The sequence below is a fragment of the Geotrypetes seraphini genome, chromosome 11, assembly GCF_902459505.1.
Source record: "Geotrypetes seraphini chromosome 11, aGeoSer1.1, whole genome shotgun sequence".
Taxonomy (NCBI): domain Eukaryota; kingdom Metazoa; phylum Chordata; class Amphibia; order Gymnophiona; family Dermophiidae; genus Geotrypetes; species Geotrypetes seraphini.
In genome coordinates, this window is record NC_047094.1 from 134767189 (window position 1) to 135055546 (window position 288358).

General features: G+C 42.4%; 1 long non-coding RNA gene and 1 pseudogene across 2 annotated transcripts; both read right to left on the bottom strand.

Moving 5' to 3' along the window:
- Positions 1–80872: 80872 nt before the first annotated feature.
- On the bottom strand, positions 80873–204403 carry LOC117345626. Of its 2 annotated transcripts, XR_004536475.1 has the most exons (4): positions 204294–204403; positions 176138–176241; positions 112569–112673; positions 106832–106930 (listed from the first exon to the last, which is right to left on the bottom strand). It is a non-coding gene; the product is annotated as an uncharacterized LOC117345626 (long non-coding RNA). The 2 variants fall into 2 exon arrangements; XR_004536476.1 differs by lacking the exons at positions 106832–106930; positions 112569–112673 and adding an exon at positions 80873–81935.
- A 4980-nt stretch (positions 204404–209383) lies between these two features.
- LOC117368890 lies at positions 209384–210672 on the bottom strand (annotated as a pseudogene).
- Positions 210673–288358: the final 77686 nt, after the last annotated feature.

Consider the following 288358-nt stretch of genomic DNA (forward strand, 5'->3'; position numbering starts at 1 on the left):
ACAGGTTACGATTTGCCATAGTTCCTAACTTGACACACTTGGACAGTGTAGAGGTGAAGTTTTCCATAGTTACAATGCAGGATTTTTCAATCCAAGTTTTCCTAACGTGACACATACCAGGATCTCGTACCAGTCTACATTTCTTTGTAATCCATTGGTCATGGGCAGGGGAGTTAGGTGAAGAGGTGTGTTTTTATTGCTTTCCTAAAGTTCATGAGTCCTTCAAGTGATCTGATCTGTGGGGGGGGCAGTCAATTTCAGTGGCTACGTATGAAATGGGAGTAGGAACATCATTTGGCAGTTTGCAGTTGAAGGGCATGACTAGGGGGGGGGGGCGTTTTGAGGTGTATTTCATCTTGGGAGCGGAGGAACCTGTTTCAGCATGTACTGAGGAAAGTTATGTCATGTAGTTAAAGCGATCTAAAATAGCCATTTATGCTAGGATATTGATATAGACCAACCTTTGGCAGTCATATATCATATCTACTATTCTACAGTTACGCAATAATAAGCTTCAGGTACCCTAATTTGAAGAAACCATAACTGCAATGCATCTAAGAGGACACTAGGTGTCAGTATGTTACTGCTTTAGATGCGGCTGTTAAAATTATATTAGGCTGAAAGTTTCAGCTCATCTATTTGTTTTCCTTCTATGCAGCGGCCAGGGATCTAGGCAAACTAAGGAAAGAGACACCGGGACCACTCTTCTCATTTAATTTTATGGGTCTTTGCACAATTAAATTGAAATGCTAACAAATAGGGACTCCATATTTAAATGCCAGGCATAATAACATAACATAAGAACATAAGAAATGCCTGCACCAGATCAGGCCTGGAGTCCATCTAGTCCGGTGATCCGCACACGTGGAGGCTCAGCCAGGCATACCCTGGCGAATACCTTAGTCACTCGTATCCCTCAATGTGTCCTGCAAGAAGATGTGCGTCCAATTTTTCCTTAAATCCTAGAATGGTGGTTTCCTCCACCATCTCTTCCAGGAGAGAGTTCCAGGCGTTCACCACTCGCTGTGTGAAGCAGAACTTTCTGACATTTATCCTGGCCGTGTCGCTTCTCAGCTTCAGGCCATGACCTCTGGTCCGAGTCTGAGTCACATTTGCCAATGTGAATAACACTGTTTCTTGCTCACCATCCTTGCTCCATTTTGTCAATTCCTTTTAGTAATTTAAAAGTCTCTATCAGATCCCCTCTCAGTCTTCTTTTCTCAAGGGTGAATAATCCCAGTTTTCTGAGGCGATCTTTGTAGCTCAAGTTCTCCATAATTGTATAGCGCAATACACTATGAAGTTCGATGCAGTTAACAGGGGTTAGATAGAGGATCTTACATAAGAGGAGAGAGCACAACAACAAGTAACATAGGAGTGTAAATAACAAAGGACCATGGCAGGTCTGAGTCAAATACAATACAGCTGAGGCAATATAAGGAGAACTCAATAAATAAACAAAGTTTGGATCTTGGTATAAATGTAGATATGAATACCTGGAAAGGTGAGAGTGCTGAGGGGTGCTAGAGGTAAGGGAGGAGAATGAGGACACGCAAAGAGGATACAGGGTTTAGTGCTCTACCAGGAATTTGTTGGGTGTAGATGATGGTTCTCCTCACCCAATTTCCAAAGAACATGCCTATAGCAGCAGTATGGTTATAAAAGTTACTGGGGTGCAATATTGAATTAGTGGGTGCATAATTTCCTTATATTCACTTACTCCAAGAGGGCAAAATTCCTCAGTTTACTGTTTTGAAATTTTGTCTTGCAGAATGACTTACTGCAGCGTGACAATATAGCAAAAAGCCTAGGATGTGTTCTTCCTGTACCAGACATCAGAAATTCTCCTTTTGACTTCCCGACCATGAGACACACATCTTCTCAGTCTTCCTACTGTACAACAATCTTACGGTAATAAAGTGTATTTAAAAGCTGTGACTTAGGGGGTTTGAACTTACATCTCACAGCAGCAGTGTGGGATTTGTGGTGCCAAAGCCTGTTCCTGAAATCAGTGCTGCAAGCCCCATAAAGCACCAGGATCGTGGCCAGAAATCCAGGACTGTCCCATAATATCTAGCTTGGGGAACTGGGGAACTTAGTAACTTGACATCTCTGCATGCAATTCAAAGTTATAAAAGAGTTAGTGGGTGTAGTGAAGGAAGGAGGTGCTTGGGGCAGTGGTGCCCAGCAAGTCCCCCATACCTCATCAAATTTTTGTCGGCAGTGACCAGCATCTCCTAACCCAGACCAGGAAGTGACATCAGAAGGGAGCCAAGACCAGCTCGAGCAGCAGGAGGAAGACGTTACTTGTGCCAACAAATATTTCAAGAGGTGTGCGGGAGGAGGCAGAGAGGAGGCAAGGTGCTGGCACCCCTGCAAAGATAATGCCTGGGTGAAAATTGAATGAATCTAATATAATAAAGCTCTAGCCGCGCATGCGCACTCCCACCTGCGTGCGCCGGTTTTCCGTGAGCTGTAGGTCTCTTGCAGGTAGGAGTGCGCATGCTTGCCTAGCTGTGCCAGTGGCCTGCCTGCTCTCCACCTCACGCAATCCGGAGTTTATTTTTAAAAAACACGCCACGACGGCTCCTCCCACGAGCTGCTCCTGTGTCAGAGAAGGCTTCCGACACAGGCGCGATCGTGAGAGAAGACACCTGGCACCCTCAGACCCAAAAATGTGTCAACGGGACCGCGGGAAGGGAAAGGGAGGCGGGGCAGCAAGGGATGAAGGGAGCCACGGCGCTACCTGTCGGCTCCCACACACAATCTACTCCTCCCGCGGCCCAGACAATGAACTCCACAGATGCAGTGTGGCCAAACCAGCTCCCCACGGCCCAGCAGAGGCCCCGTGCCAGAGTGCGTCAGCAAATGATGCAGAAGCCAGCTCTCCCGGAGCCCAAATCCCAACAGCGCCAGACGGAAATAGATAAGGTAAAGGGGAAATGGGATCTTGAATATGGTTAGGTAAAAGCAAGGGAGAATGGCTACTGCTGGACAGGGGGAGCAGGGAAAGAGTACTACTGGACAGGGGAGGAGGTAAAAGCAAGGGAGAAGGGCTACTGCTGGACAGGGGGAGCAGGGAAAGGGTACTACTGGCAGGGGGGGAGGTAAAAGCAAGGGAGAAGGGCTACTGTTGGACAGGGGGAGCAGGGATGGGGTGCCGCTGGACAGGGGGGAGAGAAAGAAAAAAAAAAAGAAAAGAAAAGCCTAAGTCTGCACATATATTCTAGCACCCGTTAATCTAATGGGCTTAAACACTAGTGAATAAATAAATAAATATTAAATAGGCAGGAAAAATGCATACATAAAAGTAATCGCTTCACATGCATACAGAACTAAATACATACATGTATCCTTTTATACCTCAGTTATGAAATCAAGTAATCAAAGACAAGAAACTGCAGAATGGAATGTACAAGGTGTAGAAATCTTTATTTAAAAAGCATACAAAATTGTAATCCTTAAAAAATGGCTCTCATATACATAGAATATGGACTGAACATGGTCCGTGTTTCGGAGAAACACTCCTTCCTCAAGGGCCCGGGATGACTAATGTATGACATGTAGAGTGAATGTAGAAAGCAACGTTGTGTTAAAATCATCAAAATTTTGGTATCAGAAGCAAGAAATTCTCCTTCTGAGCAGACGCATAGGGTGAGTACAGCTGCCGAAAGTAATGAAGTATGTTTAAAAGCTGTGACTTAGGGATTTTGAACGTACATCTCACAGAAGTAGTGTGAGATTTGTGGTGCCAGAGCCTGTTCCTGAAATTAATAGCTGTATTCACCCTGTGCGTCTGCTCAGAAGGAGAATTTCTTGCTTCCGATACCAAAATTTTAATGATTTTAACACGTTGCTTTCTATATTCATTCTACATGTCATACATTAGTCATCCCGGACCCCTGAGGAAGGAGTGTTTCTCCGAAACACGGACCATGTTGGGTCCATATTCTATGTATATGACAGCCATTTTTTAAGGATTACAATTTTGTATGCTTTTTTAATAAAGATTTCTGCACCTTGTACATTCCATTCTGCAGTTTCTTTCTTGTTTTTGGTGTTTACCTTTCACTGCAGATTCGTTGGATTTTTTTTGTTTATGCATCAAGTAATCAAAGCCCATAATATGCCTGCGCAAACAAAAATGTCTTCAATTTGTTCTTACGGCTGTCAAAATATTGAAGCAAGCGTCATCTTACCTGCAGTTCATTCCACTTAGGAAGGACCAGGCATGTGACAATGCTGCCTTAGCGGTAAAATAATAACATAATTAGCCCTTCAAAGACTATTTGGTGTGCAGAGATGCAAGTTATCCAGTTCCAGGCTGGATATTTTGGGACAGTCCTGGATTTCTGCCCACCCCATCCTGGTGCTTTTGGGGATTTCCAGCATTGATTTCAAGGGGGCATGATCAGGCATTATGAATCCCACACTGCTCTGGGAGGTAATTTCAAAAGCAGGACTGTCCCAGAATCTCCATCTGGATGTTAATTTACAAAACAAGCTTTTGTAGGTCTTTTAAAAAAAGATCTTTTTTTTTCATAACCAAGGTTTCAAAAAAAATGACCTATGCAAAAGGTCCCTTGTTCACATGCTGACACTTGCGTGGTTGACTGCTTTTGGTGTCCCTGCGCTCATCTCTTCCTTCGAGGGTTAAAAACTTAGCCATCCAAGGTTTTAAATGAGAAACTGGAGGTGCCTTGATGGCATGGATGACAGCCAAGCTTGGAGACACCCAAGTAACAAATTGAGCGTCCAATATCCAGAGAAGAGTCTAGTTTATTGTCCAAATCAGGTCAGCCGAAAAAAATATTGGAAGGCTGAGCAAAGAGACAGGCTGCTTTAGCAGATAAATGGATTGATCATTTCATACTGAGGAACAACCTCTAAAACATAGTTTACTGCGCAGCTGAGGGCTGAGACATTTGCTGATGCCAGGTGCTCTGCCTCTGACCCTAGGCACAAGGGGAATTAAACGGCACACTGTTTTTTGATGGTTAAACTCCCCGAAGAAGACACTCCATTTGTTACCAGGGCTCTGATGAAGTAAAGGGTGGTTTATATGTACAAGGCCGGCCTTCAACTCATCTCGAAATGAATGGAGAGGTAAAATTGAATTTTACACTCTCGCTGCTATGATTAATGTCTGGGTTGTTAAATGCACCTGAGTTGCCACAAGATGGCAACAGAGATTCACATGGTGTTTACATTGAGCCCTGGGGATCTGTGCGGTTGAGGGATACCCTCCATAAATGACTATTTCTAACAGGATAGCATTGTTAGCAAAATAATCAATTCAGTGCCAATTGGATTTTTCTGAGGAATGAGGATGTTTCATAGCATAAACAACTGTTTGATATTTGGATTGATTCCATTTTGTGTCATCCCAATAACGCAGTACAACTACTATTAATTATTTCTATAGCGCTACCAGACGCACGCAGCGCTGCACAGAGTCACACAAAGTCACAGTAGGGCTTCGCAAGTGTCATGAACGGGCAATACGGCATTCAGAAGCCCAGTACCATGGGGGAGGGGGGACCATTGGTGATGAATGTCGCCCTCTTTTTAGCGGGCATACTCTTTCTCCATAGTTTGCGCATGCGTGATGCTTTGAGTGTATTCAAGAAAGAGCGCCTGGATGATATGTACTAAGTGTGAGTTCTATAAGAGCAGTTCCTCGTGGAATTGTCGTTACAGAGTGCTGGTGAAAGTCCGCAGTTTCATACATTACTTTAGGGATGAACACTTGGGCTGGTGCGAGTGCTTGCACCTAAAGGTTGTTAGGCATATAGGAAGTGGCTTACTAAGGGGGGAGCCGGGGGGGGCACCCATCCTTCTCTCAGCCCCCCCACTCGCCTTCACTTCCCCCCACCATATCTCTAGCTCTTCGCCGGCACGAGCAGAAACTCCAACCTGGCATTGGCTTTCCCTCTGATGTCACTTCCGGGTCCTGTGCTTAGGAACTGACATCGGAAGGAGAGCCGACAGCAAGTTGAGGATGATGCTCACACCAGGAAAAGTTAAAGAGGTCCAGGGAAAGCGGGGGAGGGGTCCCAGCACATCAGGCACCTCTTCCCCTCGCTACGCCACTGCACAGAGGCCCAGATTGATTTTATTTTCATACTTATTATACTGCTAAAAACCAAGGTGCTATAGCGGTTTTCAATTCTAAAAGCAGCTCATTGTACAACACCAATTATTCGTCTCACATCCATAGGACCCACCCCAAATATAATAGTCCTCTAATTGTAACTCACTCATTAACTAAATAAAAGACCTCAATAAATAGCATTCTGACCCTCCTTACGATCCACGTTACAAGGCTCATTCCACAACACAAAAGTTTTCAGTAAATTTGGGCACACAAGTTTATCAGATCTGGGAGTATGTGCACTTACCCCTGGATTTTATATGGTGACCCAATGGCGCACACAGTTTAATCGAGCAACGTGCCATTTATCACTGAACGCTCAGAATCAATTATTAAACTAAACTAAACTCGACAATAAACGAGGGAAGGACATAATAAGAAATTAGAGGTTATGAAGAGGATAGCTAGCGCTTTACATTTTAAATAGCTTTACGTTTTGGAGAAAAGCCAGGTTTTCAGATGCTTTTGGAATAATTGGAATGAGCCTAGATTCCGCAGCGGGGCAGGGAGGTTGTTCCAAAGCTCAGTGAATTTGAAGAAAAGGGATTTCCCTAATTTACCTGCATACATGGCGCCTTTTAACAAGGGGAAAGATAGTTTGAGTTTGTGGGCGGATCTGGTAGTATCAGGTCTCGAAGAATTCCAGGATAGTGGAATTAGGGGAGGAAGAATGCCATGTAGGGTCTTATTTTGGAGTTAATTGGCAACAATTTGGAATTTGTGACTACATCTTGCTAAGCATTATTCTACAAAGATCTGCATGTAACTTGAAAGTGTGTTTTGACATGGGAGGTCCAAGGGAATTCACTGAAGGTGCCTCAAATTTAGAAGATCTGCTCCTTATTTTCACATGGAGCACCATTGACTGAACCTAGTCCTTAGTGCACACTCTTTAAGCAGAGTGCACACTCTTGATCCCGAACAAAAATTAACTGGAAAAACAGCACAAACATAGTCTAGCTGCCCACCCAAAGAAACAGAGAAATGAAGGCAGGCAAAGACCATATGGGCCTGTCCAACCACACCATCTACTATTCCCTCCTCTCCCTTATAGAAAAATGAAGGCAGATAAAGACCATATGGCTTATCCAGTCTCCCCAACCATGCCATCTACTTTTCTTTTCATTCTCTTAGAGATCCTATGTGCATCTCCTAAGCTTGCTTGAATCCAGATACAATGTCCGCTGGGAAGCCATTTTGTTAATTCACCACTCTTTCTGTGAAAAAATATTTTTCTATAATATACCATTCTTCACATGCTATGAGCAGAAAATACATATTTATAGAAAGTATGTGCACATTCAGCAAATTATAATATAAGAAGCAATTTCAGGTTTAGGTAAAGCTTCACAGAAAAATCTAAATAAATAAATGCTATTTCACTCTGAATTCTAGTCAAGGATGGCCTCAACTGCCTATCTTGAGACAATGTCTGTGATGACCTTGGAGGTACAGGAGATTTTGCCTTACCCTGTGTTTTCCAAATGCTGAGCTGTGGAACAGGAAGGCAACTCAGCGAGAGATCCTGGCCCATCGGTGGGAGGGTGGGAGGAGAGCTGCAAAAGTGGGAGTCTCCTGCTGAATACGGGAGACTTGGCAGGTCTGGCTATCTATGCTACAAATTGGGCAAACAGTTCAAACGTTATGAGGAAGAGGGGTGGGAGAAACATAGGCACGATGATGAATTTACAAGGTCAGTTTTCTTGCTGGAATCCAGGCTGAAATACAAAATGTAGTTCTTGCAGCTTTAAGCTGATATTTCATTTCAAGTGAAACCTTCTTCACGTTAGTCCTGCTGGAACATCATCTTAAGACAGTAAAAGTTTAAATTCTTATTTTTGTACCGATTTATTAAATCGTTAGGTTTTGAAGGAGTATTGCACATTTTCTTTGCGAGATGGATTAGAAGAGTTCCACTGGTGTCACTTTTACAAATAGACATCCAGCGCTGAGTAACATTGTAAGATTTGGAAGGGGGAGCAGGGCTGGGTGTGGGATTTTAATCTAAGAACGTGTATGCTTACTTACTCAGGAAGGCAGAGAAGCAAAGTGGAAGAAAACACAAATCCCTTAGCTCTATAACCCAGTACGTTCTCATGTTCAGTTCAAAGTATTTCTTTTAATTCAGAAAGCCTTGAATAATGGGGCACTTTTAGCCTTAGCCACTGCATTCAGAATATATCATCCAAGTAGCAGTCTGAGATCTGCTGATAAATTATTACTGGATGATGTCCCCAGTTTCCAACATGTTAGATTAGATACATATTGCTCCAGAATAGTTCAGATTGAAGGGGCTCGTCTTTGGAACATCCTCCTCTATGAGATCAGAAGTATAGGCTCAGTCTTACAGTTCAGGAAGTAACTTTAAGGGTTTCTTGTTTACATAAGTTTAGATTAGAGAGGAATTCTGGAGTCTTTTCCCCAAATTCTGAATATGGCCCTTAAGGTTGTGCTTGCAAATGAGTCAGCACAGCTGATTTGCATGCACAACTTAATTAATCCATTGGTCTAATCCAGGGGTGGGCAACTCCGGTCTTCAAGAGCCGGAATTCAGTCAGGTTTTCAGAATTTTCCTAATGAATATGCATGAGATCTATTAGCATGCACTGTTTTCAATGCATATTCATTGGGGAAATCCTGAAAACCCGACTGGATTCCAGCCCTTGACCGGAATTGCCCACCCTTGGACTCTAATCAGCACTGATTACTAGCAATTAACACCTCATAATTATTGCTAATTGGCGCTAATTTAAAGTTACATGCGCAGTTTAGAAAGCGTGATTATATAAAAAGTATGCACCAGTTGCAGTGCGTAAATTTAAAAAGGGGGTGTGGCCAAGGGTAGATTGTGGGCAGATCATGGGCATTCCTAAAAGTTACGTGCATTGTTATAGAGCAGGGGTTGGGAACCTATGGCTCGCGAGCCAGATATGGCTCTTTTGATGGCCACATCTGGCTCGCGGCAGGTCCAGGTCATTCTGCCCTACTACCCACCCGGTCCTTCTGCCAGGTCCGGGTCCTCCTGCCCTTCCTTTCCCCCGGTCTGCGCCGCTGCTGCTGATTGGCTGGGCCGGAACGTCCTCTCCGACGTCAGAATTGACGTCCGAAAGAAGACATTGTCGGCGGCGATTAGCAGCAGTAACGGGAAGGTAAGATTGCAGCGGCGCGGACCGGGGGAAAGGAAGGAGAGAGGCGCTTTTATTTTTTTTCTGCAGCAGGGAGAGAAGGATGTAGGCAGGCAAGCTGGCTGGCTTTAGCGTGGCAGGGAGGGAGGGAGATAGGTAGGCAGGCAAGCAGGCTGGCTTTGGGGGTGAACAAAATCTGGAAGGTAGTGGGGGGACATAAGAAGGAAGCACTGGAGGCACTAAGGACACAGGATGGGGGCACTGGGGGCACTATGGACACAGGACGGAGGCACTGGGGCACTATGGACACGGGAAGGAGGCACTGGGGGCACTATGGACACAGGACGGAGGCACTGGGGGCACTATGGACACAGGACGGGGGCACTGGCACTATGGACACAGGATGGAGGCACTGGGGGCACTAAGGACATGAGAAGGAGGCACTGGGGGCACTAAGGACACAGGACAGAGGCACTGGGGGCACTATGGACACAGGACAGAGGCACTGGGAGCACTAAGGACATAGGATGGAGGCACTGGGGGCACTAAGGACATGAGAAGGAGGCACTGGGGCACTAAGGACACAGAAAGGAGGCACTGGGGGCACTAAGGACATGAGGAGGCACTAAGGACACAGGACGGGGGCACTGGGGGCACTAAGGCCATGAGAAGGAGGCACTAAGAACACAGGACGGAGGCACTGGGAGCACTAAGGACATGGGAAGGAGGCACTGGGGGCACTAAGGACATGGGAAGGAAGGAGGAAGGGAATAGAAAGGGACAATTGTTGGACCTGAGTGCAGAAAGAAAGAAATGAAAGAAAGGATACACAGTCAATTAATAGATGTCCCCTTTTGATGAAAAAAATAAATGGTCACGTTACCTCTGACTTACTTTCTCTGCAGCAAAATCAGCAGCCGCGCTAAGGTGCAGGAAGGTCCCACGATGACTCGTTTGCCAGCTCTGCTCCGGAAGAAGTTACGTCGGAGGGGGTGGACCCAGCAGACGCAGTCATTGTGCGGCTTTGCCGCAACTCCCTACATCTGCCGGGTCCACACCCTCCGACGTAACTTACGTCTTCCGGAGCAGAGCCAGCAGACGAGTCATCGCAGTACCTTACAGCATGCGGCTGCTGAGTCCGCTCCAGAGCAAGTACATCGGAGTGGGGTGGGGTGGACTGGCAGCCAGCAGCTACAGTCATTGTGGGACCTTGCTGCATGAAGGGAGAGAAAGGAGCAGGACTGCTGGAATGGAAGAGTGGTGGAGGGAAAGAAAGGGGGCAGGGTGGTATGGAAGGGTGGTGTTGATGGAATTGATGTACAGAGAAAGGGGAGAGACATAAGGGGGAAGGATATTGGAGGGAAAGAAAGGGGGCAGATGCTGATTGAAGAGGGGTGGATGGCACTAGAAAGGGCAGACATTGGATGGTAGTGGGGAGCCTATGCTGGATGGAAGTGCAGATGGGAGAGATAAGGGAGCAAATGCAGAAAGGAAATGGGAGGAGAGAAAGAGGGGAGCAGACGCTGGATGGAAGTGGACAGAGAGAGGAGAAGGTACTAGATGGAAGGGTTGGAGAAAGACGGTACATGATGGAATGAGGGGATAAATAAAAGGAGGGCACATGATGGGGAGAAAAGGATTAAGTTAGGGAAATACTGGAGGGGTGAGGGAAAGAGGTGGCAAGCTTTAGGTAGACAGTAAAAAAGGACATTGATGAGAGGGTAGTAAGAACATAATCTAGACAGATGCAGAAAATAAATTGAAAAGGAAAATGAGGGAAAAAAGGGAAAGGGATTGCAGAGGAGAGGTATGGGAGAGGGAAGGAGAGGAGAGAGATGCCAGACCAATGGGGGTGAAAAGAGAGATGGAAGGGGGAGGCATACAGTTTCTGGAAGGGGCATAGAAGGAGAGAAGATGCCATATAGGGGAAGAGAGACGGCAGACAGTGGATGGAAGGAAGAGAGTTACAAGAAGATGAGGAAAGCAGAAACCACAGAAGACAAAGGTAGAAAAAAAATTTCTATTTATTTATTGCTGTAGGAGCAATTTGTCACTGTTTCTGTGGTGCACTGTATGCAGAGTCCAACTTCTTACTGGTTCAATTTAACCTTTGTCTATGTATTTTTATTTTATTGCAGTATGCGGCTTCGGCATCGCAACATTCGCAGATGATCCATCGCTCTACCTTGCAGCATCTGTGGAAGAATGGGCCGCAGGCACAAATTGAGGCTTCGGTCTAGCTAAAGTTGGTAACCCCCGCAGCCAACATACAGCCACAAATTGAGGCCCCCGCTTTGGCCTAGCTACAGTTGCGGCCCCCGCAGCATCCGAGGCCGAAAGGGCCTGAAGCCGCATCCACAGGCAGCCACAAATCATGCCACTTTCCACCAGTGGCCGAACATCAAGCCCCTGACTTGGGCCTAACCTGCCTTGACAGTCTGTAAGGGTCCATCCCACCAGCTATACCTGTAATTGGCTACCCTGCCCTTTTATTGAAGAACCCTTTTATTGAAGAATATGGCTAAAAGAAAAAGAGATGAGGAGTATCGTACTTTTCAGCAGGAATGGACAGAGGAATTCGCCTTTGTGGAGAGAGCAGGTTCTGCAGTATGTCTAATACGCAATGATAAAATTGCATCGATGAAACGGTCAAATATAAAGCGGCACTTCGACACACGCCATACTACATTTGCATTGAAATATCCTGCGGGAGACAGCAGGAAGAAAGCATGTCAAGAGCTACTGTGCACAGTGCAAGCTAGTCAGCAGCAACTCCTTGTTTGGACCCAACAAGGTGATTGGAATTCGGCTAGCTTTGCTGGTGCTTTAGCAATTGTGAGAAATGGAAAGCCATTCACAGATGGAGAGTATGCCAAAACATTCATGCTTGATGTTGCCAATGAACTTTTTGATGACTTTTCAGATAAAGACAAGATAATCAAACGAATAAAAGACATGCCTCTGTTGGCAAGAACTGTTCACGATCGTACCATCATGATGGCAAATCAATTTGAGGCAACACAAGTGAAGGACATAAATGCAGCACCATTCTTTTCTCTTGCTTTGGATGAGTCAACAGATGTAAGCCATTTATCCCAGTTCAGTGTGATTGCAAGGTATGCTATCGTGACACACTACGTGAGGAAAGTCTTGCTGTTTTGCCTATGAAAGAGACAACAAGAGGGGAGGATTTATTCAAGTCTTTCATTGAGTTCGTTAAAGAACAAAATCTACCGATGGATAAACTTGTTTCGGTGTGTACTGATGGTGCTCCGTGCATGGTGGGGAAAAGCAGAGGATTCGTAGCGTTTCTTCGTGAACATATAAAGAGATCCATCCTAAGTTTTCACTGCATCCTACATCAAGAGGCGCTTTGTGCTCAGATGTGTGGTGAGCAGCTTGGTGAGGTGATGTCGCTGGTCATTCAGGTGGTCAACTTTATTGTTGCCCAAGCTTTAAATGATCGCCAGTTTAAAACACTGCTGGAAGAAGTGGGGAATAATTATCCTGGTCTGCTTTTGCACAGCAATGTGCGTTGGTTGTCAAGAGGGAAGGTGCTCAGCTGTTTCGCGGCTTGTCTGGCGAAATCCGGACTTTTCTTGAAATGAAAAACGTCGAGCATCCTGAGTTAGCTAACACTGAGGGGCTCTTGAAGTTCTACTATCTCATGGACATCACTGAACATCTGAACCAGCTCAATGTGAAAATGCAAGGCATTGGAAATATAGTCTTATCCCTTCAACAAGCAGTGTTTGCATTTGAAAACAAGCTAGAACTCTTCATCACCGACATTGAAACAGGTCATTTACTACACTTTGAAAAACTGGGGGAACTTAAAGATGCATGCATAGCAAGTGACCCTGCTCAACATCTTGATCTTCAGCAGCTAGCGGGCTTCACATCTAATCTCCTGCAGCCATTCAAAGCGCGCTTTGGAGAATTTCGTGAGCGCACTCGTCTTTTTAAGTTCATCACCCATCCACACGAGTGTGCAGTGGACAGTGCCGACCTGAGTTACATCCCCGGTGTCTCCGTCAGAGATTTTGAGCTACAAGCTGCTGACCTGAAGGCCTCAGACATGTGGGTGAATAAGTTCAAGTAACTGAATGAAGATTTGGAAAGACTTGCACGACAGCAAGCAGAGTCGGCAAGCAAACACAAGTGGGAAGAAATGAAAAAGCTTCAACCCGCAGACCAGCTGATTGTCAAAACTTGGAACGCGCTTCCCATCACATACCACACACTGTAGCGTGTGAGTATTGCTTTACTGACAATGTTTGGCTCTACATATGCATGTGAGCAGTCTTTCTCACATCTAAAGAACATTAAGACCAACCTACGATCATGTTTAACGGATGGAAGTCTCAACGCCTGCATGAAACTTAACCTCACTACGTATCAACTAGACTACAAAGCCATCAGCAAAACCATGCAGCACCAGAAGTTGCATTAATGGTAAGAAGTACTTTATTCATCATTGGTTAGGAACAGCATAACAACGTTATTAAAAATAATTCATAGACTTATTGTACTTTAAAAGTGTTGGTCTTACCTAAAATGCACACATTTAATTGTATTTAGGTTTAAAATGTAATGCCGTGAGAGCCATACAATAGGTTTAAACTTTAAACATATTGTATGGCTCTCAAGGAATTACATTTCAAAATATGTGGCGTTTATGGCTCTCTCAGCCAAAAAGGTTCCCTACCCCTGTTATAGAGTATACTTGATGTGTGCACAACTTAGGTGCAGGCATTTGGGCCTGGTTTTAGCTGGCCTAAGTTATGCAACACACAGAGGCACTAATTGCGATTCCATAAAAGTTGTGAACACATTGTAGAATCACACTAGGTGCCATTCTAGTCTGCACTGAGTTTTTGGGCGCCATATATAGAATACACTTCCAACTCCAAATTTGTGGGTTTAGGACTTGTGACTTTGGTTATTCTTGAGTTTCTAAACCCTGATCTACCCCCATCTTCCAGACCTCTCCATGCCGTACCTGGTGGTCTAGTGGCGAGGTGGGGCAGGAGCGATCTTCCTACCCTCCAGCCCTGTGCAGAATCATCAACAAAAATGGCTGCCATGAGTTCACGCTGTAGTCTCGTGAGACCACGGGAACTCATGGCAGCCATTTTTGTTGATGGTTCTGAATGGGGCAGGAGCTTAGGAAGATCGCTCCTGTCCAGCATCACTGCTAGGCCACCAGGTAAGGTATGGAGAGGTCAAGGAGGCAGGAGGGAGGCGGGGGTGGGTCAGAGTCAGCCTTAAAAGTTATTCACGATTTTTCCATATTCGTGAGCCAGCTCTGCTCCTAACTCCTGCAAATACAAAGGAAGAAGTATATAACGCTTAGGTAATAGAATACTATCATTTATGCATTAAAGTTCTGCATTTTGGGGCATACATTTGGTGACCCGTCAAATGTGCACATGACAATAGCACCCCGACAATTGCGCGCATTGAATGGGAGGTGACCTGTCAAATGCACCCCAACGGTGGATACTGTCTTTTTGAGGGGGGATCCGCACCCTACACTTAAAAGATTCACTTGGTATCTAGTGTTAGGGTAAGGTTTACATCATGATTATGGGAACCCTTTACATAAGTGGATATCTGGAAGGCCCTGATTTGCTCAGACTCCTCAGGCCCCGTCCCATGGGCGCCTCAAGCCCCTCCCAAGGGACGGGGCCTAAGGTGTCTGAGCAAATCAGGGCTTTCCAAATATCCACTTATGGTAGATTCAGTCATGGGGCTGCAATTGTCCATACGCACAATTGTTGGGGCACATTTTTCAGAGCGTAATTGTCCTGCGCGGATTTGTCCATATACCCATGCATTCACACCTGCCATAGACATGGCATCCGCTGGCTGCCTAAATGTTGGTACATAATTACCTTCTTATACTAGTGTACAATAATGGAATCTGGGAGCCAGAGGTTGTTCTAGAACAGTGGTTCCCAAACCTGTCCTGGCGGACCCCCCCAGGCCAGTCGGGTTTTCAAGATAGCCCTAATGAATATGCATGAGAGAGATTTGCATACCTGTTACTTCCATTATTTTTTTTTTAATTTATTTGAATTTAATACATTTACAATATCATAAAGATATCAAGAAAAAAAGGATTTCCATACAAATATTTCAATAACAAATCATACACCAAACAATCCTTTACAAGCCCACCAAACGGGGAAAACATGTTGCTCATTTATCAACTAAATTTAAGGAAAAAACGAAGAAATGAGTTGAGTTCCAAAAAACCCAAATCATTCCCTACTAAATTTAGGACATGGATTTACCTACCCTATTTTCTCAATAAAGAATGAATGAAAACGAGAAAAGAGAAAAAGAAAAAGAAGAAAGAGAAATCTCACTTCTGTTCACGAGCTAACAAAAATTGTTGAATGGGATCCCAAAAAACGAATTCAGTATCTTGTGTCTTAACCAAACATTTACAAGGAAATGTCACTTCCATTATATGCAAATCTCTCTCATGCATATTCATTAGGGATATCTTGAAAACCTGACTGGCTGGGGGTCTCCCAGGACAGGTTTGGGAACCACTGATCTATACTGTTCTCCCAGGAGAATTCAGAATGGTTTACATCAGTGGTTCCCAAACCTGTCCTGGAGGACCCCCAGGCCAGTCGGGATTTCAAGATAGCCCTAATGAATATGCATGGAGCAGATCTGCATTCCTGGCATCTCCATTATATGCAAATCTCTGTCATGCATATTCATTAGGGCTACCTTGAAAACCCGACTGGCCTGGGGGTTTGGGAACCACTGTTCTAGAATGTTCTTGGTGCTGCATTTTGACACCCTTATTAGAATTGCCCACAAACTGACTTAGATATGGAAGCAGTCAGGCTTCTGCAACTGGAAACTGGACTAGAGCATTGAGTGACCTAGGTGAACCTCAACAATAATTAACTTTCAGATCCCTCATCCCATCCTTGGGGCACATCCAGCCAGTCAGCTTTTCAGGATATCCACAACGAACATGCATGAGACAGATTTGCATACCGAGGAGACAATGCATGCAAATCCCTCTCATGCATATTCATTGAGGATATCCTGAAAACCTGACTGACTGGGTGTGCCGTGAACACTGGTTTGAGAAGCGCAGCTATAGCCCATAGGCTTCCCCACCCCCCGGAGACTTTGGATAATTAAACTCTACAATCATGATCACCCTGCAAAAATTCTACAAAAACTTAGAACTGGACATCGTACTTTTAAATGTGAAACTTTTATTTTATAGGGAAAAGTATGGGCAGATGGTTCTTTTGAGTTTGTGGGACTGTCATATTATTGCCTTGCTTTCATTGCAGCTGCTTTCTGCTGGCCCCCTTAGAAGCTGCCTCCCTAGGCACTTGCTTAGTTATGCCTAATGGTTGGTCTTCATGTGTTATTATGTATGAGAACACTGTATGAACAAATACGTTTATTTAAAATGTCAAACAAATTTCAATTAAAATCTCACAAATATAATAAAATGTGGCAGGCATATAAAGTCCTTTGTAATAAAACATATACAGGAGACTATCAGCGATTCCTCTTTATCGCAGCGTCATTTTGAGATTGTGTTTGCTTTAATAATGTGCCAGGTGACAAAAGCCTTGTAATAGTAACCACAAGTAACCTCGTTTTTGCTTGATTATATGTTATTTGGTGCCATCTCCTGGGCTACTTTTTACACCCCTGAAGAAGGCCGTTGTGGCCGAAACACAGACTGTGTTGGGGTCCAGTATATGTTTTATTACAAAGGACTTTATATGTCTGCCACGTTTTATTTATTTTATTTGGGTGATTTTAATTGAAATTTGTTTGACATTTTAAATAAACGTATTTGTCCACACAGAGTGGTTTGACCTGTGTCTCTTCCTCACTTCTTTTTCTGTTCCTATAGTTCGCCCGTGGGGTTGTGTTTTTTTTTTTCCTTTGTATTGTATGACATATTATGCATGAGAACTTCAGAAATCCAAGATTAGAGGGGATGGAAGAGCAATCCGTTTTGAGTTCATAGCTGGTTGACATCCTTTAGTGCTTATGGAAGGGGGCAGCGCAGAGGAAGACAATGTATGATTGAAGTCCAAAAATAAGTGCGATTAAAAAAATAGGAAAAAAAAGAAAGAAAAGGAAATTGTTTTTTGACAACCCGGTGTTGGAAAAATCCTTTAAGACCGAGTGCCTGAGATACAGGGGATAAGTTACTGCTAAAGAGATGCCTGGTGACAGCAGATGAAATGGCAGGGCAGCTGGTAACGCAGCTTAGGCACGGAGAAAATCAATAGGAGATAAGCGGTCCGGGGATCTCACTGTTCATTAGGTGACAGCCGTAAAGCCAGAGAGATACTAAAAGTGAGAGAGCAGCACTGACCCCTCTGTAATATTGATCAAGTCACGGCAAAAGCCGAAGGCCACACTTGGTAATAAGGAGTGAGAGAACGGACAATGAGCACAGAGCGATCGGGCGAAGGTCGTAGAGAAGGGAAAAATAGAAAAGCCGGGGGAGGATTTCAGTAGAGGAGCAAACACAGACGAGAACACCTCTGGGGCAACACACTAAAGAATAGAGATCAAGAAAACGCCTTGAACATAAGCAGCTTAGTTTCCTAATAGCATATCGCAGTTTGGAAAAAAAATTCAATATGCTCTTAGGAAACGGAGAATTTTGGAAAGACCGCATGTCCGGGGTCCTAACTGCCAACCTGTTTTTCTGAGTTTCAACATCATGGATCTCTCTGTGGATCTCTAAATTCCAAAGGGATTAGGAGTGATCAGCTTTCATACATCTCGTTAGGAACTTAATTTAGAAGGACATTGTCGGCGCTTAGCTTGTTCCGTTGTGTGATCACTGAGGGTAAAAGGAATGCGAGGGAGAGTAAACACTTTTGACAGCTCTGGTGTGAGGTTTTTTTTAAGAACATAAGAATAGCCTTACTGGGTCAGTCCATCAAGCACAGTAGCCCGTTCTCATGGTGGCTAATCCAAGTCACTAGTATCTGGACAAACCCCAAGGAGTAGCAACATTCCAGAATCTCAAAGAATAGCAAAAGATTCAAGAGCCCCAAAGAGTAGCAACATTCCATGCAGAATCCCAAAGAGTAAAAAGATTCTAGAATCCCAAAGAGTAGCAACATTCCAGGACCTCAAAGAGTAGCAAGATTCTAGAATCCCAAAGAGTAGCAAGATTCCATGCTGCCGATCCAGGGTAAGCAGTGGCTTCCCCATGTCTTTCTCAATAACAGACTATGCACTTTTCCTCCAGGAAATTGTCCAAACCTTTCTTAAAATCAGCTACGCTATCTGCTCTTACCACAACCTCTGGAAATCTGATCTTTTATGCCCCTGAGGCAGCCCTTGTTGGGTGAAACTTTGTCAAGTTGACCACCTCTCCAATACTGTTGCTAGTAAAAGTCAATTGGACTTTTCTACATGATACCTTGTCATTGTTCTGGTCTTCCCCTTACTCCGCTCCATTCTGGCCCACCTGCCTGTTTCTTGGAACTCTCCGCTCTATCTGTCCCCCACCCATCTGCATCCATAAACCATTCCCATATTTTTCTCTCCATCCACATGCCGTTCAGCAGCATCTCTCTCTCCCTTCCCCAAATGTCTGTTTCCAACCCCCCTCTTACCTCCCTCTCTCTCCTGGTCTCCAGCATGTGCTGTGAAAGCAGCAGTCCTTCTCCCTCTCTCGAAAGGACAGCAGCCTACAGGAAGACAAGGTTTGATGATAACATCACACCCTGTAGGAATCAAAGTAGGAATCCAATGATACAAACTGGCCTTCCCCCCCCCCACACCCACTTTCAGGTGTATGTAGGAAGAAGCTGCACTACTCAATGTTTGCATACCAGGGACCCAGGACATGGAATGTTCTTCCCCTTCACTTGCAACAACAATGCCAGTACAAAACCTTCAGAAAGAATCTTAAAGCCCATCTTTTCTCCTTGGACCTATAGCGAAATCCCAGGAACCAACCCCCTGCTCTTTCCTCATGTCCAGTCCCTAAATCTTGTTGTAACCCTTTGATTCCCCCAATTCTACTTTTAATCTTAAATGTTATAAACCACAATGAATCCTAGTTTGTGGTTTAAAGAGAAAATGTATGGTATGGTAGTGTTCCCTTTGTCCCATTCTCATTCTAGCCATCTAAACTTGCCTATCATACGGGAAGTGCAGAAATTTATCTACATTTGACAGTTGTCTATGTTACCTTTTTGGCCTGATAAGGTTAGCATATCTTGATGTCTTTCCTTTTCATCCTGTGTACAATAACGTTATTAATTAAGAGAAATCTTGTCAGAAAACTTCAGCAGGGCTTTCTGCCTTGTGTCAAGCCAATGTTATCTGCTGCTCCAATGACTTCTGTCACCAGAGGGCGACGTTAACTTCATTAGCTCCATCTCCACCTGTCTTAATTGGTTTGTGTTCCAGGTGGTACCTGGAAAGCCTGACAAATGTGTTCATTTTTCTCTTGTTTGCCTTGACAATGTCACAGGTTTGAAGGGCCAAGTCCTCAGATCAGCAGCAACTGCAGCTCATTGATCTGGAAAGTGCAGGGTTTCAGTTGTTCCAATCTTCCTATGTTGCATGTTTTTTTTTCCAGCAGGGCTTGTGATCTCAGATGTGTTGATTAGTGTTAAATGTACCTTTCATGCTTGTTCCTTGCCATGGGGTTGCTGACGCTCACTGAAAGACACGTCACTTTTCTTTTGCAGATTAAGTTATTTTACCTCTGACATGGTTTACCTGTAGATTGACTCAGAGGAGATGGTTTCATTGTAAGTTATGATTGCTTCCATTAGACCAACAAGAAATTTATGCAAAGACTGCGTCTGTGAGATCTCAGTCCATTCAAGCCACTTTGTCAGATTTCTTTTCAGTTGACTGAAATGCCAAGTCAAGTGTTTAATTATTTTTATTTATTTTAAAATTTATATACCCTCTACAACTAGGCGGTTTACAGAGTACAAACATAAAAGCTTAGGAATAAATATCACAAAGCAAAATCTTAAAAACATCCACTCTTAAAGCAACCCACTGTGCCACTGAAAACTGAATAGCCTTACTGGGTCAGACCAATGGTCCATCAAGCCCAGTAGCCTGTTCCCACGGTGGCCAATCCAGATCCCTAGTATCTGGCCAAAACCAAAGGAGTAGCAACATTCCAGAATCCCAAAGAGTAACAAAAGATTCTAGACCTTCAAAGAGTAGCAACATTCCATGCTGGAAGTGACGTCAGAGTACGTGCCGATGCTGGCAGCAACCTCATGCCGGGGAAGTAAAAAGGGTACGGAAGAAGGGGGGAAATTTAGTGGTGACACGAGGAAGTATTTCTTCATGGAAAGGGTGGTAGATCACTGGAACAAACTTCCGGTGCAGGTGATCAAGGCCACCAGCGTGCTCGATTTTAAGAATAAATGGGACATCCAGTGGGATCCCTACGAGGGTCAAGTTAAGGAACTAGGTCACTAGCACTCAATGGGGTGGGTAAATAGAGTGGGCAGACTTGATGGGCTGTGGCCCTTTTCTGCCGTCATCTTTCTATGTTTTCTATGTTTCTATGAGGTCATGATCAACGAGGTAGAAGGCACTGCTCAGGTCGAACTGCAGTAACAGTGCGCTTTTTTCCCGGGAAAACAAATGGAAAAGATGGTCATCATGGAGGCCAAAACTGTTTCAGTGCTGTGATTTGTTCAGAAGCCAGATTGAGAATCATGTAGAATGTTAAACGTCTCTAAATATTCCGTGAGTTCGATGTTAACCAGACCTTCCATTAGTTTAAGAAAGAATGGTATGTTGGCAATGGGTCTGTAGTTGGCCATCAAGGAAACGGACTCCTTTGGGTTTTTGATAAAAGGAGTCATGAGGATATGACCAAGTTCCTCCGGGAATTTACTGGTACGCATGCATGAAGAAACCCAGTTAAAAAGTTCAGCCTTGAAGGAGATAGGAGCTGTTTTCATAATAGTCGGTGGGCAGTTGTCTAATAGGCAATTGGATTTTACATATTTTGAATAAAGCTTGAGGAAGTGGCTCCAGTCTGGGTTTTCAAAGTGATTCCAGATCATATCAACAGCTCCACCTTCTTTGTCTAAGGCAAGAAACATGATAGGTAAATCTATGCTTGAACCTGCAAGAGACGATCTCAACTTGTGGATTTTTGTAGCGAAAAAATCAGCTAAGATCGCTGCGGGGGGTGGGTAGTCTGTATAGAAGAGCTTGTGGAATTCAATATCAAACAAAGAATTGACTCTTTTGAAGAGTTCGTGACTATTTAAAGTAGGAGAATTAATTTTTGGGGGGAGTAATGTTTGCTAGGCTTTTCTTTGATCATTATTTTGTATTCTTTAACCTTTAATCACCAAGTAAGTCTATCCTCATCTTTCCCTGATTTGCACCATATTCTTTCCAATTTGCATAATTCTCACTAAGTGCGATTCTAGAGGAACCTAGGTGCCAGAAATATAGGTCTTCAAAACCCTCGCCTACATTGCCAACACCTGAGTTTGCTGTTAGGAGCCGGTAGCTGCGATTCTCTAAGTGGTGCCCAAATATGATTGACACATGGCAGATGCCATTTTTCTAGGTGCTTGCCATTTCAGATACCGGTTATAGAGTCAGCCCCTTAGTGTGAGATAACTGGTTATCTCCGCGGAATATTCATGGTTCATGGCTGTATTGCATGACAGTCGGCAATTTTCAACGCTGAGTGGCTAAGTTTAGCAACCAAATCAGGCCTTGTAAACATCTATCTTTGGCCGCTACAAACTTAACGGGCCAGTACTGAATATTGGTTTAGCCCGTTAAGTTATTGCCAGCCCAAAAAATCCCCTGGATATTTAATGCCGTTCATTGGAAATGGCCCAGCATTCAATATCTGCAGTCCGCACCGACCGGGGGAGTTTGCCAGTCTGCCTTTCAGTTAGAGTCACCAGACGTCCGGATTTCCCCGGCACTTTGTCTGGGTTTTGAAAAGCTTTCCTTCAGCCAGGAGGGCATCCACACATGCGTGGATAACATGCAATGTTATTGCGTTGCATCCGCGCAGGCACAGATGTGCTGCCCAATGAGAACAGGGGGTGGGATTGGAGGCGGGGCTGGGGTGGGATCAGGGGCCTGATGGGGCGGAACCGGGGCATGACAGGTGGGCCTGGGGGGGGGGGTCTAGGGGTCTGGATTTTCCAGACGGAAAATCTGGTAATCCTACTCAGTCTAAATATTGGCCCCCTTGTGTTTAACAATTGGGTTGCTTTCCTTGAACTTAAATATTTGCATGTGAATTGCAAGTTAGGTGCCTTATCGATGTATACCGGGGATGTATACCGATGGATTAAACACTGGTTGGCGGGCAGAAAACAGAGGGTTGGAGTGAAGGGCAAATACTCAGACTGGCAACGGGTCACGAGCGGAGTTCCGCAGGGGTCGGTGTTGGGACCGCTCCTGTTCAATATATTTATAAACGATCTGGAGACAGGGACGAAATGTGAGGTTATCAAATTTGCAGATGACACCAAACTCTGCAGCAGGGTTAGAACCACGGAAGACTGTGAAAACCTGCAAAGGGACCTAACGAAGCTGGAAGAGTGGGCCAAAAAGTGGCAGATGCGTTTTAATATAAAGAAATGCAAGGTCATGCATGTTGGGAAAAAGAACCCGATGTTCAGTTATACAATGGGGGGAACATTGCTAGAGGTAAGTACCCTTGAAAGAGACCTGGGTGTGCTGGTGGATACAACAATGAAAGCATCAGCACAATGTGCGACAGCCTCAAAGAAAGCAAACAGAATGCTGGGTATCATCAAGAAGGGTATCACGACCAGGACAAAGGAAGTCATCATGCCACTGTACCGTGCAATGGTGCGCCCGCATCTGGAGTACTGTGTCCAGTATTGGTCGCCGTACCTCAAGAAGGACATAGCATTGCTTGAGGGGGTCCAGAGAAGAGCGACGAAAATGGTAAGAGGTATGGAAAACCTTTCGTATGCCGACAGGCTAGAACAGCTGGGGCTGTTCTCCCTGGAAAAGAGGAGACTTAGAGGAGACATGATACAAACTTTCAAGATCCTGAAAGGCATAGATAAGGTAGACAGGGACAGATTCTTCAGACTGTGGGGAACAACAAGTACAAGGGGGCACTCGGAGAAACTGAAGGGGGATAGGTTTAGAACCAATGCCAGGAAGTTCTTCTTCACCCAAAGAGTGGTGGACACATGGAACGCACTCCCGGAGGTTGTGGTGGGGCAGAAGACACTACAGGGATTCAAAGAAGGTTTGGATAAATTCCTGAAGGAAAAGGGGATTGAGGGATACGGATAGAAGTAAGGATAGGTTTTTTTAGGGCAGGGAACACTTGACAGGTCATGGACCTGATGGGCCGCCGCGGGTGAGGACCACTGGGCACGATGGACCTCTGGTCTGATCCCGGTGGAGGCAACTTCTTATGTTCTTATCAATAATTTCCTGTGATGAACTTCTGGTTTCAATGTGTATAAGAACATAAGAACATAAGAAGTTGCCTCCGCTGAGGCAGACCAGAGGTCCATCTCGCCCAGCGGTCCGCTCTCGCGGTGGCCCATCAGGCCCATTGCCTGAGCATTGGTCCCTGACTATCCCTATGACCTACCTCTACTCCTATCTGTACCCCTCAATCCCTTTGTCCTCTAGGAACCTATCCAAGCCTTCTTTGAAGCCCTGTAACGTGCTCTGGCCTATCACAGCCTCCGGAAGCGCGTTCCATGTGTCCACCACCCTCTGGGTGAAAAAGAACTTCCTAGCGTTTGTTCTAAACCTGTCCCCCTTTAACTTCTCCAAGTGCCCCCTTGTACTTGTGGTTCCCCATAATCTGAAAAATCTGTCCCTGTCTACCTTTTCTATGGGGAGATTTTTGGCAGTCGGAGTAAATGGCTAGTGGTGTTTTTCAAGTTCACTCTACCCTATTACATAAACTCCTTTGAACCCCAACACACAGATGCGTGACCGAAAACATTAGCTCCTTCATGACATCTCTATTAAACAAAATGATGCTTTCTAAAGCATTGAGAAGTAATTGTAATTTCATCGCATGACTGCATCGCTGTTGACTTTTTCCAAATGCACGATTTGCAGAGGAATAGCTTTTCAAAGCTGGATTACATCCAGGATGGAAAGATGATATTTGTGCTTGACATCCTGGGGAACTACAGCTACAGGATGCATGATTTTATTGCAAATGCCAGTGAAACCAATCTGTCAGTAAGTATAATTTTCTGCATCTAATGTAAGGTACCTCATTTCTCCACTTTTAACCCCCTCCCCCTTTTTAGAAAACCGCAAAAGTGTTTTTATGTGCAGGCCGGTGTGCCGAATGCTCTGTGCCCGTTCCTCCCAGGGGAGCTCAGAACGGTTTACATGAATTTATTCAGGTACTGAAGCATTTTTCCCTGTCTGTCCTGGTGGGCTCACAATCTATTTAATGTATCTGGGGCAACGGGGGGATTAAGTGACTTGTCCAGAGTCACAAGGAGCTGAGGCTGTAGCTTTAACTACTGTGCCATACTCTCCCATTCAGCGCACTGGCCTGCGTTAAAAACTGGTTTTGCGGTTTTGTAAAACGGGAGAGTTAATTCCTTCCCAGCTATTAAAAATGAATGCACATGTGTTTCCAAAATGTTGATCACAGGACTCAATATATCTAATGATGATGATTAGTGAAATCTGTTTCCACGTTTTCAATACAGTGAAGAAATCTACTTGTGTAAAATAGATTTTCCCAGAGGAGTTGTTTAGACTTTTATCATTTCTACCATAGGCTGAACTTGACAATATAAACAACTGGTTGCCGAACCGATTGCACAGTCAGATTCCCATAAGCTGGAGCAGAAGTCAGGGATTTATGCAAGTGTCGCACCGAGGTTTGCCACTAGCGCCTATTTGGCTCCCATTCATCATGTCAGCCTCAAAATGACCTCCTCCCCTCCAGATGACTAAAGCTTGCTTTAGCTCTTCTGACTACCTGTCTTTGGGCCCACAGATCGCTCATGAATTCTCTCTGTAGCAGCATCAAACTCCCGCCTAATTTGCTGCTACCAAGGCTCACAGCCCTCCATAATGAAAAACAATAGTTCCTCTTGACTTAAACTGATGGGGCACGTGGACAGGGGCAGTGTCTTTGCCTCTCCGAGAGCCTAGGCCAGGTTGTTGGATAACAGATGATGTGCCATTGCTTGAGCGCCTCCGAGCTCTCTTAGATCAGCACTCTGCCCACCCGTTGGCATGGCAACGGCCCTTTATTTAGAGGCACAGGCCATCCATATCACTGTCTGGCTATTTGTCCTTGTCTAATTAGCAATACTCTTTGCATTTTCTTCCAGTGGATGAGTAATGGAGAAGGGTTATAGGGAAGGGAATGTGCAGAGGGAAGGGAGCAGTGATTTGTGGGATAGGTATCTCATCTTTGAGAGGGGAACATTTATCTTTTAGCGGTTGGACCAGAAACAGAAAACAGGCCAGGAACACAAGTCTTTCCAGATGCAAAAAGTAGATGCTCTCCCCCACCCCCCCTAAACATGCATAGTACGTAATGTGTCAACATTTTTCAACGTTGCTGCAAAAACGACATTGCCTAAGTTCACGTTTTATTTAAAAAGGTTTCTCTAGGCCTCTTTTTTTTTTTTTTTTAAATTCATTTGTACAAGAACCTAAGAACAGCCCCTATTAAATGGTTAAGCACTATAAACTGAATAATGCGGAGGAATCATATTGGCTCGCGGCTAGGCCTTAACAGTGCCTAGAAAAGATCATTCGGCGCTTGAGGAGAATCGTAATAATAAAGGAAAATTAACGCTACTCCAATTTTTATAGCACTTTTCATCCAAACAGGATCCCTTACCATTACTAAGTCTCATTAACACCAAATCAGCTGCAGTCACCTAATTAAAACGGTTCTGGAGCTTTGCTGACTTTTTTTTTTTTTTTTATTGACAATTATCTCACATTATGTTAATGCAGCAATTTACCATAAAGGAAATGGGATTCTTTTTTTCCTGTAGCAAGCTTGAAAATAAAATTAGCAAAAAGAAAGTAAAAAACCAACCAAACGAACAAAAAAAAAATCCAAAACATTCTGCCCTTTTCTTAATAGGGAAGCCATCCAGTGGAGCTCTCATCCATAGCATTAGTAAGTAGGTGTGGCTTGCATTTGTTGGTTTTGTGACATAAATCATCTGTTGTCCCACAATGTCGATATTATTTTATTTATTATTTATTTATATGCCACCTATATTCTAAGTGGCTTTGATTCAAAACTAAAATCATTTCTATTTAAGGATGCCTTCGACTTATAACCGTCCTAGTAAGGATGCAAAGTCAACTTTTCCCTCTTAGACAGGTCCCCCTTGCCTTATGTACTTACTTTGATCGATCTTTTTTACTTTAACTACTGTTCCAGTATGTCTGTCTTGTCTGTTGCTAGTCTTTACATATGTGCATGAAATATATTGCTTGTATCACCCACTGTTTTTACATTATTGTCCTCCGCCTAAAAGCCTGAATAAGCAGAATAACAAATTTCACATAAACTTGGAATTGTGGTCAAGTGCTCTAAGCATTTCCCCTATTTGCTCTGGTGGGCTCCCAATCTAAGTTAAGTGACTTGCCCAGGGTCACAAGGATTGGTGCTGGGATTGAACCCATAGCCTCAGGGCTGAGACAGCAGCTCTAACCATTAGGCTACTCCTCCATTGATAATGGTTCACCGATGCTTTTTGCCCTCTCAAGTACAGTAGAAATGGTGAGTTATAGTACTTAATGCTCTTATCAGACATGGGGGAACCACTGCTTGCCTTGGGATGTTGCTTCTCTGGGATGCTGTCAGGTACTTGTGACCTGGGTTGGCCACTATTGGAAACAGGATACTGGGCTTGATGGACCTTTTGGTCTGTCTCAGTATGGCAGCTCTTATATTCTCATGTGAGCCACGTATAGGGCAATCAAGCCATTGTGACGTCACTAGTGAGGTTGGCTCTTAGGCATTGATGGAATGACTGAGTTCAAAGAAGCGTGAGTTGAACTAGCCTTTTTACCCACTGTTTACTGCATAGTCCATGGGAGAGTCTAAACATTTTGTACGTCAGAAACGAAGTAAGCTCGGGTCTTGCTAACTATTCCCCAAATTCCATACCTGGTGCCTTAAGTTGGACTCGCATTTGCACATAGTTATAGACAAGGGTCGGTTACATGCACAATTAGGTAATAAACACTCAATTGGAGATAAGCAGCATTAACGAGCACTAACTGACACCAATTAGCAGTTGTGCGTGAAACTGACTTAAACCCTATTCTGTAAGCTGAGCGCCTGACTCCTCTTGTGTGTAACTCCAATGGGGGCAAGGTCAAGTCAAGGACATGGGCATTCAAAGGATGTAGACGACTTCCATTTCCGCACCTGACAGTAGTTAGACGTGAGCATTTACACCTGCCTCTGCTAGGTGTATATTTAGTTGTGCCTAAAGTTTGGCGTGATAATGACTTAAGCTAGTATTCTGTAAAGAGAGAGTTCCATGTGGAAATGCCTTTAGAGCGTTCAAACGTATCATGCATCATCCCGATGCCTAACATTGGGCGCCATTTACTGAATCTAATCCCCTATGGTGGACATCTAGGAAGAATGGGTATCGTGTAGGTTACCAGACGTCCGAGGAAACCTGGATGGACTTTTCAAAACTCAGCAACTGGTCCAGGTTTTCGAAAGCCCCAAGTTCTGGCCATGTCTGGAGGACCTTCAACAAGCATGTGCGGATGACGTCACCTGCTTCCACCCATGATGGAGGTTGGGAAAAAAGAAACAAGGCTTTTTGGGGGTTGGGGCTGGAGGTCAGAATGGGGCAGGTCTGGAGGCAGAACAAGGTGGGGCTGGGAGTGGAATGGGGTGGGGTCATTCATCCGGGTTTGGTCGTCATTAAATATCCAATCCAATCCTTAGTCTTGTATACCGAGTCATCCCGACTATGGGGCTCGATTCAGTTTACAAAATAATTAACTAATAGAACAGGAGAACGAACTTATTAGGCAAGAAAGACATCACTTACAATCCCTTATTTGTCAGTTAAAAATTTCTGAAATAAGTCTTTAAAGTTTTCTGAAAAATGATCAGAGAAGGAAGGAATCTAATTTCTGTAAGAAGTTCATTCCAAATTTTTACAAAGGAAAAGACCAAAGATTGACAAATCCTACCTAACCCTACCTAACCCTAGTACCATGGCTCTGAAAGACAATAGTAAACCTTCCAAGATAATACCACAGGCACTGCGGTAGGGTTGTGATCATCTAACCATCCACAACCCAGAAAAAGGAATGCAAACAGCATAAACAGCCTGAAGAAAAGGGACAAAGACTAATTTAATACTCCTTTAATTATTATAAAATGAAGTTGTATCAAACAAAAAGAATCTCAGTTTTCCTTTCCACTCTTGGTGTCTCTGTTTTAAACTGTGTTTTGAAAAAAAAAAAAAAAAAAAGCACAATTCAAAATGGATACTTTTCCTATATCATCTAGGGACCACTGTTTATTTTAAATTGCAAGATAAACAGAACATTTGTTAACTCCATCTTCATTAACTTAAAAACAAGCAAATCTCAGCCATTGATTCGAGTTTCAAGTTTATTAAAAGATTTTTTAAACCGCTTAATCAGGTTTCTAAGCGGTGTACAATATAAAAATTACATAAAAACAAATTTAAAAGCTAGGGATACTAAACAATACCAAAAAGACGCATAATAAGATGTATGGACTAACTTCAGACAGTAGGGAAGAGAGGAGTGAACTACAATCATGAGAGAAAGAGCACAATGAAAGGGGAAAAAAACAATAGATTAGGGTAAAAAGCAATAATTTTGTCCTTAAAAGGACAGTTATTGTCTAAAAGCATCCCGGAATAAGAATGTTTTTGATTTTGATTTAAATTGATTTATTGCGGATTTACTGCGCAACTGATTGGGCAGCGAATTCCAAAGAGAAGGCGTGGTAACCGCAAAATTATTGGAACGCAACGTGTTGATTGATTTTAATGATGGTATGACAAGAAGATTCTGTAACATTGAACGAAGCGATTTTGAAGGACTGTAAGGAATTAAAAGTTTATCAATGAATTCTGGTTGATTATTTAAATGTGTTGTCTTTAATATCAATCAAAATACCTCCCTAGATTAGAACCACAGAACTGATCGTCTGGGCACAGGCTAAACTGGCCCCCCTCTTCCCACTGCTAGTAAGACTCCCTTATCCTTCGTCCCTCTCCCCCATTCTGGGTCAGGTTATTCCAGGTTATTATTGCACAGACATTCAGCTTCATAGAGCAGAAGTATAGGGTTATGAATCGTCACATCGAAAAACCTTCACGTATCTTGCACTCTTCAGATTCCCTAAGGGGAGGGTTTGGGGGTGCAGCAAGCCCATCTATGTATACCCTACAGGAAAGGAGGAACAGGGGAGATATGATTCAGACATTCAAATACTTGAAGGGTATTAACATAGAACAAAATCCTTTCCAGAGAAAGGAAAATGGTAAAACCAGAGGACATAATTTGAGGTTGAGGGGTGGTAGATTCAAGAGCAATGTTGGGAAATTCAACTTTACGGAGAGGGTGGTGGATGTCTGGAATGCGCTCCCGAGAGCGGTGGTGGAGAGGAAAACGGTGACTGAGTTCAAAGAAGTGTGGGATGAACACAGAGGATCTAGAATCAGAAAATAATATTAAATATTGAACTAAGACCAGTACTGGGCAGACTTGCATGGTCTGTATATGGCCGTTTGTGGGAGGATGGGCTGGGGAGGGCTTCAATGGCTGGGAGGGTTTAGATGGGATGGAGTAGGTTTTAACGGAGATTTCAGCAGTTGCAACCCAAGCACAGTACCGGGTACAACTTTGGATTCTTGTCCAGAAATAGCTAAGAAGAAAAAATTTTAAAAATTTAAATTGAATCAGGTTGGGCAGACTGGATGGACCATTCGGGTCTTATTTCAAAAACAACCTGGCTTTTCTCTAGCATATAATAATCTCTTCTCCTGATTACATTCCCTCTTTTTATGTTTTGTAAACTCTTTCTCTTCTCTCTTCCCTTATTTTTTAAACTCTGTAAACCGTGTCGAGCTCCACTTCAGTGGAGAAGATGCGGTATATAAACCTAAGGCTTAGTTTAGTTTAGTTTAGTTTATCTGCTGTCATCTACTATGTTACTCAATGCCTGACTGTGCTCAGGAGAGCCACCCTGTGGATCCAAGGGAGAACTGCAGACCCCCAGGTTCATGCTCCATTGTTTTTCTTCCCTGATGAACTGGTATCTAATCTGAACCTCTTTAACAAGTTTGGTTTTGATTACTTTAAGAACACAGTTTTCCAATCTTCTCCTGGAGTAATACCTAACCAATCTGGTTATTAGGAAATCCACTATGAATATGAATAGGATAGATTAGCATTTACTGGAAAACTGGCATATATGAAAGTTTCTGGATGAAGGGGCATCTTGGAATTTCAGAACTGATGTTCCTGTGGCATATTTTAGGATAAAAATCAATATATATATATATATATATATATTATTTTTTTTTTTTGCAACCCAGGAAAGAAGAAAATTAAGAGCCCAAAATAAACCCCTCAATCCACTGGAGGGGAAGGTGAAGCAGGGACCTGGGGGGGGGGGGGGGCAGGTGTAACTCCCAAAGCTTGCAACGCTCAGCCAGTCACTCCTTTCTACCTGGAGAGAAATAATCTCAACAGAAGAAATTAATATTCCTCAAAATTTCAGTAGGCACAGCCAGAATCCAGGAGCTAGATGGATAGCGACCAACCCCTGCTGGGAGATAGAGCATACAGGATATACAGAAGGAATGCCAACCTATAGGACCACCTGTTAATCAGTTCTCTATCTCCACCTGCTGGTCGATGTGTGCTATCCCACTTGTCTCTGGATTCATCTGCTGCTGTGCTAAGGAGTGAAATATTTCACAGTACCCATAACACTTTTTTTTTTCCAGGAAAGAGAAGGAATTTTATTCTGTAAGCAAAGAGCAAATTAAAAAAAAAAAAAATCTTCCCTTGCTTGTGCTAAAGTCCCATGCTGTCTTATTAACATGGCGTGGGTTTTAGCACCAGCACCGGCGGTAACTGCTCCAATGCTCATAGAATTCCTATGAGCATCAGAGCAGTTACCGCCGCTGAAGGCGTTAAAACCCACGCTACGCGTTAGTAAAGGAGGGGAATGGCTTGCCTTAATCCTACAGAGTGAGCTTAATACCACAGCTACATGTCTGTTAGGCAAGGCCTAGGGCCCATGAAAACATTTTAATTTTTTTAAGATGATATATAGGAAAAAATTAAAAAGAAAACATTATAAAAGGAATAAAGATGAAGTCTTTTTTTATTAGACTAACAGGGCATTGTTTAATTAGCTTTCAAAGGTAACCCTTCTTCAGATCAGAAAAATCAGAATGAATAAAATGAAGTAGAAATTATTTATTTTCATGCCTTGCCTTTTGGCCTTTAAAATATGTCCAATAAGAAGACAAATAAAATATACATACAACTCAAATTAATAACTCAGTCATATATGAATCAACCATATTAAATGCCATCAAGGGAGGGGCCAACTAAGGCATAAGTGCCCAGGGTCCACAAAGTCAAATTGCCACCCTGTATGCACCCTGTATGTCTGATTATTGTGAGAAATAGCCTTCAACTGTGTGTCCAACAGCTCCACACACATAAAATAATTCTACGCATTCAGAGAAACTTTCACAACAGAGATGACTGTGTTAAAATGCTGTTGTTAATGGACCATAGAACAAAACAAACTGAAAAGAGAGAGACATCTTGGGTTAAACATTCCTCAACAGGAAGGAGAGGGCATGGGATGAAGTTAAGAGATGATAGGCTCAGGAGTAATCTAAGAAAAGGGTGGTAGATGCATGGAACAGTTTCCTGGAGGAATTCAAGAAAACGTGGGACAGGCATGTGGGATCTATCAGAGATAGAGATAATGGTTAGTGCGGATGGTCAGACTAGATTTTTTCTGCCATCATGTTTCTCTGTTTCTATAAATCAGAAAGCTCTATGACCTCACAATGCAAGTGTTAAGAGCCTTAGCCAATAGGGAGAGGAGATGCAAATGTTAAGAGCCTTTGCCAATAGGGAGAGCAGGAGACAGTGAATGCTGCAGATGGGCAGACTGGATGGGCCATTTGGCCTTTATCCGCCATCATGTTTCTATAGCCATAAACCTCTATGACATCACAATGCAGGTGTAAAGAGCCTTAGCCAATAGGGAGAAGAGGAGATAGTGAATACTTTGAATGGGCCATTTGGCCTTTATCTGCCATCGTGTTTATATAACAAACAGAGGTCTATCACGGGATAAAGCGTGCTAGCAGTCAGCTGTTATGATATTCCAGAAATGATGGAATTACTCAGATGATATGGATTGACTCTCAGGCTGTTGGAAAAAAAAAAATGATAGAGCAGGGACGTACGTGTGTGTGAGCATTTGAGGAAAAGAGAGTGAAGACAAATCAATAGTTGTTGCATTTTTAAGACTATTTATCTCTTGGTGATTTCTCTGTTCTCCTTCCTGTTCGATTTGGCATAATTTACCTCCGTAAAGCGTCTCCCTGCCCGAGGTCCATTATTGGAGCAATCAGTTTTGATTAGCAGATAAAAGGCAGGCGAGATTGTTTAGCCTTTCGATTGAACTGTAAAGAGTGAGTAAGCTATGCTTGACAACACCTAATGCAGTTACCACGCAGACTTAATTTGATTCCGATTCCTTATGGCGTTCCTTGATTTCCAGCATCCATTGACTTGTTTGGGAAAATATATAATAGGAAATGGGCCATGGCAGGTGGGAGGGGGAAGGGATGATTTAACTTTACAGGATCCAATTTTCTTTAATACAAACATTCTAATGCAATTTGACACCCATTGTGTTTTAGTATGCTGGGACCGAGCTTTCTTATTCCTTTCAAATGGATGATCAGTACGTGAAAGGGAAGGAAAGGGTATATTTATCATTTCAGCATTTAAAGATGATGTATATAATAAACCTTTGTAGCAAAGAAGGTTACAAATGTTTTATTAAGCTTGTTTGGATCTCCTCTGCTTCCATTTCATCATTTTCTCCGTTCTGACAATGAACTGACGAGGGGAGAATTTAATTTCATCTTTGCATTAGGTAAGGAATCAATTACTTGAAGAGAGAGCGAGGGTGAAGGAAAGGGAGAAGCCCATCAGTGGTATTGTGTGTGACTGGCGTACAGGAGGCTTGGGCATCAGCAGAAAGCTTAGCAAAATCACCAGTAGCCATAAAATTTTATGTGGAGGAAAAATTGTCAATAAAACTAGGTTGACTTTCTTCTTGTTATTTAATGAAGGCTTTTAACCCCTATCAACACGTTGGATGCCGTCCTCAACCACAAAGGGCTGACATGAAAGAACAGGAAGTGAAACACTCAAAGCAAACCATGAAGTGGGAAAGATGTTCAGTCCACATCAGGGAGGGTGGGGGGGGGGAGGAATCCACAATTAGATGAGGATGTGCTGGTGCTACTGAGCGCATGAAATGTGGGATATGAGAGCAGTTGAAGACTTCAAGGTCCATCTAATCTTCCTGGGCAGTGGGTCTGCCCCAGGTGCGGTCTTCCTCAGGGTGCCTCTCCTTCCCCTGCTGCGTGTCCGCGTTCCTTCCCCATACCTTTTTATCTTCGGCACGAGCAGCAATGAGAGGGCATCAGTGACCCATTATCAATGGAGGAATGACCTATTGGTTAGAGCTGCTGTCTCAGTATCCTGAGGCTATGGGTTCAGTCCCAGCACCACTCCTTGTGACCCAGGTTGCACATTTTGAATGTGATTACGGTGCAGGCCATACGGAGGAGGAAGGTGATGGAGAGCTGCTGCACAGATCCCTGCCGTCCTGCCAGGTGACTGAATTATTTGTTTGGCAGGACAAGGAGATCCCCATCTGCTGTGGTGCTTTGTCACCCTGTCCCCTGCATTGATAGCTCTCTAGACAATTGGGTAGTTTGTATACTGGTAGGGAGGGTCCCTGATCTCACCAGCTCCTCAAAATGCCCTTCCTTTTTGAATAAGAACATAAGAATAGCCTTACTGGTCCATCAAGCCCAGTAGTCCGTTCTCATGGTGGCCAATCCAGGTCCCTAGTACCTGGCCAAAACCCAAAGAGTAGCAAAATTCCAGAATCTCAAAGAATAGCAAGATTCCGGAACCCCAATGAGAGCAACATTCCATACAGAATCCTAAAGAGTAAAAAGATTCTGGAATCCCAAATAGTAGCTGATCCAGGTCAAGCAGTGGCTTCCCCCATGTCTTTCTCAATAACAGACTATGGACTTTTCCTCCAGGAAATTGTCCAAACCCTTCTTAAAACCAGCTAAGCTATCTGCTCTTACCACAACCTCTGGCAATGCATTCCAGAGCTTAACTATTCTCTGAGTGAAAAAATATTAAAAGGATTTCCCTGTAACTTCATTGAGTGTCCCCTAGAGAGTTGCGCGGGGACAGAAATCCCACCCATCCCCGCCCATCCCCATCAGGATCCTCTCCGTCCCCGTCAGGATCCTCTCCGTCCCCACCCGTCCCCGTCAGGATCCTCTCTGTCCCCACCCATCCCCACAAGGAATTACCTCCATCCCCGCCCGTCCCCACAAAAAGCAGCAATTACTTCTGACAGGATCATCAATTCCACAGTTTCTTTTGTGTTTGCGCTGCTGTTTTCCTTGTGGAATCTCTTTGGTGGAACCCTTTTTTGGTTTTCTGTTCAGGTAATTAACTTATAAACCCCCTCTTTTACTAAGGCTGACGTGTCCATTATATTATATGGACGAACCCTGCTTCCAAAACCTTCCATCCCCGTGGGAGTCCCGTTGGCTAGAGGGGGGTCCCCGTGGGAGTCCCGTGGGCCAGAGGGGAGATTCCCACGGGACCCGTGGGATTCCCGCGATCCCCGTTCCCATGCAGACCTCTAGTGTCCCCTAGTCTTTGTAATTTTTGACGGAGTGAAAAATCGATCCACTCGGGATTTTGTAGACTTCAGTCCTATCTCCCCTCAGTCATCTCTTTTCCAAGCTGAAGAGCCCTAACCTTTTTAGTCTTTTCTCATACAAGAGAATGGGGGGGGGGGGGCAGAGAAAGGAAAATACACAAGTTTTCCAGTTCTTATCTTTTTTGTCATGTCCTGGACGATGTGCTGATTACAAAACTGTAGTATCCCTGCATTATTGGTCTGAAATCATCCAAATATCTTCTCATTTCACTTCTCATCATAAACCTTTGTGTTTAGCATTGGTAGATCATGGTCTCAACTCTGTCTTAATCCATATGTCACCCCAAAAGTGTCTTTCGGTCAACTTTGGCTAATGCAGACATTGCCCTACATTTTCAGATTCCATTTCACCATTGCAGCCTTTAATAGACAATACAAAAATATAATTTAGAAAAAGAAGTAGCCGTGAGAGTCCAAGTGGCTAATCAGCGCAAATTTGTCTCTGTGATAAGATGCCATTTATAAATTCACTTGTTTACCACAGTTCCATTTATCATATTTGATATATTATCTCCATCTTCCTGAAAGTGCTGTTTTGTTAGGGAGATGTGGAAAGTGAAACGCTAATTACTCATGTACGAGCAGCCAGGAGTTCATTCTTGATTGACCTATCAGGCTGCAAACAGCTCGAAATTTAATTTCAGCTGCGATACAAATTACAAATAAGAGTGAGAATTGGATCTGGCAGTTTGGCTTAAGGATGTCATTACATTGAACCTTTGCATTCCATCAATGAGCGGCCCCGAATTACTGCTGGTTTAACTGAGAAATGTTCTGGGTAAGTTAGTAGTCTCCATTTTCTGGATTCAGGAAAGATCCAGTACAAGGGGCCACTGAAAAATTCTCGACCCAACCAGGAAGAGAATGATGCGGAGCCCTGAAACTTACAAGATATTCCACACCTTTCATTTCATATCAATGAAACAAAAAATGTCAAGAAAGGTGTGGAATACCTTGTAAGTTTCAGGGCTCCAGATCATTCTTTTCTTGGTTGGGTCGAGAACTTTTCAGCAGTCCCTCGTATTGTGATGTCATAATGCCTCATTCCACCAATGCCTAAGAGCTAACCTCATTGGTGATGTCACAATGGCTTGGTTTCCCTATGCTTGTGCCCATTTACTAGATGCATTTGCCTCAATGAAATAAAGTGTCAAGAAAAGTATGAAATAACTTGTAAGCTTCATGGGTCCACATCAATCTCTTCATGGTTGGGCTGAGAACGTTTCAGTGGCCCCTAGTATATTTTTCAATGCCTCAGCATGGGTCCCCAAAGGCCAATGACCATGGCCCATGGTCGAAGCAGTTAATGGATCTCACTTAGCCTTGTGGAAATAGAGGGAGATTTTCCAAGCTTTTACGAGCAATTTTTATAAAGGGTTTTCCAAGAGTAAAACAGGTTTTGTCGGCAGAAAAGGTTTTATAAAAAGTATTAGTAAAAGGTCCAAGCGAGTCTCAACCCGCCAGTCTGACATTGCCACCATCTAAAGTTAAACGTGGCCAAGACTGAACTCCTAATCTTTCCTCCTAAACCTGTCTCTCCTCTCCTACGTTCCCTATTTCAGTGGAGAATGCTCTTATCCTCCTTGTCTTGTCGGCTTGCAATCTCTGGGTCATCTTTGTCCCCGTCCCTGACCCACCCATGGTCACACCCCCTTTTGAGTTGTATGCTAAAAGATGTAGAGAATCGTGGCAAGTGGTGCCCATGTAAAAACTTTAAAACCCTCGCCTACATTTCAGGTGCCTAAAGTTTTTGGAGAATCGTGCTTAGCGGTGCCTAACTCATGCTTTGCCCATAGAAACGCCTACTTAAGTGTTAGGCACCGCTAAGTGCATTGTGACAGGTGCCTATCTTTTATAGAATCGGATAGACCCTATCGCCCAATAAAACAGATTTATTGAACTATTAAGGGTATTTTGCCAATTAAGTTAGGCGCCTAAGAACCTTTTATAGAATCAGCCCCTAATTGTCTAGTTAGGCAACTTAGTTATATAACGTGCAATTTTCCATGTGGAAATTTGCACATCATTATAACATCTGGGGGGAAATGACAATGTGGTCGATATTCAGCCAGGGTCTGGCAGTGCGCTGTCCGCCTGATACCAGTGCTGAACCCAGATATTTAATGCTGGACCATTTCCAGCGACTGGCATTGAATATCCAGTTTAAATTGTATCCACGCAACTTAACCGGTTATGCAATATTCAGTGATAACCATTAATTGACCATTAATATTCAGTGATAACCATTAACCATTGATTCTACATTGTCCTTCAATGACCACCTCAACTTCCTGGTAAAAAAATGCTATTTCAGCCTACACATGCTGAGGAAAGTAAGATCCTGTTTCCATCAAAAACATTTTGCTGTTCTCGTCCAATCCATCATCCTCTCCAGACTGGACTATTGCAACTCTATCTTCATAAGCCTAACGAAGAAAAACCTTCACAGACTCCAACGGATTCAAAATGCCGCGGCCAAGCTTATCTTTTCAAAAAGTAAATTCGATCACGTCTCACCGCTCCTTCTCAAGCTTCACTGGCTTCCGATAATTTCCAGAGTCCACTTCAAGCCTAACTTTCAAGATCCTCCACGGCATCCTTACTCCATTAATTCCACTTTCTTGGAACTCCTCAAATCTTAACACCACCAGACCTACCCAAAAATCGAAATTATCCTTCCCCTCATTAAAAGGCATTTCCCTCCCAGGAAAACTGGGGACTTCCCTCCCCTTCAGATTCACCGAGCTCTGGAACAACCTTACCTCCCCTCTTCGGAACCTGAGTGCTCTCCAACCCTTCCGTAAACATCTGAAAACCTGGCTTTTCTCAAAAATCTAACACTTCCCCCTCATCTGACATCCTAGCCCTCTAACACCCTTTTTTCCTCCGATCTTCATCTAGCCCTCTCCTTGGAGTTCCTTTTTCATAACAATTCCTGTAAACCGTGCCGAGCTCCACGACTATGGAGATGGTGCAGTATACAAACCTAAGGTTTAGTTTAGTTTAGTTTAGATTAAGGGCCAGATTCTATAAATGGTAACTAGGTTACATGCCACCATGTGCTTTAATTGTAGACGCCTAGCGACACCTAACCTAAATGATGTCATAATTGACCATGACATAAAAAAATTAATTAAAATTTTTTATTTTAATTGGTAATTAGGGTAACACACGGATATCTGCACGGTACCTAGCGATGCCTAACTCAAGGCGCCTCTGATGCCTACCTGAAAAATAGGCCTGGCTAGAGGATGGAGAATAGGTGTGGTAAACTTAGGCGTCACTAGGCATGCAAGTTTGTTGCCGGTAAGTTAGGGGCCTAAAAGTTAGGCATGGTTAAGTTTATAGAATCAGCCCCTAAGTACATCATGGCAAAAGATAGGCTACTAAACATGGTTAGGCAGTGAGGTCCCTAAAATATAGGCTCCAAGGAATGAGGAGCATAGGACATATCAATTATGAGTTAGATGCCATTTATAGAACCACGCCTAGTAAATTGGATTTGGGTACCGGAAGGTGTGCAAAACCTTAGGCATCCCCTATTTATGCCAAAGTTTTTTGGCCTAAATACCGGCACCTGAGGTAGGTGCCAACCAGTGCCCAAGTCCAATTTAGTCACCTACATGTAAAAATATGCCCATGATCTGCCTTTAACCATGCCCACTTCCTGGTAGGTACCTGGACTAGCCGCCTAGCCGAGAGTGGTAGGCACCTACAGAGTTAGGCACCTAGAAAGCAATTAATTTTAATTTAAACCAATTATTAAACCAACTGAGCTTGTTATCAGGGCCCATTAAGCTTTTTTAAAATAGGTTAGGCATCCCGATCGAGTGACCTAACTGTAGACGTCTTTTGTAGAAACTGTGCCTGAATATCCACACCTAGCTAGCTATGTTGATAGATACTGTTGACCCTGATCCCTCCCCAAAAGGGACACAACCAGAAAACAAAAGACTTGTTTGGAGAGTTGATGTCCAAGATGGAGGATTTATTGAGACAAATAGATAATCCACATAAAAATGTCTAGGGAAACATATGGACCCAACACGGTCCTTGTTTCGTCACTATTATCTTCCTCAGGGGTCCCTATGGGTCCTATAAGCAGATTACTTCTCCGATGGTGAGGTACCAAGTTAGCGGCTAGCCTCTAATCGTGAATATCTGTAGTTAGATGCCTATATGCTATTTAACCAGCCAAGAGACGTTTCTGGCTGGTTAAATAGTTTTCAATATTGGGGGGGGGGGAGGGAGGGAGGAATATGTGCAAGTGGGTGGCTGCAGAGCACTAGGGAAGCAGGGTGGCAAAATTGCTTCCCCTCCATTGTATCTTCTTAGCTACAGCATGGTGGGTGGGGTGGGGATGCCAGGGTGCAATTCCAGCTCAGAATGGTCCTGATATTCAAAGATATTGTTGCACATGAGTGGTCATTCCTTCTGTTGGTAGAATAAAAGATAAGGGGGGGATGGAGGGAGGTAACCTGCAGTGTAGCTTGTTTTCTCCAGAGCCCTGTATTAAACACACATTGGAGTGAATAGCAGTCGTGAAAAACAGTTGTGACATTTTTGACAGCACTGCTCTCTGTGGGTCTTCACTTGTTTCGTAGGGTTATAAAACTCATTTTTAAAAGCTTCTTTTGTCTCATTTAAAAGCAAAACCAACGTCCCGTGAGACTATGTAAATAGCAGCTATATTCATTCCACTACTGGGGGGTGGGGCAATGGTTACGATTCAATAAAAATTCCTCTCTCAACAATCAGTGGATTGCATCAGGATATTGTCACTTTGTCTTCAGTCAGGGTGTCAGACTTTATCAGCAGCTGTAGGGATGCATTTCATGGTGCAGGATAGAGCGATCTTCAGATACGAGATCAGAGTTTAGTTGCTGGGAAAGTGTAAGTTATAATCAATGCATTTTTTTTTTCTAGCAAAACAGATGCCGGTACACAAATCTGAGTGTGTGTGGTGCAGTGGTTAGAGCTGAGGTTGTGATTTCAAACCCTTCACTGCTCCTTGTGACCCTGGGCAAGTCACTTAATCCCCTTGAATCCACCAAGATAGAAGGGAAATATGACAAAATAGCCGAAAATAAAATTGGGCTGCCTTCTGCATGCCATTTCGCTCCATGGTGTGACCTCATCTGGAGTAATGCGTTCAATTCTGGTCTCCTTCTCTCAAGAAAGATATAGTGGCACTAGAAAAGGTTCAAAGAAGAGCAATCAAGATGATAAAGGGGATGGAACTCCTCTCGTATGAGGAAAGACTAAAAAGGTTAGGGCTCTTCAGCTTGGAAAAGAGATGGCTGAGGGGAGATAGGATTGAAGTCTACAAAATCCTGAGTGGAGTAGAACGGGTACAAGTGGATCGATTTTTCACTCTGTGAAAAATGACAAAGACTAGGGGACACTCGATGAAGTTACAGGGAAAACTTTTAAAACCAACAGGAGGAAATTTTTTTTTTCACTTCGAGAATAGTTAAACTCTGGAACATATTGCCAGAGGTTGTGGTAAGAGCGGATAGCGTAGCTGGTTTTAAGAAGGGTTTGGACAAGTTCCTGGAGCAAAAGTCTGTTATTGAGACACACATGGGAGAAGCCACTGCTTGCCCTGCATCAGTGGCATAGAATGTTGCTATTAGCCTCCGATAAGACGGGCTAGATGTACCATTGGTCTATTCCAGTGGAGTTCCTGTACTGGGACCAGCGCTATTTAACATATTTATAAATGATCTGGAAATAGGAATGATGAGTGCAATGATGCATGTTAGTTAGACCTGTTAGTGGTAATATATGTAACATTAAAGGGGGGAAGTTATCAATGTGGGTTATTGTTTAGAAGTGTTATTTTATTTTAACCTGAGTTATTTTTAACTAGGTATCATGGCATAAAACGGGACCTTTGCTAAAACTACACATCTTAATGGTAGTCCACATTGATAACTTCCCCTCTGACTGTGAAGAATTTCAGTCTCTGGTATCCAGAGCTGAGCTTGTGATATCATAATGCCTCATTCCACCAATAAGAGCCAACCTCATCAGTGATGTCACTATGGCTTGATTGTCCTATACTTGGCTCACTTTTATTACATATAGCAGTGATTTCCTAATGGTAACTCTCCCCCGAAATGTATGCCATGGACCTGTCAGTTGATTATAAAAACAACCCTGGATCCATCTGCTAACTGTTTTATTAATGCCAAGGGGCATTCCTACAATGTTTTTTTTAATAACTGTAATAATGATTGTCTGAATGGATGGACCAGAAAGGAGTCCACGGCGATGTAAGTCCATGTGCACCCATGAGGCTTAGTCAGTTGTGCCTCTGCTCTCCCCGCACAGTCGAGCCCCCATGAAAAATCAGAATTCAAGCTCTGTACGATAAGCAAAAGGGACAAATTAGTTTACTGTCACCCAGACCAATAAATACGTTGTCATTTTTATACCTCTAGTGAATCACATTCTCCATTTCCCCTGTAACTATTATACATGCGGATGGCAGTACATCATTTTTTGGTAATTTTATTTCAGCAATTGTTTTATGAAATTTTTGAGTTTTATGGACACTAAAACAAATCTAGTCTGCAAGCGTTATGGCCCCTTAAATCACCGGCAGGAAGTCTCAAGGCCCCCGATGACTAGAGGAGAAAAGAGGCTTCGGGGATGAAAGATTGCCTTCAGCTTACAAACTGAACAAAATCAGGAGATAAGTTTGTAAAAGGGACATAGATCATTGTGGAAGGAACCTCTGGGCAAGAAACATCACTGACATTTCCCCTGAAGAATAAAAATGGATTTTTACTTATCAGAAAAGCACTAAAGCAGTTGAAGAAGAGAAACACGAGTTTTTTCCTGGCGTTTCAAGCATAACAGCTCTTGTTTCTAGCTGAGAGAAATGGTGGGTCATTGGGCTCCGTCTCTGTTGTAGGCAGAATAAACTTGTGAAGCAACTCTACTGCCAAAAAAATGCCCCCTTGCCCCAATCATTTATTTTTAGATCTTGTTGTTTGAAAACTTTGTATCCATGATTTTGTAGATTTTGTTAAAAGTAGTAGTCTTGTTTTTATGTAATATTCTGTTATGTTGCGATGACTTTATGGTGAATGTTTAAGAAAGTTTGTTTCATGCTACTTCTAATCTGACATCAACTTCTGTTTAGCTGATTAATAGGACAAAAATGCCAGAATTAAATTAAGGCCCCCTTTACAAAGGCGATTATCATGGCAAGACCAAAGTCAACAGTGGAAAAATGCCCATATATTTTTTCCTGAAAATCATCTAGACTGCCAGTATGTCTATCTTTACACCACATTTATGACCAAAAATTCATCTAAGTCCCAAATTCCCAGAACAAGACCATTTGGACATGGGAGGGGCCAGCATTGTGATGGACTGGCCACCCAAACATGGCAACAGAGCAGTGGGGCATCTTACAGGGCACTGCTGTGAACTTCACAAAAAGGGTGCCACAAACATCTCACCACTAACTCCCTTATAGGATATGGTGAGCCCCCCCAAACACACTATACCCACCTATGTATAACCTCAATAGCCCTTATGGTTGCAGGTGCCACCTATATGGCAGTACAGTAGGGTTTTGGGGAGGGCTCACATTTTCCAGCATGAATGTAGTGGTTAGAGTGCCTTTTGGGCTTGGGTCCTCCTCTCTATAGTTCACTAACCCACCCACCCCAGGCTACTTAAGACACCTGTATGCAGATCTACTAGGCTTTCCTTTAGCAGTTGCTGATGTTCCAGAGACAGATATGTACGTTTTTATTCTGATATTTGTGGCAGTGTGAGGGGCTCAGTGATCACTGAGGAAGTGTGTGGGGGTCTGTATGTTGTCTCTGCAGTGGTTATCTGGTCACTTTGGATATCTTTTTGCCACTTACATGCTACTGTTCCATGTCTCAATAGCAGACTATGGACTTTTCCTCCAGGAATTTGTCCAAACCTTTTTTAAAACCAGCTACATTAACTGCTCTTACCACATCCTCTTGCAGCATGTTCCAGAGGTTGACTATTCTTTGAGTGAAAAATTATTTCCTCCTATTGGTTTTAAAAGTCTTGTGAAGCATTCGATTATCGCTGCAAGATGGCTAAGTCTAGGTCTGGTGTAAATGGTCAGACCTAAAGGCAACAGTTGTACACTTAGTAGTAGAATTAAAACAAACTGGAGAAAATATTTCTTCACACAACGTGTAATTAAACTCTGGAATTCAGTGCCGGAGAATGTGGTGAAATCAGTTAGCTTAGCGGGGTCTAAAAAAGGCTAGGATAATTTCCTAAAAGAGAAGTCCATAGGCCATTACTGACATAGCTTGGGAAAATCCACCACTTATTCCTAGGACAGGGGTAGTCAATTCTGGTCCTCGAGAGCTAGAGCCAGGTCAGGTTTTCAGGATATCCACAATGAATATGTATGAGATGGATTTGCATGCACTGCCTCCTTGAGATGCAAATCTATCTCATGCATATTTATTGTGGATATTCTGAAAATCTGACCTGGCTTTCAAGGACCAGAATTGCCTACCCCTGTCTAGGATAAGCAGCATAAAATCTTTTTACTACTTGGGATCTAGCCAGGTACTTGGGACCTGGGTTGGCCACTGTTTGAAACAGGATACTGTTTGGTCTGTCCCAATATGGCAACATTTGTGGTCTTATGTGAGCCAAGTATAGGACAGTGAAGCCATTGTGACATCACTGATGAGGATGGCTCTTAGGAATGAGGAATTATGACATCATCATCTCTGCTCTGGAATGTTTCTACTCTTTGGGTTTCTACCAGGTACTTGGGACCTGTTGGAAACAGGATACTGGACTTAATGGACCTTTGGTGTGTCTCAGTATGGCAATTGTTATGTTATGTTCTTATGTTCTTTTAATTGAAAGGAAGCTCTGGAACGAGGGGACATAGAATGAAGGTGAAAGGAGACTGTCTCAGAAGTAATTTGGAAATGCTTCCTCACGGAAAGGGTGGTGAATTCATGGAATGAAAGGGAGGTGAAATGGTACGGAGGGGTAGATTGGATAGGTCACACACCCCCTGATATTCAGCCAGCAGCAGTCAGCACTTTTTTAAATGCTTACCATTGGTGTCTAGATTAGCCCCCAATTTTCAGTGCAGGGCCATATTCCAGGCGATGCAAGATTGCATCTCTATTATACTGTCAAGTGATGCTTCGAGTTTCTTTTCTCCCCATTTTATCGCTGACAAACTTTTGCCCAGAGCAGAGCGGCGTTACGACAGTTCTGTCATGTTGGCTGTCACTAAGCTGACAGCTGGCAGATGTGCCAGTGATAGATGTCTTTTCCTCTGTGCAAGGATGAAGGAATAAAAGTGCAGACATGCTGGGTAATAGATGGGAAATGTGGTGCTGTGTCTGGATGCATGCGATGTACGAGAAAAACTTTGCTTCTAGGAAGCGAGAGAGATCACAAACAATAGACAGTGTGGTACTTATTATAACAGTAATGAACTGTTTAGAGCAATCCAAATATATGCAGTGGGATCTATGTGCTTTTCCATTAATATACTGTCAGGGGGCAGGACCGGCAGAGCTTTTGTGAGCTGCAAACACCTGGGCTGGAAGGCTCTACTGCCCCTACTGGTAGTTTGGCTGCTACTGCATGTCTGCAGTAGTGTCTCTAGACAGAAATATTTGGGGTGGCAACAGGAGGCAAGCAAATGTGACATTTCCACATCTCAAGCCGACCACCATTACCCACCCCTTCCCCTCACTTTTAAATGAGAAAGATATGGGGGAAGCCACTGCTTGTCCCGGATCGGTAGCATGGAATGTTGCTACTATTTGGGGTTCTTGCTATTCTTGATTCTCTTTGGGGTTCTAGAATCTTTTGTTACTCTTTGGGATTCTGGAATGTTGCTATTCCTTGGGTTTTGGCCAGGTAATAGGGACCTGGATTGGCCACTGTGAGAATGGGCTACTGGGCTTGACGGACCATTGGTCTAACCCAGTGACATACCAGCTGTTGTTAGGGTCATCTACCCTCCACAGGCCTGCGGTACCACAGAGCCCAAAACCCAAACCGCTCGAGGCAGTGACGCACTCCTGCAAACCACAACCTTTCATTATCAAAATTGACTGACCCACAACCTCAAAACCCATTTCCGCCAAAGCTGTGACGGAAGTGCAAAAGCCCATCCCCCATCCCCATCTACCCGCTAAGTCAGGGAGGGCTGGGCGGGACCTTTTTTACCACAGCCTTTTCTCCAATACCCTTCTCCTACCACCTTCCCTCACAACCCAAGTCTGCCAAATTTCCACCCCAACACTTCTTCCCAGTTCCTCTCTCCTTCCTTACCATCCAATCAACCTTCCTTCCAACCCTTAACCCTTTTCTGCCCAGCCCCTTAGCCTTCCTAACATCCACTCAAGTGTGCTTGACCAAGTTAATGTGTCAATGGTCAAACTCATGAGCATTTTCAATGCTGAAGAAAGTTAGGCATGGCTTACAGAACAACCACACCTACTTTTTGATAATAGGAACTTTCATACTTTGATTCATGCATTTTTTTTTACTTCAAAGATTGATTACTGCAATGCTATCTATACTGGTATCCCTTCTGTTGATCTTCGACTTCAAATATATATGGGAATTCAATCGTGTAAATCAGACTGAATGTAAGAACGCATTGAGAATACTGTTATGATAGCCTAGGACCATTCATACCACATTAACACAGAACACTCATTAACATCACACCATCAATATAAGAAATTATAAAACAACGGAGAAAAATAAACCTCAAGTGTGAGAGGCCGGGACTACACAAGTACCCGAGTCTACTCACATCATCACTGGTTTATGAAAAAACTCCGTGTACATTTAAATCAATACTTCTTCATTCACACTCAATAACTTCTTAAGAGTTTTCAAAGAATTTTCTCAAAAGTGTTTCAGGGTGATATATAAAGACATATTCATGGCATGAACCAGATCCCAAACTAATCATAAACAGCACGAGGGCTACAGCTCAGCTAAACAGGTGTATGCAATTGTTGAGGCATGGAAATTTGGAGCACAAGAATGAGAACAAGCAACAACTCATCTGAAAAAATGGAGTGTCCCAAACGATTCTCAGTCCTTTATCCCGACAGAAAAGTCCTTCTGTTTCGCCTAAAAGGCTACTTCAGGGGAAAGATCCAATGTCCAAAAAATCTCCTGCTTCTTTCAACGCCACAAACATGCAGCTGGCTCCTCTCAAGATAGTGTTGGGACTGCGAGCAGTCTTGAGAGGAGCCAGCTGCATGTTTGTGGCGTTGAAAGAAGCAGGAGATTTTTTGGACATTGGATCTTTCCCCTGAAGTAGCCTTTTAGGCGAAACAGAAGGACTTTTCTGTCGGGATAAAGGACTGAGAATCGTTTGGGACACTCCATTTTTTCAGATGAGTTGTTGCTTGTTCTCATTCTTGTGCTCCAAATTTCCATGCCTCAACAATTGCATACACCTGTTTAGCTGAGCTGTAGCCCTCGTGCTGTTTATGATTAGTTTGGGATCTGGTTCATGCCATGAATATGTCTTTATATATCACCCTGAAACACTTTTGAGAAAATTCTTTGAAAACTCTTAAGAAGTTATTGAGTGTGAATGAAGAAGTATTGATTTAAATGTACACGGAGTTTTTTCATAAACCAGTGATGATGTGAGTAGACTCGGGTACTTGTGTAGTCCCGGCCTCTCACACTTGAGGTTTATTTTTCTCCGTTGTTTTATAATTTCTTATATTGATGGTGTGATGTTAATGAGTGTTCTGTGTTAATGTGGTATGAATGGTCCTAGGCTATCATAACATTATTCTCAATGCGTTCTTACATTCAGTCGATCTTCGACTTCAGACATTGCAAAATATTGCAATTAAGTTGTTAGGACATTAAAGTAAATTTGATCACGTCACACCACTCTTTTTGCATTATCAATGGTTACTGATTTCATACCATATTCAATTTAAAATTTTGATGTTTAACACAAAGCCTCTCATACGCTTGAACCCAGTCTCTGAGTCCTTAACTATTCCATATGTTCCATCACGAGTGCTTTAGGTCTTTACAAGACAATAGATTAGTTTTGCCATCACCTGAAATAACAAATTGGGAATGCTTTTTTTTAAAATTGGCACCAAGTTCTTGGAACCAACTTCCTAATAGTCATCTTGAACTGAATTTCAAAGCTTTTAAGACACTATTAAAGGCTTACTTTTTTCCAATCTGCCTTTGGGTCCGATATTCCTCAAAATGAGTGTATTTATTAAGAAGATATTAACATAATTCTTATGGACTGGTTTTGAATACATGTTTTTTAATTGTTAGCCGCAGAGAACTGTTGTATGCCCTTGTGAGAAGCGGCTGGCAAGCTTCTTCCAGCCACGGGCTGAACTAAAGCCAGATATTCTATGCCAGGGTATGCATGACTCCTGGCTTTGAATATCCGAGTATGTTAAGTGTTCCCTCTAAGCTGAGCAGGTGTCCTCCAGCTGCATTGCTACCACTAGGGGGTGGAATATTTTCAGTCGTTAAACCCCAAAATGAACTGGGTACTGGCCAATATTTAGACTGGTGCCCAGTTAAGTCACTGCATAACTTTAGGACAACTGTTTTGCTGTCCTATCTTTATGCAGTTAGAACATAAGAACAGTTATACTGGGTCAAACCAATGGTCCATCTAGTGGTCAACCAAGGTCACAAGTACCTGGCAGAAACTCAAAAAGTAGCAACATTCCATGCGGAATCCCCAAAGAGTGGCAAGATTCCATGCTACCAATCCCAGGGCAAGCAGTGGCCTCCCCCTTCCTTATCCTTGTCCAAACCTTTATTAAACCCGTCTACGTTAACCGCTGTTACCACATCCTCTGGCAACGAGTTTCAAGGGCTTAACTATTTTTTGAGTTAAAAAAAAATTATTTCCTCCACCGCTGACGTGGCTAAGTTTCCACTTGCCCGAGTTTCTATTTTGCCCTAACTCTGCTCACGGACCACCCACATACTAGCCAGTGGATAGAGGGTATATTCAGTGTCACTGTCTGATTAACTACCGTGGAGTATCCACAGACAGCAATATGCACTCGAGCAATTTAAGCCTCCAGGAGACCCTACTTTAATTTTCGGGCAAGTTACAAACTCGAGTGAGTACTTCAGTTTGGATGATGGCTCCATATGAACAACAGCAGTATGTTAACATTTCTATGCGAACACATGGTTACAGGCGCTCACAAAAAAAAGCCATTTACTGGCATGTAAATTTCTTAGACTCGATCTGCCTCTGTTTTGTCACTGTCAGGGTCTTATTTAGCTCTATAACGGTAACAATTTATTATACTGCACTTCCTGCTGGGAGTAAATAAGTTTGTCTCTTTAAATTCCCTGGGCAATTAAAAGAATGAGAGAGTGAAGGTTTTGAGCAGCATTTATTTCACCAAGTGCTTATACTGGGCCATTTTCCCTCTTGACAAATTGTTGGGGGGTGATTTTTATTTCCCTGGCGGAAAGGAGAGAGAGAGAGAGAGAGAAAAAAAAAAAAGTCTGTCAGGTGAAAAGGTTTCATGATTAAACGACTCGTGTAAAGATGGCCAACAGTAAATCCTCTCGTTCCATTAAGCTTTACAGCAACCGCCATTAAGGATTGAACAAAAATTAAATAAATAAGGGTTGCTGAAGTTTTGCACCTGCTTATGGATAATTAATATTCATTCTAGAAATGGAAAAAGAGACTTTTTAAAATCCTCATTTTAAAGACTCATGTCACGGAAACATGTTTTTAAAGCTCTGTGCGATGCATTTCTTTATTCAGATAAATGCAAGCCATTACTTAATTTAACATTGTATCCAATCATTACATACACAGATAAATATGGACTACAAGTCAATAGAAAGGTCTTACAGAAGTGATTTTATCTGCTATTGGTAGCTTCTGAAAGGCATTTATGTGTTTTCCTGACATTTCCTGATCTGCTTTATTCTATTTTAGTTCTATTCTAAATTGTGCTCCAGTAGACCTTAGGTAAAGAACATGCTATTCTCTTTGTGGGGGGGGGGAGGGGGAGGACACAGAGATGTTATCAATGTGCGCTACTGTTAAGATAAATAATTTTACTGTTATACCCAGATATTAGTAATTAACCCCCTCTTCTAAAAAACCGCACTAGCAGTTTTTAGTGCAGAGAACCGCACTGAATGGCCCGCGCTGCTCCCGACGCTCATAGGAACTCAAAGAGTGTCGGGAGCAGCACAGGCCATTCAGTGTGGCTCTCTGCGCTAAAAACCGCTAGCACGGTTTCGTAGAAGAGGGGGTAAGTCTCAATGCATAAAATGGAATCTGTGCTAAAATAACCCATCTTAACAGTATTGATAACTACCCTCCTCCCCTGACTGTGAAGAGTTTTAGTCTCTGGTAACCAGAGCTGAGATTGTGATGTCATAATGCCTCGTTCCACCAATAAGAGCCATCCTCATCAGTGATGCTACAATGCCTTCATTCTCCTATATTTGGCTCACTATTATTACATACTAGTCTTTAAGCCCGTTACATTAACGGGTACTAGAATAGATGCGTCTGTCTGTCTTTTTTTCTTTGTCTCTCTCTCTCTCTCTTTGGCCGCTGTCTGTCTCTCTGGCATTCTTTCTGTCTGTGTCTCTCTCTGGCCCCTTGTCTGTCTGTCTTTCTTTCTTTCTATCTCTCTCTCTTTCCTTGGCCGCTATCTGTCTTTTTTTCTTTGTCTCTCTCTCTCTCTCTTGGCTGCTGTCTGTCTTTCTGTCTGTGTGTCTTCCTGGCCCCTTGTCTGTCTGTCTTTCTTTCTGTCTGTCTCTCTCCCTGGCCCCCTGCCTGCCTATCCCTCTCTGTTGCACCATGCCTGCCTGTCTCTCCGTGGCCCCCTTCTGTCTCCCCCCACGAGCAAACCAAGATTGCTGCCTGCCCCTCAGCAAACCCCTGCCCTCAATGCAGCCCCCTTTCCCTTCCCCCTCCACTTCCCTGTGCAGCAGTAGCAGCCGGACTCCTCGCAGCACCCGCACCCTGTCCGCTTCGTCCAGGCCGAAGGACATCCTCCTGCAGTTGCTCTCAGTGCCGCTCAAACCGCCGCATGAGCCGCACACGCCGCAAGCCAATGCACGCCACATGCACACCGCACATGACGCAAATTGAACATGGCCACGGACGCATACAGCATGGTGGCAGGGATCACGGCCTCCTAAGTACGCATGCGCACTTAGGGTTTTATTATAGAAGGTAACAGTGATTTTGATTTTTAAAGACATTCTTTTTCCATGAATTAAGGGGTAAATTATCAATATGGCTTAGCTATAAGCCATGTTATTTTAATGTTAACCCCAGTTATTAGTAACATGCCTCATTGTATAAAATGAGATCAAGTTAGTGGTAATGGTAGATCATAGAGACACCCTCTTATGACCCCTCTCATGGTGAATCCTGTCACTAGCGGCAACCCAGAAGAATCTTTCAGAGTACGAGGGGCCGCTGAAAAGTTCTCCGCCCAACCAAGAAGAGAATGACACGGAGCCATGAAAACTTACAAGTTCTTCCACACTTTTCTTGTCACTTCATTTCGATGATATGAAATGAAATGAAAAGTGTCAAGAAAAGTGTGGAATAACTTGTAAAGTTTCATGGCTCCGCATCATTCTCTTCTTGGTTGGACTGAGAACCTTTCAGTGGCCCCTTGTATTGTGATGTCATCATGCCTTAGTCCACCAATCCCTAAGAGCCAACCTCAGTGGTGATGTCACAATGGCTTGTTTTCCCTATACTTGTGTCTGTTTACTGGATTAATATACCTCATTGAAACAAAAAGTGTGAAAGAACTTGTACGTTTCATGGCTCCGCAGAGAATTTTTTTAGCAGCCCCTCATATTGTGGTATGTCTCATCTCTGCAGGTCTTTGTTGCTGATTGCTAGGCTATGCTAAATTGGTGAGACATGACCCATTTGGACCACTGGTCTGACCCAGCAGTGGCAATTCTTATGCTCTTATGTACCTACTACAACTGACCATTGAGAAAAACAAAAGGCCAGGAACCCCCTAGATTGCTGGCTTTATACGTGTAAAACATTGTAAAATCGAATTTGTCGAGACACACTTTTGGGGATGTGCATTATAAAATAGGTACATATTTTACATATATGACGTTTCTAACATCATATGTACAAATCGGATGATAAAATCCAAGCCCCACAATTTGTGACAGAATTCAAGATATGGAGCAGCCACAGATGTGCCTGGAATTGTCCAGAGAGGGGCTGGGTGATGCTAATTGCTTTGCACAATATAAGAAACTGCAAGTGAGCATCTTAAAGAATTTGATGACAAGTGAAATTAAAAGCCTTCCTTTGTGCACTTTAGAAATATTATATTGTGGATACAGTTACAAGGTATGCATGACTTTCTTTTTAAAGATCTACATACTGGCGTCCATATTTCCAGATGGAACTGTGGATCTAAGTTTTTCCAGTGTGGGCACATTAAAGGAAGAAATAGGGATGTATGCAGCCCAAAAAGGTTCAGATCATGCCCAGTTAAAACAAAGATTTTTCAGGGATTTTTTTGGCATTTTTCATGTTCCCTTATTTATTTGGTTTTAGATCCCGTCCTCCGAGTGGATCTCAGAACGGGTTACACATTTACATACATATTAAAATTGTTTTTTTTATACAAGGTGTTGGCAGGCAAAACACAACATAACATATTATGGCAAACAGAATTATATATAAAACATGGCATGGGAAATATAGCATGGTAGATATAGTATACAAGTGTGGCTAACCTAGGGCTCCTTTTACTAAGCTGCGCTAGCGGTTTTAGCGTGCACGCTACACGCCAACGCCTCCATAGAGCTGGCGTTCGTATTTTTTGTGTAGCGTGGGGTTAGCGCCCGCTAAAAACACTAGAGCCGCTTAGTAAAAGGAGCCTCTAGTATGACAGTATGGTATGTTACAAGGTAGGACCTAGTGCAGTAGACATAGGTGTAGGGGGCATAGCCAGAAGACACAGTGTGGCAATCATAGCATAGCAGAGTGAGAGGAAAAGATCTGACAGAATGTGGCAAAGCGTGGTGTGCTTGGACTTTTCATCTATTCTAAAAATGCTTGCAATCAGTTCTCTTAAGTCACCAATGCATAATCCTAGCGCAGAACGTATTATGTCTTCCCTGCATAGCATTCTAGAAACGTGTAGGGTTCAGACAATATTTGGTTTTCAGAACTTCCATTCCATAGGAAAAAGATATTCTAGGAGACTTTGAAAATTACTGAAAACACGCTTATAGGTATCAGCATTCATATGTTTCTAGGAGAGGTTTTATACCTTGAATTTGGCTTGAAATTCATGTCTATGTGTACACGTATTTGCTTATTTTGTATGTTGCTTGTACACTGTACAATACACAATTGTATATTATTAAGAAGGTATTCTTAACAGAGTTATTGTGAACTAAATAGCATCATTAGACTGCAAACTAGAAAGTTCCATAGTGTTCAGTAAGGAAAGGCATATGACATGGTTGACATTTTACAATGGCGCAAAGTTCAGGGGTCAGATGCAAGAATGACCTCAGATAGATTCACGATTACTGCTGCCCTTCCAGAGTATGTTAATTGCACTTAAAGGTCTGAAAACTAGGGGCTTCTTTTACAAATCACGCGCTAACCCCCACGCTAGCCCAAAAACTACCACCTGCTCAAGAGGAGGCGGTAGCGGCTAGCACGGCCGGCGGTTTAGCGCATGCTATTACCCGCGTTAAACCGCTAATGCACCTTTGTAAAAGGAACCCTAGACTACTCATTTTTAAAATTGAATTTTATTATAGTCATTTCACACCTTTATTTTAGTCAGAAAAAGAGTCAAATAAGAATTTATGAGGGGGTGCTGAGAAGTTGTCAGCTCAACCAAGAAGAGAATGACGTGAATATGGTTCAAATGATGACCTGAAACAATGTCAATAAACATAGAACTTTGTTTCTGCAACTTGGCACTTAACTAAATAAGATAACGCTCATTTCAGCTACAGCGGCAAAATAACACTCAGAATTGAGGAAGATGATTGGTTGGGCTGAGAACTTTTCAGCACCCCCTCCCATGTAATAAAAGTGAGCCAAGTCTAGGACAATGAAGCCATTATGACATCACTGATGAGGTTAGCTCTTATTGGTGGAATGAGGCATTGTGACATCACAATCTCAGCTCTGGTTACCAGAGACTGAATCTGTTCACACTATGAGGGGCTGCTGAAAAGTTCTCAGACCAACCAAGAAGAGAATGACGTGGATACGGTTCAATCAATGATCTGAAACAAGGTTTTTGCAAATTGGCACTTAACGGAATACGATAACGCTCTTTTCAGCTACAGCGGCAAAATAACGCTCAGAATTGAGGAAGTTGGTTGGTTGAGCTGAGAACTTTTCATGCCCCCCTCAACTATATAATAAAAGTGAGCCAAGTCTAGGACAATCAAGCCATTGTGACATCACTGATGAGGTTGGCTCTTATTGGTGGAATGAGGCACTATGACATCACAATCTCAGCTCTGGTTACCAGAGACTGAATCTGTTCACACTATGAGGGGCTGCTGGAAAGTTCTCAGCAGAGAATGACTTGGATATGGTTCAACAATGATCTGAAACAATTTCAAAACATAGATTTTCATTTCTGCACATTGGCACTTAACGAAATAAGATCAGTTACAGTGGCAAAATAATGCTCAGAATTAAGGAAGTTGGTTGCCTGTGTTGAGAACCTGTCAGCACCCCCTCGTACACTTCTGATGCTACATTTAAATTGCTTTTTAAAAAAAATTATGTTGAGCTCTAATGAGATCCAAACACTTGTTTCCGCTGTTTTCTTGTGATCAGAATCAATCTCTGGATATTTCAATTTAATAGGTTTTTCAACAGCAACCTATGACTAGTTACAGCAACCTGTAACTGATCTTATTTCGTTAAGTGCCAATGTGCAGAAATGAAAATCTATGTTTTGAAATTGTTTCAGATCATTGTTGAACCATATCCAAGTCATTCTCTGCTGAGAACTTTCCAGCAGCCCCTCATAGTGTTGCTGTCAATGGACTATGTTTCCTTACTGTATTTATGTATTGCGATAAAGCAGGGTACATACAACAGCATAACCCTAGTAAAATGACCATACTTAAACGTGAGTGCGACCAACACTGTAAAACAATCTTATAATAGAAATATAACACATTTTAGCAGAATATGAACTCAGTGTAACATCATCAGAAATGTTCAAGAAACACCTCTAACATTGGTTTGAGTTCAGTGACCTAATTCTCTCCTGTCTCTTTGCTTTCTCCGCATATCCCCTGAACATGATGGCATCCCACAGGTATGAGATCCTTGCTTGGCTGAGCAGAGATCAAAAGAGCATTTTTCTTTTTGCAACAGCCAATTAGAAATCCATTTAGTTTCATATTACAGACATTTGACAAAAAATATCTTTGACGATTTAGCTCCATTTGTATGGTCTGCATAATGGGACACAGTGAGCCTGGTAAAGGGTGCTTCAGGCGAAAATTAAATGCAGAATCATGTATCTGAAATGAGATGTATTTACTATTGTTTTTGAAAATTAATGGTGCATTTTTAGTTTGTATAATGTAATGTAATGATGCAGTTCATCTAATAAAAAAGACATTTTCACTCAAGTCATACAGACCTACTCAGCCAATACAATATGCATCTCACAAATGGAGATTTTTGAATTTTGAATGCTTAGGGATTGGGGTTTTTTTTTTTTCCTTTCCCAAACAATAGCAGAAAAAGTGTGAATATGTGAGTGTGGGTATGTGTGGTTCACAGCTGGAATGTCAGCAGGAACCCAATAAAAATAACATTTTTCCTTTTAAATATTTGTGCCTTGTACCACAGGGGAAAAAAATGATGAGAAGTTGACTTGGTTTTGAAGTGTAACAATTTAGCTGACTGCCCCATACCATATGCTACTATAAGGACTGGTAGCTCCTTCGGATTAAGGGCTGGATTTAAGCTTTAGGCTAAAGCCAAAAGCAGAAAAACAACCAGTTTGCATGGCAGGTTTATTTATCCCACAATACTGGGAGAGATTTGCCCAGTTGTTAAATTTAGCCTGTGAATTAAAAGAACACATTTTGCTCTTTATTTTTTTTAATGCTTGCAAATTATTTCCTTATTAAAGAGGTAGAAATGTACGTACTTTTGGGGCTTAAGACACTCTGAAAATGTCAAAAGCAAATCTTGTTTTTTTGTATTTAAAAAAAATCTTTTACCCAAACCTTACATCTGGCCCTAAAAATCCTCTTTTTCCCCAGATGCTTTCCCATTCTATGTTGGTTTTAACATATTTGCATGTTTGTAAATTAGTCTAGCTATAATTGTCATTTTGAATTGTGCTGTTAACCTGCTCTGGGCTTAACATGTAAAAGTGAGATTTCAAGGTTAAAAAGCCCAGAGAACCCTGAACCTCTACTGCACCATTACTTAAAAAGAATACGGAATTTGGAAGTGTACAAACAACGCTATCCTTTCCTGAATTAATTTTCAGGACTCTGCCTACTTCACAAACTTGCAAAAAAAAATTCACTAAAGCCTTTCAAAGCAAAATTTCTGTTCACCATTTCTGCAGTTAGGGGAGGTTTCTGGGTTTTTATTTTTTATTTTTGGAAAAGCAGGTGTTCCTGAACTATACCGTTTTATCAATGAACTTTATCAAAATCAGTGACTTCCACTTGATTTTTCAGCTTTTTCATTAAAATCTCTCTCATTAAATTCTAGAGAGCAAAAAAAACCCAATTGGTCATTAGACTCGAGAAGGGATGATTTTATAACAGGGCGCCTGGTTTAAAAGGGTAAGTAAACACCTACTGTGGTACTGTTTTAGAAAGACAAATGCTACTGTAAGTGACAGGAATTGTGCAACCCTGCAGCCGAGGACACCGACATCTCCTCTTGAGCAGGTTTAAATGATCTCACCTAGATTATTCAAGCACATAGATCGATAGATTACAAAGAAATCCTTGGTATGTGTTGAGTTAGGATAAAAACTTGTACCAGACAAAAAAAAAAAGTACTGTAACTATAGCATATTGTAACCTGTTAACTGTATATTATGTATGCTAACCTATAACCTATCCTGAGCAATTTGGGGAGGACGGGATCGAAAATGAATTAAATAAATTTCATAACCTACACCAGTCATTCCCAAACTTTATACTGCAGAAGAGCCCCTTAAAATATTTTTTTTCACATACCGAGGAGCCGTGCCCCCTCCTGTTCAAAGTCGCGCTAGCATTTTTAGCGCCGGCTGTGGCGGTAACAGCTTGGACGCTCATAGGAATTCTATAAGCATCAGAGCTTTAACTGCGGCAGCCGGCGCTAAAAACGCTAGCGCGGCTTTGTAAAGGAGGGGCTTATATTGTAAACATACATATATATATGTTCATACAAACAGATCTAGTTTCTTGAAGAACCCCTGAAGAACGTTTGAGGAGCCCAGTTTCTGGAATCGCTGACCTACGCACACACTTGCAAAGTCCTCCGGTACAGTGCCCAAAACCTGTCCGAAACATGCACCACAATCTCATTGCGTCTACCTTTATGCCAGTTGGTATCTTAACGGGCTACTTATGTGCACGCAGGATCGTTTTACTGAACTGCGCTAGGCACTAATGTGGTCTGTATTGTTCCAAGCAAGTGCTATTTTTTCTATTTTGGAGGTTGCCTCAAGGGCAGAGAATGGGCCTGGATGTGTTAACTAGCTAGGGTGCTGAGTCACTAGCATACAAACTGGTCAGTGGCGTGGTAAAGGGGGAGGGGGCGCTGGCATCCCTCCTCCTCTCTGCCCCCCTTCCCTGCCCCATGCCTCAACGTGCTCCTTGCGACAGTGTCGTCTCTTCTGCTGTCATTTCCGGGTGCCGCAGATAGGAAGTGATGTCAGAGGGAGAGCAGACGGGGGTCGCGTGAAGCATGCTGAAGTTTTTGTTGCTCGCAGCAGTGAACTAGAGGCACGGGGGAAGGGAAGGGGGCACACGCGTGGCAGGGGGGATTGGGGGAGGGGGTGCCTCTGCCCCGGGCACCACTGAAACTGGTTAGCACATGAGCTCCGTGGGCCTTCTAAATAGGAAGTGGAAAGCGCTCACACTGCGCTGGAAGTGGGCTTGGCGGACGGAAAAGTCCCACATGAGGATGCCCTAAGCCAGGGGTGTCAAAATCCGGCTGCAATCCAGTCAGGTTTTCAGGATTTCCCCCATGAATATGCAAATAGATCTCATGCATATTCATGGGGGAAATCTTGAAAACCCGACTGGATTGCGGCCCTCGAGGAGGGACTTTGACACCCCTGCCCAAAGCCTATTTCTTAGCGCAGGTCAGTAAAAGGGCCCCTTTAAGAATTACCTTCTGTTTCTGAATGTTTAGGCAAGTATTTCTTGAACATCTCGTCCCTGTGCAGATGTCGCAGTGGGATTGCCTGCGTCATATTTCACATGAAGAACAAGCGTCAGCATCCCTCCCAATTATAACTACTACAGTCTAGAACTGGTTGTTCCAGAGGGCAAATAATGAAGGGACGCACAGCATTTTAGAAAGTCCAAAATGGTTCTCTTTCTCATTAAACCGATCAAGTAATTGCCACACGCTCCATGAGGTTAGGCTCCCTCTGGTGCTGCTTTACCTTCAAGTATTATGAAGCCTTTGCATGTTTTCTCCTGTTAATCGGTTACATTCTCATCGAGGTAGATCATTTGCTCTCTCTGCTGACCGCACAGCCCTAGTCAAAAATGAACTCTCTGCAAACTTTCCAAAAACTTTACTGTAAGTCATCTACGGTCTGAGGACGTTATGACAGACGCCACGTTGTAGTTACTTGAAAGCACTTTCTTTCTTTAACCCCTCACATTTTGATATTTGTAACTTGGTTACTGTATAACTCTGGCATGCTTTGGAATTACGAAACTAACTGGTTTGGAGCGATTCATTATTCTGCTTGGAGATTAGAATCTGCAGCTTAATTAAAGGAGCAGGCAGTGCAATATAAAAATCACTCTTTAGTCATTGGTTTGGGGTCAAAGCAAGATTGCTACCATTAGATCATTATTTTTTTGTTGTTTTTTTTTTGGGGGGGGCGATATATTAAGGTGTGTTAAGGAAATCATGCATTTTTTTTAACCCCTTAACATGCACTAAATGGCAATATCATATGTTATATTACTGTAAGGCTCATTAGATTAGGTTACAACAGAAAACATAATAATGAGATGCAAAACACTTCTTTATTATGTAAATCAAAATATACCAGCTCAGAGCTAGCATTATGTTTTTGGGCATTGGGCCAGTAGCCTCTTAAAGGGGCTGGAGCTGAATCTCCTCCCTTTCTCCGAACCACCACTCCATAGAGCTCTCGGAACTCCCCTTGCAGAGACCTCTTCCCTGTAGAGCCTTCCCCAAAGACACCCACCCTCCCATGGTGCCCCCCTGGGCCTACTTCTTCCAATCCCTGGTGGTCTAGAGTTGCGGGGCAAAATTGATCCCTTGTCCCTCCTGGTATTGGGTTTAAAATGGCACCAGTGACCCTTAGCAGTAATTTCACAGCACTGCCACTAGGGATCAAGTTGCCATATGAAGGGATCACTGTTAACATTTAGAACATGGCACCGGTGGGAGCAAGAGTAACTGTGAATCACTCCTGGCCTGGTCCTCGACCATCAGGGATTGCAACAGTCGGCCTTGGAGTATCCTAAGGAAGGGTGAGGTCTTTGGGAGGGGGTTAACTATGGGGGCTGTTCTGAGGAGCTCTATGAAGGAATATGTGTGGGGGGGTCTCTTTAGGGGTGCCCTTTAAAGAACGCTCCTAAGGAAACATAGAAACATGACAGCAGATAAAGGGCAAATGGCCCATCTAGTCTGCTCATCTGCAGTAACCATTATCTCTTTCTCTCTCCGAAAGACCTCAAGTGCATTTGCAAGATTGATTGCAAGTTCACTATTCATGTACTGCAGAGTACTGCCTCTCCCCCACCCTCTTCCCTGACCCCCACCCCATCCACTCCTTCACTGCCCCTTCCCTGTCCCCGTATCTCTAACATTCCCCAACCTGCTACTCACGCCAGCGTTGGTTCTTCCTATGATGTCACTTCCTAGGGGCGGATCTAGGGAAGGAGCAGGGGGGAGCAGAGAGGACAGGTGCCTGCGCTCCCACCAAGCGCCCAGGGCGGATCACTCCCCCCCCTTACTATTCCTCTCATTATGTAGTAATGATTAGTAGAAGGTGGCCCAGAATGCCACTGCACGGCTGATTTGTGGAGGTGGTAAGTTTGAGCCTGTTACCCCCCTTCGGCAGAAGCTGCATTGGTGTAGAATTGTATTTAAGGTTTTGGTGTTGACTTTTCAGGCTCTTCCGAATGGAGTGCCTTGGTATCTATCACAAGTTAAGACGTGGTATCGTCCACACCGCACATTAAGATCTAAGGTGGTGACGCATTTATCAATAGATGGATTGCCAAAGGTGAAATATGCTGATACCAGAGCTAAAGCCATTTCAGTGGCTGGGGTGAAATTGTGGAACGACTTAGTTGGACAGCTAAGGATGATGGATAACATACAGCACTTTAAAAAGCTTTGGAAGACATCTCTATTTGTAGAAGCTTTTTTAAAAATCGATGAAGAGTACTGTTTAATAGGAAACTGTAGATGCAGGATGAGTAAGTCTTATGGTTTGTTATTTTGTGCTAATGATTTAACTTTGTATTTTATGTATGTGTGTTGTAACCTGCTTAGGCTTTAGACGGGCTATACACTTCCCCCTCCGTATTTGCAAATTCCGTATCTATGGATTCGCGGTTTTAAACCAAAAAATGTATTTTTATTTTTCAGGCTATTTTAAGCCCTGTAAGCCTCCCCTTAAGCTTTACCTGGTGGTCTAGCGGGTTTTTGGGGCAGGAGCGATCTACCCACGCTCCTGCCCCATGCAGATCGCTGACAGGAAATGGCTCGAGAGACTATGGGAGCTCAAGGCAGCCATTTCCTGTGAGCGATCTGTACGGGGCAGGAGCATAGGAAGATCGCTCTTGCCTGAAAACCTGCTAGATCACTAGGTAAGGCTTGGTGGGGGGGATTTCAGGGCTTAAAATAGCCAGGGGAAGCGAAGATTAGGGGCAGAACCGGCCCAAATATTATTCACAGTTTTTTAATATTTGCAGGCCGGCTCTGCACCTAACCACCACGAATACGGAGGGGGAAGTGTACTTTTTAAAAAATAAATAGTAGTACATTCAGAATGTGGTTCAGGGACTGCCAATGAAAACACAAAATCAGAAAGTGAAACCCCCCCCCAAAAAAAAACCAACCTTGTGTGATTAGAAATAATTTTTTAATTTTTAAAATTTATTTTCTACATTTCTATTCTGCACTATCCAAAGTTCTAGGTGGAGAAATTGCAATGATGGAGGAATTGCAAAAGCAAGAATTATTTACTATGGGATCAGTTTTTAAAGGATTTAAGTACCTGACGTTAAGAGTTAGGTTCATAAGTTTGCCTCTTTGAAAATATGTTGCGTGCCTACAATTATGCTCAAGATGTCAGTAAGCTCCTAAATTTAGGAGACTAAAAGTGAATGCCAATGGGGGTAGATTTAGGATAGGGAAAAAAAGTAAGAGCTGGTTTTAAGAAAGGTTTGGACAATTTCCTGGAGGAAAAGTCTATAGTCTATTATTGAGAAAGACATGGGGAAAAGCCACTGCTTGCCCTGGATCGGTAGCATGGAATCTTGCTACTCCTTGGGTTTTGGCCAGGTACTAGTGAGAACACGCTACTGGGCTTGATGGACCATTGGTCTGACCCAGTATGGCTATTCTTATATGAACCAAGTATAGATAATTAAGCCATTGTAACTTCACTGCTGAGGTTGGCTCTGAGGCACTGTGGAATTAGGCATTATGACACCACAATCTCAGCTCTGGAATGTTGCTCTCATTGGGGTTCTGGAATCTTCTTATTCTTTGAGATGCTGGAATGTTGCTACTCCTTGGGTTTTGGCCAGGTACTAGTGAGAACACGCTACTGGGCTTGATGGACCATTGGTCTGACCCAGTATGGCTATTCTTCTATGAACCAAGTATAGATAATTAAGCCATTGTAACTTCACTGCTGAGGTTGGCTCTGAGGCACTGTGGAATTAGGCATTATGACATCACAATCTCATCCCTGGAATGTTGCTCTCATTGGGGTTCTGGAATCTTCTTATTCTTTGAGATGCTGGAATGTTGCTACTCTTTGGAGTTCTAGAATCTTGTCACTCTCTGAGATTCCGGAATCTTGCTATTCTTTGAGATTCTGTATGGAATGTTGCTGCTCCTTGGGTTTTGGCCAGGTACTAGGGACCTGGATTGGCCACCGTGAGAACGCGCTACTGGGCTTGATGGACCATAGGTCTGACCTAGTAAGGCTAAATTTGATAACTTATCTAATTCAACAGACCATTAAGATCTTGGTTGTGATTTTGGATCAGAATTCGACCATGAAGAACCAAGTAGATGCTCTTATACGAAAAGGTTTTTACACATTATGGAAATTGCATTCTATTTCGATGCCTCCTCATTTAGACTGTCGGTTCAATCCTTAGTCTTAAATCAGCTGGACTACTGTAACATTGTCTATGTGGCAGGCACTCAAAACAATCTGTATAGATCAGTGTTTTTCAACCTTTTTACACCTATGGACTGGCAGAAATAAAACCAGCGGTTGAAGAACACTGGGCTAAGTCATGGGCCAGACCCCGCCTATCTCTACCCAATCTCCATCCCAGATCCTGCCCCCATAATAGTACTAATTGAACCCTTGCCTCATCTGGAAGCCTTCCCTCTGACGTTGCAACATCAGAGAGAAGGCTTCCGGTTCAGGCGCAGGATGCCCTTAGGAGCCACTGCCCTTGGCTTTGTGCACTGAATGAGTTAGGAAGTGGGAGCTGGCTCCAAGATAATGCCGCATCGATTGCACCAGTGGTTGAAGAACACTGTTTTGGGCCTGATGCACGTGCTGACCCTGTGGACCGGCAAGAAATTTCTGTGGACCGGCACTGGTCCATGGACCGGGGGTTGAAGAACACTGGTACGTATCAGTCAGAATGTAGTGGTCCAACTTATTTTTAATTTTAAAAAGTTTAACCATTTTACTCCTTTTTTTCCATGAACTCCACTGGTTGCCGATAGAAGCTCAAGTCAAGTTTAAGTTTGGCTGCATTTGTGATAAGGTTTAAGCTAGCCTAATGCCTAATTATCTTGTAGATTTGTTTACATTCATTTACCAACAGTAAACGGTGTCAGGTCAAAAGTGCGCCGGGACAAAGGCGCGCCCAGACAATTGAGCGCAGCGCGGAGGCGCGCGCCGCTCTAAATTACTGTTTTTAGGGCTCCGACGGGGGGGGGGGGCGGGCGTGGGGGGAACCCCCCATTTTACTTAGTAGACATTGCGCCGCGTTGTGGGGGGTGTGGGGGGTTGTTTTTAGGGAAAAAGTTCAGTTTACAGTAAAATGTAGAGGGTTACAACCCCTCAAACTCCCCATAACGCCGGCGCGATGTCTATTAAGTAAACTGGGGGAATTCCCCAACAAAACCCCCCGTCGGAGCCCCTAAAAACTGTAATTTTGTGTGGCGCACGCCTCTGCGCTGCGCTCAATTCTCGGCGCGCGCTTTTGTCTTTCGCGCCTTTGTCTATGAACCACAGTAAACATTCCAGATGCTCACATGCACTATTTACTTTTCCATCTGTCAAAGGATGCAAATTTTTAAAAAATCATCATCTTTTGTCATATCAGACAACTTTCAAGGATAAGGATTTAAATTAGAGAATGACACGGTGACAAAATTCATCACCGTCCCCGTCCCCATGGATAACCGCGGGAAATAATCCCATGTCATTTTCTAGTGTCTATTTCAACCTCAGTCCTTCTACACCAGCATTCTTCAAAGCAAAGCTTGCGGGTCAGTGGTTGTGGCCATTCATACTCTGATTCTTCCCTCTCTCCTTAAAGAATGACATGAAGATGGTTTCCCGCGGTTATCCGCAGGGACGGGAACGGTGATGAATTTTGTCACTGTGTCATTCTCTAATTTAAATCTCTTAATCGCGACTTCTCGTACTTATCAACTACTTAGGGAACGTTTAAAAAAACATACCTGTTCACTAGATTACTTAGACAACTAAAACTTTTCCATTCCTTTTTAACAACTTTTCTTTTGTAAACCACATAGAACTTAACGGTTTTGCAGTATAAAAGTCAATTTTTAAGTTATATTATTCTATAAACTACACCCTACCGGCGCCTAACTTAATCGGTAAAAGCCATTTAAAAAGGTTTTAAAATCTTAAAAAATATGTAGGTGTCTACTGGTGGCTAGAAAAACAGTGCCTTCATCCTGTCTGTGGAGGTGCCTTAGAATGTCTAAGGTCAAAGTAAGCGCGGTTAATGCCAGAAACAACCGTAGGCGTTCTAAGGCACTTTTGTAGATACAATTCTCGTCAAAGGTAGGTGCTGAAAATGTAGGCTTTTAACAACCTGACCTACATTTCCAGTGCCTAAGGGCACCATTGCGTGATTGGCATGAGATCGGCGGCCATTTTTTAGGTGGCCACCAATAATGGCACCATTTACTGAATCTAGCCCTATTTTACTTTCATTTAAGTGAAATTTTAAGTGTGTTCTTCACTGCACTTAAATATTCAAATTTACATTTATTTTTAATTTTACTTAAGTACAGTCAAACCTTGGTTTGTGAGCAATGCGGTTTGCAAGTGTTTTGCAAGATGAGCAACACATTCCTGCAAACTTTGACTCGCAAACCAAGCGTTGACTCGATATGCGAGCCCCCACCCCACCCCTGAGAACTGGCTTCACCCCCCCTCCCCCGGCGGCCCACCCCAAAACCCTTACCTCGAGTGGACACCGGCAAGCAGCACCAACCCACAGGATGTGCCAGTGCCGAAAGAGCCTGCTGTGTCTGCCGCTGATCTCTGCTGGGCTGCAGCGGGGCCTTAAGCATCTACACATGCTCAAGGCCTTCTGGCTCCCACTCTCTCCGAGATTCTCGGAGAAACCGAGAATCTCATGAGAATCTTGGAGAGAGTGGGAGCCTGAAGGCCTTGAGCATGTGCAGATGCTCAAGGCCCCGTAGCAGCTCAGCAGAGACCAGCAGCAGGCTCTTTCGGCACTGGCACGTCCTGTGGATTGGTGCTGCGTGCCGGTGCATTGTTCCAGTGACACTGTTGTTATGTCCTTGGTCATCGCCAAATAACTTGTTCAATAAAACAGGTATAGTATCGAATCCGTCAAAGCCAAAACAGAAGAGACAATGTTCATTTATACACAAAGTTATTTTGTCATTATTTTGGCAACTATGAATGCTAGCTTCCCTTCTAACCTGTAGGTGGCACTCTATGACCACTTTGCTTTCTGTTATGCCTTGGTTGCAAAGCCGGCTTTCTGCTTTATCTGAAACAGTCGCAGCATGTCCTGGACCTAAATAATCAGCGCAGTTCTGTGAATATCAGTGTCTTATAACGCATTCTCTTGCTTGAGCCTGTTCTTTCTTTCCCACCCTCCCTTGATCTCTTCATCTCTGTGCAGCCTTTAAGGTAATTGTTCAGATCTAATGTTCTGTTGCTGCCAGATTGGTGAAATTATAGGCAATTTTCACCATGGGCATAGAAATCCCATGGGAGATTTTTATTGTAGTAAAGTTTACAGGATTAAAAAAAACAACAAAAAACATATCACATGATGTTGCTTATAATCTTTGAAAGCTCCTTTTAAGTTTTATCTTTGTATTAATTTATTAGGATTTATTTATTGCCTTTTTGTATGATTGTGTTATTCTATCATTAAACTGCATATTATAAATGTTTTAAATTACACTTGCCAGAAAGCTATTTACAGTAATTTGGTCTATCTTCATCCTATTCACAGAGATCATCACAATATTTGCTGACAGATAAACTATATCAGTGTTCTTCAACCTTTTTACACTTATGGACCGGCGGAAATAAAATAATTTTTTTGTGGACTGGCGGTTGAAGAACATTATTTTAAACCTATGTCCTCCTTTGATACATAAACCCCCCAAACCCTGCTCCTTCCCTCTTGGCCTTCAAGCACCAAGTCGGGAATGTGGTTCAGGGGTTTAAATTCTATCCCGCCAATCAGACAAACAAAATAAAAAGAATGACGATAGGTATGGGGCAACCCTCAGGGAGCAAAGTTTATTCACAACGGGTGAAAGTGAACCTGAGAGAAGGGCACCACAAAACGCAGAGCCTGCTTTACAGGAAATAGTAGGGAGAGAAAAAGAAACTGGCGTCCCTCTATATATCAATACGAAAGAGGAGGCGGGACGATGAGGCTGACATCACTTATACAGCCTGTGGGACCAAGTAAGCCCAAGTACAAGCGATGGGCGCAAAAGAACGTTACAAAAACCGCTAACTCTGTCCCTCCCTCAGCACCAACCATGCGTCAGGCCCAACTCAAGCAACTAGGCAGACACTAGCTCCGATATCTCAGTGGCTCATCGGGCCCCCCTGATCTCGGGCCCGAGGCACGTGCCAGCCCTACACAGACCGGCAGGAAATTTCTGCGGACCGTTGAAGAACACTGAACTATATTGTGCAATATAAAGTGTTCTCTCATTGCTTTAATTTATATGAGGTAGGAAATATAATTTTGTTTAAAAAAGTGGTCTTTCAAACTTAATAAAACCTACTAGGTTTGCAGGCTTGTTTCTGACATTTTAATGAATATAATAGTGTGGTTTTGTCATGCAAGTCTATTTTAAAGGAAATAGAAATTAAAACAAGATATATGGACACCTTTTTATTGAATTAATAATTCATTTTTGACAAGCTTTCTTCATTTTAATGTAAGATAATGGAAATGGCATAAAATACATGCTACTATTTGGGATTTTGCCAGGTACTTGTGACCTGGATTGGCCACTGTTGACCTTCGGTCTGTCCCAGTATGGCAATTCTTATGTTCTTATGTGAGTCAAGTATAGAACAATCAAGCCTTTGTGACATCACTGATGAGGTTGGCTCTTAGGCATTGGTGGAATGAGGCATTATGACATCACAATCTCAGCTCTGGAATGTTGCTACTCTTTGGGCTTCTGCCAGGCACTTGTGGCCACTGTTGGAAACAGGATGCTGGACTTAATGGTCTGTCCAAGTATGGCAGTTCTTAAGTTCTTATGTTGTATATTCAAATCGGTTTCACTAATGCTTAGAGCACTTTATATACATTCTTTCAATGGATTAGCAAATTTGTCTCATTAGTCTTAGGAAGAATAAATTTATTTAAGTCAAAGCTTTAATGAATGGCTCCATCCTGACCAAGAAGATGATCCAAAACTCACTCGCTAGGGCTCAACCCTGGAATAACTTTTTTCATTTTTGTTGAGGTTCACTAGGGCTGAAAGAAAAGTTTTGATTTTTCAACCAATCCAGCACAATGATGTAACCGGGGCTGATTTTTAAGGGAGGTGGGCAAGGTTAAAATGGGTGAGCATTCAGCAGTGCACAGGAGTAGGCAATTCCGGTCTTTGAGAGCCGGAGCCAGGTCAGGTTTTCAGGATATCCACCATGAATATGCATGAGATGGATTTGCATGCACTGCCTCCTTGAGATGCAAATCTATCTCATGCATATTTATTGTGGATAGCCTGAAAACCTGACCTGGCTCCGGCTCTCGAGGACTGGAATTGCCTAACTGAATTGATTCTGTCCTGGGTTTTCCCATAAGGCCAGATGTGGGCGACATACTGAGCCTGAAATAGATAACCAGATATTGAAGGAGGATCTTTCTAGAGCAGGGATCTCAAAGCCCCTCCTTGAGGGCCGCAATCCAGTCGGGTTTTCAGGATTTCCCCAATGAATATGCATTGAAAGCAGTGCATGCACATAGATCTCATGCATATTCATTGGGGAAATCCTGAAAACCCGACTGGATTGTGGCCCTCAAGGAGGGACTTTGAGACCCCTGTTCTAGAGGAATCTTTGTGATGAGAAATTCACTGGAAATGTTCATGGCAAAGAAAACCAAAAATCGTGTCACCAGAATGAGGATAGTAAAATACTTCATGAGTAGAATTTTATTAACATTTTTTTATTTCTAGTTGAACTTATCAGAGCAGTTTCTGATCAGTGCATCTGCTGAATGAGCATAATTTTCATTCTTTGATTTTTTAAATTTATTTTTAGTATTTTTATACCACTTATAAACTAAGTGGCGTACATTCAGGTACTCAAACATTTTCCCCTGTCTGTCCTGGTGGGTTCACAATCTATCTAATGTACCTGGAGCAATGGGGGGATTAAGTGACTTGCCCAGGGTCACAAGGAGCAGTGTAGGATTTGAACCCACAACCTCAGGGTGCTGAGGCTGTAGCTTTAACCACTGCACCACACACTCCCCACTACATATATTCAGTTCTGAGATATTGATGATTTTTACACTATTACATTTGAGCAAAAAGGGAAGCACGAGCAATCAGCCTTCTTTTCCACCCAACTGACTGTTCTCACAGTAAGAACAGGGAACTATTTGCTTTATTCAGCACTATTTTTCTTTTCTAGATAAAATGAACCGAAAGGAAAATTACAAAAGACCAAGGGCTCCCTTTTCAAAGGTGCACTAAAATGAAACGTGCGGTAGCCACTACTGCCTCCTTTTAAGCAGGTGGTAATTTTTCGGCTAGCGTGCGCTAATCTTGTACGTGCGCTAAAAACGCTAGCGCACCTTAGTAAAAGGAGCCCCAAGAGATGGTAAATGAGAACAGGAAAAAGAAAGGACAAGGAAAGGAAAAAGGAAATAAAAAAAATTTTTTAAGAGAAAAAAAAACCCTGAGAAAGTTGGAAAACAAGATAGAAGGGAAGAAAATGGAAAAAGAAAAGATGATGATAATGAAGACAGAATCTGGAAATGTTTAAGACCAAAATAAAAAAAAGGAAAGATATAGGAGAAAAGGAAGAGGGAGGAAGAAGAGGGGAAGAGAGAAATTGGTTCAGGCGCTGAGCCACAAATAACCACCATCAATCACACTAGTCAAAAAATTATCACATGTTGGTACCTGCTAGTTATTGGCAGGAGTCAGAGAAGTCTCCAAAGCACAATCTTTGGTTGCTTTTTTTCCCCCTGTTATGTTCCTCTGAAAAACTGCTTGTCAGCATGAGGATGGCAGGTGCATTAACTCCCTGAGAACCAGATTACGCTCTACATCATAAAAAAAAAAAAATAAAAATCTGCAAACACCAGGAGAAAAATCGCAAGCGTGCCTCCCTCCTCCTTCTATTCTTGCGATTTGCTTTTGAGAAAAGTATTACGAAAGGAAGTCAATAAGACGCAAATGTGTGGAAAATTGGAGGAGAAGGGGAAGGGTGAGAAGTTTGGCCTGCTTTTGTGGCTTTTCTGCTGATGGCTGGCCATTGCCGTAAAACTTTCTCGCTGCGTTTGTATTGTCTCTCTATCTTAAATGAATGCCTAAGCTTCTTTCCCTGCTTCCAGCTGTGCTTTAGGCTCCTCAAACAGAAGAAATATGGAAGCAAAGTAGAGATTTCACCCTTTGAAAAAAATTGCATTTTGGATTGGGTGATGTCTTAAAATAGAATATGAAAGCAAAAATACTGTTTGTGTTTCAATTATGCTATATTTAATCTAATCTGAATTTCTGGATCACAGTTTTCCGATATAGGTGTGTGGGGCAGTGGTTAGAGCTACAGCCGTGGAACCCTGAGGTTGTGGGTTCAAATCCTGCACTGCTCCTTGTGACCCTGGGCATGTCACTTAATCCCCATTGCCCCAGGTGCACTGGATAGAGTGGGAGCCTGCTGGGAGAGTTAGGGAAAAATGCTCAAGTACAGTAAAACCTTGGATTGCAAGACAAGCAAAACATTTTATTAACTTTTAACTTGATATACAAGCAAAGTCTTGCAATACGAGTGCATACAGTATACAAGCGTCACATCATCACAACTGAGCCGATGGTTCTTCTCTCTCTGACGCTGCAAGCGTGTAGTGACTGTTCGAAACGAGCGAGGTCTTGCAGTACAAGTACGTATAGTATTTTGTATTAAAGTTTTTGGGTTGTGGAACAAATCGTCTGAGTTTCCATTATTTCCCATGGGGAAATTTGCTTTGATATACAAGTGCTTTGGATTACAAGCATGCTTCTGGAACGAATTATGCTCGCAAACCAAGGTTTTACTGTACTTGAATAATTTGTAGTTCACATAAAATTGTAGAATACGTGGAATATAAATTTTTTTTTAAAAAAAAGCAATTTGCAATAAAGGGGAGAATGCAGCGTTATTGACAAATTAATTACATCAAAAGGTAGGAAGTGAGTACAGGGTAAGAAGAGTAAATTTATAGTTTTCTGGTTTATTGAAAGTGGATAAACACAAGCAAGATACAAACACGTAAACAATTGGCCTTCATGACATTATCATTTGTGGTTGAAGGTCAGATGGAAGAGTCTGAGGTTGGTGGGATCCATCGAATAGAAATGTTTTCAGCTGTTTTTTTTTTCAGGAAGTGAGATAGTTCGTTTCTGTCCAGATGGATGATGGAAGGGCCATTTCAAGTTCTGGAGGTTGTGTAAGTGAGTAGAGAGTTGAATATCCTCCTTTGGAGCATTTCATGGATTTTGATGGAATGCAGAACTATTTGGAAATAATAATAATGGTAATGTACTTTCTGCATAAAATCAACTCAATTCTGCATAAAAGCAGCACAATTTTGTATAGAGTATCTAAGCTAGGAAGAAAGACTCCTGGACCAGGACCTTGAAGATCTGCAACATTTCACAAGAGACATGTTAAATGTGGAGCCTTTCGTAAAATACTCATAAGAGGGGGTGCTGAAAAGTTCTCAGCCCAACCAACCAACTTCCTAAATTCTGAGTGTTATTTCGCCTCTGTAACTGAAAAGAGTGTTATCTTATTTCATTAAGGGCCAATTTGCAAAATCCTTGTTTCAGATCATTGATTGAACCGTATCCACGTCATTCTCTTCTTGGTTGGTCTGAGAACTTTCCAGCAGCCCCTCATAGTGTGAAGAGATTCAGTCTCTGGTAACCAGAGCTGAGATTCTGATGTCATAGTGCCTCATTCCACCAATAAGAGCCAACCTCATCAGTGATGTCACAATGGCTTGATTGTCCTAGATTTGGCTCACTTTTATTATATAGTTGAGGGGGGCATGAAAAGTTCTCAGCTCAACCAACCAACTTCCTCAATTCTGAGCGTTATTTTGCCGCTGTAGCTGAAAAGAGCGTTATCTTATTCCGTTAAGTGCCAATTTGCAAAAACCTTGTTTCAGATCATTGATTGAACCGTATCCACGTCATTCTGTTCTTGGTTGGTCTGAGAACTTTCCAGCAGCCCCTCATAGTGTGAAGAGATTCAGTCTCTGGTAACCAGAGCTGAGATTCTGATGTCATAGTGCCTCATTCCACCAATAAGAGCCAACCTCATCAGTGATGTCACAATGGCTTGATTGTCCTAGATTTGGCTCACTTTTATTATATAGTTGAGGGGGGCATGAAAAGTTCTCAGCTCAACCAACCAACTTCCTCAATTCTGAGCGTTATTTTGCCGCTGTAGCTGAAAAGAGCGTTATCTTATTCCGTTAAGTGCCAATTTGCAAAAACCTTGTTTCAGATCATTGATTGAACCGTATCCACGTCATTCTGTTCTTGGTTGGTCTGAGAACTTTCCAGCAGCCCCTCATAGTGTGAACAGATGCAGTCTGGTAACCAGAGTTGAGATTGTGATGTCATAATGTCTCATTCCACCAATAAGAGCCAACCTCATCAGTGATGTCACAATGGCTTGATTGTTCTATGCTTGGCTTACTTTTACTACCTACCAGGGGGTGCTGAAAAGTTCTCAGCCCAACCAAACAACTTCCTAAATTCTGAGCTTTATTTTGCCACCGTAGCTGAAAAGAGGGTTATCTTATTTCTTTAAGGGCCAATTAGCAGAAACAAAATTCTGTTTTTCACATCGTTTCAGATAATTTATTAAACCGTATCCAGGTTCTTCTCTTCTTGGTTGGGCTGAGAACTTTTCAGCAACCCCTTGAAGGTCACGGGAAAAAAAAAAAAAATCTATGGCACTGATATTCAGCAGTTGTTTTTATTAATGCTAGTTGAGTACCAAAAAAACGAGTGCTAAGCACCATTCTATCAATGGCACGCTGAATTAGAAACATAGAAACTGACGGCAGAAAAGGGCCACGGCCCATCCAGACTGCCCACACTAATGACCCACCCCTACCTTCCCCTATGCAGAGATCCCACGCACCATTTATACAGTAGTGCCTATCACCAGGATCTGTGCTCAGTTTTGGGTACAAGTATTTACACCAAATTAACCCCCTCTTTTATAAAACTGCGATAGCGGTTTTTAGCGCAGGCCAGTACGCTGAATGCTCTATGCTGTTCCCGCCGCTCATAGGAACTCTATGAATGTCAGGAGCAGTGCAGAGCATTCAGCATACCAGCCTGCGCTAAAAACCACTATCACAGTTTTGTAAAAAGGGGGGGGGAGGGGGGATTTAAACGTAGAACAAATCCTCATGTCTAAACTAGGTGCAGACCTACTATACTCTATAACAGTGTTCTTCAACCACCGGTCCATGGACCAGTGCCGGTCCACAGAAATTTCCCGCCGGTCCACAGGGCCAGCACGTACATCAGGCCCAACACAGTGTTCTTCAACCGACGGTCCACGGTGCGATCGATGCGGCGTTATCTTCGAGCCAGCTCCCTCCTCCTAACTGATTCAGTGCACAAAGCCACGGGCAGTGGCTCCTACGGGCTTCCTGCGCCTGAACCGGAAGCCTTCTCTCAGATGTGCTGAGAATTGAGTCAATTCAGCGGATGGTCTCGGGGATCAAGGATCTCCCATATGAAGTAAGGCTGAATAAATTGCAGCTGTACTCACTTGAGGAACGAAGAGAGAGAGGGGACATGATTGAGACATTTAAATATATCACGGGCCATATCGAGGTGGAAGAGGATATCTTCCGTCTTATAGGACCTTCGTCCACCAGAGGGCATCCGCTGAAAATCAGGGGAGGGAAATTTCATGGTGACTTCAGAAAGTATTTCTTCACCGAAAGGGTGGTCGATCATTGGAACGAACTCCCACTGCAGGTGATTGAGGCCAACAGCGTGGCAGATTTAAAAAATAAATGGGATATTCACGTGGGATCTCTAATGATGTAAAGGCAGGGGGTGGTGAGCAAAATCAAGGCGAAGGGTCACTAGAGTGGGCAGACTTGATGGGCTTTGGCCCTTTTCTGCCGTCATTTTTTTATGTTTCTATGTTTCTAACGTCAGAGGGAAGACTTCCAGATGAGGCACGGGACGTGCAAGATGCAATTAGTACTATTATGGGGGTGGAGATTGGGTAGAGATGGGCGGGGTCTGGCCCATGACTTAGCCCAGTGTTCTTCAACCGACAGTCCATGGACCAATGCTGGTCCACAGAATAATTCTTTTATTTCTGCTGGTCCATAGGTGTAAAAAGGTTGAAAAACACTACTCTATAACACTGTGTGCAAAAATTCTAGTAATGGCCAAGATCTGCCCATCCCACTGCGGTGATAATCCACGTCGGAACAAATGACGTGAGCCGGAGGAACTTCAGCATGGCCACGCTGACTGACCAGTTTAGGGTCCTGGGACGAAAACTGAAGCGGAGTACCCGGAGGATAGCATTCTCAGAGATCCTGCCTGTGCCGAGAGCAGATGCAAAAAGGCAGGCAGACCTCCAGGCTGTGAATGCATGGTTGAGAAGATGGTGCCAGGAGGAGGGCTTCCACTTTGTAAGGAACTGGACGTCCTTCTGGGGAAAGAGTAAGCTCTACCGGCGGGACGGCCTGCACCTGAGCACAGAGGGAACTAGACTACTGGCTGCCAATGTGAGGAAGGAGATCGAGAGGGCTTTAAACTGAGGAGAGGGGGAAAGCCGACAGCTGATCTGATGTTGACGCTTCGGACAACGGTATCCAGAACAGATGCTGAACGGGCTGACTGCACGGAGGAAGTAGAGAGACCAGTGGATCTCAGGATCAGACAGCGAGGGAAACAACAGGTAAAGGGAGCTTGCTGGGTGGAGACTAAGGGGCATGGAGACACAGAGGGACTGGGTGGCAAGAGGGCGAAAGCTGAGGGCATTATAGGGGCTGCACAAGGCGAGGGGGATCGAACAGAGGCTGGGGCGCAGGAGGGGGCAAGAAAACCCAGAGGAAAAGCGGGGAAATGGGGTGGCGGAAATGTGGGGAAGCTGAAAGCTACGAGGGTAAAGGCTAAGGGCAAAACAGAAGTACAGGGAACAGGAGAGGCGGCCCAGGTAAATGCAGAGGTGAATGCAGAGGTGGAGGAAAAACGACGGGACCTGCGGTGCTTATACGCAAATGCAAGAAGCCTCATGGCCAAGATGAGTGAACTAGAGGTCGTGGCCAAGGGGGAAGACCTGGATATAATTGGAATTACAGAAACATGGTGGACAGAGGAGAATCAATGGGATGTGGCGCTGCCGGGGTACAAGCTCTACAGGAGAGACAGGACCCACAAGAAGGGGGGAGGCATAGCACTATATATAAAGGACTCTATCTACTCGGTCGGGATGGATATAGCAACGAAGGCAGAGGGGCTGGAATCGCTATGGGTCAAATTGCCGGGAAACAAGGGTGCAGGCATAAAACTGGGGCTGTACTATCGCCCACCTGGCACGCCGGAAGGACTCGGACACGACCTGGAAGCTGAACTGAGACAGGAGTGCAGGACTGGAAGTGTAACAGTGATGGGGGACTTCAACTACCCAGGGATAGACTGGAGTACCGGTCACTCCAACTGCACTAGGGAAACAGGATTTGTAGAAGCTGTGAGGGACTGCTTCATGGAGCAACTGGTCAGGGAACCAACGCGGGGGAGTGCTACCCTTGACCTCATCCTGAACGGATTAGGGGGGCCTGCAAAAGGGGTAGAAGTGGGAGGACCACTAGGCAACAGTGACCACAATGCGATCAGATTCACATTAGAAAGGGGGACACCCATAGTAAGGAGAACCGCAACAACTGCGCTCAACTTCAAGAAAGGGAACTATGTTGCTATGAGGGAAATGGTGGGGAGGAAACTCAGAAACATCTTTAGGATGGAGACTGTGGAAAGCGCCTGGACCCTATTCAGGGACACCCTGCAGGAAGCACAAAAAACGTACGTCCCCAGTTTCAGGAAAGGCTGCAAGAACAAGCGATCAAAGGACCCGATTTGGATCTCAGCAGAAGTAAAGAAGGCAATAAATGACAAAAAAGCATCCTTCCGGAGATGGAAAAAGGATCCAACTGAGGAAAATCACCAGGCGCACAGGAAATGCCAAAAAGAATGCCACCGAGAGGTTAGAAAAGCAAAAGGGAAATACGAAGAGGGGCTGGCCAGGGAGGCAAAAAACTTCAAGGCATTCTTCAGTTACGTAAAGGGGAAACGACCAGCGAGAGAGGAGGTGGGGCCGCTGGACGATGGAGAAAGGAAGGGAGTGATTAAGGAGGAAAAAGAGGTAGCTGAGAGGTTGAACACGTTCTTCTCGTCGGTTTTCACGAGAGAAGACACATCTAATATACCGGACTCAGAGGAGCTCATGAGTGGGGAACAGGCTGAAAAATTGGAGCATATAGAGGTCAGTAAGGAGGATGTCCTCAAACAGATAGACAGGCTAAAATGCGGCAAATCACCGGGTCCGGACGGGATCCACCCAAGGGTTCTGAAGGAACTAAGACAAGAAATAGCGGGCACAATCCAGCATGTTTGTAACCTATCCTTGAAAACTGGAGAGGTACCAGAGGACTGGAAATTGGCGAATGTCACACCAATCTTCAAGAAGGGATCGAGGGGTGACCCCGGGAACTACAGGCCGGTGAGCCTGACTTCAATTATAGGGAAGATGGTGGAAGCTATGATAAAGGACGGCATTTGCGAGCACATTGAGAGAAATGGCCTACTGAGAACAAGCCAGCACGGATTCTGTAAGGGAAGGTCGTGCCTAACGAACCTTCTGTACTTCTTTGAGGGAATAAGCAGTCGGGTGGACAATGGGGAACCCATCGACATCATTTACCTCGATTTTCAAAAGGCTTTCGACAAGGTACCACATGAAAGGCTGCTTAGGAAACTGTGGAATCACGGGGTGGGAGGGGATGTGCACAGATGGATCGAGCACTGGTTGTCGGGTAGACTGCAGAGGGTCGGAGTAAAGGGCCAATATTCTGACTGGCGGGGAGTCACGAGCGGTGTGCCACAGGGATCGGTGCTGGGGCCGTTACTCTTCAACATATTTATCAATGACCTGGAAAAGGAGGCAAAGTGCGAGGTTATAAAATTTGCAGACGATACGAAACTGTGCGGCAGAGTTAACTCCAGGGAGGAGTGTGAGGACCTGCAAAGGGACCTAGACAAGCTGGAAGACTGGGCAAACAAATGGCAAATGCGCTTTAACGTAGGAAAATGCAAGGTCATGCATATAGGGAAAAAGAACCCGTTGTTCAACTACAAATTGGGGGGGGCATTGTTGGGAGAAAGCAATCTTGAGAGAGACTTGGGTGTGCTGGTGGATGCATCACTAAAGCCATCTGCACAGTGCGCAGCGGCCTCAAAAAAAGCCAACAGGATGCTGGGCATCATAAAGAGGGGCATAACTACCAGGACGCGGGAAGTCATCATGCCACTGTATCGAGCGATGGTGCGTCCGCATCTGGAATACTGCGTTCAATATTGGTCGCCGTACCTCAAGAAAGACATGGAGGTACTTGAGAGAGTCCAAAGGAGAGCAACGAAACTGGTAAGAGGGCTGGAACACTACCCATATGCTGAGAGGTTGGATAGGCTGGGGCTCTTCTCTCTGGAAAAAAGGAGGCTCAGGGGTGATATGATAGAGACCTTCAAGATCATGAGGGGCATAGAGAGGGTGGATAGGGACAGATTCTTCAGGCTGAAGGGGACAACAGGTACGAGGGGGCACTCGGAGAAACTGAAGGGAGATAGGTTCAAAACGAATGCAAGGAAGTTTTTTTTCACCCAAAGGGTCGTGGACACTTGGAATACGCTACCGGAGGAAGTGATCAGGCAGAATACGGTACAAGGATTCAAACAGGGATTGGATGGATTCCTGAGGGATAAAGGGATCGTGGGATACTGAGGGAGGAGCTGGGATGTAACACAAGTATAGGAAGTAAATCAGGTAATGAGTATAAACTAACCTGGTCGTGCATGTGCAAGACCGGAGGGCTAGGACTTCGATAGGAAGGCAGGACTTAAATGGGAAACCGAGGTGGCAAGGGAGCCCCTTCTGATGATTCAGACAGGTCTTGACCTGTTTTGGGCCGCCGCGGGAGCGGACTGCTGGGCGAGATGGACCTGTGGTCTGACCCGGCGGAGGCACTGCTTATGTTCTTATGTTCTTATGTTCTATCTAGGTACAAAAAATTTAAGTACGCATCCAGCAAAAATTTTAAAGCAGGATGTTCTCTTATGCGGTCTGCAGCTGGCATCATGATTGTTGCAGTTGGAGAGGTCTCGTCGCATCTGGGTAGATAAAACCAGTGTTTCAACCATCATATTATGGTTTTCTTCAGGGTTTGGACAATTTCCTGGAGGAAAAGTCCATAGTCTGTTATTGAGAAAGACATGGGGGAAGCCACTGCTTGCCCTGGATCGGTAGCATGGAATGTTGCTACTCTTTGGGATTCTAGAATCCTGTTACTCTCTGGCATTCCGGAATCTTGCTATTCTTTGAGATTCTGAACAGAACGTTGCTAGTCTTTGGGTTTTGGCCATGTACTAGGGATCTGAATTGGCTACCATGAAAACGGGCTACTGGGCTTGATGGACCATTGGTCTGACCCGGTATGACTATTCTTATGAGAAAGCTCTTTAGGGGTACAACAAAAGAAATAGGGGTGTACACAGAAAAAAAAAAGTCATAGAAATAGTAATTAATAAATAACCCCCCCCCCCCCTTTTACAAACCGTAGCGTGGATTTTAGCGCCAGCCACGGCGGTAACAGCTCCGATGCTCATAGGAATTCTATGAGCGTCAGAGCTGTTCCCGCCGTGGCTGGTGCTAAAAACCACATTATGGTTTTGTAAAAAAAAAAAAAAAAAAAGGGGGGGGTGGTGGTTAAATGAATCTAATAGCCATTAAAATTGAAAAGAGGATTAAGTGCTGGCAAATGACCCTCCCTCCCTCCCTCCCTCTGCTGGTATCTGGTAGCCCAAATCTATTCTCTTTCAACTTTTCCATGTGATACCGAGATAAAAGAATTCAACTTCAATAAGTTTAGAATAGATTGTCAGAAGAAGTAGCAAAATGGCCAGGAGATGGCAGTCTGGGGCTTTTAGTCTGCGTTTTCCCACTTTGAAATAATCCAAATTGGACATTTAACAAGCAATTTTGGAGAAGAGGAAGGAGCTGAGATGGCCCTATTTCACCTGCACACTGTGACTGACTTTAGAGAGAGGAACAGACATGAAACTGCCACCCAAGATTGCACTGCTGGTGAGCCAGAGCATTTGAGGAAGTGATGCCCCCAGCGTCCCCAGTATTAAACAAGATAATTGGTGTCATGCATGTGATTTATGGCAGATATACCAGCTGGATTCTTCACAACAGTAACTCTACCTGGAGAAGTAGCCTAAGGGTTAGCAGAATGGACTGAAAACTTGGGAAACAGGGCTTGGTTTCCACAGCAGCTCCTTGTGACCCAGGGCAAGCCACTTGATTCTCCATTGCCCCAGGTATAAAAACTTTGATTTTGAGCCCACTAGAGATAGAGAAAGTATCTGTATATAATCAAATGTGAACTGCTTTTATTGTACCACAGAAAGGTGGTGTATCATATCCATGACTCTTTATTCATTAGGCATCTTCCTGTTTTAATCCTAGTATACTATGTGTCATTGCTTACATCTTTATACCCTGTCCCTGTTGGAAGTTGTGTCCTGTGACATTTTAAGAACATAAGAACAGCCTTACTAGGTCAGACCAGTGGTCCATCTTCACGGAAGCCAATCCAAGTCACAAGCACCAGGCAAAAACTCAAAGAGTAGAAACATTCCATGCTACCGATCCAGGGCAAGCAGTGGCTTCTCCCATGTCTGTTTCAATAGAGTTTATGGACTTTTCCTCCAGGAACTTGTCCAAACCTTTTTTAAAACCAATTATATTAACCGCTCTGACCACATCCTCTGGCAATGCATTCCAGAGCTTAACTATTCTCCGAGTGAAATTTTTTTTCCTCCTATTGGTTTTAAAAGTTTTTTCCCTGTAACTTCATCGAGTATCCCCCTAGTCTTTGTAACTTTTGACGGAGTGAAAAATCGATCCACTTGTACCCATTCTACTCCACTCAGGATTTTGTAGACTTCAATCTATCTCCCCTCAGCCATCTCTTTTCCAAGCTTAAGAGCCCTAACCATTTTAGTCTTTCCTTATATGAGAGGAGTTCCATCCCCTTTATCATCTTGGTTGCTCTTCTTTGAACCTTTTCTAGTACCACTATATCTTTCTTGAGATAAGGAGACCAGAACTGAATGCAATACTCAAGATGAGGTCGCACCATTGAGAGATACAGAGGCATTATAACATCCACAGTTGTGTTCAATCTTACATGTATCACTGTGATCCTGGTATGATATTCTTATGGTAACTAGCAGCTGGATCTGACTTTGATTTATAAGTGTAGGTGTGCCTAACAGGAGGAAGGGTCTATTTATTATCAGAAATTTCTCCTCATAAATTCAATGAAATTCCAAAATGATTGCAACTCATCTTTTCCTAGCGCTGCTGCCTTAAGTAATAACCCCTGAAGGATATTTAATATCCTTTCTGGAGGAGTTTCCATGAACATGGCATGAAATTTCCAGTGAAAAACTTTTCGAGATGTTTTTATTCAGGATGTCATGCGTTGTTCCAATATGGTTGCTTTGGAGCGCCTACAAGATTTTTAAAAAATATTTTTTTGCCCATCAGAAACATTTGCCAGATACAGAGCTCTTGGAAGTTCTGTTAAAGACATTTTCAGGGTCTGAACGCTGTGTGTTTCAGCCAATCATGTAATTCAGATTGGACAATATTACAATTTTTGTAATACTTCGACTTTACAAGTCCTCAGTTTAAAGAGAATTGTATCTAAAAAAAATTGTATGCAATCTCTTTTCCTTATCAGGCCACTTCTGTGTGGTCTGTCATGCCAATTCAAATGCGATCTATAGTAATGCATACGAGCTTTAAAAAAGCGCTGAAAAAAACTTTCTTGTTCTGCAAATTCAATTTTAGTAGTTAATGATTGGGATAATATCTTGTCCTATAAGTACATCCTGGTTAATTAATCCTGTTCTTTGTATGTAATCCGCTATGAACTCATCTAATGTAATCTGAATTTCTATATCACACTTATCCAGCACAGGTTCAAGGCAATTTACAAGTTAACAGGCCCACACGGAAGAATGGGGAATAGTGGGCCTGTAAACTTGTAAATTGCCTTGAACCTGTGCTGGATAAGTGTGATATAGAAATTCAGATGAGTTCATAGCGGATTACATACAAAGAACAGGATTAATTATAGTGGAAAATAAATGGAACTGGAAAGGTTACTCCTGCCCCCTCATGGTACCTGCCAGCATGCCCTTCCATTTATTCATGCCTGTGAAGGTTGTTTTAAGGCTACCCCCCCCCCCAAAAAAAAGGGGGGGGTCCTAAAGAAAATGCAAAAAAAACAAAAAAACCACAATAAAGAATAGAAACTCTGTGATGGCATTTTACTTGTACATTGAGATGTTGAAAATACCATTGCACCCTGGCCTAATTATTGTAACAGCGATATTAAGATATTAGATATAAAGTCAAAACATGTGTAAACAGGAGAGTATTTAAAAGAAAAAAAATTGCAGGGGAGCATTACTCCCCCCCCATCCTGTACAATCAGCCATTTTATCCTGTTCTGTGGATGTGGAGAATATCCTTCGTGGACAGGGCGTAATAAATCTGTTTGAACTAGAGCCTTACTCTCAGTGCCGCGTAGAGGGCTTACAGAAATGAAAGTAGAGCCTAACTACGGTACTAATCCATTAACCGGGCACCGAATAATTTAAAAGCATTTGACACGTAGCAGTTGAAATGCTGCCTTTTGTCCCCCCCCCCCCCCCCCCCAATTTGCAAGCTGTGTTTATGGTACAACCAACCATGTTCAACTTGTCCTGTTAACGCAAAGTTTATTTTTCAACTTTTTCTAGAAATAATGGAGTTTAACTTGTGATCGATGTCAACCATACCTGAATGAAACAGCAAATTTATTCAGTGCATTTGGTCAAGAAGAACCCAATCTCTCAGTTTATAGAATATATATGGTTTTAATTAGCTTTGATTGACACGAGCATATGGGTCCTTCTGTTATAGTCGAATACAACTGGATGACATGTGACAACCTTTCTACCTGACAAATGCTTTTTTCATGACTTACAATCATCTAAATATTAATCATATATGCAGATGTCATTGAGCTCTCCAGCTAAAAGTTCATCCCTTTGTTTTCATTCTTCCATTCTTATCTTCTCTCATTCAGGTTCTTTGAACAAAGCTGTGTTTATTTTTTTCTTTGAGTGTTTTCATTTTGTAAAGTTATTTTGAATCCACTACTGATGCTAGTTCAGACTTAAACTAAAGATGACGGAGACTGAACGTATTTTTGGAACGATCATAAATTCTCTCTTCAGAGGCATTTTTACAAAGCTAAAACTGCGCCCAGGCTCTCTTCATTGAGATCAGAAGTATAGCTCTGCTCATCTGGTGAGCTGTAAAGAAACTTCAGAAATCCTGCAGAGTGGATACAAAAGAAAATGCCATATTTGCCGGCAAGTTCTGATTTCTACTATTCTTAGCAAAAAAACAACCTTTCATTACTGTTAATAAAATGCTATGTGTTAATATACACAGCTCTGTACGCAAAAGCACACAACTTGAATAAAATAGAGGTGATTTGTAGCGTGATGAAGAAAGTTCAATATTCTTAGTTCAGGATCTTGAGTGTCTGCTTCACAGCTTCAGAATTTCTACAGCTTAATTTGGGAAAGACCAAGAATCAATAGGAACACATTTTTCATAGCTACAGTAGGTTATAAATATGCCAAAGAAATTCACATAGGACTTATTTTCATAAAAGATGAAACACAGCAATATGGTTACATGTAAAGTTAGCAAATGGTCCTCAAAATGAGTCATTCTAATGTTGCTGAAAGCAAAGACTTCATTTGGATCACAGCTGGAGTTTCTCCTTCCTGATTTTGCCAATGAACTGTGATTAAGCAAAGGAATTTTTTCCCCCTAGCTCCTTCAAAGAAGAATGTAATTCATAGCCATCCTTTCCAGATCAACTTCTGTCTCTGTTCTTTCTTCAGCTGACGACCAGAGGATAACACAGCTCCAGTCACCTGCTTAAATAATAAATTGGTTAAATTCCCCTTTAATTTCTTTTATTTAACTAATTCTCTCATCTTTACTACATACATTTATTAGATTAGATTGACGTCTCTCCCTACTGGACCTGCTTTGTTTCTTCATATGGCTGTTGAAAGCCATTTAAGACATAGTTTAATTCATTATATATCTACTCAGAGATATATAATTTCCATTGACTTCTAATTAGGCTAGTAAGGTAAAAAAAAATGGCTACTGCATTTTTGTAATATTTTTCAGGAGTTACTGTTGTATACTGTATTTATAATTCTATGTTCAGATGTATAATAATTCTTATTCAATATGTTTCTCATCTCATCTCTCTCATTCTCTTTTTCCATTATGTCATATATAAAATATGTATGTATTACATTATATAGAAGCTTACCTGTAAATGTTGTCATGTTTACTTAATATTAAGTCAACTTATTAAAGCAGGATTTTTATAAATTATTACTGAAATTTGAGAAATCAATGACTATGGCAAAAATTAATACATTTTGCATTTCAGACTATATTATATTGTACTAAAGGGAGAATTTTTGCCATCAAATGTAGTGTTGTTGGAAAAATAATTAGCTTAAAAACCAAGCAATTAATGCATGCATTGAATGCATTATCTATCTATCTTTCTATCTAATTTGTATCAGCTACAGTGTTAAAGGTCTGTAGGAGGTTTAGAAAGATAGAAACTGGAGTTCTAAATATAATTTTTCACATCCTGGGCAAAGTTAAGACTCTTATCTCGTCTCCACTCTCTCTTCTTTTGAATAACATACAACAAATGAAATATTCAAAATGAATACATTGGGAGATATTTTTATTTTTTTTATAGCATGTGCTATACCACCACTTGTAATAAACATTATGACAATTTACAAAATGGGTGAAGAAAAGCCATCACGAGTAACCAAAACCAAGGTTAGGGGAAGACACTGGGACAAAGGGCTGAATAACACCAGCAAAAAAAAAAAAAAAAAAAAAAATCCTGTATTCGATAAAGCAATCAGAGCATAGTCATCTAAAAATTCCTTATAAAACACAGCCTGTTTTCACAGCCCCCACAGTTGTGAAATACATGGACACAGACAGCTTGCTTTTCAAAATTAGCACAAGGTGTGTGTGTGTGTGTTAAAAATAACTGCGTACATTGCACCTGCCAGTTTGTGTGGGAAGCAGGAGGAAGAAAATAGCATAGATTCACGGCGTACTCTTTTCTTGCCCGCTTCTAGAAACGACTGCCACATATGCCTTCTTAGCTGGACTAAGGGGTCTTTTTATCAAGCCGCGGTAGGGGTTTAACGTGCATAATACCGTGCCTGCCGCGCCAGCTGCTAACGCCTGCATTGAGCAGGCCACGGGGGTTAGCGCCTGATGACATGTCTGACGCGCTAACCCCCGCTAGCGCGGCTTGATAAAAGGACCCCTGAGGACAGTTTATAGGCAAGACAATTTACTCAGGTAAGTGGCCTTAAAATATGCCCTCTCCATATAAATACCAAAATAAGGGGGCCTTTTATTAAGGTGCGCTAAATCGGTCTAAAGGACCCCTAAGCAACGATTTCTGGATCACTAGTCAAAGCCCACGACAATTGTACTAGTCATTTGAGCATATAGGAACAGATCTGAAATAGAAAATAGAAATCTTAGCGTATAATTTGCCCATATTTCTGTTTTATGTTTAATAGTAAAAATGCATTTGACCACATTTTCATCCCCTGAAGTATTTTTGCATTTTATTTGCTAAAATAATAATGTGATGATCAATATAATTTCTTTCATGTATAAAAATCTGCTTTTTTCCCTTCATATACCTCTCCTTTAACAAAGCCATAGTCGTGACTGCCACATGGCAAACATCCCTATGGACATCAGAGCGATTACCACATCAGCAGCTGCTACCGTGGCTTCGTAAAAGGAGCCCATGGTTTAGAAATCGCAAAGAAAACGTAATATGAAGTTTTCTTAACCAAATGAATAACATATGGTAGAAGGCATATGAGATTTCATTGTACGACAGTAATAGGTTACCAAAAATTCAGCATCTGAAACTGTGGGAAGATTTCCATGTGGATTCTCAGCTACACTGAGCAGAGGCTACCAGAGTCATCTCCATTGTATTGTCCTCAATTAGACTTGACCTGCCATGCTAGGGAAGTTCGTGTAGACCACTGATGCATCCACTAAGGACCTGCTCTCGAAAGGTTTTCTTCTATGCTGCTATGTCTATTGCCAAGAAAACAATCTCCTGGCACATAAGATCGTTTCAAACTTGAAATTATTCTCCTCCAGTAACATAGTCTATAAAAGGCATCAGCTTGGAGCCTCGATACTGATATAGTTTAAAAAGAATCATATGCTATTTCAGTACTCAACAAGAATGCAGATGTTAGAAGGTTCATAGAAACATGATGGCAGATAAAGGCCAAATGGCCCATCCAGTCTGCCCAGCCACAGTAACCATCATCTCTTTCTCTCTCCAAGAGATCCCATGTGCCTATCCCAGGCCCTTTTGAATTCAGACACAGTCTCTGTCTCCACCACCTCTTCCGGGAGACTCTTCCACGCATCTACCACCCTTTCCGTAAAAAAGTATTTCCTCAGATTACTCCGGAGCCTATGACCTCTTAACTTCATCCTATGCCCTCTCATTCCAGAGCTTCCTTTCAAATGAAAGAGACTCGACTCATAAACATTTACATTACGTAGTGCAATTGATGTTTGGTAAAGGGCTTTATTGTTGGGGGCAACAGCCTGGACTGCATTGGGATTCTTCCATAATGCCCAGTCAATGTGCCTGGTTTCTGCTTGAAATGCTAATTTGCCAGTAACATAGTAACACAGTAACATAGTAGATGATGGCAGATAAAGACCCGAATGGTCCATCCAGTCTGCCCAACCTGATTCAATTTAATTTTTTTTTTTTTTTTTTTCTTCTTAGCTATTTCTGGGCGAGAATCCAAAGCTTTACCCGGTACTGTGCTTGGGTTCCAACTGCCGAAATCTCTGTTAAGACTTACTCCAGCCCATCTACACCCTCCCAGCCATTGAAGCCCTCCCCTGCCCATCCTCCACCAAACATCCATATACAGACACAGACCGTGAAAGTCTGCCCAGTACTGGCTTTAGTTCAATCTTTAATCTTATTTTCTGATTCTAAATCTTCTGTGTTCATCCCACGCTTCTTTGAACTCAGTCACAGTTTTACTCTCCACCACCTCTCTCGGGAGCGCATTCCAGGTTCTTTATTCAAACAGATTACAGAGTCTGTTGTGTGATGGTGTCTCTTTTGTTTTCTTATTTGTAGAGTATTCCCTGAAAAACAAACTGAAGTAGTCATATGAACATAAGACTAGCCATACTGGGACAGACCGAAGGTCCATCAAGCCCAGTATCCTGTTTCCAATAGTGGCCAACCCAGGTCCCAAGTACCTGGCAGAAACCCAAAGAGTAGCAACATTCCAGAGCTGAGATTGTGATGTCATAATTGCTCATTCCACCAATGGCTAAGAGCCAACCTCAGCAGTGATGTCACAATGGCTTCACTGTCCTATACTTGGCTCACATAAGAATTGCTCTAGTTTTCAACAGTTTCCAGTTTCCAACAGTATCACCTAATTTCTTGTTGTTAATTGAATAGGCATCCTATCATGATGCTTTTAGGAAGTACCATGTTTCCCCCATTATAGGACCTCCTCCTTTAGTAAGACACCCCCCTTTTTTTCCCCACCTGGGAAATATAAGGCCCCCCCCCCCCCGAAAATAAGGCACTATTTGGCAAGCATGTCTTGGCGATCCAGAGTACTGGTACAGTACCGTATGCATGGTCACACAACTTCCTGCTTCCGCTGTCCAGGAAAACAAGCCCAGGAACAGCCTCTGTACACCAAGAGCGGAGCTGAACTTACAGGTACCCACTCAATGTTAAAAGCAGCCGGCAAGCTCTTTCCTACCTCCTCCTCAAGTCATCTAATCCTGGCTTTAGGCAGCTGCGCCCTGTAGTTCATTTTCTGCATAGTTCGTTACCGTACCTTTCATTGCTACGTACTACTGGTATTTACTTGTAGTGATACCGTACATAGTGATGCTGCCATCTAGTGTTTTAAAAGCAAACTGCAAATCTGTATCTGATCTGTACGGTATGTGGAGGATGCTGTTTTCTAACAGATTTGAAAGCTGATTTCAAGTTCAAACTTTACAAGTGTACATTTACCATGTTACAGACACATTTCCAAAAACGTTAGCTTGCCATGTAAAAGGTAAATAAAAATTGGCATGCAAATCCTTTAAACCAGATTGTTAACTGTAAAATCAAAAATCTGGTTTAAAGGATTTGCATGCCAATTTTTATTTACCTTTTACATGGCAAGCTAACGTTTTTATCTCCATACTTTTAAGATGGTAACCGCCCATCCCCCTGATTCTCTTGTGCCATTTTGATTCCCCCCTCTGATGCCCTCTGTATCATTTTAAAAGATCACCCCCCCCCCCCACCCAGGATACCCTAGTGCCATTTTTTATTCTTTTACCCTTAGGCATGGCCACAAAAATAAAAAGCTACTCTGTGGAGTACAAGAGGAGAATCGTGGAAGATTCTTGGGGCCAAAATCTTGCTGCTTTCTGCAAAGAAAAAATGTTGAATATACGATTGCTCCGCAAGTGGCGAGCAGAGTATGGTAAACTAGTTGAACAAGTGGAAAAGGGAAATTCTAACAAACGCAAGTGTGGATCAGGTCGGAAACCAATATTTTCTGAGCTGGAAAATCTGATCTGTGAATGGGTTGTTGACAGGAGAACAAAGGCTTTGGTTGTGAATAGGGCTCATATTCAAGAATTCGCCCTTGCAATGGCGCCACAGTTTAACATAGCCTCTGAAAATTTCAAAGCATCACAACACTGGCTGGATAATTTCCTTCAGAGAAGTGAATTGTCTTTAAGAAGATCCACGACATTGTTTAGGCTGGAAGATGCTCAAGTGATTAAGCGAGCACTTGCATTCAAGTCCTTTATTGATGAGATTGACTTCTCTAAATACAAGCTTTCCAACATGATTGCTATGGATGAAACTGCAGTGTTTATGGGCCAATCATCTCAAACAACAATTGAACAGCGGGGTGCCTCCTCAGTGTACATTCCCTCCACTGCTTATGAAAGTGCACGTGTGACCTGTATTTTGGCAATTTGTCTGGATGGCACTAAAGTCCTACCTCTAATAATTTCTAAGGGCAAGAAGGAAAAGATTGAACGTGTTTCAGGAATTTTTGTCCTTGAAACTGAAAAAGCCTGGGCCACACAAGCTGTTATAAGAAAGTGGGTAGATTTAATTCTGCCACTTGTTATGCGAGGAGGTCAAAGAGGTCTGCTAGTCTGGGATGCAGCTCGCACTCACCGTGCTAAAGATATGAAGTCATTTCTTCATGAAAGAAAAATAGATCAAATAATGATTCCCGCAGGAATGACGGCCTATCTCCAGACTTTGGATATTGCAATCAACAAGCCATTCAAGGACAATCTGCGCATGGAAATTAATGACTACATTGAAAATAGAATGGAGAGAAATCAGCGTGGAAACTTTGTGAAACCTAAACTGCAAGAGGTTGTGACTTGGGTGAAGAATTCATGGGATAAAATCACTGACCGTTGCATTGAACATGCATTACGAGCAGGCTACCTTGATAAGAAGTACTCATTTGAGGACACTGCTATTGCTAAACATGAGAGATTTGGTCCACTGATTGTGAAAGAAATGGAGTCCCAAGTAATTGACCTGGAACCTCAGGGTGTGAGTTATTATGATGATGTTCCAAAAGATGATGACTTGATTGTCATTGATTAAATGTGTAAATGTATCATACTGTAAACTGTTATACAGTAAATGTTTTTCTGGTTTGTGATGACCTGTACCATATACAGGGAATAAATGTCTTTTTTTCAGCAATAAATGTGTACTGTATTCTTCTTCATGGAAAAATAAGACATCCCCCTGAAAATAAGACCTTGTGCATATTTTGGAGTTTTTAAAAATATAAGACAGTGTCATATATTCGGGGAAACAGGGTATTTATATTAGATTAAGGTACAAAAAATAAATTTTCTACTATCCAGGCCCCTGTATATAGAGCATCTTGTATCTGATACATTTCCAGGTTCATTAGCTTTGTTTGTTGCATTCAGATATGAATTAGCTCCTATTATAGTTAATATATAGCGTAACTTCACCTTTTTTAACTCACATAGACGTTTGATGTTGAAGAATATTCTCCATAGGCAGAAAATGAATGAGTTCATAACAGGACGTTTATGTGAAATGCCCCCCAAAGGCACCAATTTATTCCATGCCCAGTTCCAGAAGTACACAAATTCTCTCACACACTTTGAACCTGCTTTCAAGATGGAATAAATGTGTACATTCACTTTCTAAACGCACACTTGTAGTTTATAAAACACTCGTGCATCGCAACTCTGTCTCAGTTCTGTCCAAACTATGCCGATGGTTAGAATTCTGCGCGGATGGCGAAAATGTACCTGATGTACACTCTTGTACAGAGTGGGATTCAGTTTTATAAGAGCAATTTTCGACATGCAAAACATACTTTTCACAGAAAATGTTTTTTCTTTATAAAACCCTCCTAGAGGTGCAAGAAGCCTATAGGTATTGATGCAATAAACTGTCTAACATAGGGGTGTCCAATCTGTGGCCTGAGGGCTGCATGCGGCCCCGTGAAGTATTTTGTGCGGCCCCGGTTGAGGGCGATGCAGTGTTTTCCTCTGCTGCCCCCGGGTGTTTACCGTCTTGCCGGTTCCCTCCTCTTTCTTGCTGCAGCGTTTGCGCGACCCCAGAGCGGTTTACATGAGCAGCAATGATGGAAATATGAACATTAACTTCGGTAACCGCCCCCCAGTCCTGCCCTAGCCCCACCCTAGCCCTCCTGCCCGATGCGATTTCGAGGAAGCTTTTCAAAACCCGGACAAAGTGCCAAGTTTTAAAAAGCCTTCCAGACCCCTGGACCTGTTCTAGAAAAGGAGGCCATGTCCGGGGATATCCAGACGTCTGGTAACCCGAGATGGCATAGTACACGAGCTACAATATATGAACTAAACTAAACCTTAAGTTTGTCTACCGCATCATCTCCATAAAGATAGAGCTCGACACGGTTTACAGGTAATTCAATAAATGAGGGAAGGACATCATAAGAAATTAGAGGTTATGAAGAGGATAGCTAGCTTTACATTTTCAATAGATAGCTTTACGTTTTGGAGAAAAGCCAGGTTTTCAGATGCTTTCGGAATAATTGGAATGAGCCGAGGTTCCGCAGCGGGGCAGGGAGGTTGTTCCAAAGCTCAGTGAATTTGAAGACAAGGGATTTCCCTAATTTACCTGCATACATGATGCCTTTTAACGAGGGGAAAGATAGTTTGAGTGTCAGGCCTCGAAGAATTCCAGGATAGTGGGATTAGGGGAGGAAGAATGCCATGTAGGATCTTGAAAATTAGGCAGGTACATTTAAAGTGAATCCTAGAAATCACCTATGGACAAGGAGTAACAGAAATCTGCTGAAGTTATGATAAAATTGCCTAGTAATGGAGTTACGTACAGAATTAGATTCTATCTGAGATGCACAAATTATTTACCTAGTCTATCTTTTGACTGACTCAATACACAATACTATAACCCTATATCCCTTCATTATACTTATTTAAATAATTAGGGCTCCTTTTTACTAAGGTGCACTAGCGTTACGCTTCTAGAACTAAAGCCAGCTCAATGCTGGAGTTAAGGTCTAGCGTGCGCTATTCCACCCGTTAAAGCCCTAGCGCACCTTAGTAAAAGGAGCCCTTAGCCTCTATAAATATACAAGCTAAAACTTTTAGTTGTCATTTAAATGTATCATAATTTAAACATCCCTTGTATATCCTGCTTCATCCTATCATATATGAACTGTGAAGTATTGAGCTAATTCCACCGTATTAATTACCCCCCACCCCCACCCCCGACGATTCTTATATTAATTAAAATAGTCTGAGAAAAGGAAGGTCTTTCTTGAACTTTTTGGTCTTTTTCTTGTTTTAATGAGGAAGAGAATGGGACTTGTTTACTGCCTTTTTGTAGTCTTTCAAGCACGCTCAAAGTGGTTTACATACAGATACTTCAAGCATTTTCCCCTATCTGTCCCAGGGGCTCAGAATCTGTCTAATGGACCTGGGGCAGTGGAGGATTAAGTGACTTGCCCAGGGTCACAAGGAGCAGCACAGGGTTTGAACCCACAACCTCAGGGTGCTGAGACCGTAGCTCTAACCACTCTCCTCTCTAAAAGGCTACTTTCATTCTGGCTCTGCAAATGCATGAAAGCATCCTACATTTTCTGGGATTTCTGCCCAAATAGAACCTTTTAGGACTAGGGTCTTCAAACTGGTTTCAAAAGATGGAGCTCCTTTCATATTTCTTTCTTTATAAAGTGCTGAAAGCTGAAACTGCAGCCTATGTAAACTAGAGATCATTAGAGGTTATTTTTGTTAAAAAAAAAAAGAAAGGAAGGACAGAAGAAAAAAATAGATTCAGCAAAATGTACTTTCTTCACAGGTTCCAAATCTCTATTTAGGGGATATAAGCTTTGATTTATTTATTTATTTATCCTGTCGATAGACTCATAGTCAAGGGGAGGGGAATTGGAGGTTATTAATCTTTCCTGTCAGCCATTCACAGATGTGAAATTCACACCACAACAAATGTGAAGTCAGCAGTACGCAACCACAAGGTGGAAATTTCAAGAGAAAGAAGCTTCAAGGGATGAAAAAAGGCGAGAGAGAGGCAGACAGTGAGTCAGAACAGATATACTTGTTTTACTCCATATGCTTGGGCATCTACTAGTTCTAAAAGATAATATATTATTTATGTCGCTTGTCACTGGCCCAGTGCATATGCATTTTTAAACATTATTATCTGTTTATAAAGCTATGAATTCAGAGCTTATGGAAGATGCCAGATTGGTAGTACTGGAAAGTGGAAGTGCATCCGAGAGGGGACCTTCAAAGCCACTTTGGCTCACTTCTGAAATTTACGAATCCTTTAGAGTCAGGAAGATTTTTCCACATTTTTCATCTACTTTTCCAAATAGCAAAAAGCAATGTGCCTAATTAAGAACCTAATAATCAAATACAAACAGCAAACACAGCGGTCCTTGTACTAAGGTGCAGTAAGTTTGTGCAATCGCTGAATTGTAACTGGAAGAGGTAAGACACGGCAAATGCAAAGCCCACGTTTCGTTTGTTTTTATTATTTAGAACCCATTTTTCCTAAAGCGGCTCACGATATAAACAGACATAATAAAAATACAAACTCTGACTCCGACTCCACAGCCCTGGTTGCAGACCTAACTTATCCCATGTTCTAGCCTGCCTGCACTAGGTGTTGTAGCAGGGCGTTTTAGCTTCTTATGGTTATCTCAGTATACACAATATTGTATTCCGCCCTCCTGGACATGTAACAGAAAGATTGCAGAGCTTAGATAAGTGACCTGCTAGTGTGAGCTTAGGACCAATGATTGTTAAGAAAAGTAACATGTGAGACGTTCTTTCTAGAATTCAGTTGTATAGCCAGAAAAGTGTATAAATATCTCTGTAACTTCCTGGTTTTGGGACTTCTGAAGCCAGCTTGGAGCTCAGGGGTCCGCATATGCTGAATAAAATATACCTGTCGCTTTCTTCAAGTCTCTAAGTTTTGTAGCTGACCAAAGTGATCTTTCACAACTACACGATGGGAGGGCTGGTAATGAGTGAAAGTAGCTTAGAAAAGGACTTGGGATGTTGGTAGACAAAACAATGAAACCGTCGGCACAGTGCGTAGCGGCCTCTAAGAAGTTGAACAGAATACTAGGTATTATCAAGAAAGGTATTACAACCAGAATGAAAGAAGTTATCTTGCCGTTGTATCGGGCGATGGTGTGCCCGCATCTGGAGTTCTGTGTTCAATATTGGTCGCCGTACCTTAAGAAGGATATGGCGATACTCGAGAGGGTTCAGAAAAGAGCGACGAGATTGATAAAAGGTATGGAGAACCTTTCCTATGCTGAAAGATTGGAGAAACTGGGGCTCTTTTCCCTGGAAAAGCGGAAGCTTGGAGGGACATGATAGAGACTTACAAGATCATGAAAGGCATAGAGAAAGTGGAGAGGGACAGATTCTTCAAACCTTCGAAGACTACAAGAACGAGAGGGCATTCGGAAATGTTAAGAGGGGACAGATTGAGAACCTATGCTAGGAAGTTCTTCTTCACTCAGAGGGTGGTGGACACCTGGAATGTGCTTCCAGAGGGCGTAATAGGACAGAGTACGGTATTGGGTTTCAAGAAAGGATTAGATGTTTTCCTGGAGGAAAAGGGGATTGAAGGGTATAGATAGAGGATTAATATGCAGGTCCTGGACTTGATGGGCCGCTGCGTGTGCGGGCTGCCGGGCATGATGGACTTCTGGTCTGACCCAGCAGAGGCACTTCTTATGTTCTTAACACCTGCATTATTTTATCTAAGCAGGAAACTCAACAATTGGAAATTTATAGTACATACTATCCCCGAATGGGTTTTTAATCTGTCGACCCTTTCCCTTCATTGTTCTGCTTCCGATTTTAAATTTTTTTAATTTTTATATAACAATAATTGTAGCAGTGTTTTCCCTACATTCCTTTTGTATAATAATAATAATAACTTTATTTTTTTATACCGCAGTACCATAATAGTTCAGAGCGGTTAACAGAGTAAGAGACTGTACATAGACAGTGATGTTACAAATAAGTCAGTCAGCATAGCTTAGCGAGTAAGGAGTGGTCAGGGAATCCGGAGGTATCTAGTATTGTCTCTGTTTTTATTTAAATTTGTTTTTATTATTTTTTTAAGTTTCTGTAAACCGCTTAGATTGTGAAATAGGCGTCATATCAACTTGAAATAAAACCCAAAACTTGAAAGATGTAAATGACAATAGCCAATATAATATTCACAGGTGCGTATGCCTTCCCAGCAACCAGACAGCACTTTATATGGAGTGACAGCACTTTTGAGTCTCTACCCAGGCAGCTAACATCTCTTTAAACCATGAAACTATAACAATGATTAATGGGCCTGACCTTCCCTATGCAATATATATAATACTGATGGCAAAATTCATGTAATATGTATTATGCATTTTAATACACCTCCACCAACAGTCATTTTTATTACCACAGAAACCTCAGACTTCAGGTACAATATCAACATCATTGTATAGATCAATAGAGGATGTAGAAAATCAACTCTATTTGCCTAATGGTTAGAGCAGTGGAGTAAAAAACAGGGAAGTCAGGGTTCAAGTCTCACGGCTGTTCCCCGAGATCTTGTCACGTTGTCTAACTCTCTGTTCCTCAGGTACAAACTTAGGAGATTCAATTTTTCAGTAACTCTAGATTTTTCAAATATCAATCTTAATCAAAAATACACAAAAAAATTCTCACCTAAATATGAAAATTTTAAAAAATATAAAGTGTAATCAAAACATTATAGCACCACCTGTCTTCCTAACCAATATAGCGCTCTAAAGGTCTATAGAGTAGGAAAGATTTTTTTCCAAAGCGTACAGATTGTAAAAAAAACCCTTTTTCACTTATCTTACTGTTCAGCTCCTTTCAATCATTTCTGGAATTCAGGCTGGCGCTCAGCGGCTTCTTTGACTGGCTCCCGTGAATTCTCGCGAATCGCTAGAATTCGCGAGAGCCAGTCAAAGAAGCCGCTGAGCGCCAAAGCGCGTTCCCGCTCATAGCTGCTCAGCGGCTGAAGAAAAACCAGTAGGGGAGCAGGAGCGCGGAAAGCTCGCTTCTGCACGCTGCACTTCTGGACCACCAGGGATAAAAGTGGCAATTTTTATTTTATTTTATTTTTTTGGGGGGGACCCTGTTCCGAGGCCTATGGTTGGGGATGTTATCGGAGGAGTTTTGAAGCACCAGGCCAGAGGAGGTAGGTTGACGGGGCAGGATGCAGCGCGAGCGAGGGAAGGGGGCTGGGTGCAGAGTCTGACAGGGGGGAAGGAAGGGGGCTGGGTGCAGAGTCTGACGGGGGGAAGGAGGGGGCTGGGTGCAGAGTCTGATGGGGGAAGGAAGGGGGCTGAGTACAGAGTCTAACGGGGGGAAGGAAGGGGGCTGGGTGCAGAGTCTGACGGGGGAAGGAAGGGGGCTGAGTGCAGAGTCTAACGGGGGGGGGGGAAGGAAGGGGGCTGAGTGCAGAGTCTGACGGGGGAGGGGAGGGGGTGCATGCCCTGGCAGGGAGAAGCTGGGTGCAAGGAGTGGGAAGGCAGGGAGGACAGATGCTCAGGGGGTTGGGAAAGATAGATACTGCAGTACTGGGAAAGGGTTGTGAAGGACAAATGCACGTGTTGGGGGTTACGAAAGGAGGAAAAGAGAGATGCTGCACAAGTGGAGTAGTGGGAAGGGAAAGAAAGAAATACTTCCAGTGGGGTAGGGAAAAGGAACAGAAAATTGTTGGACATAGGTGTGTGGCATGAGAGGGAAAGAGAGATGATGTATATGGGGAAAGGAAGACACAATGTACATGATAGTGGTGGAGAGGAGGGAGTGAGAAGCGATGACCCAAAGAAGAGAGAGATGTTAGACCACTGGAATGGAAGTAGAGAGAGAGAGAGAGAGAGATGCCAGACCACAGAATGGAAGGGAAGGAGGGGAGAGAGAGATGCCAGATCGCAGAATGGAGTGGAGAGAAATGTTAGACCTTGGGAAGAGGGAGGGAAGGAGAGAGAGAGATTCCAGGATATGTGAGGGAGACGAGAAAGATGCCAGACCATATGAGGGGGGAAAGGAGGAAGACAGAGATGTCTGACCATAGGAGAGGGATGAGATGGTGCATAGGTTTGGAGGGGAAGGAAAGACAGAAGGAGGAGATGGTGGACAGCAATGGGTGCGACAGGGAAGAGATAAGAAGAAATGCTTCTTATGGATAGATGGGAATAGGGGAGAAGAATGATAGAGGAGATGGTACACATGGATAGATGAGAAGGGAAGGCATGGAAAAGTAGATTTTGAGAAGAAAGAAGAAAAATAGAAGAAAGTTGAATGTTAAAAGTTAATGCTAAAGATGTATGTATGATCCAAACAGACCGGGGTGTTTTGTTCCAAAGATGGATGTCTGGCAGCAAGTGAAGGAGAGAAAACCAGCAAATGGATAAGGCGGCCCTGGATACACAGTTAAGAGCACAGACAGAAGGAAGTGCAGCCAGAGACTGGGAAAGATGGTTTGAAAACCAAAATCACCAGACAACAAAGGTAGGGGAAATGATTTTAATTTCAATTTAGTGATTGACTTGTGTCAGTTTTGAGAAATGACATCTGCTCAGGAAGAAATGCATTTGTTTCTATTTCTCTGGGGGTTGTACTGCATGCAGAGTCTTGCTTCTTAGGGTTTTGTTTGTATATATTAGTACTTTAGTTTCTGGTCCTGTATTTGTATAGGGGTTATCTGTGTTCAGCATGTGTGACCAAGGCCAGGTGCTCTGGTAGGAATGAATGTTGAGAAGCATACAGTGTGCTTTGCGTAGTTTAATTTTGTGGTTAACCATTAGGTATTGTTAATAAGATTATATTGTGTGTATATATGAAAAATGAATGGAAAAAATGGTATTACAATTAGTACTATTATGGGGCGGGGTTTGGGGTGGAGTTTGTGGGCCCCCCCCCAAACAAAAAAGCGTTCCGCTGCATTGCAACAAAAATCAAACAAAATCCCAACATCCACAAGGATTAATTCAACATAAGTAAATCTTCAGTATTCATAACATCTCTTCCTCTGCACGATTTCGTGTTTCACATCTAGCTCCTTCAGGAGGAATAATCCACTCCTGAGAAAAAGCAAGAATGGTGTCAAATTAATTTTTATTTGGTTTTTTAAAGTTTATTTTCATTATTAAAGCTCCTAGCGGTTGCTACCCAGGCAGGAGAGGTGCCTTCTTGGTGGGGGTGCTGGCACCCATCCTCCTCTCTGTCCCTCTGCTCCTTCCTGACACCCCCCCCCCCCCCCCCCCCGCCAAGTGTGTATGCCCCTTCTCTCCAGGTTTTGAAAAGCTGTCCAGACCCCCGGACATGTTCTCAAAGGAGGACATGTCCGGGAAATCCGGACGTCTGGTAAGCTTAGATAGAACTGACTTTTAGGGGGTCCTATTTATGTGGCTGGTTAAGTGCTGAATCTCAGAATGTACGCCAACTGTCATGGGGCAGAAATGATCTCCACACCAAAAAAGAACTGGTCGATCTGAGGTGGGACTGAGAGGGGATCATTTCCTTCTTGCAAACCATTCCTCCTGTCCTACAGTTTGCTTTTACGGAGATCATAGTGTCTTATCAAGACCAAACGGCCTACGTAACCCAAATGTGGCATGGAACATCTTTGCTTCTTCTCCAGTGCAGTCTTTTGCTCCGACTTTGCCTTCAATCGTAGCCATGCTCTGCATATTAAAACTGCATGAACAGATTTTAATAACATTTGTCAATAATTCATGACCTCTTTTTCAGTTATGTTTCTAGCAGAAAGGCTGTTAGGTTTAAGCCTCTCCCGTGCTCTGGCCGCAGTTCATTCAAAAGGAGCCATTGGCTTCTGTCCATTTTCTTTGTCTTTGGAGGCACCTTAGCACATTTCTAGAGCGTGAACTACAGAGGACCTTGCAGGTCAGTTACTTAAAAAAAAAGAGCAAAGCCCAAGAGTAGAAACTGAAATCGGTAAAAGTTTGAGGGTGAAGCATCTTTCTCTTTGTGGAACGTCCTTCCAACAGACCCCCGATTAGAAAACTCTAGAAAAAAACTGAAGGCCTTTCTTTCTACAGACGCCTACGCTCTTTAATCCCAGCTCTCCTTGACAATTCACGTTCACTCTCAGAAGCCACTTTGGAAAGTCAAAACGCTTACGTTGAAGCGACTCCTTCCCTTCTCCACTTCCCTTTGTATTTTCCATCTCAATGTATTTACAAACTTCCCTTCCCCTATTTCCCTCTCGTTTCATGTGCGTCAATGCATAAATGCTCCCTTATTTTTAACTTTAGATACGATTTTATTTTTTAATCTCTTTTTATTATTAAATGTTTAGGTACGTATTTGATAAACGGTATATCAAAAATAAAGAAAACTTGAGAGTGCACGGGGGCTTTCTTAAGGCTTCTGCCCTGAATACGCTTCCACACTCATTCTCTACCCAGTGGCACCTAGCCCCTCCTCCCCGCCCTACGCACGCATGCCGCCTTCCCTTTCCCGTACCTTTTTAAGCTTTTCCGGCATAAGCAGCACGCCCACGTCAGTGTCCCGGAAGTGACGTCAGAGAGAGTGCCGATGCCGACGTGGGCAGCAAACCCGTGCCAGGGAAGTAAAAAAGGTACGGGGAAGGAGGAGAGGTTCCGCGCCCTTAGGAAGACCACGCCTCCCTTACTATGCCACTGTCTCCACCCCAACACATCTTCTCGGTTAGTGCGCACAAATAGCAAACCCAATGCAAGCTACTTTACCGTATCCTGTGCTAGGCCATTGCTAGTGCTTAACACAGTTTTCTTAAAGGGCCCCTTTGTGACTATAGTGTAGAAAGAGTATGGCGGGAGAAAGTCCTCCAACTCGTCATAATTCCGATGCCGTGTCTGATACCACTGTGTGTAGCTTGTTTGGTCTGAGTGGTGACTTTTATTTAGAGCAAGTCTACTTCATTCAGCTCTGAATTTGCAAACAAATTTAGCACTGAATCCACAGTCCAGTGGTCCACAACAGAGGACAGCGAATGAGCAGAGAGCTGTCGCCTACTCAGGAGAGGGTTACCATATGGCTTCCGGAAAAAAAAAAGAGGACGGATTGAGACATCCGGGTTTTACTTCCATTGCTTTCAAAGGAATAGGTTACCAGATTTTCCTTCGGACCCATGGCCCCGCCCCGCCACCAGACAGCATCGGCACATGCGCGGATGACGCACATGAGCAATGACGTCTGTGCATGCGCGGATGCCCCTTCCCGACGCCATTATGTCGGGAAGCTTTTCAAAACTCAAAGTACAGGGTTTTGAAAAGCCATCCAGACCCCCAGACATGTCCTCAAAAGGAAAACATATCCGGGGAAATCTGGATGTCCTCCTTTTTCTGGATCTAACACTGATGGGTACTGGATAAGTAATTTTAGTGTAATTTTCTTATGTATATCTCAAGGAAGCCTCAGCCCCACCACTCCACCGCTGTATAATCTCGCAACCGCGGGAAGCATTACGTGGTGCCTCATCATTGGCCGTCCTGTTTAATGTGCTTAAAATAATTGTGAAAATTTATATTGTTCAATAAATATATAAGAATATAAAGTGCTTAGTACTGTACTTAGCTTTAAATCAGCTTAAAATTTGTTTCCTGGTCAGGCTTGAGATATACATAAGAAAATTACACTAAAATTATTTATCCAGTACCCATCAGTTTCAGATGTTGTGATATATCTGGGCTGGATAGAAGAGTTCTGTTTCATACATTGCCATAGTTGGGGATGCTCCTTTTTCTGGAGCCATATGGTAACCCTGAGTCAGGACATGCTGCGCCGAGGAGGCACGCTCGCTATCACACAACCATCCTGTCCTCCTGCTGCTACAGAGAAATATATAAAACAGAGCGGCTTTATAGGGGCTGTATGGAAATGGCAAACACTGTCACCTCTGAGTGGTAAATTATGCATTCAGAAATGATCAACATCAGAAAGCTGTCTTTTATTAGAAAAGAAACACTGAGAAGGCACGGGAGGCCCAGCCTTGGACAGAGCTTGTTTATTTAATAACTTTTCTGATTATATTTTTGTTCCTGGAGGTTGTATTTATGCGACGTGCTTTTTTTTTTTTTTTTTTCCTCATATTATTGAAACATTTTGCCTAAGATTATTGCTGTACTTCTGCATTCCAAAACTTTTCTTGGTGACACATTGCTAGTTAATGTGAGTGGGGGGGGGGAGGAAAAAAAGAGGAAAGGCATTATTTTTATTATCTTTTGTCTTCTCGATATAATTGCTTATTATATTAGAGCATGTCTTCCTTCTTCAGGAGATGGTGTTCTTTGGGTCTCAGCTTTCTACCAAAGAGGTTCTGATCACCAGCATTTGAAAGTATGCCGAGCCATAGGCAGCAGAATGCTTTTTCATGGGGGGGGGGGGGGTAAAGGTTCTGCCCTAGCCCCAGCAGGACCCTGTGGCATGACTTCTCTCTCTCCAGCTCCCAACTCCCCCACCTGCCTTCCCTGGTCGCTGTAATTTTAAATCTTCTGGCAGCCGCCGCGCAGCATTGGCGAGCAGGCCTGCCCCGGAAGTCTTCATTGTGCAGTGATGCTGCGCGGTGGCTGCCCAAAGATTTAAAAATTACAGCAACCGGGAGGAGGTGGATGGGGCAGTAGAGCCATAACTGACCGCCAATTATTGGGGAGGCCATGGCCCCTGCGGCCTGCCCCATTCTGATGCCGTTAGGGCGCTATTTACTAATGGCTGTGAAATAGTTAACAGGTATTAATTTGAGTTAAGCATGTGGAAGATCATTTTATAACAGGGTGCCTATTGGAAGGCTAAGTGGGTGTTTATTTTGGGAATATTTTTATAAACATATGTTAAAGGAAATTCTATAAACAAAAAAGAACTGTGGAAATGATGATCTTGACCAAGATTTTTTAATAACAAATATCCTTCATAAATAAAAATGATGCAAACAATTTAAAATCAATCCATCTAATACTTCCTATCCCATGACTTTCCTCAGAAGTCTTTCATGAGGTACTTTGTCAAATGCCTTTTGAAAATCCAAATACACAATATCGACCTTTATCCACATGTTCATTCACCCCCTTCAAAGAAATGCAGTAGATTGGTGAGGCAAGATTTCCCTCGACTGAAACCACGTTGGCTTTCTCTCATTAATCCATGCTTATGTATATGTTCACTCATTTTATTCTTTATAATAGTCTCTACCATTTTGCCCAGCACCGACTTCAGACTCACCGGTCTATAATTTCCCAGATCACCTCTGGAACCCTTTTAAAAAATTAGCGTCACGTTGGCCACCCTCCAGTTTTCTGGTACTATGCTGTTTTTTAAAGAAAAATTACACAGTTATCAAGCGGCCCCAGCACCATTACTTCTCTCACCAATTCATCTGCTCCACTAAGAACCAGATCTAGAATTGCTTCACTTCTTGTCAATTCCTGAACCAGCTGCTCCATAAAGCAGTCCTTGATTTCATCAAGGAATTTTATCTTCCTAGCATGCCCTGATGATACATTTGCCCAGTCAATATCAGGGTAGTTGAAATCACCCATTATTACTGTGTTTTGTTAGCCTCCCTAATTTCTGGTGATATTTCAGCATCTGTCCGTTCATCTTGGTCAGGCAGACAGTAGTACACTCCTAACACTATCCTTTCCCCCCCTTACATATGGAATTTCTATGCCTAGGGATTCCAAGGTGTGTTTCTGCTCCTGTAGAATTTTGAGTCCATTTGATTCAAGGCCCTCCTTAACATATAATGCTATGCCTCCTCCAATTCGATCCATCCTATCACTGCGATATAACGTACCACAGTAAGCCAGTGTCTTCCTTCCACCAGGTTTCAGAGATGCCTATTATATCTATCTTTTCATTTAGTGCAATATATTCTAACTCTCCCATTTTTGTTACTTAGGCTTCTGACATTTGTATATAGACATTTCAAACAGTGTTTGTCATATCTATTTACAATTTGCTCAGCAGTTGGCATAGATAATTTGCAACCTTTAAAATCGGCCTGCTTCGAATTTAAGGAAACCTGGTCTACTTCAGTCTGTATTGCAATCTCATTATCAGGATGCTCTGTGTTCCCTAAGTGATAAAGAACCAGTGAGGAAATTCTATAACAGGTACCTGGTAGGAGCCTATTCAGTAAGGGAATGCAGACATTTATTTTTGTTAATAAAATATTAGCGCAGTGGGATATATAACTGCTTACAGTTTAAGCAACCACTGTTCCCTCTGAGTAGGAGTCCTCTAAGTGCATTGCTGCTAGTAGGGGGGCGGTGCTTCAATATTGTATTTTCAATTGGTAAGGATAGGCAGATTCCCTGGAGTCCTGCAGAGCTCACTATTGAAAATGTTATAGTGAAACAGCACCTCCCACTGGCAGGATTGTAGGTGGAGGACTTCAGCTCAGCTTAGAGGGAACTGTGATTTACAGCAGTCATAAACCCAGTATATTTGCAGGTGTCTAAATGCTGAAGATACCCACGTATTTTATAGAATTCTATAATGTATATGTGCAAGTGTGTCCCATCCCCCCCCATGTCCTACCTAGATTCCGCCCATGTGTACATCTTTTTGCAACTTAGACATGTCTAACGCAACTTAGACATGTCTGTAAACGCATGTATGCGTTTACAGAATAGAGCTCAGGCATATAAGTGAGTATTTTAAATATTTATGCAGATACCTGTGAATTCTATTGTGTGCATATATTCTATATTGTGCATATTTTTTGAGCTTAGTGCACAAATTTTCTTGGCATAGGTTTTATGTTCATTTATTTATTTGTGAAATTTGTTATAGTGCAAGATCACAAAAGCATCAATGCGGTTTACAATAATATAAAACTGAATGAACCACAAACAATAATTAGCCAAACAACAATCCAAAACTCATTGGGAGGGGGATGATATGTAGCAAATGGTAATTTGCCTAAGGCAGATATGCATTGAACAAACCTGAACACAAAAGGACAGATAATAGGATGAAAAATTATACTGCCTAATGCTTTTTAAACCACCATGTAAGAAGGAGTTGGTTTTAGAGAGGTGGAGCCAAAAGCAGATGAACGTGAAGATTCAGACACCAGTTTCCTTAAGGAAGAATCAACCAAGAGGCGTCTGAAGAGTTGATAAAGGTATAGGAAGATTAAACAAATATAGGGGATGTCCAGTGTGAAAAGATTTGTATGCCAGAAGAATCTTAAACTGAATCTACTTGCCACAGGGACTCGGGAGCCAATATTTTTCAATTAACAGAGGAGAAACACGGTCAGATCATTTGGCTTTATAAAGTTTAAGTGCTATATTTTTTAAGTCATTGAATTTGAATAAAATACCAAGGAGGACCGGAGAAAAGTGAGTTACAGTAATTCAAACAATTAATAACCAAAGCATGAATAAGAGCTCTCTAAATAGAGACTGATAGGTCAAATCATCCACAAAGCAAAAAAGATTTTCTGAGTCAAAAAAGAAATATACGGATCAAAGGGTTAAGAATCATCAAATATCACACCAAGTAAATGAACAACTCTGCCAGTGGCATAGTAAGGGGGTGCGGACCGCCCCAGGTGCCAAGTCGATGCGGGTGCTGGCACCTCTCTGCCCCACCCTGCCACCCCATGCCACCCTCATGGCATCCCTATCCCCACTCTGTATTATCTTTGCTAGCTTCTGCCTGTTGTTCGTGCCAGCCGGGCTCCCCTCTGAATCACTTCCGGGTCACAGGGCCAGGAAGTGACATCAGAGGGAAATCCAATGCTGGTGCAAGGAGCATACTTGCAGAAGCCACGTGCTGGCGAAGATTAAGAGGTATGGGGGGAGGGAGAACACAAGCGCAGAAAGAGCAGGGGGGGGATAGAGAGAAGGACACAGGGGGTGCCTCCTACCCTCACTACACCGCTGAACTCTGCTGAATTTAATAGAAAAATTATCTACTGTTGTAAAAACTGGCAGTGAAGAGTTTGATCTTGCAAACCAAATTGCTTCAGTTTTCTTAAGTTTTAACTTTGAGATTATATCTGTGTTAAACTATATTTGTTGTCCACCACCACCACCTTGGCTGAATCTCTTCATGAAGGCAGTTAATGGACGGATTATGCCACCAAGTCGGCCACCGATTCACAGCAACGCGCACAGTGAGGAATCCACCCCATAATGTTTCACGGCAGAGGTGGTTAATAAATCCCAAGAAATAAATCTATACCTCAAATGCTGGAATACCTCAAATTGATTGTAGAAAGAATTAGTAACATTCAAGGGTTCTTCAAAAAGTTTCAGAACTTTCATATTTTTGTGGGAAACGGTTGGGGCAGGAGAAGCGGTGAGATGCGTCATAAAACAGGGTGATTATATGGAAAAGTGACGTAATTTGCTTCTGAGATATTTAATAAATAGTGTTGAAAAAAATAAAAGTGCAGAAGCTTTTTCAAGATCCCTCTTTTATAATTATATCAACTCTGCATATATAAATTTAGATCCGTTTCACTCTTTCATAGGGTAATACTACATTAAAGAGCAGCTTTCGGTATGCAAAACTTTCAAAATAATCTTTAGCCTGAGCTGTATATTTATATTATTTTGCTCTTTTTTTAGAGCTTGTATTGCTTGTTTGCTTTGGCAGATGGAACGTGGATCATTTTAATTAGGTTTTATTGGACTGTTATATAGTCCATAATTGTGATCATTATTCATTTTTACTGTGATTCAGACAGATTCTCTGTTTAGATATGATGATATTATGATGAGACAAGTCCCATGTAACTTATTATGGAGCAGACGTGCTTGAGCAAAACAGTTTTATTGCTGAAACAAGGAGCCGGAATGGCTTATTAAAAGGTATAATATTACTGATGCATGATGGATAATTTAAGATGCAGCCTCGCGATCTAAGGCAGAGCATCCAACCCTTTTCTGGCAACCTCTAAGCCAGTCAGATTTTCAGAATAATAAATATTCATGTGCTTGGTCTCCCATGTACGCATAATTTTCTCATGCATATTCATTATGGATATCCTGAAATGTTCACTGGCTGCATGGCCATGTAGATGGTTTTTGGGAAGCCTTGATCTGTGTCTGCATTGACTATGTTTCTATGATAGAGTCATTTCAATACCTACATAATATAAATGTGCATGAGTCAAGTCGCTTTCATTTGAAAGGAAGCTCTGGGATGAGAGGGCATAGGATGAAGTTAAGAGGTGATAGGCTCTGGAGTAATCGGAGGAAATACTTTTTTATGGAAAGGGTGGTAGATGCATGGAACAGTCTCCCGGAAAAAGTGCTGGAGACAGAAACTGTGTCTGAATTCAAGAGGGCCTGGGATAGGCACGTGGGATCTCTCGGAGAGAGAAAGAGGTAATGGCTACTGCGGATGGGCAGACGGGATGGGCCATTTGGCCTTTATCTGCCTTCATGTTTCTATGTTTATAACATGAGGTTCTTCCCAGTTTGGGGATAAAGATTAATATATCTGGTTAAAAAAAAGAGAGTGCTTTGATTGGCATGTTCCTTTCATATGAGCTGAATCAACCTGTTTCTACCAGCAAAGACCCCTTTGGAGGTACGTATGCTCTTTCAGACTTTGGTATTTCCAATGGCTTGCAACTGGGCCTATGCAAAATACGTACATTTGCCATGGAATGAGAATTTGAGCTTAGTTCACTTTCATGGACATTAGAAGAATTGGCATTTGTGTTCAAATTGCAGAGAAGGTTTGTCTAAAATGGAAAAGAATGGTAAATGGGCAGATAGAAGAGAAAGGAGACAACAGGCGGAGGTAAGAAAGAGAGGCCTGAATTGGATGAATGAGAGCAGGGGGTCCTTTTATTAAGTCATCCATTATATTCTATGGGCTCCGTAGCATTTTGCGTGCGCTAAATTGGTTAGCATCCCTTAATAAGAGGATCCCTTAGTTAGTTATTTAATTCATTTTTTTTTTTAAATGTTTTTATCTTTATTCATTTTAAAACTTTCAATAAGTGTGACAATGGATTTACATTTAACTTCACTTAGAGCTCTTACAATACTCCTTCAAAACAAATACTCCCATCAGTTTCCCACTCAATAGACCCTAAGTATCCCCCCCTCCCTGGATGTGTACAATCAGCAAAGGAAAAGAAAAAACATTCTCATTTTAATGGGGGTGCTCCTAAATGGCTGTGTCAAAATGAACGCATGTAGTCTATAAAGAGCGTGAGCCCTTTACTGTAAAAATTGTAAGAGCTCAGATGAGTTGGTGTCTAGTGATTGGGCGTGGAGTCATGTGTGTCGTGCACAGTACCGGGCAGAGCTCTGGGTTTCTGGCCCAGAAATATCTAAGACAAAGAACAATTGAAAGAGAGCGTATGTTTGGGCATACTGAAAGGACCATTCGAGTCTTTATTTGCCGTCATTTACTATGGGGTCCTTTTATTAAGGTGCTTTAAAAGATCTACCATATTTTCACTTGTATACTGCGCACCCGTGTAAAACGCGCACACGGGTATAGCGCGCGGGAAACTGTAATTTATGTAAATAAATTTTTATATACCGTGCACACCCCTATACCACGCATGCTGCCCCGACTCTCCTATCGCTGCCCGACTCTCCTTTCGCCCACCCCGACTCTCCTCTGGCCAGCCCGACTCTCCTTTAGCCTGCCCCGACTCTCCTCTCCCCCTTGAAGTCCTGTCCCCACCCTGAAAGCCTGATGCCCCCCCCAACATCCGATTCACCCCCCCGCAGGACCGCTCGCACCCCCACCCCGAAGGACCGCTCGCACACTCACCCGCACCCGCACTCCCACCCCGAAGGACCGCTCGCACCCCCACAGCCTCCCCCCCCCCTATCATGTAGAAGCTGCCTACCGTCGTCCTGCTGTTTCCTCTGCTGGCGGTCCTGCCCCTTCTCTTAGCCCTGCGTCTACGCTGCTTCCTCTTCCGGCGGTCACACCCTTTCTCTGACAGAGGCGGGCCTGTTGGCCGAAACATGTACAAGTCGAGTCATTGAGTAATTAAGTCATTGAATATACCATTGGATTATTGGAGGAATAAAGATCTTCATATCATCAGATGAATTGGAGGACACTTTTTTAGTGCACATCATTGTGATCTGGACAATTCCATTCTGCTTTTCTTCTACTTAAAAAATGAGTACCATAATAAACTTGGGAAATTTTTATAAACTGTGGAATCCCCTATTGCAAACTTGCTCTTAGTGTCATCACTTTTAAGAGAATTTCATAACTCCTCCCACACGTACTGGCCCTATTGGATGGTTATCTTTTCCTTGATTTTAGTTTTATTCCACTTCCTTCTATCCTATATATTAGAAACATGACAGCAGATAAAGGCCAAATGGCCCATCCAGTCTGCCCATCCTCAGTAACTGTTATCTCTTCCTCTCTCTAAGAGATCCCAAATGCCTATCCCAGGCCCTCTTGAATTCAGACATAATCTTTGTTTCCTCCACCTCTTCCAGGAGACTGTTCCACCCATCTACCACCCCTTATGTAAAAAAGTATTTCCTCAGATTACTACGGAGCCTATCGCCTCTTAACTTCATCATAAGTCCTCTCAATACAGAGCTTCCTTTCAAATGAGACTTGACTCATGCGCATTTACGCCACATAGGTATTTAAATGTCTCTAACATATCTCCCCTCTCTCGCCTTTCCTCCAAAGTATACAGATTGAGATCTTTAAGTCTGTCCTCATATGCCTTATCGTGAAGACCACACAGCATTTTAGTAGCCTTTCTCTGGACAGACTCCATCCTTTCTATATCTTTTTGAAGGTGTGGCTTCCAGAATTGTACACAATATTCTAAATGAGGTCTCGCCAGAGTCTTATACAGGGGTATCAATACCTCCTTTTTCCCACTGGCCATGCCTCTCCCTATGCAACCTAGCATCCTTATAGCTTTCGCCGGTACATATGGGTTGGATTTTCATAGGGGCCGCAGACATATCACCAGCACTTCCTCAGAGCAGAATTGGATGGGGACTATGAAAAGGATAGAGAGATGACATCATATATAGACAGGTTATATATGGCCAAGCAGTGCTCACAAAGTCTCAGCTCACCTCATTGCCCAAGATAAGTCAGCTCAAACAAAGTCCTTCATGAAGGGGGAAATCAAAGTCTAGGAAGCACTGTTCACATGTCTGCCATTTGCTTGGTCCACTGGCATGGCTTACTGTGATGCATGGTCCTGCTGAGAAACAAAGGAGGAAAGGGTAGAAGACCCCAAGAGTTCTCCAATTAACTATTGGTGGCCCCATTGGAATACCAATGATTGTACACCAGCTGAAGTTCCCATCTTCCTTGATGCCTGGTGAAGATGGCCTATCAGAAAGGTCCTGGGACACTTGTGATAAAGAGCTGAGAAGGGTGGCAATATCTCCCTGCAGGTGTGTAGATTACCAGTGATACGAATACGAGTAACTATTTTATTTACTTAATGTATTTATATACCGCCTATCAAGATTATCTAAGTGGTTTACAATCAGGTACTCAAGTTTTTTCCTTATCTGTTCTGGTGGGCTCACAATCTATCTAACGTACCTGGGGCAATGGAGGATTGAGTGACTTGCCCAGGGTCACAAGGAGCAGCACAGGATTTGAACCCACAACCTCAGGGTGCTGAGGATGTTGCTCTAACCACTACACCACTCCTTCCTCCTAACGGGAAAAGCAGAGGCATGTGGACAATTTTAGTATTAACTCTTTTCATGGTGACCCGTCAAAAGCACGCCGGACTTTGGCGTGCTGCTAATCCTACGGCGACATTTGCACACAGGACATATGCATGCTGCCGCTTTTAAGCCTTACCATTAGCACTGTGAGGGTTGTGTGTTGGGAACCCCCCCCCCCCCCACTACAATTACAAGTCCTCGCACTCCCGTTGGGAGTGGGAAGGGGGACTTAAAACTCCTGAACAGCGAAAACAGAAAGGAAAACGGGAGTTTTCAGTGTACTTGGGGGGGGTCCCCCAACCTCCCCCCAACGGGAGCGCAAGGACTTGTAAATGTAGGGAGGGGGTTCCCCCCACCTCCCTACAGCGCTAATGGAAAGCCTTAAAAGCGGTAGAAGCAGTGGCGAGCATATGTCCTGCACACAAATGTCGCTACGGGATTGTTGGCATGCCAAAGACTGGCGCACTTTTGACGGTTTACCTTTTTTATGCACGTAGCTTTTAAAATTACCCCCACTAATGATCCACTCCTGTTCTCTAAAGGCGATCTGAAGCTTTAGATCATGATTTAGAAGACCGACTCTGAATAGGGAAAAGTTTCTCAGGATGACAAAAAGTGCTAAGGCAACCTTTCTCGAAGGACAGCAAGGCAAGACTGAAAACATTTCTCTTACCGAGAGCTGTAACAAAGAGGGACTAGATCACAAGGGTGTATTAAATGTGACTGGGTATCACTGACGCTCTGTTTTAACTATGATGACCCTAAGGATAGGCTAAGTGGGGTGGGGGTGGGGAGACAGGAAAAGGTTGTGAGGTTTCCATTCTTTTTTTTTTTTTTTTTAATATTTTTTTTAGTCCACATTTCCTGATTTTATTGTCATAATGGTGCTTGAAGGGGAAAAGCTACTTGTGTGTGTATTGAGGAGAAGCATAGGACTCCCATTATTTCACTCTTCTCTATTTTCCACCAGCTACAATATCCAAGAATTGGGGAGGGGGGATCTGGAACAGAGATAAAGGCCCAGATTCTCCAACCAGTGCTTTTGTTTCCATTCTTAATGTGGGTGGCATTTGCTTTTTATTGTTTCTCGAATAAAAGGTGATGAAACTAAATGAGTTTCGGAGAGGAGGGATAAACGACGACTCTACGGGCTCCCTGTGTGATCTAGAGGCAAGAAAGGGTTACATATGCATAAACTTAAGCCCAATGTGGGTTGGAATATACAAAATAATAACTGCACAAACCACAGTGACCAAAGGATTTCCTCACAGGTAAACATACTCAGGATATTCAACACAGCAGGTGTATTAAGTTTCATTACACCTTCACCAACTTTGTTTAGTCTCCTTCAAAATCAGGTCTTTGGCAGCAGATAATGGCCACTTTTGAGCCAGTGGGCCAGCCCAGTCTTGCCAATGTAACGTTTCTTCCCAGCAGAGAGAATCTCACTGAAAAGCTCCTATAATTGGCAGCTCGGGTTTTTCAAAGTTCTCTCTGTTTCCTCAATAAAATTTCCTTTCATCACACAATAAGGCAGGAACAAAGGTTGGCAGTTCTTCCTACTGAGTCCGATTCATATCAAGCAACCATGGGACACACAGGGAGTAGATCAGGTCGGTAAATCCCTAGGCTTTCTCTTTGCTGTATAAGCAGATAGAGGCTTCCAATCAGGTGCTGCTGGGCACTGTTCTTACATCTAGCAGCAAGAAAAGTTTAATTAAATAAACTAATTATTCCCATTTTGGAAAGAGCTGATTACAGTATAAGATTTGTGGCCTACTTCCCATAGAGAAATGTCTTACTCTTAAAATCAACTTCCCTTAATTCTGTGACTTGTTGATATTCAGTGCTTAGATTTTGATGCTATTGTGTTGTAGGCCAGTGGGTGACGTTGAGATTCCAGGGACTGGAATCTTCCAAAGGAGTGTTTATCTTTTATATTCTGTTGAGATGCCAGGGTAGATTATTCAACAGCACTTACTCTTAAACTTGCTAGGGGACTATAATATCTAGCATTGAAATATGGCTTACTGATACATATCAAAACACAAAAGCAAAAATTCCACGACCAAAAGATCAAATATGTAACAAAAAGTGGAATGGAAAAATCGATTAATTAATTCATCAATTCAATTGTACTGATAGATAATTAATGAAAGAAGGCAAACCTCAGACCGTACTGCTACGTCTCATAACAGCCTATGGCTATTTGACAAATGCAATATAATGGTTTCAACCATTGGTCCGCCTCCTTCCTTTTAATGTGAATACAATAATTTATTAAATATGACAATTAATTTAATATTGTAAAAAAAATCAACAGAAGCGCAAAGGGCCCTCAGTAAAATAGGAAATGCTTTATTTATGGACCCAAACTATCCAAAGTGGAAACAGCTGTATAGCAAAAGCAAAAAAAAAATAGTTTCACAAGTGAAAATGCACTAGTTAAGGGCTTGTTTGCCTGTGATGCTTGAGTAGAAGAATGTGGCTCCCCCTTCCTATTGTCTGAGGCTTTCTCTTTGGCTGGTTAAATTTCTGTTGGTGCACTGTGACTTTTCATTAATGGAGTGATTTTGTTCTTTGCTGGATTGGCTATTTCTCTCCATTCCTCATTTTTTGGGGTATTTATTTATAGTTTTTGGAGAGGACATGGTGGGGGCAGAGAATGGGTGAGAAAGCAATATTCAGCTAGTACACCGATATCACCCTTAACATCTCCTAAATAGAAGGAGGTAAGTTGGGTAACTGGATACATGTTTTTTCTTCCATTTTTCCGGTTTTATTTAGCAAACTTTTCAATACTTAGGTATTACCTTGGATTCTCATCTGTCTTTGGGCAGATATCTTTGGTCTTAGGCTCAAGCTTTATGTCTGCGACAACTTTTCTCCATTTGTAATTATTTGGATAAGGATGCATTACATACCCTTTACGTGATTTTAAGACTGGACTACTGCAAAATTATCTACATGGGTTTGCCAAAATCAAACATCAAAACACGGCAGCACGGTTTCTTTGTAGAGCTAAGCGTCAAGATCATATAACTCCCGATCCAAGATGGCCGCGGTGCAGACGCTCTGAGAGTGACGCTTCTGACCGCTCCATTTTTATTTTCCTTTTTTTCTTGTGAATTGGTTCGTTTCCTACCTAGGATGCCGAAGAGAAGGGGCAGGAATGCTGTTGGCGCCTCACGGTGCTCCGAGGTGCCCTCCTTCGGCAGGATCGAAGAAATGTTGCGGCGGATGCAGGAGGCAGCCCTTCCAGAGTCGGGAGCAAGCCCGCTGAGAGCACCGGATGGGGGCGAGACCGGCGATGTCTCTCCAGGGCTCGAGACCACCTTGAGCCCCGACCCGAGAGCTCCACCTCCGTGTCCCCGGTTGGCAAGTTCCCCAGGGGTGGAGGAAACCCCGGAGATGGGGAAGTACTCCCACTAGAGGCAGCAGGGTCATCATGGGAGACTGAGGCAGTACTCTCTGTTCAGGGAGCAGCTGCAGAAGAAGCCGGGGGAGGTCATGTAACCGGAGGTGAAAGATTCCAGCCAGGACCTAACCAGGGGAACTTTTCTTCTCTTGACGGTGAGCATTTTAGCATTCAGCACAGTTTTCCTATTATTGAAAAACCAGCACAAGTGACTTTAGATTCACTGTGGGATTTGATTGTAAATTTCACTAAGACTATTAGTCCCAATTTCCAACATATTGAAAGGAAATTGATTCAACATTCTCGAGAGCTCAAAGATTTGTCAACGGAAGAGACTATCTCAAAGACCACTACTCAAAAGCTTGATCAAGAAATATCTATGACCAAACAAGTTCAGCAGTCCCTAATTAAAGATAATATTAATTTACGGAAGAAAATTGAGACACTTGAAAATAATTCTAGGAATAATAATTTAAGATTAATTAATTTCCCTAGACTGACTTCGGTTACTCCTAGGGAAATGCTTAGGAGATATCTGATAGAAATTTTACAGGTTTCAGAAGAAACTTTACTACCATTTGTTCAAGTGTATTACTTGCCAAATAAAGAAGGGGCGCAAATGCAAGTTAATGTATTGAATCAAGCACCATTGAATGCATCTGAATTGTTGGAAACTTCAGAAATAGAAACAGTAGTTCCTTCAACAATGATTTTGACCGTAGCTCTCGCTTTGGATAAAACATGGTTGTTGAGACTTTTCTTCAAAAACAGAAAGAAAGAGTTCCTCGGGTGCAAAATACAAATGTTTCCTGATCTTTCTAAAGAAACTCAAAGACGGCGAAGAGAATTTTTGTTGTTGAAACCTGGAGTCACTTCACTGGGAGCAACGTTTTACTTGCGACATCCGTGCAAATGTATAATCTGCTACCGTTCAATTAAATATGTTTTCTTTGAACCACAACAATTAACAGCTTTTCTGGCCACGTCCAGATTGGATAAAGAGAAACTATCAGCTCCATAATTAATATATCTGCCTTTTCTCAGTTTGTCTGTAATTTATCTTTTAATAATATTTCTTTAGCTCGCTTTAAGAAATCTTGGATCCACTTTTTGAGGACTTGAGTTGAGTTGGTTGGAAGATTTTTCCTGTTTTAATTTTATTTGGATAGTTTATGATTTATATTGTTATAGGTCATATCTCAACTAATTTACTTTCTGTACAAATGAATACTTGTAATGTCATTTGAAAATTAATAAATATATCATAAAAAAAAGATCATATAACTCCCCAATTCTGCACATTACACCGGTTTCCTAGTTCATCTTGAATGCAATGTAAAATTCTTGTTCTAGCTTTTAAAACCCTTCACAACAGTATTCCAGATTATCTATCAAAACTAACCATACCATATGTCTCTTCCTGTATGCTTCGGTCATTTAATGACTGGTTGTCTTTCTTCCAAATCAGGCCCAATGGGAGTCAACCCATAAATGTGCATTCTTTTCTTAGCACCCTATTTGCAAAATGGTTTGCTCCTCAGTCTTCATTAAGAAACCTCATAGGTAATTTATGAGTACGGTAATCTGAAAACACGTCTTTTAAATGGCTTTTAATGTACTTTCAATGCTCTTGGGACAACTCCAAAATGGTTTCTACTTGGGCACCAAATGCAACATTTTCAAACTTTTCTTTGTGTTGGTCGTGTGTGTGTGTGTTGGGATTTCTTTTCCATTCCTACCTGCATTCCTCAGGGAGGCTTTTCTTTTGGTGGGGAAAACCACCACATATATACATTTTCTCAAATAATTTTGTTGTTTGCTTGCAAGAGGCTAGAAAATAATACCTGCAAAAAATAAGTGTAAATCAGCTTTGTTATTAGAAAATAAAAAATGTGCAGATAATGCAAGAAAAACTTGTATGAGTAAGTGCAAAAGAAAAATGTCAAGTTCAAAAAAAAATTTTTATTGATTGCATGAAAGGAATAATGTGATACAACTGTAAATGTTTTCCTTTTGTTAAAAACCAGGATTATGTGATATCTTATTTTTTTTGAAGAGTATTTGATCTTTCACTCCTGAAATGTTTCATTTTCCTCATAGATATCGAAAGCCAAATGGACTCGGTTATAAATAACTCTTTCCTACTAGGAAAGCCCTAAGCAGTTAGCAGCAGTGGGGCTTTTCAACATCTCAGCCAAGGCTGAGATAGGAACCAGTTAGACTTTAATCATTAATCACCATTCTTTAATTAACAGCTCTGAGCTTTGCACAAAAGGGCTTAACGCAAGGATGTGAAAGAGCCCTGTACCTTGCAGCAGGGTTTATTTTAAAGACCCAATAACCTTCCAAGAGAGCTTGGACTGGGAGACTATCCCTCCTACGAGGGGTTGAGGATTTGAAAGAAGAACAGATGTTTTGGGCTATCTCCAGCCTAGCTCAGCATGCATTGACTTCCTAGCCGAAAATCTGGCACATTATTTTATTCTGTGTGGATGTCCAGGTCACTGCTTCTGGACCTCCATTCTTACTTTGCTCTCATAACTTCTGTGATGTCACTGTACCCAGGAGCAAGATTATTTGGCCAGTCCTGAGTTTGAACATACAAGCATTTGTCGTCTCCAGTCCTACCCACTTAAATCAGTCCTAGATCAAGATGTGGTTATCAAAAATCCAGGACTGGCCTAGAATTTCACTCCTGGAACTGGGTAACTTAATCTGCTTTTCAATATGTGCTTGTGTTTCCATTCCAGCACTTAAAGAAACCCAGAGGTATGGAATTATAATTATAATTGACTGTCATTTGAATATTGAAAAGCAGGTTTCATCTATAGTTGTAAAAGGATTTGAGGCATTAAGACAACTTAGAGCTATTCGAGATTTCCTGGATGAGAAATCGTTACATACTTTAATCCATGCTTTGGTTCTATCTAAATTGGATTATGGCAACTTGGTATATGCGGGATTAACAGTCGGGCAACTGAAACATTTACAAACAGTACAAAATGCGGCAATTTGGCTGTTAGGTCACGCGCACATCTATGATCATGTAACTCCATTATATTTGAAATTCCGTTGGTTACCAATGGAATTTAAAATTAATTTATAATGATTTTTTATTGAAAGAATCAAGTAAGAAATACAATAAGAAAATACAAAAATATATTCATTACAATAAGAATCACAATAATAATATTTCATACAAATTTATATCATTCCTCCAAATTAAATTTCCATATGAACGAATCCATTCTTTTATACAACCCCCCCCCCCCCTTAATTCCATCCCTACCCCTCTACCTTCCCTTCCAAATGAAATCCCCACACCCCGGATGAAAGTTAACAAAAATAAAGAAATAAAATAAATATCTTTAATGTAAATCATCGAGAACCAAACTTCTTATTCTTGGTGAAAGATTCTGAATACTGTATAAGGATCCCAAACCTCCATAAAAAATGAGCTTTTCTAGGTGAACATCGAACTTCCCAACTGTCAAATACAAATAAACGATGCAATTGATTCCTCCAATGCCAGAAACTTGGAGGTTCTTTCTGTAGCCAAAATTGCATAATACATGTATGCCCAATCACATTTCATTTGGCCCAAAACCCCACAAGCTGCTGCTTTACCAAAAATTATTCCCTTAGGATTAAGTTTAAAATCCTGATGCTGGCACATAGAGCATTATTTGAGTTACAACCATTAGCTCTCTAATCTAGTGGTATTTTACACACCCAGTCGCTTGTTGAGATCTTTAAATGACAATAGAGTAGTTGTTCCTCGTATCTCGAAGGCTCAACTTGCCTCAACCAGAAAGGATGCATTTTTCTACTTAGTTCCAATATGGTAGAACAACTTACCAACTAGAGTTAAGGAAGGAAGAATCATTTCAAAATTTTAAGAGACATCTAAAAGCACATTTTTTTTCAAATGGCTCTCCTGAATTGAATAATGCAATGGGGACCGCAATCTGCCTTAATTTGTATTCATTTGTACCGATTTGTGTTGATTTGGATTTATTTCATATAACAGTTTGTAGATATGTTTTAGAAATGTTGATCTCTTTCTTTTCCTATTTTCTAATGGAATTCCTTTCTTAAATATGATTAAGTTGTGATGTCAACCGCTTTGATCCTTTTTGGCTTTATAGGCGGCATAGAAAGATTTTAATAAACATAAACATATGGAAAAAGGAAGAAAATTTATTTCTGTACCGCACTACCGTTAAGTTCTATGTGGTTTACAAAAGAACCTTAGTTACAAATAAGTTTCTAGTGAGCATGTATGTTTTCAAATGTCTCCTGAACAGTTGACAAGTACAAGAAGTTGCGATTAGATAATTTAAATCCTTATCCCAGGATTTTGCCTGATATGACAAAAAACGAGGATGACATCTGTTAAATTTGCACTCTTTGGCAGATGGAAAAGTAGAGCAGAGCAGTGGTTCCCAACCCTGTCTTGGAGGACCAACTAGTCGGGTTTTTGAGATAACCCTAATGAATATGCATGAGAGAGATTTACATATAATGGAGGAGACAGGCATGCAAATCTGCTCCATGCATATTCATTAGGGCTAGCCTGAAAACCTGACTGGCTGGTGGCCTACAGTGTTTAATGTTGGCAAATGTAAATGAATCAACCGTATTTCCCCATATATAGGCCACAGCCTATATATGGGTTTTACAAACCCGTTTATGGAGCGTGGCCTAGTTAAATGGGGCAGCCTATGCAGCAATTTTAAATCATTCCCCCACCCCCGGTAACTTTTCCAATCATCCCCCATACCTTTTTTGGAGCCCCCTCGCTGGAAGACGGATGGCGCACAGCTCGAATCTCCAGCAGTGCAGGGCAGGCAGCCGTGATCTCTTCGGCATCCGGCCTGCACACACACTGCTTGCTGAGTGGCTGACGCTGACGTCAGTTCTTGTGAGTTCCACGAGAGATGACGTCGGCCATTCAACAAACGGTGCGGGGGCAGGCAGGATGCTGAAGTGACCACGGCTGCCTGCCCTGTACTGCTGGACACCCGCACCGTCCAGCGATGGAGTCCGACAAAGGTACAGGGAGGGGGGGGGGATGATTGAAATAGGCAGGGGAGGGTACCAGCAGATAAGCCGCAGCTAATACCATGGGGGCGGCTTATCTTCCATTTTTTAAACATAGGCCGACCTTTTCTGCGGCCTATACAGAGGGACGGCCTATATGCGGGGAAATACGGTACTATATAATTAGGTATGAGGCCAGATAAAACCTTGTAACAAATGCAGCCAAACTTAAACTTCACCCGGGCCTCTTATCAGCAACCAATGTAGTTCTCGAAAAAAAAGGAGCAACATGATCAAACTTTTTCAAATTGAAAATAAGTCAGACCACTGCATTCTGAATAATACATAATCTGTACAGATTTTTTTGTGTGCCTTCCAAGTAGACATGCAAAGGGAAAGCACCTGTAAACTCTTCCAATAGGATGAACAGACAGCTATCCTGTAAACCGTGTCGAGCTCCACTTTGTGGAGATGATGCGGTATATAAACCCAAGATTTAGTTTAGTTTATCCCTCTCAAATGTGGTTCTAGGGTAGGGTTTAGGGGAGGGGTCCACTGCCCTAAAAAAAGAAAGAGAACTGAAGCAGAGCACAGTCTTCCTGTTGGGAGACCAAATTGAAGGATGCTGAGCTAGAGATTGAGGACTGCAGTTTGTGTTGCAACGTACCAAGTGCGTAAATGTATTTGCAGCTGAAGATATGTGGGTGGTAGCAGGTGGATAAGCTAGAACAAGACCCAACCCTTAGAAATAGCATGAGTTTTGGTAACCTATTATAGGCATTTTTGAGTTTAAGCATATGTTCCTGGACAATTTTGATTGTACACATGGGATTGTTGCTTGGACATTGCTAGACCCTGTGTTAAACCCAGAGGAGTTTAAAGGGACTAGGCAAAGCTGGGTGATCTTGCCAGAGACTGACCATTAAGATCAAGTGAAAGTCATCAAAATAGTCAAGGACATAATTGTTTTAAGAAAGGTTTGGACAGTTTTCTGGACGAAACGTCCATAGTCTATTATTGAGAAAGACATGCTTGCCCTGGATCGGTAGCATGGAATGTTGCTTCTCTGCGGATTCTAAGAACTTGTTACTCTCTGGGATTCCAGAATCTTGCTATTCTTTGGGATTCTGCATGGAATGTTGCTACTCTTTGGGATTCTAGAATCTTGTTACTCTCTGGGATTCCGGAATCTTGTTGTTCTTTGAGATTCTGTATGTTATGTTGCTACTCTTTCGGTTGATGCCAGGTACTATAGACCGGGATTGGCCACCGTGAGAACAGGCTACTGGGCATGATGGACCATTGGCCCAACCCAGTAAGGCTATTCTTATGTTCTTATGAGAATGACTTAGGCGCCTTTAAGCGCAATGCTTCAAAAGCTTAGGTGCCTGAAATGTAGGCCTTTAAAACCTTTGCCTACATTTCAGGCACCTAACCTTCTCCCCCCCCCCCCCCCTTTTACTAAGTCACATTAGCATTTTTTAAATTGTCAGTCATGGCAGTAAAACTCCCATGCTCATAGAATTTCAGAACTTTAACCACCACAGCTGGTGATAAAAAACGTTAATGCAGTTTCATAAAAGGTGTGTGTTTGTCTAAGTTGTTACATAGGTGCTGTTAGCTGCTATTCTGTACATGGCGCCTACGTGTGACTGATACGTGGCCAGCACCATTTTTCTAGGCGCCGTTTATAGAATCAGCTCGTTTTTGGGCAGACCGACATACTCGCACTAAAAATGGATTTATAAAGTTACCCTTAGACCCCCCGTCCTTTACAAAGCCACGCGAGTGTTTCTAGCGCTGGCCGCGACGGTAAGAACTCTGACGCTCATAGAATTCCTATGAGTGTTGGAGTTCTTACTGCCGTGGCCAGCGCTAGAAACACTTGCGCGGCTTTGTAAAGGAGGGCCTTAGTTTTTATTGCAACTTTGTTTCAAAAGTGACGGGTTTTGTTTCATGCTTTAAAAGGAAAGATTAACACCCATTGGCCTAAAAGTCTGTAAATGTGTCAGCATCTTAGTACCTGAAACTTTCTCGAGTAAAAAAAAAAAAATAATAATAATAGCCCTGCTAAACAAAACAAAAAACATGGATGTTTATACATTCTTGAAAAACCAAAAAAAAAAAAAATATTTTCTTTGACTTTTTCTCTCTCTAACAGCCCTATTTCTTTTCCCTCCATGTCAACACCAAACAAGACAGGACTAAAATTAATGGGGAAAGCAGCAATTAGCAAATTGGGTTTAGTGGCGTGTTGCAGTGTGCCATGGCTGCCAGGTGTGAGGGTCTCTGGCAGTATATTTATTAGCGCCTGTCAGAAAAGTGACACTTTGATAAATGGAGTTGGGTAATCAGCGCCTCCCCGACAGCGTTCATTGTGAGACCTGAACATGCTAAACTGCAAAATCAACCTTTTTTTCCTTAACCCTGCACAAAAATAAATAAATAAATAAAGTAATAGGATAAAATAAGTCTTCAAGTGAGAAAAAAAACAAACCCCTATGTTTTTCCTATCAGGAATTAATAAGAATAAGAAAAAACAAACAAAGCTGCAGAAGTGCAGTTTGATGAAGAAAAGTTGCCAAGTTTTTGAACTCTTTTGCTTTCCTGGAATCAAATTAATGAACATCTGTTGGCACCCTTATCTAATGCTAAGGGGCAATATTCAAAAATTTAGCGTGTTTATTTCCGGAATGGTCCTTCCATGCCTGCTTTGATGATCTCTGGGATGGGTGATTCGTCTCAGGGTTAGTCCTGCTGGATATCTCAGAAGCTTTTGACGCTGTGGACCTTAATATTGTCCTAGCATGACAGCAACAAGTTTCAGTGGCATTGTTACATGCCTGGTTCAGATCTTACCTATAAAATTAGGCAACGGTATATTCTGTTCATCTGCCCCTCGGGCGCTGCTCGTTCTGTTTGTTAATGCCACCTTGGGCACCGATTTATAGGGTACAACGGTGATCCATATGATCACCTATAACCAACCTGACTCAGTCACATGGCTAATCAGTTCTACATCTATGCAGATGATATGAAACTGCTCCTTCTCACCGAACCAGCCTTACCTGTAGTCCAATAATTATGTTCAGGATGAAGAGGTGTACGGATGTAACCCCTGGATAATGTGGGGGGGAATGTTGTACCAGTGAAAGGCCTTCATTGGACCTTGCAAGGGTTGTTTCTTCTGTTGGACTATTTTATGGCATGCCTTCATTGGACCTAGCCAGGGGAATTAATGTTGAGGTAATACTAGATTCCAGCGATTTGGCAGATTTGGAAACCAGTGGGCTGGGGGTAGCAGCAGGTGGGGAGAGAGATGCTTGCTCTAGGGAAGGGGATGGGGAGAGAGATACTCTGGAGAGGGGGGGGGGGATAGGGGAGAGAGATATGCTTGCACTGGGGAGGGGGATAGGGGAGATACATTTCTAGCTTTGGGACGGGAGGATAGGAGAGAGAGATGCTTGCTCTAGGGAGGGTGGATGGGGAGAGAGATGCTCTGGGGAGGGGGGATAGGAGAGAGAGATGCTAGCTCTGGGGAGGGGGAAAGGAGAGAGAGAAATGCTTGCTCTAGGGAGGGAAGGGATAGGGGAGAGAGAGATGCTTGCTCTGGGGAAGGTGGTTGGGGAGAGAGATGCTCTGGGGAGGAGGGATAGGAGAGAGAGAGATGCTTGCTCTGGGGAGGGGGAAAGGAGAGAGAGAAATGCTTGCTTTGGGAAGGGAGGAGATAGGGGAGAGAGAGCACAACGGTAAAAGACATCCTGTGAAGGGCATTTTCAAAAAAACATCTAGGTCCGATTTGGACATTTCCCGCAAAGTGTCCAAAGTGGACCACACAAAAATGGCTATTTTTTGAAACCTGAACAGCTAGACGTCCAAAATATATATATTTTTAATCGTTAACTTGGACATCTAGGCTGCTGGGATGTCTGGACTGCTAGAACGTCCAACTTTATACCCCTTTTTCAACCACAGAACCATCCGAATGCAGATCATTCGGACGTGGGAGTGGCCAGCATTCTAATGGACTGGCCACATGGACATCTCAACAGAGCACTGCTATGAACTTCATCTAAATGATGACAGATTTACATCGCCCCATAACCCCCTTATAAGTTATGATGAGACCTCCCAAAACTCCCCCAAAACCTACCATACCCAGCTGTCTACCATCCCTCTGACCCTTATGGCTGCAGGTGGCATCTATATGGCAGTATAGTAGGGTTTTGGTGGGCTCATACTTTCTACCATAAATGTGGTTAGAGTGGCTTATGGACCTGGCTTCTCCTCTCTATGCTCCACTAGCCCACCCACCTGGCTACTTAAAACACCTGTATGGAGTTATTCTAGGCTTTCCCATAGCAGATGCTGCTGTTCTAGAGACATGTATGTACTTTTTCATTTTTGGGGGTGGTAGAGGGTCAGTGACCACTGGTGGAGTGTGGGGGTTCATTACTTAATCCCTCCAGTGGACACTTGGGCAATTTAGGCAATTTTTGGGCATTAGATGCTTCTAAAACAGGTCTAGGTTAAACATTTAAGATCCATCTAGGACAGGGGTCTCAAAGTCCTTCCTTCAGGGCAGCAATCCAGTCGGGTTTTCAGGATTTCCTCAATAAAAATGCATTGAAAGCAGTGCATGCACATGGATCTCATGCATATTCATTGGGGAAATCCTGAAAACCCAACTGGATTGCGGCCCTCAAGGAGGGACTTTGAGATCCCTGATCTAGGACATCTTTGGAAAGGTTCAATTAAAGCCGCAAAACATCCAAGTCTAAGCCCTCCCAAAACCCACCCACAGTTGAGCTCTGACACACCCCTTTACTATTTAGACCAATGGTCCCCAACCCTGTCCTGGAGGACCACCAGGCCAATCGGGTTTTCAGGATAGCCCCAATGAATATGCATGGAGCAGGTTTGCATGCCTCTCACTTCCATTATATGCAAATCTCTCTCATGCATATTCATTAGAGCTATCCTGAAAACCTGATTGGCCTGGTGGTCCTCCAGGACAGGGTTAGGAACCACTGATTTAGACATTCTGGATGAAAAACATCCCCCCAAATGTCTGTTTCTTGTTTTGAAAATCTGCTTTTGGCTTTCTGATTGTTGATGATGTACTTTGCGAGAATCATCATTATTCACGTTGTCAAATGTAAATCAGACAAGAGGTCATGGACTGAAGTTGAGAGACGACAGGCTCAGGACAAATATCAGGAAGTTCTGTTTCACGCAGCGAGTGGTGGACGCTTGGAATGCTCTCCCGGAGGAGGTTGTGACGGAGACCACCATTCTGGGTTTCAAGGGCAAGTTGGATGCACATCTTCTTGCAAATCACATTGATGAATATGGGTAAACAGGTCTTCATCGGGGAACACCTGGCTTGGCCTCCGCGTGTGCGGGTCACCGGACTGGAAGGTCCAAAAGGTCTGATTCGGTGAAGGCATTTCTTATGTTCTTATTAATTGGAGCTGAAATGTATGCACGTATTGAATATTTTCTAGTTCTTTTTTGTCAGCTGTATTACATGTTATGTGAAGATTTTTATTCTGGTACCACATTAAACACTTTATTTTCTTCTAATAAAACCATACCATACCATCCAATTTCTTATATACCACAAATTTCAACAAGGATTCAATGTGACTTACAGTAAGATTCCTACATTTTCCTGTACAATTACAGTAAGATCTTAGACTACAATTGAATGACAATCATGAGAATTACAGAGAAAAGAGAAGTCTTTAACATTTTCCTTAAATCTGAAATCAGACACACATACAATGGTAGGTTATTCCAGGTTTTTGGACCCTGAAATTCGAAGGTAGTCTTGAATAACTTTCTCCAGTGAACAGCTTAAAATGCTGTGTTGTTCTGGAGTTATAGAATGAACCTGTAACCTTGATATCAGCTATTAGTCCTTGAGAGTTCTCTCCATATATGTCCTTATGGACCATGAAAACATTCTTAAACTGAGTTCTGGTTTTTTCATTGGCAGCCATTGTAAGCTCTTTCAATAGCGGGCTTCCCCTTTCAAAATGACTTAATCGGAAGATAAGTCTAGCTGCTGTGTTCTGAAGAAGTTGCAGTAGTCTAAGTAGAGGAGGAGAACATCCTGAACAATTAGCCTAAAACTATTCTGATTTAAGACAGATTTAATTGTTCTTAGTTGTCTCAATCTAAAGATATATATTTTTTTAAACCAAGGAATCAATCTGAGTTTCAAAGGTTAGGTAAGAGTTCAAAATGATGCTTTCTCAATCTTAAGTTTTCCTCCTGTAATTAACACTGAGTGTGTGGTAATGAATTGTAGTTTCCAACCGGAGGAAGTTCTTCTGCTTCCATGTACCAAAAGAGCTGTAACATTCCATACAGAATCTCAAAGAATAATAAGATTCCGGAATCCCAGAGAATAACAAGATTCTAGAATCCCAAAGAGTAGCAACATTCCATGCTACCAATCCAGGGCAAGCAGTGGCTTCCCCCATGTCTTTCTCAATAACAAACTAGGGACTTTTCTTCCAGGAACTTGTCCAAACCTTTCTTAAAACCAGCTACACTATCCGCTCTCACCACAACCTCTGGCAAAGCATTCTAGAGCTTAACAGTGCTAGGGCAGGTGCAACTGCTGGTGCCTCCATGTTAGGTCTGCTATTACCAGGCTAAGGGGTTACACTTGAATTCTATAATGGAACCTTGATGTCTAGGTTCTGTTATAAAATAGGAATCTACCGTGTGTCCTGGGGCACTTATTATAAATGTGACTTAATACGCAAGTCTAATGTATTATGTAGCTTTTAGGAAATGACTAGATCTCATTGCTGGATGTTTGAAATTTTGACAATTACATTTTTGAATAGAGAAGAAAGTTTGTTTACGTTACTTGAAATGACTTTTATGTAAGTCAGCCAGGGTATTGTATTTTCTGTGATTAATATATGGTTTAATATATTTTTAAATAACGAAACAGCAAATGAATAGAATTTTATTTTGTTTGCTGCATTATTGAAAGTAGAGTATCGCCTTTTAAAGAATTTTAATGAGAGGTTTGTAAATCATATACTATATAAGAAAAAGATATGTTATCTTTCTGGTTATCCAATACGAGTTGTGTTGTTTTTTTTCTCTATATTAAGGAACATTTGATTTTGTTTGATTAACATATCTCATTAGCTCAATATACAAATATAAAAAGATTTAACAGTATTTGATGACATAGGACTCCTTTTATCATGTTGCACTAGAGGAATTCAGCGCAAGCCAGCATGGTAAATGCGCTTGACAGAGAATTCCTATGAGCATCAGAACACCTACCTGACCTTGATGAAAGCAGGGATTAATTATATACAGTCCGTGATTTGTTTTCCACTTATTAATCTGTAAGAGTGGGTCTTTAATGCTGTATGATAAGCTTTATAAGTGTTCCAAACTTTTTGTTCCCCTAGTATATCATGTTTGGGCTATTTTAATTATGTATTTCTTGTGCGACTGATATTGCTATCCAAAGTCCATTATAGAACAAGCACCTTTCATGGGACCTTAGGGTGCCTAAAGGAGGTGCTCCGGTTATAGAATTGCCCCCTAAATGTACTCATCGATCATTATCTCTGAGCTCCTGTGTATTTGCACGCTGACATTTGACAAAGCTCAGAAGAAGGCTGATTAAGGAGATAAATGTCTACAAGTTTAACTGGGGGTATTCATTAAGGCACAAGTAGGATGGCCAGTGGCTTTAAGCCAGCAGGGACAAGCCAGATCACAGAATTTGAAAACAGGCCCTGATTCTATAAAAGATGCATAAAGTTAGGCGCCAATATCAGCACGCTTAGTTGATCCAGGTGTCTAGCTTATTTCACAAGCCTTAATTTGTTCCATTAATTGAAAATTGCAATTAGATGGGAGGTGCTTAACTTGAAAGACGTCTATCGCTTTGAGGTAGGCGTCTACTCCAAGGCACTGACCAGAAAATAGGTGTGGCTAGAGGTGGATTCTGCGTGGATCTTGAGCGTGTTTTGACTTAGGCACCGATAGAGGCCTAACTTAGGTCCACTCATTTAGGCCAAGAAAAACCTGGCCTAAATAGAATGTGCCTAAGGTTTCAGTGCTTACTAGCACCTAAGACCGTTTTAGGCGCTGCTAGGCAGGATTCTATAAATGGCATCTTGCTTATGATTGACCCTTGTGCTCCTCAGCGCCTACATGTTAGGCTCAGTTTATGGAAACAGGTCTTAAAGTGCTTTTCTGGATGAATGCTTCAGTGGGTGTGTTTCCCTATGAGTGGTCCTGCCCATGTCTCACGAGTGGTTCTCCCTTTGATGCACGACGCTGATATATCCATACAGCAGGAATCCACTCTGATGCATCGTATTAATGTTTCACAGACAGAGTTCACTCAGGTGATATATTAGAGCCCTGAGAATGTATTACTCAAATGACGGCATTGTGCACGAGAAGAAAAGCAGGCTAAGAAACGGAGTCAATTTAATTACAGCACAAAAGTTAGGCAGCGGCCAAGAGGCACTTAAGCCACCAAATCGCTGGCACTTATGAAAAATGTGACTTGCGCCCCTCTGGCATTGAATTGCATCAGTGTGCACCTTGAGGGGACATGCCACAATTTGCATAAACACAATAATTTTTCACAATGAAAATACAGTCGATCAATCCAGAGCCCGAGTAGATCAATCCAGGTCTATTAAATCCGGGTAATTCCAAACTCTTCACAGCATAGAAACGCTAGGAAAGGCAAAGCAAACTTGGGCTAACGTAAATTGTATTTATTTGACTCACTATAACAGCAGTTTATTTCTAAAATAATACTCCTAAAATAATTTTACAAAATGAAGGGGGAAAAACAACAACATGACACCTAATGGTCTCAATCTTGCATCTTCCTACGAAACCAGAAACAGAAATCTTTGATGTGATGTTTGAAGAAAGACCCCCATGACTTGCCAACTTTAAAGAAGTTGATTCCAGCCCCAGGCACTGACTTAGTAAGGGTGAGCGGCAAGCCAGTCGGTGGTGCCACTCCCCCGCCCCCGCCACTTGCACACCCCTTCCCTTTCCCTGCCACTTGCACACCCCCTTCCCTGCCCCCCCTGCCACTTGCACAACCTCTTCCCTTTCCCTGTACCTTTTAACTTCTCCGGCGTGAGCAGTATGCCCACGTCAGTGTCGGCCTGCCCTATTTTTATTATTATTATTTTGTAAATTTCAAAAAGAAATTACAAAGGCATATACACCCGATTTAGAAGACAATTACCGGTACATCAATCAGTTTCAACAGGAAATAATCTTATAGGAAATTATACATATAAATGTTTGCCTGAGACCAAAAATGAGAGAGCAACATGTTAGGAAAATGAAAAAGAAATCCGAGGAGAATTCTTTTCCTAAAAAGAAAAAAAAAAATTAGGTAAAAGGAGGTATTGCTGATAATTCACTTATAGCGAGTATATATTAATCGGCTCACCCTTTGACGTCACTTCCTAGGTGCGGGTCCTTCTCAAGAATCTAAGATACCCAGAAGCATCGGTGCAGGAAGTGGGCGGTTGTAAGCAGAAGCGCCTTCTTTAGTTGACCGATAGTGATTTTGTCAGTGTCCAAAGTATTCAGATTTTATTCCAGGTTTTTTTGATATTGCTCAAAGAGTGTCAGTTACCAAAGGGACTACGTTTGCAATTTTTCACCAGTCTCTTACTGTTATTATTATTAAAACTGATATGCCGTCTTTCTAAAAACTACCAAGACAGCTACAGAAGTATCTGATAGTCCCGAAAGCAGAGCAAACTATTTGCCCACATTGAAACTGATGATGTCCACCACCTTTGTGGTACAATTACCAATAAGTTTCAGTTCTGGTTTTACTAGGGTTGCCAGATTTTCCTTTCGGAAAATCTGTACCCTAGCCTCACCCCAGGCCTACCTAGTTACGCCCCCCTTGCCCCGCCCCTCCCCCCCACTGCTTGCTCTTGTCAGGCAGGGAGGAAGTCCGTGTATGCGCGGACGCTACGTGATGAGGAGGAGGTCGTCCGCTCCAAGCACCATCTTGGTGGGTGTGCCAGTGCTTCTCTACCCCCTGCTACTTCCCATTCCTCCCCCGCCGTGCACGCGCCTTCAGTTCTCCACCACCATACCTCTAGTTGATGCTGGCATGAGCAACAACTACAACCTGTGCTGACCCCCACACTCCCCTCTGACATCACTTCCGGATCCTGTGACTAGGAAGTGATGTCAGAGGGAGAGCCGATGCTGGCATGGGCAGCAAGTTAAAGATGCTGCTTGTGCCAGGGAATCTAAACGGGTGTGGGGGAAGGGAAGGGGAGCTTGCATGTCAGGAGGGGGCAGGGAAGGAGTGGGGGTACAGAAGTGGACGAGGGGAGACACCATCGTCCCAGGAGCCTCCTACCCTCGTTATGTCACTGCTTGTAGTTCCAAGTTCCCTAGGAGTAGTGTAAAACAGGGGTGTCCAACCTGCAGTCCAGTGAACTATTTTGTGTGGCTCCGGTCGAGGGCGATGCAGTGTTTTCCTCTCCTGTCCCCGGGTATTTACCGTCTTGCTGGCTCCCTCCTCTGTCTTGCTGCAGTGTTTGCGCAGCCCCAGAAACATTTTTTCGGCCAATGCGGCCCAGGGAAGCCAAAAAGTTGGACACCCCTGGTGTAAAACCTGTTTCAAACCAGCCGGCATAAAGAAATGTTTGCAGTTTCACAGCCCGGCTGCTGGATCTCTTTTTTTTTTCTTCTGAATCTTTCACTGTAAATTTTGCGATCGAGGCGTGGAGGGAGCTATTAGGGCTCACTTTCCCTCACTGTGTCTTAACATGCTCTATGATGACTGAGAAGGCGCACGCCCTGGAGCTGTGGACTCTAGTGTTCCAAAGATTTTTCTCGTTTAGCTGATGTGAGGCCGAAAAGGAATAGCTGAACCCAATGGGATCCTCCAGCTACCTTGGTTTATGGATGGAGTCGAGCAGATGAGGGTGAAAAGGTCATGTGTGGCTGGGAGAATGACAGGGGTCAGAAACTGCAGGTTAATTTGTTGGATGACCGGAGCCAAAGTTTAATAGCCATCTCAGCTGGGAGAGTGATTGAATTCATTGGTAGGAGAACTTATGGTTTAGGTCAATAGGTAGGAAGGCAACCACATAAAGTGATTTTTCTTTCTAGGACTTTTTCTGTATACTATGATTATCCCGTTACCGAAAAAAAACCCAACAACTCTTTTTATGAACCCACAGACCGCTGAGTTCGTAAACCTATCATGAAGCAGGATATCTATTCTAGGACTTTTTGGAAAATGATACATAGATTCTAGTGTCCCACGATGAGATTCCAGGTGCGCTGCCTTGAGATACAGCGTGTACGTGAGTCTGTCGCTGCCGGCGCCAGCGTCGATGCCTCTCCTCCTCTCTTCCCCCTCCCCCCCCCCCCACATACCTCTGTAAATAGAATTTTAGGGTTACCAGATGGAAGGATTTCCAAAACCCAGCTGTTCGGCTTTTGGAAGGCCCCCAAGCTCAGAGCTGCGTCTGGAGGGCCATCGAAGTGATGACTTGCTCATACATGCGACATCATCGGTCAATGTCTGCGCACGCTCAGAGGCCCTCTAGACGTGGCCCCGAGTTTAGGGTTACTGGACGTCTGGATTTCCCCAGACATGTCCGGGGGTCCGGATGATTTTTCAAAACCTGGCACTTTGCAAAGCTTCCGACAGCATTGGCAAACAAGTGGATGCAACGGGCGATGTCATTGCATCGCACCCACGCATGCCGTCCCGACGCATAAGAACATAAGAAGTTGCCTCTGCTGAGGCAGACCAGAGGTCCATCTCGCCCAGCGGTCCGCTCCCGCGGCGGCCCATCAGGCCCTTTTGCCTGAGCAGTGGTCCCTGACTAGCTTTATAACCTATCTCTACTCCTATCCCTATAACCCATCTCTACACTTATCTATACCCCTCAATCCCTTTGTCCTCTAGGAACCTATCCAAACCTTCTTTGAAGCCCGTACAGTGCTCCTATCTACCACAGCCTCTGGAAGCACATTCCATGTATCCACCACCCTCTCGGTGAAAAAGAATTTCCTAGCGTTTGTTCTAAACCTGTCCCCTTTCAATTTCTCCGAGTGCCCCCTTGTACTTGTGGTCCCCTTTAGTTTGAAAATTCTGTCCCTGTCTACTTTCTCTATGCCTTTCAGGATCTTGAAGGTTTCTATCATGTCTCCCCTAATTCTCCGCTTTTCCAGGGAGAACAGTCCTAACTGTTTCAATCTGTCAGTATATGAGAGATTCTCCATACCCTTTATCAGCTTAGTTGCTCTTCTCTGGACTCCCTCAAGTACCGCCATGTCCTTTTTGAGGTACGGCGACCAGTACTGGACACAGTATTCCAGATGTGGCCGCACCATTGCACGATATAGTGGCAGGATGACTTCCTTCGACCTGGTGGTGATACCCTTTTTAATGATACCCAACATTTTGTTTGCTTTCTTCGAGGCTGCATGAGCAGTTTAAGGGGTGTGTGACTGGGGGCAGGGCCGGGGGTGGGCCGCAGCAGTTGTGGACGGACTCGGCGAGCCTAGTGGCGTGACCATGGGTCCAGATTTTCCTTTGGGAAAGTCTGGTAACCCTACCCAAGTTTAATGTGTCGGGGCTAGAAAAAGATTGCAAGACGCTGTTCTAGGCCCCTGCATTTAATTATTATGGAGCTCGCACAAATCACTTGCAATTCGCACTTCGGTTTTAGTACCTAAGTTTGAGCACACTTTATAGAATTTGGGAGCTTGTGCTTAAGTCCCTGACCTGACCATGCCCCTCCCTTGTTAAAGCCCCTTTGCATTACGCCAGTGCATTACAAACTGTGTACTGGGGCACACCAGTCTGCCTCCTGAGATTTCAGGTGTGCCATGACACACTGGCGAGGAGGAGAGTCATGCATGCCCGCTGACTGGCGAGAGGCACTTCTGTAGGAAGTCAGCTGGCGCAGATGACCTCTCCTCCTGGCTGGCATCTCTCCTCCTCTCCCCGCAACTCCCGGATCCCTCCACCAAAGCGGGTTGTGGCCAGAAGGGACTCTGTGCACTTGTAGGTACCTTCTGGCCGGGGCACTGGATTTAGTGTGCCGCCTGCCAGAAAGTTTTCGAGACACAGCGCTGGCATTAGGCCTGAAAATTCAATGCTGGGTCATGTCCAGGCTTCAGCACTAAATTTCTGGGTTTGTGGAACAGGCTAAAGCATAGTTGGGTTAAGTGTGACCTTCATAGGAAGATAAGAATAGCCTTACTGGGTCAGGCCAATGGTCCATCAAGCCCAGTAGCCCATTCTCACGAATGCCACCAAACTAAATGTCATTGCAACAATATAAATTGAAACTTAGCAAAACTTTGTCATTTAAATTGGTGGAAATTTAGAATAAACTGTTTAAGACTCTTTAAGACTGTTTAGGTCAGTTACAGCAATTTCGGAAAGATCTAAAAACTCGGTTGTTTACGCAATAGTTATTCAGACCAGTTCCTCCAACTATTTAAATATCTATCTAATCCTAACTAATAGTACTCTTTCCACTCGACCTACTAGATGTTGTCTTATTTTTTAATTAATTGTAAATTGAATCGAGTTCCTTCGGGAACGGATTCGGTATATAATATGAAGACTAGATTACCCCTGTGCTGGTTCACCACAGTGACTCCTGCTGTATTTGAAAAGATCATTTTGTATTTCGTTTACGACAAGCCTCTTGATCCTTCGAAGAGAAAACAAACAGCAGTGCACCAGATCAATTTGCAAATGCTCTGCTTAAGTGTTCACTCCACTAATTGAAAAAGGCTTTGGAACAGGTGAAAATGATAGTTAGTTTTAACAAAGGGATTATAACCTCATTGAAAGTTGTAACGCTTGTCCGAAGAGATTAATAGAGGAATTCAAAATTATGAAGGTATGTATTCACAGTGCACTGAGCAAAACCAAAGCCACTCAATGCGTCAGAGGAGTAAACGATCTGCCTATCAAATCTAGGTGTAGTTTTGAGGAGGGGGTAGGGAGCCCCGCAAATACTTCAGGTGCTGGAGGTGAGTCAGTTTTGCTGCCCTCCCACCAATGTAATGACCTTTCCCCTTGCTCCCTAACCCTCCCCCAAACTAAGGGCCAGATTCTCGAAACTTTAACGCCGTGGCTAAACTGTTTTCCGACGGTTTCGCCTGCACGCATTTTAGCGGCGGATTATCTCTGTCTTTGGCGAGCTTTCTAGCCGTCTCCGACACTGCCATGCAAATGGGCTCTTCAGCATTGAAATGAGCCATCCGATGGATTCTTGAAAATCGCCGAGCCATTTTCTAAGAGCGGCGTCAGCTTTTGGCAACAAAATCAACGACTGGTTCGGGGGTGCCAGTATAGCGCCAGCACTGTTAAAAGTGCATCTTGTGATGCGTGTTTTTCAGTAGCTAATGAAAAAAATAAAAGTTACATAATTCTCAAACTGTAGTTTTTTGGTTTTTTTCATGGGAGAGGTAAAAGCACGCTTCTTGAACACGTGTATCATACCTGCGTCCGCGCTTGTTAAAAGCCAACGGTTGCTTCTGTTCTCCTCTCCCTTCCTTTCTTGCTTTATTTTCATGCTGGGCTTTGCAACGCGAACTGCTCACGCCGTGCTTATTGCGTGGTGTTGCTTTCCTGGCACTTGCGCACATTCATGCTTCTTTCCTTGTATATTCTGCGCATGTGCCAATCGCTATCGGAAGCGACTTGACGCGTGTAAATTTAGCAAATCTTCGCTACTGTCCGCTGACCTCATTTACATGCGCAATTTTTTGAGAATGACCCGCGCTTTTGAAATTGCTGTGACAGTGCCCCGTCGGATTTTAATGCTGATTTTTGAGAATCCTGGCCTAAGTGGGAAAATGGTAAGGGCAGTGTGGATTAATGACCATTTCATACTTCTAGTGGTTTTGCAAAGTCAACGGAAAGTCATGTCGCCCTGATCATCCAAGATACTTTAAGGCAAAGAAAGAATACAGGCAATTAGCAACATGAGCTAATTAACATTCTTTGTGGCATGTCATGTTGCGTTAAGCTAGAGGTAAGTCGTCATTTTCTTGGAGAACAATGACTCCCGGTTCTTAACGCATTACGGTCAAAACAAAATATGACAAGTTGTTATTTAAGCCCCATTACTACTGAACCGGTGGTAGATTAGTTACATGCTTTAGTGGAAATTACCATTTCAATGAGAGGACAAAAAATTGACGATGGAAAAATGCTCAGCTGAAGATGCGTAACACGCTGTTATGTGAAACCATTCACTCTTTCAGGGGGAAAAATGATGTACATTTTAGGAATAAAATTGATCACCTCTACATTGATATTGTAAGCTAAGAACGTCTTGTCTCAGGGGATCTCTGACCTTTTCCAACTCTTAATGGGGCAATTTTAATAGATAAAGACCACATGGCTCACTAGAGGCGATGTCGCAAGATTTTCACACTATGAATCAACGCTAGGAGAAATGGAGATGCTCCTGGTATGAGCTTTGCTTGATTAGTGATCAAATGCTGGTCCAATGGATTCTTCCAGTGGTATATCCAGTGACATAGTAAGGGGGGTGGTATGGGCGCCATGTTGGTGGGGGCTCCAGTCTCCCTCCTATTCTCCGCCCTTCCGCCTCTTCCCACTCCACCCCTCGCGCCCTTTCCTTCGAACCTGTAGTTGTTCACCGCCGCGAGACAACAACTTCAACGTGCTCCTCGCGACCACGTCAGCTCTCCCACAGACATCACTTCCGGGTGCCTTGCATAGGAAGTGATGTCAGAGGGAGAGCCGCCGGGGTCGTGAGGAGCATGTTGAAGTTGTTACGGCGGTGAACAACTACAGGTACGGGGGGAAGGGACGGGGCGCCTGGGGCAGGGTGAATCAGGGGCGGGGGAGGGGCACCTCACTCTCGCAATGCCAATGGACATATCTTTCCTTTTACTACCCAAAAGAAAACAATTCATTGTCTTCTGCTTCAGGTACAAACCTGCAGCCTCCATGCCTAGGGATGACGGGACTGACTCTTGGCGAGTGCCAAGAAGAAATGGGCTTTGGAGTCATTTGGGGATGGTGCCCTCATTCATTCATTTTCCGATGTACATCCTTCATATCACATACCTGCCTATTCTTATCAGGGCAGTAACATAGTAGATGACGGCAGATAAAGACCCGAATGGTCCATCCAGTCTGCCCAACCTGATTCAATTTAAATTTTTTTTTTCTTAGCTATTTCTGGCCAAGAATCCAAAGCTCTACCTGGTACTGTGCTTGGGTTCCAACTGCCGAAATCTCCATCAAAACCTACTCCAGCCCATCTACACCCTCTCAGCCATTGAATCCCTCTCCAGCCCATCCTCCCCCCAAACGGCCATATACAGACACAGACCGTGCAAGTCTGGCCTTAGTTCCATATCTACTATTCTTTTCTGATTCTAGATCCTCTGTGTTCATCCCACGCTTCTTTGAACTCTGTCACTGTTTTCCTCTCCACCGCCTCTCTCGGGATCACATTCCAGGCATCCACCACCCTCTCCATAAAGTAGAATTTCCTAACATTGCTCTTGAATCTACCACCCCTCAACCTCAAATTATGTCCTCTGGTTTTACCATTTTCCTTTCTCTGGAAAGTAATTTATTGAAGCTGGCCACCTTCACTGGCTGGAATTCCTTTTTCACTCAGCTTCCATCACATTCTTCTGAGCTAGTTTGCTGCCTGATTAGCTACAACACTTTTCCGTTCAAAATCTAGTCTTGAAAGACTACAAAAGATTCAAAATATTGCAATTAAATTACTTGGATATAAATAAAAAAGGTATGATAAGAGTTACCCCGTTGTTTCTACAGTATCATTGGTTACCAATTCAATATAGGATTCAATATAAAGCTCTAAGCTGAACATAAGAACATAAGAATTGCCGCTGCTGGATCAGACCAATGGTCTATCCTGCCCAGTAGTCCGCTCACGCGGCGGCCCCAAGGTCAAGACCAGTGCTCCAAATGAGTCCAGTCTCACCAGTTTAGAAGGAACTTGTCCAACTTTGTCTTGAAACCCTGGAGGGTGTTTTCCCCTATAACAGACTCCAGAAGAGCGTTCCAGTTTTCTACTACTCTCTGGGTGAAGAAGAACTTCCTTACGTTTGTACGGAATTGATCCCCTTTGAACTTTAGAGTGCGCCCTCTTGTTCTTCCTACCTTGGAGAGGGTGAACAATCTGTCTTTATCTTGAATGTTTCAATCATGTGTCCTCTCAGTCTTCTCTTTTCAAGGGAGAATAGGTGCTTTCTTCATTGGGATTCTATAAAAACTGACCTCAGAAAATTATTTATATGTGAATGAGTAAGTACTGTGGCAGATTCTTATTTCAGGCCTGTCCTATAGTTGTTGGAGCTCTTTTCAACGTATTCCATTGTTTTTTTAAATGATGTAAACTGCTTGGATCTGTCGTAAAAACAAGTGGTATATCAAGTTAAAACTAAAGAAGTAGAGAATGACACACTGACCAAATTCACCAGTGTTCCCGTCCCCGTGGATAACCACGGGAAACCATCCAGTGTCATTTTTAGTGTCTATCTCAACCTCTGTCCTTTGACACCAGCATCCTTCAATGCTAGGCTTCAGAGTCAGCGGTTGTGCCCATTCTACTTCGATTCTTCCCTTGCTCCTTAAAGAATGACATGGAGATGGTTTCCCATGGGGACGGCAGCGGTGATGAATTTTGTCACCATGTCATTCTCTATAGAGAAATCTAATGGTTTGAATGGCTGAAGCATTTCTCATTTGGCTTGATGCAACCACTATTTGAGAGCTTGGAGGAATGTGTTACATGTAGGCATTTCTTGGTCTCTTTATACTGGTGAAAGAATTAACAAAAGAGAACATTAGCCAAGTACAGAAGTGATGACAGTCTGACAGGTGTTTTTTAAGGGGGATGAATATTTTCTATTTGCTGTTAACAATTTCAAGGTGACACCAGTCATCATCTTTAACGCTTTTAACCCAGTGAGATCAACGCATCTCCTCCCTCCGTCTGCTATAATCTGGGAGTGGAAATGACTTTTGGAGCTGAGAATGGAGGGGAGGCTTTTTTTGGGTTCTCTCTTATTTATTTGTTCGCCTTGTGTTACGGTTGTGTAAAAAAGAGTGAGAATTCTTTCGAAATGTGTGGTAACAAATTCATAGCTTAAAATGCATTTGTGAAATAACGAAGTTTGTTGATGCATTAATTAGTGGAATTTTAAGTTTGTTGCTAGCATTGCTTTTAAGAAAGGCTGGCTAGTTAATCTGTTTTACTAATAATAACAATTAACAGTCAAACAGGCTTCCAATGAACTTTGCAGCTCTAATGATCTAGAATCTAAGATTATTTTAGGGTAGAATGTCTGGTTACTGATTTTGGCCTACATGAAACATTCCAAAAGAGGAAATGGGGAGGAACAATCTAATTATTAATAAAATTAATATGCAAATAAAGTTGGGGCACAAGAAAAAAGGCGGGTTTCATAAGAATTTCACAGCACACTAAAGTGTATGTTCTTTTTGTAAACTGCTTAATATTGATCCTAGAGAAAATTTATTTGCTGATTTCCAATGGGCCATTATCAGAATTATTAAATGATTTTTTTTTTTTAATGATGTTTCAAGGTCACCTTCATCCATGGAGGCTACATTTGGAATCATTGGCAAATTGATACTTGAACTCATCAGTCTCACAAAGTGAGACCACATAACCCAAGTTCTCGTATAACTCAATTGGTGAGAGATCCTTGGATTCACCAGCTTTTTTTTTTATGATTGAAACTCTCTTAAAGTAGTTCTGTAGGGATCCTCATAAAATTCCCATTAGGTAAATGAAATCCACAGTGGACCTCTGTGGATCCATATCAAATTCTCCATAGATCTGCACTGAATATCTACATTTATGCTTCCTTTTACGAAACTATGATAGCACTTTCTAGCGCAGGGAGCCACACTAAATGGCCTGTGCTGCTCCCGATGCTCATTGAGTTCCTATGAGCGTCGGGAGCTGCGCGGGCCATTCGATGCGGCTCCCCGCGCTAGAAATTGCTATCGCAGTTTTGTAAAAAAGAGGGTTACTATCAAACATAAAAAGGTTCTAGCCATTTACGACTGAATTTCTTATTTCCCTGAAATCTTGAAACACCAGTGTATATGTATGTGTGTGTGTGTGTATGTATGTATATATATTCATCAAAAAGTACACAAGCTGAATATCCAAAAAAAATCAAAAAAATAACCAACAAATATTCAGAATAAAGCTGCTAATAGTGGAAGGAAACAGGCTGAAAGGCAAGTAACTAACATGGAGAAAAAGACCTCAGTGTTTCAAGGAAACAACCAAGAAACTATATGTTCAGTTATAAACTGCCATACAAAACACATCCCAGGTCAAAAAACTCCATGGAAAAGATTCATAAAGATACAGTTTAAAATACACAAGTTAAACTGCAAAAAACCCAGCAAAAAACTGTAAAAACTTGCACTTATCTTCCATTCATCTCTCACAAGCAGTGGAAATAAATATCCGTTGCTCCAATACGGAACCAGACACACTTTTCAAAGAATGAACTGAGTTTAACTTGTGTATTTTAAACTGTATCTTTATGAATCTTTTCCATGGAGTTTTTTGACCTGGGATGTGTTTTGTATGGCAGTTTATAACTGAACATATAGTTTCTTGGTTGTTTCCTTGAAACACTGAGGTCTTTTTCTCCATGTTAGTTACTTGCCTTTCAGCCTGTTTCCTTCCACTATTAGCAGCTTTATTCTGAATATTTGTTGGTTATTTTTTTGTATATATATTCAATCATACAGATCTGCATAGAGATACAGAGAATTAACATTTAGAGAAGCTTTTAGTAACTTCAAGATATGAAGAAAAATAAATCCTTTGGAAGTAGAGTGGCGGTGTAAGGATTACATGAACAATGTGTTATAATTCAGCATAAATCTTATTTAAAAAAAAATATATATCTGTGGTTTTTGACATGGTAAATCACCATCAATTCATGGATATATTGTCCTTGATTGGATTTCAGGGCTCTGCTATCTCATAGTTTTCTTCCTATCTCTCCCATCGCACCTTTAGCGTATGCCGTGCTAGATCCTCCTCTGCCATCATCCCGCTATCAGTTGGTGTACCTCAGGTAAGGTTATAGGGACAGGATTAGAGGTAAATTATAAAATTAGTCAGAGACCACTGTTCAGGCAGTGGGCCTGATGGGCCGCCGTGGGAGCGGACCGCTGGGCAGGATGGACCTCTGGTCTGCCCCAGCGGAGTCAACTTCTTATGTTCTTATGTTCTTAGGTCTCTATCCTGGGACCACTTCTTTTTTCCATTTACACTTCTTCCCTTGGCGCTTTCCTCTCCTCACATGGCTTCCAGTATCACCTCTATGCTGACGACTCACAGAGCTATCTCTCTACACCGTAAATCTATACAGCTTGCTGTCTGACATTGTTGCCTGGATGTCTCACTGCCATCTAAAATTAAACATGGCCAAGGCTGAGCTCCTGATCATTCCTCCTAAACCGCTTCTCCTCTTCCCTGTTCTCTATCTCTATGGACAATGCCCTCATCACCCCTGTCTTGTCTGCTTGTAACCTCAGGGTAATCTTTGACTCATGTCTCTCCTTCTCTTCACAAATCCAACAGACTGCCAAAACCTGTCGTTTCTCTCTCTACAACATCGCTAAAATCTGACCCTTCCTCTTTGAGCGCACTGCCCTCATCACCTCTCGCCTAGACTACTGCAACCTGCTTCTCACTCGCCTTCCGTTAAATCATCTCTTTCCCCTTCAAATTGTTCAGTACTCTGCTTCATGCCTCATATTCTGTCAGTGTTGCTATTCCCACACTCTCCTGAGGTCACTTCATTGCCTCCCTATCCATTTCCGCATACAGTTCAAGCTCCTCTTACTGACCTACAAGTGTATTCACTCTGGAGCTTCTCATTATCTCTGAGTTTTAGAGGCTGTATCAGTTTTGGAGGCCTTATCTGGTGAAGGATATAAAAAGACTTGAAGCAGTCCAGAGGAAGGTGACAAAATTGGTAAGGGGTTTGAACCAAAATAAGTATGAGAAGAGAGTGGAAGACCTGGAGAAGAGGAGGTACAGGGTATGATACAATCATTTAAATACTTGAAAGGAATTAATATAGAACCAAATCTTTTCCAGAGAAGAGAAAATGGTAAAACTAGAAGGCATAATTTGAGGTTGCAGGGAGGAAGACTCAGGAGCAATGGGTGGTAGATGCCTAGAATGCCTTCCCAAGGGAAGTGGTGGAGAGGAAAACGGAATTTAAAAAAGCATGGGATAAACATAGAGGATCTCTAATTAGAAAACAAAGAATGCAAATTAAAGAGCTAAGGCCAGTACTGGACAGACTTGTGTGATCTGTGTCCCATATGTGGTGATTTGGTGTAGGATTGGGCTGGGGAGGGCATCAATGGGAACGCCACTAACTTGGAACATGAGGATATTACTGGCCAGACTTTATGGTAGATATCCTTCAAAAAGGATGGTTGGATAGGCTGGAGTGAGCTTGGACGGCAACTTCAGTATTTGGAATCTAGGTCAATACCAGGTGGACTTTACAGTCTATGACCCAGAAATATCAAAGAAGAGACAAGTTAATTTAATCATATATTTTTAATGGGTATAACTAATGGGCAGACTGGATGGACCATTCAGGTCTTTATGTGCTATCATTTACTATGTTAGTATGCTACTATCTCTCCCTATACTCCACCCTGAGAACTCAGCTCATCAGGTAAGTCTCTCTTATCTGTACCCTTCTCCCCTATGGCCAACTCCAGATTCTGTCCCTTCTAGTTTGCTGCACGTATGCCTGGAACAAACTGCCTGATTCGGTACGTCAAGCTCCATCTTTGGCAGTATTCAAAGTCCACTTCTTTGAAGTTGCTTTCAATTCCAAACTCCAACCCACCTCCTAAGCACCAATATCTATCTTAACATTCCCTCTGTAATTCCCCCACCTGAGCATCTTCTTGGCCAATTTGTCTGTCTTGACTAGATTTTAAGCTCTTTTGAGCAGAGACGATCTCTTCCATGTTTTGATGTACAGCACTGGTAGCACTATAGAAATGATAAATAGTAGTAGTATTAGAATCAAAATGGTTACGCAATAAACAGAAGACTTTCAAAAGGTTAACATTCTGAACAGTAGAACGACCTGTTGTAACCACAAAGGAATTATAAATCAGTTTAAGAAGAGTCCTGGCCCAATTTATGGTTCAAACATTTAACATCCCTCGACCAAGACTTGATAAATTAATTAATTAATCAAACAGACTTAAGGTCATAATGGCTAACAAGAGGAAGAACACATTCTCTTCCAGGGCGACGGCAAAGGAACACTCTCAAGCAATTTGTTGTCCATTCATGGTTTACAAATTGTTCATTGTAATACTGCAGGTACCAATAGAATATACAATCATATTGACTCTAAGAGCATCATGTCAATAGAAAGATAATAAGAGGGGAGTGTATGGACACCAGAGAATAGTTGATGTTGGATAAAGCTAGGGGCAAAGCAGGCTGAAATCTCAGTATAGCCTAGAATGATTAAAAGAACGCGTTTGATAACATGCCATACACTTGGATAATAAATTACATTGAAACGCACAAAATAAATTGATTGAGTATATCAAGTTCATCATGAAAATGTAGTAAACTACACTTCATCTGAATTTATGAGGATTGGCAACTTGCCATCCCTAATATCAAGATTCAGTGAGGAATATTGCTGGGAGATTCCGCTCTTGGGAAATGATGCAGAGAGCTGTGCTCCCTTTTAGCACAGTGGTTTATGTTTGATTTGACTGTGTACCAGAATATAGAGTAAGGGGTCTCCCTGGGGGCTGAGGTTAACCTATTTCCTTCTCATTTCACACACAGGCCCCAATGGTGAAAAACTTTCTGTCGTAAAGCACTCTTACTGGCAGAGAAAGCTCTCCAGACGATGCACAAAAGGGTTCTCCGTGGCTGCTACCGATCGTCGTCGTAGCTGCTGAGAATCCTATGCTAATGCATTACAAGGAGCTCATTAGTATTATAATGAGCACTCCGTGTAATGTACAGCCACGAAACGTGTTGTTTCCCATGCAGACTTTAACGACAGAGTCTGAGCTGACATAGCCTTACTTTCCTGTTATTGCCTGAGCACTGATTGACTCAGACACTGACAGGAAAGTAAGACTTGACAACTCAAGCCCCCCCCCCCAAAAAAAAAAACCCTCCTGCACGTAAATCCCTGATCTCTCTCTCTCTCTCTCTCTCTCTCTCCCATCTCCTCAGCCATCCATAGCCCCCTGTTTCCCCTCCCACCGATTCCCCCAGCCATCCATAGCTCCACCCTCCTTCTGTTGATCGCTGCAGCCATCCGTAGTCCCGTCCCCCTCCTGAAAATCCCCCCAGCCATCTAAAACCACCTGCTCCCCCCCCCCCGCTGATCCCCCCCCAAACACCAAAAAGTACCTGTTCACCAAAAAAGCCTGTTCAAAATGGCGGACCTTCCCCTTCCTGGTGCATCCTGGGATGCACTGGTAGGGGCCTAAGGCCCTGATTGACTCAAACATCAGTAAAAAAAACATTTCTTCCACCATGGTATTTTTTACCTTGGTGTCAGTGCTTTGCGCATCCTGTCCACAGTCTCTCCCTCCTAGGATCCATTTTCACACTAACACTTCACCTTATGAACTCTCTTATGGACAATCTTCTAGTTCTATAAAATTGGGGACCCAAATTTCACTTAGCATAAAAATTGCATGTGCAGTCTATAGAATAAGGTCAGTTGCATGCACAACTTAACTTCATAATTGGCCGTCAATTAGAGTTAACAGCTAATTATTGGCTTAAATTCTTGCTAATTGGAGCCAGTTGGCAGTTGCACACGCAACAGACTGAAGATGCCAGTTTAAAGCACTTCTGCAATTTCCATAGCGACAATTTCTAGGGTGTGTGGTTGTGGGAGGGGCTTGGGGGGGTTAGAGGTATACCTATATGTGCAGTAGAGGTCTGCACGGGAACAGGGTTCACGGGTCCCACGGGGGTCTCGCGGGAATCCCCCCTAACCCACAGGACTCCCATGGGGTCCCCCCTCTGGCCCATGGGACTCCCACAGGGATGGAAGGCTTTGGAAGCAGGGTTCGTCCATATAATATAATTGACACGTCAGCCTTAGTAAAAGAGGGGGGTTTATAAGTTAATTATCTGAACAGAAAACAAAAAAAGGGTTCCACCAAAGAGATTCCATAAGGAAAACAGCAGCGCAAACACAAAAGAATCTCTGAAATTGATGATCCTGTCAGAAGTAATTGCTGCATTTTATGGGAATGGGCGGGGATGAGTGGGATATCTGTCCCCGCAGAACTCTAATGTGCATCTTATAGACTAGTAGGGGTTGGGTAGGAAACAGTTAGGTGTAAGTATTTACAGACTTAAAGTATTATTCTATAATTTTTTTTTATTTTTTTACTGCATTCTGCTCTATGAACTCATTTCTAGGCAGATAACAAATAAACATACATTTTCTATATCAACCAATACGATAATAAACCGTCACATAAAATCAACACATAAAACTTCAACTCTCCCTAGAATTATCGAAGCTTCATGACTTCTCCATCCATATTGCCAAAGCCGTAAAAAGATTGAGTCCCAACTGATCAAACTTCAAACACATCTGTAAATAAAGATGTCTTCAACATTCCTTTAAAAGCTTTTATATCATTTTCTACTCTCATCTGTTCAGGAAGCATATTCCACATCTGAGGCCCCTAACATAAAAGATAGAATTTCTACTTTCTTCCAAATGAATCATCCCAACACCTAAAGTGTGACAATCTTTTGAGAATCTACCCAGCACCTCCTTTGTCATCCAGCTTCAGAGTTGGATTTCTCACTCCTTGTCCAGCAGGGTTGAGGCCCGCTATTCTTCACACAACGTGTAATTAAGCTCTGAAATTTGTTGCCAGAGATTGCGGTGAAATCAGTTAGCTTAGCGGGGTTTAAAAAAGATTTGGATAATTTACTAAAAGAGAAGTCCATAGGCCATGATTGAGATGGCTTAGGGAAATCCACGGCTTATTTCTAGGATAAGCAGCATAAAATCTGTTTTACTTTTTTGGGATCTTGCCAGGTACTTGGGACCTGGGTTGGCCACTGTTGGAAACAGGATACTGGACGTGATGGACTTTCGGTCTGTCCCAGTATGGCAACTTTTATGGTGTTATACTGCTCCACTCCTCAATGACAACACAGAAAAAAGTGGGAACGGACAATGAACTCTCCACCGAAGATCACTGATGTAAAACCAACTTGTTTTATTTCAATGAAGGACACATACAACGGCTGTGGACCCGACACAGCACTGTGTTTCGGCATCAGAACAACGCCTACATCAGGGGGTCACTGTAGCGTTATAATTCACCAATAACAGGTCCTTAGATAAAACAAGGTAAATGTAACTGACGTGCAAAGATAGCCAAAAGCGCTGAAAAGCTATTGAAGCGTTTCAATGAAACAGTAGGCAAAGGGGTGGATACAAATCTTTCCCATTCCCTTCATACTGAACACAATCGGAGCATAACAAAAATGAAGCCCAACAGCTGGGTCCTCACATATATTTTGACTCTAATAAGGGTTCTGCTTCTTCACTTTTCAAATCACTACACAGACTAAAATGGTTAGGGCTTGTCAGCTTGGAAAAGAGACGGCTGAGGGGAGATAGGATTGAAGTCTACAAAATCCTGAGTGGAGTAGAACGGATACAAGTGGATCGATTTTTCACTCCATCAAAAATGACAAAGACTAGGGGACACTCGAAGTTACAGGGAAATACTTTTAAAACCAATAGGAGGGAATTTTTTTCTCTCTGAGACTAGTTAAGCTCTGGAATGCGTTACCAGAGAATGTGGTAAGAGCGGATAGCATAGCTGGTTTTAAGAAAGTTTTGAACAAGTTCTTGGAGGAAAAGTCCATAGTATGTTATTGAGAAAGACATGGGGGAAGTCACTGCTTGCCCTGTATTGGTAGCATGAAATGTTGCTACTCTTTGGGTTTTAGCCAGGTACTAGTGACCTGGATTGGCCACCATGAGGCTATTCTTATATTAATGTGGGAGGGGAATGGATGCATCAGGGACAGTGGTGTAGCGAGGGTGAGAGGCCTTAAGGGTCAGAACAATGGTCCATCAAGCCCAGTTGCTTCTTCTCACGGTGGCAAATACAGGTCACTAGTACCTGGCCAAAGCCCAAAGAATGGCAACATTCCAGAATCTCAAAGAATAGCAAGATTCCGGAATCCCAAAGAGTAGCAACATTCCATGCTACCTATCCAGGGCAAGCAGTGGCTTCCCCCATGTCTTTCTCAATAACAGACTATGGACTTTTCCTCCAGGAACTTGTCCAAACCTTTCTTAAAACCAGCTACGCTATCCACTCTTACCATGACCTTTGGCAATGCTTTCAAGAGCTTAACTAATGGACCACTATATTTTTGTCGGTTTGAGATAAAACAGCGAATCTCATAATGGCGTCTTGGAACAAGCAGCAAATGGTTAATTATTTCCAAACTGTAATACTGAATAATTTATTTGGAGGGGAATTAAGTTAACAAACCCCTTCCTGAGTCCCTGAATAGGGAGGACTTGTCCTCATTGGTTTTTAACTTTTTTTTTCAGACAGTGAAGAATGGAAAAGTTGTGGCCATTTCAACCAATCAAAAGTGCTAACAAATTGTGTACCTGTAAATTCTCTCCTAATTACTCCCAGCCGCCACAGCCATGCGGCGTAAGTCTGGTTGGTGAACTCTGAAGCTATGCGGACACTTTTATTGCCAAACATGCATTATGAAGGACTAATTGTGAGAACACTGCACCTGCCTGCTCCCTTGGTGGCAGGAACTGAGGGAAAAAAATGTTTTAATGATCTCTATACCTTGCGAAGAAAACAATAGGAACTGCGTTAAGGGAGGCTTTGCGAGGGCCACAGGTGCAGGTGTGTGTGTGGCATAAAAATGCTCGTAGGCAGTTTTGGACGGCTCTGGTTTGCAGTCTTCTCAGTGTCCTGCTGCTCTTTCTCCCCCAAATGCTCCGCCAGCACGCAGGCTCAGCAATCCTGTTTTCGGTGATGAAAGATCTGTCATCCTGAAATGCAAGCACTCATCGAAGAGAAAGTTGTTGTTGTTTTTCTCCCAAAGTTATAAGTTTAATTTAGAGATGTAGCACTAATTGAGGGTGCTGAGCTAGCAGCGTGGGGTTGCTTGACCTTAGAGAAGACAAATGAAGGAACATTGTATTTGGGGAGGGAAAATTAATGTAAGTAGAAAGAAATCATTGAACAATGAAAGGGAGAAATAGAGCAAAGGAAGATATACATTGAAGAATGAGTTAGGCCAGTGGTCTCCAACTCCAACCCTTTGCAGGGCCACATTTTGGATTTGTAGGTACTTGGAGGGCCTCAAAAAAATCTTTAATGTCTTATTAAAGAAATGACAATTTTGCATGAGGTAAAACTCGTTATAGTTTATAAATCTTTCCTTTTGGCTAAGTCTTAATAATAATATTAAGAGACAAATGATCAAGAAACTTTTTTATTTTACTTTAGTGATTATGATAAACATAATGAGGACCTCAAAATAGTGCCTGGCGGGCTGCGCGTTTGAAACCACTGAGTTAGGCTGATGGGTGATGTCTGCTGCTTTGCAAAACAGAAGACAGACATTTGTCAAATTCGATGAGTTCGTGAAAAAGAAGGGATGCAAAATTGTGATTTGGCTTGACAGGTGGATTCCTTGAAGGGATTAATAAGGTTACAAAACTCTGCTCCGAGCAATGCTTGAGAGAGACAGAGTCAACGATCTGCTGTCTAAGATTTAGGCGTTACATTGACCAAAATGTGCAAAAGTTAACAATAGCAAAAAGAAAAGAGGAATAAGTTAAGAAACAAACTATGGGGGTCCTTTTACTAACCGATTTAGCACACGATAAAGATTATTGCGTGCTAAATGCTAAGGCGCCCATAGAATCTTTAGCACGCGCGCTAAATCGGTTAGTGAAAGGATCCTTATATTATAAGCCTATCAGGAGAAAACGAAATAGAAAAAAGAACTCCATAAAGGGAACTCTTAAAATTTGCCCATTATGTAAAGCGCGGGAGACCTCCGTGCACCCTGTCGATTTTGAGCCTTGTATTTACTCTGTCTTTTAAAAGATTTTTTACTAGTTTGTATTCCCGGCACTAGAGTGACACCTAGTGGACCAATAGACACACCCCTGAAGCAGGCCTCCATCTGGGGGCCGAAACATGGACCTTGTCAGGCCATCGACTGGATCATTCCAATATAAAGACATCACGTTTATAGGACTTTTATTTATGCGCTTTTATTCATGTATATATTTTGAATTGATAAGAAATAAAAGATTGTTTGTCCCAAGCTTAGCGTGTTCTATCCCATTCCCCACTTGTTCTCTCTTTGCTGGATTTTACAAGGGGGTTCTGTTCCTTTGGTTTTGCTCTGTGTTGTGTTGTACAGAACAGCTCATCTCTTCCTCCACACGGCCAGCCTCAAATTTTGCTGTTGTGATTGGTGAAAGGACATGTGTCTTAGCAAATAATGAAAAATCTCAACCCAAGTGATCAAAATATACAATATAGTAGATTCACTTAATCAGATCAGTGCATCTTACTACAATTTCTTCTCCTAATTCAGGAAAAGGCCTCAGAAAAGGAGCCTACGCGTAGCTTATACTGCTCCAAGCTCCAATCAGCGGCCACAAAAACGTAGGCTCCTTTTCTGAGGCCTTTTCCTGAATTAGGAGAGGAAATTGTAGTAAGATGCACTGATCTGATTAAGTGAATCTACTATAAGGGGTGTTATATTGTATCTTAGCAAATAATGTCAGGAAACATTTACCGGGGAAATGTCGCTGAAAAGGCTTCATCGAGAGAAAGAGCCCCTTCATGCGTAGGGAGCGGGGAATCGCATTCGACTTTTTCTGCGTGTAAAGCGTCATTTGTTTACAGAAAGGGTTTGGTAAAACTGTGCTTGACCAAGAAATAACCACATCGGAATGGATGAGGCCCATGGTCAAGGAACTTTCATTAACTTTATTGATGGAGGTTTTGGTTATTCTGCCTTGCCGAGTTTGCTACTCTTGTGTGTTTTAATGGGCATTAATAATGTGACTTATCTGGCTCCTATTTGGTGGTCCCTAGTTATGCCTTCTAGATAAGTGAATTAATCCGCTCTTGCCTTCCCCTCTGCTGTTCTCTGAATAATTGTTCAATAACTTTACCTGATATCTCTAATTAAATTTCAGTAAAAAGCTGTCCATGAAAAGCCTTCATTTAAAATTCTTACCGCAAAATTCTTACCGCAGCTGTGTTCAACGTAGCCTCCAACCATTGCTGATAGGTTTTTCCGCAAATAAGAACATAAGAATTGCCACTGCTGAGTCAGATCAGTGGTCCATCATGCCCAGCAGGCGGCCCTCTGGTCTAAGATCAGCACCCTAACTGAGACTAGCCCTACCAGCACACGTTCTTGTTCATTTAAGGAATGGAAAAGGTCAAAAACGGATGAAAACTGGAACAAGCACAAACAACATCAACGCAGGTGCCATAAAGTGATAAAAGGGGCCAGTGGCTTAGAAAGGGGAGATGGGGCGGGGCAACATCTTAGTGCGGGCACAGGCACCCATCCTTGTTTCTGCCCCCTCCCCCACTACTCCACGCACACGTTCCTTCCCCGTACCTCTTTAATGTTCCTGGCGCCAGCAGCAGCCCTCAACCTGCTGCTTGGACCAGCATCGGCTCTTCCTATGACGTCACTTTCTGGACCTGTGCCTAAGAAGTGACGTCAGCATGAGCCGACACTGGCACGAGCAGAAGGTTGAGGTTGCTGCTCGCACCGGGAACATTAAAGAGGTACGGTGGATGGGATGGGGCACGCACACTTTGCAGGAGGGGGCGGGGAAGGAACGGATGGGGATGAGGGGCAGGAAAGCAGGCAGGGAGGGGCACCACTACCCCAGGTGCCTCTCACCCTCACTACACCACTGTTAAGAGGAAGACATGGTAACAGGAGAGCTGAGAAACCTGAAGAACATAAGAATTGCCGCCGCTGGGTCAGACCAGTGGTCCATCATGCCCAGCAATCCGCTCATGCGGTGGCCCTACAGTCAAAGAGCAGCACCCTAACTGAGACTAGCCCTATCTACGTTCTGGTTCAACAGGAACTTGTCTAACTTTGTCTTGAATCCCTGGAGGGTGTTTTCCCCTATAACAGCCTCCAGAAGAGCGTTCCAGTTTCCTACCACTCTCTGGGTGAAGAAGAACTTCCTTACGTTCGTACGGAATCTATCCCCTTTTAACTTTAGAGAGTGCCCTCTCGTTCTCCCTACCTTGGAGAGGGTGAACAATCTGTCTTTATCTACTAAGTCTGTTCCCTTCAGTATTTTGAATGTTTCAATCATGTCCCCTCTCAATCTCCTCTGTTCGAGGGAGAAGAGGCCCAGTTTCTCCAATCTCTCACTGTACGGCAACTCCTCCAGCCCCTTAACCATTTTAGTCGCTCTTCTCTGGACCCTTTCGAGTAGTACTGTGTCCTCCTTCATGTACGGCCAGTTTCAGCAAAACTTGGTGTTCAGTTCTTGACCTTACAGCAGTTGTAAGAGTGAGTGCTCTTGTATGATAATGATTATACAGTACATGATGCATAAGGCAAAGATTTGTCTGGTATCACTGGAAAATTTGTGCTTTATCTAGAAGCTTAATTATCCCGGCATCATTGTAAAAAATGTAACTTGAGCCCAGCAAAACTGTTTTATGTAAGTCTGCTGTTGTCAACTCTGAAATTTCAAGGTTGATAGAAATGTGTCCACCCTTGCCAAAACACTGCCTAAGGCTTCTACAAAAATAGGGATAACTGAACATGGCTTGTTCCAGAGCATTACGGTTATGAATAAGGAGCTAGGAAGATGGTTGTAACCCAAACAATAATCAGAAACTTCCCATTAAATTTGAACACAGAGGCACGATTTAACCCAGGGAATTCCACTGGGACAAATCATCATGACTGGAGAGCGTACTTGACTAATCACTGGCAGAGGAGGAATGAAGATGTGACATCTCAGATTGCGATTGACTCTTCTGAATTACTGCCAGCGTAGTCTTTACTTTTGATTTGCAAGACACTGGAATTGATGAACCAGCATTTCTCCTGGAATCAATAACAGTGAGGGAATTCAAAATTGGGAGGGAGAAACGTAAATACAAAGCGGATGGAAACAAAATCTGGCTGTTGAGGTGTTATGTGGAGCAAGAGTAGTTGATAACATTGATCCCAGTCAAAGAAAGCTTTTTTCATTGTATGAGTAACTATTGGTGGTAACAGGTCTGTCTGCAGGATACTGGGGAACAGCATGAATTTTTCTGTCCTGGCAGACCTGATTTCAACAGAACCTCTCTATAAAGCAGCAGATGCATCATACACGCGACCCAATTCCTTGCTTTCAATATCTTTCGGCTGTTTTAACGTAGGGATATTGCTGAAGGAGGCAATCAAAGGCATACTCTACTCAACGGATATGCCGTCTTTCTTCCAGCCCCCAGTTGCCATCTTTCAAGCTCCGAGTCATAGTATTGCATTCCTCCACAGCAATGCTGTAATGAAGCAAGGGAAAGGAATGGAACATTTTCATAACAGAGAGCTTTCTCTCTCCACCATCATAAATCAACCAGCAAATCTAAACCTACAGCCCTAGGGCATCAGAATCATCTCTTAACAACTTCCAGAGGGACCTACTATTCCATCAATGATCCTGTCAAATGTTTCTTTTTATGATTAATATTTACCCTCCCACCCTCTTTCTTTATTAATCATCTGTCTTCATTCTTTTTCTTGTCCTCCTGACAAGAGTGGTGTTTGGGGAGCAACGAGGGGAAAGAGTGATATAACTGTAGATTGGTTGCAATGGGAAGAACCTACAATCGAGCCATTTCAGCACAGAGTTCCAAAAAGAACTGAACGTGCCAGATGTAGAACAAACAGAGAATTAATCTTCTTCTCCTTACGTTGTGGGCACAGAAGGAAGGCCACAGGGACATCTCATCATGCATAAAGCCTGGACGATGAAGTCTTGAAAGGAAAGCATAGTGATAAATACTTTAAAACTTGTGTGTGTTTTTGAACTGTCAAAATGGAATATAAATTATGGTAAAGAGAGTGTCCTTTTGTTCTTCCATTGTTTTTCTTTGGAGAGTTCATCCTTTGAAAACCTGCTCTTTACTGAACTACCTGTTCTTGTTTGCTACTGTTCTTCTGTAGGAACACACAGCTTGCTTGCATTGGTCAGGGAAAACTGTACTTTTGTGATCCAGTTTTTATTTCATCTGGTTTTTTCTACTATAAACAAGTCACATCGCCCTCTAGTGGCAAGAGGTCTTAACTTCAGTTGAGAGAATTAACAAAGGGGCCTTTTTACTAAGCTAAGGAAAATGCTAAGGGCTGGATTCTAGTAATGGTGCCTATGTTGACCGATGCCTTCAAAAACAGCACCAACCATGTGTCAATCACACATAGGTGCTGTTAAGAGAATCACAGCTTATATCTAACATAGGTATTGGTAATGTTGGCCAGGGTTTTGCAGGCCTACATGACCGGCGATTTAGCGCTGGACAGCAAGGTATATGCTCCGATTCTCATTAAATTCCTATGAGCGTCAAGAGCATTTATCGCACTGGCCAGGGCTAAAGCACTCTACCGTGGCTTAATAAAAGGGGGCCTAAGGTATTTAAATGGTATATAAAATTAATGCATTTGTTCCAAACTACAAGACTTGGTCTTCTGCACAGAGGGAAAACCAAGAGGCATCAGATCTGTAAACGCATAACCCCCCCCCCCCCCCTTACTATGCTGCTACATAAGACATTTTCTAAAACGGCCACATTTGAATTTTGTTTTCATATCAAAAATGTCCCTCATTACCATTTAACAAATGAACAAATTTGAACAAACAAGCAGGAGGATCACCATAAAGAGATTAAAAAATTAGGAATGCAAAGCCTGAAATACTCTTTTGCTTCCAAAAGCAAGCAACACAGTTTAAGAAGAAAAGGGGTAATAAACTCATTTCCATACTGAAAAATACCCCAGGCAAATGAGTAGCTACACTCTGGACCAATCTCAGCCTCTTCTTAAAACCCTTTGAACAACTAATATCAACCATATTAGGCCGAATTAACAGAAGAGACCAAACTGGTAGCCCAAATGCCACTCGATCAACGCTTCGATTTTGCGATCCGCAGGGGCGCAGTTGATAGAACTAGCAGAGATGAGGTAACACGCAGGAGTTCTTCTACTTTGCCACATAACAAAAGGTGCATTTTGTTGGCTGGTTTGTTTCATTGTGTTTTTTGCCTCGGGATAAACTACGGGATCAGTTATAGCCCATCTCCCATCCATAAATCAAAGCTTTCGATGCCCAGCAGCCCTACGGAATGAAAGCTGCCAATAGTGCTCTAGGGCTCATCTCGCTTCATTGTGTGTCTGCTCCCAGAGCATGCAACACCCAGTGGCCCTGTAACCTGAGAACATCATTAGTACCGGAGTGTACCCCCTGTTTTGCAAAAAAAAAAAAGTCCAATAAACAATAGCACTTACGAGTATGGATAGGAGTTAGGAGTGAGGAATGCAGGGAGAAAGAAGTAGATATATATAATTATTTAAAATTTTTTTTATAGTGTTTACAAAAAACTAAACGGTTTGCATCAGTAAAAACATACATAAAATAAGAGACAAACCAAAACCTTAAAATCTGCATAATTAAACAATTTCTTCTCTTCAAATATCAGCTAGTAAATCTCAAGAATACGGTTCACAGTCATAAGCGCGCCGGACAAACGGGCGCTGACAAATTGGAGCAGACAATTGAGCGCAAGACATCAGCGCGCCACAGAAAAACCTTATTTTAAAGGGCTCTGACGGGGCTGTGTAGGGGGAACCCCCCCCCCCAGTTTACTGAATACTTTTCATGCTGCCGTTGGGGGTGGTTTTGGGGGTTTGTAACTCCCCCCCCCATTATAGAGGAAACTTAACTTTTTCCCTATTTTTTAGGGGAACAGTTAAGTTTTCTGTATAATGTGGGGGGTTACACCCCCCACACCCCCCCCAACACAGCAGCGCAAACAGTATTCAGTAAAGTGGGGGGGGGTTCCCCCACACACCCCCATCGGAGCCCTTTAAAATAAAGTTTTTCTGCGGCGTGCTGATGTTTTGCGCTCAGTTGTCTGCTCCAATTTGTCGGCGCCTCTTTGTCCGGCGCGCTTTTGTCCCGTCACCCAAGAATGCAGTAATAGACATAGAGGTCCTTTTACTAAGGCACGCTACCGATTTAGCGCGCGTTAATCTTTAGCACATGCTAAATCAGTTAGCGTGCCTTAGAAAAAGGGCCCCATAGTTAAACAGTTTCTTCTCTTCAAATTCCAGCTAACAATTCACAGAAATGCAGTTTTTCATTTTCTTACATTGAAACCGGTTTACGCAGAGGTGCATTGTCCCGCCAGAGCATTCCACATCTTGACACCAGCAATACAAAACGTCATCGCTCTAGTATCTGCATAGTCTCCCTTCACTATTGGATTTAATAATAGCCTTTGACTTCACTGGACAACAAAGTTTTTGATGCTTCAACACTTTCGGGTGTATCTTACAGATTTTTGGCTGCTGATCATAAAAATCACGTTTAAAATTATGTATCGTGTACCGTTTTAACAAAAAAGTACATTTTTACAATTTCTGTTATACTTTCAGGCTAATGCAATTAATTGTTAGCCTAATTCTTAATATTGGCCCATTGCTCACGTTATACCTGGAGCATCTGCAGTGATCTTCTTGGGTTGCAGCTTGGATATATCAAGTACTGTTGTTTTATTTATGAATGGGACAGCCGTGCTAAGGAGTCACATTACATTCAAGAGAACTGGTCACTCCATAAGAATTTGGTTCCAGGACAGAAAAATGTGGTACAAGAACCACTTGTTGGCCAAACAAAGATATTTTTGCCTCCTCTTCACATAAAAACTTGGACTGATGAAAAAGTTCGTAAAAGCGATGAACAAAGAAGGTAACGGTTTTCTTTGTCTAAGACAGATGTTTCCAAGAATAACTGATGCCAAGATTAAGGAAGGCATTTTTTGTCGGTCCACAGATCAGACACATCATCAATGACAAGAAGTTTGAAGATCTGTTAGTCGGGCCAGAGAAATTCACCTGGAAAGCATTCAGAGATATCATTGAGAGCACCAAACTAGATTCAACTGGTTGACAAACTTCTTAGAGCATATCAAACCATGAAGTGCAACATGTCACTGAAGATGCCCTTTCATCAGTCACACTCGGACTTCTTCCCCACAAATTTTGGTGCAGTCAGCGATGAACATGGCAAAAGGCTTCACCAGGACATTGCCACTATGGGAAAAAGATATCAGGGCAACTGGAAGCCATCAATGCTGGCTGACTGTTGTTTTACATGGCAAAGAGATGCACTGGACACTGAGTACAAATGAAAATCAGCAAGAAAATGCTTTTAGCCACAGCGAACTATCGCAGGTAAAGAGCAGAAAGCCAAAGAAAAATAGTATGACTTCAATTGCAGGTTACCCCATGTATATATTTGTTTTGGATCGTACTTTCCACTCCTTGCAGGTTACACTCCTCTGTCGCTTGTTTGCTTTGATCCCTCCCTCTTCCCTCTTGCTAGCTAGGGATCATCTATGTTTATTCCATGCCTTTGTGAGTTCTGTCGCTATTTTTGTCCCAAACACCTCAACCAAGAAGGCATTCTGGGTATTCAGTTCTAGCTATGGTTTTGCCAGCTCTGTAAACCCAGAAATTCAATTCTAGACCCCAGACATGGCCCAGCATTAAATTTCCAGGTATAATGCTGATTGGTGGCGGTCACTGTTACACTATATAGGCCATTCTGAATATTGGACTAAGAAAATGCAGGACTTGGCAGATTATGTTGAATATGTGTTGTTTGCGTTAAAGTAAACTAGAGATAAATCATTGGAGGACTTAAGGGAGCTCATTAAAAGTTAATTTGCATAGTTTGAGCAGGACTTGTTTGTTTTATTTGAGGCACTAATTTTCTGAACAAAAAGAAATGTTAAATGCTTAAAAAGGCATTTTACCTGTGAGAATCTTCTCTTATGTATGTTTTGGAAAAAAAAAACAACAACTTTGATTTATTCATGGTTTGGAAATTTTACCCTGAGTGTACTAGTTAGCACTAAGAGAGGCCTTTGCTAAACTAGAGCTGTATTTTCTAGAACTGGAGTCTTTTCAAGAACTCTTGGGGACAGCTTGTCAAGAAGATATGCTACTGTATGTAATTGCTAATATGCCAGATATCAATACAGTATGTGTGTGTAAATGCCATGCTTTAGATCAGTGGTTCCCAACCCTGTCCTGGAGGACCACCAGGCCAGTCGGGTTTTCAGGATAGCATGGAGCAGATTTGCATGCCTGACACCTCCATTATATGCAGATCTCATTAGGTCTATCCTGAAAACCCGACTGGCCTGGTGGTCCTCCAGGACAGGGTTGGGAATCACTGCTTTAGATTATACTGGAGAATTGTATTTTATGTGGATCGCTAATATGCTTTAGTTTATGCCTGTTTATTAGCAGATGAGCAATGGTGGTGATGGCTTTTATACTACTTATCTGTTGATACTGCTGTCAATTCAGTTCCTAGATTATACATATTATTTGAGTGCTAATTCTGATGTTTAACACTGCCATTCTAATTTTCCAGTCCTGCCCAAAACACACCCTTGAGAACATGTCCTCTCAATCTGGCTGACAATATATGCACTGTGAAATTCTGCACGTATTTTCAGCTAGATGGACAGGGAGCAATTTTCAGACTGGATGACGGCAGATATGGTCCAACTAGTCTACCCAAAAGATAAACTCGTAGCATAAGACACGATGTGCCACTTCATATGTAGACTTGATCTTGATTTGTCCTTGCCATTCTCAAGGCACAGGCCTTGTTCTCTATCTGCTGAAGTTGTCATTGAAGCCCCTTTCCAGGCCAACTAAATCTGTTCAACTACAATCGGAGCACAAACAGTAGAAGTCTGCCCAGTACTGGCCTTGTTCTCGAACTACTGCGATGAATCTGTCCAGCCATGATCAGGACACAGACTGACGAGCTCTGTCCAAAGCTGTCTTTGCTTCTCAATTACTGGTGTTGCCATCTAATCACCGCTAAGCTTGCTTGGTTCCATGCCTTCCATTAGTATTTCTGTTCCGTTACTGTTTTCATCCCCACTACTTCATGTGGGAGGGCATTCCAGGTATCTACGTCCTCTCCATGAAAAAGTACTTCCTGAGTCAGCCCCTCATCCAATCTAAATTCATGACGGTGGCATAATAAAGGGGATGGAGGGGGCACAGTCCACCCTGGGCGCGGTCTTCCTCAGGGCGCTGGCACCCTTTCTGCTCTCTGCTCGCCCTGCCGCGTGTGCATGCCCCTTCCCCCATGCCCTTTTATCTTTGGCGCGAGCAGCCACGAAGTAGCTATTTGCTTTAGCGCTCTCTGACATCATTTCTGGGGGGGGGGTGGCATAATCACTTTGAATATTGAATCCCTGAAGCTTGAGGAATTACTCCCAGTGTTGTTGATGTTGAAAAGCAACTGCATTTATGGAAGAAGACAGACGAGTAAACTCTTCTGGATATTCCACCGCAACTTAAATGGTGTGACAATACAATGAACAGAACTAAGGCACCTCTGCTAAGGTTTAGGTGAGATTCTGGCTGTAGATCCTGTCTCTCGTCGCTTTCTCCTATTCGACTCTCCCTACTGCTGGGAATATCTGACTGTGAATACAGCAAATTGCACATCAATTCTCATCACTGAGGGCAGGACCTTTATGTCAATGTTCATTTACAGAGCAAGCCCTCTGTGGTATTCTCTGTCGACTTGCTACATTTGGCTGCCAGCAGTTTCCCTGGCATCCAGCACAGAATGTGACGTACTTTGATGTGTAAAGTAGCCCGTCATAGGCTCATAAACACCGTGATTTAGGGCTTCGCAATAGTATTAATACCATCAATGTTATTCGGTTAGTTCTATCTGCTCTATAGCTCAATAGCTCATGTGCTATGAAAAGCAATTACAGAGTGAAAGAGCGCATTAATGTAGCTGGTTTAAAAAAAAAAAAAAAAGGTTTGGACAAGTTCCTGGAGGAAAAGTCCATAGTCTTCTGTTGAGACAGTTGAGACGGTAGCATCGAATGCTGCTACTTTTTTTTTTTTTTGGCCAGGTGCTTGTTACTTGGATTGGGCTCCATGAAGACGGGATATTGGGCTGGATGGACCATTGGTCTGACTCAGTAAGGCTGTTCTTATGCTCTTAAGGGGGATATTTTATAAGAGACACCTTAAAGAAGCTCATAATTGAAAAAAAGAATTAATTGTGCACAATTCTAGAAAAGATAGGCATCTATTGCATGACGCCTAGTGGCTTCTAACGCCAGACTAGGCATGTTTAGGGGCGGAGAAGGACTAGGAACAATTCTCTAAAGCAGTGGTTCCCAACCCTGTCCTGGAGGACCCCCAGGCCAATCAGGCTTTCAGGCTAGCCCTAATGAATATGCATGAGAGAGATTTGCGTATAATGGAAGTGACAGGCATGCAAATCTGCTTCATGCATATTCATTAGGGCTAATCTGAAAACCCGGTCCTCCAGGACAGGGTTGGGAACCACTGCTCTAAAGGATTTGTAGGCCTTTGAAACCCAGGCTTATATTACAGGTGCCTAAGTTTAAGTTAGGAGCAATTCTGAAATAGGCACCTACATTTTAGGGGCCTATCTTTTTAGACGAAAACCAAAAAACAACTGCAAAACTGATGAACTTGATGCAAGCACTTTATTGAATCAATAATATGTGTTTTAAAAGTGGTCCACCTTTGTTCAAGAGAAACAGGAACCCAACACAATCTGTGTTTCAATTAAAACATCTTCCATAGGGGTCCAAAGTGTTCCTTTTAGCAACAACAAAGTGGAATGCAGCAACGAATGAGAGAATCTGGTGCCTGGTGTGGTGTGCACGAAAGGTTGTGTAACTAGGGTTAAAACAAATGAGACTCTGAAAACACAATGTTCTCGGACCTTGGTAGTGATTTGTTCAAAATTCCTTGATAAAAGCAGTAAGAATGATACAAACTCAATCCACATACAGTGGTACCTCGGTTTACGAGTGCACTGGTTTGCGAGTGTTTTGCAAGACGAGCAAAACATTTGCAAAATCGGTGCCTCGGAAACCGAGCATGGCTCGATTTACGAGCACCCCCTCCCCCCGCAATCCGGCACCCCCCCTGCGATCCGGCACCCCCCCTGCCTCGAACCGGCCCCCCCCTCCTGCCACGATCCGACCCCCCCCCCGCAACGATTGGGCACCCCCCCCTCGCCGCTTCTTACCCTCATCTGGGCACTCTTGAAAATCGGCCTTCTCCTCTGCTGGGCCTTGAGCATCTGAGCATGCTCAAGGCCCAGCAGAGGAGGAAGCCGATTTTCAAGAGTGCCCAGATGAGGGTAAGAAGCGGCGGGGGGGTGCCCAATTGTGTCGGGGGGGATGTCGGATCGTGTCGGGGGGGGTGCCCAATCGTGTCGGGGGGGGTGTCGGCTCATGGCGGGGGGTGCCCAATCGTGTCGGGGGGGTGTGTCGGATCGTGGCGGGGGGGGGTGCCGGTTCGAGGCAGGGGGGGTGCTGGATTGCAGGGGGTTGCCTGATCGCGGGGGGGGGCCTTCGAGAGGAGCAATGCCGGTTCTCGGGGGGGGGGGGGGAACGCATCAAAGTGAGTTTCCATTATTTCCTATGGGGAAACTCGCTTTGATAAACGAGCATTTTGGATTATGAACATGCTCCTGGAACGGATTATGCTCGTAATCCAAAGGTACCACTGTATATCATGAGAGGACCTCAGGCATCCAAGATGTGATGAACCAAACTTTGACAAATGTGGAGAGAAGTCTTGAAAATCCAAATCTCGAGTCTGCAGTTGGGTTCAGACTATTTGAATCTAATCTCACCACAGCATTGTGAGATGGTTTTATTGTTTCTAGCCTCTGTGGGTATTTTCTGTCTCCTTTATGTATCCACTGACTGATAAATAACATATCTCCGCTAAGAGGTCTAATTCTAGCTATTATATCTGGCCCTTTCCTTTACTGCTGGTCTTAGCGTCAACGCAAAGGTGGACAAAGCAGCGGCAGTATTCCATAACCCAACTATGAAAAGAGAGATCCAGGGTCTTGCAAGCTTGTCTCCTCCTCTCGCCACAGATGTAATCATTGCTCGCCTGGCCTCAGACTCCTTTCTTCTCCAGGAGCTGGTTCTGCCCTGTTAGTCCAGAGCATGGACTGTGGATAGACAGCTGGTGTTTTCCACTGTGCTTTCATTGTAAAACTATCCATCATCTCGCTCGTGGTAGAAAAGCAGGGCCCTCGAAACCGCAGAACTGGCACTTCAGGGATTGCTCAGCTGTGAAAGCCGCCGCGTGCCGAGTTTTGCTTTCCTAAATGTTTCAAGTTTTATTCAATTTTTTTTTTTCCTAATGGGATGAGAAATGCACCAGGAGAGCTCAATGGTTCTTTCCTTGCCTTTGTTTTGCAAGTGGTTCCTCTGTACCTGCTTTTTGCTCCGTCTGTGCATGTGTTTTTTTTCACATGTTGGCTGTGTGTGTATGTGAGTGTGAGAGGACTCTGAGACCCCATTATTGTGAAATGTGGTGGGGGAGGGGAGAGGGCTACTTGTGTTGCCTTCCCTGTTCGGAAGAGATCTTTCTATCTGCTTCATTGGCCGGATATGGGAAAATATTGCATGACTGATTGGGATGATGACATCTATTTATATATTTTTATTTATTTTAAAAAAATTCTATACCATTTTAAGCCAAAATGGTTTACAAAATGTTACATACATAAAATTTTACACCAAATAAAATAGATAAGCCCAAATAATCAAATCCTTCGCAAAATCACTACTTAAAGAAAACGCGTTTACAAACAATTCTGTTTTAAGTAGTTTTCTAAGAGCTCTTTTTACTAAGGTGCACTAGCGTTTTTAGCGCACACACAAAATTACCGTGTGCTAAACTGCGCGGTACGCTTCTACAATAACACCAGCTCAATGCTGGCGTTAAGGTCTAGCGCGCGTTATTCCGCGCATTAAGGCCCTAACGCACCTTTGTTAAAGAAGCCCTAAATGTGCTCCTATCACTACATTTCTGTATTTGCCCAACGAGGGAGTTCCACAGTCTTATCCCTCCCTGCACAACAAAAGGTCAAGTTGGTTTCCAAGTATGTTTATTTCCCCCTGTAATTGAAGGCAGGGCTGGATGTAATATTTTGACAAGCATAATAAGTAGCACCAGACAGTAGATCCCAGAGAGGGGAAGGGGGGAGGTAGCAAAGATTCCAAAAATTGCAGAACCTGAGGAGGAGCAAAGGAAGTCCGTAGTGCCCTTCTGAAGCAGTACATGTATTGCAAGGCAAGTTCATTTTTGTCCTGGGTATTTGGTGTTTTCAAATTGTGTCCTAGGCAGCTGTGTACGTTTCTATGTCCCTCCAATCCATGATATCTGGGTTTTTTGTAATTATTATTATTATAATTTATATTCCACATATCCTACAATTCTATGCGGATTACAGATAAGAACATAAAAAGTTGCCCCCGCTGAGTCAGACCAGAGGTCCATCTCGCTCAGCGGTCCGCTCCCGCGGCGGCCCAGTGCCCGAACAGTGGACCCTGATTAATTTTGTAACCTACCTCTAATCATATCCCTATAATCTACCTCTACTCTTATCTGTACCCCTCAATCCCTTTGTCCTCCAGGTACCTATCCAAATCTTCTTTGAAGCCCTGTAGCGTGCTCCTACTTATCACATCCTCCGGTAGCGCGTTCCATGTATCCACCACCCTCTGAGTGAAAAAGAACTTCCTGGCGTTTGTTCTAAACCTGTTCCCTTTCAATTTCTCTGAGTGCCCCCTTGTACTTGTGGTTCCCCATAATTTGAAAAATCTGTCCCTGTCTACTCTTTCTATGCCCTTCATGATCTTGAAGGTTTCTATCATGTCTCCTCTAAGTCTCCGCTTTTCCAGGGAGAAAAGCCCAGGTACTCAAACATTTTTCCCTAACTGTCCTGGCAGGCTCCCACTCTATCTAATGTATCTAAATGCTCATGAAACACACAATTTCAAAAAAAAATCTTTCACGATAATCCATTTCCAAAAAGGTGCTTGGCTTGAGAAAGTGTGTCTCTTATTAGAGACTTGGGCCAGATAGCTTGACAGGCCACGTTTTGCTCACACTGTGCCAAAGACTGGTTCCAACATTCTGAAAGACGCCTTAAACCGCTCAGCCTCAGCGTGAAATAGATTAGCTATACTGGAGGCCAGGAATATGCAAACGTATTTCATGCATATTCATTTTGGCTATCCTGAAAAAATGACAGGTTGCAGGATCCTCGTAACAAATTTTGGAAGCCCTACAGAAAGGCCCTGATTCTATAAATGGCGTCAAGGATCACAAGAGTCAATCATACACTAGACGCCATTTATAGAATTGCATCTACTGGCACCTAAAACAGTCTTAAGCGATGGGAGGCATTGGAACCTTAGGTGTACTCTGCGCCAGGGTTTTCTTGGTCTAGGGCAGGGTTAGGCAATTCCGGTTCTTGAGAACCAGAGCCAGGTCAAGTTTTCAGGATATCCACAATAAATATGCATGAGATAGATTTGCATCTCAAGGAGGCAGTGCATGCAAATCCATCTCATACATATTCATTGTGGATATCTTGAAAATCTGACCTGGCTCCGGCTCTCGAGGACCGGAATTGCCTACCCCTGGTCTAGGGTTACCAGATTTTACCTACATAAAATCCAGACTCATAGACCCGCCCCCCAGGCTTGCCCAGTTTCACCCATCCCCGCCCCATTATGCCCACACCATGCCCCAGCCATGCCTCCTAGCTCTGCCCGTTGGATGGGAGGGCATCCGCGCATATGCGGATGTGATGCAATGATTTCACAGACGTACACATTTGTGTGACATCACCGCGTTGCATCTGCACATGCGCGGATGTCCCTCCCGACAAGATCTGCTTTTCAAAAACCTGGACAAAGTGCTGGGGTTTGAAAAGCCATCCGGATGCCTGGACATGCCCTCTAAAAAGAGGATATGCCGGGGTAAATCCACAGGTCTTGTAACCCTATCTTGGCCTAAATGAGTGCACCTACGACAAAGCATGCTCAAGATCTGCCCAGAATCCACCCCAAGCCATGTCTACTTTTTGGTAGGCGCCTTGAAGTAGACACCTACCTCAAAGTGGCAGGTGCCTACCAATTTAAGCCCCTACCACCTAATTAATTGCAACTTAATTGTGATTTTCAATTAACGACGCTGATTAAGGTTTATTAAATAATTAAGTTAGGCACCTAGATTAGCTAAGCACACTGATCTAGGCACCTGACTTCAGGCATCTTTTATAGATCAGGGCCAAAATTCTTAAGTACTCCAACATTTTTCATTTGTTGCAAGGTAGGGGGTGATGTCTATTTGTTTGAATTCAGAGTCTAGTCTTCAATTTCTTCTCTTCAATTTACTTGAAATCAGTTTTGGTTTTGTTTGACTCTGCTCTTGTTACTTTCCCCAGTAGACTAGGTTGGTTGAAATTAGTCCAGTTTTCTGACAGCAGTGGTGCAATTATCAAATGCATCAAATGAGAGTATGACTCTGCAAATACCAGTGTCCTAAGCAAAGACTAAAAGATACAGATCTGGAGACTACGGGGATCTATCTCCATCAATATCAGTTTTTCGCAGTCAGTTTTAACTTGTCCGAATTTGTTCTTCACCTCTCTTGGTCCTGGTTTACTCAACCTTGGATTAAAACAACTGCAATTTCTCAAGTTTAATTAACTAAACTAAAAAAAAAAAAAAGGCCGTCTTTAAAAAATAGTAGAGTGTTTAAAAGCTTCATGTTTGCCACCAGCAACTCCTTACTTCAGCTAATTGCAGCCTGGAAACACTGTTGACGGTGTGATTTTGAAAACACGAGGCGTTGTTTCTCATTTGAGCAAGCTGTGCTCTCTTTCCGTGTGAGGACTTTTGCTTCTTTCACTCCACTCCCCAATAACAACCTTCAAACTGAAAAACTGACAGGGATGGACCCATTGGAGGATTTTTTTGAATTCTTAATGCAAAATATTGAACTTTTATTGCTAATGAGCTGAGTTATTTGATTATTTTATTTTAAATTTATTTTTGAATGTTTTATTTTAGTTTTTAATCGTTTTATTTATTGTAATGGTGCTCTTTTTTTCTATACATTTTTGTAAACTGTTATAGTAAAGTGTGGTCTATAAAGCCTATTAAACTTAACTGTGACTGTTTCCGTGTCTATATTTCCCCTTCCCCAGTTTCTCATTTTGTCCCCATCTAATATGTTCATTTGGCCCTTAGACTATATGATAAGCTGTATTATAGAAACACATTAAAGCCACGGTCTCCAACTTCAAACCCTTTGCACAAATCCAAAATGTGGTCTCCAACTCAAACCCCTAATACACTCAAAAATCCCACTCTTCTCCCAAACACCGGCTCTTCCGCTCTGACAGGCGGTGTGGGGGGAACCCCTCCCCCTCATAGCGCTATCAGGAACAGTAATAACGGCTTCCAGTGGCTGCATGCATTCATCCCAGTGTGCAATGGTCAGCACGGCTTTGTCGGAGCGCTTTTGTACTGCGCTCAAACATCGATGTACCCAGCTTCTCAGTATCTCTCCTCTCTTATCTCTCACTATACTTCTCCCCTTGGAACTTTGTACCCTTCTCCTCTACTGCCAACTCCAGACTCCATTCCTTTATCTTGCTGCATTATATGCGTGGAATAGACTTCCCGAGCCAATATATCAAGCTCCATCTCAGGCCATATTCAAATCTTGGCTAAAAGTCCACCTTTTCGAGGTTGCTTATAATCCCTAACTCTTATTTGCCTTTTCAGCACCCATATCTGTTTTAATCACTAGCACAATAAAAAATTCCCTAATCCCTTATTTGTCATGTTTGTTTGTTTTGGATAGATCGTAAACTTAGTCAAGCAGGGACTGTCTCATATGTGTTTAGTGTATGTCTAGTAGTACTATAGAAATGATAAATAGTGGTGAGAACATAAGATTAGCCTTACTGGGTCAGACCAATGGTCCATCAAGCCCAGTAGCCCATTCTCACGGTGGCCAATCCAGGTCATTAGTACCTGGCCAAAACCCAGAGAGTAGCAACATTCCAAGCTACTGATCCAGGGAAGCATTGGCTTCCCCCATGTCTTTCTCAATAACAGACTATGGACTTTTCCTCCAGGAGCTTGTCCAAACCTTTCTTAAAATCTGCTGAAAACTGCTAGTGATCAGTAAAATAGAAATCTGTTTAAATAATAAACAATAAATAAATGAAATTTTCACTTCAGGGCGCTTTTGGACTTAAACTCCCAATTCTCCTATAACTAAGGTAGGACTATATATATATATTTTTTTTTATTATAAAAGTACACATTTCTGAGTATATATATGAGTTAATACATTGTGTGTTTTCCACACACATCTCTCTCTCTCTCTCTCTATGCATATGTATAACACAGCTATGCACAGTTGTGTATTTGGATCTGTACCACGATTTAGAAACATAGAAACATAGAGTATGACGGCAGAAAAGGGCCAATGGGCCAACAAGTCAGCCCACTCAAGAACCCTCCCTTCCTCCATCTTTTAAGCATTCCTCTGGAGCGACCCCACCTGTCTGTTCCATCGTCCCTTGAAGTTGAGCGTGGTTCTGGCCTCGATTGCCTGACGTGGAAGACCATTTCATCGATCAATTACCCTTTCGGTGAAGAAATACTTCCTGGTGTCCCCATGAAATCTTCCCCCCCCCCTGAGTTTTAGCGGATGCCCTCTTGTTGCCGTGGGACTCGTAAGACAAAAGATTTCTTCCTCCACATCAATACATCCTGTGATGTATTTGAATGTTTGTATCATGTCCCCCCTTTCTCTGCGCTCTTTGAGAGAATATAAGCGCAGCCTGCTCAAACGTTTTCCATATTGGAGATTTTTTAGTCCTGAGACCATCCTAGTGGCCATTCGCTGAATCGACTCCATTCTCTTCACATCCTTTTGATAATGTGGCCTCCAAAACTGAACACAGTACTCCAGGTGAGGTCTCACCATTAATCTGTACAACTGCAGTAGCATTTCAGGCTTACGACTGATAAAGCTCCTTCTGATGCAGCCCAGCATTTGTCTAGCTTTTGCTGTTGCCTTCTGCACCTGATTCGTAGCTTTCATATCTTCCCGGATGATTACTCCCAAGTCCCGTTCTGCTGCAGTTCTGGTTAGGTTTTCACCATTCAGTGTGTATGTTCTGCATGGATTTCTGCTACCAAGGTGCATAACTTTACATTTTTTGGCATTAAAATTCAGTTGCCAAGTACTGGACCATTGTTCTAGTAAAAGTAGGTCCTGCTCCATAGCGCCGGGCATGGTTGCGCTATCAGGTTCTGCTGCGCTGCCTACAATGTTGCATAGTTTAGCGTCATCGGCGAATAATGTAATTTTACCTTGAAGTCCCTGAGGCAGATCCCTTACAAAGATATTGAATAGTATTGGGCCCAAGACTGAGCCCTGTGGTACTCAACTGGACACTTCTGATGATTTTGAGGGAATACCGTTTACCATTACCCTTTGGAGTCTACCGCTAAGCCAGTCTTCTACCCATGCAGTCAGTGTTTCTCCTAGGCCCATCGCGTTCATCTTGTTCAGTAACCTACGGTGTGGGACACTATCAAAAGCCTTACTGAAGTCTAAATATACGATGTCCAGGGACTCTCCCTTATCCAGTTTCTTTGTTACCCAGTCAAAGAAGTTTATCAGATTGGATTGACAAGTCCTTCCCTTCGTAAAGTCATGCTGGTGGGGATCCCTTAGTCCTTCGTCATCCAGAATCGTGTCCAATCTGTTTTTGATCAACGTTTCCATAAGTTTACATACAATTGATGTGAGACTCACTGGCCTGTAATTTTAGGCCTCTGACCTGCATCCCTTTTAATGGAGTGGGATAACGTTGACAGTTTTCCAGTCCAAGGGAACTTTTGCCTTTGTTAGGGAAAGATTAAAAAGCTCAGCCAACGGTTCTGCCAGAACATCTCTCAATTTCCGAAGTACTCTGGGGTGTAGATTATCCGGGCACATGGCTTTGTTCACCTTGAGCTTTGATAGTTCATGGTAGACATTGCCCACGGTAATTGCAAAGTCCCGGATTGGGTCCTCCGAGCACCCTTTTGTCTGTGGCTGAGGTCCGGATCCTGGCGCTTCGCAGGTGAAGACTGAGCAGAAGTAGTTATTGAGTAGTTCTGCTTTGTCTGCGTCCGAGTCAATGAAGTTGCCATCAGGTTTCCTTAGGCGCACAATACCGCTTGAGTTCTTCTTCCTGCAGCTAACTTACTTAAAAAAGGATTTATCCCCCTTTTTAACATGTCTTGCTAAATTTTCTTCCATCCTGATTTGTCTGTGAATAGCAAAAACTGTCCTAAAGCACTGGGTGCTGACATTGGTTCTAGACCCTCTGAAATGTCCTGTGTGACTGTGAACAGCATCAGTACGCCGATCAGGAGTATTGGCAGGGTTTTATTGATTTCAACCCCAGAACGTCTGGCTTCTTAGAATTAGACTCTAATCAGTCACGCTTCACCAGACCCTGCGAGCTGAGCCCGTCAATGCAAACTTTGCCTTCCAGCCTTTTGAAGTTTATGAAAATTTTGCGAGGCAGTCAAATGGGCATTACTGTATATCTTCATGACGAAGAAAATCCCGTCTAACCAAAAAAGGGAACAAATACATTGACATCAATTTCAAGTATTTTGACATTTGATCACTGTTGAAAACCATAGCATGTTCTGTAAATATCTAATATGAAGAGCTGTAGATGTGTGTAGCCTCTCTATACCTTCTAGCTGACATAGGATTGATTTATTGAAGATGTGATTGTGCCCTTTATGTTCTGTGACTTCCGTGTTATGTCTGCTCAAACTACCAAGCAATGATTAGAATGTGGCCTTCCTGAAATCATCAGTGAGCAAAAGCAGCGACCAACACATACTGGATCGTTTTTGTAGGCAAGAGGAAGATTCTAGTCTGAGCTGCTTGCTCTTTATGGTAAATATTAATCTGTAAGAAGACAGCAGCCTTGACGCTGTGCTCCTGGGCTACGAAGCCACCAAGGGATCAAGTCTTTAACACTGAGTGCGCAATTTCATGCTTCGGGCTGGATGCAGTACTTGGGTTGGCCATTGTTGGAAACAGGATATTGGGATTGATAGACCTTTGGTCTGTCTCTACGATGAGGAATTTGTGCTTAACGTACGGTGCAGACATTTACACCAACTGAAACCAAGTAAAATCCCGGTACACAAGTTGGGTGCCCCTGAGCCACCCTCCAATCGTCACTTCCCCTATCCAGATCCACACTATTCTATAACAGGGTATGTACCATATGTACTTGAATATAAACCCATCTGAACCAAGGTAATCTCCCCCCTCCCTCCCATAAAAAAGGGTGAAAAAAGGTTCACCTGAATATAAACCAAACTCATGGCAGTCTCACATAGTTACTGTCCCACCTCGTGTCAGCCATTTTGAGTAGTGAGGCTGCATGGGGTACGAGCATAGAAGGATTGCTCTTGCCCTGGCTCACGACTGGCCCAGGAGGGCTTAAGGTAGGCCTGGGGAGAGGCCTGCAATAACTCTTATTTGTCTTGTTTGTCTGTTCTAATTAAATTGTAAGCTCTATTGAGCAGGGATTGACTCTAACATGTTTAATGTACAACGCTGCATAAGTCTAGTAGCGCTATAGAAAATTATAAGTTGGAAAAGGAGCCCTAAGACTGTAATATAAACTGAGGCCCCCCATTTCTGGGCCTATTTTGTGGCCCCAAAATCTAGGTTTATATTTGAGCATATACAGTACGTGCATTTCCACGTGGATCTGCAGCTTTTGAGCCACTTTGTCAGCTTGCTTCTTTTCTAACACTTTCCTGTGCTGAAAAAAATCGGTACGGAAATAGGGACATAGTGCAGGGCACTGTATATAGAATTCTATAGAGCATGCAAGACTGAATCAGTGGGCAGTGAGCAGCTAATAACGTGGAAGCAGATGACCAGTTTTCCTGGGGTTATTCTCTGAGCGGAGTTATACAATGAACCTTCCCTTTGAAAATTAGGCAAAGTTTGCATAGCGAAAAGCTCATGTCTAACGCAGGCAACGCCAAAATATTTCTTTTCTTCTATTTGAGCTAGCAAATATTTCAGCTGATCAAATACAGGCTGAGCTAATCTTGATATATATATATATATTTTTTTTTTCTATTACGAGTAGGGTAGAGTCAAACTCCCCACGAAAAAGATCACAATGCAAGCTCTATATCTCCAATGGGACACTGTCAGGTCTTGCTCAGTCTGTAGCCATCTGTTACCTCTGTTTACCCGCAGACACAAAAATGATAAATGCTTATGTGCATTACACATCATTGGGTTTACATGGAACCCTTCTCCTTTGTTGTCATACAAAATAACTACCATGCACTTCTTAGGAGTTCTGCCATGGAAATCACTGAGCAGCTGACACATGTTTAAATCCGTCTCTGTCAGGAGCTTAGCGTCTGACAGGAGGCTGCGATGTCTTTATACAGGACAGTGACTTCATCGCTTCTTGCGTGCCAAGAGGGATAGAAACAAATCCGGTTTTGCGTGACAAGGAAAAATACAGCACCTGGAAGGATGCAGCAAATACGACACAATCTTCTTTTGCCAGACAGCAGAAAGGATTTTTAAAAATAATAAAAGCGGTGCCCAAATATTTTGGGAATTGATCATCGCCGACCGCATTTCTTAAGGGGAGAAAATCTTTTATTTATTCATTCAATTTTCTATACCATTCTCCCATGGGATCTCAGAAGGGTTTACATGAATTTATTCAGGTACTGGGGCAATTAAGTGACTTGGCCAGGGTCTCAAGGAGCAACGTGGGTTTGAACCCACAACCTCAGGGTGCCAAGGCTGTACCTTTAACCATTGCGTCACTCTAGAAATCAAAATGTAGCAAAAATGAGCCAACTACAGGATAATCAAGTCATTGTGACATCACTGATGAGGGTTGGCTCTTATTGGTGGAATGAGGCATGATGTCACCAGCTCTGGTTATCAGTAAGGGAGGCTGCAGTGGTTCATGTGATTCCAAGGTCACAAAGTGCCATGTAAATCCCCGTGTAATGGACTATGTATTGATTTACATGTAGGAGGTATCACTGGCCCTATCAACTGGCTAAAACAACATCTGTCCTTTGGATTGGATTGGAGAGTGTGGCTCACTTGGTAAAGCTACAGCCTCAGCATCCTGAGGTTGTGGGTTCAAACCCACGCTGCTCCTTGTGACCCTGGGTAAGTCACTTAATCCCCCCATTGCCCCGGGTACATTAGAGAGATTGTGAGCCCACCGGGACAGACAGGGAAAAATGCTTGAGTGCCTGAATAAATTAATGTAAACCGTTCTAAGCTCCCTTGGGAGAATGGTAGAGAAAATTGAAAAATAAATGTACCAGTGTGTTTTATAACATACTCAGATGCATTGCGATTACACTCAAATTATGCCTCTGGGAATGCCCAAAAGTAGACACAAGCTTGGGCTCTGATTCTCTATAGGATGCCTACAATAGGCAGCGCTAGGGCACCCTATCTGAGGCTGCCTAGATCCGTGCCAATTTTTATTTTTTAATTGGCTTAATCAGCTTGGTAATTGACAGCAACAGCTTTCAGCCAATCAAAAAAAAAAAAAATCAATCAATTGAAGAGTTTGCTGTCAAGCTTTTAGGATGCCTAAGTCGGGGCACCCTCCCATGCCTAAGGATGCCTATCTGAAAAAATAGGCCTGGTTAAGGGCGGATAATAGGCCTGGTTGAGTTAGGCGTCCTTAGGCATCTGACATAGGCACTGCCAAACCAGGTGAGGGAAAAGCTAGCCTAATGGAGTGGTGCCTATGTCTACGATGCCGACAACTAGGTGTTGCTAGGCGTGATTCTATAAACAGCGCCCAGCGGTCGATTGACAACAGTGCTGAGCAGCGCCTAAAATGTAGGTGCCATTAGGCTAGGGTTACCATATTTTTTTCTGGGAAATCCAAGACACATGATCCTGCCCCGCCCAGTTCCACCTCAAGCCCCGCCCCCACGAAGCCTCCTCCCTTCTTCCGGACGAGCTACAGCTTCATTTGGAGGGCCTGGAGCATGGCCAGATGTATGTGATGTCAGTGGCCCTCCAAATGCAGCTGGAGCTCATCAGGGCTTGCCAAAACCCGGACAAATGCTGGGTTTTGGAAAGTCTGTATGAAGAACATCTGAGCAGGCTGCGCTTATATTCTCTCAAAGAGCACAAAGAAAGGGGGGACACGATAGAAACATTCAAATACATCACGGGCCGCGTTGATGTGAAGGAAGACATCTTTTGTCTTACGGGTCCCATGGTGACAAGAGGGCATCCACTAAAATTCAGGGGAGGGGGGGAAATTTCATGGGGACACCAGGAAATACTTCTTCACCGAAAAGGTAATTGATCGATGGAATGGTCTTCCATGTCAGGCCAGCAACACGCTCGACTTCAAGGGACGATGGGACAGACAGGCAGGGTTGCTCCAGAGGAATGCTTAAAAGATGGATTCTGGAGGAGGGAGGGTTCCTGAGTGGGCAGACTTGTTGGGCTGTTGGCTCTTTTCTGCCGTCATACTCTATGTTTCTATGAGTTGTTTATAGAGTAGAGCTTTGCTCTCATTGTTTTGGGGCCAGTTTTTTGGCATCGATTTTTCAGTCTTTATTGTAGCCATTCAATTTTATAAATGTTCTTTTTAGTGCGTAAAACAGGCTTTGCATGTGAAGGTGATGATAAAGGGTAAAGGTATTAGGACCTGATAAACCACTTTTCTGTGTGGTTACAATCAAAGCAGTTGACATATTTTAGACAGGTGCTTATTTTGTACTGGGGACAATGAAGTGTTAAGTGACTTACACAGAGTCACAAGGAGCTGCAGTGGGAATTGAAGTCACAACCTCAGGGTGCTGAGACAGATGCTCTAACCACTAGACTTCTCCTCCACTCCCTGTGGCCCATGTTGCTAACTTCCCCCCTTAGTGTGAAGAGTTTCAGACTCTGGTACTAGAGCTGAGATTGTGATGTCAAAATTCCTCATTCCACCAATAAGAGCCAACCTCATCAGTGATGTCACAATGGCTTGATTGTAAAAGATAAAGGACTTCCTATACTGCCTTTTCTGTGTGGTTACAATCAAAGCGGTTTACATATTCTAGAAAGACACGTATTTTGTACCTGGGGCAATGAACTGTTAAGTGACTTGCCCAGAGTCACAAGGAGCTGAACTCACAACCTCAGGGTGCGGAGGCAGCTGCTCTAACCACTAGGCCACTCCTAATGGAAAAAGCTTTACAAAATGATTCCCCCAGTGCTCTCACTGCTTCTCTAGGTTTTATGGAACTTGCTGCCAAGGTGCTCTGTGAATGTTCACAGTAATCCCTGTTTGATCACCTTCTATTCCAAGCCAGTTGCATACATTAAAATCTATTATTGGAACGATAACTCCAAGGTATCTTCATGATTTGGCCACTAGAGTGCACACTTAACCTAGCAACCGACACTAATTATTGCTGGGCCATATTTTCCACGCTCCATACATGATCACGTTCCCCCCCCCCAACTGGTACATCTCTATCTGTTTACCTCGATTTTAGCCCCGCCGTATGATTACACACGAACACTGGCATATTCCAGCTCATACCTATAGCCCACTTTCCAAATATTTGTCAGGTCTTGTCTCCAGTCCTACAACCCCCACAACAGAGGAATAAAAGCCACTTTAACTAATTACCGTGCTCTGGTTTCTTCTCTGATTGCTTAATGTTTTGCTGGTCCCATTTGGCATGAGATGATGTTCTTCATACAGTAAACCAGACAGTTCCCTTCACACTAATGCAGGTTTAAAGAATACGCAGGCCGAGTGCCAAAGCAGTAATATCTAACTCATACAGTAGGTTTACTAAATAAACAACGTCTCAGACTGAACCAAAACACGGAGCAAAGAAATCCTTCTGAATCATGAGGAAAAGATTTGTTTTCTCCTATGGTGCACATTTAACAAGTCTCCCCTGTGCAAAAAATGTAATAACACATTGACGGTGTGTGGTATGAGCTTTATTACCTGCTGTGCATTTTGGGTGTACTGTGAGGTGTAAACCATAGACCGCAAGCCTAGGATGTTATTACACCCTAGAAGATTTTATGCATTCGAAATATAGGCTAGGATTTTTTGTGATAGTATATTCCAATAATAATACATAGTATTTAGGATTTCTATAGTATCCCTTATGAAACAGTAGCAGAGTCCATTGAGGTTCCAATTTTAGCCATTCAGAAGTAGATAACCTGGTGTTAATATCTGCAGCACTAGGTGAGTTTTTGTAAACTGGATGAGAGAAAATAAACACAGGGAAACATCTAAAACAGTGAGATTTACCACTCGAAAGTGAGAGATTTTCCATCAAGGGTATCAATATGCACAGATTTAACTGAAATAGTGTCTTGCAAAAACAAACAAACAAACAAACATAACACGATATCTGCTTTTCTTTGAAGCTTTTGGCAGGATTCAGAGCGAGTGGAGTTTAAATGAGTAAATTAAATTTTCCAGGCCCCAAAATTGTTTTTCAGTGATTCTATAAATGGTGATGAAAGATGGGCAATGAGCAAGCAAGTGAGGTACAAATAAGTCCAAAGAGCCATGACTTCACAGCCCAATTCAGGAATGACTCGACAAGGCCGTGTTTAAGCGCCATCAGGAGTCTTTTCTACTAAACCACAAAGCCTTCTAAAACAAAGTAAAAGCAAAGAACCTAGAGGAACCTACTTGTCCTTTTGGGTGTCCTTGTACTGTCTCGACCTCTCATGTCAAAGTTCAATGCTCAAAAATGGGTGCCACCAAATATCAATGCTAATCGCTGTTCTGTATAGGGCGCGTGCCTTTTACGAAATAGCACTTAGCGACAATTCTCATGGCCAACCATGGCTGCTTGCTGAAACTCGGCATAAATCCCAGCTCCCAAATTGGGCACAGAGGCCTAATATTCTGTCAAACTGATTGCAACTTTTTGGAACATCATTTGCCCTTCCTATGGCCTCTTACCCAACTGGTGCAACTTAATGACAACAGCATGTAGGCATATATGGACATAAACCCTAGTTGGTGCCAATTCATATCAATGATTGCACCCGATTATTGACTGCTAATGGCTCACTAACCAATCAAAAAAGATACAGCGGCACTAGAAATGGCTCAAAGAAGAGCGACCAAGATGATAAAGGGAATGGAACTCCTCTCGTATGAGGAAAGACGAAAAAGGTTAGGGCTCTTCAGTTTGGAAAAGAGATGGCTGAGGGGAGATAGGATTGAAGTCTACAAAATCCTGAGTGAAGTAGAACGGGTACAAGTGGATCGATTTTTCACTCTGTCAAAAATTACAAATGCTAGGGGACACTCAATGAAGTTAGAGTAATATTTTTAAAACCAATAGGAGGAAATATTTTTTCACTCAGAGAAAGCTCTGGAATTCATTGCCAGAGGATGTGTTAAGAGCGGTTAATGTAGCTGGTTTTTAAAAAAGGTTTGGATAAGTTCCTGGAGGAAAAGTCCATAAACTGCTGTTGAGACAGACATGGGAGAAGCCACTGCTTGCCCTCGATCAGTGGCAAGGAATGCTGCTACTATTTGGGTTTTTGCCAGGTACTTGTGACGTGGATTGGCCACCATGAAGATGGGCTAGATCAGGGGTAGGGAACTCCGGTCCTCGAGAGCCGTATTCCAGTCAGGTTTTCAGGATTTCCTCAATGAATATGCATGAGATCTATTTGCATGCACTGCTTTCAATGCATATTCATTGGGGAAATCCTGAAAACCCGACTGGAATACGGCTCTCGAGGACCGGAGTTCCCTACCCCTGGGCTAGATGGAGCATTGGTCTGATCCAGTAAGGCTATTTTTATGTTCTTGTAATTGCGCCCAGATTTGGGTGGTCTTTATGGAATCCTGGGGAGAATGACAAAAAAAGCCCTAAAAGACAGTGATCCAACAGGCTGAGCGAGGAAAGGGATGAGGATGGGGAAGGAAGATGGATAGATGGATTGCAAATGGAATTTGCAGGCATAGCTATTCAAAGTGTACAAATTGCCAGGTGGTATTAATCTCTCTGCCATCATTTGCTAAGTTACTAAGTAAGCTGAGAGCATTTTCATTTAAGTGGACAATTTTTTAGATTGTTTATGAAGGTTAAAACCTCTTTCTTGCACCCTTGCTCAGCTCGAAGCAAAGAGAGCGAAGTTTGTTTATTGCATGCTAACACGTTCACTGTGGTCTTCTCTTTAAAAAAAAACAACCCATCACAATGGCCCCAGCACTGAAAATTGCACCGTCAAAGTGCAGGAAAACATCACCAGCTGCTTTAGGCCTGAATGCTGGGCACCTTGATTTCCATACCGGAATGAAAGTGATTAATATACAAATGGAAAGAAAATGGATTGCAACCTTGGGGGTAATGCAAGTCATAAAAGAGACTTCTGGGCTGCTACCACTGGTGAAAAGCATGAGGCAAATTGAAATTCTTTTTAATAAGGAAAAAAAAAAAAAATTGGCTTTGGTTTTAATAGTTTCTGGGTGAAGAAAACCACTTCTCTGTGATCTCTTCCCTGCAGTTTTCAGATGTTAGGCTGGTGACATATATAGTACTGGGGTGGGATCAAGCTCTTTTTCAACAGGTCGTCTTAATAACAAAGCAAATCATTAATTAGCACCCTTGTCTGTAAATTGCCACAGTGCTAAACACTTGTGTCTGGGCTCATAGCAGCCTGGCAGGTTTCAGCACTCAGCATGCCATTCATTGTGTCTGGAACTGGAACTGAGTCCAAGAACGCGGATTTCTAGGTTTTATTTAAAAAATAGCAGACAGGTTGATGCCATACTTTAAAAAATACAACAGAGAAAGAGGTGTTCCTGCAGGTTTACCCTTTAAAGTTATCATTTTTCAATAAGTTCTGTATACATTAGTAGCACTGAATTAAATGTTAGGAATTTGGTATTGGATTGGATAAAATAAAATAAGAACATAAAACTAATGGTCCACCAAGCCCGTTCTCATGGTGGCCAATCCAGGTCCCTAGTACCTGGCCAGACCCAAAGAGTAGCAAAATTCCAGATTCTCAAACAGTAGCAATCCCAAGGAATAGCAAGATTCCAGAATCCTAGAGAGTAACAAGAGTCTAGAATCCCCAGAGTAGCAACATTCCATTCAGAATCTCAAAGAATAACAAAATTCCGGAATCCCAGAGAGTAACAAGAGTCTAGAATCCCCAGAGTAGCAACATTCCATTCAGAATCTCAAAGAATAACAAAATTCCGGAATCCCAGAGAGTAACAAGAGTCTAGAATCCCCAGAGTAGCAACATTCCATTCAGAATCTCAAAGAATAACAAAATTCCGGAATCCCAGAGAGTAACAAGAGTCTAGAATCCCCAGAGTAGCAACATTCCATTCAGAATCTCAAAGAATAACAAAATTCCGGAATCCCAGAGAGTAACAAGAGTCTAGAATCCCCAGAGTAGCAACATTCCATTCAGAATCTCAAAGAATAACAAAATTCCGGAATCCCAAAGAGTAACAAGATTCTAGAATCCCAAAGAGTAGCAACATTCCATTCAGAATCTCAAAGAATAACAAAATTCCGGAATCCCAGAAAGTAACAAGATTCTAGAATTCCAAGGAGTAGCAACATTCCATGCTACCGATACAGGGCAAGCAGAGGTTTCCCCATGTCTTAATAACAGACTATGGACTTTTCCTCCAGGAATTTGTATTTGAAAAAACTGTGCCTACAACACTGACAGCTCCTTTTACTAAGCTGTGCTAGCGGTTTTAGCACGCGCTAGACGCTAATTCCAGCATTGAGTTGGCGTTGGTTCTAGGTTTAGCATGCATGACAATTCTGCGCACGCTAAAAACGCTATCACAGCTTAGTAAAAGGAGCCCTGAATTAGAAGAGACTGCGAGGGGATATTATCGAGACCTTCAAAATACTGAAAGGAATCAACAAAATAGAGCAGGAAAAAAAAATTATTTACAATGTCCAATGTAACACGTACAACAGGACATGGACTGAAGCTAAGGGGGGACAAGTCCAGGACAAATGTCAGGAAGTTCTGCTTCACGCAACGAGTGGTGGACACCTGGAATGCTCTCCTAGAGGAGGTTATTGCGGAATCCACCGTTCTAGGATTTAAAAGCAAACTAGATGCACATCTCCTTACGAGAGGCATAGAGGGATATGGGTGACTAAAATGTACACCTGGCTGGGCCTCCATGTGTGCGGATCGCCAGACTTGATGGATTGAAGGTATGATCCGGAGATGGCAGTTCTTATGTTCTTAAGGAGGAGAGATCTGCCAGATTGAGAGCTGGCCCTGGATATTTTGCACCAGGAATGGTGCCAGCTCTGTGGGTGTTTGACCAAACCACTTGCCCATGTCTGGGGGTGGGATGATCTCCAATGGGTTTAGCACCCCCAATCATTCTGAAAAGATGGCATCTATGGGAAGGACTGAAGCTAAGGGGGGACAAGTCCAGGACAAATGTCAGGAAGTTCTACTTCACGCAACGAGTGGTGGACACCTGGAATGCTCTCCTAGATGAGGTTATTGCGGAATCCACCATTCTAGGATTTAAAAGCAAACTAGATGCACATCTCCTTACGATAGGCATGGAGGGATATGGGTGACTAAAATTACGCCAGGTGTACACCTGGCTGGGCCTCCGCATGTGCGGATCGAAGGTTTGATCCGGAGATGGCGCTTCTTATGTTCTTAACACATGTTATATTGATTCAGTGGTGTAGTGAGGGGGGCAGTCTATTCCCAAATTTTATTGAAATCTGTCAAGTTTTGACAGAGTTGTGCAGAGCACAAGCTTTGTACAGTTTTGTTTGAAACACAGAGTAGACCCATATACTGTATGTATAGCTATATACATATCTATTTCAACACATGCTACAAACACATGTCTACATAGGGATTGGAATGAGTCCTAGATCTGAGCTCTCATTCTGACACTGCAATCTTGAGCCTAATTAAAATTTGATGAGGGATTGATCAGCCAAGCAAACAGGAAATTTAGCTACGAGTGAGGCTAATGTTTGCTCAGATGTGTAATGAGGTCCAAGGGGAATATTTATGGGGTCCTTAGCGAGAGTTTCAGCATTCCCTTCTCTTTATTTCTTCTCTACTCTTCCTGTGAACAGAGGAAATTGCGAGGATGCCTTGGAAGGGGTGGGGGGGAGGGGTGTTTGCACTGAAAAGTTTGTAATTCATATAACCTATTCAGCTATCATTGGACAGCGTGTTTTGACCACTGGCGCTGGTGGTGCTAAAACTGAAAATTCAAGGCTGGGCTCTATGCAGTTTTCAGTGTTGAATTTCCGGCTTTTAAAAAGCCAGCTAGCCCATGTCTAGTTAAATCGATATTTAGACAACTGGCCATGGGCTAGCGCATCCGGATATCTATGCCGTTCCATTTATACTCTAAACATGGTGGTTAGCTCTGAAGATTTCAAGCTAGTTGGACTCTGCCCCTGAAACGCTCCCGAAATGCTCCCTGATGCAGCCACTTTCCACTTCAGTACTAGATGGTCATTTTCACCACTGCTAACTGGTTAAGTGTCACTAAAAATCATAGGAGCCAGCTCTGTGGGTGTTTGAGCACCTCCAACATTGAGTGAACTCTGTATCCAACGATGGGATAATATCCATTGGGTTTAACACCCCCAATCATTCTGAAAAGTTGGCTCCTATGCTGAAAATGACCGGATAACTGCATACAAGCGAGTAACCGGTCAACGGCTGTTCCAAGCTGGTTAATTAGCTTTAAATATTGGCCAGAATATTTCTACAGAATCTTGACACCTTGAAGCTCAGATGTTTATTCATAGGGTTGCCAGAATTTGCAAACGGAAAATCTGGACCCATTAGACCCGCCCCCAATTCCATCCTAGCCCCGCCCCCCACTGCTTGCTCTTGTCGGGCAGAGGGGAAGTCCGCAGATGCCACACGGTGACATCATGCGCCCATGTGTGTGACATCGTGTGGCATCCACGCATGAGCCGTCTTCCTCCCTGCCTGAAGCTATTTGAGGAGGCTTTTCAAAACCCGGATAAAGTGCCGGGTTTTGAAAAGCTGTCTGGACCCCCTGCAAAACTCTTGACTAGCATAAATGACCATAACATTAGATCTTCATTGATTTTTCTCAGGCTCCTACAAAGTCTTCTTCTCTAGCAGGCCTCTCAGATCTTTAAGGTCAGAGGGCGTGCTGCGATTGACAACAAACGAGTTATCACATGCCCGTTATGCGAACAGGAGAGCATCTGTAATTTTGGTTGCAGGTGTACAATTATGGAATAATTTGACAGGACCATTGAGGTTACTTTCTGATATCCAGAAATTTAAGGTTTTGAAAACCACTTGGTTTATGGAGGCTTTGAATTGAGTAGGCTGGGATACTAATTATGTGCATTTTAGATCAGTTTGTTTTCAAGTTTTATTTAAAATTTGATTAATTGTTTAATTGTACTTCTAAGCGATGAACAGAGCTAAAACGTTTTAAAACATTCAGGGAGTACAATACATGAGACCTAGGGCTCCTTTTACTAAGCTGCAATAGGGTTTTTAGCGCACGCTAAACCTGCGCTATGCGGCTAGAACTAACACCAGCTCAATTCTGGCGTTAGCGTCTAGTGCGCCTGGCAATTCAGCGTACGCTAAAACCGCTATCGCAGGTTTGTAAAAGGAGCCCATAGACTTGACATATGCCAATGGGGAAGGGGGGGGGGTGAGAACTACAATATAAGATAGGAAAGAAAACATACAGAAGGGTTTGGAGAAACAGAAAGAGAAGGAATAGAGTGGGAATAAGATATTTGGCAGCTTACCTTTGCAAAGGGAATCAGAGCTCGAAGGTTAAAGGCAATTTGTTTACACTTCCTTTCCCATTCACGGTTCCTGCACTTGCGGTTTCATTTAATCGCAATTTTTTCTGGGGAGGGGGAAAATAAAAAAAACAGTCTTAATGTAAAAAAAAATCCATCTTTTTTTCCTCCCTGTGGCATTCCTGGTCTTACCTGGTGGTCTAGAGGGCTTTCGGGGCAGGAGCGATCTTCCTACACTCCTGCCCCGTGCAGATCGCCATGAGGAAATGGCTGCTGGGAGCTCCCGTAGTCTCTCGAGACTACGAAGGGAACTCCCTACAGCCATTTCCTGATGGCGATCTGCACGGGGCAGGAGCGTAGGAAGATCGCTCCTGCCCCGAAAACCCTCTAGACCACCAGGTAAGGCCGGGAAGGCGGCAGGGAGGTGGGGGTGGGTCAGAGCCAGATAATCACGTTTTTTTCGGCATTCGCGGTCTGGCTCTGCCCATATCCCCGCGAATGACGAAGGAGAAGTGTATTTGTATGTTATACGATAATTATGTTTGTATGTTGGAAACCACTTAGGTCAAAGCTGGTTAGAAATCTTTTAAATCAATACATATTCTCATTGTTCAGGATGGTATTTCTAACATCTTTGAAAATTTGGAGGCCCTTTTACTAATCCGCAGCAAAGAGTGGCCTTAATGTGCTCTTGAACACATCTTAGGTCTTTGTTATAATTGTGATGATCTGAAAAAGAAGGGTTACCTTCCAAAGCTAATCATTAGCCCCCCCACCCCACCTTTTACAAAACAGTGATAGCGGGTTTTTAGCACAGGCCGGCATGCTGAATGCTCTGCACTGCTCCCTACGCTCATATGAGCGCAGGGCCTTCAGTGCGCAAGCCTGCGCTAAAAAACGCTATCACGGTTTTGTAAAGGGGGAGGGAAAGTACATTAAGTTAATCCAATTTATTTATTTAAAAATTTATAGACCACTTACAAAACTAAGCAATTTACAATCAACACACAAAACTTTTAAAGACAGCACATCTTATATCTATCAAAAGCTCCTACTGCTGGCCACAATGCCGACTAAAACCTACTTAATTACATAATATTATCAGCATAAAACATTAAATCCTCTAAATTTCAAAGGAAATCACAAATCCAATAAAACTCCTCTCATATGAGGAAAGATTAAAGAGGTTAAGGCTCTTCAGCTTGGAAAAGAGACAGCTGAAAAGGAGACAAAATCCTGAGTGGAGTAGAAGAGGTACAAGTGGATCAATTTTTCACGCTGTCAAAAATTACAAAGATTAGGGGACACTCGAAGTTACAGGGAAATACTTTTAAAACCAATTGGAGGAAATTTTTTTTCACTCAGAGAATAGTTAAGTTCTGGAACGCGTTGCCAGAGGATGTGGTAAGAGCGGATAGTGTAGCTGGTTTTAAGAAAGGTTTGGACAAGTTCCTGGAGGAAAAGTCCATAGTCTGTTATTGAGACAGACATGGGGGAAGCCACTGCTTGCCCTGGATCGGTAGCATGGAATGTTGCTACTCTTTGGGATTCTGGAATCTTGTTACTCTCTGAGATTCCGGAATCTTGCTATTCTTTGAGATTCTGGAATGTTGCTACTCCTTGGGTTTTGGCCAGGTACTAGTGACCTGGATTGGCCACCATGAGAATGGGCTACTGTGCTTGATGGACCATTGGTCTGACCAAGTAAGGCTATTCTTATGTTTCTTCATGTCTGTCTCAACAACAGACTATGGACTTTTCCGCCAGGAATTTGACCAAATCTTTCTTAAAACCAACTACGCTCTCTGCTCTTACCACAACCTCTGGCAACGCGTTCCAGAGCTTCACTATTCTCTGAGTGAAAAAATATTTCCTCCTATTGGTTTTAAAAGTATTACTCTGTAACTTCATCGAGTGTCCCCTTGTCCTTGTGGTTGATTATGAGATTTTATTATATCATTTAGAAAAGATAGGTATTACTACTACTACAATTTTTTATTTCTAAAGTGCTACCAGACTCACGCAGTATTGTACATTAAACACGCAAGAAGATGGTTCTTGCTCAAAATACCTTACAATCTAATTATGACAGATATAGAGGACAAAGGTGAATTTATACATGAAACTTAGGTGGGAATTACATGGGACTTAAGAGGTGGAGGGGATAGGGCAGTAAGAGGGAATGATGACAGATATGGGCGCTTTACAAGTTGGCAGTTAAACGCAAGTTCAAAAAAGTGGGCTTTCAGCCTGGAGTTGAAGACTACCAGAGACGGGTCAGGATTAAGTTAATTAGAGTGAAGATTTAGGATGGTGGGTTTTTTTTCTGAGTTATGGAAACCAATATTTGGGGTTCTTCAGGCCTCCCCTTTGTCACCAATCTTATTTAATGTATTTCTTTCTAGTTTGATCAAGTTCTAGGCGGTGTACAAAAATGCCAAAACAATGTGCCAAATAAAATACATTTTAAACAGAAACAGACCAGGGGAAATGACAATTTTTAAAGACGTTGACTAACGTGAGATTGGGCGTGCAGAATTTTATACATGAGGATAGCATAACTTTGATTATTCCCACTGAAAAGACTAAGAAAGCGTTATGTCTTAGAAGTGAAGCAAAGGTAATAGCTGCAGGGATTTGGATTGTACTGTATTGATTGAAATTGAGTATATCCGTGTCTATTTGTCACTCCCTGTTTCTCCGTCGAGCAGGGACTGTCTCTTACTTGGTTAAAGTAACAGCACTGCGTGCGTCCAGCAGTACTATATAAGCAGTAATAGTGCTGCCCCAGGTACTGTAGTTAGATTGTGACCCCGCCAGGACAGATAGGTAGAAATACTTTGAATAGAAGCGGTGTATAAGAAATTTAAATAAATAACTGAATAATGAAATACCAGTAGTATGTAATAGCACTTATTTACTAAACATGAGTATAGCTTTAGCAGATAAGGCTAGACTCAGGGCGCTGGTCTTTGACCTAAGGGCCGCGGCAGGAGCGGACTGCTGGGCACGATGGACCACTGGTCTGACCCAGCAGCGACAAGTCTTATGTTCTTCTTAAGACTATGAGATCCTTTGACTAAAGTGTGCTAAAATCTTGGCTTAATGCATCTTAATAAGGCCTAGTGATTAGAGCAGCAGGCTCGGCACCCTGAGGTTGCGAGTTCAATTCCCACTGGAGTCTCAAGTAAGTAAAGTCAATGTCTGTTTTTATATTCCCTTTTCCCCCATTTATTATTACGAAAATCACTTAGAAATTTTTATAAGCATTGTATCAAATTTTTAATAAAACTTGAAACACACACAGAAAAAGCAGCATACAAGTCCCACTCCCTTTACCATTATTTTCCTGCATGCTAAGCTCAGATTTACCAGTTTTCAAGTTTTTTTTATTTTTACAGCGCATGTCTAATGTTTGCATTAACTTGTGGCACCTGCAAAGGTGGGAGCTCTGACCACCTCCTATTAAGGAGGTACTGAGAGCTTCTGCATTAACCCAGTGTTTCCCAGTTAGCAAGTACTAATCAGAACCCACTCTTTGGATAACGTTTCCAAACCTATTCCCTGCCCATGACATGCCTCTTCCTACAAACATTTAAAAAAAAAAAATAATGCATGATTAGTGCACGGAAAAGGAGACATTACTGCAAAGCACTTTAGCGTGTTTTGCGGTTAAGCGCTTTCTCACTCGTTAAACATGCATCACAGCTTCAAGTTTAATATTTCAAGTTTAATAAGTATTTGATTAATCGCTTACTCAAATATCTAAGCGACGAACAAATAATTCAATTTACAGATAATACAGGGGTTATAAAAGACAGATGGACACTGAACAAAACATATTAAATTAACGACTAACAGAATAAACAGAAAAGAAAAACAAAGGGAAAGGCAGGGTAATGAAATACAATAATAATGATAGAAAGAAGGATGATTATGGTAAAAAAACAATAGGAGGGAAATAAAAGAAGTAGCCTTATGAAAATAAGCCAAAATAGGCTGGGACTCCTAAATATCAAAAGCTCTTAAGTTGACTTTTAAATTGATCTAAGTTCTTTTCTTCTCTGAGTTCCAAGTTTGAGGAGCTGTAACAGAGAAGATAAAGTGCCGCCGTGTATTAATAAGTTTAAGTGAGGTCAATAGATCTCAGTGATCTGATTGGGGTATAAGGGATCAATAACTTGTAGATGAAAGCTGGGGTTTTATATAACAGGGATTTGAAAGAAAGTAGATTTAGTAAAAAGACCCTAAAATAGTAGCACACTTAAGTAACCCCCTCCTTTACAAAGCCGCGCTAGCATTTTTAGCGCTGGCCGTGGTGGTAACAGCTCGGATGCTTATAGGAGTTCTGTGAGCGCTGGATCTGTTACCATGGCGGCCGGCACTAAAAACGCTAGCGGCAGCTTTGCAAAGGCTTAGATTGTAAGCCTTCAGAGGACAGGAACTACCTCATTTTGTCCTGGGAGTCTGTCATAATTAGATTGTAAGCTCTTCTTAGCAGGGACCATCTCTTACATGTACAATGTTGCGTGTACCTGGTAGCGCTATAGAGATCATAAATTATTGTTGTTATTGTTCTGTATACAAGTGCAGCCAGCCTTGAAGCTATTCCTGAACAGGAGTAAAATAAACACAAACTTGGCTTTCTATTTCACTTTTTCTGATGCATTCAGCGTAGATCACATTTCCCTCTGCCAAATTTGTTTCCCCTGTTCTTTCTGTTTTACATTGTAAGCGGAAGCAACAGTAGCTGAAACGCAAAAGGCTGCATTGCGTTTTACTTACAGGTGACAATCATGAAATATAAATAGAAAAGTTAATAATGATTATTATCGTTCTGCTCCCCCCTTTCCTTTATGTAGCACACAGATCAAACGTTGCCAGCCCTTCCTCCTGACAAACTGAGGTGCAAAAAGAGTTCCCTTTACTCATCCTGCAGGGGGCAAAGGAAGCCACTAGAGGGAGCTAATTTACCCAGCTTCCAAAAAGTGCTAAAGCCACCGATCATATCTGTGAATTTTTAAAACTGTAGCCATGAACTACATACAGAATGAAACGGGGACTAATTTTTCCCCGTCTCCACGGGAACTAATTTTTCCGTCCCGGCAAGTTCTTTTCCTGTCCCTGCCCCATTCCTGCAAGCTCTGTCCTCATCTGCACAAACCTCAAACACTTTAAAATCATAAGTACTGCTATCCCTCCGAATTTGCGAGTTCAGTACTGGCGAATTCGGTTATTCATGATTTTTTAACTTCTACTTTTTACAGGCTGCCCGAACCTCCCCAGACCTTACCTGGTGGTCTAGCGGTGATGCAGGGCAGGAATGATCTTCCTATGCTCCTGCTCTGTGAAGAGCCATCATCAAAAACGGCTGCCGTGAGTTCCCGTTGTAGTCTTATGAGACCATGGGAACTCACGGCAGCCATTTTTGATGACAGCTCTGCACGGGGCAGGAGCATAGGAAGATCGCGCCTGCCCCACGTCACCGCTAGACCACCAGGTAAGGTCCGGGATGCAGGAGGGAGGCGGGGGTGGGTCAGAACCGGTCCTGAAAGTTATTCACGATTTTCCATATTCGTGGGCCGGCTCTGCCCCTAACCCCCGCGAATAGGGAGGGAGAAGTGTAGCAACATTCTAGAGCTCAGATTGTGATGTCATAATGCCTCATTCCACCAATGCCTAAGCTCCGTCCTCATCTGCACAAGCCTCAAACGCTTTAACATCATAAGTAGCAACATTCTAGAGCTCCGATTGTGATGTCATAATGCCTCATTCCACCAATGCCTAAGCTCCGTCCCTCAAACACTTTACCATCCTAAGTAGCAACATTCTAGAGCTCCGATTGTGATGTCATAATGCCTCATTCCACCAATGCCTAAGCTCCGTCCCTCAAACACTTTACCATCCTAAGTAGCAACATTCTAGAGCTCCGATTGTGATGTCATAATGCCTCATTCCACCAATGCCTAAGCTCTGTCCTCATCTGCACAAGCCTCAAACACTTGTGCGGTTAAGGCTGAGCCTACAGGAATGGTTGAGGGACAGCAACAAAACTCACAGGGAAGTTGAGTTCCTGCGGGGAAAGGGAAAAATTTGTCCACGTGTCATTCTCTAGTAGGAACCTGGTTTCTCCAAACCAAATGGGGAAAGTGGGGAAAAATTGTGCCCCCAATTACCTGCATAAATGGAAAATGAAAATGCTTATTTTTGAAAGAAGAATCTGTGGGACACTTGGAATAAAAGTAGATGAGTAAAGAGAACTCCAGTTGGACAATAATTTGTTTATTCTAAAAAATTTATATTCCACTCCATCAACATTTCTAGGCGGACTCCAACAAACATACATAATTTATAACAAATATATTAAAACAGCAATTACTTAAAAAACTTCAAAACACTTTTTAAACATCTAGAAAGTCTCCCTTAACAAAAATGTTTTCAACGGAGGGGAAGTTATCAGTGTGGGCTACTGTTAATTTTAGCCCAGGGTCTCTTTGCGTACAATAACTTTAAGGTGATTATTTTACCCCCCCCCCCACACCTTTTTTTTTACAAAACCGTGGAAGCATTTTTAAGAGCAGGCCAGTGCGCTGGATGTCTGCACTGCTCCCGACGCTCATAGGAACTCTTATGAATGTCAGGAGCAGCGCAGAGCATTCAAAGCGCCGGCCTGCGCTATAAACCACTTTTGCGGTGGGGGAGGGGCGGGGGGGTTCAAGAGGCCCTGTCCAAGTGCAATTAATACTGGTATATAAGAACTGAGTTCAAGTTCGTCCTGGTTTACCTTCTTTACTGATGTCTTTTGAGATCTTTAGCACTTCCTACCGTCCTTTTGTTTTTCATTTCATTTTTAAATCTTTTTCATTGAAATTTTAGCATAAGAAATCACATAGGTAGGACATGCGGCGGATTTGACTAAATAGTAACTGCTGGTTTAACTTTGGCGATTCGCCCTACCAGAGTTGCAGATAAGTTCAAACCTAACTTATATATAGTACTAGCTGATGCCCCGGCGTTGCACGGGTATTTAATTATAGCAATAACACTGTAAATGGATTCAAATAAAGATACTTTATAGTGGTGAATGAAATTATTTTTTTACAGCTTTATGAAAAGTACAATATTCAAATTATAATGTGAAATATTTGACAAAATGAATACAATACAACAAACACAAAACTTGATTAGAAACAACATATTTAGTTTCACCTCCAGGAGCAAGAACATATAAATTGTTGGGTGAACCCACCCTTGAGCAAGCAACATAGAGTTGTGGGCCACGAGACCCCCAGAACATATCACCCCAGGTAGTGAGGGATCTGCATACCAAGGTTCGTTCAAATCGGTCAAGCCGTTTTTGCGTGATCGCGGCACATACACACACACACACACACATACATACATACACACATACATACATACACACATACATACCTCCAATTTTATATATATAGATTAAATAACTGTGGTTTGTAAAAGGGAAAAGAAGAAAATTATTAAAAAATAACGAAGAGCCTATGAGGAAGTGCAGCGGCTTTCAAAACTCTATGGGCTCCTTTTACGAAGCTGCGTTAGGGCATTAACGTGCAGAATAGCGCGTGCTAGATGCTAACGCCAGCGCGCGGTAATATCCTGCATGCGCTAAAAACGGTAGCGCACCTTAGTAAAAGGAGCCTTATGGTTTCTGTGTGTCATACACAATAGAGTGCCGCTTCTGATGGCTCTTGGGTATTAGAGGAACCCAAAAATTAGACGGACCGCCGTGATCTGTACAAGTCTCAGTCTCTTTTGAAGCTTTTTATGAGAATGGACAAAATGGATGATTGTACCAATAATCTAAATGATGCATTATCAAAAAATTTTTTTATTGTCCGAAGTTTCCACAAGGTTGAATAAAAACGATAAAAACACGGCGGTCCGTCTAATTTTGGGGTTGAAAAAATGTGACCGTGTTACTTCATCTTATCAACAGTTGCATTGGCTGCCTTTTGAGGCTAGAATATTGTTTAAGTTTGGTTGTACCTGTCTTAAAGTATTGTTTCGTATGGCTTCTATTTACTTGTCTTTATGCTTTGAACGATACAAACCTAACAGAATTACTCGAGGGCAATATTTATTTGTTTTCCCGATTAGCAAGTTTTGTCGTTATAAGAGATTTTTCGATAAATTGCTCGGTTTTCAGGCAGGTAAGGATGCTGAGATGCAGGGGTGTAGTAAGGGGGAGGGGCACCTTTCTGCCCCTCCATGCAATACTCATGCCCTCCCTTCCCCTACCCCCGTACCTCTTCAAATCTTTGCCAACATGAGCAACTTCTTTGGCCCACCACTCGTTCCTCCTCACGGGACCAAGAAGTGAAGTCAGAGGGAAAGTAAATACCGGCACGAGCGGCACACTTGCAAAGATTTAACCCCCCCCCCCCCCTTTTACGGAACCATATAGCAGTAACAGCTCCAATGCTCATAGAATTCCTATGAGCGTTGGCGCTGTTACCTCCGCCACTAAAACCATGCTACAGTTTTGGAAAAGGGGGAGGGGTTAAAGAAGTATGGGGGAAGGGAGTTCGCAAGTGTAGTGTGAAGGACAGGGAAGGAGTAGGGATGGAGGTGGCACTGCCTCGGGTGCCTATGCTACACCACTGCTGAAATGCACAGGCAACTTAATTGGTGGCTGCCAGGACTAAGCATTTTGGCTTCACTGCAGCTTGCTCTTCTCTGCCACCTAAGGCAAGTGCCTGGTCTTGCCTAAAGCTTAAGCCAGCCCTGCCCAGAAATCTAATGTGTCTTCTCAACCAAGAGACTGGGAGTCTCACCATCTACGCTCTGGGCAATGTGCAGCTTAAGCTGTGATGAATTTTGCCGTGCAGCAGAGGTGGTTTCAGACTCGTCTGCAAGCCTCTTCATCTGTGTCTCCTAGTCGAAAGATCATTCATTAAAGGAGCCCTCTTTTTTTTTCTCCTATCTGAACCACCTCTCCACCTTTCAGCACCCACCTCCTCCCCCTAAAAATATCATCAATATTTCATAAAGTTACAGTGACAAATTTATTTTAATGCGGTCCACAGAGGAGCCTGAGATTGATTGGGCTTTCAGAAATATGACACGTTTCAAGGCAGGATATTCATGGAGTGTTTTAGTGCTTATATTAGTCAGGGAGAGGCAACTGCTGAATTTATCATAGTTATAGCTTTCCTGGTATCCATTTTCCTTTAGCCACTGACAGCAGGTATCTGAGTAGTCCCCTATTGATTGGCTTTGTGGATCTGTCTTTAAAATGAACCGACCGAAGGAAGCAAGGGGAAGGAAAGGGGGCTCGGTTCAAATGAAGATGATTCTTTATGGGGCTCTGCCCGTATCTATGTATGATCAAAGCTACGTCAGTTAAGCTGGGGGTGGAGGGGTTATACGAAGTGGGCATATGCACAGAGCGAGGTAAATTCAATAATTGCGCTGAAATGGCAAATAATAATAATAACTTTATTTTTGTATACCGCAATACCATAACAAGTTCTAAGCGGGTCACAATATGAGACAGCTAACAAGAATACAAAAGTAGTTATGAAATAACAGAAGAAAGGATACTAAGAAGTTTCAAGTTTATTAATTTTTAATATACCGACCATCAACGAGTATCTAGCCGGTTTACAATAAAATGCTAAAAATAGAGATAAAAGTAATACTTGTAAAAGTGATGTTTTTAGAGAGGAGGGGAGGTGTACGTTAAGGACATTGACGAGACGAACTTGAAAGTGAGGGTTAAAAAGGAGGGAAGGGGTAAAGTTACATTATTAGAGATGAAGAAAAAAAAAAAAAAAAAAAAGAAGGGTTGAAAGGAAAGGGAGGGAAAAGGAAAATACAATATGGATAGGATGGCTTCATTAAAGCGGTTGGTTGATTGAAGATGGGAAGATTCAAGAGCAGTTGAATGCGTCTTGAAATAAGAAAGTTTTTAAGTTACTCTTAAATTTATCGATGAATTTTTCCTGACGGAGTTGAAATGGTAAAGGATTCCATAGGGTTGGGGCTACGACTGAAAAATTATGCAGTGACAAATTTATCAAAAAGACAGGCTTTTAACCATTTCCTAAAAGATTGGTAGGAAGAGGCCTTTAATATTATTTCTCTTAACCATGTATTCATTTTGCCAGCTTGGAATGACAATGTCCTATCTAAAAATCTTTTGTAGTGACGAGATTTGAGTGTGAGACATGAAAAAAGATGTGAGCTGCGAATGCATTTAACGGTATGAGCCAACTCGAAATGAGAAAAAAAGATAGATTGGTGCCAAGCCAGTTGGTGTTTTGAAACAAACGCAAGCAAATTTAAAAATAATTCTTGCCTTCACTGGCAACCAATGCTGAGATGATGTGTGTTGAGCGCAAATACTCCCTAATAGCAGTTCGTCTAACCATGGGCGTGAAACACTTAGCTATTGATACTGGTTGGACCCAAGCTGACATGCTCATTTCACCAAAATCTGCGTCGGGGTATGGTCCTCTGAAAATACATTTTAAAAAGAGTATCAGAACCATGCTTTCAGAAAAAGCTCAGAATAGATCATTAAATATTCTTATAAACTCATGTCTGTTAGGATCTAATAAGTTCCACTGTCTCTTGCTTGACCATTCAAATCGCCAACATGGTTACCCTACATTTAAGCATACATCTCTCTTACTTGATGATGTATATCAAAGAACCCGTGTAAACTCATGTTACATTGAGTCTGTCCAATATTCACTAGCCCGCCCACCCACCATCGTATCCTCTTTAAGACTGTGCCTCACACACAAGACACTTTACTCTGGTTAACCGCTGTATCTGGCTGTTTCGTTCATCCCCATACCCCTGCCTGAGCCCTCCAGTCACTTGATGCCAACAGGTTAGTCTTTTCCAATGCAAAGCAAGCCCATTATGAATCAACATGAGCGTCAACTTTTTATTTTATTGTTCCAATATTCGTTCGGAACAAATTTGAAACTGATGAAATCTCATTATTTCTATGAGTGCCTTCGGTATCAGTTGACAGTGACCTTTTTTTAAACGGAGTTTATTGTTCATACTGTAAACTGCATTGATCTATACACTGGAAAATGTGGCATATCAAACATTCCTAAAAAAAACCAATAAACCAACTCATAGGCACACCCTTCTCCCATCCATGCTCTAGACGTTGCATGCAACAAAAATTGTTGTACAAAAATTGTACAACTTTTACAATGGTGACTAAGGTTGATTGCATGGTATTGAACTCTACGGAAACAAGACAGAATAACTCATTTGAGCTTTGGTGCTGGAGAAAGATTTTAGGTGTGCCATGGACCGCCAGAAGAACTAACAGATCAATTCTGGAAGAGAACAAACCGACTATGTCAATCAAAGCCCAAATGATGAAGTTACAACTCTCATTTTGGTCACACCATCAGAAAAGAGAGATCACTGCAGGTGGACATCATGTTTGGGAAGATTGAAGGAACCAGGCAAAGAGAGCAACCTGCAATCAGATGGCTGGACACGTTGAAAACAACCATGCGGATGACGCTGGAGGACCTTTCTAGACTAGCACAAAACTGATTTCTTCTTAGATCTGCAATTCATCAAGTCATTAGGACTCGAGCACAAGTCAATGGCACCTACTATAACAACAATAGATCTATGCAGTCATGATATACATTAACGTATCACATGTTTCCCAGGTTAGTAAATAAACCCCAATAACAAAGTACAATCAATAAAGAAAAGAGCAAAATCCAAAATTAACCCCCCCTTTTACAAAAGCGTAGTGTCGATTTTAGCACTGGCAGCGGTGGTTACAGCTCCGATGCTCAAAGAATTCCTTTGAGCGTAGGAGCTGTTACCGCTGTGGCTAGAGCTAAAACCCGCACTATGCTTTTGTAAAAGGGAGATAAGTTTGTGATGTGAGGCACCTCGACAGAAATGAACGCAATGAATTCTGTAAAGAGTGCAGTAGAGTTGCATATTTTCCTGATACTGACAAAAGACTTAAATTAACAGCATGAAAACAAATTCTTAAACCTGTAGCAAATTAAGTGATAGTATTTTGACACACAGCCAGATGGCAAGGTGTTTTCAATTTGTGTTTCTTGTGAGAATTTTGATTTGGAAGTGGGAGTGTGGTGTGCAGAAAAATTAGCCGTCAAAATATTTGAAATCTGTACATGCTTACATGATTTTTTTTTCTACCTTGCTTTTTTCATCGAGTGGCATGGTTGGCTGCAGATTCAGTATGAAGCTGGGAAAAGAGCAGACAGGAAGATTTCTCTCCCCGCTCCCCGCTCCCATCCCCACTGCATTTCGTAATTCAGCAAGGAGCATGGTGGTGTGTCTGCTAATTTCTGCATTTCACAGAAATGCAGGAGTCAGATACACACGTTGGTTTAAATTTGGACATGTTGAGATAGATAACCAACTGGCCAACAGCCATGTACCTTCTCTATTAAGTTTTCTTTAGTGTTCCACATTTTTAAAACATTATCCCCCCCTTTTATACAACCGCAGAAGTGTGTTTTAGTGCAGGCCGGTGTGCTGAATGTTCTGCACTGCTCCTGACACTCATAGACCCCTCCTTTACAAAGCTGCGCTAGTGTTTTTTGCACCAGCTGCTGATGTAACAGCTCCGACGGTTATAGAATTCCTATGAGCATCTGAGCCGTCAAACCTGCAGCTGACACTAAAAACGCTAGCGTGACTTTTTAAAGGAGGGGGAGAGGTATGAGCATCAAGAGCAGCACAGAGCATTCAGCATGCCAGTTTGCACTAAAAACCGCTTCCGCGGTTTTGTAAACGGGCGTATTAGGAACTGCAACTGGCTATATAAATACTTTTGAAATTAAGACTAAGCTGCGCTAGCGTTTTTAGCGCATGCAGCATTTTAGTGCGCACTAAACCCGCGCTACGTGGGCTAGAACCAACGCCAGCTCAATGCTGGCGTTAGCGTGTAGCGCGTGCGGCAATGTAGCGTGCGCTATTCATGCCCTAAAGCGGCTTAGTAAAAGGAGCCCTAATGAGATTGTGCACAACATGCTCTGAGAAAAGATGCTGTATTTGCAAGCGAGTATTTCCTCTAGAATTTGCAGAGTGGAGAAAAAGCTGAATGAGTAATCATCAGGCTATTCCTCCACTCTACTACGTACCTAAGCTGCATGACCATGGGCCTGTTTTACAAAGCTTGCGCGGTAACGACCCCAAAGCCCATAGAGATTTAAAGGGCTTCGGGGCTGTTGCCATGCAGCAGCCGCTAGTGTGGCTTTGTAAACCAGGCTGCATCTTTGTTTCTTATTTATTTCTTTTTTAAAATTTCTATACCATTTAAAACTAAACGGTTTACATGATTTACATAAATAAAATTGTAAAAAATAAAGTTAAACAAACCAACAAATATTCCTTGGGCATCAAATCCGTACAATAATGCCAAAAACATTTTCAAAGAGTCATGAGTAATTCTGCAATCAACACTAAAAAAAAAAGTATTGGCTAGAAAAAGGCATCTACAAACAATTGCGTCTTAAGTAATTTTGTAAAACTACCCTTTTCATATTTGGCCCACAAGGGAGTTCCATATTTTAACTCTGGCACAACAGAAGCTCATTTTACCAGTCTCTACATGCTTTGGGATAGCATTTGTTTTTAGTAGAACTATACCGCATAATAGCCAAAAACGGGTCCAAGTGGTTTACAATATACAGTATATTACAAAACAATTTAGAAAAGAACTCCAAGAATAGAAAAGGAAAGAGAAGGAAAAAAAAACCCTTTTTTCCCAAATGCATAAAATTCTGTGACAATCAAATATCAATATTAAAAATGAACTAATTAATACAAATTAAAAATATTCTTTAAAAAAATCCATAGCTACATAAACACGGATTGCAATCCCAAACTCATTTTTTCAATTTGAAAAAGCCAATTGAAAAAAAGTGTGCTTTTAGATGTCTTTTAAACTTTATATATGATTCCTTTTTTTGCAGGTGTAAAGCAAATTATTCCATAACCATGGAACTAAATAAAAAAAATGCACAATCTCTAGTTAAGGCAAGTTGGGCCTTCAAGATATGCGGAATGGCAGCCCTGTTATCATTCAAAGATCGTAATAAACGCCTCGGTGCATAAAATATCTCCAAGTTAGAACGATATGATGATTATAGCTGAAATAATGCTTGATGTGCCAACATCAAGATCTTAAATTTGATCCTAAATTCCATTGGTAGCCAATGGAATTTCAGCTACAGTATATTTGTTGTGGATATCTTGACAACCCAAAAGGCTGATTGCAAACCCAGTGGCATAGTAAGGGAAGGCAGGGGGTGGTCTGCCTCAGGCACCATCTCAATGGGGGCGCTGGCACCTGTCTTCATCTACACCCTCCCCACTGCCGCGCATGCGCTCGTCATCCCTTCCACCGTACCTTTTAATGTTCCCAGCATGAGCAGCAACCCTAACCTGCTGCTCACGCCAGTGTCGGCTGTTCCCCTGATGTCACTTCCTGGACTGGTGTCTAGGAAGTGACATCAGAGGAATAGTCGACGTTGGTGCGAGCAGCCAGTTGGGAGTTGCTACTCATGCTGAGATCATTAAAGATGTACGAGGGAAGGGAAGGGGCACGCACGTGCAGCAGGAGATGGTGGGGGAGGAGTGGATGGGAGTGGGGCAGAGAAAAGGGCAGGGGAGGGGCGCCGCTGCCCCCTCGGCCCCTCTCACCCTTACTGCACCATTGTGCCCACCCCTGCATAAAACAAGAGTCTGGAGCCCTAGAAAACTGGAAATAACCAGTAGATAACAAAAGAGAATACAGTGGTACCTCGGAATCTGAACGCCCCAGAACTCAAACGTTTTGGAATCCAAACTTTTTTTGTAGTAAAATTTGTCTTGGATTCCGAACTCTGCTTTGGAATCTGAACCCCCCTGCACATTGTACATGTGTGTTTGTGCCCCAAACACACATGTACAATCTGAACTCTGCTTTGGAATATTTGTTAATATTTTACCTTAAAATCCAGTGTATTTCCTATTAAAATTTGAGTTTGTGGGACCCAGGAACGGATTAATCCAGTTTCTATTATTTTCAATGGGAAAAATTGTCTTGGAACTCAATGCTTTGGAACTCGAACGGGGTTCTAGAATGGATTAAGTTCGGATTCCAAGGCATCACTGTACCTACAATAGAATAAGTAGGTAAGAATTAGAATTAAAATAAAAATGTCTTTTTAATACTGAATGATGCTTTGAGAAACCACTGTGTAAGCTTGCTCGAAGAATGTAACTTGAGGTTAAAAATTTCATATCTTACAACCTGAGTTATTAAAAATATATATTGTGAATTTATGAATCTTTAATAACATCACTTAGTAAAAAGTTCATAATAGCCTCTATTAAGCTTTTATAAAACATGATGAAGTCACCGGTGAAGCTTGGAATGAAAAAGAAAATAATTTGTTAATCAGGAAAGCCAGATTAAGACAAATGATTTATTTTGTTGGGCTCCAGAAGCACAAGATTTTTCTTTAAAAAAAGCTTCCCTAAAGTCACAGGGATTTGGTTCAAAGACCTCCCCCCCCCCATGTTATCCATTTTACAAACCAGTAAGAGCGTAATCAGGTTGGATACGAGCTTATACCCAGAAACATAGGGGGTCCTTTACTAAGGCGTGCTAAAGAGCGCCCATTATATTCTGTGGGCACATTAGCATTTAGCGTGCACTAAAACAGTTAGTGCGCTTTAGTAAAAGGACCCCCTAGTAATCCATGATCAAAAACTTCTGCCCTAATTTCTTCACAAAGTTTTGCTTATGGTCTTTTAAATTTTATTATTTTAAGTGTAAACATCTATGATGAAATTATGAATGACAATGTATCGAACTTCACAAACAAATACAAGGGTAGAAATTATATCAACATGTAAAGGCAAGGGGTGGTGATGGGGTGATGGGGTGGCACAGAGTTAAGCAGGATAAAGTTCTACAGATAGCAATCTTTACGGAAAGAAATTCTCTTTACGGAAAGAAATTCCAAAAGTGACAGGGAAACGTGCAATAGTTGAGTTATACTATCATCCACCTGATAAGTGGATCGATTTTTCACGCCGTCAAAAATTACAAAGATGAAGTTACAGGGAAATACTTTTAAAACCAATAAGAGGAAATATTTTTTCACTCAGAGAATAGTTAAGCTCTGGCACGCGTTGCCAGAGGTTGTGGTAAGAGCGGATAGCGTAGTTGGTTTTAAGAAAGGTTTGGACAAATTCCTGGAGGAAAAGTCCATAAACTGCTGTTGAGACAGATATGGGAGAAGCCACTGCTTGCCCTGGATTGGTTACACAGAATGTTGTTAGTCCTTGGGTTTTGGCCAGGTACTGGGTCAGACCAATGGTCCATCAAGCCCAGTAGCCCGTTCTCACGGTGGCCAATCTAGGTCCCTAGTACCTGGCCAAAACCCAAGGAGTAGCAACATTCCAGAATCCTAAAGAGTAACAAAAGATATTAAAACCCCGAAAAGTGTCAATATTCCCTGTGGAATCTCAAAGAATAGCCAGATTCCGGAACCCCAAAGAGTATCAACATTCCATGTGCTTCCCCCATGTCTTTCTCAATGACAGACTATGGACTTTTCCTCCAGGAACTTGTTCAAACCTTTCTTAAAAACAGCTACACCATCCGCTCTCACCACAACCTCTGGCAATGTGAGCAGATGGCAAAGAAGTGGCAGTTTTCAAATCTACTAGAAGCCCATCATGTGCAGTTTTTCCTGTATTCGATGTGAGAAGAGATGTATCACAGGGCGTTGCAGACTGAGAGTGGTCCCTCCTCGCCTACAGTTGTGTTGGCAGTCAGGTTCAGTTTGCCAGAAGCTACACAAGCTCGTGCATTTGGAAAATAGATGGCAAATGACCGAGTTTGTTAATGTAACGGAGACTGTTAAGCATTTAGGCACATTCCAGTGTTTAATCAGCTGTGTAAAGCCCAATATCTATCTTTCAATTTTGTGCTATTAAAAGAGACAAGAATTTGATTAGGCACTTAATCTAACAATGAGGAAGATAGGCTCAGAGTGCTGCTGGCACAGGGTGAGAGGAGGAAAGGGACCCTGGAAGATGGATTCGATAGAAAGGAATGAGTCAGAAATTTAACATAAATGGTATTAGTGCTGCTTCTTTCGATTTAGAGAGGGGAGGATTTAGAGAGCTCCGCGATGGCGTTTGGCGAGTCTAAGGGTATCTTTCTGTTAGATTAACCCCATTCACTATGCTGAGAAGGGGGGGGGGGGGTGTTGAAGAGTGTGGCATTGAAAGAAAATGTCCCAGGCTCTGCTTTCTATCTATGCGTATGTATTTGCGTAAGTCACAGGCACTGAGCTGACTGGTAGTGTGTTTGCAATACCAGCATGGTTTGTCTCTTATTGTTTGCTGGATGCTATGGGAAAGGCATGGAACGTCTTATGCACCCACATTTATGCTTGATTTTTACCTGGCACAAGTGGTAGGGCCTAAATTTTGAAATGCAAATGTGGACTTATGTCTATTCTATAACAGAGTCTGGGCACCCAGATGCTTTTATAAAATTTTGGCTCAGTGCCCTGCATTTGGGGCCCAAAGTGTTGAGAAATTGCACCCCAGATGCCTATCAATTTCTAGTAATTCTAGGATTCAATCGTTATAAAGTTATAGGCATACTTATTATGCATACTTTTCCATATACTAAATTAAGAACACAAGAATTTCCATACTTGGAAAGACCAAAGGTCCATCAAGCCCGGTACCCTGTTTCCAACAGTGGCCAACCCAGGTCCCAAGTACCTGGCAGAAACCCAAAGAGTAGCAACATTCCAGAGCTGAGATTGTGATGTCATAATGCCTCATTCCACCAATGCCTATGAGCCAACTTCTTCAGTGATGTCACAATGGCTTGATTGTCTTATACTTGGCATCCAGCGAGCTACAAAATTGTAATCAATATAACAAAACATATCAGCCAGCCACCAATACTTCCCAAGAAATGTTTGAAACAAATATGTCTTCAGTAACTTTCTAAAATGAAAATACAAAACAGAGGTAGGTATTAATGGGTGAAACTCAGGCCTGATAAGAAAGTAATCAGCCATGATGTGTCTCGTAAACACAGCCTTTGGGTGATGGACATATAAAAAAAGACCAAATTATGTGAACGTAGATAAGTAAAAAAAAAAAAATAACATGATCCATTAGATAATTCAGTAGCAAACCATACAACACTTTGTAGCAAGAATAACTGAATTTAAAAATAACTCACACTTCCACTGGGAGCCAGTGTAATTCACGAAGGTAAGGTGTTACATGATCAACTCTGCCCAAATTAAAAATTAAGCAAACAGCTGTGTTCTGAATCAAAGTGAGCCTTTTAAAATACTTCTTACAACCCGCTAGATAAACTATATTACAGTAGTCAAGTATAGGCAGCGCCAACACATATATGTACTGGGGTTAAAATGCTAAGGTGCGCCTCCTAAGAGGAGGGTTTTGGGGTGATAGTTTCAGATCTCAAGTTAGAAAAAAATCAAGAAAAGCAGTAGCCAAAGCCAGGAAGATGCTAGGATGTAAATGGAGAGATACAACCAGTAGGAAAAAGGTGACATTAGATTTCATCTGGAATATTCTCTTTATCCAGTATCTCAGAAAGGATAGAGATAAGCTAGAGATGGTTCAAAGAAAGGCATCCAAAAAAGATTGATGTCTGATGGTGATACTCATGAGATCATACTTGAAGACCTAACTACAGTGGCCTAGAGGAGAGAAGAGGCAGAGAGCTACTGTATAATAAAGATCTCAGTACCTGAAAGGAATTAATCATACAGAAGAAACAAACCTTGTTCAATGGACAGGAAATTATTGAACTATGGGTCATAGTACAAAGTTCCAAGGGCAGGGACTCAGGAACTGTACCAGGAAATATTTGTTAATGGAAAGGGTGATAGGCGCCTAAAATGCCTTCCTGGAAGAGACAAAATAAACATAAGATGGTAACAGATTTCCAAAAACCCTAGGATAAGCACAGAGAATCTCCAGGGGCAAGAGAATGACAGTGAAGCACTGGAGTAACCTGAATGGATCAGAAGTTGTTCCAAAACTGCAGTGATGTGATTACAATGTTGTTCCAAGGAGACAGCGGCACAACACAGGCACAGCAGTGGCTACAACTCATACAGGAATGGTATGACTGTTTCCTGCTTACAGGAAGACATTGGGGTAACCTGCAGAGATCAGTTGCTGCTACAGACTTAAACAGCAGTGGTAAAATGGCATCGAGCTTCCATGAAGACTGAAGTGACATACAAGGTCAATTGAAACCTGAACTGTAATGGGCATAGAGAGGCAGAAGGAGGGTTGATAGTTTGGGTGGGAGCCAAAGGAGAAAGGGGATTTGGTGCATATGGGAATTTCTATGCACATCTTTCCAAGGTGGAAAGATCTCATCTGTGGAGCCTTGAGGGGCTGTTTTGGTCTTCATTTGCCCGTCATCGCTATGTTACTTTGTTAGCCTCCCAAAAAAATGCTGGTGACACAAACATCAATGCTGAACAGAACAAACTGAATTGACCTGATGAAGGTAAATATAGCTTTAAATCAACGTCTCAAATATATTAGGAGTGAGCATTTGTCAGTATGTGTTTGACTCTTTGCATGCACAACATCAATATAGAAGTATCAAACATTTATAACACATTAAAATATTAAAATAAATGTTTGTTTAATTAATACTTGCTATACCACTTATAGCTGGTGGTATCAAAATGCTTTACAATATTAAGTAAGCTAAAAAAAATAAAAACAATACTGCACAACATCAAACAACATGGACACAACATTGAAACTCCAATAATTAGACAGGAAAGAGTCTAATGAAAAAAGGCAAGAAAAAAAGTCAAACAAATCACCCCCAAAACTTGAAAATCAGAGGAATAAATGCTAAAGAAATATATTATTTAGCCTTTGAACATCCCTAAAATATATGAAATTAGTCCAGTGAAAAAGTGCCCTAAACAAAATGGCTGACCTTTATTTCTACATAAACAGTAGAACAGTTTACCAGCCAGGCTGGCTCTGTGGTAGAAGATTTACCTTTGTTTTCCTCCTTTTCTACTACTGGGAGAGGGGGTGGGATGGTTCTTTGATAAATTCAGAGACTACACAGAACTTATTCAAAAGAAAGAAAGTTTGAAGTAGGATATACTCCATACAAAGTGATCATTCATCTTTGACATGGTGCACAAGGTTACTAATACTGTGTTGTCTAATCTCTTTTACTAAGCCCGATTAAATGGGTCGATAACACGGGATTGAATGAGCATCAGAGCATTTGCTGTGCGGCACTCACTCCTGCGGCTTAGTAAAAAAAAAAAAAAAAAGGAGGAGGGGTGTTAATTTAGTTAAGGTCAACTTTTTGCCTGTGCAAGTTTGGATAAGATCTCTCACCGTTTATTGTATATTAGAGTAATATGGATAATGCTTTTGTTTATTTTTTGTTTTTCTTTTGCTATTGTAATTGTTACTTTCATTAGTATGAATATAATTGTTAATCATATAAATGTATTTACATGCTATGTCAATATAATCATCAATATAAAATCAATCATGAAACTTGAAGGCAGTAAAGGCCACATGGCCCATCCAGTCTGTCATCCACAGTATCCACTATCTCCTTCTCTCCCTATTGGCTAAGGCTCTTAGCATTTACATTGTGAGGTCATAGAGCTTTATGGTTATAGAAACATGAGGGCAGATAAAGGCCACATGGCCCATCCAGTCTGCCCATCCACAGAATCCACTATCTCTTCCTTTCCCTAAGAGATTCCCACACTTTCTTGAATTCAGACACAATCTTTTTCTCCTTCATCTCTACTGGGAGGCTATTCCATGCATCTATCACCCTTTCTGTAATAAAAGGCATCCTATATGAATGAAAGAGACTCGCCTCATACACATTTATATGGGAAGATTAAAAGGCTGGTACGAAGTATACTTCTGAAACTCTTCATACTGTGAACATTTTTCTTTTTAAATATAGCTACCCAACAGATACAACAGCATCTAGGAACCTGTGAACTGTTGCATTGTACAAAGCAATACACTGTAAATCATTCATCAGTTTCCCCCAGCATTTCCTTCTTCTGATCCCTTAGGGAACCTTATACACGAGCTATAAAACCCTCATGACTTATGCAAAGTTACTAGCAATGCATAAAGATTTTAGGGAACTGGGGGTAGGGAAGTCATTCATGCTGTTATGTATGGACTAAAGCTCACTATGCCCATTACCAATATCCTCAAGAGACCATCAGATGTCCACATTTGTTCTTTGCGAACAAAAATGTGTCTATGTAAAACTGAAGCAAATATGTTTTCCATTGAACAAGGCCAGTGTCAAATAGTTGACTGTTGTTATAGGGGGCCCATACCCCAATATATATGGCAGTCTTTTACCTGGGATATTTTGATAATAAAAGATGAAGCTGAATGATATAGACATGCTTTACAGTTACAGTACAAAAAGAATATTGCTTGGTTAGCATTACTGGCAAGCTGTTACTTAAAGTTTTTAAATAGGTGTTTTGTTCCAGCTGCTACTTCCTGTAAAATTGGGTATTAGAAGGGTCCTAGAACAGGGAACAAGTCACTGTGTCCTAAGTTAATGCATTGTTATAAGATGTCCAATGCACTGAATTGCTGACAGGAACGTAACTACGAGTGCATGATTTATAAGTCATTATAGAGTTGCTAATATTAGGGAAAATTATTAATGAAGTAAGATTGACAAGAAATCACATAACCAATGAACCAAATATGGACCTAGTGGCAAAATACAGTTATATGCAATTTATCATTGGATCTTAACAAAGTAATTGTTTTATAACTGGAAGATGTACTAACTTACGTGTGAATGAACTGAATGAGTGAAATGATGCCACAAAGTTAATAAAATGGCCTGCGGCCCATGGCTCAGACAGACTCTTGGTTCGGATTCTGCCAGTTGGCAGATCACTAAGAGCTCCATAAGACCTTATTGTTTTAATCTGAATTTTTGTGTCTTGTTATTCTTTGGCCTCCCTCAGAGATGGGATAAAGGGGTGGGGTGGGGGGGGGTAGAGTAGGAAATCTGTCCATGTAATTATTTAGAGCAAATAGTGTGATTCCAGGGTGGGGTAGGAGGGGAGAACCTCACATGAAAAAAAGAAGCCTTTTTATTTTCAAATTTAATACAAAAAGAGAATGCATCTCTTTTCTACTCTCTTTTTGATTTTAAATTTATTTGCAGAAAGGACCAGGTCTCTGGCATTGCCTTAGAGCTGTCAGAGTAGAAAATGACACAGGGACAAATTTTTCTCCTTCCCCGCAGGAACACATTTTCCAATCCTATCCCTGCAAACTATTTTCTTCTTCTTCCTGTTCCATGTCTATAATAGAGAGTTGCGTGGGGACAGAAATCCTGTCCGTTCCACCAGTATCCCCTCTGTCCCCTCGAGGAATCCGCTCCATCCCTGCTTGACCCCTGTGAGAAATCCCCTCCATCCCCACCCATCCCTGCGAGGAATCCCCTCCGTCCCCCCATAAAAGTTACCTGTCCCCTAAAAAGCAGCAATTACTTCTGACAGTTTTGATGTTTTTTTTTTTAGTCTTAGTTTATTTAAACCAACAATAAAATATAATATAAACAAATAACAGTGAACAGAAATAAGAGATCCATACATCACTTGAAAGAATTAGAGTAGACATTAGGTCATGTGACTGTATGTTTGATCATTTCTTGTTAAAAGAAAAAGTTGCATTTTTTGGCAATATAAAGCTCATATCTGTAGAGCAAACAAATCTGGTTCCACCCTCTGGCACAGGTAACTTGTGAGAGGTCCTTCAAAGATCCAGAAATGGATTTTAATGTAGCAATGCGTAAAGAATCAAACAATATAGCATCAAAATCATTTAAAGTAGAATTGAGAGAGGCACTTTTCAGGACAAGGGTGGCATAAGAAAAATGTGCCAAAACTGAACTGGAAACCCCAAAACAAACTCAGCAAGTACTTCATTTTGTACTAAGTTTCCAAGTTTATTATAAGTTTTGATTAATCGCCTATTCCAAATTCTAAGCGATGTACAGTTAAAAATTACAAAATCGAGGGAAACAAACATGACTAACAAAATTATTACTAAACATATTAAAATTTCAATAAATACATAACATGACATACCATAACTAACAAAACTATTATTAAACATATTAAAATTCATTAAATACGTACAAGGTCAAAAAGAGGGAAAGTTAAGAGAAGAAGTACAATTCAATTCAAAAGTAACGATTAAGGTAAATAACACATTGGGAGAGGGGAGAGACATTCATTATAATATAAGGAAGAATTAAAGGCATAGGCAATTCATTTAATCCTTGAATGCATCTTTAAAAAGAAAGCCCTTAAGTTTACTCTTAAATTTATCCAAAACCCTTTCCTCTCTTAAATAAATTGGAAGGGAATTCTAAGCTTGAGGAACCGTAACCGAGAAGATAGATTGACGCGTGTATTAATAACTTTTAAAGAAGGGACAACCAGTAAATGTTGATCAGTTGACCGTAGTACTCTCGAAGTAGTGTAAGGAATCAAAACTTTATGCATGAATGCTGGGGTTTTAAATACTATGGACTTAAAAGTAAGCAAACATAATTTATACATGATTCGATGAGCTACTGGAAGCCAATGTGCCTTCTCAAGTAGGGGAGTCACGTGATCAAATTTTTTAGCTTTCTCAATAAGCTTGATTGAGGCATTTTGAATAATTAGTAGACGTCTAATTTCTTTTTGAGCTAGTCCTTTAAATAAGGCATTACAATAGTCAATTTTGGAAATGACCGAAGAGTGAACCAGTATATTTAAAGATTTTGGGCATAAGAATTTAGACATTGAACGAATTTGTCGGAGCCTATAAAAAGTGGATTTTACAACATAACTGACATGATCATGATAGGTTAATTTATCATCAAAGAGAATTCCAAGAATCCTGATCTTATGAATCAATTTCAAAGAAATGCCTTTAATGGTAATTGGGAAAGAGAGAATATGACTGTCTTTCCAAGGAAAAAGCATGACATTAGTTTTATCAATGTTTAGTGCCAATCTATTTGAATCGAGCCATTGACGAATCTATTCAAGTTTTTCATTTATAGTGGATACTTCGAGGGAGCTGTTAGGATCCAAGGGATGTAGGAGCTGAAAGTCATCCGCATAAGCGAATACGGAAAAACCAATAGATTGACACAAGGTCATGAGGGGTGCAAGAAAAATATTAAATAGAAGAGGAGAGAGAATCGATCCCTGCGGATTTCCATAAGGTGCTGAAAAACTTTCAGAAATAGTATTATTAAAGAAGACAGTAGAAGAGCGATTATCAAAGTAAGATTTAAACCAGAGAAGGACTTGATCTGAAATACCGATAGATTGAAGTCTATCTAGTAAAAGAACATGATCAACAGTGTCAAAAGCTGATGAGAGGTCGATTGAAATCAGAAGAACAGACATATGATGGTCAAGATGGTAGAGTATGGAAGTTGTCATGCCTATTAAGGAATGCTCCGTAGAATGATATTGTCTGAAGCCTGTTTGGTTTGGATGTAGAACGTTTGTTTTTTCTACAAAGTCTGAAATTTGGTTAAATACAATCTTTTCTGTTAATTTGGCTAAGTAGAGTATATTAGTGATGGGCCTATAATTTGATTTTTCTTCGGAATTAACCTTTGGGTCTTTCACAATAGGACGGATAATAGCTTTTTTCCAAGCTAATGGCATAATGCTTTGCTTCAGACTTTCTTTAATCAAGGTAAATATTAAGGGGCCAAAAATTGCAAAGTATCTTTTAAGAATAAAAGGAGGAATTATTTCAACTTGCGTTCCTTTGGTATTAATAGTTTTCATAAGGGATTCAAGCTCTGTTAGGTTAGGAAGATTGAAATGTGAACACTTTGAGGACAAAGTTGATCCAAGTCCTTGCTCCAGGGCTGAAGATGAATATTTTATCTTTGTTAAATTTTTCCTTATATTACTAATCTCTGAAAAATAGGTAGCAAGTTCTTGTGCTGTGAGTACAGGATTGGCAATGTTGATATGTTTTTTATAAGTAGGAGAGATTGCTTTTAAGATGGCATAAAGCGTGGAAACATTTTTAGCTTTGAAAATTTGGTTAGAATAGTACTTCATTTTTGCTTGGTTTATTTTTTTTTTGTACACGTCAGACTGATCTTTAAATTTATCAAAATTTAATTGGCTCTTATTTTTTCTCCAACTTCGTTCAAGTGATCTAAGTTGCTTTTTGATTAAATATAGTTCTGCTGTAAACCAGGGATTAGATTTCTTTCTTGCCAAAATAAATTTTGTTTGGATCGGGACTAATGTGTCTAATAGGTGTTTAGTGGAAGCGTTCCATTGAGATAAGAGCTCTTCTAAAGAATGAGTCTTTGAATCCAAAAGGTTTAATTTAAAGTTTGTTACAATCTGACAACAGGCTATTGAAATCTCTATACTTAATAAGTTAAGCTGTTGTAGTTGAGTTGGAAAAAGAAGTCAAATAAGATATTGATATCAAAAAATTATTTGACCAAGGAACTGGTAGACAAGAGTTTAATCGATAATTAACCTTAGTAACAAGAGAGGTTATGATCATATCAATTGTATGGCCAGCTTGGTGAGTTGGAACAGTTAAAAATGGACACAAATCTAAATTGTCAAGCTGAGAAAGAATATCTTTGGTGTAATTATTATTCAAGTCTTCAAAATGAATATTGAAATCCCCTAAAATCAAGGGATTAGTAGTGGAGGATCCAAAATCAAAAAGAAGTGATTGTAACTGAGACAAATTTGTACAGTTGACAGGTGGTGGAAGATAAATAAGAAGTACATCTAGTTTAGGTTGGCCATGAGAGGGGGCTGGGCCTCCTACTTTGAGCTTAGCCCCCCTCTAAATGAACATCTCCCTTGCTGTAGCAGGTGGGACATTTTGTTTTTCTATGATCTTGATCCCAGTCTCTGCTTTTGTCTATCTTTTTCCAGGCCTCGGGAACCCCGGTTCCATCCCCGTGGGAGTCCCATAGACCTGGAGGGTATCATGCGGGATTCCTGCAATCCCCATTCCCGTGCAGACCTCTACTCTTTAAGCTCCATACTCATTTGCACAATACTCAAACACTTTAAAATCATAACTGTTCGAGGCTTCTGCCGTTAAGGCAGAGCTTACAGGAATGGGACAGGGAGAGCGACAACACTCGGGACAAGATGGGAAAATTGAGTTCCTGCAGGGTCAGGGAAAAATTTGTTGCTGTGTCACTCTCTATTAGAGAATGACACGGTGACAAAATTCATCACCATCCCCATCCCCACAGATAACTGCGGGAAACCATCTTCATGTCATTTTTTAAAGAGAGAGGGAAGAATCAGAGTATGAATGGCCACAACCACTGACCCACAAGCTTTGCTTTGAAGAATGCTGGTGTAGAAGGACTGAGGTTGAAACAGACACTACAGAATGACAGTCTCTGGTATCCAGAGCAGATATTGTGATGTCATAATGCCTCATTCCACCAGTGCCTAAGAGCCAATCACATCAGTGATGTCACAATGGCTTCATTATCCTTGGCTCCCATAAGAATCAGAGTATGAATGGCCACAACCACTGACCCGCAAGCTTTGCTTTGAAGAATGCTGGTGTAGAAGGACTGAGGTTGAAATAGACACTAGAAAATGACATGGGATTATTTCCCGTGGTTATCCGCAGGGACAGGAACGGTGATAAATTTTGTAATCGTGTCATTCTTTACTCTCTATGTCAGAGGAAGCTGGTAACAGCATTGGCATAGATTAAGAGATCACTGGGCTCAGCTCCAGATATGGTGCTATATCATGGAGTAACCAGAGCCTTCCAAACAGATTCGTACTTAGCGGTGCCTAATTCACGCTCTACCAATAGAAATGTCCATTTAGACATTAGGCACTGCTAAGTAGCATGCAATAGGCATCTATCTTTTATAGAATCAGATAGACACCCGTCACTCAATTTATTTTTTTAACCAGTTATTGAGGCTATTAAGGGTATTATGCCAATTAACTCCCTCCCCCCTTTTACAAAACCATGCAAGAGGTTTTTAGCACCGGCTGGCATGCTGAATGCTCTGTGCTGCTCTGACAATCAATCCTATGACCAACGGAGCAGCGTAGAACATTCAGCACGCCGGACAGCGCTAAAAACCTCTTGCATGGTTTTGTAAAAGGCCCCCCCTCCCCCCCGATAAGTTGGAATCTAAATTTAGATGTCTTTTATAGAATTAACCCCAAGTGTCGTTCTAGTTGGTACTAATTTTTTTGGCGTTACATATAGAATCAGGCTTTTACATATAGAATACTATAGGATACACCCTTTGCATGGTGCACACCCATTCGTGCCTTCTGTAGAAATGACATAAATGGTTACGCCTAAAATTTAGGTGCACCAAGTTGGGTTTATGCTAGTATCCCATAATGGCATTTTCACGAACAGAAACTATTATAGTACTGGTGCTTAGGGGGTAACTGGAGGTGCCAAGTTACTGAATCGCACTCATACTGCTAAGAGAGAATGGCCAACAAGGGCTTCAGTCCTGTCCAAGAGGAAGAATCGATGGGATCTTTGTGATGTCCTCTAGCTGCGATCCCATTCCTTTCAAATAGATCCTGCAGACAAACCACTGTTTTCTGCAGAAATGTGCCCAGGTACGTGATATTGATTTGCAATGGCACAGAACCATCAATCCAAACACCGTTAGAACGGGTGAAACTCCAGACTACACCAGATATACATTTCCCATTCAGTGACTCCGGGATATTCTAAAAATATGAATTTATTGCGCTCTCGTGACTAGAACTTGTGTGCGCTGTTCTAGAAACAACGTGTACAAGAAGAGCAGCAGAAAGGGTGGGGGTGGGGGGGGAAAGGACACCAAATATATACAGTTTAAGAAGCTGAATTAAAGCAACTTAACAAATTGATCTTGAGAGTCGCTGCATTAATGTCTGAACTTTGACAAGAGTGCTTGGCAGGTAGGTTTTCTTTCAAACCCAAGACCACATCCTCATTAATAAAGGATAAAGGGAAGGAATATGAAATCTCTTACATTGTGTCTAAATATTATAATTTTCAGCGCATTCCTTGTGAAAGGAGCTCTTGTTTTTCTCCCCTGTCAAAATCGGCGGCACCAGTCATGGTTGTACAGCCTTTGTTCTACTGCAAGTTAAAAGAAAAAATTGTCACTTTCTGTAAGTACATGTAATTTTTTTTTTTTTTTTACTAATTGCACAATTATATTTTGATGTAGCGTTGGTAATAAAATACTTGATGTGCTTTTATCAAATTCTAGTATTAAGGAAATAATGACTTGATTCAAATGCAATTGACTAAATTAAAGATCCGTTCAGTGCTGATGCATCAGGAAAAATTTTGGGATGGAATAATACTTAATAAATAATGGTGGCTGAGCCAAATGGGTGCTGTAGCGCGTGTGTAATTACACTGAGAGGCAGACCGTGGAGTGGAATGAAATAACGATGAAACCGTTGACTAGAAAGAACAATTGCCTAATAAAGTTACAATTCAAAAGAGGAAGTTATTCAAGGAGCTTTGGTAAACACAGTTAGTATTTCACCATGGTTAAATCTGATTGAGGGCTGAGAAGAATGACTGGAATAACACTGCTTTCCATTGCCTCACTTAGGGCCTCTTCTATTAAACTGCGCTAGCAGTTTGTAGCGCAGAGAGCCGCGCTGCTCCAGACGCTCATAGAGTTCCTATGAGCGTCGGGAGCAGCACGGCTCTCTGCGCTAAAAACTGCTAGCGCAGTTTAATAGAAAAGGGGGCTAATCTAGGGCCTTTCTAATTCCTCCTGTCCTGTCAATAATTGTACTTCCTCTTCCTCTTTTCCTCACCAACCCCCCCCTCCCCTTTTACTAAACCGTAGCACAGTAACAGCTCCAATGCTCAGAGTTCCTATGAGCGTCAGGAACAGCGCAGAGCATTTAGCGTGCCAGCCTGCGCTAAAAGCCACTATTGTTCCATGTAGCTGTTTTGTCTTTTACCGAGAACTTGACGGTTAAGTGGATTATAAATGCCCAAATTAAATGAAATTATACCAATGAAACGCAGAGGCAAATCCTTGTGTACGTGTTGGACATGTATCTTTGGTATTCTGTAATACTGCTTACAATTTCCCAGAATGCCCCTGTCCTGCCCCTGCTTTTTCCGTTGGGACACCCCCTTTGCACTTGTGTGCGGCTACACCACAATGCTAGCCTATAATTGTATTTCCATATCATCTGCTTTTTCAGCTACATTTTGGCGCATTGCAGCTGTTAGAACATGTTTCATGTGTGATATAGTTATATAAAACAATTTTTTTAATTTTTAGACGTTTTGTAAAGAAACTTTAAAAAAAAAAACCAAAAAAAACAACTGATGGCTTAAGGAGCTGTAACCTGGGTTACATTGTGCAATAAGGATTAAGAGGGTGCTCTAATTCTGCAATCCTTTTCTTTTTGATAATTCTCTCTCTACTGTTTTGAGATTTCAGCAAAACTGGGGCAGTTTACTTCTTAAAACAGTGTGTAGTTAAGTTTTTTGGGTAAATGGTTCCACTGGAAGGCCTGACAGCATTGAAAATTGAAACTATGAACAGTGGCGTACCAAGGGGGGGTGGGTGAGGGGGGAGGAGGTCCGCCCCGGGTGCACACTTCAAGGGGGTGCACAGCCGGCCGAGTCCGAAAGCTCCCGCGCTGCTCAAAACGGCACCTCAACGCGGCTGTCGATTCTGCTTTGAAATATGAGTTGGCAGCCGCGCTGAAGTGCAGCAAAGTCCCGTGATGACTACTTCTACTACCTCTGCTCTGGAAGAGGTAAGTGACGTCGGGGGGGAGGGGTGAACTGGCAGCCGCAGTCATCGCAGGACCTTGCCGCAGAAGTAGTCATCACGGGACCTTGCTGATTTTGATGGAGAGAGAAAGCATAGCAGGGTGGTAGAAGGAGAAAAAGGGGATCAGGGTGGTATGGAAGGGTGGTGAAGGGAGAGAAATGGAGTCAGGATGGTAAGGAAGGGTGTGGAGAGTGAGAAAGGGGGTCAGGGTGGTATGGAAGGGTGTGGAGGGTGAGAAAGGGGGTCAGGGTGGTATGGAAGCATGGTGAAGAGTGAGAAGGGGAGTCAGGGTGGTATGGAACCGTGGTGAAGGGTGAGAAAGGGGGGTCAGTGTGGTATGGAAGGGTGGTGAAGGGAGAGAAAGGGGGTCAGGGTGGTATGGAAGCATGGTAAAGGGTGAGAAAGAGGGTCAGGGTGGTATGGAAGGGTGTGGAGGGTGAGAAAGGGGGTCAGGGTTGTATGGAAGGGTGTGGAGGGCGAGAAAGGGGACAGATGCTGATGGAAGTGAGGAGAAGGGAGAGGAGAGAGTGAAATACCAGACCATGGGGGTGTGGGAGAGGGAAGGAGAGGAGAGAGATGCCAGACTATTGGAAGAGGGAAGGGAAGAACATGGATGCCAGACCAATGGGGGTGAAGGGAGAGATGAAAGGGGGAGGCATAAAGTTTCTGGAAGGGGAATAGAAGGAGAGAAGATGCCATATAGAAGGGGCAGAGAAAGGGTAGACAGTGGATGAAAGGAAGAGAGTGACGAGAAGATGAGGAAAGCAGAAACCAGAGAAAACAAGGTAGAAAATAAATTTTATTTATTTATTTTTTTTTTGCTTTAGGTAAGATGCATTGCTGTTTCTGTGGTGTTGCATTGTATGCAGAGTCCAGCTTCTTGGTGCTTCAGTTTAACCTTTGTCTACGTATTTTTATTCTATCTCCCCATTTACAAAACTGTAGAGCGTTTTTTAGTGTTGGCTGTTACCACCATGGCTAAAAACTACAGTTTGGTAAAAGGGAGAGGGGTTAGTTTGTGATTACATACTAGGCAAAGGTGTTTTCTGTGTGTTCGAAAACACATGGTTTTCTGTTATGATTAACTGTGTAGGATTATTGGTGGGGAGTACCTTTGGGAGATTGGGGGGGTTGGGATGGGATTGAGGGGTATGGGTAGATTCTGGGCTTTTGCTATGGACAGGGTACAGGGGATTCAGTGGGGGGGGGGGGGGGGAGTGATGTGGCTTCCTCGGGGCTCATCAGAGTCCAGGGCCTCGTAGTGCCTTTCCGCTCTTCTTCCACTGCACGCTCTCAGTGGTGTTTGTGGGAGGGGGGGGGGGAGGAGTTTGTTGATATTCCTCTTGTTTTGTCCTTGTATGTTATACTATTTCTATGATGCATATTTGTTTGGTATTGTGCACCTTCGAGGTGCCTTGCTACTGTGTTCTTGTTGTTTGCATCAATAAAAATTGTTTGAACCTAACTGTGTAGGACTGATCTCTTCTAATCTGGCTTGTTTAGTTTTACAATGGGTTTATTGATGTACTGCTCCCTGCAGTATGTAAGATGCTGCCTTTTCCTAGGTACACTCTTGTGTGACGTGTGGATTGTTACTAAAAATCATGTTTTTCATACAGATGGGGGGGGGTCAAAAAACAACAAAACCTTCTCACTCTATGAGAACTAAATTTAATCATAAAAGTTGAAGCAAAAACAGTGGCTGTATAGACAGAGTATGATCAACAATGAAGAAAAACAAACATGTATTCGGGCCGTGGAAACATAGATTTTCCTGCTTTCCTGTCTGGGAACAATATGTAGACTATTAAGGAATCGTAGCATTATGCCAAAGTAGGTCTGAAAAACAAGGCAAGCCAGTGAATCTAGACTAAAGATAGAACTCAACAGGGCAGAATTCCCTGGCAAACAAAAAGCGAAAAAGAATACTATGGCAGATCAAAGGCTCCACTGGAATTTTCTTTCCCGGCTTCTCCCGCACTGGTTCAGAATGCTTCTTGTCCTTGAGGACGCTATCTGCAGGGTCCTCGACAGCTTCCTTGCACAGCCACCACTCAACAGCAACATGGCTTAGCCGTGAAGCCATATTTTACACAGAATGTAGACATTGCAAATGAGATGCCCAGGTTAGAAAAAGTTCCACCAACACAGAGCTTTTTGTAAAATACCTGCATGCATGCGCCAGTATATACAGAGGGAACAGCAGTTTTAGAAGTATAATTTCTACCCCTCAAACTGCCCCCAGTGTTAAAAAAATATAATCTATTTTTTAGCGCATGGAAAGCGTGCCCTAATGCCATAATTACTGTGGGACACCTGAGCGCGCCTTGTGGAAAGGCATTATAAGATGTAGGTAGCATGAAGTGTTTACTACGGCTTAATCAAAGGACCCTATAGACTGATGTAAGCTCATTTTCGGTCTCATATGCTACTTTAAGAACATACAGTAAGAATAGCTTTACTGGGTCAGACCATTGATCCTTCTAGCCTAGTAGCTTGTCTTCATGGCGACCAGTCCAGGTCACAAGTACCTGGCAAAAAACCAAAAAGTAGCAAGATTCCATGCTACCGATCCAGCACAAGCAGTGGCTTCCCCCATATCTGTCTCAATAGAAGACTATGAATTTTTCCTCCAGGAACTTGTCCAAACCTTTTTTTTTTTTTAAACCAGCTATGCTAACCACTCATATTACAACATAAACCTGGCAATTTTCATGCAGAGATGGCAATTTTAATACTTCCATTTATGAAGTGGATCTGAGATTGTTTAATTGAGGAGGAGTGGAGACTGTTGATATTGCAGGGTTCTGGTCACTGATGTACTCGATGGTCTGGATTGTTTTATGGTTATGGTGCTGTTTGTCATTGATGCGACTTGTTTGTTATATGTCATTTGATATTTTGTATGTAAGTGTGTAACTTGCCCTGGATAAGGGCGGGAGATAAATAAATAAACAAAAAAACAAACAACCCCCCAAACAAGTGCCAGCTTCCACCTGTAGTTGCCCCATAGTACATACCTACACCAGTATGGAAATTGCGGACAATTGAGCGTATTTCGACGCCTCCTCATTCAGACTGCTAGTTCAGTCTTGAATCAACTGGACTATTGTAATATTGTCCATCTGGCTGGCACACAAAAACACCTTTGCAGATTATGTATTGTTCAGAACTCAGTGGTTCGACTTATTTTCAAAATTTTATTTTGCAATTTAACCAAAAACATTTATTAAAACAAGAAAACCCTGACACGAATATTTTAGGATGCTTGTCTTCTTGCATGGCACTTTGCTACACACTTACTATGACAAAATAACATTCCCTTCCCATTTCTGCTGTTGAGGAAGTCTTTTCTCCTTCTGTAAATTTCCAAATGCCACAAAACATAAAGCAATAAAATCCAGTGGTCTGTTGAAATCCCCTTTTCTGTTCATGTATTGCCTGTACTTCCTCTTTTGAGATATATTGATAGCGCAAGCGTTGGCAGAACCGAACATAAGAACATAAGCAATGCCTCTGCTGGGTCAGACCTGAGGTCCATCATGCCCAGCAGTCCGCTCACACGGCGGCCCAACAAGTCCCGGACCTGTGCAGAAATCCTCTATTTATACCCTTCTTTCCTCTTTTCTAGCAGGAAACTGTCCAATCCTTTCTTAAACCCCAGTACCGTACTCTGCCCTATTACATTCTCTGGAAGCGCATTCCAGGTGTCCACCACACGTTGGGTAAAGAAGAACTTCCTAGCATTTGTTTTGAATCTGTCCCCTTTCAACTTTTCCAGATGCCCTCTTGTTCTTTTATTTTTTGAAAGTGTGAAGAATCTGTCCCTCTCTACTCTCTCTATGCCCTTCATGATCTTATAAGTCTCTATCATATCCCCTCTTAGTCTCCTCTTCTCCAGGGAAAAGAGACCCAGTTTCTCCAATCTCTCAGCATATGGAAGGTTTTCCATCCCTTTTATCAGACGTGTCGCTCTCCTCTGAACCCTCTCGAGTATCGCCATATCCTTCTTAAGGAACGGCGACCAATATTCCAGATGCGGGTGCACCATCGCCCGATACAACGGCAGGATAATTTCTTTCGTCCTGGTTGTGATACCCTTCTTGATTATACCTAGCATTCTATTTGCTTTCTTAGCGGCCGCTGCGCACTGTGCCGTCGGCTTCATTGTCATGTCCACCATTACCCCTAAGTCCCTTTCCTGGGTACTCTCATTCAATAATATTCCATTCTCTTTCCTTTGGTAGTGTCAAAAGCACTAAACCCCATTACTGTCATCTCGATTTCTTCCTCTGTTTTTCCTTCCATATCCTCCTCAGTTATCTGTCACTCTTTTGAAGGCCCATCACTTCTGGAGGTCCTCTTGGTCTTTACTGTCATCATCTTGCAGGAGAATTGGATGATGATCTGTGTCTTCTGGGTGACCTTGATCGCCACCTGTGAGGGGATCGGGAATGGCTTCTCCTCCTGTCTCTCTCTCTCGAGGCCTTGGCTGTTCTCTTCATCTTCTCTCCCTTTCCTTGGAAGTTGAACGAGATCTTCTGCGCACTCTACGTGCTCCTGGCGGCAACCGACTCTGGTTATGGCCCATCACTATCCACTCAATTTTATTATTCAATTTTCTATACTGTTCTCCCAAGTAGAGAATGACACGGGAACACCTTTTTCCCCACAGGAACTCATTTTTCCATCCCATCGAGTTTTTTTTCCTGTCCCTGCCCCATTCCTGAAAGCTCCGTCCTCATCTGTACAAGTGTCAAGCACTTTAAAATCATAAGTGTTCTAGACTTGTGTAGTTAAGGCAGAGCTTACAGGAATGAGGCAGGGACAAAATTCACGGGGATGGGACGGGGAAAAAAATGTGTCCCTGTGTCATTCTCTAATTTGGAAGTCACTGTTTCCAAAATCCCTGAGAGAAGGGTAACCATAAGAAAAAGGGACAGGTTGGATGAGTTCTGGGTTTAACTTCATTGCGTGAATGAAAACTTGAATTATTTCACTTTGTGTGTAATGCACTAAAACCAGGACTGGCTCAGCCTGTACCCTTTGATGTGGAGTTGTGTGGCGCAGTGGTTAAGATTACAGCCTCAGCACCCTGGGGTTGTGGGTTCAAACCCACATTACTCCTTGTGACCCTAGGCAAGACTCTTAATCCCCGCATTGCCCAGGTACATTAGATCAGTGATTCCCAACCCTGTCCTGGAGGAACACCAAGCCAATCGGGTTTTCAGGCTAGCCCTAATGAATATGCATGAGAGAGATTTGCATATGATGGAAGTGATAGGCATGCAAATTTGCTTCATGCATATTCATTAGGGCTAGCCTGAAAACCCAATTGGCCTGGTGTTCCTCCAGGACAGGGTTGGGAATCACTGCATTAGATAGATTGTGAGCCCACTTTGTGAGGGAAAATGCTGGAGTACCTGAATAAACTCATGTAAACCATTCTGAGCTCTCCTGGGAGAACGGAATAGAAAATTGAATAAATAAATCCTGTCTGAAAAGAAACTTAAAAATCATAGTGGAAGAAACGTTGAGGTTCAAAAGAAGTCTTCATGTCATCCTACAATTTTTTTCTCTGCCCCTTATTTCAAGTACTACTCCTGCGATATCTAATTTTTTTTTTTTGGTCTACTCTCTGAGAAAACCAAGCTGTGTGTGCCAAAAAAGACACTGCTCTCTAATCTCTAATGACAGGGCTGTGGAAATTTGGGAAATAAAAAAAAAAAAAAAAGAGAAAGGAAATTAATCGTATAGTCTGCATCGAGACGGTGATTATTATGAGGCCAGGAGAGGAAGTGTATAAAGTCTTATTGGTGTGAAGACAGGCAGTGCATGTACAGGGACCAGAGCTCGCTGAGGAAAAGGCTGGAGGAAAGCCTTATCAGACCTGCCATCCTGTGTCTGTCATTCCCAAGCAGATTAACGAGCTCTGGGATGCCCTCCGTTGTGTGCTGGCCGCTGTCTCTTTATCCTGAAATAGCAGGCACATCTCGTGCCAGCATGTCACATTCCCAGGCTGAGAACATTGTGCTTTATGGCCCTATTGTGTTCAGGGGTTACAAGCCAACCTTACCTCCCCCCCACAACCCCGGCAACTGCTTAATCACTGTTTTGCTGGCATGGAGAAGGCAGTCTTGGATGGGCAGATAGCGCCTAGAATCACAAAGGAAACGGGGAAACTGAGGCAGGTGGGAAAGGAGTGAGTGTGTATGGGGGGAGAGAGGGGGGACAACTGCTGCTATACCAGGGTTTTAGAGCAAAGGCAGCGTGTGTTTGCAGAAAATCAGAAACAGATTGTATCATTGACTGATCTTGTTTAAAGCTGCACTACTGGAAAATATTATTTTTTAAAAATAATTAAGACACTTATTACACCTACTGTTGATGGAACAATGGTCAACTACTTGGCAACTAGGCTTCAATGCTAAAAAATGCATGATAATGCACCTGGGTAAGAGAAACCCGCGTAGAACGTATGTACTAAATGGTGAGACCTTGGTTAGGATCACGGCAGAACGCGACCTAGGGGTGATCATTAGTGAGGACATGAAGGTTGCCAATCAAGTGGAGAAGGCTTCCTCCAGGGCAAGACAAATGATGGGGTGTATCTGCAAAGGTTTCGTCAGCAGCAGACCTGAAGTTATGATGCCGTTGTACAGAGCCATGGTGAGGCCTCACTTGGAGTACTGTGTTCAGTTTTGGAGACCACACTACCGAAAGGACATGCTGAGGATCGAGTCGGTACAGCGAACGGCCACCAGGATGGTCTTGGGGCTCAAGGATCTCACGTATGAAGAAAGACTAAAGAAATTGCGGCTGTACTCACTTGAGGAAAGAAGAGAACGGGGAGATATGATTGAAACATATAAGTACATCATGGGACGCATCGAGTCAGAAGATGATATCTTCTGGCTCATGGGACCCTCGACCACCAGAGGGCATCCGCTGAAAATCAGGGGAGGGAAGTTTCATGGCGACTCCAGGAAGAGTGGTGGATCATTGGAACAGACTCCCACTCCAGGTGATAAAGGCCAGCAGCGTGACGGATTTTAAGAGAAAATGGGATACTCACGTGGGATCTTTAAGGGAGTAAATTCAGGGGAGGGGATACTTGGAATGGGCAGACTTGGTGGGCTACAGCCCTTTTCTGCTGCTTTTTTCTATGTTTCTATAGCATGGGTTTTAGCGACGGCGAGTGCTCTGATGCTCATAGGAATTCCATGAGCGTTGGAGCAGTTGCCGCCGCTGCCGCACTAAAACCCGCGCTATGCGTTCGTAGAAGAGGGTGTAATTTTGAATCCTAAATAGATCACATCAGCATTTATAAAACTTAAGAACCATATGGTTTTCAAAATAAAACCCTTCATTTCACCTTTCTCACCCTCGAACTGCAATTTGGGGCCCTTTCAATAAGTTGCGGTAAGCACCACGGGTTAAAAACCACTATTGCGTGGAACACTTAGGTGTCCCGTGGTAGTTTTTAGATCAGCGCATGCTTCTTGCTGATTTGAGGAATAGCAAATACAACTGGAATGTGAAATACTCTAGCTGTTGCTAACAATGCTGGTTTTAAGATGGATCTAGGAACGGTTTGATTCAACGTAGAAGCGTACATTTATTTTTCAGCATGGGGGTATCTTTAGGGCACTGAGTAAGTGTTGCCACGTGCCAACCGAGTAATGTGTGATTAGCATGGGAGACTTTACTGCCTAGAAAGCAGGTGTCGGTGCTCCCTTGCTAAAAGTTATATGCTAATGCAGTGTATCGCAAACTGTGTGCTGTGGTAGATTCCAGGTGTGCCGCAAGATGCTAGTAAGGACAGGTGTGGCGAGAGGCACATCCTGTAGTCAGTAAGCCTGCGCTTGCGCCTCTTCTGCTCGCCGGAACCTCTGCTCCTTCTCCTCACCTCTCCTTTTGCAGCACCCCCTACCGGCGGTAATAGGAGGTTCAGGGCTGCGGCTAGAGGACATCCGTGCATGCACGGATGTTGACATGATGTCGCACATGCATGTGATGTCATCACGTCAACATCTGCGCATTTCCAGGCGCCCTCCAGCCGCGGCCCTGAGATTAGTATGCCGCAGCTTAAATTAGGGAAAATTAGCACTTGGCCATTAATTGAGGAAACGGGAAATGCAGCTATTTTGCACCTATGCTAAAAGTGGCCTCAGCACGAGGGAAACCCATGCACTAGAGAATGACGTGGGAACAAATTTGTCCCCATCCGTGCAGGAACTCAATTTTTCCGTCCCCACGAGTTTTGTCACTGTCCCAGTCCCCGCCCCATTCCTGTAAGCTCTGCCTTAACTGCACAAGCCTCGAACACTCATGTCATACTCATATCAAGATGGACATTAGACTATAGACTGTGTCTATTTTTATGACATTCTTCTCATTGATGACTTAAAGCAGGGGTGTCAAAGTCCCTCCTTGAAGGCCGCAATCCAGTCGGGTTTTCAGGATTTCCCCAATGAATATGCATGAGATCTATGTGCACGCACTGCTTTCAATGCATATTCATTGGGGAAATCCTGAAAACCCGACTGGATTCCGGCCCTCGAGGACCGGAGTTGCCCACCCTTGAGCTAGACACACACAAAGGGACAGTCAAAAGAGATCATGCTAGAACTGAAGAGACCTTCTAGGTCAGGGGTGTCAAAGTCCCTCCTCGAGGGCCGCAATCCAGTGGGGTTTTCAGGATTTCCCCAATGAATATGCATGAGATCTATTTGCATGCACTGCTTTCAATGCATATTCATTGGGAAAATCCTGAAAACCCGACTGGATTGCGGCCCTCAAGAAGGAACTTTGAGATCCCTGTCTTAAAGTATTCCCTTGGTTGATATTTTGACATCTCTTTTGCATTTTGTTCCTGAGTTTCTGCAATATTATTGAGGCAAAATTCTTATTTCTCCTTCTTATTTGCAATGATCTGAGAGTATCTACCTGGCATCTCTGTGTGTAAATGTAGACTTAGAGAACTTAACACTTCCACATGTACATGCCACACTTGTACAAGGAAAATGCGAACGATGCCACTCTTCTTGGCTACACAGGTTTTTGGAAAAATTGCTGCCCATATGGCAACAAGAAAATAAGAATAGTGGTCCATCTAGCTCAGTATCCTGTTTCTAATAGCAGGTCACAGTACCAGACAGAAAACCAAAACTGTAGCAACATTTCTGAATCTCAAAGAGTAAGCAAGGTTCTGGATCCCCAAATAGTAGCAACATTCCATTCTACCCATCCCAGGACAAGCCTCCTACATGTCTGCCTCAAGATCAGATGATGGATTTTTCCTCCAGGAACCTGTAAAAAAAACAAACAAAAAAACTTTTTTTTTAAAACCAGCTATGCTCCTGCTGCAAGTTCTAGCAAAATACATGTATGTTTGCTCACATTCTTATATGTATCTTTTAAAAGACTTCATGCTCAGCAGGCCCTTTGTTAAATTCCAGAGAAATATGAAAGCACCAATTCCCATGTCATGCCCTTTAATTTAAAATGTAGCATTTTATCTGGATAAAGAAGGAAATCTGAATAAGAGCCAAAAGTGGAAGCAAAATAGATTTTATAAAAGGATATTTTGAGGAATATTGACAATGCTGATGCTTTAAATGGTGTTTTTGATAAAATGTATATTTTATTATATTCTTGATTAGTTATACGAGATTAGTTTTAAATTGATCTATTACTGATTCCTCCCGGAGGTGGATTAGCATAGAATTCCAAAGTTGTGGGGCAGTTACCAAGAAGATCGATGAATATGTTGTAACATAAGCAATTTGATGTAGTGTTGGTATTACTAGGGAAAAAAACAACAACCCAAATTTAAAAAATCCACTTAGTTTGGATATTAGTTGGGCAGTTCCAGTACTGTGAAAATCCTGCTTGTTCTAATGATGATGCACAATGCTTAGTGCTCAACGGAGCTTCTACGTTTCACTTAGTGACATTCATCCACTCTCTATCTTTATTGCCACTTGATTTACTGCTAGCTGGCCTATAAAATATCTAAGTGGATTACAATAAAAGCAGCAAATACAAATTCATCATACCATGGCGAGAGATACGTATCGGTGACATTACACAAGCAAAGAATATAGTTCAAAAGATAGCATGTGAAAATGTAAAATAACCAAGGATGACATCTTGGTAAAGTGTCGAAGGACTGTTCAAAAAAATGTATTTTGAGCATTCTCTTACATTCCTGTAGGTTGGACAAGTTCTTGATTTGCCAGTGGAGGTTGTTCCAGAGTTTGGGACCAACATACCGGAAAGCGGAGAGCCGAGAGGATAAACGGATTTCAGAAAGGAGAAGGGAAGTGCTAGCAAATTGTTATCTGCAGAGCATAGAGGACGGTAGGGGTGGTAGGGAATGATCATTCTACCGAGGTATGATGACACTGATAGAGAACATGATTTGTAGACTAGTGTTAAAAGTTTAAAGGTGATGCAACCTGATAGGGGAGGGGGGAATGTTCTTTCTTAAGAAAGGGGGTAACGTGATCAAAACAGTGAGCTGAGTAGAAGACTTTATCAACCATTGATTGGATAAGTTGTAATCTTTTGAGAGAAGTTAGGGGAAGTCCTGCATATAAGGAGTTGCAGTAGTCTATCAGTGAGAAGACAAGGATATAGATCAATGAACGTAGAAGATCTGGTGGTAAGAGATATCGAACAGTCCTGATATGATGTAAAGTGAAAAATGAGGAATGGATATTGGGTTGCACAGCATTTAGTGCATTCTAATTAGCCCCCACTAAATATGGTAGTGCACTTTAGTAAAAGCACACCTTTGTGTGCTAGGTATAAAGTTGTGCACCCAGTGCTATTGTGTGAATGTGTGAACAATTACAAATGCACAAACGATCTCACAGGCACACACATGCAAGCACCAAAGGGTAGCGTATTCACTATGCCTTCAGATTCTAATATGGTGCCCAGACTTGGGTGCCCAAATGCTTCCGAGACGCGTCTGCAACGTAATTGGCTAACGAGCTGTTAACCATGAATACTTGGATGCTGATACAGAATTGTTGGCTTTTATTACGCAAATCTGGTGGCACTGTTTTATTCTATACCCCTGGGCGTCTAAATCCCTTAGCGAGCAACCCCCAAAAGTTGTGCACAATATTCTAGGACATTGGGATTCTGCCTCCCCCCCCCCTCCGACTTGGGCACTGGGATTAAGCAAGATTCAGCAGCGCTCAAAGGGCTCCTTTTACGAAGCCACTTTAGCGGTTTAACGTGCGTAATAGTGCGTGCTAATTTGCCGGCTGCGCTAGCCGCTACCGCCTCCTCATGAGCAGGCGGGAGTTTTTCGGCTAGCGCGGGAGTTAGCATGCGCTAAAAAGATGCAGTAAAGCCGCTAACGCTGCTTCGTAAAAGGAGCCCTAAGTATAGCTCTCAAGGTCGGGTGCAGAGACCAGCCTTAAGCATCTTTGTGTGAAGATCCAGCACCTATTTCTAAGTGTGATTTATAAAATACCGCCCCTCCCCCCTCCCTAGCACGTACATGCAAACAGTATGTACCGTTAACACCATCGATTTTGTAATGAACGAGAAAAGCAAGGAAAAAACGGAAACAAAATCTTTCTGACCTTTATCCACTAATACGCTTCTCAATGACTGTCCGTTGTTCCGCCTATCTTCAGTTTTATTTTAATTAGTATAAAAGCCACATTTGGGTCTGCAGGATTCCTACAGACCATCGCCAGCACATAGAGCAGAACCTTTAACAAGGAGTAAAGGAAAAAAAAACAACCAACCGTGCTTTAAACCAAAGGGCTGGTACAAGCGCTGTCATCATTTAAACACCCCCCCCTTTTCTCCCCCCCCCTCCCAGTGCAGTTTCCTCAGTGTTCAGCCAGCTACACAGTGTACCCTGGTTAAATCCTGGGGAATTATCCCTATCTCTGACAAGAGACTCGGTTACTAATGCAGCAACACAGCTGTTTTGACACTTTTGATGAATAACATTCAGTGCTATTAATTGAAACAATTGCTGTTCATTTAACTAAATCACTGGAATTGCTAAACTAAATTGAAGCAGAATGTAATTTAGCCTCGCTGTGCCTTAATATGAGCCTCTAAATGTCTTCTCCCTGAAGGATTAGTAACTTAATCACCTAACAGTGATAACTGTTCACGGTCTTTGCTGGAAGGGTTTCTGCGCTACGGCGGCTTCCTGGCTGACTTCAGTTCCTTTCCTCCCTTTCTCTTTCGCTCCTCGCCACAGTGCTAATCAAATTAAAAAAGATCCTCTGTGTTTTTTGCTTCAACCAGGCTTTTATTGATCATCATCATTTCAGATCTCCTCTCAGGGTGCCTGCATCAATCATCCAGGAAGTCCAGCAGCGTGTGTCATTTTTGCCTGCTCTCCCTTGCAGCGAATTCACCTTCCTATCCTGAACTGGACACAGTGGGTGCGGACCGCCCCAGGCGCCAATTCGGTGGGGGAGTTGGGACCTCTCTGCCTCACCCTCACGCCATCCCTCCCCCACCCCGTACCGCCGTATTATCTTCGCTGGCATGAGCAACTTCTCTGCCTGTTGCTCGCGCCAGCCTGGTTCCCCTCTGAATCACTTCCAGTTCATGGAGCCAGGAAGTGACATCAGAGGGAATCTAACACTGGTGCGAGAAGCACAAGTGTGGAATGGGGGGCAGGAAGGAGTGGGGGTGTGGAGAGGAGGGTGCAGTGGGACGCCACCGCCTTGGGCACCTCCTACCCTTACTACATGGGGGGGGGGCAACCAAGTGGATCTAAAAGGAGAGTGGTGGTGAGTTTCATCCGCCAATACCATGCTGCAGGAGTATATACAGTACTCCCCCGATATTCGCGGGGGATCCATTTCTATGATTTTAATAGGGAAAAATTGTCTTGGAACTCAACCGGTGTTCTGGAACAGATTAAGTTTGGATTCCAAGGTATCACTGTATTTTATTTTCTATCCCTTCCTCCCCAAAGAGCTCAGAATAGGTTACAGGTTAAATGGGCTTGCTTATTTGTCAATAGAGGTTTCTTATTTACTAGGCTCTGTTCAAACTTTTGATGAAACACCCTAGGAAGCATGGAGATGGCCAAGATAATGTGAAGCTGTCCCCCTTTAGGTCACATCCAAAGCTCCCTCTCTTATAGTAAGGACATGGGAGGGGGGGATATCGAGTGTATAAATCTTGCTGTATTATCTTTAAGAGAATTTCATGGATATATAAGTGGAACTGAGAATGAAGAGGTGAAATGAATGCCAACGGATGTGTGTTTGCTTCCGACCATCTTGTTTGCGGATCACCATAGACTGCCTCCCATTCAAGGTCATCCCTGTTCCTCTGTTGACCATTATTTAAAGTGATAGATGACCTAATAGCTGAGAGGAGTGACATAACTTGGAACGATGGGAGGGAGCACATTCAAGATGCTGCTAACTCATGCTAATACTTGCTAATACTATCCCTGCTGCGACACTCCCCCAGCTCGGCTTGATGGAATTCCCTTCCCCCACCCTCTTTATCCTGCCTCATTGAATCTGCAGCTTTCTTATGGGTCTGCCACCTATCCATCATTCATGAATTTTATTAAACTAAACTATAAGCCATTGATTTTGTGCTCCCTTTTCTGTGTTTATATTTAATTCCTTGCTAAGGCGGTTGGCCCTCGTGTAAATCATGCAGACTAAGGTGCCAGAGAGAGGAACAAAATGTCTACAAGCCCAGGCTCCAGTCTAACATAAATTCTCCCTGTATAATCTTTATTAGCTAGGATCCATTGATTTTGGCTTTCAAGTTAGGTCAGAATCTAATTGTGCCCTTTCTGCAAATAAAAAGGGGGTATCTGTGGCAGCTGAGTTCCTTGGAATAGTTAGCATGCTTTCTTTTCACGTGACGTAGGGATACGACCAAATTCTTTTTTTCGTCTGCTTTTATTCCATGCAAGAAACCTACAGAAAATACTTATTTCTAAGTGCAAATGACAGCCAGAGACCGACATACGCTGTTAGGAAATCATTAGTTTTGCTTGAGAGCAGATGCATATGCCCACGCATCCAATGTAGGAACATTAGTGCCTATTTTGAAGCTTATGGCTGTCTCAAAATACTCTACTGGACGTCCATGTGCTTGAAGAGTCCAAATCCCAATTTTGCAAAGGCAGAAAAGGGACATCCGGCTTTGCAGTATGTCCAAATAGCAAGGGTGGGATTGTGGGAGGACCCAAGATTAGGACTATTGAATGGGAGCAAACGTCCTAGTCTAAAAAGAAGGACACCTTACAGTGGTGCCTGGGGCAGTGGCACCCCTCCCCCATCCTCTTCCCCATTCTCCGCTGTTTGGTTTTGGGGGGGGGCAGGGGGGGGCTCAGGAGCTCGACCTTAGCCCCAGCAGAATCCTGTGGCACAGCCCGTTATCAGCTACCTCCTCCCAGCATTGTAAATTTGAGAGTTATTTATTTAAAGGTCTTTAAGCTATGTCTGGGTAATTGTAACAAGGGTGAAACTAAAGTAGAGAGAATAGAATTTGCTAATCAATGCAATGGATGTGCTTGTTTTTGAGTGGAAATTAACTCAAAACGTTGCTTGATAGTTGACAAGCAATCTCACATTTCATCATCCGCCATCTACAGTCGTTCTTTCTTTTTTGATTTCTGTCAAAGCTGAAAATCCAAGTTTGCAAAGATAAGACGATCTAAATGGTAACAAAGCCTTGATTGTTTCATAGGGGAGGACTGCATGGGTTGGTGGCTGAGTTGGTTGTTGAGTGTTTGTTGTGTGTCTGTTGTGTGGAGTGGTGTGCCTGGTTTCCTGATTGTTTTCTTGCTTGCAGCCCTGGACCTTTCTTATATGAAAAATTATGGTCGATAGTCCCTGCAGGCACTGCACCTGAAGGGGGCTTTAGGGGTTGGGAGGGCCTGCAGTTTCTCTTTTGTTGCATACTGACATGCGCCTCAGTGGGCTCCCTCGCCCTGGGGCGGTCTGTATCTGCTTGCTATTACTGCTGTTTTTCTTGCTCCTCCTGTATTGCCTTTGTTATTTCGCTGCTGTATTTGCTTGTTTGGGCTGTTTGCCATTCTCAATAAAGATATGTTAAAAAAAAACAACAAAGCCTTGATTGCTTTGTTGCTCAAGTTAGGATAACTATTGCCTAAAAAATAAAATTAAAATGACTTGCCCTTAGTTTTCAAGGACCAATCACTTCAAGGAATGATGTTTGTCTGGGCGGTTGTATTCTTATGCGTATAGACGCTCATAACATTGAAAGATTGTTGTGATGTACATGTCATCTATTCTGGTGTATGCTTATGAAGGGAATTTTAAAAAATAAAGTAAAATTCTGGAATCTCTCGTGGCACACCTAGAATCTCTTCGGGGCACATGGCACACAGTTGGAGAGACACTGTCCTAGAGCAACCATAAACGTATATATTATGCCTGAATGAACTGCATATGCATGAGATATGAAAAAAGAAACAGAAAGAAGATGGAAATACAGAGAAGCACAGGTAGAATGATATCGAACAAGGGTAGAATGTTTCACCAAAAACATTTCACCGTCCTTGTACAATCCATCAACCTATCCAAACTCGATTATTGTAATGCCATCTATTTATGCCTAACAAAGAAAAGTCTTCGCAGACTCCAGCTTATCCAGAATGCTGCGGCCAAGCTGATTTTTGCTAAACGCAAATTTGATCACCTCTCCCCACTACTTACCAATCTTCACTGGCTCCCAGTACTTTCCAGAATTCATTTCAAATGCTCCTGCCTGGCGTTCAAGATCATTCATGGCATCCTTCCGCCCCTAATCCCTCTATCCTTCTTCGCCCTGACGCCTACTACCACCAGATCAGCCCACAGACACAAACTATCCTTCCCCTCTCTACACGGCATCCTCCACGCAGGTAAACTGGGAAGATCCCTCCTCTCCAAAATCACGGGCCTTTGGAACGATCTCACTATCCCGCTGCGGAACCTGGGCTCCCTCCAACTATTCCGAAAACAACTGAAAACCTGGCTTTTCTCTAACATATAACATCTCTTCTCCTGTTTACATCCCCTCTTTTTATATGCTTTTGTAAATCCTTCTCCTCTCTCTTCCTATATTTTTAAGCTTTGTAAACCGTGTCGAGCTCCACTTCCGTGGAGATGATGCGGTATATAAACTTAAGGCTTAGTTTAGTTTAGTTTAGAATGATATCGAACAAGAAGTCAGTGCATAAAGCCCCCGAGGAGCGGACTCGGGAAATATTTCTTCATGGAAATTATAGCTGATGAAATTGATGATCTTCCAGTAGATGTGGAGAAGACAAAGACAACGATGAAATCCAAGAGAGCACGGGACAAACAAAAAGAATGCCCGGTTATGATGAAATATAGCAAAACCCAAGAAATTAAAGAGGGCAGAGAAACTGGCGCTTATCTCCTGGTTCATTGTGTTTCTATGCTTCTTTGGAAGATGCGCTCAGTTTCTGAATAAATATCGCATGGAGGATTCACTGAACTACATATGCAAAACTGTATGATCGGTCTCTTACTCCAAATTTCTAAGTCGGGGGAAAAATGCAAAACAATTCACTTAGCTGGTCTGGATGTCATTGAATGATTGTCATACCTCATCAGCCTATAACTCTAATTAATATTCATCTTTTATACAATCCAATCTGACTTAATCCAGGAGTAAAGAATTCATATGTTGCTTTTTTCATGCATCAAGTTCAATTTATTTAATATACCACAAATATAAAACCAGGAGGGAAATCTAAGCAGTTTATAATAAAAATTTTTTTTAAACAAATTAAATAACTCCAGACATATAGGATAATGCGGAATAGAAACTTTTTGAAATAAATGCCTTTTACTATGGCGTATCTACAAATTTAGGGGTCCTTTTACTAAGGCGCTGGCCGCTTTAGCACGCGCTAAATGCTAATGTGTCCATAGACTATAATGGACGCATTAGCATTTAGCATGCGCTATAACGGCTAGCGCATCTTAGTAAAAGGACCCTTTAATGCGGCACCTACTGGAGTCATTCCCAGTATTTTTCACTGCAGGTCATGAATTAATATTCATATTAACGTTCTCCCAGTTATGTAGAAACCATTTCTGCCAAATCCTATAAACTTTATGAGAGCCGAGTGCTTTTCAAATTTGGCTCTCTGTTTTACAAAGCACTAACTACATGGTCTGCCAGATACCTTATGAATCAGTTCATACTTGCATAATCTACTCGATACCAGTCATTCTTCACCTTCCCTTCAGTCCAAAAAGAGTCATCAACAGACTCCTGCCCTACCAAGCTGCCACCAAAGCCCCTGAAGGGAACCCACTGGTCAGAGCATCTAACATAGAAACATAGAAATTGACGGCAGATAAGGGCCACGGCCCATCCAGTCTGCCCACCCTAATGACCCTCCCCTGCCTTTACCCTGCAAATAGATCGCACGTGTCGATCCCATTTGGCCTTAAAATCAGGCACGCTGCTGGCCTCAATCACCTGAAGTGGAAGACCATTCCAGCGATCAACCACCCTTTCGGTGAAAAACAATTTCCTGGTGTCACCGCGCAGTTTCCCGCCTCTGATTTTCCACGGATGTCCTCTTGTTGCCGTGGGACCCTTGAAAAAGAAGATATCCTCCTCTGCATCAATGCGGCCCGTGAGATACTTGAACGTCTCGATCATATCTCCCCTCTCTCTGCGCTCCTCGAGCGAGTACAGCTGCAATTTATCTAACCGTTCTTCGTACAGGAGATCCTTCAGTCCCGAGACCATCCGGGTGGCCATTCTCTGGACCGATTCCAGCCTCAGCACATCCTTACGGTAATGTGGCCTCCAGAATTGCACACAGTATTCCAGGTGGGGTCTCACCATGGATCTATACAAAGGCATAATGACCTCAGGCTTACGGCTGACGAAATCCCTGCGTATGCAACCTATGATTTGTCTTGCCTTGGAAGAAGCTTGCTCCACTTGATTGGCAGCCTTCATGTCCTCACTGACGATCACCCCTAAGTCTCGTTCTGCAACCGTTCTTGTTAGGATCTCGCCATTAAGGGTATAAGTCCTGCATGGATTTTGGGTACCCAGGTGCATAACTTTGCATTTTTTGGCATTGAAGCTGAGCTGCCATGTCTTAGACCAGTTCTCTAGTAAGAGTAGATCGTGCATCATATTGTCGGGCATCTACTTCCTACATGCCCTTCAGAAAGCTCCTAAAAATGCATCTCTTCTCCAGACTCGGCAATCCACCTTAAAATCCCAAGGATAAGTCTTCCGCCACCTCTGTTCCTTCAGTCTCAGATTGAAGACTGTCCTCCTTCTTTGTGAAATGCTTTCATCCGTCTGCATACTCATGTAAATCGCTGAGGCTACTCAGCCTGCCTCGAACCGAAAGGTTTTTTGTAGTATATAAATAAAGATTTATGTTATGTTATTGGTCTGACTCAATATGACTATTCTTATATTCTTTTAGTCACTTTGCTAACCTTTATACGCATATCCAAGTTTATTAAAAAATTTCTACCCCGCCCTAGAGAGAACTTTGAGGGCAGCTTACAATCTAAGACAAATTGTTTTATTGATTTTATATATGAGAAGAAGTACAAAGCCAACAATATGGGTGTTCTAACAAGGAACACAGAACACAGAACCTACATAAAATGCGTGAAATTAAAGATTTGGGAAATAGAACTATAAAATGTGATAGAAAAAAGTGAGGGAAAGAAAACACATTGGGGAATTTTTTTTTTTCTGTTTTTCATGAAACCAACAGTGCTACCCATTACAGCTGGGAATATGCATCAGAGACGAGATAAGTTTTCAGGTTTTCCTTAAGCTTATCTTTAGAAGTTATTGATTTAAGCAGTACCGGTAGAGATTTCCAGTACTAAACGCCTCCAAAATGGAACTTCTTTGGATCCACAAAGAACACTGCAACTGAACACGTCCCTTGCTATGCTGGGACTCGACTGCCTTAACTGCAAAGGACCAAGCACGCAGCCTAGCCTCTAACTTTCCAACCATATCTCTCAGGTGATATTTTCCTCATTTTACGACCTATATTAACTCTGAAGAATGAGGAACTGTTTCTTTGAATCTGACTTCACCCAACTACCCCATGCCTTAGTCCATGGACTACTGCAATGCCCTATTCAATGGTCTCATGGCAAACAACATATGGCGTCTCCAGTGTGTACAAAACGCAGCAATCGGACTTCTAAAAAAACCTCCATGCCTGTGAGCCTGTCTCCCAGGCTCTTATCGTCAGCTCACTGGCTGCCCATGACCAAAAGTTGTGTCTTCAAGGGCTTGATGCTAGCATTCAAATCTTTGCATGACAATGGTGCCAGACTAAATGAGGGCAAAGCTTCCTCTGTATGTGCTGAACAGGTCCCTCTGCTTCCGGGATGAAATATGCCTCAAAACACCTCCTGGTCATGCTCTTCAATTGCAGATCACCAAACAACGTTCTTACTCCCACTTCATACCAAGCCACTGGAATCGACTGCCCCCGTAGATCAGATCCCTTGAAGGACTCCTCAGCTTTAGGCAAGCAGTAAAAACATACCTCTTCACCTAAACCCCTGCCCATGACTGATGGATTACAAAGAAATGTATATTGCTACTAGATCCTTGGTAGGTGTCGCGTTAGGATAAAAATTTGTATTGAAACATCTTCCACGTAACTATGGCAAATTCAATCTGTAACTGTACATTACATTACATTAGAGATTTCTATTCCGCCATTGCCTTGCGGTTCAAGGTGGATTACAAAAGAATTACAAAAAACATATTACAAGAAGAAGATATCTGGTAATTTCTAGAGGAGATAAAGAGTGGATGAGGTTGCTTTGGGGAATTGGGAAGGGATTGGAAAGGAGCTAATGGTATTAAGTCGTTTGCAGGAATTTCTTGAAAAGTAGGGTCTTTACTTCTTTCTGAATGTTTTGTAGTCTGGGGTCATAATCAGTAGATTGGAGATTTGGTTGTCGAGTTTTGCTACTTGTGTGGCTCGGAGGCCATCATTACGTATATTGGTATCAGATCCCTAATGTGTGTCTAGTTAGGATAAAAGCTTGTATTGAAAAACTTACACTGTTGAGAATAACTATGGCAAACTCTGTTTTAGGTTTATTGGTATTAGACCCCCCCCCCCCCTAGTATGTATAGAATTAGGAGACAACCGTGTATCGTAAAATTCTTCTGTAACTTGTCATATAACCTGTTAACTGTATTTTATGCAACCTGTTTTGAGCTTCCTTGGGAAAATGGGATAGAAAATGACTTAAAGAAATAAATACTTTGGGCAATTAGCAGAGAAGATTACATCTCTGACATGTTCATGGATGATTTCCATGTGGGATGGAATTACAAGAAATTGTTTGCGGATCTTAGATTTTTTACAGATGTATATGGACTCAGCAAACATGCTAAGTATGGTGGCTCATCTGTCATCAGATGTAACTAGGGGGGTCCTTTTACTAAGGCGCACTAACCGATTTAGCGCACAACTAAATGCCAACGTGTCCATGGAATATAATGGGCGCGTTAGCATTTAGCACGTACGGTGAGAGATTGGAGAAACTGAGCCTCTTCTCCCTTGAAAAGAGGAGATTGAGAGGGGACATGATCGAAACATTCAAGGTACTGAAGGGAATAGACTTAGTAGATAAAGACAGGTTGTTCACCCTCTCCAAGTTAGAGAGAACGAGAGGGCACTCTCTGAAGTTAAAAGGGGATAGATTCCGTATGAACATAAGGAAGTTCTTCTTCACCCAGAGAGTGGTGGAAAACTGGAATGCTCTTCCAGAGGCTGTTGTAGGGGAAAACACCCTTCAGGGATTCAAGACAAAGTTAGACAAGTTCCTGCTGAACCAGAACGTACGCAGGTAGGGTTGATCTCAGTTAGGGTGCTGGTCTTTGACCAGAGGGCTGCCACATGAGCGGATTGCTGGGCATGATGGACCACTGGTCTGACCCAGCAACGGCAATTCTTATGTTATGTTCTTATCAATTAACACATGCTAAATCGGTTAGCACGCCTTAGTTAAAGTACCCCTAAGAGTAATATATATACAATGAGCCAATGAGTGATTTTCAAGAATGGAGTGATATGGTCAAATTTACGAAGATTATGGACTAGTCTGATAGCTGTATTCTGTATTACCTGTAATCTATGTATATGCTTTTGGTAGTTTTTACGTGGCTGTGAGCGTCCTGTTGTGGAATTACTTTTACAGCATCTCCCACTGACAAGAGGCTCTCGGGATGTGGCACAGCATAATTACAGCAACTCCTGTCGATCCCAGACTTATGAGGTGATGTTGCAGTAACCACAAAATCCAGTACCTTTTCCTGATGTCTGTCTGTCCTGCAGCTGCTTTCCCTGCTTCAGAATAAGTGCAGAGAGATGAGCACGCCTACCGTCTCCATTAACATGACTGTGCAGGCTAATGATGGGGACTCCCGCTGTTCCCCGCTTGTTTTCTCTTGATTGTTATGTAATGTTCTTCAGCAGGAGGTAAATTCCTCTCCAATTTCGAGACCCTTTACAAGCCTACAGACCCCACTGTGGGAAGTCACGGTGATTGAGTTTTTCAGTCAGGTTCCATACTGTTAACCATAAATCAGGCTTATTATACGGCCCTGAAAACCCGACCATGCAGAGCTGCAGAGTCTCGGAGGTTTATAAGTTTGTTTACCCAGATCTCAACAGTGTTTGGTTTTAGTTTTTTAATTTCTTGTGGTGAAATGTACATGCAAATGAAGATAAAGAAATTAGACTACTGCTATGTACGGGACAGGAAAGAATCATCCTTGGCAGTAGTAACCACTGTTGTTCCAATTCCTAAAACAAATGAACTCTTGTTCTTTGGAACGATGAGAAATACTCCTGAAGGGAAACTACTTTTTATGAAATATACAGACAAACATCTCAATATATCTACTGTGGAAGAAAAGCAGGAGCGGAGAGGATATGAGAGAGACAATTAAAGACTTCTGTGGCACAACGGCTCGGGTGGAAAGTCTCTTTCAATGAAGGTAAAAAGGGACAGACTTTTTCTAAGCTGCAATAGAGGTTTTTACCATGGCCCAGAGCACTAGATGCTCCTAGAATTCCCATGAGTGTCGGAGCAGCGTCAGAGCAGTTAGCGCCTTGGGCCGTGGTAAAAACCTCTATCGCAGTTTAGTAAATCCTCTGTTGCCCCAGGTACTGTAGGTAGATTGTGAGCTTGCCAGGACAGATAGAGAAAATACTTGCTCAGGGTCACAGGAAGTGACTATGATTTGCTAAAACTCTTCTACAGCAGTTCAAGCTCTGGCAAGATGATCTATGTCGAGATGGATTTTCCCTTAATTTTGCCTCGCTGTTTCTATGTCTTATAGTGGGGTGGGTTTTTTTTTTTACTCTCACCTATTGACATTTGCCTAGATCAGGGGTGTCAAAATCCCTCCTCGAGGGCTGCAATCCAGTCGGGTTTTCAGGATTTCCTCAATGAATATGCATGCAGTGCTTTCATTGTACGCTAATAGATCTCATGCATATTCATTGGGGAAATCCTGAAAACCCGACTGGATTGCAGCCCTTGAGGAGGGACTTTGACACCCCTAGATTAATAGTGTAGATGCAGATTACGATGCGGTAATAATTTTCTTAAAACAAAAAAAACCAACAACAACAGGTAAGAGCCAGCACCGGTCACCAACGTCTGCCGCAGCCGCAGTGGAGAAAAGGAAGTTGAAAACGGTTCCAGAACAGTGACCTGGCAGAAATTCAGGTAGATGTGGTCAATGAATATTAAATGCCGAGCAGTTCTCATAAACCCAATTTTAAATTCACATCCAGAGCACATCCTAAAATGCAAGGTCTAAAGTTCAAGTTCTCCAAAGCATCTGCTTATTTTTATTATGTGTTGGATTGTGGGTTTTTTTTTCTAATTCCACATTGTTTGTCTTGGCTTCAGTTACTGAATTTTAATGTGCTTTGTGCCCTCAACGGCCCCCTGTTGACCTCGCTAATCTGATTCTTCAGCAGTTAATGTAATGGCCTAAAAATATCATTCTTCTCCTTATTGGCCAGTAACATTAGACGCTGCCTTCTCCGTGTCTCAAACCTGTTTACAAAAGCGGCCATTTTGTTGCGAGGTTTACCGGTTATGAACATATCTGTTGAGTAGAATTGGAAACCCTTACTGTCGTCGACTCAGTGACTACGTTTGTTTCCTGATGCTTTACTAAGGGCTTCTTTTACTAAGCTGTGGTAGCGTTTTTAGCGTGCACTGCCCCCCGCGCTACGTGCCAAAAACTAACGCCAGCTCAATGGTGGCGTTTGCGTCTAGCGCACTAAAACCGCTAGCACAGCTTAGTAAAAGGAGCCCTAAATGTTATTAATTACGCGCTCTTTCTGTCAAATATTTTTTTTCCCACAGCAGTGATTCAAGAGATTACAACCCAAACTATTACAAGATAGAAAGAGCAGATTGGGAAATATTTTATGACTAGTATGAGAAGGAATTCTGTGAAGTTACCAATGTCCCACTGTTTTGGCCATGTAGGCACCCGCATTTCAGAGTATGGTACTATGCAGATATGAAGAAGAAGAAGAAAAAATGTTAGTACAGCTCAAGACAGGAAAATATATTTTTGTGGGATAACATGGGATGGTTTCAGAAACCATAAAGTGAAAAATAAGTCCCTTAACTTTGGTTTACCTCTCCTTTTACGGAGCCATGTTAGGCTTTTTTTAAATCACCGGCCATAGCAGTGTCCCGCAAACTTTCTTAAGCCACGCCACACTAAACAAAGCGGCTTGAGGCATCCAGAAGTGCACGGACAGCGCCGTGATGATGTCACGTGCATATGTGACATCATCAGGTCAACATCTGCGCATGCGCAAAGGCCCTTGAGATGCCAGTGGGGGTGGGGGGTGCCAGCAGGGAAAAGGGCTGGAGAGGGGGAAAAGCACCGGTGCCAGCTGATTGCCTACTGGAGGTGCTTCTTACCGCAAGCGGCATGTCCTGTGGTCAGTCAGCTGGCACCGGTGCCTCTCCTCCTCCCCGTGTGCTGAAATCTCAGGAGGCACATTAGGATACTGTGGTACACAGTTTGAGATACACTGCAGTATTAGCTCCAACACTCATTGAATTCCAATGAGTGTCGGAGCTAATACCGCCACGGTCAGTGATAAAAAATCCTAACACGGCTTCGTAAACGGGGTTAAGTAGGTAAGGTGGTCTTTTATTACAGATTGGCTCATGTTATCTGCCACAGGACTCGTTTTATACCGAAGGGCCCTGCTGCAGATAACGTACTAATTTTCTGTTTAAAAAACCCATTAGTATTTTAAAATTTTTTTCTGATGCCTTTTCTCCTTCAAACTAAGGAGCATTTCAAGACCTATGACATGGAAGCAAGAGATTAGACTCATTTCTGAAGAGACTCAGCCTTCCCTGAGACACTGTAGATGATGAACAGAGGAGGGAAATTTAGTGGTGACACCAGGAAGTATTTCTTCACGGAAAGGGTGGTAGATCACTGGAAAAAACTTCCGGTGCAGGTGATCAAAGCATCAGCGTGCTCGATTTTAAGAATAAATGGGACATCCAGTGGGATCCCTACGAGGGTCAAGTTAAGGAACTAGGTCACTAGCACTCAGACTCAATGGGGTGGGTCAATAGAGTGGGCAGACTTGATGGGCTGTGGCCCTTTTCTGCCGTCATCTTTCTATGTTTCTATGATTTCAATGCTATTTCATTTGATACTAGAGGTTCCATGTTTGAATCAAAGATAACAGAAGAGTGAATGCTGTTTGTTTGTTGGTCGATATTCAAAGCAACAATTTCATAAAGGAACCAAGAGTGTCATTCTAATTGAGAAGTCCGAAATAGACTCCTCCAAAATTGTTGACGTCTTTATATCCCATTTTTTCTTCTTCCGCCGTTGTGACCTGGTTTTTAGTGGAAAGTGGAAGGTAATATACTTTAATTCAAAGGAGGAATAAGATCTGAAGAGCGCTTTAACACGGCCGCAAGATATTTCTAAAACATCTCATACGCAGATATCCCAGGTGTTTGGGGGAGGTTCAGAATCCGGACATTAAGGGCTTCTTTTACTAAGCTAAGATAGCGTTTCAGCACACGCAGAATTTTAGCACGCGCTAACCCGCACTACGCAGCTAGAACAAACGCCAGCTCAATGCTGGTGTTAGCGTGCACTAAAACCACTATCGCAGCTGAGTAAAAAGGAGCCTTATGTCTACGGTTAAAGTTTTCTATATTTTCTATTTTTTGGTGAAACATTGTAGATTCCTTAATCGCAGCTACTCTAAAGTCCTGAAATGATTTAACTTCCGTCATTGTATTTTTTTACTTGAGTATTCGACTGTTTCAAGGCTTTGGAAATATCATCAATCTTATTAGCCAAAGATTTTTCCTCCTCTGCTGTCTTCTTATCAGCCTGGTCCAATCTTTGGAGTACACCCCAAATTGCTGCTAGAGTCAGCTCACTGGAGTGGATTATCTCCGCAATGTTGACCTCCGTCGGCAGAAGCTCATCTGCCCTGGGCGCTTCCTCCCGGTGCAACTTCGGCAGCTCTGCCGGACAGGGAGGCGGTTCGATGTGTGGAGGTGAAAGTGAGATTTCGTGCCCTTGTGGGGTAAGGCCTTCTTTACCCTCTCCCACAGCAGGGCCAGCTCCACCAACGTGCTCAATCGTCTGCTGCGGAAATGGGGTTGCAGGCGTCAAGGAAACACTCCCCTTTCTCTAGGGAGAACATTTTCGAAAAGCCTCTTTTCACTGGTTAAAACATATCCTTACCTGCAGGAATCCCTTTGAAAGCTGCCCTTATGAAGTTAAACATCTTTGTTTTCCATTAATACGTAATATTTTGCATCTTCAACAAAAAAGTGGAAAGACGTCAGAGGACAGAGAGTCGGATCCATTTGCACAATGGATCAATTTGTGTAGAAAAGACAAATCATTTTAGCAAATATGAATCTTCTCCCGAAGCCCCTTCTGCTGACCTTGCCTTTGTGATCTTTGTTGATTCACGCTTTACAGCTATTTTTTTTCCTTAAGGTAATAGGCACTTCAATAGATAAATGTGTTTAAAAATGGTCATGTTTTGAAATCAAATACAATGATTGCAGTGATGAGAAATGCATGAAGTGGAGTGCACGGCTCAGAGACAGTGTTGTGAGCTGCAGCTCAAAGATATCTGAACTCCGTTTTATATAGAATACTAGCTGATGCCCCGGCGTTGCACGGGTATTTAATTATAGCAATAACACTGTAAATGGATTCAAATAAAGATACTTTATAGTGGTGAATGAAATTATTGTTTTACAGCTTAATAAAAAGTACAATATTCAAATTATAATGTGAAATATTTGACAAAATGAATACAATACAACTAACGCAAAACGTGATTATAAACAACATTTTTAGTTTCACCTCCAGGAGCAAGAATATATAAATTGTTGGGTGAACCCACCCTTGAGCAAGCAACATAGAGGTGTGGGCCGAGAGACCCCCAGAACATATCATCCCAGGTAGTGAGGGATCTGCATACCAAGTTTCGTTCAAACCGGTCAAGCCGTTTTTGCGTGATCGCGGCACATACACACACACATACATACACACATACATACCTCCGATTTTATATATATAGATAGATGTATGTATATAGAATATGTATGTAAGCTAAGATGCTTCCAAAATTTAGACCCCAAAGCAACATCCTAACCAAATCAAAAGCTAGTGGGTAACTGAATGGTCAAATTTGCATTCTGCGGCAAACTTTTTAAATATTTGCTTATAGTCGCTGAAAAGCTGCTGATCAATACTCATTTCTCATAAGGGCGAACAGAATGCTAGGAATGATTAAGAAGGGGATCAAGAACGGTTCGGAGGTTTTCATGCTGCTGTACCGGGCCATGGTAAGCCCTCACCTATAATACTGTGTCCAGCACTGGTCGCCATACATGAAGAAAGACACGGTACTACTCGAAAGGGTCCAGAGAAGAGCGACTAAAATGGTTAAGGGGCTGGAGGAGTTGCCGTGCATTGAGAGATTAGAGAAACTGGGCCTCTTCTCCCTTGAAAAGAGGAGACATGATCGAAATATTCAAGATAATGAAGGGAATAGACTTAGTAGATAAGGACAGGTTGTTCACCCTCTCCAAGGTAGAGAGAACGAGAGGGCATTCTCTAAAGTTGAAAGGGGATAGATTCTGTGCAAACGTAAGGAAGTTCTTCTTCACCCAGAGAGTGGTAGAAAACTGGAACGCTCTTCTGGAGGCTGCTATAGGGGAAAACACCCTCCAGGGATTCAAGACAAAGTTGGACCAGTTCCTGCTAAACTGGAACGTACGCAGGTGAGGCTGGACTCATTTAGAGCACTGGTCTTTGACTTGGGGGCTGCCGTGTGAGCAGACTGCTGGGCGCGATGGACCACTGGTCTGACCCAGCAGCGGCGATTCTTATGTTCTTAAACATCTTACACTCTCCAATTATACATAGAATCCCTTTAAACGTCTCACTTATCACGGAAGATGAGCATATCATAACAAACTGGGAAATCGGATCATAGGACCTCTTCTGAGTTAGACCTCATTCCAAGTCTGCATCCTGTGTCTTTATTCCATAATCATTTATGCTCACCCCTCCTAAACCCTTCTCATATCCTAGTAAAAGGAACTGTTACTATATCTGCACATTTGCCCGTAGAGACCAAAATCCCCAAACTGAAAGGCAACACTTATCTCAGTTGGCTCCAGCTACAACAAGCGCTGATGTATAGTTCAAACTCCCGACGCCCTCTCATATTCTGGCGTTTCAATCCACAATGGATTTTCTTCGGGCGATTTATAAATACGCTACCTCTCAAAACGTGTCCTCCAAATTGGCACTAAGGTGCGCTAGTGTGTCTTAGCGCGCACTAAATATTAATGTGTGGCAACACGTCCATAGAATAGAATGGACGCATTAGCACGCTAAGACACATTAGTGCACCTTAGTAAAAGGACCCCTTAACTGAACGATTATAACTTACACATCCGAGGGGTGAAAATGATTGCTTGTGTTTTATCTGAATTTATTATATGTCCGTGTAATTGTAAATGCACTGTTGATAGTTTGGAAAAGCAATAAAGACATATATAAAAAACCCAGTTATCATTCCACATAGTCTACCAGGTTTTAAATTTAGTACATCTATCACTCATTGATTTGCAGGTTGTAATGACCAAGGAGGTTGATATAATCTCGATAACGAAGCTCGAGTACTTGGGTCCCGATTACGCAAAGATTTTTGTACCAACAATAATATTTTAAATGTAATTCAATATTGAATCGGCGCCAGTGCAGATATTGCAATAACGGTGTTATTGGAACCGAGCGTCTTCCCCCCATTAATATTCTAGCAGCAGCATTAGCTATATGTAAAAGCCTGTTTGCAACAAATCAGTTGTGAGCAGATCAGCTTGATCACAATCGAGTATTTGACAAAAGTCTGTGCTGAGCACAGACACTTTTGTTCCATATGTATTTGGTTAGGGTTACCAGACCTCCAGGAAAAGCCGGACATGTCCTCTTTTTAGAGGACTCTCATGGTTTAGTAAAAGGGTGGAGGGGGGCCCAAGAGCGGCACTCACAATTCAATCCAATTCTCATACGCTGTCAAAAAGAATTATGTTAGTGACTGAATTTAATAACTTAAGGAGCACAAACTATACCTAGCAACACATATTATAATATAAACCTACTCAATCCCAAAAGTTGTTTTTCCTAGTTAAATCTGCAAACGCAGAGAACATGAGTCATTTGATTTAAGGGCGGAATTCTTTGATAAAATCCTCTAGGCGAAACATTCCAGAATCTCAAAGAGTACGCAAGACTCCAGAATCCTAAATATTTATTTATTTATTTATAGGGATTTATTAACTGTCTTTATGAAGAGATTCACCCAAGGTGGTATACAGCAAGTACAATTCAACATAAAGCTTACAATTTTGTTAACAGCATAACAGTCATAGAAAGACCAAATATAAACCTAAATACAGTGAATGAGGTTAACTCAAAATCAGCAAACTGAAATTTCATAATAGGACTACCATGACAATCTGAAAAAATATCTCTCTTAACAGCACTGAAATTCAAACCTCAGGGTTATAATACAATGCCAGCATAATACTTATCTAATAAGCACACATCAGAACATTCAGATAACAGATATTACATTATCATTGGGTTCCAAATGTCACAGGTTCTGCGTGATCCATCCTAATGCAAACCACAATCTTACCAAAACATAGCTTATTAAATAATGAAGATTACAATATCAATGGGAAGTTATTACGCAATCACCTCTTATTGATTGACATACAGTGGTAATGAAAAAAAACTTGGATTATTATTTATTAAACATATTGATCAGTAAAGGCATTTTTAAAAGGCAGGAAAACCAGTTCTTTATTTACTGCTGTTCTTCTTTTAGGGTTATAGTTCTTTTATAGATTTGTTGCATAGAGTCAGCAGTTCAAAAATGCCTCTCGACCTTGGGTGTAACCTCCTGTACCTCCACTGAAGTCAATAGTGCCATCAGAGATTGCCCTTAGAACTTGCTAGATGTAATAGGAACCACATGGATTAGCTTAAATATTATTACCAGAACCCAGCATCCTCAAATTACAGATGATGTGCATCCACAAGCCACAGCAATAAGATTAAGAGAAAATCGATCATATTACAGCAATAAGAAAATTTGAACCTATCACACTGCACTACCGCAGCCTTCACTGGCTGTCAATGTGAGCATTGCCTTCAAGCTGTCATGCATAACGCAATCTCTGATGAATCACTCATTATCTCTTCATCAATTCCAGGGCAACCGTGGCCAGAAATCTCAAGAAGCTCCTCCAAATTCTTCCCTCTCTAAAGGAGTCTAGTACAAAAGCATATTTAAGTCGCTGTTCACCTATATCGGTGCGAAAATCTGAAACAGACTCCCTACAAACATCAAAGCTGAGACCACCTACTTTAAATTTTGTAGGATGCTAAAAATCCATCTCTTTAACCCCTCCCTCCTCCCACATTTTACAAAAGTGCGGAAGAGGTTTTTAGCGCCAACCAGCATGTTGAATGAACTCTATGACTGTTGGAGCAGCACAAAATATTCAGCGCACCAGCCGGCACTGAAAACCTCTTCCACGCTTTTGTAAAAAGGGGGGGGGGGATGTTATTTATACTGTTCTCTCAGGGCAGCTAAGAATTTATTCAAGTACTCGAGGATAGACAATTAACATTGTTTAACATTAGGCGTGACGCAAGACAGACCTACTCTTCTGTCGTCAATTGCTCTCTTGAAATTAAAAATGTAGGCCCTTCTTTTCTTTATTTTTCTTTGTAATAACCTACTCCTCGGTACTTCAAAGATCTCCGGTCTGTATATTATTTGCTCTAAACACACTGTTAATCCCCCACATTGTTAATCTAGTGAATTGTAAATCGCCTTGAACCTTGTTAGGCCTAGAGCGACCCAGAAATTGTAGATTTGATTACATTAGATTAGAAATACTTGGCAGTTAAGATTCACTCTAGAAAAATGGAGAGCTGTGCACTCAGGGTGATAGACTGATGTGAACTGACCAAGAGAGAGACCTTGAGGTGGCATCTCAAAGTGAGATAAATCACCTACCACAGAAGTCATATAATTCACCTCTAATTATATATGGGTCTTTTCACTGAGGTAATGCATGATCCTCGCATACCCTTGCATGAGGGTTTCCTAAGTGCTAAGGTCATTTTTGCTACAGATGTAAAATGGCCAATTTTCTTTTTTTCTTTTTTTTTTTGTATCAATGGTCATGTTCTAATGTCCTAATTTTTTTGTTTTTACATTAATAGTCATGGCCTAATGTTCTAATTTGTATGAATGGTCATCCTCTATAATAAAACCCTAAGCGCGCATGCGCACTTACAACACTGTGATCCCTGCCGCTGTGACATCTGACTCTGTGGCCGTATTCTATTTGCAGTGCGTGCGGCTGTTTGCGACGCATAGTGCATGCGGCGGTTGGAAGCTGGCCTACACGAAAAAAAAACACTGCCCACAGGAAACAGGAAGTGAAGGACCACCGCATGCAGTCGCGCAGTCAATAATAACATCTGTTTCTGGGGGGGAGGGGAGAAATCAAGCACCTTGGAGCAGAAGGACAGGGAGAGAGTGTGAGCGTTGGAGATAGGCGCCGCTGCAGGCACCCTGGCAACGGGAAGAGATAGGGAGAGACCGCTGGAATTGGTTCTGCTGGACAGGGGGAAGGTAAAAGGAAGGGATAATGGCTACTATTGGACAGGGGGAGCAGGAAGGGGTGCTGTTGAACAGGGGGGAGGTAAAAGATAGGGAGAAGCGCTACTGATGGACAGGGGGAGCAGGGAAGAGGTGCTGCTGGACAGGGGGGGAGGTAAAACCAATGGAGAAGGAGGGAGGTAAAAGTAAGAGAAAAGGCCTACTGCTAGACAGTGGGAGCAGAGAAGTGAAGGAGGTGTTGCTGGACAGGGGGGAGAAAAAAGTAAGGAAGAAGGGCTGCTAGCACCTGTTAATGTCTGATTGCCCACTCCCAATCCTACTTTGAGTTTAGAAAATCACTGTTTGGTAAATTTATGCGATGACTTCGCTTTCCTTCACTCTACATTGTATCATGTTGTATTTTATTGTATTGTATAGCATTGAATCCTACCGATTCCTACTGTATCTTGCATCTTCAGTGATATGCCTCAGTTCTCTTGCTGTGAACTGCCCGGATCTTCTGGTTGGGTGGTATATAAGAAATAAAATTATTATTATTATTAATGTAACGGGCTAAAAAACTAGTGTTCTAATAAAAATATAGAGATCTACAGAAGAAAAGTCTTGCGGTGATAAGATTGACGTTGCTGGCTGGAGACGAGCAACAGTTATCTCTGACCTTTTTTAACCCCTCTTTTACTAAGCTGCCGTGAAGGTTTCTACCGCAGCCTGGAGCACTAAATGCTCTGACACTGCTCCGACACTCATAGAATTTTTTTGAACGTCGGAGCAATTCGTGCTCCGGGCCACGGTAGAAACCTCTACCTTGGCTTAGTAAAAAAAAGGGGGAGAGGGAGAGGTGGTTTAATTGTTATTGGTACAGCATCATTGAGAACTACTGCGGTTGCTGGATCCTGTTCTAGTGGCTAGACTCAAATAGGGCACTGGTCTTTGAACTATGGGCCGCCGCGTGAGCGGACTGCTGAGCACCGATGGTCTGCTGGCAGCGGCAAATCTTATTTTCTTATGTTCTCTGTCTAGAAGATCTCCTTTTTAATATATTCATAAGGGACTTGACACGAGGGCTACAGGGTAAAGTAACATTGTTCGCCGACGACGCAAAACTGTGCAACATAGTAAGTGAAAGCTTTTTACAGGATAGTATGACACAGGACCTTCGTACGTTGGAAAACTGGTCCTCGACATGGTAGCTAGGCTTCAATGCTACGAAATGTAAGGTCATGCACCTCGGTAGCAGAAATCTGTGCAGAACTTACACCTTAAATGGAGTAACATTAGCTAGAACCTCAGTAGAACGAGATTTGGGAGTAATCATCAGTGCAGACATGAAGGCTGCCAAGCAGGTAGAGAAGGCCACATCCAAGGCAAGGCAAATGATGGGATGTATCAATAGAAGTTTCGTCAGTCGGAAACCAGAAGTCATAATGCCGCTGTACAGAACCATGGTGAGACCTCATCTGGAATACTGTGTGCAATTCTGGAGGCCACATTACCGTAAAGACGTGCTTAGAGTCGAGTCGGTTCAGCGGATGGCCACTAGGATGATCTTGGGGTTCAAGGGTCTCTCGTACGAAGAGAGACTGAGCAGACTGCGGCTCTACACTCTAGAGGAACGCAGGGAGAGGGGGGACATGATTGAGACATTTAAATACATCACAGGACGTGTCGAGGTGGAAGACGACATCCTCTTCCCCAAGGGACCCTCGACCACAAGAGGGCATCCGCTTAAACTCAGAGGGGGGAAATTTAGTGGTGACACCAGGAAGTATTTTTTCACGGAAAGGGTGGTGGATTGCTGGAATAAACTTCCGGTAAAGGTGGTCGAGGCCACCGGGGTGCTTGACTTTAAGAATAAATGGGACATGTACATGGGATCCCTAAGTAGGACGAATCACTAGCATCTAGACTTATTGGGGTGGGTCAATAGAGTGGGCAGACTTGATGGGCTATAGCCCTTTTCTGCCGTCATCTTTCTATGTTTCTATATATTTTTTTTGTAATCAGTTTACCCTTTTTCTGTTGAAAATTTATTGTAAATTGATTTTGCTTTTTTTTTTTGTAAATCTTTATTAATTTTAAACTATAAATAGTGCAATACAATGAATTTAAACATAAACAAATCAACAAAAGCACTTTAAATATGCAAATAATTTGAAAAACACTCATTTTCTCCCCCTTAACTAATAAAAGTAGATGTACATTTATAATTTCCATACAATATTGATTTTTGCTGTATATTTTGATGATTACTTATTTTTTTCATCCATTTAGATCAGTATTGTGAATTTTTCAACTTAATTGTTGCAGGGGTGGGGGTGGGGGGGTGTTTGTCATCCCTTTCTGGGTCCTCAGTCATAATGATATATAGCTATAGCCTATTTCAATCTGCCTGGTTCTGGGGGATGTGTTTAACTCTGAGGTACACTAAAACAGGGGAAACAAATCCACAAGAATCAAACAGGCAAGAGCAAAGTGGAAATGTCCAATCAGAATGGTGCACAAAAAAATGGCTTTCAACTCATTTGATAAATCCAAATGTCTTTATTCATCCAAAGTAACTCAATGACTCGACATGATCATGTTTCGGCCACCCGGCTTGCATCAGGAGTCTTAAGAGTCTTTGGGTGTCAAATGGATAAATATGATCTATAACAAAACGATCAAACCGTTGCTCTGAATCTTGTGACGCTACAAAACAACACAGTTTGATCGTTTTGTTAAAGATCATATTTATCCATTTGACACCCAAAGACTCTTAAGACTCCTGATGCAAGCCGGGTGGCCGAAACATGATCATGTCGAGTCATTGAGTTACTTTGGATGAATGAGTTATTTTGGATGAATAAAGACATTTGGATTTATCAGATGAGTTGAAAGACACTTTTTTGTGCACCATTCTGATTGGACATTTCCACTTTGCTCTTGCCTGTTTAACACTGAGGTACACCAATTACTATTATATTTTAACAGAGAAGGAGTAGCAATACAGGAGTGGGCTTGTTTTTTGTCTTTTTTTTTTTATAATTCATGTGCTAATGTTGACATTAGCTTGTGGCCATTAAAAATAATCACTACGTGACCTCTTATCCCCACCCATTTTTGTAGGCTCACGTGGTAGCCTGTGGCAACCAGCCAGGTAGCATTTGCTAATGTGGATGAGCTAACTGTTGTTTAGTGCAGGAATGCTCACGCTCTGCCCCACTCCCCTAAAACAGAAATATTTTTTCGCACTCGGATTAGCACACACTAATTTGGCAGTTACCACAGGACGCCTGAGTGTGTCCCATGGTATGTCATTTTAAGCTGCGTTAGGCATGTGTTATAATGGTTGTAATGGTTGTAATACCCATAATCAAGAAGGGTATTACAACCAGAACGAAAGAAGTTATCCTGCCATTGTATCGGGCGATGGTGCGTCCGCATCTGGAGTTCTGCGTCCAATATTGGTCACCGTACCTTAAGAAGGACATGGCGTTACTCGAGAGGGTTTAGAGGAGAGCGACGCGTCTGATAAAGGGAATAGAAAACCCTTCATACGCTGAGAGATTGGAGAAACTGGGTCTCTTTTCCCTGGAGAAGAGGAGACTTAGAGGTGATATGATAGAGACTTATAAGATCATGAAGGCCATAGAGAGAGTAGAGAGGGACAGAAAAAGAGAGAGAAAGGGAGACAGAGAGAAATATAGAGAGAGAGCTAGAAAGAAAGAAAGAGAGAGAGAAATGGAGAGAGATAGAGATAGAGAAAGATTGGAGAAACTGGGACTCTTTCCCCTGGAGAAGAGGAGACTTAGAGGGGATATGATAGAGACTTATAAGATCATGAAGGGCATAGAGAGAGTAGAGAGGGACAGAAAGAGAGAGAGAAAGGGAGACAGAGAGAAATATAGAGAGAGAGCTAGAAAGAAAGAGAGAGAGAAATGGAGAGAGATAGAGATAGAGAAAGATTGGAGAAACTGGGACTCTTTCCCCTGGAGAAGAGGAGACTTAGAGGGGATATGATAGAGACTTATAAGATCATGAAGGGCATAGAGAGAGTAGAGAGGGACAGAAAAAGAGAGAGAAAGGGAGACAGAGAGAAATATAGAGAGAGAGCTAGAAAGAAAGAAAGAGAGAGAGAAATGGAGAGAGATAGAGATAGAGAAAGATTGGAGAAACTGGGACTCTTTCCCCTGGAGAAGAGGAGACTTAGAGGGGATATGATAGAGACTTATAAGATCATGAAGGGCATAGAGAGAGTAGAGAGGGACAGAAAGAGAGAGAGAAAGGGAGACAGAGAGAAATATAGAGAGAGAGCTAGAAAGAAAGAGAGAGAGAAATGGAGAGAGATAGAGATAGAGAAAGATTGGAGAAACTGGGACTCTTTCCCCTGGAGAAGAGGAGACTTAGAGGGGATATGATAGAGACTTATAAGATCATGAAGGGCATAGAGAGAGTAGAGAGGGACAGAAAGAGAGAGAGAAAGGGAGACAGAGAGAAATATAGAGAGAGCTAGAAAGAAAGAGAGAGAGAAATGGAGAGAGATAGAGATAGAGAAAGATTGGAGAAACTGGGACTCTTTCCCCTGGAGAAGAGGAGACTTAGAGGGGATATGATAGAGACTTATAAGATTATGAGGGGCATAGAGAGAGTAGAGAGGGACAGAAAGAGAGAGAGAAAGGGAGACAGAGAGAAATATAGAGAGAGCTAGAAAGAAAGAGAGAGAGAAATGGAGAGAGATAGAGATAGAGAAAGATTGGAGAAACTGGGACTCTTTCCCCTGGAGAAGAGGAGACTTAGAGGGGATATGATAGAGACTTATAAGATCATGAAGGGCATAGAGAGAGTAGAGAGGGACAGAAAGAGAGAGAGAAAGGGAGACAGAGAGATATATAGAGAGAGAGCTAGAAAGAAAGAGAGAGAGAAATGGAGAGAGATAGAGATAAAGAAAGATTGGAGAAACTGGGACTCTTTCCCCTGGAGAAGAGGAGACTTAGAGGGGATATGATAGAGACTTATAAGATCATGAAGGGCATAGAGAGAGTAGAGAGGGACAGAAAGAGAGAGAGAAAGGGAGACAGAGAGAAATATAGAGAGAGAGCTAGAAAGAAAGAGAGAGAGAAATGGAGAGAGATAGAGATAAAGAAAGATTGGAGAAACTGGGACTCTTTCCCCTGGAGAAGAGGAGACTTAGAGGGGATATGATAGAGACTTATAAGATTATGAGGGGCATAGAGAGAGTAGAGAGGGACAGAAAGAGAGAGAGAAAGGGAGACAGAGAGAAATATAGAGAGAGAGCTAGAAAGAAAGAGAGAGAGAAATGGAGAGAGATAGAGATAAAGAAAGATTGGAGAAACTGGGACTCTTTCCCCTGGAGAAGAGGAGACTTAGAGGGGATATGATAGAGACTTATAAGATCATGAAGGGCATAGAGAGAGTAGAGAGGGACAGAAAGAGAGAGAGAAAGGGAGACAGAGAGAAATATAGAGAGAGCTAGAAAGAAAGAGAGAGAGAAATGGAGAGAGATAGAGATAGAGAAAGATTGGAGAAACTGGGACTCTTTCCCCTGGAGAAGAGGAGACTTAGAGGGGATATGATAGAGACTTATAAGATCATGAAGGGCATAGAGAGAGTAGAGAGGGACAGAAAGAGAGAGAGAAAGGGAGACAGAGAGAAATATAGAGAGAGAGCTAGAAAGAAAGAGAGAGAGAAATGGAGAGAGATAGAGATAAAGAAAGATTGGAGAAACTGGGACTCTTTCCCCTGGAGAAGAGGAGACTTAGAGGGGATATGATAGAGACTTATAAGATCATGAAGGGCATAGAGAGAGTAGAGAGGGACAGAAAGAGAGAGAGAAAGGGAGACAGAGAGAAATATAGAGAGAGCTAGAAAGAAAGAGAGAGAGAAATGGAGAGAGATAGAGATAGAGAAAGATTGGAGAAACTGGGACTCTTTCCCCTGGAGAAGAGGAGACTTAGAGGGGATATGATAGAGACTTACAAGATCATGAAGGGCATAGAGAGAGTAGAGAGGGACAGATTCTTCAAACTTTCAAATAATAAAAGAACAAGAGGACATTCGGAAAAGTTGAAAGGGGACAGATTCAAAACGAATGCTAGGAAGTTCTTCTTTACCCAACGTGTGGTGGACACCTGGAATGCGTTTCCAGAGAGCGTAATAGGGCAGAGTACGGTACTGGGGTTCAAGAAAGGATTGGACAATTTCCTGCTGGAAAAGGGGATAGAGGATTACTGCACAGGTCCTGGACCTGTTGGGCCGCCGCGTGAGCGGATTGCTAGGCACGATGGACTTTGGGTCTGACCCAGTGGAGGCATTGCTTATATTCTTAAGTTCTTATGTTAGTAAAAGGGCCTCATAGTAAAGCATTTATTTAAATTTCAAGATAGTGAAGCGATGTGACAAAGCAGTTGTACTGCACAGAGGGGCATAAGCAACATTATAAAGGAGGTCAGATGTTTTGTGCAGGCCATTGTTGAGGCTTCCCTTATGATATCATCAACGGTGTGCAGTCAGGGCCTTCAGGGAATTCACCACACCCCCTAAAGGCCCTGAGGGCCACTGCTTTGAATTTTATTGGTCGAGCAGGCAACAGGCAGCTGCTGCTCAGCCAATCAAATTCAGATCAGTACTGTCAGGGCCTTCAGAGGGGTTCAGAGAATCCCCAGTCTTTGGAGACTCTAGTGTTATTTCTGTAATAATTTAGGGCTCCTTTTACAAAGGTGCGTTAGAGCCTTAACACGTGGAATAGCGCACCCTAAAACACCCCGCACGCTAGCCGCTACCGCCTCCTCTTGAGCAGGCGGTAGTTTTTAGGGTAGTGCACACTAAAAACGCTAGTGCACCTTTGTAAAAGGAGCCCTAAATGTCTTTTTTCAATAAAACAGACTTGACATAAAATGTCTTTTTATCAAAGTATCATTATTGAGCATGAAAGCATAAAAGTTATACCTATAATATCAAGAACTTTGCTCCATTAAGCAAAAAGAAGAGCAGATTTTATGAAAAACGGAGCTTTATCTAGTCAGTGACTTTGAGGGACCCCAGGATTGGCTTTTCAATTTTTTAAAAATTATTTTCTGGTCAAGCACAATCAAATTCATGGGGAAAAACGTCAACTTTAGGTTTCCCTGGACAACCCTAATGTCACATGTTAATGCGCTGGACGTAATATGCAAATGACTGTGATGGAAGGAAATGAGATGTTAAAGGGGTTGACGAAAAAAGAAGTTTGCATTTGGGGTTTCCAAATTCTCATTTGTTCCTGTGTTAGCAGGATGATGGTGTCTTTGGAGCCAGGAAAACAGCTCTGTGTAACAGCTGGCACTGGGAACCGCGCAGAGCTTGGGATGGCGTGTTGCCCAGGTGGAAACTGGATATCTCACCTCTCTAAAATATCCAGCGCCTGCTGGTCTGGGATGTGGGAATTGAAGTCTGCTCTTCAGCTTAGAGAAAATCTTCCAAAAAAAAAAAAAATCTCAAAATGAATTCTGCTCACCAGTTCTTAGCATTTAAGTGGGGAAACTGTCAACACTTTAATTTTGTACCTTTGTGAATGTTAGTATGGAGTTCAGTCACAGAACATACCCTGAGCTGACAAATCAAACAGCTCTGTCAGATGATTTTCTTGTATTCTAACCATACCTATAGTCAGAATAAGAAAGCAAAATCCGGAGTGGAGTAGAACGGGTACAAGTGGATCGATTTTTCACTCCGTCAAAAATGACAAAGACTAGGGGACACTCGATGAAGTTACAGGGAAATACTCTTAAAACCATGCGTGCCCCATGCCTCCCCCCCCCCCCCCCCGTATCTTTCTGGTGCTCTCTCTGACATCACTTCTGGGACCCGCACCTAGGAAGTGATGTCAAAGGGCGAGCCGACACGGACGTGGGCAGCATGCTGCTCACACTGGAGAAGTTTAGAAGGTATGGGGAAAGGGAAGTGGGTGCTTGTGGCATGGGGGTTAGGGCGCCGTTCACCAATACTACGCCACTGCGAGCATCAGTTGAGATTTCCTTGTAAATATTTTGTAACTTACCAGGGTAATAGATTTAGTTTTCATGAACCTGCAATTTTTTCTAGAGGGTAAAGGAGTCTCTATGACAAGCCACGATGAGCCATAGTAATTTGGGTCTAATACTGACATATTTTGGCTTCCTGCTCTATTTCTTAGGTTAATTTGTTTGTATACATCCAATTTCCATGGATTTTTTTTTGTTTTCTTTCTTGTCCTCCCTAAAGTACTGGACTATAATTATTAGACTTTTTCTTTTTTTGTTATTGCTTGATAATGATGAAATTGGCTTCAAAAAAAATCTTTGTAATTACTTTTCAGAGTTTGTACTTTGAATTAAAGTAAGAAATAAAGGGGGGAAAAAAATCACCAGGCAGCAAAGGTAAGAAAAATCCTTTCTTTTCATTCTAGTAATTATAACCTGGTTCTGAGAATTTACTTCTGTATTTGCCACTGTATGAGTATAGAAGGAAATGTGAAGGGGGGGGGACGCTTTGGGCTCCTTTTACACAGGTGCGTTAGGGCCTTAAAGCGCGGAATAGTGGTAATTTTTCAGCTAGCGCACCTTTGTAAAAGGAGCCCTTTATGTGATTAAAAATTTGAATCGTGGTTAATTCCGATGAATTGATGTGCAGCCCTAGTTTCCTATGACCTTAGTATTTTAGAGGGGGCAGGAAGAAGGGAGGAAATATTGCTGCCCGCTCCTGCCGTTGAAGCTTCGGCCCAGTCTGGCCCAGGCCCTAGGACTGAGGAACCATTTCGACTAAGGATGGGCAACATCACGGGGAATGTAGACAACATTATGTCTTGTAGGTTTTTGACAAAAATGATAGGAAAGCTCAATGGCCACGAATTTGGACTTGGAGGATGAGACAAACATGTTTTTTGGTTTTTTTTTGTTTGTTACATAGAAGTTTCTGCACCCCTGTTCGTTTACAAAAATTAGACGTCTTGATGTAGGGACACTGGATCGTCTGCGGTTCTATTGTCCTTTGAAACTTAACTTTTGCAAGTCAATATGGGGACAGATTAATACCATACTGAAGGCATCAATTCCATTGACGTATGAGGTAGTTATATATGGAACGTTATTGCATATTAAGCCCCCCCATGGACCGCTATAAATGCCGGCTTTTCCTAATTATGATCAGGATAGCCATGCAAATGATTACTCGCAATTGGAAAAATTGGGATCGCCTTAGTTTTCCTTTCTGGTGGGGTGAGCTTATGCTTAACTTACAAGTATGAGAAAATGAATCCTGACTTGCTGGGGCACAATAAGATATTCAGATTGGTTTGGGGGTCCATTGACGTCTTTTGTTGATTTGTTATAGTTGCCCTTTATCTTTATTTTCCATTGTATTGCGCCCACACATCCAGGGGGGTGGGAGCGGGAGGGGGGTATATCTTTTATCTTTTGTATAGATTCTAATTGTTTATAAGTGCTTATTTGATTATTATTATTTGTATGTAAATTGTATTGCACTTTAAAAACTAAATAAAAAATTAAAAAAAAAAAAAATGATAGGAAAGCCCAGAAATTTTAGATTTTTTTTCCCCCGTATCATTTTATAGTACTCACTTGTCTGAGAGTGTCCTCTTTATGGAGTTGCTCTGTTTTCCAGATAGTGTGCATATAAGTGAACCATTTTACTTATTTGTGAATAGGGCATAGGTGTGTGCACATTTTGTATATGAATGCACACTGTTGTCAGATGAGTTTGCATTCTTTCAGGAAGAAAGCTCCTAATGATATTGCTCTAGAATTGAAAAAAAAAATAAAAACAACCAGACAAAAATACCTGTAAATGATGTGGGAAACCAAACAAACCCCAAGTTTAAGCTGCAAAAAACTTCTTGTTGATAGTCAAAGTGATTTAACCAGAACATAGAACCTCTTGTCCGTTTAAATGATTTATTTTATATTTATATATCACTTATGATTATTGAGAGCTTCTATACCGCTACTAATGACTGGGGAGGGGGGGGGGGACAATTCAGAGCCTTTGCAAAGGTGTTACGATACATTGGCTTTTGTACAGAGGTGTTCCAATGCATGGGCTCTATACTGAAAGACACAGAGCTCTGTAGTGGTGTTACAAAATTCTTAATATTGGCATGGTTATGCCAATATTCCATCATCCTACTTATATGCACATGTTTATACCAAATCAGTGCACATGTAATACTAGGTATATTATTGCAGCTAAATACACTATACATTTTTTTTTTTGCATATCTCTTAAGAGGTTGGCCATTTCAACTAAATATAATCTATTTACCATGCATCCCTGAAAGTTCTAGTTTCCTTTCTCTGTCAACTTCAGAGTTTCAGTGGTTTACATTCAGGTACTCAAGCATTTTTTCCTGTCTGTCCCAGCGGGCTCACACTCTTGTCTATTTTACCTGGAGCAATGGGGTATTAAGTGAGTTGCCCAGGGTCACAAGGAGCCGTGTAGGATATAAGCCTACAACCTCAGGGTGCCGAGACTGTAGCTCTAACCATTATACCATACACTTCCACAAATTACTTATTTCTGCCTAGCCACTTTACTGGACAGAGTTGCTGAATATCAAGTTTAACTGTGAACTGTCTGGTTAGTGGCAGAGCGGCCAAGGGGTGGAGCTTATACTGAGCTGGTACTTAATCGGTTAGGACGGCAACGGAGCTGCCTACTTTATCTACAGAACTAGCCAGGCACCATCTGTATATCAGCCGGTGCCTGGTTAACTCCTAGGTAGTGGCCCAAGAGATTCCTGCTGCCCCTTCCTCAACTACCAAAGCCTGTCTTCTACCCTTTAGCCCCTCCAGGCCCAGCTTTTGAATCCCTTGTGTTCTAGTGAGGTCCTACAGGCAAGAGTGATGCCCATTCACTCCTGCCCAACTGTGACTCCATTCTTAAAATGGCCGTCATGACCTCTAGCAGTGACATCAAAGCTGTACCATAAGACTGCTGCTAGAGGTCATGGTGGCCATTTTGAAAATGGAGCCACATTGGGTGGGAGTGAGTAGGCATTGCTCATGCCCATTGGACCTGGCCATTTAAATTACTTAAATACCTACTCCTCTGGCTTTTAATCTGTCACTAGTGCTCACAGTTGCTCAAATAGTATAGTCTATTGATCAACAGCGCACCCTGCTGTTCTGTAATGCACACGTTTTATCAGTGGATCCCTAGTGAAGAACAGGTATGCATTATTTGAGCAATAGGCCACACTACTGACAACACTGCTTCCAAAAACGGGTGTGGGGGGAGGAGGGGGAGAGAAGCCTGAATAAAATGAAAAATCACGGAAAAGGCAATGTTTGGTCTGCATCCCCCATAGTCATTCCATGATAGAAAGAAGTGGAGGGAATAGGGCATGTGTTTCAGTCTAGTGATTACAGAGGCTGAAGGTCCTCAGTATTTCATATTTATTAATACATATTAAAAAAAAAATTATATTCCAGTGGTTCCACTGTTTAGAGCGGATTACAATAATGGATTTGTATAATAGTTTGCATTTTCCAAGGCCCCGAGATAGTTTCCATGCTTTATGATCCAAAATATTTTATATATTACTATCCAAATAAGTTTTGATGAGATACAGCAGAGGAGGATTTAGCAGTTTAGCCAGAATGCGATTTGGGACTGGAGCCTAGGCGCTCCTAATTCCCTCCTTTCCAAATCCTAACCCATCGGCTCCCGGCTTCCATGGGCAACGTATCAGCTTGCAAAGTACAGCTGACTGATAGCTTTTATCCTTACATTTTTCACTGATTTTACTCAATTGTTAAATGGACACCATTAGACATATTAGCTGTGGGGTGGAGGAAAAATGAATCGGTAGCTGTTTTATTTCATAGGTAATATCATAGCTACAAGAAGCCAAGTGAGGCCGGCTCTTATTGGAGATTTTATTGCTATATATATCTTTCCTTTAGTGCACAGTTTAGTAAGTGATAATATAGCAAATTATATTTATTATTTATAGGGTACCATTATTATGAATGCAGAAGTATTTTCCAAAGCGCTCACCATGGTAGAATTTAAACTGGAGCATAAGGCAAGTAACCAGCAAGTGAGGTCATCAAGTGGCCAACAGGTTTCACAATTTCGTGGTCTTACCCCTACACAGCAGAAACAACAAGGAGTAGGAGTGTGGAGAGTGTGGCCTAGTGGTCACTGCTTCAGCACGCTGAGGTTGTAGGTTCAAACCCCTGGGCAAGTCGCTTAATCCTCCACTGCCCGAGGTACAGAAGCCCATGGACAGAGAAGTCAGATGCTTGAAGTACCTGCATGTAAACCACTTTGAGTGTGGCTGTAAATCTACAATAAGGTAGTATACAAGTCCCATTCCCTTTCCCTGAGGTCATAATGCCTGGAAGAAACCCAAAGAGTAGCAACATTCTAGAGCTGAGAATGTGATGTCATAATGCCTCATTCCACCAATGGCTAAGAGCCAACCTCAGCAGTGATATCACAATGGCTTCATTGTTCTAGACTTGGCTCACTTCTGATATCATATTGGAGGAGAGTGTGGCGTAGTGGTTCAAACCCTGCACTGCTCCCTGTGACCCTGGGCAAGTCACTTAATCCTCCTCTGCCCCAGGACTGTGAGTCCACCGGGCCAGATAAGGAAAAATGCTTGCACACCTGATTGTAAACCGCTTAATACACCTTGACCAAGCAGTATATAAAAACCCCATTCCCTTCATGGCCAAGCGTTGTTGCTAATTAACATATTAATGGACAGTATCATCCACTAAGCGCCGGGCAGAGGAGAGCGCATCTTTAATTGGAAATATAAAGGACGACTGAATGACCCATCTTGATCCTGCAGGATTTATGGCTTCTCTCTTCTCAGGCCCGAAGGGTAAGAAGTGATTCACCGAGGACCTCTTGTGTCATCTAATTTACTGCAGATCATTTGCATTCTGCTAAAGTCAATGAGTGCCGAAGGTCACCACATGAATTTCTTACTTTAAATCCGTCCTAGCTGCTCTGTGAAAATGAGACGCTCATTCCAGCCTAGACTCTCTTCAAGGGATTTTGTCTGCCCAGCTATATTCGAGGGAGATCAAAGAGTCAACAGGGCTGTCGACGGGGGTTTCCTTTGTCAACTTGCTATTCAGATTTCTAGAGGAAAATCTTTTGGAGTTTTCCATTTAGAGAAAAAAGATGCTGATATGTTTGCAGTGTTGTGAGGTGAAGTTATATGTAACATATGGTATGTTGCATTGACTTATCACGAAACAGCAGCTGTTCCCCAAAAATGTTTACATGAAGTGACATGACATATGTCTCATAACTTAACAGAAACAACTTAGGATTTATATATCCTATATAAGGGCTGCTCTAATTGTTCTTAGGAATAGCAAATGCATCACAACACCAGGTAGATGGGACTTCCAAAACAGTCTCTTTATATTTTGCTAACAGATGAAATGTAGAAGACACTTTTATGATAGGTTGCCTATGCGGGATGGCTAAGTAGGTGCCTAATTCCAGTTTATGTGTCATTATGGAATATTGGGGGGGTAAAGCAGCAGAAAGGTGGGTAAGAGCCCCATAATTATTGTGGCTTGATTGAAGTCATGAGTAGGTGTTTATATCTATATTAGGGTTACCATATTTGTGAAGACAAAAAAAGAGGACATAAGACCCCGCCCACACTCTACCCACAGCCCCACCCATTTATTTGGGCCCCCTTCCCATCCTATGTACCATTTTACTGCTTTTCTCTCTGTCCCTTCCTACAACCCTCCTCCCCCATGGGTGCTTCTCTCTCTCTCTCCTTCAAATCCCCCTCTCGTATGGATGCTTCACTCTCTCTCTCTCACTCTTTCTAACTCCCCCCCCCCACTTAGATATCCTTTTCTCTCCTTCCAACCTCCTCTCCTACTGTTTCTGTCTTTCCCCTCCCATCCAACACTACTCTACGTCATGCTCTTTTTTTCCAGTAGTCTCTCCTTTCCATAATGCTTCTCCAACCCTGCATCCCTCTCTCTCTCTCCTTCCCTTCCTCCATGCTGTTTCTCCAGCCCCCCTCCCTCTGATGCTGCTACCCCTCATGATCTCTCTAGCTCCTGGCTTCCGCACCTACCTCCTTCCTGGGCTCTCGCCTGAGTTTGGTGTTTTTTGTTTTAGATAACGTGCATCCCAGTTGGTTGCCAGCCAGCAGTAGTATGCCTAACACTGCCTAAAATTGTGACTCACAGTTATAGAATCAGGCCCTAATTGTATAGCCCTCAATGGAGACTGCCCCAAATTTGTTGGTTGGGCTGAGAAATTTTCAGCGGCCCCTCATACCAGGCACCACAAGTATCATTGGGCCTGTTCTTTTTAACATTGTTATAAACGATAAGGGTTGTCGGGTAAGATTTGCCTCTTTGCAGATGATACAAAAAGCTGCAATAGAGTAGACAACGCCGGATGGTGTGAATAACATGAAGAATAACCTGGCGAAGCTTGAAGAATGGTCTTAAATTTGGCAGCTAAAATTTAATGCTAAGAAATGCAAGGTCATGCATTTGAGCTGCAAAAACCCAAGGGAACCGGTACAGATTAGGGAGTGAAGAGCTTATGTGCACGACAGAAGAGCGGGATTTGGTGTGATTGCATGTGATGATCTTAAGGTGGCCAAACAGGTTGAAAAGGTGATGGCGAAAGCTAGAAGGATGCTAGGTTGCATATGGAGAGGTATGGCTAGTAGGAAAAAGGAGGTATTGATGCCCCTGTATAAGACTTTGGTGAGACCTCATTTAGAATATTATGTAAAATTCTGGAGGCCACACCTTCAAAAAGATATAAAAAGGATGGAGTCGGTCCAGAAGAAGGCTACTAAAATGGTATGTGGTCTTCATTATAAGGTGGATTCTTCATTTTAATGATTGGGAATTTTCTTTATGTTCCCAGGTAGATTATATATTTGTATCAGATCAATTAATGCAGCAGGTTACAAAGGCTGCCATAGATCCAATTATTTTTTTCAAATCATGGTGGAATTTGGATTGAATTGAAGATGGATGAACAAGATCATAGTAGACCTGTCTGGAGATTCAATAATACATTGCTTACAGATTCCAACTTTATTGAGGAATTTCAGTCAAAAATTTCTGAATATTTTCAACTCAATGTTTCAGATGATATCTCTTTAGAAATCTTATGGGATGCTTTTAAAGCTATGGCTATACAACAGGGACATTACAAAAAGTTTCTGAAGATTTGGGAGCCATTGACAAAATTTTGCAAATAGTGATTGTTGATTTTTCCCTTTGGTCATGCACGTCCAGGGTGGGTGGGTTAGAAAATATTTTTAATTCCTTAATTTGAGTGCAATTTTTGAATATGAGTATGGGGGGGATATATTTATTTGTCATAGATTACAATTTGGTTGATTTTAAGTGCTTTTATAGTGTAATATGATTGTATAATTTGTTGCACTTATGTATGGCTTAAAAATGAATAAAGATATTTTTTTTTAAAAAAGGCGTATGGAGACAGACATAAAGATCTCAATCTGTATACTTTGGAGAAAAGGGGGGAGAGGGGAGATATGATAGAGATGTTTAAATACCTATGTAATGTAAATGCGCATGAGTTGAGTCTTTAATTTGAAAGGAAACTCTGCAATGAGAGGGCATAGGATGAAGTTAAGAGGTGGTAGGCTCAGGAGTAATCTGAGGAAATACTTTTTTACAGAAAGGGTGGTAGATGCGTGGAACAGTCTCCCGGAAGAGGTGGTGGAGACAGAGACTGTGTCTGAATTCAAGAAAATGTGGCATAGGCACATGGGATCTCTTTGAAAGAGGAAGAGATAATGGTTATTGCGGATGGGCAAACTGGATGGGCCATTTGGCCTTTATCTGCCATTGTGTTTCTAATAATGAACTGCTTGAAATTCAGCCCACAGTGGTCAGGGATTATCACTGTTCTTACTGACAAGTAGACTTTGATCCAGGAATTCAATTCTCGGTATAATCAAGGCTTAGTTTGGCCTTAAATATCTGGGCCTTGGCTAGCTGCCCGAAGTTATCCGAGTGGTGCTTAGATAACAACTCGCATAAAGTTAGCTTTTGAAAATCCATGGGTCATCCGGTCAGTGGGAGATCCTACCTGTGGAATATTTTATTGGTAGTGAGGTATTTCCACTCTTGATGTACAGTGCTCCCCTGCGAATTTGCGGTCCGCGATTCGCTGTCCCGGTCATTCATGGTATTTTCCGACCACAAATGACCAGGCAAGAGAGGGCAGCAGGAGCGCCGGCGAGTGAAGGAAATCACTCGCTGTATGCTGTACTCAGGTCGGGCCTCACCAATCAAGAGTTGCTTGTAAGTCACCAACTGGATACCTGGTGTTTTGGCCGCTACTAGTGAAAAGCACGCATGAATCTTAAATAACAAAGTGCTGCTTACTCTTTAGCAAAGCCACTGAGCCATAAATGTGAACTTCTGTAGACTGTGTGCAAAGGATATGCTTTTTAAGTGCCTGCCCTCAGTGCTGTCCTTGTATTCCAATATCCGCTGCTCATTAGCCAGCCTTGCTAACAGCAGCACCATTAAAAGCTAATGTATATTCCTGAAACATCAGGACTTTGTTTATTGAACTTTGATGCTTTCTTAGAAATAGCAATTGCCCGTCTTCCCCTGAAGCAGGATAGTAGGATGTATAATATTCAGCAGGAAAAATAATTTTATACACCCTGGGTTACATTAGACTTACTAAAATAATAAAAGGGAAATAAATAAATAAGATTATGCAATTTAAGCATCAAAATGCATTAGTAAAAGGTGAAAAAGGATGAAGGAGAGGTTGAGGAGTGGCATGGGTGGTGGACAGAGGGAATTAAGTCCTGCAAGGGGAGGGAGGGTTGAGATGGGGGGGAGTGGTAGAAGATGGCGAGGAAAGGGAAGAAGGAGAAGAGAGCAGAGTAAAGGGGAGAAGAGTGAGGAAGGGTCAGGAGATGAGAGGAGAACATTTTTTTCCATGCAGGTATCGATAGGGCCAGAGAGATTTTGACACACACATAATAGATGACTGCGAAAGACGACATTCAGGGGTCCTTTTGCTAAGCTGCGGGAACCGATATAGTGTGTGCTAACCGATTCAGCACGGGCTAATCGATTTGGCGTGCACTAAAGATTATCGCGTTCTAAATGTTAACACGACCATATGGGCGCGTTAACATTTAGGGCTCCTTACAAAATTACCGCACGCTAAGCCGTGCGGTACGCTTCTAGAATAATGCCAGCTCAGTGCTGGCGTTAAGGTCTAGTGCGCGCACTATTCTGCGCGTTAAGGCCCTAACACACCTTAATGAAAAGACCCCTCGATTTGTCTAATAATTAAGGATGGGCAGCCAGAAAGGTTTTGTTTTGGGTCATTTCTGATGCCACTTCCATTAATTTTTCACGGGAGTCGATGTTCTGAAAATGCTTTGGAGAGTCTTCAATTTGATAGATATATATATATATATTTTATTTTATTTTATTTTATTTTTTCATTTTATAAAGTGTTTATATATTTTTTCCAAAGTAATTGTTGGTATTACACTATATATAATTTTAGTTTGATTTAAGCGCAGTGGAGTGTAGCATGATGTAAAGGTGCGGTTTGAGGGTGAAACCAAGTTTGGTGTAGCCCACAAGTGATACCACAGGGTGGAAACAAATTAGATTTTTGAACCCCCCTCTCTCCCCCCGATACTGAATTCACTCCTCACTTCACATAGTACGGGGTTCATAATAGAAACTTAAACATGTCTGAAAACTCGCCCAAGCCAGCACTTGGACGACCTAAAAGACAGGTCATCCAAGTATCAGTAATCAAACTGACTTTCCTGGATGTATCCAGGGACTTTTTAGGCCTCTGAATGCTGCTATGCGCCCAGAGCTAAAAGGGGCATATCTGGAGAAGTGGTTAGGGTATTTGGGCAGGATGTGGACCGGCATAGACTTACCCCCTCTTATACGAAACTGCGATAGCTGCACTGAATGGCCCACGCTGCTCCCAACGCTCATAGGAACTCAGTGAGCGTTGGGAGCAGCGCGGGCCATTCAGCACGGCTCCCCACGCTATAAACTGCTATTGCAGTTTCGTAAAAGGAGGTCTAAGTCAATGGTTCCCAACCCTGTCCTGGAGGACCACCAGGCCAATCGGGTTTTCAGGCTAGCCCTAATGAATATGCATGAGAGAGATTTGCATATAATAGAAGTGATAGGCATGCAAATCTGCTCCATGCATATTCATTAGGGCTAGCCTGAAAACCCGATTGGCTTGGTGGTCCTCCAGGACAGGGTTGGGAACCACTGGTCTAAGTCAGTGTTCTTCAACCACTGGTCCATGGACCAGTGCCGGTCCACAGAAATTTCCTGCCGGTCCACAGGACCAGCATGTGCATCAGGCCCAAAACAGTGTTCTTCAACCGCCGGTCCATGGTGCGATTGATGCGGCGTTATCTTTGAACCAGCTCCCTCTTCCTCACTGATTCAGTGCACAAAGCCACAGGCAGTGGCTCCTACTGGCATCCTGCGTCAGAGGGAAGGCTTTCAGATGAGGCACAGGACGTGCAAGGTGTAATTAGTACTATTATGGGGGCGGGGTCTGGGATGGAGATTGGGTAGAGATGGGGGGTCTGGCCTACAACTTAGCCCCGTGTTTTTCAACCGCTGGTCCACGGACTGATGCCGGTCCACAGAATAATTCTTTTATTTCTGCCGGTCCATAGGTGTAAAAAGGTTGAAAAACACTGGTCTAAGTCATCCTGCAGGGATAATATTTCACAAGACTTCCTGGACGAAACTTAAATGTTTTGAGTTAGGCGATGTAAAAGCAGGTCTAAGTGCTAAAAAGGTATCCCAAGTGACCAGATAAAGACCCCCACGCATTTCCCCAGTGTTCACTGACTCCCTCTCACTGCCACAAGTATCAGAATAAAAATGTACATTATCTGTCTCTGGAACATCAGCAACTTTGGCCTAGTTGAGCTGAATATAGGCATCTTAGTGAGCCATAGAGAGGAGGCCCCAGCTCAGAAGCCACTCTAACCACTGCATTCATGGTGGAAAATGTCAGCTCCCCCCAAAACCCTACTGTACTGCTATATAGGTGCCACCTGCAGCCATAGAGTACTTATGAGCAATGCAGGGCATTCAGCCTGCGCTCAAAACCGCTATCTCGGTTTTGTAAACAGGGGGAGGGAGGATAATTAGTGAAGTCTTTTTCTTGAAGGGAAAAGCATGTTCATTTTTTGTTTCATATTGGAGGAAGATGTAAGAGTAATATGTTACTGTTTTTATTTTAATAATGCTTATTATGTATTTTAGATGTGATTTGTATGTGATTTTGTAACCCACTTAAGATTTAAGCAGGCTAGAAGCTTTTCAAATAAATAAATTCTGCAGGTGAGGTTTCTGCATGAGACAGGTCAGATATGACCATCCTTCTTCACCCGCAGAAACACCGACAGGTATATTGCAAAAAACCCCAAAAACAACCAGTTGATTTTTTTTTTCTGCATGCCTCCTCTAAATCTATATACTTTAAGTTCTACTTGAGCATGTAAAACATTATTCTATATGCCTAAGAGCTTTCTAAAGCTACCCCCAAAGCATGTGCTATCCAACTTTGTGTCCATGAGGAAATATTTAGGGCTCCTTTACTAAGCTACGTGCGCTAGACGCTAACACCTCCATTGAGCTGGCGTTAGTTTTTTCGCATAGCGTGGGGGTTAGCACGCACTAATCTGCAGCGCATGCTAAAAACACTATCACAGCTTAGTAAAAGGAGCCTTTAATGTTATGGCCCCTAAATATTTTTAACATGAAGTGATTGGAAGCTTTTTGCATTTATAGATTCTTGCTCACTTGTATAATTTGAATTTTGACAGACAGACTGTACTGGCAAGACTGCTCAACCTAAAGAAAGGTAGTTACCATAATTAATATCATAATGACATTAGAGGCTGGGAGAGCAGGTTATAAAAACTTTTCTAAATAAATAAATCACAGCACATCACTCTGAACTTCAGTTGATTCAGTTGAATGTATATTAAGAACGGCTTTGCCAAAACACCACCCAGACAGAGATCTGTAGAGGACATTTATCCAGCAACTGGCAGTATAAATAGGATTGCAAAAAATAAAAATAAAAAATCCCATTGGAATTAGGTAGTAGGATTAACATTTCAACCCGAAGAGTTTGCTTTAATCCTGCTTTCCTTTCCAACAATAATGCGATTTTTTTTTCCAAATGACATCATTGCAAAAGAGTGGTTTTGTTTAGTATTTTAAGGCTTTAACTGTGCTCATTTTCGGAATGAATGAAACATGATTTTAATGCTGATCTTTTATTGCTGACAATAAGACTTCTTGGGTGTGATATTGTATACCAAAGGAGACACTGGTGCTCCAAAACGATTATAACATGATTGGCTTTGGCATAAATGAGATCTAGCATCAGGCCATAATTTCTCAGTTGTGTGGGAGACTTTACAACAAAAAGTAGCCGTGAAGCAGAAGCATCAAAGAGCGTCCACTGAAAAGATCAAATGTTGTAACACTGCTAGAAGCAAGGAACTCAATGCCAGAAACTCAATTAGATCACCCTCTATGCGTAAAGGATAACCGATCTGAATGTGTCAGTACAGTAAAAGCAACCCCCCCCCAAAAAAAAACAAAAAACAAAAAAAAAAACACCCACATAAAAAAAACAAAAACCTTTCATCCAACAGACAAACACTAGAGTAGGAAAGATACAGCAGTGCTGGAGTGCGGGCTGGAAGACCCTTTACTGTGGTGATTTTCCTCCTTTTTTTCAATCAAGGCAGAGGTAGGTTTGTGGTAAGGACAGGCTAGGTGGAGGGAAGAGAAAGAGAGATGAGATGCTACATATGTGTGTATGAGAGGGAGGGGGATCAGGGGTGGGGAACGAAAGCCATAATCCAGTCAAATTTTCAGGATTTCCCCAATGAATAGGCACAAGATTATATCTGCATGTACTGCCTCCATTGTATGCAAATAGATCGTATGCGCCTTCGACAAGGTACCACATGAAAGACTGCTAAGGAATCTATGGAACCATGGGGTGCAAGGGGAGGTCCATCGATGGATCAAAAACTGGCTGGCGGACAGGAAACAGAGGGTTGGAATAAAGGGCCATTACTCAGACTGGCAATGGGTCACGAGCGGAGTTCCGCAGGGGTCGGTGCTGGGACCGCTCCTGTTCAATATATTTATTAATGACCTGGAAGCAGGAACAAAATGTGAGGTTATTAAATTTGCGGATAACACCAAATTATACAGCAGGGTTGAAAGCAAGGAGGACTGCAAAAATCTCCAAAAAGATCTGACAGCGCTGGAAGAGTGGGCCAAAAAGTGGCAAATGAGCTTCAACATAGGGAAATGCAAGGTCATGCATGTAGGGAAAAAGAACCCGATGTTCACTTACAAAATGGGGGGATCACCGCTAGGGGTGAGTAACCTTGAAAGAGACCTAGGAGTGATGGTAGACACATCATTGAAGGCGTCAATGTTGGGCATCATTAAGAAGGGTATCAAGACAAGGACGAAGGAAGTCATCCTGCCACTGTATCGTGCAATGGTGTGCCCGCACCTGGAGTACTGTGTCCAGTACTGGTCGCCGTACCTCAAGAAGGACATGGCGGTACTTGAGAGAGTCCAGAAAAGAGCAACTAAGCTAATAAAGGGTATGGAAGACCTCTCATATACTGACAGACTGAAGAAGCTGGGGCTTTTCTCCCTGGAAAAGCGGAGACTTAGAGGAGACATGATAGAAACCTTCAAGATCATGAAGGGCATAGAAAAAGTGGACAGGGACAGATTTTTCAAACTATGTGGAACCACAAGTACAAGGGGGCACTCAGAGAAATTGAAAGGGGAAAGGTTTAGAACAAATGCCAGGAAGTTCTTTTTCACTCAGAGAGTGGTGGATACATGGAACGTGCTACCGGAGGATGTGATAAGCAGGAGCACGCTACAGGGCTTCAAAGAGGGTCTGGACAGGTACCTGGAGGACAAAGGGATTGAGGGGTACAGATAGGAGTAGAGGTAGGTAATAGGGATAGGATTAGAGGATTAGAGGCAGTTATAAAATTAGTCAGGGACACTGTTCAGGCAATTAGGCCTGATGGGCCGCCACGAGAGCGGACCGCTGGGCAGGATGGACCTCTGGTCTGACTCAGCGGAGACAACTTCTTATGTTCTTATGGGGGAAATCCTGAAAACCTGATGCGATTGTGGCCTTCACCTACCCCACACCCCGCTCTGGATTCTAGCCTGCTGCTCAGGGATGGACAACTGCTGTCCTCAAGGGCCACAGCCCTGTCGGGTTTTTGAGATATATTTGCATAAAATGGAATCTGTACATGCAAATCAATCTCATGTATTTTCATCATGGAAATCTTGCAAACCCGACGGGGCTGTGGCTCTCAAGGGCTGTGGTCGTCCACCCCTGCTGTAGCTGTTCTACTCCAAATGGCTTCAGTTCTAGCTTCCTCTGACTCCACAGTTTTTAAATGAATTCCTATAGCACAGGGGTGGGCAACCTCAGTTCTTGAGGGCAACAATGCAGTTGGGCTTTCAGGATTTTGTCAATGAACACCTGGGCAACCACAAACAAACTTAAACTAAATGCCACCAAAACCAAAGCCATCTGTTTTTACACCGCTCAGCAGAATGTCCCGACAAACATTAATCTTCAATCCAGTCCCACCCTCGCAGTAGAGAAATTCTCAAAAGTACTTGGCATCATTCCGGATGACACACCCACAATGGATCCTCAAATCTCCAGCCTCTGGAAAAAGACCATCTTCATTATGCGCCAACTAAGACTTATTAAGCCATACTTCCACCAACATCATTTTGCTCTGATTGTCCAGCTGATGGTACTACCTGGGGATCAACTCCTCTCTAGTTCACAAACTGCAGCTCATTCAGAACGCAGCTGTCAGACGGATCTTCAACCTAAAGAAATATGATTCGATCTCAGCCTACCTCAAACAATTACACTGGCCACCAATTTCATCGCGAATATTCTTCAAAACATCATGCATCCTACACCACATAATCCACGAAAACTCAGCCACTCCTCTCACCCAACTATTCTCAATGGCCTGGTCTACTTCCAGGAGACTCATAAACAGAATACAGTTGAATCTACCTTCCACGAAAAATCTCCATGCTTACATTCATAGAAGTAAAAACATGGAATGACCTGCCAGAAAAGAAACTAAACATACAACATTCCGGAAAAAACTGAAAACCTTCCTCTTTGACAGCTGAACCTACTTGACTTCTCAGAAATGAATCTTTCCACCTCTTTCGCTAGATGAGCTCCTAGACAACTATGATTTCTTGCTCCTCTCTTACCCTCCCCCCTTTCAAGGCCCCTTTTAGTCCCTCCTCCTGATTCCCTTTCGACCCCTCTCTGAATGTCGCCTAGAGCCTGAATAGATATGTGCAACACACAAATAGAAGATTAGATTAGATTAGAATATACATGAGATCTATTTGCATGCACTGCCTTCATTGTATGCAAACAGAGCTCCTGCATTGTGGAAATACTGAAAGCCTGATTGGGTTGCAGCCCTTGAAGACCAAGGATGCCATCCCAGCCATAGCAGCCAGGTATAAAGTGGGATGAGGTATGAGCGCAATTACGACTACTATTATTAATTATTTCTATAGCGCTACCAGATGCACGCAGCGCTGCATAGAGTCACAAAGAAGAAGACAGTCCCTGCTCAAAAGAGCTTACGTTCTAAGCAGACAAGACAGAGAAACAGGATGTCATGGATACAGTTAAGGGGAATGGTTAATCTGCTGGCTGGGCTGGAGTACAGGACAATCAAGCCATTGTGACATCACTGGTGAGGTTGGCTTTTATTGGTGGAATGAGGCATTATGACGTCACAATCTCAGCTCTGCTTCCCAAAGACTGAAACTCTTCACACTACTACTATGAAGTATTTCTATAGCGCAACCAGACATACACAGCGCTGTACAGAGTCATTAAGAAGACAGTCCCTGCTCCAAGAGCTTACAATCTAAACAAACAGGATGTCATGGACACCATTAAGGGGAATGGTTAATCTGCTGGCTGAGTTGGAGGGCAGTGGGGAGTAGGGTTATGGATTGAAGGCTGTATCAAAAAGGTGGGTTTTCAGTCTGCTTTTAAACAAGGGAAGGGAAATTACCTGTCATTTGTATTGTAATTGTGATAGAAGGAAAGAACTTTCCCAAGCATTTGTGGAGTCATTGGCTGGTCGTTGTATCACTAACTTTCAATATACGTCTTGTCCATATTTATCTTGACTATACTGTGAATGCACTCCTGTAACCCGTTCTGGGCTCTTTTGGAAGGATGAACTAAATAAATCAATGAATAAATAAATTGTACACAAAGTAGGATGCTAATTGCATTTCAATTTGTCAACAAATCATTATTTTCTATAACCTAATTGGAAAGTCTGACTAAAGCAATCAAACCATGGTCCATCCAGCTTGCTTTTCTGGTGCTGACACTACTGCGTGTCCTGATTCTGAGGCTATACCGAGACTTCTGCGTCTGGTAGCATCACTCTGGAAGAAAAAGAAAAAAAAAAAATTCATGCTCACAGACTAAAATGTAACCAACTGAAGCCTTTCATTTACTATATGCTCTTTCTGCAGATTTTTGCAAAGTGATACTATTATTGCTAATGATGTCATGCTGTCTGCGTTTTCTTTAAATCCCTTAATGTGTTAAGTGATATACAAGACAGTCTATATTAGGAGCCAAAAGGTGGTGTCAGTGAGCTTGGAATTTTGAGGTGGAAAAAAAAAAAGGATCTTTCTGTGAGTCAGACTGGCTACGTTCCGTCAGATCTGTACAGAAGATCCTGGAGGAAAGGAGCATGGCCGAACTCCCTGTCCAGTGCATGCAAGAGAGTGGACTATGATTTTTAGGTCACATCCTAAAGATTAAGGGGCTAGGACCCTCCCTCACTAGGACTCCCCTCCCCGTAAATGACTTTCCTTTCTCTCAAGAAGCTCCTCTTCTATTCAGATATCCCCTACCCATAGAACTCCAATTCATATGTAATGTACTAAGCATTCAGGTATTCATTACCCATAGAACTCCAATTAGCACGTAAGTTTCCCATTTGACTATTATATCGTATTTAGAATCATTGTATGGTATTGTATTTAGTCTTATCGTACTGTATTGTATTTAGACTCACTGTATTGTATTGTATGTAGACTTATTGTATTGTATTAAGACCTTTTGTTATTCGCTGAATGTCCAGCCTTCTTACAATGTAAACCGCCTAGAAGTCACCTGACTATGGCGGTATAGAAAAATAAAGTTATTATTATTATTATTATTATTAAAAAGAGAAAAATGTCCAAAAACAGGCCTAAGTTGGCACTTGGACAAACATAGTCAAAATATGTCCAAGTGCCGATAATAAAAACGGGGTTTGGACGTATTTCTAAACGACCTAGGCCTCCATAGTGCCGCTGAACGACCATCGCTAAATGGAGCGGTTCAGGAGGAGTGTCGAGGGCGGGAGTTGGGCGAGATGTGGGCTGGCTTAGACTTAGTCATACAGCATGTATAACCGAAAGTTATACAGCCCGGAATCATCGGAACTTGGACGTTGTGACTTAGACCATTTAAAACATGGTCTAAGTCACAAAAACCCACCTAAAATTACCAAATAAGCACTGCAAACCCATAATACAGACCCACACACACTACCCCAGTGATCACTGACTTCACCCCCCCAACCCCATAAAAATCGTAATCACACCTTTAAAATTCAGCCTCCAGACCATCATCACCTGGCAGCCTGGCATAGGAAAGCCTAGTCGTCCAGCACAGAGGCGGCTTAAGCCATCTTGGAGTGGGTTAGGGACCCATGGAGAGGAGGACCCATACCCATAAGCCCCTGTAATCACTGCATTGATACTTAAACATGTGCACTCCTCTATACACCCCAAAACCCTTTTTTACTGGCATATAAGTGGCTTCTGCAGCCATAAGGGCTATTAGGGTGGTAGATAAGTGGGTCTAGGGGATTCTGGAGGTGGTTTGGGGGGCTCACCGTGACCTATAAGGGAGCTGTAGTGAGGAGAAGCCATGGCACCCTTTTTGTGAAGTTCACAGCAGTGCCCTGTAAGGTACCCCACTATTTAGGTGCCATCTCTGGGTGTTCAGTCCATCACTTTGCAGACCCCTCCCACGTCCAATAGGGCTTGTTCTTGGCGTTTTTGACTTGGATGAAAAGTTGGACGAAAATGTAGCATAAAGATAGATGATTTAGCGGCTTGGACGATCAGATCGGCAGGACGTATAGTTAGACGATTTTCGAAACGGAAAAAAAAAATTGGACGTATTTTTCGAAAATGTGTCCTAAGCTATTTTTTTACTTTTGATGACTTGCGACTTGGATGAAAACGGACTTAGATGTTCCTTTCGATTATGCCCCTCTAAGTAATTTGAAGCACATGTTCTCTTAATGTTTGATGGGTCACAGTGGGCAGCAACATGGACATCAACGATCAAGCCGATGGGTGTGTGTTCACAGATTAAAGACTAATTCACCCAAAATGCTTATGACTTTGTGTGGAAATGTTTTCCAATTGAGTTTTAAATTCTTCAACTTAGATTTCAACTTTTAAAGCCAAGGGGAAAAAAAGAGATGTCAAGGGCTCGCAGCTACCTGACTTTAGAACATTTCTTGTCAGCTTAGCCTCCTGCGAGCTATCGCTAGTCTCAAAAACACCCCTTTTTTTAAAGGCAAATCAATTTATTTGTTTGTATATTTATATAAGGAACAACAGGTAACGAAAAGTTATGATCATTTTACTTAGCTTTATGCCGTAACTTGGTAGCAATGCTCAAGGAAAATGTATTGGATCTTGAATCTCTCCCATTCACAGATTATGACATTATGATCACCTCCTTAGCTAAAAGGTACTTTGGGTCTGATATTCAAAACAGATGAACTCCATAATTTAGGCTCCTAAATTTGTGTCAAATTTTCAGCCAAAGTTAGAGCTTAGCATTTTCTACTAAAAATTCTTCTTACATTTAATGCTGACCTCAAAAGCAATGCAAACTCTCTCAGCTGATATGATTTTACCTTTCGAGTGAGCTGAATTGATCGAAGCATATCACTGGAAGGACTAATAGAGAGTTGAAAAAAAAAATCTAGTGTTGGAATTACCATAGCTTGGATGAAAAACTAAAACTTAGGTCTTCTTTTCCTAAGCTGCAGTAGAGGGTTCTAGTGTAGCCTGGAGCGCCAAATGCTTTGACACTCAATGTAGCTGGGTCTTTCAAAGGTAAGTTTGCAGAGACTTCAGTTGATATAGAATACCGCTAAGCTTATTTTCGGTATAAGAGTAAATTTGATCACGTAACCCATTGCTTAAGAAGTGACATTGGCTTCCAGTGTACCTTAGAATCCAATTGCATTTAAGATTCGATTCAGCATCTTTATCACCCTGGTCCCTCTAGACTGGAATGTGCATAGATCTCATCTTGCTCGAAGCACTAAAAAATGAAAACTTCCATTTCCTTCCCTTAGGGGTAAAAACGGATCTTTCAAGAGATTCAGTCATTCTTTTGTCTTCAAACTGAGTTCTGGAACGAGTTACCGCTTACACTGAGAAGTTTAGGTTTGTCATATTCCGGAAATCTCTGAAAACTTTTTGTTTTCCAAACATTTTGGAAATTAAGTCATTTCAGCTACATTCTTCGTATGTTTTTCTGTTTACTTTGTTGTTGACCGAGTTGAGCTCCTTCTGGTTGAAGGCCTGGTCTATAAAACTAAGTTTTAGCTTAGTTTAGTTTACGACGACTTAGCAAAAGGGGTGGTTAATGACTTGTTTGTTTTAATTCAGTTACATATTTCCAAATTTGAATAAATTTGAGTTTACTCGCATAGGTTAACGGTTTACTATCCTACAAAGCAGTAGTCTCCAACCTTTTCATGTAAAGGGCCACAATGGGACACATGGAAGCTTTAAAGGCTGCAAAAAAAGATTGCAACTACACGTGTAAGCCTGTACTAAAGAAATACTTCATTGAAAATTCTGTTTTCATCTTGCACTTTTTTAGCATAGCTGTGGCGTTTCTTGGTGTCTCTAGCTTTATATGTATTGAAATATGAATCCTGGCCTTTCACCCTTCCTACACACAGATGTTAATATGGTTCGATCCTACACCTGGCCTACAACAATCCTTTAGTCAGGTATTTAATGCACTATATGAGTAGGCAAGATTGATGTTGCTACTGTTTGGGTTTCTGCCAGGTATTTGTGACCTGGATTTGCCATTCCAGAAACGGGATACTGGGCATGATGGACCTTCAGTCTGTCCCAGTACATCAGTTCTTATGTTCTTATGTGAGCCAAGTGTAGGACAATCAAGCCATTGTGACATCACTGATGAGGTTAGCTCTTAGGCATTGGTGGAATGAGGCATTATGACATCATAATCTCAGCTCTGGAATGCTGCTACTCTAAGGGTTTCTTCCAGGTACTTGGGACCCGGGTTGGCCGCTGTTGGAAACAGGATACTGGGCTGGATTGACCATTGGTCTGACCCAGTATGGCTAGTCTTATGTTTTTATGTAACTTGTAGGACTTGAGCAACTTTGTAGCCAACTGCTTGAGGACCACAACAGAAGACTTCAGGGGCCACATGCGGCCCTGGGATCATACTATAAAGAGTACTCATCCTGAAGTAGAGGAAGGGCTGTGGCTCACTGGTAGAGCTGCTGCTTCTGCACCCAGAGGTTGTGAGATCAAATCCTTGTGACCCTGAGCAAGTCACTTAATCCTCCAGTGCCCACCGCTTTGAATGTCAGCTTTAAAAATGCCAAAGTCACAAAAAGGCAGTATGCAAGTCCCCTTGCTTACTCTTTGAGGATGCCACATAGAACGCTGTGGCTCACTGGTTGACCTGTTTCCTCTTCACCCAGAAGTTGTGACATCAAATCCCGGTGCTGTTCCTTGTGACCCTGAGCAAGTCACTTAATCCTCCAGTGCCCACCACTTTCAATGTCAGCTTTAAAATACTAAAAAGATGGCATACAAGTCCCCGTTCCACTCCCTTTCCCCTCTAATACACGAGAGTGCCAAATTTTATTGGTGCTGGATTCTCAACACCATTTATAGAATCTGGCTCTTTGGCCCGGATTCTCTAAATAGCGCCATGGTCGGCGGCCACTGATTGCATGCCAATCACGTGATGACGCCGTTTAGAGAATCGTGCCTCCGGCAAAGGTAGGTGCTGGAAATGTCAGCCAGGGTTTTTGAGGCCTACAATTCTGGCGTCCATCTTTGACGTGAATCACACCTACTTAGGTTACTTTATAGTGCTTTACGCCACTTCTGGCATTAACCATGCCTACAGTGATATTAGGCGCCATAAAACGCCTTTGTAGGTGTGATTTTGGCCCCAGTGGGTGCCATGAAAATCAATTTAAAACATCATTTAAATGACGTTTTCATGTAACTTACTGGCCCCTAAGTTAAGACACCGTTTATGGAATATGGGCCTTTGTGTCCAGAGCTGTATGAAAAGATGTCACTCTGTGGAAAATCAAAATTGATGGTAAAAACCTTTCAGAACTAAATTTCCTTGTGTTGACAGTTCCCACTCTTCCACTGAAGAGACGTTCGTGACAGAGCAATAGAGTTTCCAGCCAACCACCTGTCTCAAACTGACATGCAAGAGGGCGAAAACAGGCCTAAGCCTGCTTGTTTAAAAGAAAGGAAACATTTTGTCTTCAGTACGACAACAGCTAAGTCAAGAAATGAGTAGGAGGTTTTTTTTTTTCTCTTCTTTTCCATCTTAATTCAAATACTTTCTAGGTAGTGGTGTAGATACAGTTTGCTTTTCAAAAAAATCTTACAGAAAAAGGGGTCCTTTTAGCATGCGTGCCTTCGTAAAAGGAGCCCAAAATGTTGACAGACTTTTAAGCTAGAGAATAGGTTGATGGGTGGAAGCAGATGGGTTTGGGATGTTAATCCTTCCTCCTCCCCCCGAAAACCCATGACGATAGAGGAAAACACAGCGAAAAGAATCCTAATTCTCTAACCAGCAGCAAGTAGACCAGGCACGAAGCTTTACAGAAGATATTCAGGCCAACAACAACAAAAAATGAACTGGAAAGCAACAATTGCAAATACTCACAGTCTACGAAAGAGTTTTCCAAATCTGCAAGCCCTAGTGGCAGAATTGGACTTGGAGATTTTTTGCTATTACAGCGATGTGGTTCAGTGAGTCTCATGAATGGGATACAGCTGTACCAGGCTAAAGTCCCTTTGGGAGGGATAAAAATGTCAAAAATAATATTAAAGAGACTGAAATGAGGGAGACGTGTGGAAAGAAGGAAATGCTGTGGATTATCTTGGAAAGAGGAGATTTGATTAAAGGGATCAAAAGCTGGCAATGGTGGGAGAAGTGGTATTTCTGGGAGATTTTAGTGGTAAGGGCTCCCACGCTAACCCAGTACGCCAATGTCCACGCACTAACTAATTAGCACAGGGCACCTCTATTCTCCACCCCCAAATATCTCCCCAGGCTATAAAATAAAAGATAGGGCATCCCAATCGTGGAACTACCCATAGTACTGCCTTTATAACCTGCGGCATTCAGATCTGTCCGGGATCAATTGCCCAAGGCGATTGCTTCTCTGCTGCAGACTTATGTGCCTTCTTGTTCTTTGAGATCACAAGACAGAGCTTTTTTGGCTGTTCTCACTCTTCGTTCTGTCTCCAAAGATGCAGATCGATCACGTATGCTCCAAGTAGCCGGACCTTTACTAGGGAATTCGGTTACAGATTCTATCCATCTGACCTCTGATTTTTTGACATTTTGGAAAAGTTTGAAAGTCTATTTTTACAAATTACCTTTTCAAATTTGGCTTTTTAAATAATCTGCTATGTTCTGTTTTGTTATGTAAGTAATGTTTTGTTTTAATTATGTCTGTATCGTTGTTATCCGCATAGATGGTTGATATGAGGGATACAAGTGTTTTAAATAAATAAAAAGACCCCACAGTACGACCTTTGAAAATACATTAGTCCAACCTTTCTAAGGAAACTTTCTTAGCAAATGCTTTGCGTCATATACTTTATTTTATCACATAAAATAATCACAATTTTATTTTCTTTGCTAAATGCCATTTTGATAAAACGGATCATTTTGGAAAACTGGGATCATCCAGTTTTTACAGCATCTTACGATAACACCAGCTAATAATAGTAAGGATTATTTTTTTTTTTAATAATAGTACATTTGGTTTTATTTTGAGGGGGAAAAGTTGGGGGAGGGTCCCATTTTTTTTTCCAGATACCATATATAACTAATATGTGTTGCATGGCATCCTTAGGCAATGTCACCGCTATATTTCAATTGTCACCAAGCCAGGCAGTAGAAGGAACCTACAGAGTATCCAGCAGTCACAAACGTGGAGAAAAAAACCTCAAATGTAAGTAGCGCTATAAATACAGAAACTTCTAGTTGCTTTCAATCTTTTCACTGGCATAAAAACCCCCCAAAGATTCATGTCGGAATTATGAATTCTTTTGCTGCAGCAGTGAAACTTCTGGAGCTACTGGAGGATTTTAAGATTTTGTGAAGAATTGGGGATTATGAACTGAGTGTTTGATTCTCAAGCTAAAGATAAGTGATTTTCTAAGTCTCCTGCGCACAGTGGTTTGGACTATTTTGAGGCCCTCGGTATGTTACCATTGTTCTAGAACATTGCCCGCCTCACTGCTGTAACCTCACGCAAGCGCTTTCCTGCGTCTGTACGCGATTGTGAGATGGAGTGGAGAGGACAATCGCGTACAGACGCAGGAAAGCGTTTGCGTGAGGTTACAGCAGTGAGGCGGGCAACGTTCCAGAATGTAAGGAGTGCAGCTTGTGCGTGTGTACGTCTATCTCGTGAACTCTCGCAAAATTCGGCATCCTTCCTGGTGGTGACTGTTTGATGTAAGATGGCGGTTGTGTCCCGGTGCTGGAAGAGGTGAGAGCTGAAGGCAGTTGCGGACGTGGCCACCGGACACTTAAGGCACAAGTTTTCCAGGCACAAGTCGGATATTGATTCTCCCCTAGAGGATTACACCAAAATCTCATCTCTTGCAGTTGATACTTTGATAGTTTTTCACTTTCTGCATGTTGCACTGCTTTCAGCTGTGTATAGCTGAAATTATTAGAAGCAATTAAGGAAAGATTTATAAACTATAACGAGTTTTACCTTATGCAAAGTTGTCATTTCTTTATTAAGACATTAACTTTTGTTTTCTGCGGCCCTCCAAGTACCTACAAATCCAAAATGTGGCCCTGCAAAGGGTTTGAGTTGGAGACCGCTGCTCTATAGATAGGGTTACCAGATTTTACTGTTGTAAAATCTGGACCCATGGCCTCGCCCCCGGTACTGCCCAGTTTTACTCAGCCCCACCCCATTCTGCCCCAGTCCCGCCCCCTCAACCTGCTCTCGTGCTTGGAGCCGCGTTGGGAGCACATCTGTGCATAGGCATGATGTCATTCATGTGCATGATGTCACTGCATTGCATCCACGCAATGCACAGATGCCGTCCCGACGCGGTCCTGAGCTGGTTTTGAAAAGCCTCGCTTGGTAACAATTGAAATATAGCTGTGGCATTAATTTTTGTTACCTTTTATATTGGATTCTTAGGCAATGCCTACTGTTGATCTGGTGTAAATGGTCATCCTTAAATGTGGAGTCCTGAGGTTTATACTAGTATTCAAGTTTCAAGTTTTATTTTGGTTTGATGAATCGATTATTTAATTTACTAAGCGAAATACAACTTTAATAAAAAGTATAGGCATGTGATAAATATACCATTTAATTTTTTTTCCCAAAAACTTTATTCATTTCACAACTCAAATCAAGTACAATCAATATAATTTAATTTTTAAAATAATAGGTTAGACTGACAGACTTACAGACTAATAGATACATAGGGTAAGAAAGGGCGGAACTAGAATTCAATCTTTTAGAAAAAAGAAGAGAACATGAATGGAAAGAACATTAGGGAGGGGAGAGTGAAAACTGAGGAAAAAGAATAAACTTTGAACGTAATTAAAGATTAAAAGCATCTTTAAAAAGAAAGCTCTTTTAAGTTACTTTTAAAATGGCTCTAATCATTTTCCTCTCTTATATGTTGGGGCAAGGTATTCCATAGTTGCGGAGCCATTACTGAGAACATATCATGTCGACGAGTTTCAATAATTTTCAAGGAGGGGACTGCTATAAGTTTTTGATTAGTGGACCGAAGGGAGCGCAACGTATTCTGGGGGATAAGTAAATTATTAATGAATTGAGGTTCATTAGTAGATAAAGTTTTAAATACTAAAAGTAAGATTTTAAAAGTAATGCAGTGATTAACTGGGAGCCAGTGGGATTTGATCAGCAACTTACGCACATAACTGAATGTCCCATGTCATGTTATTCCTCCATAGGCTCTTTCCCATTTCAGCAGGCTGTTCAAGGTTTTCCATTAAGAACATAAGAAGAGACTTACTGGGTCAGTCCAAAAGTCCATTAAACCCAGTAGCCCATTGTCACGGTGGCCAATCCAGGTCACCAGTACCTGGCCAAAACCCAAGGACTAGCAATATTCCATGCTACCGATCCAGGGCAAGCAGTGGCTTCCCCCATGACTTTCTCAATAACAAACTATGAACTTTTCCTCCAGGAACTTGTCCAAACCTTTCTTAAAACCAGCTACGCTATCCGCTCTTACCACAACCTCTGGCAATGCGTTCCAGAGCTTAACTATTCTCCTCCTTCTCCTATTGGTTTTAAAAGTATTTTCCTGTAACTTCATCAAGTGTCCCCTAGTCTTTGTAATTTTTGACGGAGTGAAAAATTGATCCACTTGTACCCATTCTACTCCACTCAAGATTTTGTAGACTTCCATCATATCTCCACTCAGATGTCTCTTTTCCAAGCTGAGGAGACCTAACCATTTTAGTCTTTCCTCATACGAGAGGAGTTTCATCCCATTTATAATAATAATAACTTTATTCTTGTATACCGCCATACCAAGGGAGTTCTAGGCGGTTCTCATCAATTAAACAAAGTTTAATAAGAAATTACAATAAACTAGAATTACAAGTAATGTAGATATTCAGGTGAGCATGAGGAGGGGAGTTTTCACAACAGATAAACAAAATTTAACAAGAACTTACAATTGATCATAATTTCAAGTAATGAGGTGGTTAAGGTGAGCATGAGAGGGGGGGGATTGTACAGGTCATTGGAGGTAGTGAGATGGGGGGGAATCAAAAAAGGGGGGGACCGGGAGAGTTGGGTTGTTTGAGGGAGGGGTGAGAGAAGTGAAAGAGAGGGGATTAGGGATTTTGAGCGTGGAATAAATGAGTTTTGAGTATTTTTCGGAAATCCAGGTAGGAGTGGGCCTTGAGCAGAATTTGGGCTAGCCAAGGGTTCTGTTTGGCTGCCTGGAAGGCGAAGGTTTTGTCGAAGAACCTTTTGAGGTGACATAGTTTTAGGGAGGGGAAGGCGAAAAGATTGATTCTGCGGGAGTTCTTTTTGTTGCAGTTCAGGTTGAAATGTGGGGTGAGGTAGCTCGGAGATAGACCAAAAACAGTTTTGTAGCAGAAGCAAACGAACTTGAATAGGATTCTAGATTCAAGGGGTAGCCAATGTAGTTTGTGGTAAAAAGGGGTGATGTGTTCCCATTTGTTTAAGCCAAATATAAGGCGAACGGCGGTGTTCTGCATCAGTTTCAGTCTCCTGATGGTTTTCTTCGTGGAGGCCAGATAAATGATGTTGCAGTAGTCTAGGATGCTGAGAATGGAGGATTGTATCAACAGGTGGAATGAGGTGTTGTCGAAGTATTTATCATCTTAGTCGCTCTTCTTTGAACCTTTTCTAGTGCCACTATATCTTTTCTTGAGAAAAGAGATCAGAATTGAACACAATACTCCAGATGAGGTCACACCATGGAGCGATACAGGGGCATTATGACATTTTTACTCTTGTTAACTATCCCTTTTTTTAATGATTCTTACCATCCTGTTTGCTTGTTTGGCCATTGCTGCACATTGGGCGGAAGGTTTCATCGTATTGTCTACGATGACACCCAGATCCTTTTCTTGGGCACTAACCCCCAAGGTGGACCCTAGCATCCAGTAACCATGATTTGGGTTATTCTTCCCAATGTGCATCACTTTGCATTTGTCCACATTAAATTTCGTTTGCTACTTGGACGCCCAGTCTTCCAATTTCCTGAGGCCCGCCTGCAATTTTTCACAATCTGCATGTGTTTTAACAACTTTGAACAGTTTTGTGTCGTCTGCAGATTTAATCAGTTCAAACTCATGCGGCTTGTGGCGCACAGCGCATGGCATCAGCGCACATAACTGAATGTTCCAATGCGCTATTGAGAGAAAACCCACTTTCGTTCCCATGTTAATGACTTCCCAGAGGTCCGTCAGCTTTATATCATTTTCTGACACTGAAAAGTAAAGAGTGAACACAGTCATGATATTTTGAAACCAGATCTTGAGACTGGCTCTCGAAGAAACTTCCAGTATTATCATTAAGGATACCATAGTAAATACTTTGTCTTTTCTGCAACTGACTGTTATTTCTTGTTAGCATCATGTAAGATTTGTAAAACAGTGTTAAATCTATTTTGGCAAAGATCGGGGTGTGTGAAGGTAATGCCAAAATCCAAATTGCTCAGCCCACAAACGGCATTGTGATCCAAAGACCTATTCTCAGGCAGTGTCTGCTGATAGCTTTCGGAAAGTTTTGACAGTAAATGCTAGATTTTTAAAAAAATGTCATTTGAGCACTTGTAGACATTTTCCAAACCAGAACCCAGCATCACCTTTTTTTCCCCCATTCCTTGATATTTTCGTATTTCAGTATTTATTTTCAACACTTATGGAATGCCCTTGTCCATCAAGAGGGCACATTTGGTTCTGCCAAACCAAAAGAGGCAGAATAGGAATGAAAGAAGGTCAAAGAGGAAACATACATGTCATGTCTGTCTATCCTAGTTAGATTGTAAGCTCTTCAGAGCAGGGACCGTTTATTAAATGCCAAAATGTACAGCACTGCTTATGCCTTTCAGGGCTCTATAAGTGATAAATAGTAATATAGTGCTCCCTCAGTCATTCGCAGTCAGCAATTTGCGGTCAGTGATTCGCGGTCCCAGTCATTCGCGATATTTTCCAACAGCGAATGACCAGGCAGGAGAGAGCAGCTGGAGCGTCGTCGAGTGAAGGAAATCACTTGCGGTATGCTCTGACCGCCTCTTCCTGCACTAAAGTCGGGCCTCACCAATCAGGAGCTGCGTGTCAAACCCCTGTGATTATCGGGGGAGTACTGTATTAGTAGTAGGGCTTGTATTCATGTAGTAAAACAGCCCTCCCCACTTGCCGCCGTCAGCTGCATATTTAAAAGGAATTTTCTCATAACATTTTCCTTTGAAAATTGGCTTGCACACCCTTGGGGAATACAATCTCTACAGGACTCCCAGCCATTCTGAAAATTCACTTGAAAGTCAGCAACTAGAGAATGACACGGTGATAAAATTCATCACCGTCCCCGTCCCCGCGGATAACCGCGGGAAATAATCCCATGTCATTTTCTAGTGTCTATTTCAACCTCGGTCCTTCTACACCAGCATTCTTCAAAGCAAAGCTTGCGGGTCAGTGGTTGTGGCCATTCATACTCTGATTCTTATGGGAGCCAAGGATAATGAAGCCATTGTGACATCACTGATGTGATTGGCTCTTAGGCACTGGTGGAATGAGGTATTATGACATCACAATATCTGCTCTGGATACCAGAGACTGTCATTCTGTAGTGTCTGTTTCAACCTCAGTCCTTCTACACCGGCATTCTTGAAAGCAAAGCTTGCGGGTCAGTGGTTGTGGCCATTCATACTATGATTCTTATGGGAGCCAAGGATAATGAAGCCATTGTGACATCACTGATGTGATTGGCTCTTAGGCACTGGTGGAATGAGGTATTATGACATCACAATATCTGCTCTGGAGACCAGAGACTGTCATTCTTTAGTGTCTATTTCAACCTCAGTCCTTCTACACCAGCATTCTTCAAAGCAAAGCTTGCGGGTCAGTGGTTGTGGCCATTCATACTCTGATTCTTCCCTCTCTCCTTAAAGAATGACATGAAGATGGGGACGGGAACGGTGATGAGTTTTGTCACCGTGTCATTCTCTATCAGCAACATCAGTAGAGTAATTCAATGGGGTGTTTGTTTTTGATTTTTAAAAAATTTATTTAGGTGAGCAAGAGATTTTTAAATGGAGCTACTGCCTCAGTACCTTGAGGTTGTGGGTTTGAGCCCCACACTGATCCTTGTGAATCCTCCATTGCCCCAGATACATAAGAACATAAGCCGTGCCTCTGCTGGGTCAGACCTGAGGTCAGTCATGCCCAGCAGTCCTCTCACGCTGCAGCCCATCAGGTCCAGAACCTATGTAGTAGTCCTCTATCTATACCCTTCTATCCCCTTTTCCTTCAAAAAATTGTCCAATCCCTTCTTGAATCCTAATATCGTACTCTGTCCTATCACTCCCTCTGGAAGCGTGTTCCAGGTGTCTACCACCCTTTGGGTGAAGAACTTCCTTGCATTGGTTCTGAATCTGTCCCCTTTCAATTTTTCTGAATGCCCTCTCGTAGTTGTTGAAAGTTTGAAGAATCTGTCCCTCTAAACTTTCTCTATGCCCTTCGTGATCTTGTAAGTCTCTTATCATATCCCCTCTAAGTCTCCGCTTCTCCCCAGTCTCTCTAATCTTTCAGCGTATGAAAGGTTTTCCATACCTTTTATCAAATGTGTCGCTCTCTTCTGAACCCTCTTGAGTATCGCCATATCCTTCTTTAGGTATGGAGACCAATATTGGATGCAGTACTCCAGATGCATTAAATAGATTGTGAGCCTGCCAGGACAGGTAGGGGAAAATGCTTGAGTACCTGAATGGTATTACACTGTAACTAGGGCAAATTTAACCTGTTAGCCTGTAACCCATTCCGAGCTCTTTGGGGAGGACGAGGTAGAGAAATAAATAAATAAAAGGAAATCACTTAGACAACCTCAGTTGATGGTCCATGGTATGGTCTGTATTCTGAAACTGGCATTGTTGTCGACAGATGTCTTAAAAGTGGCTGCCAGTCGCACGTCAATCATGCTACAGTACCGGGTACAGAATCGCGCCTCCGGAAAACATAAGACTTGCCACTGCTGGGTCAGACCAGTGGTGCATCGTGCCCAGCAGTCCGCTTAAACGGCGGCCCTTAGATCAAAGACCAGTGCCCTGATTGCGTAGGAACTTATCCAACCTTGTCTTGAATCCCTGAAGGGTGCCTTCCCCTATAACAGCCTCTGGAAGAGCGTTTCAGATTTCTACCACTCTCTGGGTAAAGAAGAACTTCCTTCCTGCATTTCTGCCACTTACCTATGATGTGAACCACAGTTCTGTAGGTGCTTTAGGCCACCTATAACCACTTCCGGCATTCACCACGCCCAAAGCGGCGTTAGGAGGCCTAAAGCGCTTACAGAGGAGCAATTCTGGTGCCGAGATGTAAGCGCCTTGAAACTCAGTTATAAACTTTGGCGCTTTTTACTGAGTTTGGGTGCCATTTAGTGAATTTGGGCCTATATAAATAGCTAATAAATTTTTTTAAATATATTAACCCCGCTTTTATAAAACCATGCTATTGTTTTTAGCGCTGGCTATGCTGCTAACAGCTCCGACACTCATAGAATTTCTATGAGTGTCAGAGCTGTTACCGCCATGGCCAACATTAAAAATGCTAGCGCAGTTTTGTAAAAAGGGAAGGGGGTGTAAATTAGTGCAAAGAAAAAAAATTTCACCTTGACCTTTGTATTCAAGTGGACCACCGTGGCATCTGCCTTACCCCTAACCTTACTTTGATGCAGCTTATTTTTTAAAGTATGCGTCAGTTTTGGAGGTCCCTGACACCACGTTGGCATTTTTGTCAAATCTTTTTCAAAAATTCACTAGGGGGCGACAAATAGCAGGGACATGGGTAGAGAATGGGAGTGACCAGCATGCAGTTCTTAGTGTGGAGTACGAGCGTTGTCAGCATCACTTAGGAATATGTGGTGCAGTAGTTAGAGGGTGTAGGTTCAAATCCCACCCTGCTCTTTGTGACCCTGGGCAAGTCACTTAATCCTCCCATTGCCCCAGGTACATTAGGAAAAGTGTGAGCCCACCAGGAAAGATATGGAAAACATGCTTGAGTACTTTATTTAGTTATAGAATTTATATACCACTTATAGTTTCAAGTTTCATTAGGATTTTATATACCGCCTATCAAGGTTATCTAAGCGGTTTTACAATCAGGTACTCAAGCATTTTCCCTCTCTGTCCCGGTGGGCTCACAATCTATCTAACGTACCTGAGGCAGTGGGGGGATTAATGACTTGCCCAGGGTCACAAGGAGCAGTGCGGGGTTTGAACCCACAACCCCAGGGTGCTGAGGCTGTAGCCCCAACCACTGCGCCACACATTCAGGCTCTAAGGGCTCCTTTTACGAAGGTGCGCTAGTGGTTTTAGTGCACGCACCGTATTAGTGCGCTTTAGTGCGCGCTAGCCGAAAATCTACCGCCTGCTCAAAAGGAGGTGGTAGCGGCTAACGCGCGTGGAAATTTAACGCGTGCTTTTCCGTGCGTTAAGGCCCTAGCGCACCTTCGTAAAAGGAGCCTAAGTGCTATATAAATACTAAAATAAATAAATACTGTAGCTCAGTCACATTGCACCCCCCTCCCCCCCTTTTCTGTGTCTGAATTCAAGAAAATGTGGGATCTCTTAGAGAGAGGAAGAGCTAATGGTTAATGTGGACGGGCAGACTGGATGGGCCATTTGGCCTTTATCTGCCATCAAAAGGAGGTGTTGCCATGTTACTTGCTACCAGATTCTATGCAATGTAAAATAATAAATAAATAAAAGATGAGTGTTTTTATAATTTGCATCCTGTACCCCTACCCCAAATTCTTTAAAGCTCAGGAGAAAAACAAGAAGAAACATGCTTAAAGAGGGAAATCATTTTCTGAGGATTCCTTTTATCAGAGCAGAAATATGAATTTTTAATGATGCTGACCAGAACGTAGCTTGAGCTGCTCAAACAAATTGCCAAGGAGGCCCATGAATCACCATGAATGAATCAACGCTCGTTAAGCCTGTATTCTTGATGGTTAAAATATTGTCGTCAACTTATTTACTTTTCTGCAGTGATGGGATATACCTTGCTATGCAGTATATTAACGTATGACATTTATCAATTACCATAAAATATAGCACTTGTCTCAGAGATAAAAGATAATGGGGGATCATAAATTCTGTGTACGACCTGAAAAGGCTTTATTTTTTTCTCCTTATAGTGAAGAGAGAGGGCTTTGAAATCCTCTGTTTAATTTAGTGCAGGACCATAGAAGACATGAGCTAAATGCAGCGGTATAAAAGGAATACCATTTCCTACAATAATAAAATATTCAGGCAGTAATAGCAAATTGTTCCAGTAATTTAGGGACTCCTTTACTAAACTGCGATATGAAAATGGACTCGGTGTGTCCCTATGCAGGACTTTCCCACAGAAGAAAGCGCAGATTCTATACAGGTTATGGAACATCGGGGGTTGGAATTCGTCTGCGGATCAGAGCTCTGTGCCCAATTGAACAAGGAACTTGGCACCAATGGTCCTTTTGGTTCTCAGTTGAAGTTGCGCGGTGATCTCCCCTGCAGACCATTCCATAACGTGGCACCCAATTTTTCCTGCGTGCAACTGAAAAAGGAGGGTGGTCACGGGAGAAGCATGGGCGGATGATGGGTGCTCCCCAAAGTTTGGCGCCAAGTTATGGACTAATGCCGAGCTGTCCCTAACTTTGGGTGCCTAAGTGAAACTGCTTAAGTATTGGGGTAACATAACATTTCACTTATATACTGCAACGACCTCGGGGGTTCTTTTACTAAGGCATGCTAACTGATTTTGCATGTGCTAATTGATTTTAATAATAATAATTTTATTCTTATATACCGCCATACCATAAAAGTTCTAGGCGGTTCACAAGCTGAGCTAGTACATGCAATACAGATAAAATATGTTGGATTAAAATAAGAGAAATTTATTGACATTTAAAAAGAATGCATTTAAAATACCAACCTAACAGGCCAAGCTGATGCAAATTTAGTACATGATAAATGCTAAGGCACCCATAGAATATAATGGGCACATGAGCATTTAGCGCATACTAATCTTTAGCATGCACTAAATCGATTAGCACGCGCTATATCGGTTAGTGCGCCTTCGTAAAAGGACCCCTCGGTTCAGTGTGGTTAACAAAATCATAAAATACTGAACATTCACAGTGAATTATAATCCCATTTAAAAATAAAATATCAAATAGATAAGATTTTAACAATTTTCCAAAAGTTTGCTACGAGTTGGAACGTGTTAACAAATTGCAAACACTTTTCTACAAGCAACCTTTTACAGAGGGAAATGCAAAGAATCTAAAATCTATTGATAAGGGTAAAGTGGTCAATAAGATAGATGGGTACGAGAGCAAACAGTGTCTTATAACAAATGCCACCACGTTTAAATAATATTCATGCCTCGAATGGCAACCAGCGTAATTTCCAGAAGTATTTTGTTACATGATCAAACATTTTCAAATTAAATATTAGCCGGACGGCTGTACTCTGAATCATTTGCATCCTTTTAATATGCTTTTTGAACGAGGCTAAATAAATAATGTTGCAGTAATCCAGAGAGCTTAGTACGAATGATTGTACCAGAAGCCTGAAGGAAGAGAAATCAGAATATGATCTGATTGTTTGAAGTTTCCATAACAAGAAGTACCTTTTTTTTTTTAAGCTATGACATGCATTTGTGCCTCTAGTGATAGATTTTGATCTAAATGAATCCCTAAAATTGTAATAGCTGACAAAATGGGATAAGCAGTGCCATTCAGGTTTTAGACCCTAGTGGACAAGTAGGTCTGTAAATATACTGATGTGCATCTCCATTGAGGATAAAAAGGCACACAGCCTGACGAGCTATTTCATTTTCCACAGAGTTCAAGGTCAATTTATTTGATATGCCACAAATATAAAACCGAGGTTATAATCTCACCGGTTTACAAGATAAAAGTATATACAGTACTACCTTGAAATTCGCAGGGGTTCCGTTCCAGGAACCTCCGCAAATTTTGAAAAACCGCGAAAACGTTTTTTAGGCAGGGGAGACAGGAGAAGGGCAGCCGGAGCGCCGGCGAGTGAAGGAAATCACTCGTGGTATGCTCCGACCGCCTCTTCCTTTACCAAAGTCGGGCCTCGCCAATCAGGAGCTGCTTTGACACGCAGCTCCTGATTGGCGAGGCCTGACTTTAGTACAGGAAGAGGCGGTCGGAGCATACCGCGAGTGATTTCCTTCACTCGCCGGCGCAACCTACTGGCTCTTAGGTTGGATCTTTCCCGTTCTGGTTAGTCTAAAGAGGGCAGCGGTCTACAGAGAGAACATTGTACTTAAGAAAGTTCTGGATTCATAAACATGAGCACCTCTTCCTCTATGAGCATGGGAATTCAGGGGCTACAGTAGCAACAAGCCACCGGTGCCTTGCCAGACAGTTGTGCGACTTTGGGATGAAGACTGGAACGTGCTTTCCAAATCCTTCAGTTTTCACTAACACTCACTTTTTCATTTTAAAGGACCAGAAAGAGAAAGAGAAAAAGACAGAGAGAGAGAGAGAGAAAATACTGCTTTGACTGAGTGTGCCTTGCAAGTATAAAAAAAAAAAAAAAGAGACTCCGCAGTCACAGAGAGCAATGGAGTCACTTCCGCGCAGTTATCGGATAAAGATCTATCACCTGCTGACTGATATGTGACCCCGTAGGTAGCACATATGTTACCTAATGACCAGTCACTTAATTATGGACTTGGTGACATGTTTATAAGGGTGAACTTTAGAGTGCTATTAGAAAATGGACAGATGAAGTATGCCAGTGCCTTCCGGGCAGACTTCACCCAGCATCCCTTCCCTCGGTGGACCCATTACAAAGTAATTAGAGTAATTTTTAAGTAGAATGCAAGGAGTTAAATTACTGCTCTTTATTATTGCTTCATCTGTCACTGGGCTAAATGCTGTTTTGGGAAGGTAGATTTGAAAAAAAAAAGAGAGAGGATAAGAGGTAAGATGAAGGAGTCTGGTGCGAAGCAGGGTGGATGGACCGAAATCTTTAACACAATAGCAACCAGCTTTATGGAGATGCAGCAAGCCAAGCACAGGAGACTTTTTGGACCAGGTTCTATAAATAGCACCTAGATTGGGACGTCGACTGATGTAAGCGCGTTAGATGATTATTTTTAATTGATTAATCGGGGCTGATAATTGACAGTGCCATTAAAAACTGATTAAAAACAATTTAAAAAAATTAATTTTCCAGTAGGTGCCTCCATTGATAGGTGCCATGTACTCTTGTAGGCGTCTACACAAAGGCGCCTACCGGCACCTACTAGGAAAGTAGACATGGTTATGGGTGGAGTTTGGGCATGGATACAGTTAGCCATCGGTAGGCATCTACCCTAGGCGATGGTATTTTAGACCAAGAAAAATCTGGCCTAATATACTGGCATCTAATTTGTAGACATCGACCAGCGGCTAACTTGATTGAGATGCCGCTAGGTGCAATTTCTAAACAGTGCCTAACATTGAACAATATGGAGTAGGTGCCTATTGAATTAGGCGACTTTTATAGAATCAGGCCCTCTGTGCTGAATAAGCTGGTTACTACTAGCAAAAGATCCTCTTTTTGGGCCTTGAGGCCTTACAATGAACTGATTCCAGCTTATCTGTGTGATTGCCGCCTCGATTAATTCAGTTTTAGTTTAACTCGGTGTCCTGCCTGCATCAGACTGGCAGTCCTGTTTACGTGTGGGATTTTGGAGCCTGCCTTGGTGTTTGAAGCCACATCTTAAAGTGTTCTGGGGGTTTTGAGGGGGTAGCTGATGATGGCAGATAAAGCCTTGTATCATCCATCCAGTCTGCCCAACAACATAAACTCATAGCATAAGGTGTGATGTGGTACGACTTATGTACACTTGATCTTTGATTTGTTCTTGCCATTTTCAGGGCACAGACCGTGAAAGCCTGCCTGACATTTCCCAATTAACGTAAGCGACAGTAGGGCGCCTACCGGCTCCTAAGTTTAGGCGTTGTTTATAGAATTTCCCTATAAAGAAGGTACAAAAAAAAAATCAGCGCAGGAAAATGTGCTAGTCTGTAAGCCGTGTTTAAAGTTAAGCACAGTTTATAAAATAGCACATTTGCCCGGAAAAACGTTGCAAAATTTAGGCAGAAACACATGGTAAGACATGCAGTTAAATTTAGGTGTGGGGACCCTAATTCTGTAATTACATGTATAATTTAAAGGGATGTCCTGATCCTCCAATTCCCGGTCTATTTTTGTGACCCTCTTTTGACTAGTGTGTAAAATTTAGGCTCGGAGCCTTCACCTAAATTCTAATTAATGCCAATAATTGCTTGTCAAAATGCTAACGATCAGTTCTAATTAGCTGGTTATTCAATTAAATTTGGGTACGTGACCAAAATTGCATGTGCAATTTTTGGCGCTCTTTATAGACACCCCGCCCCCTTTTAAAAAGCCGGTGTAGCGGCTGCTTGACAGCAAGCATGCTGACACCCGTTAAATCCCTAGAGACGTCATAGAGACCACTGCGGCTTTGTAAAGGGAGCCCAGAATTAGGGGGGGGGGTTCATGTGTAATTCAACTCAGAAATTTGTTGGCAGAGGATATGATAAAAGCAGTTTGTTTTTCTATGTTTAGCAGTCTTTAAAAAAGTGGTCTAGACAATTTCCTAGAAGAAAGTCTGTAAGCCATTATTATGATGGACTTGGGAAAATCCACTTCATGTTCTTGAGATAAGCAGCACAAAATCTGTCTTACTCTCTTGGAATCTTGCCAGGTACTTGTGACCTGGGTTGGCCACTGTTGAAAGCAGGATGCTGGGATTGATGGACCTTCGGTTTGTCCCAATATGGCAATGCTTATCTAATATAATAAAACGCTAGGCCGCGCATGCGCACTTCCTGTGTGTGCGCCGGTTTTCCGTGAGCTGTAGCAACCCATAGGAAGTGCGCATGCGCGGCTTACGGTCTGGCCTGCTCCCTGTTGAAAGACGCAGCGGTGGCTACTCTCACGATCCCCGCCTGCGTTCCCTCCCTTCCTGTAATTTGGCCGTCCCCGCCGCTGTCGTTCCCTTGCGCACCAGTGCTCCATTATTGCTCTTGGCGTCTCCCTTACAGTAACTTTGCCGTCACCGCGATGTAGGGACCCGCAGGTAGGAGTGCACATGCCCCTACAGTATTCTCTCCGCTCTCTCTCTTCCTCCCCCCCCCAAGGCGGATGTCGGCTGCGGCGGTTGCAGGCCGCGGCAGCCAAACCCGGAAACCATTTTAACATAAGTAGGGCATGGAGTTCAGGAGGAAGGTATGGGGGGGAAGAAAATACTGCACAGGGAAGTGGGGTGGGAGGGAAATGCTGCAACACACGGAAATGGAGGGGCAGAAAAGGGGTTGATGGAAAGGGGAAGAGGTGCTGATGAACAGGGAGGGGGGCAGAAAAATGAAGACAGGCCTACTGCTGGACAGGGGGAGCAGGAAGGAGGTGATGATGGACAGGGGGAGGTAAAACAAAGGGAGAAGGGCTTCTGCTGGATAAGGTGAGCAGGGATGGGGTGGTGGAGGACACAGGGGAGGTAAAAGGAAGGGAGAATGGACAGGGGGAGCAGGCAAGGGGTGGTAGTGGACAGCCAAGGAAAGCTCTCTCCTTATACACCTCCCAGATAACTCTGCTCCTCAGATAAGCCGCTCTTAGCTTTACCCTTCTCCTCCACTGCCAAATCCAGTCCATTCCTTTCATCTAGCTGTCTCCTATGCCTGTATTAAATTACCTGGGTTTGTCTGCCAAGCCCCTTCCCTTACCTTGTATAAAAGCAGAATGAAAACCCACCTTTTTGATATAGCCTTCAATCCATAAACCTACTCCCCACAGCCCACCAACCCAGCCAGCATATTAACCGTTCCCCTTAACTGTATCCATGACATCCTGCTTGTCTGTCTTGTCTGTTTAGATGGTAAGCTCTTTCGAGCAGGGACTTTCTTCTTCTATGTACAGCGCTGTGTATGTCTGGTAGCACTATAGAAATAATTCATAGTAGTAGTGTGAAGAGTTTCAGTCTTTGGGAAGCAGAGCCGAGATCGTGATGTCATAATGCCTCATTCCACCAATAAGAGCCAACCTCATCAGTGATGTCACAATAGCTTCATTGTCCTCTACTCCAACCCAGCCAGCAGATTAACCGTTCCCTTAACTGTATCCATGACATCCTGTTTGTCTGTCTTGGCTGTTTAGATGATAAGCTCTTTCGAGCAGGGACTGTCTTCTTTGAGACTGTATAACGCTGCGTGCATCTGGTAGCGCTATAGAAATAATTAATAGTAGTAACTTACCAGAAAATTAATGGTTAAATTGTTTTTTTAAGTGCCTAACTTGGTAGGTGAATATAATTTCCCAGTAGGTACCTAAATTGAGGTGCCTACCAGAAAGTAGGCGTGGTTAGGGGGCAGATTCAAGGTATACTTTCCACACTCATTTAGGCCAAGAAAACCCTGACCTAAACGGCAGTGTGCCTAAGGATTCAACACCTACTGGCATCTAAGACTTCTTAGACGCCACTAGGTGCCATTCTATAAATAGTGTCTAGCCAATGACTGACAACCATGTCGATCGGTGCTTACGAGTTAGATGCCATTTATAGAATCAAGGCCTTACTGCCTATAAAGTAGTGGTAAGAGCTCATGGGTTAATTTTTGGTAATGGCCTACATCAGAGAGTCTTTCAGTCTCTATGCAATGCCTTCAATTTCTTTTTGAGAGCTGAGAATAAACATTGCGTGAGAATCCTGCGTTTCTACATGTCCTACTTTCTTCCTATTGGACACTGATCTCCTTTTTATTCTTCTATATTAGAACGTGGCCATTACATTGGAAAATTGGCCATTTTTCTGGCCACAGCAAAAAGTGGCCTTAGCATGTGGGAAAGACCTGTGTAAAGTTGCTCCAAGACCATGTTTTCCTGCAGTTTTGTTAAATTGCCCCTATATATTATACATCTTCTGTTTAAGCATAAGGTTATATGATAAAGTGGAAAATAGAGTAGCAAAAATGTTAAATAACATTCTCTGAGAGGTCATTAATGTCTAATTTCACATCAAACTGAAATTATTTAACGCTCAGAATATTTGATGTTAAGGTATGCATCTCAAATATGTCAAGATTCGTTGTCAGGTGTGGCATATTTGTTTTCAAATTTTGGAATTTAGAACTTCTGCTTACAAAAAGGGAGACAGATATACAGCTGCTTAAATCTAATTCTGGAACGTTTCCATTATTTTTTATAAAAACATATATTCCTTTCCAAGACCTTTTCTGGATAATCTGACATTGTTTTTCCTCTTCTCAAAGCTCATACTTCAAATTTTTCATCAACTTAGAACAAAGTTAGTGGTTACTTTAATGATGGAAAATATTTGCTATGTAGAAAATCATATGAAAGATGCAAGAGGCCAGACATATTCTGTCCTTAAATAACTGAACATGTAGGTCACTGTGGGTGAAGTTAAAATTTCTCCTAAAGATCCCACTGGAAAAAGATTTATTTTTTTTTTTAAGTGAAGTTCAGGAACACTGTTTTTCTCCTTCCTGTAATATCTGTAGAGCGGCAAAACAAGAGGGCAGATCAATTTAGTCCTTAAGTTTTTCAACACTGTTATCTATGGTCTTTTTGGAACTTCTGGAATAAAGTAGCTAGAAATAGGAGTGCAATCTTTGTATAATGTACGGGGAGAGATATAGTATGTCCTGGCAGAATAGCACTTGGTCGCTCTTTCATGAAGGCTCTCGACAAAGTATTCAAAGGCAAGGAGGTAACGTCCAAATGAAGATCAGACTTGTCCACATACTTGTTTTCTCAGTGGTCAGTTATGGATTTGAAAGCTGGACATTACAGAAACAAGACAGAAAGATTGACTCATTTGAGCTTTGGTGCTAGAGAAGAATTCGAGCTGTGCCATGGACCGTCAAGTCTAGCGTGCTCGACTTTAAGAATAAATGGGACATCCACGTGGGATCTCTACGTGGGTCGAGCAGCACTCTGACTTAATGGGGTGGGACAGTAGAGTGGGCAGACTTGATGGGCTATAGCCCTTTTCTGCCGTCATCTTTCTATGTTTCATCATCATCATCATCATCTTTCTAAAAGAGCTAGCGAATCAATTCTGGAAGAGGTCAAACTGGCTATGTCACTCGAAGTCCAAATGATGAAGTTACAATTGTCTGATTGAGATTACCGGAGAAGGACATCTTGTTTGGGAAGATCGAAGGAACCAGGCGAAGAGAGCAGCAGGCAATCAGATGGCTGGATATATAGAAAACAACCGTGGGGATGATGCTGGAGGACCTTTCCGGACTAGCACAAAACCAATTTCTTTCTAGATCCACAATTCATCAGGTCGCTAGGACTTGAGCACGAGTTGATGGCACCTAACAACACAGGGAGATAAGTTGAAAGCTAAAATGTTGCTTTATCTGTTTCTTCTGAGAGCTTGGGTTTTTGATTTTATTTCTCACTTTCTTTCCATTTTATGAATTATTTTTAATTTCATTCATTGTTTTGCCCCTTGTTTTGTTTTTTTACTTTACTATTTAAATTTCCCCAGAATTCTATTGTTTAACGGTTCCTCCCTTCTGCATCTATCCCTATCTCCCCTATTTTTTTCAACCTTTCAAAGTCCTTTAGATCATTGTAGTCTTATTAGAATGTTTATTTTATTATATTTTCTCATTTATCTCTATTTTATTTCTTCATTACTCTACTAATTGTCATTTTTCCAGGTACTTTAGTTAGATTGTGAGCCTTCGGGACAGTAAGGGAATTTCTAAGTACCTATTTTACTTATAATTTTAATGCACCCTATTGTCTATTTTCTGTAAACCGCTTAGAACCTAACGGATTAGCGGTATATAAGAAATAAATTACATTACATTACATTAACAGGTATCCTTGAGAATTCTGTGGATGAAATTATGGACAGAACAATATTGCTAGTCTCCCTTGTTTTCCTTCAAGTTAAAGATGATTTATTAGGTTTGCATTATAAACTAATAAGAGTGGAGAGTGTGGTGAAGTGGTTAGAGCTACAGCTTCAGCACCTTGAGGTTGTGGGTTCAAACTCCACACTGCCCCTTGTGACCCCGGGCAAGTCACTTAATCTTCCACTGCCCCAGGCACATTAGATAAATTGTGAGCCCACCAGGACAGACAGGGAAAATGCTTGAAGTATGTAAACTACTTTGAGTGTGGTTGTATAATTCCAAAAAGGCAATATATAAGCCCCAATTACTTTCCCCTTTCCTACAAAATATGTAAATTCATGCTTTGCAAGTCGCATTGGCGCCTCCGAAGGACAATAAAATAATCCTAGCTTTTTGTTTTAAAAGTATTTCCATGTAATTTCATTGAGTGTTCCCTAGTCTTTGTACTTATTGAAAAAGTGAAAAATGGATTCAATTGTACCCATTCTGAACCACTAAGGATCATTCCTTCCCTCTCCCCCCAAGCTGTCTCTTTTCCAAGCTGAAGAGCCCTAACCTGTTTAGCATTTCCTCATACGAGAGGAGTTCCATCCCCTTTATCATCTTGGTTGCTTATCTTTGAGAAAACCAAAAAAACTCTGTGGAGTGACGATGTTCCTAAATGGATTTTATTTGAAAATATCAAAGTTCCAAAGGTACACTGAAATCATCCACATAAAATAAATTCATCCACATAAAAATAGGTTATCCACATAAAAGCCTTAAAGGACCTAGTCCGCTAGGGATACAGGACCCAACACGGTCTGCGTTTCGACAAAAAATCTTCTTCAGGGGTCCCTGGGGGTCCTATAAAGGTGAGTACGTGGGAAACAATTGTGTGCAAATGCAAACAGTGTCTCACTTCCAGTTCACCACACAATTGTTTCCCACGTATTCACCTTTATAGGACCCCCAGGGACCTCTGATGAAGACTTTTTGTCGAAACGCGGTTCGTGTTGGGTCCTGTATCCCTAGCGGACTAGGTCCTTTAAGGCTTTTATGTGGATAACCTATTTTTATGTGGATGAATTTATTTTATGTGGATGATTTCAGTGTACCTTTGGAACTTTGACACTTTCAAATAAAGTCCATTTAGGAACATCGTCACTCCACAGAGTTTTTTTGGTTTTCTCTGGATATTCTTCTCTGTGGATATTTTGGGGTCAATTCCTTTTGTTTTCTGCCTGTTGCTTATCTTTGAACCTTTTCTAATTCTGCTATATCTTTTTCGAGATAATGCGACCAGAACTGAGCACAATACTCAAGGTGAAGTCTATTCAAACTGTTTCCCCTGATCACTTCCTGCAATTCCCATCAGTCCCACCAACAGAAAATCCTCATGAATGACCTAATGGATGAGCTGGCAAGTGCTGTATACTGCCATGAAGAAACTTCCCAGCCCAATATCTGTCTCATTTCTTCTGCTGTGTGCGTTGGCTGGAGCTGGGGATGTTCACAGCTCTGGGGGCAAAAAATTATGGCCATTGCTTAAAATGGTCACCTGGTAGTCCTGATGCATGGCCTCCAACCCTGGACCACTACTGTAATGGCTGGACTAGGTATGTTAGCGACCATTTTCAACAAATCCCCTGGGCGCCCTGTTTGAAGTTGAAATAGAAAGACGCTGAAGGAAACTTATTTGTTTTCATCCAAAAAATCTGTTACCATTAGTTATTGTCACTAGAGAATTTATTT